Here is a 258,236-nt window from a genome sequence, read left to right on the forward strand (position 1 = left end):
TAGAATCTTTTACTGAATTAATAACAAAGTTGTTGATAAAATAAACTAGTCAATTCAAGTATCCAGCTTCACCATTTCCCATAGAGTCGCCCAAGTAGGACGGCCTGGCAGAAGCAGTAAAGAAAGGCTACGTAAGGTGCTGGGCAGTGCACAGACTTCAGAGACAGCTAGACCCGGGCTACGCCCTTCTAGGCCACCACCCGCTCTGCCTTCCTGGGCAAGTCGCCTCGTACTACTGAGCTTCTGTTTCCTCCCGCGTTGAATGGAGAGAACGCCTACTTTTCAAGATCGTTCGGAGGATTGTTCGTAAACAGAGTGGTGGTCCCAAGGCCCCATTCCACTTAGCAGTAAAGCGTGTTTAATAAAGGGGTGGGGTCATGGCTGTGGACAGTGGGCTGTTTGTGGTCCCTGCAGTGGCAGCCGCCATGCTGGATGAATTACCCTCATTGGCCCAGAGCGACATGGACTCTGGACTCTGGTATGAAGTGATTGATCTGTTACCTGTGCTCTTCTCAATCCCCATCGGTAAAGAGACCCGAAGCCGTCTGCTTTTTTGTGGGAAGGACAGCACTGCACATTCACCGTCTTGCCTCAAAGCAAATCACCTCCCGCCCTCTACTGTGACGGAGTCCAAAAGGACCTTGATCATCTCCACTTCCTACGAGCGTCCTGCCGGCCTACTCTAGGGACGACAGCCTGGTAGTTGGCCCAGGTGACCGCTAACGGGTCGTCAGCAGAACTCTCACACTGAGGTCAGAACTGTTGCCAAACGCCGTCCTCTTCTTCTAGGGGAAGAGCTTTGGGACCTGAGGCAAGTTAACCTCGTCGAGTTTCCAGACTGAAGGAATAACACCTAGCTTACAGAATTATTAAGAGGATGAAATGAGATAATATGTATGAAAATATTTAGTTTAATGCCTAGCACATAGTAGATACAAAAAAAAACGAGTTAAAGAAATAAAAGCTTTTTATACCGATATTTTAAAAAGCCTTGAAGAGTCTTAATCCATTTGTTCCCGGCGTATGTGTGTGTGTGTGTGTGCTTCCCTTTGTGTGTGTTTGTGTGTGTGTTTTGTTTATTGGGTTTTATTTTTTTAAGATTTTATCTATTTATTTGAGAGAGAGAGAGCACAAGCAGAGGGGAGGGGGAGAGAGAAGCAGACTCCTGATGAGCAGGGAGCCCGATGCGGGACTTGATCCAGGACCCCAGGATCATGACCTGAGCTGAAGGCAGATGCTTAACCGACTGAGCCGCCCAGGTGCCCTGTGTGTTTTTAATTCATATTTCTTCTCATAGTTTTGCTAAATTAAAACCGGAATTGGGTTTAAGAAAAAAGCTCGAAATGATGACAAGTGTGGGTTGCAACTGCAACCTTCAGGCGTTGTGGAATGTTAATCTCGAATCATTTTTATTCAAATTGAAACTTCTTTGAAAATCCAGTGAAGTTAGGACCGTAGAAGACAAACCAATGTTTTTAAATAGCTTTTGAATGTCAAAGAGCTGTCTCTGCCCAGGGCACCAGATACACAAAGTTAACAGACCCTCCTCTAACGTGTCCAAGTAGAATGATTTTAAACCTGGATGGTTCCTACATGAACATGCAAAACTTTCAAAATATCACAGGACATTAATCGTGTAGCTCAAAAATAAATGTTCACACTTAAAAACAAAGGAGACTATTCTGTTTTCCAGAGCGGATGTTCTGACAGCACACTAGTTTCCATTGACTTCAATCACCATTTCAAAGATTAGTGAAGGCAGGTTACTCACTTCCCAGTCCCAGCCTGGGTGGCAGCAAGGAATGACAAGAAATATAAGCAATCTATATCAAATTAACACATCCATGTAAGAACCTATTCTAGGATATATAAAATCATTTTTCTTTCCAGAAAAACAGAAAGAAAAAAAAACCAGAACAAAGCAAATATCTTAATGAATTTTTAAACACTCAAAGGATATCTACGCTGGGGTGCATCCCGGAGCAGGAAACAGTGGTATTAAATTCAAATGAATTATTTTCTTGCAACAGCTGAGCAGGTAGAGAAAAAAATTCTCTCTGCTCCAAAAATGTTTTCAGGCTATGGGGATATTTGAAAAGAAGAACGTAAATTTGAAAAAATAATATTAACTATGTTTAAGTGGAAACAACTGAGACTATTAATTCCCCGGATTAAGGTATAGAATGTTTTTACCGTCTTGGTCTCTTCTGAAGTTATACCTTCGAGCGCATGTATCTAAACAGTGTTACTCAAATGTTTTTTCAGCCCCAAAACCTAAGGATACACTCTCAAAAGTAAAAAGTCTCAAAGTTGTTGAAATCTATTCAGATACTCAGAATGACAGAGCTCCTCCTGTGATTCTGACGTGCTCCCCGTTGAAGATGGCCTGTTCTCCCATCCCAGTCACCATTGAGAATCACCGATTATAACCCACAAAAGTCTATACGGTATGCATTACAATATTCTGTAGGAAGAATTCGTTTTTTTCTAATTGTGGAATCATATCTTTCCATATACAAAGGGCCAGGTGGAAGACCACAGACCCGGCCCCGGGAGAGCCCTAGTTGTGAAAGTTCTTCTATTTACTGATCCAGAATCTACCTAGTTCTACCCTTCCAGGAGAGTAACCCAGGTTACTCACCCGACTCAAAGGAGCTTCAAATTCTTGAACAGAATATATTTTAGTAGAAAGAATGTGAACTCTCGAGTCAGAGAGCTCAAGAGTCACCTTGGGCAGGCGACTCAACTTCAAACTCCATTATCTAATCTGTCAAATTGGCATGATAACTACCCACTCCACAAGATTACATAGAGGAGGAAAAATACCTTTCCCTCTACCCTTCTGAGTTCTTAGCTGAAATCCCTGTGAGAAAAGATAGAAAGAGAAAAACAAACAGAAGTTTATTAACATGTATACCTCACGTATACATGGGAGAAACCAGGGAAAATGAGTAACCCTCTTAGGTAACTTAGAGTCCAGCTTCTGTACTAATTCATCTTCAGCCAAAGACAGAAAGTGTGCTGTGGGGGGCAGGATGGGGTTGTGGGGGTGGGGAGGCCTAGCTATGGGGAATTTACCAGAAAGTTCATAGTAAAGGAAAGTAAGGTCTGTTACGCAGATTTATGTAAGTGCCTTCTTCCTGTTCCGTTCAGAAGAGTTTCTGGAGATTAAGAGTCAACCTTCCCTTCTTGGTACAGAGAAGGAAACACCATGACAAATGGAGATTTCCTGTATAAATATAAATGTGCCTTACAAAAGGGTTACTTCTAGTTGGTTTTCAAAGCTGAAATTATGCTTAAATTATCTCAAAATAATCTTTATGCTTAACAGGCGTATTTTGGGGTGGCATATTCAGCCAACTCTCGTTTGTGAAGAATTAAATGAGATGATATGAGGGAAACATCCAGCACAAACACCTTTGACCATTCTTCACCCGCTCTAATTTCTCCAATTGCTCGTTTCCTTCCCCCATTCCAGTGCTCTGGTTGGACCACTCTTACCTGGTGGTATATCTGAGCTATAGCAGGAATCACTTGACACGTGTAACAGGCAGATAAAAGAGCGTCTATGGCTGATGGGGAACTTTGGGCCAGAACGCCTTCCTCCCAGACACAAGAGTTTGCAAATCTTTCTGTAAAGCCAGATAGCAAATACTTTAGGTGTTGAGGGCAACCGTCCCTGTTGCATATATTTTTGCTGTTGTTGTTTTTGCTTTTGCTTTTTAATAACCCTGTGGCAAAGACAAATGCACCGGACAATTAAGGTGATGGTGTTATTTCAGGCGATTGGAATAGGGTCAAGGTCTTTTAATGAGGAATGTCTCAAAGGAAGGGAAGGGGACCTGAGGTACACAGGGAAATCGTCCATGAGTTTTATGGAAATATTGCAGAAGAATGGAGACAGAACTTATCTCAGAATATGCCAGGATAGAGTGGTTGTGTACCAGCAGCCTCAGGAAAATAAAAAGATGGAGAGATTTTCTAACAGTTGCTTTTCTCCAGGAACACAGGGCTCAGGCGAACTTCACCCAACATTATCACGTGTAAGAATGTAAAAGCCTTTCTTGGATTGTGGACTAGACAGAAACAAGCTGCCAGCCAGATTTGGTTCCCAAGCCTACAGTTTGCCCTACCATATTCCAGAGGCTTGTTAACAGTGGGCCATCCCACTGTGCATACCCCCTCCCCCAATCCGCCTTATCCAGGCATCAAATGCAAATCACTACTTGACAGGAGGTCAGCTTTTCCATGTGCCTTGCTAGGCCGAGTGCTTTATGTGCAACTTCTTGCCTGATCTTCGCAAAAGCTTCTGAGGTGGGTACTGTTTCGATCCCTGTCTTACTGAAAAGAAGCCTGGAGTATAAAAAGGTAGCAAAATGTTCTCAAGGCCACCTGGCTGGTAAAGGGCAGAGCTAGGCTCCAGCCCACGTGTCTTCAACTCCAATGCCAGATTGCTTAACCCTAAGTAGGATGTCCCCTGCTATAGTCTCGTCATGATTTGATCACCCAATTGTCTCAATTCCCTGACTTTTTTTTTTTTTTTTTTTTTTGCTATGTAGACTGAGACCAAATATGGCTTGGATGTTTTTCTTTTCTTCTTTTTTTTTTTTCAATTTAACAGCTGCGAAACCTTAAAATGACTTCAATTTGAAAACATAGCTCTTTATTTCTTTAAACAAGCAAGAACTTTGTACATAAGGCATTCACTGAGTTACTAAATTCAGAAAGCAGTGTGTGATAAAAGTCCCAAAATGCTCTGTAATTCTTGCCAAAACATCTCGGGTTCAGAGGGAGAGTTACAGAAAATTTAAGATATTTATGAGCATTATTTGTAGAAAAACATTGCCCTCAGCAGGTTATAAACTGTTATCAGTGTTCCCGATTCAGATCGTAAGTTTCTTTGAAGGATTGAAGCTATCGGAGCTGAACTGCTACGCTTTGGCACGACACCAAATCAAAGCGGCTTTGGTGCAGAAGGGAACTGGATGCAAGTATTTCTCAGCTGTTTTTCTGATATCACCCAGGAAGGGAGCTGCCCTGGGAGTAATGGCCAAAGTATAGCCGGCCAGAGCCACTGCCGAGCTAATTGAACATCACCTCTGAAAGCTTCTATAAAAAATGGCACACCAGAGCTGAGCATGAAAAGAGAACTATTTTCAGGGGTGGTACAGGCAAGAAGGCTACGTGAAGACATATGTTTTGCCAGGAACCTAGTGTGTTATGTGTTTTACTTAGATTCTTTTACTGCAAATAGCAGAAACCAACTCAAGCTAGCCAGGAAAAAAAAAAAGGAGAGGTGGGAATTTCTAGAAGGGATACAAGAGAATCTCGTGGAATCCAATAGCAGGAATACAGCTGAGTCTGAAGAAGGAACTGGGTGAAGGAACAGGAAGTATATTAGGACTCTTCCCATTTCTCACGCTCAGCCGTACACAACGTTCAAGCTTCTCTCCACTCGCTCTCGTTCCCAATCTGCATGGTAAGAAATAAGCTCCCAAGTTTATATGGGAAAGGTCCAGCCACATAAACCGTCCCAATTTTAAATTCCCGGGAGAAAAAGTCAAATTTTCCTCTATCAAGCTTCTTCCCTTTGTCCAATCAACCAAGACCAGGAGACCGAGGGTCGCATATGACAGAAGTTGCAGCCTGGAAACCAGTCTTTATGGATCACGGCAGAGAAGACCAATTCTCAGGAAAGAGATGGTTATTCGCTCCTCAACTAGACGAACAATTCCAAAAATTCTATACACTAGCCCCCCCACCATGTGTAAAGTCTGAACCTATTCTGTACCGAGGTCTCGAAATGCTAGAACTACACTGTGAAATATGTATATATACACACAGAGATACACACACACGTGTGTATACACACACACACACACATACACACACATCTCCTCAAATGGTGAGCCTCTCCTCAATTATTTTACCGACGTGACTAACTCCTTGCCCCGCAGTGGCACATCCACGGGCCTCTCCACCAATGTGCCTGCTGGCTCACGTGTGATCATCGAACCTATACTGTGAACACTTTTGTTCCACCTGTTATGGACTAAACATTTTTGTCTCCCCATCGTCTCATTCGTTGAGTCCTGCCTGGTCTACCTCCTAAACATTGCTTGAATCCATCCCTCCCCTCCAGGCCCACCATCACAATCCATACCACCATTCCTTCCCATCCAGATTTCAAAAGCCTTTCTGCCTCTCTCCTATCTTTCCCCATCCCTAGTCAGGTCCCCTTCAATCCTCTTTCCACTCTGCAGCCAGGAGACCATCCTAACACCCAGTTCTGTCAGATCGCCTTCCTGCTCACAGTTGTTCAGAGACACCTACCGCGTTTAAACTAAAGATCAAATTCCTTCCTATGACTCAGAGGTCCTCCAGAATCGGACTTCCTCAGCCTCTCCACACTCATACTCTGCTTCTGTCTCTTACCCTCCAGCCATGCTAAACTTCTTTCAGATGCCTGAACCTGCCCCATTGTCTCTCACCTCCAGACCTTTGTGCATGTAGGCGGGTCCCTCTGCCTCAACCACTCCTCAGAGTTGCCCGTCTACTTACTGCTCTCCTCTGTGGAGCTGTAAACTCCTTGACAGCAGTAACCCTTTCTGAACTGTTCAGTGTTATCTCCAGAGTGTCTGTGACAGACTTGGTACTGAAATGGTATTTATGGCATGGGCACCCTGAAATCCACCTGCATATTGCGATTTCCCTTGGATTGAAATCTTTCTAGAGTCTTTCACCTCCCTCCCCCACAAAGAAGCTCTCTGCTTCTCACCGTCTTCTGGGTATCCGGGCCACACACACTGGCCTGTGGGTCCTGCTCAGCACCAGCGTCAACGTGGTCAGCTGAAATGGCCTCACGATAGCTAGAGGGCAGCTACCCTAGGTTTCTGTCCTGAGCCTCCCCGGCTGCCCCCATCCCCAAGGTTAGATGTTCTGTGCAGCAACTTAGGTCTCCCTGGATGCAAACAGTTCTGCTCCTGAAAACGCCAAAGTCTCTGACTTTGTAAGCATCCCCGGTGTCTTTTAAAGCCCCCTCAATATCTCAGAAATGGATTTGGGAGAATAATTTGTATACACACCTAGGTTTAGAGCTAAATAATATCTGTGATGCCACTTAGTTCAGTTCTTCCATGTTCTAGTCAAAGAAACCAAGGCACAGATCTAAACTGTCAAAATAAAACAGCTGGGAGGCCCAAGACTGGAATTCGTGACTTCTTTCTCTTCAACTACAGTAGGACTTTCCCAAGAAGAAAGCACGTTAACATGAATCTTCTGCCCAGAGTGCTCCCTTAATAACCCAGCCCCTCATTTCTACACGGGGTGCTCTGTTTTCCATGATATGGGGTACAGGTCCCTCCTGTCGACCTGGTCAAAAAACTTAGTTCTTGACCTCAGCTTTGCAAGAAGGTTAGTTTTAAAAACATTTTCTGATTGACGGGAACATTTTGCTGAAAAGTAATACAATGAAGGCATACCCTGGAAACCAATTTAAAACTGATTGTGCCAAATTAACCTTTCTTGACAAGCTGACAGGTCACCTCAGGAAAATTACCAGTGAATCTGACTTTTTTTTAACTGAATTCTCAAAGATGGAATTGGCTGCCTCTTCTACCAAATTCTACCAAACTTCTTCTTTTGTTTTAATTATCATACTGGCTTACTGCCAATAAAAATGAAGCCCTTAATTTCCCAAATCCTCATCTTAAATTGGTTCCTCTTATCCTCCAGTGGGTAGCATTTCTACTTGCTGAGATTTCTGAGGAGGTCATATGGCTTGTATCATTTTGCTTGGGATTTTTGTTTTCTCTAGAATTGAAGGAGAAGTGAATTGGATTGGATTGGATTGACCAGTAGCAGATTACGTATTTCTGGAATTTGATCAAGTTTGTACACAGTACTTGCCATCTAATCTCGATGACCCAAATAATTTAGCTGTGAACATAAATATGTAAATACATCTGGCTACACATATAGGCTACTAATCTTCCACCAAGAATTAAATATGGTACATGGGTGTTCATGTATGCGTTCATTCGAAAAACATTTTATCGAGCATTAAATATGTCTGCAGTGGCCCTTTTTATTTTAAAAATAAAAAGACGAAAACCAAGCAACGTCTGTCCTCAAGTAGCTCACTGTCTAGCGCCGAAAGATGGTCCAACAACAAATAGATCCAGTCGGCAGGAAACAGAAGAGCGATGTCTCCATGCTTCACCACAGCGATCTTCTATTGCACATTAGTCCAGAGTACGGTGACAGGGGCACCATTCATTCTAGACTGAAATACGAGCTCACAATGTGCGACAGCATGCCCAGAGACACTACTCATAGGTCCAACCTGTGAAAAAAATGGTAATTTTGATGATATTTACATTTAGTCGTATCTCAGTTTTTCCCCTCTCTCCACTCCTAGCTCCCATACAAAACTATCCCTCTGTTCCCACTTGGCCTTAACTAGAAATAGTGATAATAACTAACATTTGTTGCAGTCTGGCAGGCGCTGCACTGTATTCCTGACGCGTGGCTGTGCGCTGCATCCTGAGGACAACTACTAGATAGTGCTGCTATCCTCACGGCACACACAAGGAAAGAGAGGAAGAAAGGCTACGTAATTCGCACAAAGAATTTGGACCCAGGTAGTCTCTCGGAGCCCAGTGACTCCATCTCCTCATTTCCAGGAACCTGAAGCACTAAATCATTTCTCTGGCTGAGCTGCTGTTTATGGTGTCCTACTCTCCCCCTCGCCCCTACCCCCCAGAATCAATTTTCGTTCTAAAGAAGCACTTGAATCCATTGTGCTGCGATGTCGGGCATTGCGGAATGAGACAGAAGTCAGTAGCTGGGGAAAGGGGAACAGATCCTGACACTGCCCCTCAAAAACACCAAATAATCGTTTCACTTGCTACTTTTTTCCAGTTTTATTGAGATACAGTTGACATACATCATGGTATAAGTTTAACATAAAAAGAAAAATTTTTTTAAATTTTCCTTACGATAAGAACTCAGGATCTGCTCTCTTAACAAATTGCGTATACACGCATATCACCCCACGGTGTTGACTAGTCACCAGTTGCATATCACATCCCCAGTACTTTTTTATAACCGGAGGTTTGTGCCTTTTGATCACCTTCCTGCAATTCCCCTGCCCCCGACCCCCATGACTGGTATTGTTTTTCATTCTAGTATAGTTAACGTACAGCACCATATTAGTGTATAATATAGTGACTCGACAATTCTAGACATGACTCAGTGCTCATTGTGATAAGTGTACTCTTTTTTTTTTTTAAAGATTCACTTATTTATTTGAGAGAGAGAAAGAGAGATAATATGCAAGTGGGCAGAGGGGCAGAGGGAAGAGAGAGAGAGAATCTCCAGCAGACTCCCCAACTGAACATGGAGCCCAACACATGGGTTGATCCCATGACCCTGAGATCATGACCTGAGCCAAAATCAAGAGTCGGACACTTAACCAACTGAGCCACCCAGGTGACCCTCATCGTGATAAGTGTGTTCTTAATCCCCTTCACCTATTTCTCCCATCCTCCCACCACCTACCCTCGGGTGACCACCAGTTCTCTATAGTTAAGAGTCTTGTTTCTCTGGGTTTTTTTTTTTCTTTGTTTATTTGTTTTGTTTCTTAAATTCCACATACGGGAGACTTAGCTGGGAAGACGGCAGAGTAGGAGGACCCTAAGCTCCCTTCGTGCCAGGGATACAACCAGCTAACACACACAAATAACCCAGAAAATGACCCAGAGACTGCAGAACACCCACCACTAAATGTAGAGAAGAGGCCACAGCAGGGAGGGTAGGAAGGTCAGAGATGCAGTGGAGAGCTTAAGGACTGAGGGACTGTCTGTGGGAGGGAGGGACTCACAGGTGGGGAGGGGAGAAAGAAGCAGACTATCATACTGGGAACTGACACAGGAAAGACAAATCCCCATAACATTTGGCTTACCCAGAGGGACTGAATTTCATGAGTTCTTACAACCAGTGGGACTTAGAACCTGTAATTTTAAAAATCAGCAGGCTATGCTCTGGGAGAGCCAGGAGGCCAAGAGGAAACTGAGTCCCTGCCTTTAAAGAGACAGCACATAAAACAGCCCGCGGAGATACAGCATAGAAGCAGCAATTTGAAAAACACCTTGGGCATACAGGAGAGAGAGTTGCCCACTCTTCTCAGAACGCATCCTGAAGGGATAGAAATCCCTGGGGGGGGGGGCTCCTCCAGGAACAAAGGAGCTGGCAAGTGCCATTTCCCTTCCCTGCCCCCCAGCTCAGACACAAGCCGCCTGCAGGAACCATTGCGATGCTCACACTCACTACCTAACTTGCTAACACCGCGTGTCCTGTCCCCCCCCCGCACTTCAGTGGATCCCCCCCCCCAATGTACTCTTGACCAGAACCCATCCAGGGTGGTGTCATGGGCCAGGCAGTGTGCAAGCAGCCCCAGCAGGAACCTCTACCACTCCAAAGTGACTCCTGCCCTGGGGAGAGGAAAAGATAACCACATGCATCTATCAGGCTGCCTTAGTAGTGGGCTAGGGACAGACAACTGGTCTGACCACAGGCCCCACCCACCAATGAAAGCTTCTGACGGGACAGCACAAGGAAAGTGCCCTGCAGTTTGGTGCTACTGCATCTCTGACACATGCCTGGTCTGACTCAACTCAAGTCCAACGCGGACCCAGACTGGCCCACTAACACCACAGAGACCAAACCCTGCCCACAACAGGCAAAGAGCCACTGCAGATGACTGACTGAAGGAAAAAGTGGCTTGGCCACAACAGCAAGACACACAAAACACACATAGGAGACATTCCTAAAGCACGAGTTTGGGTGAAGAAGGGACACTACCCTGCAGGACACTACAGGACCTCCTCTTCATAAGGTCACAGCTTTCAAGAGCAGAAGACATAGCCAGCTTTCCTAACACACAAAAACAAACACAGAGAGGTAGACAAAATGAAAAGACAGGAATATGTCCCAAATGAAAGAATAGGACAAAATTACAACAAGAGACCTAACTGAAACCAAGATAAGTAACATGCCTGATAGAGAATTTAAAGTAATGATCATAAAGATACTCACCGGACTTGAGAAAAGATTGGACGTCAGTGAGACCCAATCAGAGATGAAGAACACAATAAATGAAACTTTAAAAACACTAGATAGAATATGGAGTAGACTAGAGAAAGCAGAAGAATGAATCTGTGACTTGGAGGACAGTAATGTTACTGTCTTTCCTCAAGTCTAGTGAGTATCTTTATCAAATTCAGCAGATGAGAAAAAAATCATGCAAAATGAGAATAGACTTGGGAAACTCAATGATACTGTCAAGCATAATAACATTGGCATTATAGGAATCCCAAAATGAAAAGAGAGAGAAAAGGGAGCTGAAAATATATTCGAAGATAAAATATGTGAAAACTTCCCAAATCTGGAGAAGGAAACAGAAATCCAGATCCAGGAGGCACAGAGAGCCCCTAATGAAATCAACCCAAGGAGGTCCACACCAAGACACAGAGTAATTAAACGGCAAACAAATGGTGACAAGGAAAGAATTTTAAAAACAGCAAGAGGGAAAAACAAGCAAACAAAAAACCAGTCACATATATGAGAAACTCCATAAAGCAATCAGCAGATTTTTCAGCAGAAGTTTTGCAGGCCAGAAGAGAGTAGCATGATATATTCAAAATGCTAAAGGAAAAAGTCTGCAGCCAAGAATATTCTATCCAGCAAGGCTATCATTTAGAATAGAAGGAGAGATAAGGAGTTTCCCAAACAGAAGTTAAAAGAATTCATGACCACAAAACCAGTCCTATAAGAAATGTTAAAGAGTTCTCTTTGAGTGAAAAGGAAAGACCATAAGTAAGAGTAAGAAAAGTAGGAAGCACAAAAGCAGTAAAAATAAGTATATCTATGAAATTAATCGAAGGACTCACGAAATAAAAGGATGTAAGTATGACATCATACACCTAAACCACGGGGTGGGAGACTGAAGTGACCATCAACTGAAAACAAACTGCTCATGTATAGAATTTACTAAACCAAAGAAACAAACAAAGGAAAAACAACAACAGCAACAACAGACAAACCAAGAAACAGACTCTTAACTATAGAGAAAACAGACGGTTACTGGAGGGGAGGTCGGTGGAGGGATGGGTGCGATAAGTGAAGGGGATTAAGAGGACACTTATCTTGATGAACACTAAGTAATATACAGAACTGTTGAACCACCATATTGTACACCTAAAGCTAAAATAAATCTGAATATTAACTCTACTGGAATTTAAATTTAAAAATAATTTTAAAATTCCACATGAGTGAAATCAATTAATTGTCTTTCTCTGACTTCTTTCACTTAGCATAATACTCCCTAGATCCATCCCTGGTGTCGCAATTGGCAAGATTTCATTCTTTTTTATGGCTGAAAAATATTCCAGTGTGTGTTTCCGTGTGTGTACACAAACCACATCTTTATCCATTCATCTATCAATGAACACTTGGGCTGCTTTTATAATTTGGCGATTATAAATAATGCTGCAATAAACACAGGGGTCCATATACCTTTTCAAAATAGTGTTTTCATATTCTTTAGGTAAATACTCAAGTAGTAGAATTACTGAATCATATGGTAGTTCTATTTTCAATTTTTTGATGAACCTCCATACTGTCTTCCCCACTGACAACACCTGTTTGCACTCCCACCAACAGTGCAAGAAGGTTCCTTTTTCTCCACATCCTCACCCATACGTTTTTCTTGTGTGTTGATTTTAGCCATCCTGACAGGTGTGAGGCGGTATCTATTGTGGTTTTGATTTGCATTTCCCTGATGGTGAGTGACGCTGAGCATCTTTTCATGTGTCCGTTGGCCATCTGGATGTCTTCTTTGTAGAAGTGTCTGTTCATGTCTTCTACCCATTTTAATTGGATTATTTGTTTTTTGGGTGTTGAGTTGTATAAGTACTTTATGTATTTTGGATACTAACCCTTTATCAGATATGTCATTTGCAAATATCTTCTCCCATTCAGTAGGTTGCCTTTTAGGTTTGTTTGTTTCCTTTGTTGTGCAGAAGCTTTTTATTTTGATGTAGTCCCAGTAGTTTATTTTTGCTTTTATTTCCCTTGCCTCAGGAGGCATATCTGGGAAAATGTTGCTACAGCCAATGTCAGAGAAATTGCTGCCTGTCCTCTCTTCTAGGATTTTTATTGTTTCAGGGCTCACAGTCAGGTTTTTAATCCACTTTGAGTTTATTTTTGTGTGTGGTGAAAGAAAGTGGTCCAGTTTCCTTTTCTTGCATGTAGCGGTCCAGTTTTCCCAACACCATTTGTTGAAGAGACTATCTTTTTCACATTGTATATTCTTTCCTTCTTTATCGAAGACTAATTGACCATATAATTGTGAGTTTATTTCTGGGTTCTCTATTCTATTCTATTGATCTGTGTCCATTTTTGTGTGAATTACATACAGTTTTAATTACTACAGCTTTGTAGTATAACTTGTCTGGGATTGTGATACTTCCAGCTTTTTCTTTTTCAAGATTGCTTTGGCTTTTTGGAGTCTTTTGTGGTTCCAAATTAGAATTGTTTGTTCAAGTTCTGTTGGTATTTTGATAGGGATTGCATTAAATCTGCAGATTGCTTTAGGTATTATTGACATTTTAATAATATTTGTTCTTCCAATGCATGAGCTTGGAATATCTTTCCTTTTTTTTTTTTTTTTTTTTGGTGCCATGACTGATATTTTTAAGAAGCAAGAAGCTGAGCAAATTTAGCTTGAGATCAATGTGCAAATGACTCACATCACAATCCACAGGAGATGCCAAAGTCTGTTCCTGACTCACTCTAAACTCCCTTGAGAGCCGTGTGTAGGCTCCAGACCCTCCAGCACGAACCCCATAATCTCAGCAATTACTGTGCACCCAAGGAGCATGCGTCATCCAGGCTTATGCAAGATAAAGGGGCTGAGGTAACAGCCACATTTTTAAGGCACTTTCAACTCTTTCAAGCAAGATTTTTGGGTTTTTATCCATGGTGTTTTATAGTTGGGGGGGGGCTGTTTTGTTTTTACCATCATTGCATTTCTTCCCAGGTTAGAAGCGTAGTTATTACAAAGCCCATCCCAAAGATGAAGAATCTCGGAACCGGCAAAGCCTCACCCACATTATGTGATTATCAGATGGCAAGCCCGACTCTTGCTGGGAACAGCGCTCCCCTGGAATGTGCTCTCCTCCTTGGGAACGGTTTCTCATCCTTCAAAACTCAACTCAAAGGAAATATCCTCTAAGTGCACCCAACCCCAGGAAGAATTAGTCACTCTCTTCTGTGTCCTCCCAAATCTAGTGGCTCTGGTGTAGTGGTTCTGGTTGGAGGGAACTTTTATACACCCAAAGTTCTTAGTATAGTGTGTGTGTGTGTGTGTGTGTGTGTGTGTGTGTGCGCGCGCGCGTTGGCTTCATTTTGTTAATTTATTATTGATATGTATGGCTAATTTTACTTTGCTTTTCTTTTTTATTCAGGTACACTTTATATAGAAAGAAATGCATGATCTTAAGTATATAGAGCAATAAAATCTGATAAAAAAAAGTACATCCTATCAAGATATGGAATTTTTCCAGCACCCCAGAAAGTTCCCTCCTGTTCCTATCCAGTCAATTTCATTCCCTACCCCCAGCCAAGAGACAACTAGTAGTCTGCAATTTTATCTCCATAGATTAGTTTCACCTGCTGAGCTTCATATGAATCGAATCATACAGTAGTCACTCTTTAGTGACCAGCTTTTCTACTCGGCATGTTTTCAAAATTCATCCACTGGTGATGGATTATACTGGTCCAAAAAAGCTTATACTGGTCCCTCCCTTATACTTTCCAATCGTTTACTGCTAGTATATAGAAATACAATTAGTTATATAATGATTTTGTATTCCCTGACCTAGTTAAATTCATTACTGGTTCAAACTTCTTTTTTTTTTTTTTCACCTTTAGTAGCTTCCTTAAATTTTTCTATGTGCACGATCATGTCAAATGTGTGTAAAGGTAGTTTTACTTCTTTTCCAATCTATATCCCCTCTATTTATTTTCATGCCTCATTACACTGACAAGAACCTTCAGAACAGTATGGAAAAGAGATGCTAGGAGTGGGTGTCCTTGCATTATTATCCCCAATCCTAAAGGGAACGTATTCAATCATTCGCTAATAAGTATGATGTTAGTTGTAGGCATTTCATAGATGCTCGTTATCAGACTGAGGAAGTTTCCTTATATTTATATTGTGCTGAGTTTTCTCTTCAGTGCGTTTTGAGGGTTAGCAAATATCTATTCCAGTCATATATCGGTACAACAGCTATGGAAACTGTGTGGAAGGTTCTCAAAAAATTGAAAATAGAACTGCCAAATGATCCAGCAATCCCTTTTCTGGGTATTTATCAGAAGGAAATGACATCACTGTCTTGAAAAGATGTCTGCATGCCTATGTTCATTGCAGCATTATTCATAGTAGCCAAGACATGGAAACAGCGTAAGTGTCCATCTACAGATGAATGGATAAACTCCATTGTACTTATTCCTCTTTCTAGAACCCCAGTTACATTTATGTTACACAGCCTGATATTGGCTCATAGGCCACCAAGACTTTTTCCTTTGTTTTTTTAAGATTTTATTTATTTATTTGAGAGAGAGCAAAAGAGAGCATCAGCAGGGGGGAGGGACAGAGGGACAGGGACTGGGAGAAGCAGGCCCCCCACTGAGCAGGGAGCCCAATGCGGGGCTCGATCCCAGGACCCCAGGATTATGACCTGAGTAGAAGGCAGACGCTTAACCAACTGAGCCGCCCAGGCGCCCTGACTTTTTCATTTTTTAAGCCCCCCCCGCCCCCATGTTTGCACCATTTTTGTTACCATTTGTGAAGTTCCCCAACCTTCTCTTTCCCAGTGTCCAGTCTTTTGTTAAGTCATTCCAGTGACTTTTTCATTTTGCATACATTTTCCAAATTGAGATTTCTATTTTGTTCTTTTTTGTAATTTTTATTTTTCTCCTGAGATTCCAGTTTATTCTGAATGTTCTAATCCTTTCAGACTTTGCGCATATTTATAACAGCCACTTTAGGGACATCTGGGCGGCTCAGGTGGTTGAGTGTCCGACTCTTGGTTTTGGCTCAGGTCATGATCTCAGAGTCCTAGGATCAAGTCCCACATCAAGCTCTGCACTCAACGCACAGTCTACTTGTCCCCCTCCCTCCCCTTCTGCTCCTTCCCCCCGCCAAGCACTCTCTCTCAAATAAATAAAATCTTAGAAAACAAAGTTACAACCATTTTAGGTGCTTGACTGCTAATTCCAATATACCTGTCACCTCTGTTCTGTGTGTATCAGATGATCTTTCTCCTGATATTTTCCCTTATGTTTCTGTCTTTTTACAGGTCTACTAATGTTTGTGTAAGCTGTATATTGTGGCTGCTGCTGTATCGAGCGCACTTTTTGTCCTCCCTTAAATGGTCCCGAGTTTCATTCTGGCGTGCAGTCAATTCACTGGCTGCTCGGATTTACCTTATTGAGACTTGACCTTATTTTAGGCTTTGCAAAGGAATACCTAAAACGGCGCTTTGTATGACAAGAGTAGCGCTATTCTTCATGTGTGGCCTTCCTGGGTTCTTAGTTACATGTCTGGAAATCTTGGCAAGGCCTCTCACTCCAGCTTTCCAGAACTCCAATATCTCCCGGCACCACACGACCTCTGCAATTTCCCGTCAGCTCAGAGACCTTTACCAGCAACTTTCTGCCAGGTCCCATGGAGTCTTGCCTTGCACACGCACGGCTTAAAATCTTCCCAAAGACTGAAGAGAACCCCTCACAGATTTCTGGAAGTCCTTTTCTATTTCCTCCTTTCGAGCACCACACCCAGCGAAGTCCAGTCATCCACCCGCACCAGACTCAGATCTGCTCCAGTGAGTGACACCTTGGAGCTCTGTGTGGATTGGAAAGTGCCCCCCAGCAAAAAGCTGAGGTGAGTGGGAGGCTCACCTCATACATTTCCCTATCCTCAAAAATCTATCCCTGTGGTTGTAAACCATTGGCGCATATTATTTTTATCATTTTATATTTTTAATGACAAAAGGATAAATCTCCTACCTGTTATGCCGTCATGGCCAGAACAGGAAGTTGGTATCATCTGATCTTTTGAGAATCAGTTCAAGATTCTCCCTAACTCTATTCTCCTGGTAAAACTGAGTTCCTGCATTCTATATTGTACATAATGGTTTATATCTCATTTATATACATCTCTGCTCTACCTCTTAGGGTGTGAGCCCCTGGTGAAAGTGGACATTAACTAGCATGGTATGGAATATAGTAGGCATTCAATAAATGTACTACGATAACTTTAAAATAAATTGGATAAGTACATTCTGCTTAAACAATGGCATCCCTGTTTATAGGATTAACGTAAGTGTTCTGCTTACATGAAAACTCTTTGAACCAGCTGGGGAAAAAATCTGGAGACTAGACATTGAGATTTACACAAAGGGACACAGATACTGCCCTCAGTGTGAGGGGTTAATGCCCAGGTAACAGCAAACTTGCCCTCGGGTAGGAAGGAGTTGAGGGAGGCTGGGCTATGCTCTGGAACTCTGGTACTGAGTGGCTGGAGGGAGAGGAAATTGTCTTTCAGTTAAGGCAGAGGGAGGTGTCTGTCAAAGTTGCTCTGACCCAACCCCCGAGAACATTTTCACACTATTTATTGGAGGCTAAAAACTGAAACAAGTAGAGCTGTCACGTAAAGCTTCGGCACTAAAGACTCTGGAGTCAGATTTTGCCCGACTTCTAACCCTCGTGTAGCACTTAGCACTTGCTAAGAAGGTCATTGTCGAATACGTGAATGAGTGACTGAGCAAATGAAGGAATATTTAAACCCGGCTTCCAGAAATGAGGACCGCTGCTCAAGGTGAGCATGCAATCAAGCAACAACCACTCTTCCATTTGGGGGCGACCTTAGAGTCACCTGTCGTGAGGGTAGCACCAAGTGACCGGCCTCAGAACAAGAGAAACCACCTTGATTAAATGACCCTGTTCAATTCAGAACTGAACGAAATCAAGTGAACTCAGGGAGGACCCATAGGAGAGCAATTAAAAAAGGGTTTAAACAGACTTTCCGAGGAAAGGTTAAAAGAATAAAGCTTATTTCAGCTAGAAGAACAGAAGGTGACTATAAATATTCAAACAATGAAAGAAGATCCTACGATCATTAGTAGTTAGCCGTGAGCCGGTTCCACCCAGGACAGAAAAAGCGGAAGCTGACAGCTTTTAAGAGGGAGATATTTGCATGAAATCTAAGGAAGAAATGGGAGGATGAGAATATATAAGGATAATCAGACGCGTACCAACTTAAGGAAGTCTGTGTTTACATGACACACATGACGTACATCTTTTAAGTCAGAAGGTTGTTGGTTATTTTTCAGAATGTTTTTCGTGTCCCATTTCTACGTATGTGGAAACTTCTTCGCAACGTAAGGCAATACTTGGACATGAGACTTCCAAGGTTGAGGCGGTCGTGTGATGAAGCTGGATTTTCCTAGCGTACCATAACCTGACCCCCTCAGAAGAGACTCGCCTTATTCTAATTTCCATTTTATCGTGCACAATAATATTATGGAGATGTCAGTGAGTTTCTACCAGAAATTCATGAGCATCAGGCCAGGGAGCCTGTAGCTGTCTCTATATTTGTTATGCTCGGAGAAAGATACAGTTACCTACTTTTGCACAAAAACGTATTCTACTGGAAAGTGCCTCTAAAGTAGTTGCTAAGATACAGCTTTGACAGGGGCAACGAAAACAAGAATAAGTGATTTCACACTGGAGAGGAAAGCAGCAAATTCCAATCAATGAAATCTAGGAAAAGGGCAACAATTCAGACTACTTGGCATTGGGCAGTCCGAACTTCGGAAAGATTAGGCAAGTCTTTTACATTTCATCCTGATGTTCTGAAACCCAAACGTGTCGAGCAGTAATTTAAAAGCAGCTTAAAATTAAAAAAAAGTCTTGGGGACAAAACACCTGCTAGGGTTCAATATAAGGTTCTGAGTGCTGTGAGGGTTTATTTAGTTTTTTTAAGATTTCATTTATTTACTTGTCAGAGAGAGAGAGTACGGCAGGCAGAGGGAGATGCAGGCTCCCTGCTGAGCAAGGAGCCCCATGCAGGACTCGATCCCAGAACCCTAGGACCATGAGCTGGGCTGAAGGCAGACGCTTAACCAACTGAGCCACCCAGGTGTCCCTGCTGTGAGGGTTTAAATGAGGAAGTGATCACAGAAAATTCTGGAAGCCCGTCAGAAGATATGAACAGACACTTTTCCAATGAAGACATACAAATGGCTAACAGACACATGAAAAAATGTTCCAAATCATTAGCCATCAAGGAAATTCAAATCAAAACCACACTAAGATACCACCTTATGCCAGTTAGAATGGCAAAAACTGACAAGGCAAGAAACAACAATTGCTGGAGAGGATGTGGAGAAAGGGGATCCCTCCTACATTGCTGGTGGGAATGCAAGTTGGTACAGCCACTCTGGAAAACAGTGTGGAGGTCCCTTAAAAATTGAGCTACCCTATGATCCAGCCATTGCACTACTGGGTATTTACCCCAAAGATACAGACGTAGTGAAGAGAAGGGCCATATGCACCCCAACGTTCATAGCAGCATTGTCCACAATAGCTAAATCGTGGAAGGAACCGAGATGCCCTTCAACAGATGACTGGATTAAGAAGTTGTGGTCCATATATACAATGGAATATTACTCAGCTATCAAAAAGAACGATTTCTCAACATTTGCTGCAACATGGACGGCACTGGAGATAATGCTAAGTGAAATAAGTCAAGCAGAAAAAGACGATTATATGGTTTCTCTCATCTATGCAACACAAGAACTAGGAAGATTGGTAGGAGAAGAAAGGGATAAAGAAAGGGGGGGTAATCAGAAGGGGGAATGAAGCATGAGAGACTATGGACTCTGAGAAACAAACTGAGGGCTTCAGAGGGGAGGGGGGTGGGGGAATGGGATAGACTGGTGATGGGTAGTAAGGAGGGCACGTATTGCATGGTGCACTGGGTGTTATACGCAACTAATGAATCATGGAATGTTACATCAAAAACCAGGGATGTACTGTATGGTGACTAACATAATATAATAAAAAAAAATTAAAAAAGAAAAGAAAAGAAAATTCTGGAAGCCTGAATGGTTAGGAGGCTTTGCCACAGAGACAGTGTTTAGATACTCTCTGAGCGATGTTAGAATGTTGCCAGGGTGCTAGCAAGATGGGAGACTTATAAAGATTTACATAGTAATATAAAAATACCAAAGGCTTATTTGGAAACCAGAGAGCTTCCCGTGTGGCTTAATTCATGGTGCATACGACTGTTGGGAGCTACAGAGACAAGCTGGAAGTAAACACAGGAAGCTTTGAACCACCTACCCAAGGCATCATAAAGAGAAACTTCCTTCATAGAGTGGGTAGTATGTCTAAGTCACACTGGGCAAAGAGCTCGCATCTTGACTATCAATTCCCATGAATTGCTAGGAAAGGACCAGAATGGTTTGCTGGGAAGGGTTCTAAGGCTATGTCTCTGCACAATGGGAAAGATACTGCGATCAAGAAATGGTGTTGGCCACGGTCACAAGAGTGCTAGTGTAATTCCCCGGGGCATTTAGCTACGTCACCTGTCACCTCCGTGGGCTCATCTAATGTCTTAAGATTCTAACATTCCAGGCTCTGAGAAGCGTGTGTTTTTGTTGAAAACATCATTGATTTCTTTGTTCTCGCAGTTTCCATTTCTATTTTGTGGAAAGTATAACGGCCATACAGTTGATTTGGTCTTAAATATCTTAACTCATTGAAATTCTGGTAAAGTCATAAGCAGGAGAAAGAAAGGGGGAAAAAATTGGAAGAGGCCAACTTCTGTTGAATGAAATGTCTGAAAAATACTTACAGTTTCCTTTTTCTCTTCCTTATATATATTGCATTATTTTTGGCAAGTGGCCCAGAAGAGGAAAAGGAACCGTGCTGCCTAGTGGCCACTCCATTTATTCTACTGGCCACTGAAAGAGCCCTGCTTGACGCAGGCACCAGGATTCTTAAGAAAAGCTATTGGAGGGGGGAAAAAAGCAAAGGAAACATTTATTTCCCAAGCAAAGGATATGCTGGTTCTGAAGGGTAGTGCTCTTCTCAGCCGCCAATAAAAAGAAGGCTATTTTTCAGTTAGCAGCTCAATTTTTCAGGTATCAGAAATGTTACAAACAATGCAGTCTACGAAATCGTGGACTGAAATCGTGGTGAAATTCTTTGCATGCGTATCCTTCCAACTCTTTAAGTTCTAAATAGCAACACATGGGGTTTTGTCCTCAGGTTTTTCCTCCAGCGGTATTAAGTTCTTTCACAACTGGAATCCAATCTTTGAAGTGTTCACCGACCTGAAGTCAAAATAGTAACAGTGTATCAAGTCACACCCGTGGAAGATCTCCACTCGCCCCCTCTTTTCCCCATCTCCTCCACCCCTCCACAGGCTCACGGGCAGCTTCAGAAAACAGAACGATGGGTAATACAAAATACGCTTGGGAAAACGCATTGGATGTCCCACGCGAAAAGAACTTCTGTAAGGCCAGTTACCTGGATGTGGGAATCGCCAGTGCTCACCTCCCTCAGAGCTGGTCCAAGCAGTGCGGGGAGCAGATTTAATTGTCAGCTTAGAATGCCGCTCCCCGGGAATGGGAGAAGCTTGATGGGGTGAGGTGGGCAAGACGCAACGCTTAGTTACTTAGTGTGCCCATCAACTCAGAAACTCGTGTTTACTTAAAACACGTGCTGAACCGTACAGCGTGCCTGATGCCGCGCGGCCAAGCTGAAGCAGGGGGTGTCCTGACTTCAGGGACACCACTCCCCATGTAGTGGAAGAAATGGAAACACACGACTATTTAGCCCAGTGAGACGCGAGAACCATCTCCTCCTGTGCCCTGGGCACTCCCGGGTGGTTTTTTGGGGCAAGCAAGGCCAAAACTGTAGAAGGTAATCCGGGAATGAATGCTCAGCCCCCTGAACTCAAAATCAGGTGGGGAGGTCTTCTTTAACAGTCACTGTCATAGGAGGCCACCTGGGAGGCTCAGTCGGTTAAGTGTCTGACTCTTGATCTTGGTTCAGGTCTTGATCTCAGGGTCATGAGTTCAAGTCCCACATAGGGCCCCATGCTGGGCATTGGAACTCACTTAAAAAAAAAAAGTCACTGCCATAGAAACACCCTCAACATTCAAATATAGAGATCAGCATTTCATCTAAATGATGGAATATTGCAGTTCTTAAATATTTTAAGTTTCATCTATATATATTTTTATACATACATATATATATTGTGTGTATATGTGTGTATGTATGTGGATACACACATTTTCAATGGACAGGGGAACTGTTCAAGAAAATAAAGTAGGAAAAATTAGAACAGAACAAAAACGGTGTATGTGTATAGAACAACTGTGTTGGGTCAGTCTCAGCCTGTAGATGCTGATGCCATGGGCTAGAAATGCCCATGGGCACTCACCGGGGCCTGCATTACCGGCAGTGAGCCCCACAGAGTCAGTGATGGGCCCCGACCAGTCCTCTGATTCTTATTAGGACAAATTAAGCAGTAACCATCAGGGAACTTTGAAAAATCAAGGTCTATTACTCACAAGTTTTGGAGGGTACATGGCATGCCTGGGGCCACCCAGAAAGACCTCTAAGAAAGAAAGAGGGGGGCCTGGGGTTCTGCCTTTATTGAGGTCCAAGGTGTGATGCCTCTGGAAGGGAAAAGCAAGCAGCTGGGTGTTTTCCCTTCCCCAAATTTCTAGATCAAGTTGACTCACTGTGTCATTCTACCACAGCCTGTGGAGATCAGAAGGCCCGCCCAAGTGTGCAGCGGCTGGGCTTCAGTGCTCACGGGCCCCTGCACTCCTGCTTCCGCCCACCCTGTTTACGCTGCCTGCTTCGGTCTACAAGTGAAATTAACACCTATTCACAGCACGCTCCCCCCAAAATATCCATGCACACAATGCAACAAAAGCCTCCACCCACATCCAGATTCCCCCCACTTCTGAATCCCTTTCGTCAGCGGACACCCAACCCCCCTACCACTTCTCCCTCCCTCCTATACCAAGAGACAAGATGTTCTCCCACGCTGGATCCAGAAAATGTATCAGTTTGGTTTTTTAAGTGAAAAAAAATTTTTTTTCACCCCAAAGAAGAATTCTGTTGCCAGCTGTCAGTTTAATTAAAAAAAAAATGGGGCGCCTGGGTGGCTCAGTCGTTAAGCGTCTGCCTTTGGCTCAGGGCGTGATCCCGGCGTTCTGGGATCGGGTCCCACATCAGGCTCCCGCGCTGGGAGCCTACTTCTTCCTCTCCCACTCCCCCTGCTTGTGTTCCCTCTCTCGCTGGCTGTCTCTATCTCTGTCAAATAAATAAATAAAATCTTTAAATTAAAAAAAAAAACTCATTACACACCAAAATGCGAACAGAGGAATTCCAAAGTCCCGGACTGTGGGCAATCATTTTCTTCGGGATTGTCTGTATTTTCCAAACGTTCTGTATATTTCTTTTCAAATAAGAAACCCAAAAGAAAAATGGTGTTATTGTTTAAAGCACTCTCTGCTGAGGAGGGTGTGGAGACCCCTAGCCGGGAGGCAAGCAAACGGGCCGAGGAAGGCTGGCTCCTTTGGGGCGGGGGAGTCGGCCGAGCTCGCCCCCTAGTGGGACGCCCTTGGCAAAGGTCGCCCCAGGCACCCCTTGGAAAGCCGGTGAATGCTCTTGTCTCAGCCTCGTCCTTGCCTGCTGACCCTGCTGCCAGGGAAGGGGAGAGGCCGTGGCGCGCCGCGGAAGGGGGCCCTGGCTGCCAGGAGGGTGCGGGGCAGGGGAGCCGCGAGGCGGGGCCCGCCCCCTACCAGGCGGCTTGAACCTCCTGGAGTCATTAACCTTAGTTCTCACGAGAGCAGCTCCGGCGTTTTGCTGCCGCTCTTCATCGCCGCTGCTTAATTGCCTGAACGGAGCTGTTTGCCTATTTGGGGCTACAAATTAAAAGGTCTTGTTTCCGTTTGTTTCCTAAATTTTAATTTAATTTGCAGCATTAAACCTTTTCAGGATTCAGGAGCACAGAGCCCCGCCTTTTGCAAGCAGCCCCGCCTCGGGCCTCCCCACCGCTCTTGCTCGGCAGCCCGGGGGAGCCCCAGATCTGTTGGGAAGGGGAAGATACACCCCAGCGGGGCTGGGAGAAGTGTCTCTCCTGGAGAGGCCTGCTTTGGGGAGACATCTCCCACCCCACCGCCTACTGCCCAACGCCACCCTCCATGAGGCGCCCCCTGGTGCCGCTCTTGGCCTCCCGAGCCTCATCTCTTCTCTTGGCTCTCCTCACTTCATCACGGCCTCCTAATACTGCTCTCCGCACGTTCACTGTTTGCACCAATCCTCTGCTCCAACTGGGAAAGGGCTGGGGGTGACGCCGTGCCCCGCACACCCCCTGGACTTTTATAGTCTCTGGCGCTTGGCTCTCCCTAGGCTCCGCCCTGTCCTTGCAACCAGCCGCTGAAGAGCCTCCTCCTTGGCCTGTGGGACTCGAGCCACGCGTCTTTGGTAAAGATGGCCTCCAGCTGTTCCGAGGCCGGTCCCTGGGTGATGCCAGGATGACTCGTCCAAGGCCATTTCCCAGCTCGTCTTGCTGATGGCACCTGCTCTCAGCTCTGCCATTTTCAGATACCATCACGGTGGGGGTTAGGATTTCAATATATGAAGGGGGGGGGTGTCCAAGCATTCAGACCCTAGCAATGTCTATGACTCGAGCCGTAGATGGGCCGAGCGCTGGTTTGGTGCTGAATCCAGTGAAGGAAAATGTACTCGTTTCCTAATTATTACCACGAATTTGGTGGCTTAAAGGAGAAATTTATTCTCTCAAAATTCTGGAGGCCGGAAGTCCAAAATAAAGGCGCCTGCAGAGCACACCCCGTGTGGAGGCCCTTGGGAAGAAGCCTCCCTTGCCTCTTTCGGCCGCTGGTGGCCCCTGCGGTTCCTTGTCCTGTGGCTGCATCTCGCCAGTCTCAGCCCCCGTCTTCTCGTGGCCCCCTTGCCTGTGTGTGTCTGAGTCTTCTCATTCCCTGTTACTTCACAGGACACTGTCATTGGATTTAGGGCCCCCGAAATCCAGAAGGATCCCGTCTGAAGATTCTGTCAGTTTAATTACATCCACCAAGACCCTGTCTCCAGAGAGTCGCATTCACGGGCACTAGGCATGAGAACATAGACATGTGTCTTGGGGGCCACTATGCCGCCTACTGCAGGATGGCCTCTCACCTGGCCGATCTTCTACTCTGAAGCAACCCAGAGAAGACTTTGCAAAAGACATTAAATCCCAGATAACCCAAGAAAGAGGGTACCTCAGTCTCTGAAAGTGACCCTGGCAAATCCACACTGCAGGCAAAGCCTGGTTTGTTTTGAAGCTCCACTAGCCCCCTGGGCTCGGAGCAGGGCGCCGGAAACACCTAGCAGCATTTCCCTTGCATTTCCTGGAGTTAACAGAGATAAGAGGGAGAGAGATGAAGGCTGAACAAACAGAGGGTAAAGATTTCTTCCCATTCACTTTCCCCCTCTTCCCTTCCGCTCCAACCACACAAATATCACCTGAACAGAGACCAAGGCAGAGTAACTGGTAGGTAAATATTTGACAGATGAATGCATAAATGACTTTGTAAACAAGCTAATGGTTCTTGTAAAGCTGTGAATTTTTCTAACATGTAATCATATGCAAAAGAAGCAACAAAGCAGATAATTCAATTTAATTTGACCACTATTTATTAAATTCCTACTTTGCCTTCTGAAGTTAGGATAGAAGTGAGACATAAATATGAAAGCTTAGTCCAGTGATGGTGGTGGAGCCGGCGGTAACAACAACAGTTCATATTCGTTCATTCATTCATTCATTCTTCACGTGGGCCAGGCAATGCGCTTGATGCAGAGTTCTTATCAAAAACGTTTTGGCAAATATGTGCATCTTTATTAATGCACTACAAAACAAGATCTAATAATTACCATAATTTCAGAGTAGCGGGAAGCATAAATGATATTTTGAGAAACATGCAACAACTGTGACGTAATAGGACTTCATCTATGGGACATCTGTTGCTGACAAAGTCACGGGTTCTGCTCCTACTACTGGGTCTGTTGCTGCATTCATAACTGCAGGAAATGCTGAATTTCAGAGGTTAGCAAAAATAAAGAGGTAGTTTTCCCATCCAGGTTTACAAACACTTGATTATTGTGAGCTCCTGAGTTTAAAGTTAGAGGTACAACGACAACAGGAGAGACTGAGCTCTGTCTGCTCCAACCTGGGGCAGGTTACCTCCACTGGCCTGCCAGGCCATCCCTATGACATTGGGAAGCATGCATATCTACAAATGGAGGTAGGGGTGGAGGGAGCAGGCTGAAAGATAGACACCCTGTATCTATTACACTGGAAAATTGCTTAAACTGAGCAAAGACTCGGTTGATCACACACGTGTAATTCATTCCATTACAGTTAACAACCTAAACATGGCTTCAGGCTGGAATGTAATAAGAAATCAGGATACAGGCAAAATGTGTTCATTCCCTCTTCTCAACTAAGGATAGAGACGATGGAAGGTGAGAAAGAATTACTCAAATGCAATTAATAATCATTAATAATTAATAACCATTCCACCCACACACTAGGATTCTACCTTTATTGTTAATAAGCTAAGGACTCAAGGGTTACATATTTTTCTGTGTGTATTTGTTCATTTCTCTTCAAGCATTCAATAATTAGCCTCAAATTAGCCTTCAGTGTGGGCGTGAGTCTACAGGGGGGATTCTTATTCTTTCATAACATTTCACAACATGATCCCAATACACCCCCGGACTCAATTCTACCACTTCCCCAGATCCACTATGTCCCAGAGGAGTAGAAGGTCTTGCCTTCTCCCAGTTCGAGAGGACATACTTATGCTAAAAATTATTCATTGTTTACCTGAAATGCTAACTTAACTGGGTATACTCTATTGTTATTTACTAAATGTGGCAACCCTACCCAGATCATACTTTGTACTTTCAAACGGCCTTGTCATTGTCACACTATCCTTTCCCTTAGGATGCACTCCATCATCCCCTTGGCAAACTCAGTCTTCAAGAACCACATCAAACACCCTTTTCTCTGTAAAACCTTCCCTATTTTCCTCAGGTAGGTCCCTGCGATGTTTTCTTCTATCTAGTAAAGACTTAAACAGTGAGTGGGCTACCTGTCTTCCCCACTGACCATGAGCTCTTCAAGGGCACCAATGGCTCTGAGTATCTTTGTATCTTCATGCCTAGTATGCAGTAGATACTTAATAAAGGGTTTGTTGAAGGAATGAATTAATGAATTCCTTTGTAAAAGAACCACTGCTGTTCCTCTCAACAGCCTTCTACTCCTATTTCCCCCTCACTACACCGATTCCTCTCCTTGAAACAGTATTTTTCAAACCTCAGGCCATTCCTTAGTAAGAATAAAAATTAATTTAGAGGGTAAAACCAGCAAGAAATAGAATAGAGTGGAGGAGAGTAGAGGCGGTGGTATGTAGCACCATGGAAGCTAAACCTTGTTGAACTTGAGTTTCAAGTGCATGTGTGAATGCGTGTGTGTGTGTGTGTGTGTGTGTACTGGGTTTTGACATAAATGTATTTCTTACTGTAACTGATGGCCAAAATAGTATGAGAGTCCTGTTAGGAACATCAGGATTAGTCTCGAGTCTCTGTTAACATTTCTTGTGATTTCTTGGCGTCCCCTTCAAACATCTTCAATGGCTCCCCATTTCCTACATTTGAGACCTTCTATGATCTGGCCTCAACCTACTGCTTAGACTTCTCTTCCCACAACCAACTCCACAAACCATCCACCCAGAGAAATACCTGTTGCATGCCCGTCCCACCCTCTGAATGGACTGGCTATATATACTCTGTGCTCCGCAAGGTCTGTTCGCCTTCTCCCCCCAATAGACCACCCCTGCCATCCCTTAATGGCCTCTCTCCTGCTTTTCTTTCCCCATAGAATTACCCCTGCTTCCAGACTTCCAATCTAAAGCAAACTCCTGCTTCCTTCAACCTTCTACAAGATCACCTAAAACAAACCAAATCCTCTAGTACGTTCTTTCTAATTCCCTCTTGCTAAGAAGCCCCTCTGTTCCTTATGACGTGACCAACTGGTACCACTACTGATATGTTCCTGGCGGTCTTGGCCTAGAACGCATTGACAGCTGGCTCATACTGGTAAGGAGAAACCCGATGTTTGCTGTAAAATACTATTAGGATTTTTGTACCACCACGCGATTCTTCGCTTTTCACGTGGTGAAAATGATCTGAATTACGTGGTGCGTGTTGTTTGCACAGAGTAAGAAGTTGGTTGTGTACCCAGGCTAGGTTCCATGGGTCAGGTTGGCATGAGGAGTATCAGGCCACCTGCAATCTGAAAGTTCTTTTAATTGGCCATGACTTGTTCTCACCATCACACAAATGACAAATATCTCAAAATTCTAGCCCCATTTCTTCATGACTAACGTCAATAAGCCACCGAAAACTGAAGCCACCAAATATATTTTTTAGTGTTCTTGGAAAACTACTTCTAAGCCTTTTGGAGAGAAATGCAGTACATAAATATATTTCAAAATAAATAATGCTGTACAATTGTGTTGCACCTCATAGATTCCGAAGTACTCTGACATCAATTACTGATGTCCCGTCCCACCAGTCATGACTAAAAATGGCTTACTTAACATTTGTGCTCATTGTGAAATGAATGCACATGAACCCAGGAAACAAATGTTTTCTTTTTCCAAAAACTCCTACATGTTCTTCACAAATGCTGAAAATCAATTTATTTATAAGCATATATGTAATCTGTTCAATCTACTCAAATAAATTCTCAATTTATTTCAGTATCTCCCCCCCTCTCAGTAGCCTAGGGCATAGTAGAGATCTAAAAAATAAATTGAGGGGCACCTGGGTGACTCAGTTGGTTAAGCATCTGTCCTCGGCTCAGGTCATGATCCCAGGGTCCTGGGATTGCCCTGCCCTGGGGCTCCCTGCTCAGCGGGGTGTCTGCTTCTCTCTCTCCCTCCTTAATTCCCTCCCCACCACTTGCTCTCTCTCTCTCTCAAATAAGCAAATAAAATCTTCTAAAAATTTTTTTAATTAAAAAAAATTGATCAATACACATTTAAAAGTCAAGTACTAAGTATCTACTAGGTACACCTCCTTATTTGATCTTCAGAGCTCGGTGCCCGCAAGGTACATATGAGGAAATCAAAACTAAGCAACATTTCTGTAATGGTCTGAATTGTGTGCCCGCATCCCCCAGATTCATATGTTGAAGTCCTAACCCCCAGTGTGAGTATATTGGAAATAGGGCCTTTAAGGAGGTTATTAGGGTTGAATGAGGTCATAAGAGTGGATCCTAATCCTCCAAGACTGGTGTCTTTCTAAGAAGAGGAAGAGACGCCAGATCTCCCCGCCACACACACACATACACACACACACACACACACACACACACACACACACACACACACACACAGATGAAAGCCAGGTGAGGACACAGTGAGAAAGGAGCCATCTGCAAGCCAGGAAGAGAGGTCTCACCAGGAGCCACCCCTAATGGTACCCTAGTCTTGGACTTCCAGCCTCCGGCACTATGAGAAAATAAATCTCGGTTGTTCAAGCCACCAGTCATCGGTATTCTGTTCAGCAGCCCAAACAGACTCATACAAATTCCAAAATCAAACAGATAATAAACGGTGAAGACGGGATTTGAAGTCAGATCTCTGGACACCAAGTCTAGCATTCTTTCTAATACACGGTGCGAAAATGTTTGCTAAATGTTGTTTCGGATCCGACTTCAGACCAAGTTCTGAACTTCCCGGGAGCTCAGAGAGGTAAAATGAAACCTGTCCACTGGGTCCACAGCTCAAGTACGGGGATAACTACTTTCATTGGAAGGGACAGAGGCTGGGCTATGGCCCAGACCGCTGAGTTCCAGCTGGCCTGGCATCAGGAGCTCCGCCAACACTCACTCTTCCTCTCATTTTAACTTGACCGTGTGGCCGCAGCTCTGAGGCCAGAGGCTGCCGCGTGGACAGGCTGGGGTGCGAGGGTTGCTCAGTGTCCGGATCTACCCCAAACTTTCTTCTTTTCTTTTTACTTTCCTCACTGGGAGGGGCCCTGAGGCTGGAGGCCAGACTGGACTGGCCAGAACCCAAACTGGGCCCAACCTCAGGATGCACCCAGCACTTGAACTTTCACTTCCTCTTTAACCGCCCCCCCCCCCCCGCCCCAGGAGGGCCCTGCGGCCGGAGGCAGGGGCTCAACCAGCCAAAATCCGCCCTTGGTCATCAGGGTGAACCCCTCCTCTCCATTACATTTTAGCTCTTATAAATAATAACCAAAGAACTGGGTATTCTGCTCTTCTCTTGCTACTTTGCATTTCCTTATGCAGCCAATGAGCTCATTCCCTGCAAGTTGCATCCACCATTTCTAATTTCCATTGGTAACTTTTTTTTAAGTTTTTATTTTTATTTATGAGAGACAGACAGGGAGCAGGGAAGGAGCAGAGGGAGACGGACAAGTATGCTCCGAGCCGAGCCGGGAGCCTGACTCGGGGCTTGATCTCACGACCCTGAGATCATGACCTGAGCCAAAACCAAGAGTTGGCTCCCTCCATTGATAACTTCTACTTCCCATAACTGATGAGAGCTGCCAGTCCACACCATAGATGACCCTGCCATCCAGGAATCAAAAGTCTGTCAAGCCCTGCCCTCTCACCCGTTGTCTTCCCAAACTATGTGTGTCAATGAGTCAAGAACATTCTATCGAATCCCCTTCTCCTGACACTAACTACATGCTATTTGCCCAAATGGGAGGTTTGAGGGAACAGTCCTACAGAGTGCCAAGTCTCCCTCAGACTTCTGACACAACCTGCAAAGATAAGAGTCCAATTACAAAGTTAGAGGGCATGGTTTCTATGACTTTCCTCACTTCTGACACCCATTGCAAGTTCAGGGGACTCCCAAAACCACCCTCAGTCTTGATCATACATTCAAAGGACTCACAGAACTGACTAAAAGCTGTTATAGTCATGGTTATAGTTTATTATTGAGAAAGAATACATATGAAAATGAGCCAAACAAAGAGACACATAGGGAAGAGTCTAGAAGGTTTCCAAAACACAAAGCTTCCATTGCCCTCAGGACATATTACCTTCCCATCACCAGGGTGTGACAATACACATGGAGCATAGCCAACCAGGGAAATTCACCTAATCTTCAGTGTCTGGAGTTTTTATGAGAGCTTCATATGAAGGTCTTATTGATTGGCCATGGAGTTGAACTCAGCATTCAGCTCTTTCCTCTACCCCAGAGGTAGGGCTGATATCAAGGGGCCTACCAGGATTCACTGGCCACTGTAAATAAAAAGACATCTCTGACTTGGAAAATTCCAAGAGTTTAGAGGTTACCTCTCAGGAGCCAGGGACCAAGGCCACACCACTCTCTGAGCAAGGCAAGTTCTTTACACCTTTTTCACCTGCTTATGCCTGACAGATAAGCCTTACAAAGGTGGTTACAGTGAAAAATAAAAACAGTAGCTACACTAAGAGTGTATTAGCTGCCACTGTACACTTTATTTTTTCTAGCTCTCAAAACCCTACAAAGTTGGTGTTGTTAGTCCCATTTTACAGGCAAGAAAATTGAGGCTCAGAAAAGTTGCCCCTCGGTTTTAGCAAGGGGAAGTAACAGATTTGACCATGGTGATGCAGCATACCCTTTAGGCTATGACATCCATGTTGCCAATTTCACTCACTCATTCTACACACATGTATTTTCTGTCTACTATGTACCAGGAACTGTTCTAGGTGCTGGAGGTATAGCCAAGAACAAAACAGACAAAAATTACTGCTCAAATGGAGTAGATATACTAATGGGAGGGAAACAGAAAATTAGCAAATAAGCAAGATACATAGTACTTTGGTGATATTATGGAAAAAAATAAAGCAACATGTACACTGTTTAGACCTTTATTTAAACACATCAACTGTAACAAGACATCTCTGAGACAAATGGGAAATTTGCATATGAATTGGTGTTGTGATACTATTAATTTAATCAGATTTGATGGCATGATGTCTGTGTTCCAAAAAACAGGTATTTTGCTATTAAAAATACAGACTGATGTATTTATGGATAAAATAAGATTGCAAAAGTGTTGATAATTATTGATGTTTGATGATAAACAAGTAAAGGGCCTTCATACTAATATTTCTAATTTGGGGTACGCTTAAAATTTTACATAACACAAAGTTTAAAAAAATAAAAAAGAAAACAATGGACGGGGTGGCAGATAGGTCTTGCTACACACCTTGCAAGACCAAATAGGTGTGTTGGAGAAGACCCAAGAAGGTGACACTGAAACAAATGCTTGAAGGAGGCAGGGGAGGAGGGCTATGTGGATCTCTAGGGAAAGAACATTCCAGGCAGAAGTAGGAGCTAGTGCAGAGCACTGATGTAGGTGTCAGGGTGCCTGGCAGGACATGTTCAAGGACAAAGTCCAATTGCTGGAAAGGCATGAGCAGCTGATGAAAGTAGAAGGTGGCACCAAATAGTTACCAGAGATGGGATGGGTGGAGAGGAGAGGAAGGAGATGCAATGGCCTATCCAACAAAGAATCCATACCCAAACTGTATCAGAATACTTAGAAACCAGTAAGAAAACTGCAGGCAACCCAACAGAAAAATGGGCAGAAGACTTGAACAAGCACTTCACAGGAAAGGAAATAGCCAATGAGCATTTGAAAAGGTGCTCTACTCCATCATCAGGGAAATGCAAATTAAAACCACAATGCTACACCACCACGCGCCCACAGAAAGGTTAAAATTAAAAGCCAGGCAACACTAGGAATGAGTACTGATGCGTGTAAGTCGGTACATATGCGGCGTGTACTGACACTAGAGACACACATACCTCTTAAGCAATCAGTTCCATTTCTAGGTATATGTCCAACAGAAAGCCATGTAGATGTCCACCAAAGCCTGGAACAAAGTCCAGAGCAGCACCATCCTTAACAGCCGGCGGCTGAGAACAACCCAAATGCCCAGTAACTGTGAAAAGGGTAAACGAGGGCGACTCTACAGCATTTAGAATAACAAAGTAGACCGTGCAGATGGATCTCACAAAAACAGTGAGCAAAGGAAGCAGACACAAAGAATACTGTGATTCCGTTTATGCAAAGTTCGAAAACAAGCAAAACTCATCTATGCCGTCGGAAGACACCGCTGTGGAGAAAGGGACTGGAAAGGAGGATGGGGCTTGGGGACGAACTGGTGATGTCCTGTTTCCTGATCTGGATGCTAGTTAAGTGCGTGTGTTCGATGTGTGGACAGCCACCAAGCCGCACACTGACGATGTGTGCACTTTTCTGTATAGTATGCTTCAATAAAATGTTTAAAAATCATGCAGGGGCATCTTGGTTCCCCCCTCCACGGTGAGCAATGGCAGGTCCTCCACGCAGACGCCCCTCTCCCCCATCCTACGCTGAATAAGAGCAACACGGAGCACGGGGATTGTTGCCTGAAAAAGAAAGAAGACGTGCCTGCTCAGCTCACAGCTGCAACCTCTAGGGTTCCAGACGCTGAAACCGGCATGGCGAGTTCTCTGGCTCCTGGGTGAGCATCTACTCCAAAGAAACAGGGCAAAACTGTAAACAAGAAATGAAAATACGAGGACAGCTCTCTTCGCCTCAGCATTACGAATGTTGATAAGGGACCTTATTGTATCTTACCCAACAGAACATTCTTACACAGGGTCTGATGCCAGTTAAGTTGTGGTATCATTTTGAAATCATTTAAAGGGTTGAATATTTTAAATGTAGACATTACGAACTCTTTAAAAGCCAAAAATTATTACAGCTTTTCAAACTAGAAATGAAAAGCCCACTGAGGCATCCTGCATGTTCTAATTTCTAACACGGTAAATACTGATCTCCGTAACCTACATAAACAAAAAGCTCTTTGGGTCCTCAATTTTTTTTTAAGAGTAAAGGATCGTGAGACCAAAAAGGAAGAAAATCACTGTGGTTGATTCTCTGCCACACTAGGTCCATTTCTTCCTATGACCTCACACGGAGCTGTTGTTTCAGAATTCCATCCGCCAAAGGAATCTCTGGGGGGACCCAGGTTATCGCTCCTTCTAGCTCAGGAAGCTGTTTTTCAATGACCTGGGGGACTTGAACCAAACTTCGCTCTTTCCTCCTTGGCACTGTGAGTTTTTTTAGTTTATTGGCGTTTCCCTTGTTTTCTCTATTCTTTTTTCCTTGTTCTTATTTTATTCTTTTATTTCTACTTTTCTCAGGGTTTTTTTCCCTTTTAGTTTCTTCTTTTTAAGTTTAGTTTGTATTTGTTCAGTTTGGGGTTTTGGTTTTGGGGGGGTTGTCTGGCATTGTGTTTTGATTCCGTTACAAAGATCAGTTCCTCAGATGAACTTTGAACTGATTTTCTTTTGAGGTGACTTGGACCAAGCCTCTCCCCAGCTTTTCCCAAATGTAAGCCGACCTTGGCACACCTTGACTCCCAGCGCAGCAGGGCCAACAGCTGCGGAGCCTCTCAGCCACCTCTGCTGAGGGGACACTCACTCGTACTGCCAGCGGTCTCGTCCAGGCCACTGGCAAGCGTGACTCAGCTGCGGGGAGGTTGGCCCAGCACCTCCTGGCCGGGAAGGCGAAGGCCGCGAAGATCACGGGTGAGACGCGGCAGAACTCCTCCTGCCTCCGGAGACTTCCCCGCAAAGCAGGAATCAGGAAGGCGCCGGTCACCCCAACACAGGGAAGTACTGGACGAGGCCTCGTGAGGGAGGGCGCTGGCGGCGGAGGGGGGTCGAGCAGCCAGTGGCTCGTGGCAGCAGGGAAGGGACGAGGCTGAGGCAAGTTCCATCCCACGGTGGCCGCGGTGCACACCGACCCGGAGCCGCGCTGTCCATAGAGACTTGAAGGCGGAAAACCTGCTCTTGGAAGCTGACGGGAACATCACGATCGCAAACTCTGGCTTCAGCAGCAAATTCGCCTTTTCCAACAAGCCGGACGCCATCTGTGGCCGGCCCTCGTGCTGCCCCAGCTCGCCCAGGGGAGACCCAGAGGGAGTCATCCTACCACACTGGTCCACACATTCCTGCCTTTTAAGGGACGGAACTTCAAGGAGCCGTGGGGGCCGGTACCGGGCAGAATAGATCACATTCCATTCTCACCCGTGGAACGTGGAAATCTGCTTGAGACATTGCTCGTTGCCACCCCAGTGAGAGCGGCAGGTGGAGGATCCTGGGGAGGCTCCACGGATTGCGGGGGTCATGAATCCGACGGCCCAAAGGCCTGCGAGGAGCCAGTCTGTGGCTACAAGGACCCCCGGCGGACTGCACGCGGTTTGGGAAGGAGAGATCGGGGACTCAGAGGCCAGAAAGGCCGTGAGGCAATGGCGCATCTCCGCTCCTGGGTTCTAAGAGACCCGAGGGTGACCGCGCTCCCTGAAGCCCGCGCCTTCAGCTGACCCACCCAACAGCAGCTCCCCTCCGACCGCCCAGGGCCAGCACCTTCTCTGCCAAGCGCAAGCCCTTCCCACCCTCACTGCTGCTCCAGGACCGCTGCGAGGAGCCACGCAGCTCCCGAGGACGACCAGGCGACAGCGCAGCCCGCGTGCCTGCCAGCCCTCTACCCGTCTGAGGGGAAGACCGCCCCGTCCCCGCTGCCATCACCAGCCTCTCCAGCAGCACAAATCAGAGCAGGAATTCCTCACTTTGGGAGAGAACCAGCCTCGGCCAGGCCTCCATGCACAACGGCAAAGACAGCCTAAGCCAGCCGGGGCCCCGGCCCCCAGCCCCTGCTTCTGCCACCGGCCCCCAGGCCCCTGAACCGGGAACCCAAGGCCGGGTCAGGCCTCTGGGCTGCGCCCTTGCAGAGTGCTTGTGAGGAGCCACCGCCCGGCACAGCGCCCCCAGCAGGCGCCTGCGGCCTCCCCTCTACCCACCCGGTCCCCGGGAGGTGGAGCCCCGCGTGGCCACAGGGAGCGCCCCCCGCTGGCCGCCCGGCAGGTGCCAGACCCGGAGGTTCCGCCCTCGGCCAGACCCCGGCCTCTGCCTGCGGCCGCACGGCCCCTGGAAGCGTCTTCGGGCGGTTCCATTTCGAATCTACAGGCAGAATATTTGTCCGACGGTCGCCGACAGGAACCCGAATGAGCCCGAGCGCAAAGGCCGAGGGACGACACCAGCGCTCCATGGTGGCGACGGAGCCGGTGACGCCGAGAGAAGGAGCTGCAGGCGGCCGCGCTGCAGGTGGAGGACGGAGGTGACGGCGGTGACCGAGAGGACGGAGGTGACAGCTCCGTGGGGCCCCGAGCTGCTGCGGGAGGCGGCCGCCGCTCCACCCGACAGCGCCCCCGCGCCTCCGCGCCTCCGCGACCTCCGGGGATGGGAGCGGACGGCCACACCGCCGCCAGCTACACGGCTCCTGCCAGCCCTGTAGGGGGACAGACACAGCGCCAGGGAGAGCACGTGAGGCTGTGGGAGCCCGGCTGCGCCGCCCCGACACCACCCTCACTGCGTTAGGCGGAGCCTCCAGCAGCCAGGGTGGGGGCGGGGGAGCTTCCCGGGGCAGAGGGAAGGCTCCCCGGTGCGGACTGCTGGCTGTCGCACCAGCGGCCACCTGTCCTCCCTGCTCCACTGCGAGCTGCGTGCCTTCCTGCCGGTGGTGGCCGGGGCTGGAGCCCTCTCAGGGCCTCCCCAGGCCCATTCCACTCCTACCCTGTTCTCCCCGTCTTCCCTCCAGGCAGACCACCAGCCCCTCCTCCCCCGACCTCAGGCCCCTGGGCAGGTGGGCTGGCACCGCTCTGGGACTGCAGAGGTGTGGCTGGGGGGCTCTGGCCACCTTCCGCCCCAAGCCGTCTGCCCTCCCTCCTTCCCCAGAGCCGGGCACTTCTCCACAAGGTGCTGTGAAAGGGGTACTTGTCCCCTTCCTCCAGCCTGTGCCATTACCTTCCCCACCTCCCTCCAGGTCTTGGAGTGTGGAGGGGACTGACTGCAGACCTCCTCTGGGGTACACTGGGCTATTTGTCTCCGCAGTGACAGGGACACTGAGCATTCTCCACTCTAGGAGAGACTTTGTCTGAAAGCACCCACTGCCCGTCATCCTCTTCCCCTTGGTTTGCACTGATCTGGACACTCTCTAGTTCCACCACAGTGACCTTGTCTCACCCCACCTGCTACCTCATCAATCTGTCTCCCTAGCTGTCGCTTCCCGACAATGGGGTCCATCCTTGGGCTGGGGACAAGCAGGGCAAAGTGGCTCCCTGTCTGCCAGCCTCACTGCTGGATGGTTATGGGTGCTGGCCGGTGGTGGCCACTGGAGCCCTCAATTTATTTCTCTGCTGTTTGTGTTCATGAGAAATAAGGCTCAGATCTAGGGTTCCTCTTCCCTCTACTGCCTATTCCTGCCCTGTGAACTGTCCAGATGCTCCAATGGGTCCAGGAGGGCATGGCTTGGCTCCTGACGGGTGTGGGGCCAGGGGCACCCCAGCCAGGGCCCCCTCCCCACTGCCCAGCAACCCTCCTGCACTTAATTTTTCCCCAGGATCAAACACGTAGTAAAAAGAATGTTTGGGTGGGGGAGGGAAACTTTAGGCCTCTGTACGACTTTTAATCTGAGAGGAATGGGAGACATTGGAATTTTCACAGACAACTGACATAAGCTGACTGATTTGTTGTTGGGTTTTTTAGGGGGCAGGGGAGAGGGAAAATCTTAAGCAGGCTCTAGGCCCAGTGCAGAGCCCGATTGTGGCACTCGATCTCACAACCCTGAGATCATAACCTGAGCTGAAATCAGGAGTCGTTCTCTTAACCAATTGAGCCACCCAGGTGCTCCAAGCTGACTGACTGTTTTAACAAGTTCCCTGTGTTTGGTAAAGTGTTTGGGGACAGGGGCAGAAGTAGGGAACACCAGGAAATATTGCCATCATCCAGGGGACTGGTGATGGTGGACAGGACCAGGATTATGGAAGCAAAGTGAAGAGGAGCGCGTCCCTGTGTCCGGCAGCTCGTACCTGTGGAATTAGCCAGCAGGGCATGACTTCCGAGGGGCCTCCGGCCCGGCTCTCTCTGCCTCCCAGGCCCAGGAGGGCCTTCCGTCCTCTTCTGTCTCTTCTCCCGGACCCCCTCTTCCAGCTAATATCAGAAGAGCCAAGCAGCAGAGTCCAAAAGAAGTCATCTAAGATGCAAATTAATAAGTATAGAGTGAAAGGAGAGGTAGCACCGAGGAAGAGAAGGCCCTCAGTTCACGGTCTCCATTGTAAGCGACAGAAACCAACTCAGCTTGATCTCGACAGGAAAGGAATTTATGATAATGATATTGAGTAGATCGCCACATTGCCAATGCACATGGAGAGCCAGGCTCTCTGGAACACAGGGTCAGTGTCCACTACCACCCGGCACAGCTCGTCGCGGGCGGGTGTCCCCACCAGCAGCAGAAGCAGCAAGCTAAAGGCCCTGCAGTTCGCACCATCCACGTCTCTAGCACTGCGCCCTGCCTCCATCCCACCCCAATCCCGCTGCCTCGACTGCTGTAGGAACTCAATCCAAGTAGAGGCTCCCAGTCCCTACCTCTTTGAGTCACAGGCTCCCGCTCCTGAGTCCATGCAAGGCACTTGACCATGCGATCGCTGCAAGGGAATCTGGGGAAGCAAGCATTTGTCATTGTCCTCTGCCGCTGGGGGAGGCAGCCTCTGCATCCCACTATGACTAATAAGGCTGGGGACACAGCAAACACACAAGGGCTTGCAGATGCTGAGCAGACTTAAAAGAATACACACACAATTATCCAGAAGAAAAAGTCTATCAGATGGAGACCAGCAAATGACTGATTTCCTTCTGTGGCTCAAATCCAAACTCCCAGAAGGAAAATCCAAGAGAAAAATTATTAAAATGTCCCGTTCTTTTAGTACACGATTTACCATCCTGAGTAAATTACCTTAATTGATTAACATTCATTTAGATATTTGTTTGAATATTACTAACAACATGATAAAATTTTTAGTTTAAAAATGTTTGCATAAGGTGGCTCAGTCAGTTGAGAGCGGTCAGCTCTTGGTTTCAGCACAGATCATGATCTCAGGGTGGTAAGATCGAGCCCTGGTCAGGCTCTGTGCTCAGCAGGGAGTCTGCCTGAGATTCTCTCCCTCTGCCCCTCCCTTCCCCCTACTCACATGGTCTCTCTCTCTTTCTAAAATTAAAAATAAAGTTTGCATGATACAGCTGTATCTATATACGCATAGAGATACGTACATAGAGAGAGGGAGAGAACATCAGAACCCTGACAATACCTTTTAACACCCACCTTGATCCAGCTAGAACTAGAGCTGAATAAACTCTCAGAATTCCCAGGTATTTAAAAAAATTACCATTTGGGTTTCAGTTAGTTTGAGATGAGTTTCCATCACTTGTACCCAAGAGATTCTAGAATAAAAAATACATGTAATTAATTATTATTGTAAGTAAATACTACTGATACTTAAGGTTTGTTGATTCTATTTGGACTACACACATAAAGGGACTTATATGAGAGAACTTTAATATAAGTAAATGGGGTAACAAAAACTGAAGTGATTGTAGATTTTTTATAAGCCTCATATCTAGAGCTGTGACAAATTTTGTATTTTAAAATTTCCCATTGTTCTTAAAGTTTCATTTTTCCTAATGTGTGTAGGTGGGCCACAAGCATGTTTAACAAAAAGAAGAAAGAGGTCCTGATGTATTTTGAAAAAAAGTATTTTTAAGTTCTAAGCAAGACAGATTCTAATATTCCTGGAAAGGAACTTGTTTTGACATAGATTTAATGTCAGTGTGTGAAAGAAAAGATAGATTTTAAAACTTAAGCTATTTATAACATACATAGGGAAAATGAGGAAGATTAGATTGGTGATTTAAATAAATATAGTAATGGCATAAAATTGAGACTCAACTAAGGATCCGAGTCTAGCGCTGATGCCCTCTGATCCTCGACACACACACACACACACACACACACACACACACACACACAGCAAAATAGTGACTTTGCTCTAAGGGGTCTAGGACACTAAATGAAGCTTAAACAATGCATTAAAATGTAAAAATTTTGAGACACTTTCCACTAATCATCAAAAAATGAACATGGACATCTACCCCCACTCCCTCCTATAACTCCACTGAAATAATAGTAAAGGGGTTGGATTGAAAGGTCAAGCCACGAGGGTAAATAGAAGTGGCAGAGAGACAGAGCAAGAACCTTGGGAAGCAAGTCTGCAGATGTGGGTGGAGTGACTCGAGCGAATGTGAGCGAGCGAAGCCCCAGCAGCAGAGCTGCTGTGAGCAACCGCCCTCTTGCCACGGGTCCCTCTCAAGCTCTGAACTGGAGGCATCGTGAGTCGGAGGGCACGTGGGTGAAATGTCCGGGGAGCCCCTGGAAGTGTGAATACAGGGTGGTCAGAAGCCCATATCCGCTCCTGTCTGGCAGAAGACCCCAGGTTTACTCTGGAAATGTTCGTCCAACGACACTCTGGACTTCAGGGCCCCAGGCCCCCCATGCAGGCAGTAAGCTGTGCTGAAAAACAGGGGACCGAGTGAGTGGCTGACAGCAGACAGTGGGACCCCCTGGCTCCCTTGTCCACTAGGCTCCCTGAATCCCGCTGGTTAATTTAGGGTGCAGCTTTCAGACTGCTTCACCTCGGACTACCTTTACTTTCTTCTGATTGACGTTTCTTAATTCCTACAATGAGGTGATACACACACACACACACACACAATGTAGGAGGTGACTTATTTCCAACCTGTAACCCTATATCCAGCCATACTATCAACCATTTATGAGGATAGATCGAAGGATGGACCCAGCGTGTAAATTTATCTCCCAGACACCATATATCAAGAGCCTTCTGAAAGATGTACTCTATTCAAATGAGGAGAAAATATGGGGTGTGGGGGAGAAGCCATGAGATCTCAAAAAATAGAGGATCCAATATATGAGAGAAATGAATAGAAGTTTCAGGATGACGGTAAAAGGAGATGTCAAGACCTAGAAAATAAGGAGACGGGAGAAAGTGAAATCAGGGCTCCCGGAGTGATGGGCACCTCCAGCAGTACCAGCTTCTCCAGAGGCATGACAGACACAATGCCTAGGCCCGTGATACATTTAGGGATTTGCAAAAATGTATTCTTTTTTGTTTCCCGAAAATCAAGAGAAAAATGTAATAACAGCGGATATATAATAATGAATCCAATCTGGATTATATTCATCTTTATACCAATGTAGCTATAAAGTGTAGTTTTTATTATTTTTATGGAAGAAGAGGCTCACAAAGGCAAAACTGCCTAGGACCTACAAAAGTCATCATGTGGCCCTGACCTCCCAGGAAAAGAAAAGAAACTGAATAGCTTTATTTGGAAAGGTGGAAAGGTGACTTAGGCAGAATGGGTTAGTGATAGGTAAACAGAAAAAACTAAGCAAAGAAAAATCAAGACAATACACAGTAAAGGGAAAACAAAGTCTATAAAAAAGGAGATATAATTCTAATATACACAAGATCAGCATGAATAATACATTGTCAGAAAAATACTGGAAGCTGATGTAATAAAATGCATAGCCCTAGGTCAGGAAGACAACAGAAGGAGATAAGGGCCCAGTGATGAGAGCGCCAATTCCTCATCTTCTCTAGTAGGAAGGAAATAGAAAATAAATAAATTTTAAAATTAAGAAATAGTATTAGAGACAGGTTATAGAAATGTGAAGGTAAATAATAGAAGAAAGAGTTAAAGAGATGAAAGTCGATGCCTTTGGGAATAAGAATCAAGGGTGGTGAAGGTCAGAATTGGATGCTGACTTGCTTTATATGAGTTAACAATTCTTTGACTTCGTGAAGGAGAACGTTTGTTACTTTAATGAAATTTAAGATTAAAGGAACTATACCCATTGCTGTGTGTTAATATTCTTAGTTGAATTTTCTATTTGTCTAAGTATTTATGTATTAGATTTGTAACAGCTTAAAAAGTGCAAAAATGACTCGATTGCACATTCAAATACTTAGAAACCAAGAAAGACATGCTCATGGGACATTTCGTATTCAGGAGGCTATGAGGGAGGCCAAAGTGAAATTCTAATATGATTGAAATGAACACAAATGCTTCAAATAGACAATGACTGATTATGAGGAAAGTGAAAAATCCTAAATCCAATCAAACAGAAATACAAAAAACAGTCAATATGTTAGTAAGGCAGAATATAAAATAGGTTATAAATATGAGCTCTCCATGACGAGACACTGAGGGAAGAGCTAAACAATTCAGAATGTGTTTTCCATAGATTTTTTAAATTCCTAACAACTTTCTAACAGCACACCCACAGCACAAGGCAGTGCTATCGACTCATTTACAGATGGTTAAGCTTGGTTTTGAAAAGGAAAAAAGAGAAAACGGGAAAGATACTTTTTTTTTAAATCGCCCCAAATTTTAATGCACCAAAATAACTATTAATTCCTTTTAATAACTGTACTGCTTAACTTTTTGTATGTCTTTATACAGATACTTTTTTTAATAATATTTTTATTATGTTAGTCACCATACAGTACATCCCTGGTTTTTGATGTAACGTTCCATGATTCACTAGTTGCGTATAACACCCAGTGCACCATGCGATACGTGCCCTCCTTACTACCCATCACCAGCCTATCCCATTCCCCCACCCCCCTCCCCTCTGAAGCCCTCTGTTTCTGAGCCCATAGTCTCTCATGCTTCATTCCCCCTTCTGATTACCCCCCCTTTCTTTATTCCTTTCTTCTCCTACCGATCTTCCTACTTCTTATGTTCCATAGATGAGTGAAACCATATGATAATTGTCTTTCTCTGCTTGACTTATTTCACTTAGCATTATCTCCTCCAGTACGGCAAAGATAACTTTTAGCCAAAACAAAATTAAAGAAAATGGTTCTCTCAGACGTGAATCAAAAATTTAGATACACATAAAACGTTTTAAAAAAATCCGTGTCACTTTATAGAAGTGGGGGGAAACGTTCTGCTGACCATAGCATATTGAAGACAAGAAACATCCAGGAAAAGCAGAGAAGAGTTGTGATAAAGGCATCAGTGAGCAGTGCGGCCCAAGCCAACATGTTTCCTGTCCCACGGCGTGTGAGGCAATTTGGCACTTCCCAGGGACTGGCATGAGTTTAGAGGCCCAGGATACCCTCAAATACTGCACAAAATATTTAAAAAATAGTTTTCCCTAATTTTTTTTAAAAAAAGATTATATCAATTTATTTGAGACAGGGAGTGCACAAGCAGGGAGGACGGTCAGGGGGAGAGGGAGAAGCAGACCCCCCAATGAGCATGGAGCCTGATGTGGGACTCAATCCCAGGACCTTGAGATTATGACCTGAGCTGAAGGCAGCCAGTTAATGGACTGAGCTACCCAGGCACCCCCTCCCTAATAAATTTTTAAAGCTGTATAGTGAAAGCAAGTTGTTCATGTACCTTCCCAGGCCACACCCTCTTTGAGAATCTGAGAGCTGGATAAATAATAAGTAGAGCTATCATTTATTGTGTGCTTATTCGGGGCCAAGTATATGTACTAGGTCCTTTACTAACTCAACAAATATTTATCAAATGTCTTCTGAGGCTGTAGTTGTGAACAGAGCAGACACTATGCCTACCTTCCCAGAGTTTCCCCTCTGTTAACTTACAGAATGAGAGCTTAACACATGCTGAGGAGGGGATTGGGAAGTGAAGTCCAGACTGAGGAGGGAGAGAAGCCCTAAAAAGCCACTTTTCAGACCTCTGGGAGTAGTCACGTGAAAGGAAAAGGAGAACTTGCTGAGAAATCACGGGAACAGCATATCCAGCTGTAAGAATGGGACACAGGTGGGAGCTGGTGAAGAGGCCCATGGAAGGCTATTGTCTCTGCATCAGATGGTGGACCTGGGGTTGCTGTGGGTCAGCAGGACAGGCGGGAGGAGAAACGGCTGGTGGCAAAACAGAGGGCGAGGATAAGCTAGAACCCTAGACCAGCACAAGCGGGGCCTCTGCCCACCTCCAGGCACTACCTGCGGGGAGTAATGGCGGCCACTTCACTTCCACCTCCAGATCTTGCCCAGGTAGCTCTTTTGGCCAACTTTACCATGGAACCGGAAAGGCAGTGTAATTCCAGCCTAGGCCAGTTGACACAATATAAACCTAGCAGTCCTACCCCCTCTCAAATTAGAATCCTACTCACCTCTTTAAATCATATTTAACTTTTAATAGCAAAGTCTCGCTTCCGCCTAACATGATTCAGCAACTATTCCAGGTACAACTGGAAACACCCTGACCCTCTCCCCAAAAGAAGATATGAAGTCCCATATGTCACTTTCTCTTTGGGGAAGGCCCATTGCTTTTCTTGCTAAATGACACTCCCCTTTTAATAGCCTGAGAGAGACTCTGAACTACTACTAACACTTCACATTCACTAGTAGGAGAATGGGAAAGTGGAAAAAAAAAGTTGGTATTATATAATTTGCAAGGTCGGTATCCCAAAGTAGAGACAACCCTTCTCCTGCAATTACTGAATGGCTTCTGACGGATGTCCACAGCGTGACTGGCATTCTAGATGGCGGTTTGGTAACGTACCAAGGTCCTTAACGGCCGCTATGGGCGCGAGCTGAGAAGCTGCACACCCGCCAAGTCCCAGCCTCCCGGCCTCCCCGCCTCCGCGCCTCCGGACGTCCTCCAGCCCAGATTCGAGCCCCACCCCTAGGCACTCTCAGGCTGGGGGAGGTGTTGAAGCTCCAGGAAAGACTTCTACGCTACGACCCACAAGTTTTCTTTCGAGAACTTTAGCCCTAATGAAATTAAAAGTGAATGAGTAGCTTATAGTGGTTTTTAAAAATGGAAATAACCCAAACATCCAACAGTAAGGGGGTGGTTATGTAAATTATTGTACTTCCAAGGGACAAAATTATAATGCAACCATTAAAAATAATCTTTCTTTAAAATATTGAGTGACAAATATTTCCATTATTAAGTGGGAATTAAAAACAGACACTTAAATTTTTATGCACGGTATCAGCACATTTTTGTAAAATTATGTATGCAAAGGAAAATAAGGTTGAAAGTACTAACAGGTACCTATACTGAACCGACATAATCACAAGAAGTCACTGATAATAATCAAATTAATTTACAGAAAGGAATTTACTGTGAGGAAAAAATAAAAGAATAAACAAACTGAAGAAAATACTTGCAAAACATAACAGATAATCTCTTTAATATGTAACCAATTTTTTTAAATCAATGAAGATTAACAATCCAATAGAAAAATGACATTTAGAAAAGAAAACAAAACATTTTTAAACGTATGAAGTGTTCAATCTTACTCATAGTAAGAAAAAACCAAATTGAAACCAAATCCAAGTACCATTTTTCAATCTGTAGCCTTGGCAAAGATCAGAAAGTTTAACACATGGAGTTGTCAAGAGTATAGGAAAACAGACACTCTGATATATTGCTGGTGGGAGTAAAAATTGCTAAAACCTCCATGAAGGGAAATAGGCAACTCAAAATTTTGAATGCATGTGTCTTTGAATGCAACAATTTTACTTAAAGGAATTTATCCCACAGTCATATTCAATCGTGTGGTAGTAACATACATAGAAGGACATGCACTGTGGCATTTTTCATACTAGGTAAAAACTAGAAACAGTTTAGGAACTGGTTAAACTACGGCATAGGCATACAATGGAACATTCTGTGATGGTTAAAAATAGTAAGGTGCCTCTTAACGTGTTTATATGGAAACATCTCCAAGATACAGTACACAAAAAATTCAAAGTATATAATGGTGTGATCAAACACTACTATTTTGCAAAAATAAAATAAAAGATGTATGTATGCATATGTGTCTATAATCTGTGTAAATTCCCACGTGCCTGTGTGGGCATAGACCATCTCTGGTATGATACAATGAAATAACTTCCCTATAAACTGCTTCCCTATAAGGCTGAGGGCAAGGTAGATAAGCTCCCAGTAGCTAATTCTTGTTCTTTGCCTCCAATTGACCCTTCCTTTCATTTCTTCATTTCCAAAAAGGTACTACCACTTATCACACTGATTATGTCCAAAAAAGTGGGAATCAAGTTTGTTTCTTTCCATCACCCACCCACCCCCATTAAATCACTCATCAAATACTGCTAATTTTACCTCCAAAACATATCTCAGTTTTGTCTACTTCTGTGGCCAAAGATGCTGGTTGTCCCAATGTTTGTTGCTCCCTCTGTCCTTAGTCACAGAATCCTGGCTTTTCATCAGGTCCTGTAGTTGCCCAGAATAATCATCTTATTTCTCAACTCTCCTTGCAACCACATGGGGCCATGTGACTCAGTTCTGTTGAATGAGTTGTAACTAAAAGTATCATGTGTAATTTCTAGAAATGCCCTCAAAGAGCAGGGACATACCCATTTCCTCCCTTCCTCAGTCATGTTGGCTGGAATGAAAACAACATCACAGCATTAGTGCAGCCATCTTGGACCAGGAGATGGAAGTCATATGTGGACAAACAAGATGGAGAGATCTGGTGCCTGATATTTGTGAAGCCACTGATCTAATTCTAGGCTATGTGCAGACTTCAATTATGTGAGAGAAATAAATGCATACCTGTACAAGCCACCCTAATATGAGATTTTCAGTCACAGCTACTCCTAATCCCACATGATGAAATATCTCTCCGTTTCAACCATAAACCCCTAGGTCCAAGCCCAATACATCTCACCTGAACCTGCTGCAACAGCAACCTGACCATTCTAGCCACATCCAATCCTGACCTCTCTCTCCATTCAATTCTACACACTCCAACCAAAGCAGTCTTACAAAACTACGTACATGATTAAGTCACTCCTTTGTTTAGAGTGCTTTAATGAATTCCCACTGGTTTTAGGACAAGTTTGAAATTTCCAAGGTGGCCTATTCAATCTTACATCTTCTGGCCCATAAAATTTCAGCTCGTCCCTTGCCACTTTTCCATCTCATTCTCTAGGCTCCAATCACATTAAAGCTGCACATATCCTGTACTCCCTACTGTTGTGTTCAGCTTAAATCCTTTCTCCCCAGTACCTACTGGCTAATTCCTAATAATCTTTCAGGTCATCAATAAAATGTAACTTCCTCCAGAATTATAGTGAAAAGCCATTACTGTATTTCCTCATGACGTCTTGCACTTTTCTTTATAGCCCCTATCTCATTTCCACCTACATAAGTATTTGTGCAATTATTTAATGTAGAGGTTTCAAATGGTTTATTGGGCTAATGTGCCTACAATGCATTCCATGGCCTACACAGTTGCTGGGGTGTTTTTCATTAAATTTAAAGAACTTTAGGCACAGGTTCCACCAATTCATGTAATTTCACCAACTTAGGTCCCTTTTTTGTGTCTTCTGGGCTTTTGTATGTTGACCTGTTCCCCCCACTAAACTGGAAACTCAATTATGGTAAGGATGATGCCTGTCTTCCACAACATCTTATGCCCTCCATCTTAATATGCTTGGGACATATTCAGGTGCTGTAGAAATCCTTGTCCAATAAATGAAAGCAATGAATGATATGCCCTTACTACCATTTTTAGGGGCCTTTTTCTTCCTTTAGGTTTTTAAAAAATATCAGATACTATAGGGAGGTAAATACAGAGAAGCATCCATTTGGTAACTATCGCACGGCAAATTTTTTTTTTAAGATTTTTTTTTATTATTAATTTGACAGAGAGAGACAGCCAGTGAGAGAGGGAACACAAGCAGGGGGAGTGGGAGACGAAGAAGCAGGCTCCCAGCAGAGGAGCCTGATGTGGGGCTCGATCCCAGTACGCTGGGATCACGCCCTGAGCCGAAGGCAGACGCTTAACGACTGTGCCACCCAGGCACCCCCGCACAGCAAATTTTGAACAATTTAGCCCAAGACTCTGAATGGTAAAGCAAACTTTCACCTTCTTTTCTACCAATGAACTAAATAGAAAGTAAAATCGTATATTTATATTTTTGAAAGTTTTAGGACAAAGTTTTGATACAAAAACATTTCGTCTGGACCAGTCTAGTTCTGCTTTCAAGGAGTTAGGCACCTCACTGTCAGTGACCTCGATTCCCTGTGGCTTATTAAACACAAGATGCTCCAAAATGTATGTTTCTATACTCTACCCTTACCAATGGCAACATCAAAAATAAATCCAGATCACATTGCTGAAAATTCTTATTATATCAAACATAGAATATTAGTATAACTCAGGAATTTCTAATTTCTGTCAATAATTAAAAATAAAGATACAAAATAACTGTCCTTTTTCTGTCTAGATACTTAATTTTTATGTTTTATATTTTCTTATCCCTTGAAATGGCAGAACTTTGAGGCTGTATTTTCTTTTTCATGAGGTTATGAAAGCCAGAGACTCTTCTAAAGCCCTGGGCTTCTTATATTTTGAGAAAGAACATGGGGGCTGAGTCACTTCTAAAAATTAAATTCCAAGTTCCCTACCCGTACACATCATTATACATTTCATTGCTTTGAAAATTACTTCTTATACCTTCATACACACACAACACACACACACTGTTTCACTTGATGAAGACAACAATCTTCTTAATATCTCTAAGCATTTCAGAGTTATCTAAACTCTAGATGAAAATACTAGAACTCCTTTTTGAAATTTTTACCTGTACCAAACGAGAGCAAAAAAGACAGAAAGAGAGGGAAAAAATCAGCTAATCCTTAAATGTAATGTTCAAAATCGAAATTTAAAATAGAATGTAGTTTCTTTAACAAAGATCTGGGTGAAAATGTTTCCATAAGCAAAACAGTAAGAATATTTATTTTCTGTTATTAAAACAAAGTAATGTTAATGAAAGTCAATCATACACTTGACAAGTCTGATGTCTTGAGGGTTGTTTTTGTTTTTTTTTTATCAGTATAATATCTCACCAAGTATGGAAACTAAAATATCAGTCCACTAATTTTGTTCTAGGTTTGTTCAAGGAGCTAAATGGTTTGGTACAGCATTATATATTTTCCAATTTTTCTTCCTCAGCCTCCTACTTATCATTCTTAGTTGAATTGATTTGAAGACCAAAAGCAATCATCTTCTCTAACTTCAGCTCTCCATTTTAAGATATCTCTACTGGCCTTTTCCTTCAATTCATTGGAAAGACAAATCACATTGTCTCAAAGTTATGAATTGTGTGCTGCTGTGGCTGTTTCTTTTTTGCTGAGAGCAATCTGTCCAACAACCCTGTGCCCTTCAAAAAATGAGTTTCCACAAAACTCAAAGTTCTCTAAATTACCTTCACAACAGTTCTCAGATGGTAAGTTTTTCCATGTTTCCATTAGATGTCTCAGAAAATCCAAAATCATTTGACTCAATCATTGACACAGTTACTGATAATAATAATAATAACTGTTAGTATGTGTTGAGCATTTACTCCCCTCCAGGTGCAGTGTTAAGCAGTTTATATGTGTAATCTCATTTTATCTTCCCAAGAACCCACTACTCGTCAAGAAATTTTTGGTTGCAAGTAGCAAAAACCCAACTCAAAAATGTTTACATATAAGTAAAAGAAGAATAAGCTCACGTATCTAAAAGTCTTGGAGTGTAGCTGGCGGAAGATGTGGCTGGATCCACATCATCAGGACACTGTTTTTCTTCAGCTCTCTTTCCCTCTAAATCGCTTTACTCTCAAGCTATCCCTATGTTATTATAAGATGAATGCCATTAGCTCCATGCTTATATCCGATCAACAGAACAACTTGCTATCAACTGGCTTGTGAGCACAACCCCTCCACTCCCCAGCAAATTCATATGCTGAGGCCCTAACCCACAATGCGGTTATGTCTGGAGATAGGACCTTTGAACATAATTAAGATTAAATGAGGTCATGACGGTGGAGCTCTAATCCAATAGGATCGGTGTCCTTAAAAGAAGAGATGCCAGAGACCTCCTGTCTCTGTCGTGTGAGCAAGCAGAGAGAAGGCAGCCACCCACAAGCCAGGAAGAGAGGCCTCACTAAAAACTAACCATACTGGTACCTTGATCTTGCACTTTCAGCCTCTAGAAATGCGAGAAATAAATTATAGAAGGGTTTTCCCAAAAAACTCAGCAAAGTCCCAGAATTGATTCCAATTGGTCTTGCTCAGGTCACATGTCCACAACTGAACCAATCACTGTGGGGAGGGTTTTCATTACCTGGCCTGGGTCATCTGCTGACACTTTGAGCTGGTATGTGAGATTAGTCTTACTTGAACTATTTGGAAAAGTTAAGGAGCAGTTATTCCTAAAGGAAAATTATTACCAAAAGAAGGAGAAAGTGATGCAAAGAAAAAAACAAAATGGGAGCAGGTTAACTTCCAAACACTTTGGAGAAGGTACTGTTTCTCTCTCTCTCTTTTTTTTTTTTTAAGATTGATTGATTGATTTGAGAGAGAGCGCACACGTGAGCAGGAGGAGGAGCAGAGTGAGAAGAACAGGCAGACTCCCCACTGAGCACAGAGCCCAACCTGGGGCTCGATCTCATGATCCAAAATCAAGAGTCAGGGGCGCCTGGGTGGCACAGCGGTTAAGCGTCTGCCTTCAGCTCAGGGTGTGATCCCGGCGTTATGGGATCGAGCCCCACATCAGGCTCTTCCACTATGAGCCTGCTTCTTCCTCTCCCACTCCCCCTGCTTGTGTTCCCTCTCTCGCTGGCTGTCTCTATCTCTGTCGAATAAATAAATAAAATCTTTAAAAAAAAAAATCAAGAGTCAGATTCTTAACAGACTGAGACAACCAGGCACACTGTATCTTATTTCTATAAGAGGAAACAGGTTGAGCAAAGTCAAGTGCTGAAAGACTTGCTGAAAGACTCATGACTATACATGGGTGGACTTCAGGCTCTCAAACTCTGAACTCTGAGCCACTGCACTATTTAACCTTAATGATAAAGACCTTAGGAAATGGTGTATAACGCTATTTCAACCCTCGTCATGACCATTCTCCCCCACTTCCCTTTATCATAGGGAAATTTAACAGAATGCTAAGTAAGTAATATGCCTCTTTCTCTGTAATTTTTATCATGATTTAAAAAAAAACGTCCAGCCAAAATGAAAACAAGAAATGATAACTTTTCTGGATTGGACCAATGGCCCACTCAGTCCAAGAGCATCTTCAACAATACATTTGGAATATAATTTACCCCTGATTACAATCTTACCAGGAACATCATTTCCCAAGCATTTCAGTTCCTTTGAATCATGACTCTTCTACCCATTTTTAATCTCACACTATTTCTGTTGGCTTACTTTCAACCACAGGAAGTAGTATTTCCTTTTATTTATCCTAAGCATGCTTCACTTAAACTGCAAAGAAGGCTGCTCTCTCCTGCATTCAGGACTTGGTGAAACAGTCTCTAATGATACTGAGACCAGACTGTTGACCTTAAAGATTTGCAAGAGATGTACCTCCCCCTGCATGTCTCCTCTTTCTTGGCTAGTTCTTGGGCAGTCAAGCTTATCCTCTTGAGACATCCCTCCGGAGACATCTTTCCTGAAAAACAGCACTTGGCATTTGAATGTGGCTCATAATTGTATAAAGAAAAAGATGCTTCAAGACAGGGGCTTCAGTAGAGGTGGGGACTAGGCCATCTCAGTGCGTCCAGTCCAGATCAATTAGGAACAGAAATCACTGAGGGGTGGAGGGGACAATGAAGAAGCAGGGAAGAGGTTGGTAAGAATAGGCAGTTGAGGGGGTCCTCATCCATTGGGTTTATAATAAAGCTAGATTCCACAGCAGACATGTGAGTCTAGAGCATTTATGAAAACCCTTCAGACTGTTAAGTTATGAGCACTGTCAAGGTCTATTACAAATGCAAGGGCAAAAGCCTCTGGTGAGGTCCTCAAAACAGTATGGCGGATCCTCAAAAAATTAAAAATAGAACTACCTGACAATCTGGCAATCCCAATTCTGGGTATGTATCTGAGGGAATCGAAATCACTATCTCACAGAGATATCTGCACCCCTCTGTTTATGGCAGCATTATTCATAATAGCCAGGACACAGAAGCAACCTAAGTCTCCCTTGATGGATGAGATGAATGGATAAAAAATGTGGAATATGTGCATAACGGAATATTATCCAGCCATAAAAAGAAGAAAATCCTGCCATTTGCAATAATATGGATAGACTTTGAGGGCATTATGCTAAGTGAAATAAATCAGAGAAAGACAAATACGGAATGTTTTCACTTACATACGGAAGCTAAAAAAAGCCAAACTCGTAAAAACAGAGGGTAGAATGGTAGTTGGCAGGGGATCCGTTAAAGGGAAATGGGGAGATATTAGCCAATGGGGTACAAACTTCCAGTTATAAGATGAACAAATTCCAAGTGATCCAATGTACAGCATGGTGGCTATAGTTAACAATACTGTATTATATACTTGAAAGTTACTAAGAGAGTAAATCTCAAATTTTCTCACTATCAAAAAATGATAATTATGGGAGGTGATGGTGATGTGAACTGCTTTATTGTGGTTATCATTCCATAATACATATGTGGAGCAAATCGTCTCATTGTATGCCTTAAATTTACATACAGTGCAGCATCTCCTTCTGGCAGTACAAGGTATGGCTCCTGGGGCTGAGCAGTAGAGCAGCCCTGCGGAGGAGCACTCACAGCCACCAGGTCTCAGAAAAGCCAAGCCATGCATTCCCTTCACCCAAGAAGTGCTGTGACTCAGGCCCCCAAAGCTCATGAACGACAGACCCAGGAGAATAGCTTTGGAGCAGCCACTGACTGTGCCCTGCCCAGTGCTGAGCATTGTGCCTGTGAATATGAAAATAAGTACAGGGAAGTCACATCCAGGAGAGGAAAGTGGAACACTGGATGTGTATGCAGGTGTGCAAAAATGGAGTGCTCTAGATTTCTCTAAGTTGAAGGTAAATTTTCAATAAAATCAAAATGTTCAAATGTTCAAAATTTCAAAAATGTTTCAAAACCATCTTTCTTTACCCCTTCACACATTTCCCCTTCCAACTCCCTTGAGGTGGCCACTTTAGTGGGGCTTTTTCTCCACCATCCCTTAGGTCCATTCACTGTTCTTTTTAAAAGTTGACTGAACTGGGAGGGTGAACACCAGAAGAATGAGCCACTTTCCGTGTGACTTCAGGTATTGGTGGCTTGCCTGTGATGGGAATTTTTGAACAGGAACTGTTCCCAGTAAAACCCAGTTTATCTTGGTTAACACACCTGCATCTACCTGCTTCCAGACCTCAGACCCCTGGCAAAAGAGGACCTTAACCTGCCCATCAGCTTGAATAACCCTTAGACCTTCTGACTCGAGGCCCCTGACCAGCCTCCCTTTTCATAAAGCATAAACTTTAGAAAATTTGCAATTGTAAATTCTTTCTCTGCCTCTTTGAGATAAAAATCTTCTACAACTCAGAAATTTTTCTCTAAGACCTGGAGCTAGCCCTTCGAAGTAACCAAGAATGATAGGGCACCTATCTCCCAGGCTCTGTGAGTGGGTAGGAGCCTAACTTCAGTAAGCATCAATTAGCAAATACAGATGGCTTAATCACATTGGCTGACCTCCCCCACAGCCTCCTCCAGTACTTTCCTCTTAGCTCACCTCAATGCTTAAAGTCCTTCAGCTTTTGTTTCAGGGGAGGTGAGTTCACTCTCTCCCCTGTTGCATACCGTGGACCCCTGTGCAATAGTCTTGAATAAAGTCTCCTTTGCCTGTTTAACTCCATCCAGTGCAATCTCTTTGACAACCCCTTCTCTTTTGAGTAGACTTCCTCTTCTTGAGGCTCTGGATACTGCCCAGTCTGTTCTCAGAAGGCCAACAGATGTCTTGCAGTGAAGTTTCCCAACTACTCCTTCACAACTTAACTAACAGCAACAGCCGGGGAGATGGACTGGAGTTCCTTCTTCATGAGCAGACAACATGCAGAACAGATTCAAAATTGCATTATGCCATGCGAGGATGCACTCTTCCTTTATTTCTGTCCATCCAAAATGTTCCAGTTACTCAAAGCGAAATTCTGTGTATGTGTAAATTCCTATGTTCTTGTATCCTGCCAGCCAAGACCTGGCTAAGAGCATGAGAGGAAGGAGTACCTGGTTCTGGTCCTGAGTCTGACCAACTAGCTAGCTGGTTTAATCTTAGGAAAACCCTCGACCTTCTCTGGATATTCTTTATCAGAGAGGTGAAGAATAATGAGACCAAGGATTCTCCATCTTTTGTTAATTATGCCCCACTAATTTCAGGTCAAATAACCTGACTCCTCCCTCCCCCCATGAGAAGGACCAAAGCCAATATTCTCTGAGGATATTTATACAATCACAGGGCCCCCGTTTCTGTATTTATCATCTTCTGTGTGTTTACACATTGCTGTGGTAGAACCGAGAATAAATTTTATTGCTATCGTTTCTAAGCACAAGAAAAATAGTAATTCCATTAGTGGTTGCAATTTGTAAGATTTCATTGGCATATATGTTATTCTTATAGTAAATCTAAAACATAGGCATATTTTTAAATTGTAGTAGTATCCTGTGTAGTAATGGGAGGGGAGTGATTAAGAGAAATAAGAGATGTGAAACAAATCCAGTGCCAGAGATCTCATACTTATCCATGAACCTAGAGTTTGAGTAAGCTATCTAGCGGGGTGGGGGATAAATATTCACACTCTCTTCCCCTCTTCCAACAATTCCAACACTGGTCCTGCATTTCTCCCCAAATCCCCACCCACCTCCCACTTCTGTGCTTCACTATGCGGATGGTCAAATTGGTGAGAAATCAGCAGGAAAGCCTAGATTTCCACGAGAAAGGCAAAAGTTAATAATGAGAGACAAGAAGAGTCAGAAGAGGTGGAGAGAAATGAAACTGGGCCTGGAAGAATATTTAGGGTTGGGAGTTGAGAGAAAGTGAGAGTTTCTGGAAGCAACTTCTGTCCCTGAGGAATGTATTTTCTTTAAGTAGGCTCCATGCCCAGCATGGAGCCCAGCGCAGGGCTTGAATTCACAACCTTGAGATCAAGGCCTAAGCCAAGATGGACCTACATGGACCTTTCAACCACCTATGGAGACAAAGATTCTCTCCTTGACCAAACTAGTTGGGCACCTCTGAGCTCTTTTTCAACTAGGCCCCATCCTTGGGCATGTACTCAAGAGCCCAGTTTTAGCAAGAATCTTGCTAAGTCAGTTTAGTGAGAACCTCCCATCCTCCATATTTGATCATTCTCAGTATCGAATTAGATTCTTCATCCTCCACCATCCCCCAGGTGATGTCTGATCATCCTGGCCTGCCTTCAGTAAGAATCCCACTAGGTTGGGGGCGCCTGGGTGGCACAGCAGTTAAGCGTCTGCCTTCGGCTCAGGGCATGATCCCGGCGTTATGGGATCGAGCCCCACATCAGGCTCCTCCGCTATGAGCCTGCTTCTTCCTCTCCCACTCCCCCTGCCTGTGTTCCCTATTTCGCTGGCTGTCTCTGTCTCTGTCTCTGTTGAATAAATAAATAAAATCTTAAAAAAAAAAAAAAAAAGAATCCCACTAGGTTGATTTAGCCAGAAACCCCCCTGACCCTTGACGGTTCCTCTTAGTAATTTTCCGTCCACCAGCACTCCACCCTCCCCCCGCCCCACACACATACACACACTGTTCCTTGCCTATAAATTCCTACCTTTCCTTGTTGTATTAGGAGTTGAGCCCAATCTCTCTCTTCTACAGTGAAATCTCACTGCATTAGTCTCTATAGCTATCTCAGTAGTCCTGAATAAGTTCTACCTTACTGTTTTAACAAGTGTCATGGATAATTTTTTTCCTTAACAGTGGTCAGAGGATCTCAAAGATCAGATCTGGTCATTTTGAGGCCAGCTTGTTATTAAATGTAAGTATGTGCCAGGATATTTGGTCCGAAACTTGCTTCCATTATAATCTAGGAGGAAGTGGTAAGCAGGCCATATAATCCTCACCAAAACTGAACATTTAAAACTACTGACATTTGCCCAAAAAACCCTAATGGTTATACGTGAGCAGTAGTTTGGGCCACTTCACAACATCCGACCTCAGTGATGATGCAGACTGAGGGTCAAAATCTCGAAGATCCTTCCAGCTACAGCTTTCCACAATTTTGCAGTTTACCTAAAATGGGCACAGCATCTTCCTCCCAAGCCTGGAAACAGTTATATAATCATGAAAGTGCTCCATATCTTTCAATCTTCATTTTGATATTGATCTTTTCCATCAGTAGCAAATAAAGAAACTGACTAGGTTTTTCCAAAGCCAGCAATCCTTATTTTCAAAGGTGCTACTAAGTAGTGATGGCATAATTGATGTTAGCAGTCACTAGACTTCAATAATAAGGCCCCCAGGAGAGTGAAGTGGATTTGTTCTCTCGCCTCCCTGTCCAAGGAGGCTTCCCCACGGAGTCCTGCCACCTGAGTGGAAGTATTATTTGAAGAATGAAGTTGGTCCACTACCTTCTTCCTTACTTGTCTGGATTGAAAGCCTCTTGCTGATGCCTCTTCCTGCTCTTTCAACGGAGGTCCTTTTTCCAGCAGCAGGAGTTCCGCCCCTGCCAGAGAAAACTGGCTGGAGGCCAGGAAATGGGATTTTAAACTCTCTTTGGGTACCTGGCACTGACAGGTGGATGTGTCTACATGAACTAGCGGTTGTGTTTCCATGGAAACATAAAGCGGTTTGGACATGCAATGTTAGCATTAACCAGCACTGCTCCACAGATGAGCTCTCTCTCTCTCTCTCTTTTAGGGAAGAGTCCCACATTCAATTTAAACCAATATTTCATTGAACACCTACTATGGGCCAAGGACTGAGCTGCTCCAAGTGCAAAAGTGAACAAAAGAGACATAGTCCTTTGCCCTCATGAAACTCCAGTCTAACAGACTGGAGTGTGTTTTGAAAGATCCAAGGTATGATCAAAACATAAACTGAGCCAATTGAGCCATTCCTTGAGGAATATAATATGAAACTCAAAAGATGAGTAGGAATAATAGAGAGAACCTGATCAATAAATGCATTTACATATGTTGAAGATAAATATTTTTAAATTTTTTTTACTTCTAGGGGTGAGTGGTCAAAAGAATTTGAAGAACATTTCCCCAGAGTGAATTATCCCCAAACCTCACTGCGCATTAGAATCCCTCAAGGTGCTTATTGAAAGGACAGATTCCCAGTCCTCGCCTGTAATAATTATGTTTGGTAGATTTGGAGTGAGATCCAGGAAACTATTTAGTGAACACTCCAGGTGATTTTGATGAGTCCTGCTCTGCAAATCAGTTCTCTACGAAGCTGATTTATTTCCTCTGCCCCAAGTCCCAAAAGACGTCTTTATCCACAGCTAGCCCACATTTTAATTTAGGGTAGGGAATGAATTTTTGTTTGTTTCTGTGTGTTTGTGGCATTTGATTATTTTGTTTATGGTTACACAAAGTGGCTTCAGTAACTGTTCCAACTTCTGGGTTTCCCCAATAGTTGACTAGTTCTATTTTGTGACTCTGGGGGTTACTTCTAGCAGCTAAGCCCCTACTTGGACTTCCCTTACCCCTGACCCCAGCCTATAGCTCCAGAGTCCATTGAAACTGTCTCTTTCTCAGTGATTTGTCTTGGTCTTTTCCAGTAGGATAATCAACTGTCCGGTTGGTCCAAGACAAAGAGGTTTACAGGAGCCTGGACTTCCATTAATATATTTGGGAAAAGAATAGGTAGGCCAGAATGAGCCAGTCATCCCAGCAGGAAACTTGGCTTTCAATAAACAGGGCATTTGAAGAGCTAAAATGGTGGCCCTAGTTCATGCTGCCTAGCAGGGCCAGACTCTTTAGCCTAACCATTTGTAAGCTTCCTTTGTTTTCATCCATCTAATTTCCACCTAGATCCATGGAAACAGGAACAAGAACAAGGCTATTAACTAGAATTTAAAAACCCTTTGTCAATTTTAGCTGCTGGCTGCCTGCAGAGACTTGGAAATGCCAAGTTTTACGGGAGCCTCACGCTGTTTAGAAGGGAGAATAACTACTACACCAGTGTCCACGGTCATAAGCGTTGTCAGTCAACCCCATCAGATCCTTCTCTCTCTGGCTCCAGGTAACTAGGAGGAATGTGTCTTCAGTCCTGTGGCTTGAAGGATTGTAGTGGACCCAAATGACAGGCCTCCTCCAGAGAGCAGCTCCAACCCTTGTAATCTGTGTTAAAGCAAGAATTAGAAAAAAAGAGGGTTCTATGTGAAATCCCTCTTCCTCCAAGTTGAGTCTAGCCCCTGCAAACCCAGGCTTGCTAGATTACCTAGAAGGAAAGTGTTACTTTCTCTCAGGGAAGAAGAAATGAGCCAATCTACTATCTATGCGTTAGGACCTGCCATAGCTATTGTAAAAGCCCATTCTCCCTTCATCCTCGAATCACCCCCTAGGGAGAAGGCATTCACAATGCTCTTGGAGAAATAAGGAACTTGACACCCAAAGACTTCAGGTAGCAAAGTCCCTGTTACACAGCTAGACGACATGGAGCAGAGAGTCAACCAGCAGAAAAGGACTACAATGTCGGAGCAGCAGCTTCTCCCACACCTGGCTCCCTCTGCTTCTCCCACAGGGTCCCTGCTCCTTTCCCATGTTCAGTTTAATTAACACAGAATAGGCAAGGAGGGAGCGTTTTAAAACCTAGATCTCAGGAGTGGAAGCTCCCGGGATATCTCCCTTCCTCTGAGCAGCACCTGGGTTCTTAGACAGCTGGAAAGCATGCAGCCACTCTCTCAGCTTTGCCTCCAAAGGAGCAGCCCATTTTGGTCCTGTTTCCTGACTCTGGCAGGGAGTCGACACTGCCTTTCTCACGGGTGATCTTCCCCTTGCCAAATCCCAGGCTCCTCCTAGCCCTCCCAGCTGCTCTCCTAGCTGTTTCAGTTGCTGGATGTTTCCAGAGGCTCTAACATATTCCTCTGCACCTGAGGTTATTCATATAAAGGCTCCCCAGACATTATGTCCCTGTTTTTTATAAGGCTTAAGAAAAAATGGTGTTTCCATCTAGATTGACTGGTATATGGAAAAGCTGATTGGTCTATCTAGTGTTCACAAGCCATTCATTGTTCATCAGGCCCTAGAACTTAGTCAGGAATTAATCAATGCAACCCCACAAAATATCACATCCATAAGCTTTCCCTGCCTTTTCCACAAGGTAGAGCTTTGGTCCAACTCTGAAATGTAGGGTTCACTTTCTCTAAGGAGCTCATCCTCTTCCTGCCAGAGGCCAAACTCAGATACCAACTAGGGAACTTGGAAAAAGTCCCCATTTCCACCTCACATGTTCCATCTTCCTCTTCTCCAAAAAGCTGAGGCATGATGCCAATGACATTTTCCAGAGGAGCTCTGAATATCTGGTTATTGCCCCGAGGCAAGTAGGAAAATTTAATCTTAATTGTGGTTATAATAAAATTAAAATGTATGTCCAAGCTCTTTGTTTCAACTGTCTCTTTTGTGTCTAGGTTAGGTCTTGGACTTTATAATCAGATGACCAGCAGAGATTTTTTCAGAGTCTTATATTGTGAGGGCCATGGAAAAGAAAAGCAGGAAAAATTTCTACTGGCCAAATAGTGGAGAAACTAGTACTTTGGATCTCTTTGTTTACGGACAGTTTGCTCTCTGTGATGACACATCACACCTAATCTAACTCGTATTCACATTGTTCAGCTTTCTAAAAATCAACCTGCCCCCCCTCCAATATAGGGGGGAATAATTGCATTAAATTACAGGTTCACTGTAAATTATCTGCTGTTCTTTTTACCTTGGGTGTATTTTTATTCAAGCTGATTGTGGTAGCAGAAGTTGCTTCAAAGAATATTTGACCTACAGTTTGCTTCCTCAGATCCATCATCTGTCTCTTGAGCAGTAATGTCATTTCAGACAGCATCCAATTCAGAGTAAAGGCCCACTTCCTTAAACCTGCCCCCAGATCACCTACCACAAGCCCAAATCCTGTAAGTCCACTCAAAGACCTCTTCTCTCCTGCCCCTGCAATGTTTCTCTGTGGCCTCCATTCTCCCTCATTACAACTCGGTGAGTCCGATTCTGTTCGGCAACAGGTGCGTTGCTGGTGACATTGCCCTGGAGGGTATTGAGAGTGAGCAAATGGGGTCCCACACCAACTCTGTGGCTCACTGACTAAATCCTTGAATAAATCACTCCCTTTTTCTGGGCCTCCTTTCTCACCTGAAAAATTGAACAGCAGATGTGACTTAGGCAGTCATAAATAATCGATATGCAAGCATAAAATCCACATTATTTTTATAAATTTTTCTTTCATGAGTACTCATTCATTCTCAGGAATGACAAAACTAGATTTAAGCCAATCTGAAAAACTTGGCCCAATCTAGTCATTTTCTATCATTTTGGGTTTAAAGTGTCACTTTCTTAAGTAATGTCATCATGATTGTCAGTCACCACACAGCACTAAGTTCCTGGCCTACTGCAGCCGATCCCTAACAATCTGTCACTTCCAGGGGGCCTTGCACCTGACTCCTGCCCACAGTCTGATCTCCTGGGGACAATCCGATCGTCCAGATGCATCAAGGTGATAAAGAAGTCACTCATCAGATTCTTGTTATTCCTCTACTCATTTCCTCCCACCTGGTGAGGTGTCCTGGGTGGTTTTCCCCCCACATCAAACCCTGTGAGTGGCCCCAGCCTGACCTACTGACCACACAGGCCTAAGCAGTAATAAAAGGTGACAAAACAGTCTCTGCTCCCCACTCACTCCCCAGCTTGCTCAGGACCCACAGAAAGCCTCAAGTGCACCTGCCCTGCCATGCAATGGGACCAGGCTGTCCCCTTCCCCTGCTCCCTCAGCTATGCCTTCACATGATTCCCCTCTACACAGTCCACATTCATGGGGTTCCCAACATGAAACCAGCACCAGCCCATATCTCTGTGTCAGCTCCCAACCTCTAGGGGATTTTCTTGGACGCCTCCCTCCCAGGCCCAGCAGCTGCCTCCTCCAAAAACCCAGAAAGAAAAAGAGAGTAAGAGCCTTGGGTGAAAACACAACTTCTGCTTACTTCACAAAGCCCCTCACTTCCTTCCAGCATCTTTGTATCTTCTTCTCTGGCAGGACAGAGGACAAACCAGCTGAGGTCCCCACAATCATCTTTGCCTCTTGGTCCCCAGCTGAGATGACCCCCAAGATTCTGAGGTAGAACCCTAGGGTCACAGAACCCAGCTTGAAAAACCAGTTTTTCCCTCCTCTGCTAACATTACAAAAGGAGCCCTGAGACTTCCTGACTTGGCGCTGCGTGGTGCCCATCTTTCTTCTTATAGCCAAAGACAGGAGCCAGCTCCCCGGTCGTGGATCAGGACTCTCCTGCCTGTGGGAGCATCACTGGGGACTCGGAGCGGAGGTGAGTGTCTGCAGAGTGTGGTATGCACGTGAGTGTGTGTGTGTGTCATGAGTCACAGCAAGAGGAGAGGCTCCCCTCACCCGATCTTAGGCAAAGCTCAAGTTAGGGAACTTGGCCATCCTGCCATGCTCTCCAGCCAGAGATGGGAATAACAGTAACAGTGGAAGGAGAGGGGAGTGGGTGGCTCTGCTTTCCGTCCGTCTGCAGAGCTGAGTAAAACGAGTCGTGCGCCGTCAGGTGAGAGCTGCCGGCACAGCTGCGGTTTAAAGGCGACGGAAGACGCGGGACTGATGAGGAGGGGAAGCGGGTCTTGGCCGGTTTGGAGGGAGAGAGCCAGGGGCTAATCAAGCCGCACGGCGACAAAGGTTGATCAAACCACAGAGTGCAAGCTGGCTGTAATAGTGGGCTCAGCGGCAACATTGTCTCTCAACTGACCTAAGGAAAGAGAGCACTTATGTACAGTTCAATACGGCTCAGCGCGCCATTGCTTTTCACGCCAGGATCCTGGGAACTCCAAGGACCCAAGAACCAAAGAAATGGGGCAGGCTAAAAACATTACAGCACCGGCATCCGAGGGAACGCCACACAGTCTTTAAAGAAATTGAGGAAAATATCGCATAAAATCAGAAGATGCTCACTATATATTGTTAAATGAAAAAGCAGGGCAGAAAGAGTATGTATTTGCTTCTATTCTTTTGTTAAAGAAAAAAATATATAGGCATAGAAAAACAGCCCAAAAGGATATCCTACATTTCCCACCCCTCAGAAATAGATTTGATATTATATAATACACAAATATATATGATTTAATATATGCTTTTCATTTACTTTTTTAAAAATTTGCATTTTTAAACTTTCTGTATCAACAGAAATTACAAAATAATCCATGGAAGAAAAACAAATATATTTTTTAAAAACCAAAACCAAATAAAAAAATAACTGGCCTTTTAGAGCCAGGTCAAAATGCTGGCGTTTGTTCAAACACGCACCAGAGAGACAAGGATAGGGCAGTGGGTTCAAAGCCCTTGTTGTGAGCCTTAGAGTGGCTAAGAAGAACTTTTGCTAAGCCATGCAAAGTATTAGAGAAAAGGGAGGGAGAGACTTGGGAACAGAAAGGGGCAGTGAGGTAGATGAGGGATGAGCAGAGCTTAAATGAGCAATTAGGTACAGCAGGGCAAGAAGGGAGGAGAAAAGTCAGGGAATCCTACAGAACAAGAAATGGCAAAATTTGCTAACAGCCTCAGCATGTGCATGGGTGAAAATGAGAACAATGTCCAAAATGAACTCTTCTGCAACAGACTTGGGGACACACCGTGCTGTGGGAGGAAACTGCATCTCAAGAATACCTTTTTGGGAAGAACATACATTATGGCTTTCTCATCCTACACTTAGCAGAGGCACTGTTTCTCATACATAGCAATAGCCTAGATCAGCTAGACAAATTCAGAGATAACAAGTAGAGGAATCGTCTTGTTATGCTTTAGAAAAACATTTGAAAGGAAATAAGTTGTGATGAGAGCAGGTGGAAAGGAACAAGAATTGTGAGCTGGACCAAGGCTCACTGAGGTATTTTTTAAAGTTGGAAGCAATAACATGCCTATCACAGAGCAGATCCCAATAAATGCAAATGTGATTCCTTGTACGCAAGGTTTAGCTCTCCTACTCAATTAGGAGGTCATTCTAAAGCTTTCTCTTGTTCTCCCTCCAAGGTGCCTACCAAATGCATTGCCTTGCCGGCAGTAAGTGCTCAACAATGTCTGCTGGCGAAATAAACAGAGGTAGTTAGTAATTCTATTTTGTCCTTCCTAAACGCCACCTTTATTGATAATACTTGTTTTTCCTTATTTCTGCAGCCTCTGCCACTATAGGGAAGGACAGGTGTGATCCACCACCAATGGGATCCTCAGTCCCTGTGAAATGATTCATTTGGACACTCAGACTGTCACTCGTGGAAGGGATTTTAGAAATCAAGTCTTGTGGTTTTCAAACTGTGCTCACTTCTACCACCTTGTGGTGGGGAGTGACCCATACTCCGCTTCAGTCCGCAACACAGCTGCTGTTTTATGTAGTGGGCTTTCTAATAAAATTTCATTTCTGCAGTTTTTGAAACTAAGCAAAATCTGAAAACCATGGACTTGGCAACCGTCACTTCATAAGGAGACAGCAGTTGAAAGAGCTGTAGGGCGCCTGGGTGGCTCAGTCAGTTAAGCATCTGCCTTCATCTCAGGTCATGATCCCGGGGCCCTGGGATGGAGCCCTGGGCTCCTTACTCAGTGGGGAGCCTGCTGCTCCCTCTCCCTCTGCCTGCTGCTCCCCCTGCTTGTGCGCGCTCTCTCTCACTCTCTGTCAAATAAAATCTTTAAAGAAAATTTAAAAAGTTGTAGAGCTGTGGCTAGAAACCAGTTCTTTAGACCCTTTTTCCAAATTTCTTCCTCACACATCAAATAGCCCCTAATCTGGGGTATGTGTTTCAAGTCACTTCCACGTAGAGTTGCCAGATAAAACACCTGATGCCCATTAAATCTGAATATCAGATAAACAAAATTTTTTCATATGTCTCAAATACAGCTGCACTTGTCCAGCTGTCCAAACACCAGGCTCCATAAATGCTTCATCTCAGAAGCTGCTGCAGCACCTGGGCCCTCAGTGTGTTGCTATCAGGAGACTATTGTTTAACCCTCAGTTTGAGCGACAAAAACCCAGCCCATAAATCATACTGTCCATGTGCTATTACGGATGCAGTCAGGATCAAACGGCCATCACAATAATCCTGACCATTCATCGGGGTAACATGAAGCCTTCCGTACTATAAGTGGAAGGTATGACCTGTCAGCCTGACCTTGAAGATCATGCCCTGCACGTGCTCACAATTCAGTGGATCAAGTGGTTGTGCCCATCTGGATGAAAAGTACGTGTGTGTAAGGGAGCTGGAATATCTGTGCTGTTGACTGTTGAGGCCAGTTGGACAATCAAACTATAAATCATCGATCGCCACCTTGTTTTAGGCATCGAATCACATCTCTTCTGATGTAAACGAGTATTTCTTCACTTCTGGTCTCATTGCATAGTGAGCTCTGCTACAAATTGCATTTGTCAAGCTGGACATGGAGATGAGTAAAGTAAGCCCCCGTCCTTGAGGTGCCCACATTCTAGAAAGGCAGGCAAATGTGAAATATAATGTGTAGGATGTTAAGCACGAACCACTATGAACACAGGAGGGCCATAGGAGACAAGTAAATTGAAGTCAAAGATGAAAAGGTGGGGTGGAACCACAGAGATGGGACAGTAGGATCAAAGGCTCAGAGGCCCGAAATGCCATAATAGTGTGTTCAAAAAACTACGAATAGGTTGGTGTTGCTTGAGTGCAAAATTTACGATGAAGGAAAAAAATGTTGAGGTTAGAAATCTAAGCTGACTCTATAATATAAAATAGAAAACTACTAGGAAAGCTTTAGGCAGAAAAGCAGCACGGTCAGATAGAGGTTTTGGAGAAAGCTGACTGGAGGCAGGCTGGGAAGGGATGGGGTGGAGTGCAGGGCAAGGGAGACGGTGTACAAAGTCTGGCATCAAAGAGTCATGTATGGTCCACATAGAAGATGGAGACAGTCTCACGAGACTAATGAGGAAGGGAAAGAGGATCTGGGCTTGAGAAATATTGACAAAGCCATAGAGCATAGAGGCAAGACGTGGCTGGTTGTGAATGAATGGTAAGAGGGAAAGGAAAGAACAAAGCCCAGTTTTCTAGCCTGGGTGACCAGGTGGGTAAAGTTCTGTCAAATGAGACGGGAAGGTCCCCTTCGGTACTCTCAGACGGCACACTGTGTCCTCACAGATTGAAACATGTCCTTACTGTGTGCGTATTTGTTCCATGGCAGCCCGTCCCTCTGGACTGAGAACGCAGGGGGCAGAACCATGTCGGGTCCGCAGGCCCTGGCATCACCAGCACTGCAGCTGGTGCAGAGTCAGCATGCAATAAATAATTGTCAGGGAGAAAGACACATACCAAATACTGCATGGTATCACATGTATGTAGAATGTAAAAAAAAAAAACCACCTGAATTCCTAGAGAGGATAGAAAAGTGGTTGCTAGGGAAGGGGGAGGGGTGGTGGGAAATGGGGAGATGGGGAGTAATTGGAAAAGGATACAGACCTTCGGTTGGAAGATAAGGTCTAGGGTCTAATGTACAACATGGTGACTACAGTTGATAACACTGTAGTGTATAATTGAAAGTTGCTAAGAGAGTAGAACTTTAATGTTTTCACACACACACACACACACACACACACACGGTAAACATGTCAGCTGATAGATGTGTTAGCGGTACCACAATATATACGGAAACCAAATTGTCATGTTGTACACCTTAAATATCTTGCAACTGTATTTGTCAATTATACGTTAACAAATCTGAATGAATAAATAAATAAATGCCAAAAATTACAGATTGAGAAAGGGAATATACAAGAAAAAAAGACACTAATTTAACAAATTGCCTTCTGGATGGTGAGCCTGAAGTGACTGTGTAAAAAAACCAAGTGTGGATAATCGAGAGGCAACAGAAAACAAGTCTGAATCTTGGGGACAGAACAGGTTTTGAGACAAAGATATCAGAGGTACCAGCAAGTGATAAAAGCATGAAAGTGAGAAAAGCATCAGGAGCAGACCCTAATGAAATTCAACATTTAAAGGGATTTACTTCCTCCCACTTTGTAGTGAATTACCTTTGCCTTCCAGAAGTGCACCGTCCCTGCCCCTGGGCTGCTCACAGAGCCAACAAATGACTCAACTCAGGAACACATTTCTAGGTTGTGCCCCAGGGAGGGCCCACCTGTGCCTTTATGACTTTCCTAAGGCAACATTATATGCATATCTTTCCCCCCTTTTCACCAACTCAATTCTTCTGGGTTCTTTAAACAACCTCTGAATTCTGTGAAATTCTCCTCCATGAAATCTTCCTATGGACCACAGGAGAGCAATCATCCTGAATATCCTAGCCTTTGAATCACTAATTGCCATTCTACTTAATCAAAATGTTGAACTCTTACACTTCACCAGTTCTTTTTCCAAACAGATATCTTTGTCATCTACCAACTTAGGCCTGTGTAAACATCTGTTTCTATGACTCATTGGTGCATTGTTTCTATTCTGTTGACTGTGTGTTCGGCCACAGCAGTATTCTGTGTGCTTTGACCTAGTGTGTACCCTGAAGAGACCACAGGCTGTGTCAAGCAGGGTGATGGGACAACAAGCATCAGTCTGTTGAAATCACCCTATAGCCAGGTGATATGTCAAGCTATGCATTTTGGCTCAGAAAATGTGGTTAGGGCAGGAATGCTTTGTAGATTGTGTGGTATTTACAATTAGGCATGACATAAGCTTTTTTAGAAATAACCAAAAAAGGAAGTTGAGCTTCTAAATTCCTAGCTTTGTCAAACACCCACAGGGTTTCTTTAACTAGAAAGATTAAAAAGATAATAACTAGAAAGGAAAATGTCTAATGTCAATATGATAAATATATATTTATGTCTATGTGCTAATATAATTTTCAGTGATGGATCAGTTAAGAATAAATTCATCTGCAAATCACAAGAAGCCTCCTTTTCCCTCATAACAAGTTCAGAGATAGGCAGTCCTTGTTAGCATAGTAGCTGCCCAGAGGGACCCACTGGGACCCGGGTTCCTCCTGCCTGTCCTCTCCACCATCCTTAGTTACACTCACTTGTCCTCACACTTGTCATCTCATGGGCAGTGATTGCTGGTTGCTCCACCTCCAAGGTTCATGTCCCTAAGAAGACAGGGGAAAGTGGGTTAAGGCAAGGAAGAACAGGAACTTGTTTTAGTCAGGAAGGGAAGCCCCCCCCCCCAGCGACTTTCACCTACCTCTCACTGACCACCTCCAGCCACAAGAGGACAGAGATCAAGTTTGTAGCTTTCTAGCTTCCATGACAGAACCTGGGAAGAGGTGGGAGAAATAAAAATTGGGAACTGTCAATCAAGTATTTCAGACAAGAATAAATCTAAGTCACATTATTATATCTGCCTATTTCCTAAAATCTTGTGAGCATGTTTTAATCTAATTTACATGTGCTGATGTTGATTTCTATTTGCATAATTCTTAGAGTGATGTCAAAATTTTCCACTCTCTATAAGTAATATTACCCTCCTTTTTTTATATGGTCTACTTTATCAAAGTGAGCTAGGAAAAGGATAGAAAATATTTCCAGATGCTAGCTCAGGTAATTGGGTGAATAGGATATATTTTTAGCCACATGTTATTTTTTAAATTGGTTCCTGGAATTTTCCCCAGCGGGGGCAAGAATATCTGTGGTTGGCAAGCAACAGTACCATGGATAATTTTACCTACCTTCCCGCATGTTTGCCCTGCTTGGTACATGACAGAAATTGGAATTTGGTTACAGATGTAAAGTCAGAGAATGGGTTTTGTGTGTGGGTAGCCTTTGCCACAGAGAAGTGCTTTGTCTCCATCTGGTGGACAATCTCGTCTTTGCACCGTCAGCCGCGGTTCTCAGGCCTGGCTGCTCTTCCGACCTGTGGTGATTATAAACTGGATACCCAGGCCCTTCCCCAGACCGTTTCCGTCAGGTCTGGGAAAGGATCCAGGCAGCAGTACTTTTTGGTTTTTTAAGATACATAATTCTAATGTGCAATTAGGGTTAAGATCCACTGAGTCATAAGTAGGTCTAAATTGGTGATGATAGTGGACAATCATCCCTCCTGTAAGATTGCCATAAAAGAAAAAGAGCCATCTATGCAGGTAAATTCTATCATCTTCCCGAGGCCTTTTTCCACCTTCCAGAGGGGAACTCGGCAAGTTGATGCTAAGAATGTGAGAAATCTGAATTTAAATTACTTCCTGTGTGACTCTCCCTATGATGAGACAATGTGCTGAACAAATACACAATCAGAACTTTCCCTGGGCAAAACTGTCAAACAGTCTCAATCTGATTTTAATAACTTAGGTGTTTACAGACCAATTTTTTACAGATTTTAATTCTCTCAAGAACTATGAAGGTGGGTATTCCTTCTTCCCACGAGTATCGGCACTCATCTAGGAACAGAGAGCCCTAGTGTATCTTAGGTGCCCACTCAAACCCTGCTTTTCCCTTCATCTTCTCTCATTAAAACTTTAACTTTGCCGAACAGCACTATATTGTATAATTGAAATTTCCTACTGGAACTTAAACTTGCTAACCAAAAAAGGGGGGAGGAGGATAAGTATGTGAGGTGGTGGGCCTGTTAATTAATTTGATGGAGAGGGGGATCCTTTCACAATGTATACATATATCAGATCATCACTTTGTACACTTTAAATATCTTGCAATTTTGTCAATTAGATCTCAGTAAAGCCGAAGAAATAGAAATAGCTGAGTAAAGATTATGTAAGTATTCCATGTAATAGTTTTATTCATGCAAGCTTTCTGGTATCTTGAAATTACTTACAAATGTAAAGTTTTTTGAAAATTTTTAAAAACTGACTTTGTGAAGATCTTTTTTCTCAGCTTACTCTTTTTTTCAACTGATTATAGATTTAATTAATGTGCACTTGATAATCTTGAAAGGAAAATACATCAAAGGCACATAGACACTTATAGTTCTTATTAAACATGTAGTGTGAAAAAATACATCTTATTTATTGCTTCTTACATACTCCAGAATATATTAAAATGAAGATAGATTCAAACTGGTCACCCTTTTTAAGCACTTCTCAAACTGATCCCCGCTTATTCATGTCCTCTGATCCCATCTCCTGACCCCAGCCTCAAAGCAATCACTATAGTTTTGCCTCTACTTCTAGCTTCGTCTTCCCATGATAACCAATGACTTTGAGTATCTTTTCATATGTATATTGACCACTGCTTGTATCTTCTTCAGTGAAGGATCTGTGCAAGTCTTCTTTTACCAGATTTTTATTGGGCTGGTTGCGCTCTCATTACAAGTTTACATATTCCTATATTTCTCCCAGTCAGTGGCTCATATGCATGGTGTTGTTTCTCTCATGGTTTTTAAGACTGTGCTGATTTTTCTTTCAACATTTTCTTTATTGTTGGTTTTCAGTAGTTCAACTATGATCTTCTGATGTGTAGTCTTCTTTGGATTTATCTTCATTGGGGTTTACAGAAATTCAAAGTCAGTGTTTCTTCATAAAACTTATAAGATGGCCATTTTTCTTCAAATATATTTTTTCTGCCTTATTTTCATTTTTTTAGCCTATTGATCTCCAATTACATGTCAATCCATTTGATATTTTTCTATAGGGCCCTGAGGCTCTGTTCTTTCTTCAACCTCTTTTCTGCCAGTTTAGGCAATTTAAATTGATATTTTCAAGATCACTGACACTTTCTTCTGACATTTCTGCTGCCAAATCTATCCAGTATATTTCTCATTTCACTTATTTTGCTTTTCTGTTGTAACAACTCCATTTTATTTTTTATACTTTCCATTTCTCTGCTGAGATTCCTTATGTCTATAGTCACTAAGATGACACTTACTTTAAATCCCTGAACGTACATTTAAGGGTTGCTTTAAAGTTTTCTGCAAAATTCAACATGGGCCATGTCAAGGTTTGTTTTGACTCTGTATCACACATTATAAAAGATACATTACAGAGAATCTGTATTGTATGTTCCTCCGAAGGATGTTGATTTTTGTTCCAGGAGGCATTTTGATTACGGACTACTTTCAATTTATGTAGGTTTGGTTTTATACTTTGTTAGTATGAATCTTTGGAAAGCACAAGGTGTTTCTCAAGCCCTTCTAATTTGGTAAACTCTGTCTCCCTCGCAAATCTTGAGGTTTGACTTCAGTCTATATTCGAGGACACTCATTTATACTCTGAGAGGTGGAACAAGAAGGCAGCGTCACCTTGTTCAGCCTTAGCTGGGAACATGCATGCTGGGCAACTCAAAGTTTTTGCCATTCTGCACATTTCTGAGAATGACTACAAAAGTGCCTAGAGCACTGACAAGTACATTTTCGCAAGTAAGCAAATTTGCGAATGTAATCGATGAATGAAAATCAATGTGTATCTATTTTTAGCATAATGAGACCAGGTAACAGAATAAAAACATATTAGTGCTTAAAAAGTTTTAATGAAATATTTTGATGGAAATTTTCCCTAAACATGGTGTGTCTCTTAAGACACTAAAGATAACTTTTTTCTCTGACTCAAGCTCATCATTATAATAAATAATGATAAAATCCAATGAAACCTTTAAGGTTTTACATATATCAATGTATGCTCTTAGATTTAAAAGCCCCAGGTGGCAAGAATTCTTGAGGCTTCTGCTTTGTTTTTTGCCTCTAATTGTTTTTTTTTTTTAAACCAAAGCTCAATAAACCTTAGCTGTATGATCTTAAGAAAAGTAAACTTTATGGGTCTCAGTTTTCTTATCTATAAAATTAAGAAAATGCATTTCAAAGTCCCTCCAAGTCTAAAATTCTATCTTTTCTAGATAGCTGTGCCTTTTCGGCCTCTAGCTGCTTCCTTTCTGCTTCTGATTTTCTGTGTTCCAAAAAATAGGAAAGCCAACTCTATTTGCTCACTAACAAATAAAAGACATTCTAATTAAAGACTTGAGATCTTTTCTAAATTATGTGCATACAAATTCTGGCAACTAGGAGCTATAATCCAAAGAGACATGTAAAATCAGTTGTATTTCCTAACAAATGAAGTAAAAACAATTCATAAGACACTGTTAAATGTAAATAAACCAAATATCTGATCTATGATACGTGTAAAAACAAAACAAAACAAAAAAACCCAGCATCTTTTCTAGGATCCTCACTGATCCTATGCCTAGGATAAAAGGAAAATGAATACAGTTTGAAAAATTATTATATAGCATAATGTATAAACTTGTCAAATCACCACGTTATATATCTGAAACTAATGTAGCACTGTGTATGAACTATACTCAAATTTAAAAAAAAGAAAGAAAAAATCTATTATAAAAAAGTCTTCATTAGACAAATAGTGCTGTTGACTTATTGTCTTTATTCAATTAAAATTACACTATGTATAAAATAGCAATGTATACACAGGATTTAATGCATCATAATATATACAATTATCTTTGAAAAGTCAGGATGCAAGTTACAATGATTATGAACATAAAACTTATATTAAAACATTCTCCATAAGTGATTTATTTAGCTGTTTTAGGTCGAAGTCGTCGTTTGAGAATCTGATGATCACTCTCCTTTACTTTATGGTCCATCAAAATCTGAAATTAACAATTTCACAATACTTTATAAATAAAAGCTTATTTATAATTTAGTAAGATCTATTCAAGTGCTTAATAATTGGAATAATAGGTACATTATAATATTTTGTCCTTTTAGACTATAAGTATACTAATCTATTAAAAAGTAATAGATTTTATAAAGATTCTTTCAATACTACCTAACATAGGATTAAAATAATCTACACCCCATATTGAATTCAGGACATATATAGCTTGAAGTAATTACTGAAATATTTGGAGGCAAATACCTCAAATAATTTTTAAGAAAAGATCTTTTGCAGCAACAAGTACAATAATCCCCCTTATCTGTGGGGCCTATGTTCTAAGATCCCAGTGGATGCCTGAACCAAGGATAGAACCAAACCCTATGTTTACTGTTTTTTCCTATACATACATACCTATGATACACTATAATTTATGAGTTAGGCACATTATTGTATTAACAACAATCACTAATAAAACAATTATAACAATATACTGTAGTAGGTTATGTAAATGTTGTAGGTCTCTTCTGTCTACATATCTTATCATACTGTACTTTCTCATCTTCTTGTGATGATGAGAAATGATAAAATGCCTATGTGATAAGATGAAGTAAGGTGAATGTGTAGGCACTGTGACATATTGTTAGGCTACTACTGATCTTCTGACAATATACCAGAAGGAGGATCATCTGCTTCCAGACCACGATGACCACAGGACATTGAAACCATGGAAAACAAAAGCAAGGATAAGAAGTGACTACTGTATATAACTTAGGAAAGTAGAAAGAGCATTATATTGCAACTAAGAAAAGAAAGAACTTCAGCCAAGGGAAGAAATTATGTACTAATCAGACAGAGAGTGAAAAGTGACCAAGAGAATAGTATTTCCAACAGCATGTCCTAATTGACCCTAATTCTTCACCACCTGCGTTCCAGTGTCTTGTATCTGATAGGTACTGTTGCAGAAAGTCTCTCCCCTGATTTCTCTGAGCCACTTCCTGTTGAAGGCTTCTCCTTAAATTACTTTTCTACCATCCATTTCATCCACTAGGCAAATGCAAGCCTGATGGAAAATTAGAACTTCCCCTGTAATAGCACAGACTGTTCTGAGTGAAGAGAATGAGTCATCAAGTCAGGATGACAAACTACAGTCTTTTCTTAAAAGAACCTGGAAGGCTTAGAGGAAGGGTGGGAGGAAATGACTGAATGTCAATTCTGTATTTTTACCAGGCTCACTTAGGCCCAGATTTGTACAACTCTTATGATATAGTTAACAAGAAAAATAGGTGTTAGAAGCAAATAAACTACTAAACAGTATTAATTCTAATGATGGAATTAAAATTTCTCTGATTAATTTACAAATGTAAATACGTGACACTTGTATACATTAATGCAACACTTATAATTATTACAAATTTAACACATCAAATAGCAAAAGTATAACATTTAAAGCATATTCCAAGAGAACTGATCTAAAGAATAAAAATTCAAACCATTATAAAATTCAGATTGTTATGAATACCTCCAAATTAAAAAGAACATGGACAGTTTTACTTTTAAGAAAACCAAAAAGAGTAGCTTACCACTTGCCCAGATATATCAATAGGAGATGAAATTTCATTTGTGTATAATTTCCGTTTGGCCCGTTTTGGTCGAGACATATTTTCTTTACTTACTTCTACATTTGAGAGCTTTGAAGAGCTCATCGTTTCAATTATCTTCTTTGCTGTGAAAAAATACATATATTACTTAAATTCTGAAATAAATAACTTTCTAACTGGAAAGTTTTGAAATCCTTAATAAAGAAAAACATACCAAGTTAAAGAGAAAAAGCACTGCAACTTATAAATGGTGAAAGGACATGACTAGTCAATTCACAAAGAAAAAATTAAATGTCTCATAAATACATGAAATAATGATGAACAGCAAAAACAAAAAAGCAAATAAATAAAACATCAGTTGACTAATGTTCAACATGGTGAAAGGTTTCGTGAATTATAGTACAACCAACAAAACTCAGGTGTTTTTAATGACTTGAAAAGGTTCATGCTGTTATGCAAAAAAGCAGGATACATATATCCCGGACCATGCAGCAGTACTCATACGTAATCAATACACAATTACACACAAACACAATCAATATTAAGTGAAAGCAGTTTAGAATTTTGAGCCCTTTGCTTACCGTTAACACACACACACACACACACACACAGAGAGTAAATCAAATTGTTAATAGTTGATTGCTTCTAGGAAGTGGAATAAAAATTTTAAATTCTTACTTTGTACATTTGTTTGTCTTTCAACAGGTACATACTGATTTTAATAGAAAACATATTTCCATCTGGGAAACCTCCTGGGTAGAAAATCCTTATACATATAATATCAACTATATATTTTTTTAAATAGAAAAAACATTGAAGGAAATATGCTAAATTGAAAGTCTACTTGTCGAGGGTTAATCTGGGCTTGAAAGAGCTGAGCTGCCCAATGTCAGAGCAGCCAGTTAAGTCAATAAGCCAAAATAAAAGCAACTCTTAAGCCTTTAACCACCTACTGCAATAGAATAAGCAAGAGGCAAAACCTGAGAAAGCGCCAACTCCCACCCCCACCTTCCATCCTTCCCCATGGGTGGTCTAGGTCAGGAAGATCAGTAAGGGGTGGGGATGTCCGCCCCTGCCAAGGGAGCGCTGAACAGAAAGCTCTGGCTCTTGCAGTTTTATGCACCTTGGGGCTGGAGGCCAGAAGGAAGGGCTAAGAGTGGAAAAGTAAAATCAGAGTGGAGAAAGTGTCTTCAAGGTTCCCTCCCCTTTCCGGTCATAAGAAGGTCCCAGGCAGAGGTGCCTGAGGAATTTCTCTGCTAAAGGCCCCCAGTAAAGAGGCTCTGAATGAAGGCACCTTGGCTAGGACTACAGATATGTATCAGGACATAGGTGGCCAGGGTCCTGAGTCCTTGACTATAACTCCCTTCAGAGACTGCTCTCCTTAGATGTGGGGAAGGCGGCTTTTCCCCATGAAGCCTAACATGTAAAGCCTCTGTAACTGCCTATGGTCAGCCTAAAAAGAAAAAAAAAGTCACATATGGGATTTTGGCCAGGCGGGAGCCGCCAAACTCCTCATGACAATGTGCCAGCCACTACACTAAGAGCTGAGGATGGGAACCACACAGACTCACTGCACTTGTGAAGCTCAAACTGTAGTGGAAAAGATAAGAAAACAAAAATTAGAGATTAAATAATTCAATTTGCACTTTGAAAAGATCCTTCCGGCAGCCATGCACTGGATGAACAGGAGACAGACAGGAGGGAAAAGTTGGGAAACCAGTGAATGAAGGAATGAAGTAACTGGTTATCAAGAACAGTAGAATTTTAAAAATTAATCTCTATTTTTTCCCTACGTTTTCAAGTGATCAACAACAGACACAGTACAGTTATAATCCAAAATAGGGGTATCTTATACTCCTAGAAATAAATGTTCAAAAATCCACACTAGGGGGGTGCCTGGGTGGCTCAGTCATTAAGCGTCTGCCTTTGGCTCAGGTCATGATCCCAGGGTCCTGGGATCAAGCCCCGAGTCGGGCTCCCTACTCGGCAGGAAGTCTGCTTCTCCCTCTCCCACTCCCTCTGCGTGTGTTCCCTCTCTCTCTCTGTGTCTCTCTCTGTCAAATAAATAAAATCTTAAAAAAAAAAAAAAAAAAAAAAAAAACCACACTAAGGGCGACTGGCTGGCCCCGTCAGAAGAGCATGCAACTCTTGATCTTGGGGTGGTGAGTTCAAGCCCCATGTTGGGTGTAGAGATTAAATAAATAAACTTAAAAAAAAGACCCCACACAACGTATACAATTAGGGAAGTTGTTAAAGAGCTGGGTCAACCAAGTAAGGGAGTCAATTACCACATGGGTACTTACCTTTCCTTGAAAACCTATTTTCTTTTGCTATGGAAGTGCTTATCAATATAATTTAAATAAAATACTTAAGAATCTAAAATAACAAGTCCTGCCTCTCCACATATAGATATTTAACAGTTTGCTGTTGTCCCTCCAGATATCTTCTATGCTTACACTAATTACACCTTTAAAAAATACGTGTTTTTTGAAAAACACATACAAACGGGGTCTGGTACGTCTGAAGTTCCCAAGCTGTGCACGAAGATGTACTACAGCAAACTCACAAGAGCACCTAGAAATATTTTAAATATTCGAAGAAAACAGTGACACACAATAGCTCAAGGAGTTCATACTTTCAAATGATAACGCATTACATTCCTTTTGATGATGATGTATCTTTACAACTGTGATTTTCAGAAGCTGAATTTTCTGTGGTTTTTGGCCTTAGCACTAATGGATAAAATATTTGTGTTTTTCTTTGGGTGTAGGGGAACAATGAAAAAAACTCACTGAGACATTAAGGGCACTGCGAACCAAGAAAGTTTGGGAATCTCTGTGTAAGTTTTTACAGAAAGTGTTTTTACACTTCAACTCTCTCCAGCTTTATCCTTCCCTGTTCTCCTCACCTCTAGTCTCTAATTTATCCCACTGCCACCACTGAGGCAATCTCCTGAAAATCCTGAGTCCACCGCCTGCCTCTTCCCGCAACGATCTGTCTACACTCTCCATGCCAGATGTATACTGTTACCCCAGTGCCTGCACATGCCCTACACTCTCCTGGTACTCTGCCTGTGTTAAAACTGTTCCCTCCAGTAGGTGTGTGTGTGTACATATAAATGTCTGTTTGTATTTATTATATACAGAAGAAGTATATATCTTAGTACGTGTTTATACACAGATAATTAATATGGTTAATGTTACATCATAAAGAAAAAACCATGAAGCAACTAAATCCAATAGCTACCTATAGAAATACATATTTTTGATATATATGAATGGGTAATGTTTGTCAATGCATAGAAAAAAAATACTATAAGAATATATACCATAATATAGTGATTACCTCTAGAGGGTGTAATCCTGCCAGCATTTCAATACCCAAGTTAATCCTACATCTTCAAAAAAATAAAAAATTTCCCTTAGCCTCTGAATCAAATAGCTCTCTTCCCTCCGATACCACCATAGCACTTTGCTTGGATCCCTGTAACTACACTAAGTGGGCTGCTCTGGATGAATTCTGGATGAATTAAGTTGATCCCTGAACAACACAGAGCTTTGGGGTGCTGACCCTCCCATAATGTCAAAAATCTGAGTACAACTTTTGACTCTCTAAAAACTTTACTAATAGCCTACTGTTGATCAGAACTCTTACTGGTTAACACACATTTTGTATGTATTATATATTGTATTTTCACAATAAACCAGAGAAAACAAAATGTTATTAAGAAAATCATAAGTAAGAAAAAATACATTCATAGCAATGTACTTATCAAAAAACATCCACAGGGCACCTGAGTCAGTTAGGCCTTTGAATCTTGATTTTTGCTTCAGTCATGATCTTAGGGTTGTGAGATCAAGCCCCCTTTTGGGCTCCATGCTGGACATGGAGCCTGCTTAGGATTCTCTCTCCCCCTCTTCCTCTGCCCCTCCACCTCTAAAAACAAAAGAAAACAAAAAACATCCACATATACGTGGACTTGTACAGTTCAAACCCGTGTTGTTCAAGGGTCAACTGCACTTACATATCGTTCTTTCTCCTCCACTCCAGTGAACATCTAAGCATGTCATCATCTCATGCATCCTCCCATGGTACTCAACATAGGACAATGTCTATTCAAACTATGATAATCACTGCTGTTGAGTTAAAAAACACCTAATATAAAAGGTCATTTAGTTTTCTGCAAACCTTTTGATTGAAGAATTGTTGGAGAATGTTGTAAGAAGTCTCCAAATTTCTGTAGTGTTCCTTCTTTTTTCTTAGTGGCCACATTTGTATTTACTGTGGATGCCTGACTCCGTAAAGAGTATGTTTTCTTAGATGACGGACGTTTGGAAACCTAAAAAACAAACATTTTTTGTTACTGTCGATGAGAAATGTTAGAAGAAAACAACTGTAACCACAGTTGAATTAAAGAGGCCAGACAGAGGTCACAAATTCGCAGGCAGGTTAATTCAGGATTAAGTATATGAGGAGAGGGTGAAAGAACCAAAGAATGGCAAAATGGGTGTGATAGGCTAACTCAGAAGTATCACGAAGGGCCTGCTGCTGGCCTAATGTTAAAGGTTATTATATTCTAAGCTGAATTAGATGAGTAAGAAATGGAAGATAAATGAGTTATAACTAGACAAAACTGGATTTCCGGGTAATTACTGATCAACTTTGACATCTTTATTTTTATATTCTACTTTATAAACATTAAGAAAATGGTCAATTCTGAACACATTAAAAGACAAACCTTTTGTTCCTTTTTGACAGAAGAATTTCTATGCTCAGAAACAGGAGACTTCAAATTAGGTCTGGGTGTAGCATTCTTCTTATTTTCACATTTCACCAAGTCCTAAAATTAATGAAATTCACTGGTTAATTTCTTAACAATATTTTCTTTCTCTAGGCTCAAAAAAAAAAAAAAAAAAAAAAAAGATGATGGTTCTCTGAAGATATTTTGGGTTGTCACTGCTGGGAGAGGAGGATGTTTATTGGCAACTAGTGGTAGAGGCCAGGAATGCTCCTAAACACCCTTGTAAATGCATAGGAAAGCCTTCCAGAACAGGAATACAAGCCCAAATGCCAATCATACTGAAGTTGAGAAACCTGACTGAAGGTATGACTTTTTCTCCCAGCTTTATTGAGGTATTATAGACATAACATAGGTACGTTTAAGATGTACAATGTGAGGATTTAATACACACATATACTGCAACATGACTGAAGGTATGAATTTTTCACATATATCATAAATAATGAAATTACATAAGCTAAATAAGAAATAGAAGGCATAACATCTTTTATTTGAACCCCATTTCTAAAATATAGCAATACATCTACTCTTTCCCCAACTCCCAAATCATGCAGAGTATCTATGTTTAAGAACTCTAATTGAAATTTGGTAGCATCAAGAACAAAACAGAGCAAGTAAAAATCTTCAATATAAGCACAGGCAAAATGCTAAAATCAAAAAATATAATCTATCTTCCCTACTAAATAGGCATGACATATTACATTTCTTTCTCCCACATAACTTCTCTTTAGGACAAAGTCTCTTCTAGTATATTAACTGAATCAAACTTACACAAATCCTAGTTGTACCAAAGATTATAAGCATAAAAGGAAAAAAAAAAAGGCAAGGAAAGAAACAAAGAAAAGATCATGACTGAACCTCAGAATTCAAGTTACAAAGTAGAAGTCATAAGGGTAATAAGAAGCGGACTTCCTGAAAGGGGAAAGACAGATGGTAATCAATGGAAAACAAATGAAGAGTAATAACTCCATCATACGTGCAGTGTGCAATAAAGAGTTCTCTGGAGTTGTCACTGGATTAGAATATATATAGCACTATATAAACGGTTCTCATGAGGACCTTACAACACTCACTTTATTAGAGCAGTGAAGAGCTAGTAAAAACAGGAAAAAACCTTAAGTTTCTACATGATTTAACTACATGAATCTGTATATCTATTCTGAAAAACGCCTGGGGAGTATATACCAACAGTAAAATGAATAAAATAGTTGGTGTTTAACCCTCTGAGTACACAACCAATTTTTCCTTTTCCCTTGAAAAAACGAATCAAGAAAAAGTCAACAGAGATCATAATGAAATTAAAATGCTATTTTAATGTTGTCTAAAATATAAATATAAATTAAATAAATATTGAATAAAAGTTAACTAAGGCTCTACAAAACAATCACTAAAGGTAATCTAGGTGTAGCAGGAAAGATGCTAAATAATATTCATTCAGCAAATTTATTACCTGACAGAGAGCCTCAGGAGTATGGTTAATACTATTTCTGCTCTTCCACCAGCTTGAAAATATACTACTCTTCAAAGAGGTAAAAAAAAAAAAAAAAAAAAAGTTGAAGAAAAAGTTATTGTGCTAGAGAGTTTATAGTTAGTTTTAAATTTAAAACAAGTTACTTTTAAAACTAAATATTACCATTTATTATGTATCCACCACATGTGGAACAAACGCTAAGCATTTTAAACATATTATCTCTAATCCTTTATTTCTAAAAGGAGAAAACTGAGAACGAGAAAGTTATGTGACCAGCCAAACCCACCTGGCTAGGATATGGCAGAAGGTTCGGTAACCCCACAGTCAGAGAGCTACAGTAGGAAGTAGTAAAGAGTTTTTATCCTACCACTAAATAGAGGCCCAAATTTTAATATACCGGCTGATAGAAAAAGTTTCTCTTCCAAAACCTACTCTAACCATAGAGAGCTAAGATTTTAGTTAAACAACAAAGATTATATTCAAGCAAGTTAGCCATTTGGTTTCTCTAATTTATCAACCCATTTCTCTTCCACTGGAGTTTGACCAGGACTGGTGCACTGAACTAGCTCTCCGGGGAAATCCACCATCACCTGACCTAGCACAGCTTCAATGAAACAAGGGCTAAGTTTTAATAACCCTAAGCTTTTTGTTTAAGGACTATTAGACTATAATAATATTCTTAAGGAGTATAAAATATGCCACAAATTATGATTTTGGTCTCCAATAGCAGTGCTTATGAACAAGAGGGCAGTATAAAAGTTTAATTATGTATAATAACTGAGCTTAAGGTTTGCTTGCTAAATTCACTCATTACTTAAGTACTTACCTCCTCCATTTCATTACTCTTCCTCTTCCGGGCCTTGGAAATCTTAACCGTCACAGGTAAAGTGCAACCAGGGTGTTTCACTGCCATTTTGTTTGGCTGTAAAGGTGTAAACTGAATCTCTAACTCAGGTTTTGGAAATCGAGTAGTTTGATTATTTTCTGTTGACACTTCACAAGAGTCAAGGACTACAGAGCCATCCTACAGCATAATTAAAAAGAAAAACAAATCTTATTTGCAGAATATGAATTCATGAATCGCAAAGAATTAACTCTTTCAAATACTTATCAGAGACAATGAATTGGAAAAGATTAAAAGTGTGCTGGCTCAAATTTACCACAGAAAGGACAGAAAGATCGGTGTTACCATCCACCCTCTCCAGGTTTACATACGATATGCTAAAATTCAAGGAAATAGAGATCAGTATTTCCCAAACTTGTATGATCATAAGAATAATTCAAACAATTTGTTTAAAGATTCTTGGACCCTGACACAAACCTACTAAATCTCCTAGGAAAGAGTCTAGGATTTTTACTAAGCACCCTAATTAAGGGAGATTAAAGTTGGCTTCAAATTCTTTGTTACTCCTCCCATTGAGAGATGGAGTCTCATTTCTCTTCCTTGAATCTGGTGGAAATAACATCATCATTCTGAGGCTTGATCATAAGAAGCACTGTAACTTCCACCCTGTCCTCTTTGAAAAGTTACTTTCAGGACGCTCCCCCTTCAAAATGCCTCATCTCAGAATGCAGCCACTGTGCTGTGACAAGCCCAAGCCACAGGGAGAGGCCACATATACGTTCAACTGAGCTCCCAGAATCAACTATCAGCTACATGAATGAATCATTTAGACTTTAATTCCAACACAGCATATCGAGTTCATGAAGGAAAGAGAAAGATACAAAATAGCTCTGGGAAACAAACTGAGGGCTTCAGAGGGGAGGGGGGTGGGGGATTGGGATAGGCCGGTGATGGGTATTAAGAAGGGCACATATTGCATGGTGCACTGGGTGTTATACGCAAATAATGAATCATGGAACACTACATCAAAAACTAAGGATATACTGTATGGTGACCAACATAACATAATAGAAAATTATTATTAAAAAAAAAAAAAACCCAAAAAACAAAATAGCATAATAAAACCATTCCCCAAAACTGGAATATACAGTAACTGCTGGAATTCTTAATAAGAATTGGAATCAGGAGGTTTTAGGACATAAATTTATATATATATACATATGTATTTGTATAAATATAGAGTTATATATAAATTTATAAAGAAATGTTCCATATATAACTGCCTTTGCAATCAAGATTAATCTTGTTTATGAATCAACTCCAAATTTCTCTTCAAATGATATGATCTGTCTCTAAGGCCAATGCCAATTATCCGAAATTCCACCAAAAACTATCAAAGAAAGGGCAAGAGAAAAGAATGCCTTGTGCTATTTCCCCAGATTAAAATGCCCTTCTCTTCCCATTCACAGCTTGGTAAAAGTCTATTCACCTTCAAGACCCAGGATGACGTTACCTTCTCTAACCCACATTCACAACCACTCAGGCAAAAATTCATCACATCCTCCCCGCAGGCAATGTTCCTTCTTAGCACTCTCTTCATGACTCTTAGCCCATAAGATAAAGTCAAACAAGTACTCACTTAAGTATCTGTTTTACTAGAGTCTTTACTCCTTGAGGCTGGCAATCATGTCTTACGTTTGAACTCTCAGTTGGGAACAACTTAGCAATGTTCCCAACCAACACTAAAAACTCCCAATAAATGTGTTTAAAAAATAAATGCAAAAAAGGAATTTGTCTTCAAAACTTTAAGTGACATAGAATTTTTATCTATTTCATATGTAATCTAAGACTCTATTATCCAAAGTGGTTTACAGAACCCTAAACCCACTATAGATTAAGGAAACTCATTGTGAATTACTGAGAGTTGGTGACAAAGTTATTAAACGGGTACAATTTAAAAAAAAAAACAAAAAACTACTAAATAGAATGCTTATTAAAAGGACCTCTTATGAGGGCTAATATTCATCCATATTTTATCTTTTGTAGGATTTCCTATTTCTGACCACCAAGTTTGTTTATATTAACAAATCTGTTGTTTACAATAAGTATCATTTTGAGAGGAGATTAATATCGTTGGGGGATCTAATCTTCCAAAAGAATTTCACTTCTCATAAGCCTTTAGGTTTTCCTTCCCACAGCCAAGAGCACATACAGCTAACTGCACAGCAAGGTACAACAATTGATTAAATTAAACTTGCACGTGTTATTTATTAATTAGCGGTCACTGGTAAAGAGGGTAACAAAGTGGACAGTGTTACCAAATGCCCACCTCTACTTCATTCCTAGACATTTCAAAACTTGTTGATAGAGGTTCAGTTTCAACTCTGCCAGGATCCATTGAACTCATATGTGTAGGCTTGATATCCACATTCTGTTCTTCCTAAGAAATATTAAAACAAGCCATTGTAACCAAAAATATATTAAAACACTTCACCTAAAGAACAAAAAACCAAGATTTGGGTGGATTATATCATGGAAGTAATGAAAGACTTCCTCCTCTCTTTTATCCTCAGAGACTTAGGAAAGGCTGGGCACCTTGCCAGCCTCTAAGCCTGATTGAAAGAGAAATCTGAAAGATTACTTTCAATTTTCAAGGTTTTCTTGTATTCTCATTTTACTTTCATTGCAACTCTCTCAGCTAGATTTGGCAAGAATCATTATTCCCACTTTCTAGATGAAACCAAAACCGAGAGATGTAAAATCACATGGCCATGGTCTGTACTAAGTTGGAAGTGTTGGAACCCCAACAACTGCTTTGATAACACCATTCTGAAAAACTAGAGGAGTCTTGAGAATGCAACTATCAGAGTAGTAATATCAGAGTAGTATCAGAGTAGAAAAGACCATATTGATACTAAACCTTTTCTTGCTGCACAACTCATCCCTTTTTCTCAGTCATAGGATATGCTCTATTCCTATACCCTATTTAAGGGATCTATAAAGAAGTATCAGATTATATTTTTAATAAATTCCACAATGGGCCTTCTCATGACTGCCATCAAAAGCAGAAGTCAAATGTATCTCTTATGTCACCTACCCAAATAAAACTGTGCTGTTTTACAAATGTTCTCAATTAATTTTCACAACTCTAGTAGGAAGACATTACTATCTCTGTTTTAGAGAAGTTCAGATATAATAAGTAATTTTCCCAAAGATCCCAAAACCACAGTGACAGCAACAGACACCTAGTTTTTCTAAGTTTCTTGTCTGTGCTGTATGTACCACATGCTACTACCTCTCTTTTTTAGCAGTCTTCCTCTTAGAGTCATGAAGTCTTTTGTTGTGACAGACATGCACATACATTTCTTTTCCTATTGTCTGGAGGCAGCAAATTTTTAAGTATAGATCATTTATTCTGGAAAGACTAGCTTCAAATGTACCCTGATTCGATTACACCAGGAAGTAACTATCTGTGAAATGCAATCCTCTCTCCATGCAGGGTTCCCAACCCCAATGAAACATTACAAAAGTAACTCCAGAATGACTCACCAATGTGAGTCATTACCAAAACAATTCATTTTCAAAACAATTCATACCTTTATATAGTAAACTTAGGGTGGGCCCAAGTATTTAAATATTACCAAGAATTCAGGTTGAATCACATTCCCACATTTGAAAGGTAGATGAGGGACTAAATCACAAATTGTTTATTTTCTAATTACTCTACCTGGAAGATATGACCAAAATATTTGAGAAAGTACTATTTCTCAGTTGGCAAATTGATCATAATCATAAAACTCTGAAAACTTGAAATATGCAATAACAATCCAAATAATTTTTGAAACTCTGATTCCCCTGTAATCTATTGAAACTTACTTTTTTATCCTCTAAGAGTTAAATCATTTTTAAAAATTCCTCTGTTCAATTAAAAAAAAAGTAATGAAAGAACAAGATTCTACTCACTGTTTCAGAAGGCTCCAATGTGATCTTTTTTAATTGCTCAATTTCCTTATCTTTCTGTATATTACTGGAGATCAGTTCCTTCAGCTGTATTTCTAAAGCTGCGACCAGTTGATCCCGTTCTTCTCGCCACTTCCGAAGGTTCTCATCTTTCTTTGCCAGTTGTGTTGTAAGTATGTCCTAACCAGAAAATAAAGAAAATGTTATGAAACTAAGATTTTTTTGAAATTTTTACTAGAAATAACACAACTATGAATAAGACATGTAACAAATTACATAGTTAAGGTTAGATAAAATATTTACTTGTAAAACAAAATACACAGGGACACCTGGGTGGTTCAGACCGTTAAGCAGCTGCCTTTGGCTCAGGTCATGATCCTAAGGTCCTGGGATGGAGTCCCACATTGGGCTCCTTGCTCAGCAGGGAGCCTGCTTCTCCCTCTGCCTGCCACTCCCCCTGCTTGTGCTTACTCTCTCTCTCCCCCCCTCTCTCTGGTTTAAAAAAAAAAAAAAAAGCCTTTATATATTTACTGTCCACATGCTGTATTTATCCCTATCCCACCTCATTCCAAAAATCAGCTTATTGGTCACTTCTTTCAGTAAGAAATTATGGCTTTTAATCTAATACTAGCATTTCCCCCAAGATTTTGGAAATGAGAGGGTAAAACTACAGTCAAGCAAATGACAAAACTAATAGCAACAAACAATAGAGAAATGAAAATTTGAAATACCATTTTTCAATGAGTTCAAAAACCAAGAAACAGTGGTGAATTAAAGAAAATATGGGTAAGACCTAAACATGAGAAGCTGCAAAACACTGCTGAAAGAAAAGAAAAATACATCAATAAATGGACAGATAGTTTGTGCTCAATGATTAAAAGACTCCATATTGTTAAGATGTCAGTTTTCCCTAAATAGATCTATAGAGTCAAAGCAATTTCAATCAAAATCCAGGCAGGTGAGAGCGTATGTGTGGAAATGGGAAAGCTCACTGTGAAAGTTATATGAAAATGCAAATGATCTAGGATAGTCAAAATTATGTTGAAAATGAAGAACAAAGTAGGAACAAATACACTGTCATTTCAAGCCTACTATAATAATCAAGACAATGTGATAATGTTATGAACAGAGATCAGCAGAACAGAAAAGAAGGCCCACAAGTGCATGGTCAACTGGCATTCTACAATAACACCAAAGTAATTCAATGGAGGAAAGGACAGTCTTTTCAACAAAGAATGCTGGAACAGGGGCGCCTGGGTGGCGCAGTCGTTAAGCGTCTGCCTTTAGTTCAGGGCGTGATCCCGGCGTTCTGGGATCAAGCCCCACATCAGGCTTCTCTGCTAGGAGCCTGCTTCTTCCTCTTCCACTCCTCCTGCTTGTGTTCCCTATCTCACTGGCTGTCTCTTTCTGTCAAATAAATAAATAAAATCTTAAAAAAAAAACAAAACGAGATTATATTGTTAAAAAAAAGAACCCCAATCCTAATCTCATACCATATACCAAAATTAATCCTTGAACAAAAAGTGGTAGAGCAGTGGGAAAGTTTTTTTTCAATAAATACTACCAGGAAAATCAGTAATCCACATTAAAAAAAAAATTAGTCTTGCTGCCTAACTCACTCCAACACAAAACTCAACACTAGAATCAAAATATGAAAGGTAAAACTCAAACAGGAAATAGCATAAAAGAACATCTTCACGTCTTTGGGGTTAATAAAGGAAAAGTTAGGAAAATGAACTAAAGTAAATTTAGGAACTCATATTCATAAAAAGGCAACATAAAAAGTAAACTAGAGATTGAAAAAAGGTACTTGCAACACATAACAGAGAGCTCCGATCCAGAAAGTTTAAGAAGCTCCTACATATCAAGTAGAAAAAGCCAGACAGTCCATAGGAAAAAGGTAAGGAGCTTATAATCTTCAACCTCATTAGTACTCCAGGAAAAGCACATTAAAACCATAAAAAATGACCAACACCACCATGTTTGTGGGAATACACAGCAACTCCAATACTAATTAGAGTACAAATGGGTACAACTACTCTGGGAACCAATCTGACATTCTACCAGAGTTCCATACGTGTATACCTTATCATCCAACATTTCTATTCTTGGCTAACTATGCAAGAAAAACGCATGCATATGTGACTGAGAGAAATGGATAAAAATGTTTACAGGAGAATTTACATGTAACAGCTCAAAGCAGAAAATAATTCACATATCTCCAACATTAAAATGAATAGGCTGTGGTATATTCATACACTGCAATATTCAGCAATGAAAATGGACTAATTCCAGCTACATGTGACATGAAGAATTCTCATGAACATAATATTGAAAGAAGCCAGGAAAAACAAATGCATCCTGAATAATTCCATTTACATAAAATTCAAAACTGGCCAAAACTAAAGTACAACATTAAAAGACAGAATAGTTATTACCACAGGGAAAGAAATAGAAGAGGAGCCCCCTGGGGGGCTGGTAATGTTCTATTTCTTGAACTAGGTGATACTTAAGTGGATACTGACTACAACAGTTCACCGAACTATTGTTTTGTTTATTTACTGTGATTTACTGTGTTACATGTGACAATTTTACAAATTAACAATATATACCTTAATATGGCAGACACATACATCCTAGGTATGACTGCAAAGAAATATATGGGAAAAAGAAGGAAGCTAGCTTTGTCTAGGATTAAAAACTTAAAAGTAGATTTTAGGGCACCTGGGTGGCTCAGTGGGTTAAGCTTTCAACTCGTTGATTTTGGCTCAGGTCATGAGACGGAGCCCCACGTGAGGCTCCTCCCTGGATGTGAAGCCTGCTTGAGATTGTCTCTCTCTCCTGCCCCTTCCTCCCTCCTCACCCTCAAGCACGTTCTCTACCTCTTAAAAAGCAAAACAAGTTAAAGTTGGTTTACTTGCTAGCACTGCTGCCAGAGGGATCACTGACTGGGAAAAGAAAATAGCTCTATTCCTGATTTAGAGCTGGAGTGGCTGACAGTGCCAACAGTTTTGATTTCACTTCTTGCCTCTTACTATTGCCCAGGAAGGTATGATGGGCTGTGGGACAGGAGCAGAGAACTAGTAGCAACCTTTCCTGTTGAGACAAATGCAGCATCAGTATCCGGCTCAACCCACCATCTTCTGAAGGTACATTTAATCACGTGGAATTGGCACATGAAATATATTGCCATCTCAGAGTTGTAGTAATGAGAAGCTATTAGTCTCACATGATTTAGCATATGACAAAAAGAGTCAAGACTCTAAGAAAATGACAACTAGGGGGTGTCTGGGTGGCTCAGTCGGTTAAGCGTCTGCCTTTGGCTCAGGTCATGGTCCCAGGGTTCTGGGATAGAGCCCCACATCGGGCTCTCTGCTCAGCGGGGAGTCTGCTTCTCCCTCTCCTCTCCCGCTCTCCCCCACCTCATGCTCTCTCTCTCACTCTCTCTCTCAAGTAAATAAATAAAATCTTTAAAAACCAACAACAACAACTACTACTAATGTAATGTAGCATTCTAGATGAGACCCTGGACCCAGAAAAAGACATTAGTGGGAAAACTTATGAAATTCTAATAAGGACCACAATTTAGCTAACAGAAATACAATAATGTTAATTTGTTGATTTTGATCATTGTACTATTGTTACCTAAGGTGCTAACATCAGGAGAAGTTAGTGGTAAGTATACAGGAAGTCTGGATTCGTTTTGCAACTTTTCTATAAATAAAATGATTTCAAAATAAAAAGGTAAAATTATTTTTAAAAATCAGTGGGAAAATCACCCTTAACTTACTGAAAATTAACATCCTGGCTTCACAGGGAAGCTCAGCTATTATCTGTAAAACTCTGTCATAAACAAACAAATAAAAATACCAGCAATGACAATGTGACACTGCCAAGTTACTACTACTGTAAGGAGAAAATCAGCTTTTCATTTAAAGATAGTGTCAATGTGTTGCACAATAGCTTTCCTAAGACCAACAATACCTTTTAACTTATTTTCTTCTGTTGGCAACAGGAGGTGTCAAACAGGCTAAGCAGTCAAGTAAAACAGGAAGGGAAAAACAAGCTAAGATAGAATTGCTATAAGAGCCACAGCTAGTCAAGATAAAACCAAAGGTTATTTCTACCTATTGTCTTCTAGAAACAATTTAGTTGACTTTTTTTTAAGAAGATTTTATTTATTTATTTTAGAAAGAGAGAGAGCACAAGCAGAGGGAGGGGCAGAGGGTGAGGGAGAGAGAATCTCAAAGCAGACTCTGTGCTGAGTGTGGAGCCCAACAGAGGGCTCGATCTCACAACCCCACGACCATGACCTGAGCCAAGACCAAAAGTCAGACGCTCAACCAACTGAGCCACCCAGGTGCCCATAATTGACTTTTTTAAAGCCCTGATAAAATCAGCTTATGAAATAACATACACACACCATGTTAATAGAATCTACAGTTCACAGTGCAAAATTTTATAATAGAGATAACCCTATAGCAATCAAAGGGAAGAGATGTTTAAGTTCTGTACCTACATACTGAGATGTAATTAGGCATTTTCCCAACTTGCTAAATGGACTGAAGAAAGTTAAAATAAGAATGTAAGTGAACTTCAAAATTGGGACAGAAAAGTCATCTTACAAATAGACAAACTGTCTTTTAAAAGAGCAAGAAAATCAGGCAACCATGTAAAGACTGGTAAGAATCCCAGGGATAAACTTAAACCAAATCAGCTGGTGAAATACTTCAAAGATAAAGTATAATTGTTACCAACCACTTCATTTTGTTGTTTCAAACAACGCTCTCTGTCTTCAGCATACTTTTTCATCTCTTTGTTTCGTAGATTCTCAGCTTCTTTTGCTTGAGTGATAAGCATCATTTTTTCTTCTAGCCATTTCTTTCTGTCAGCTTTATATTTATGTTCAGATTCCTATATATATAAAAATAATACAAGTAACTATCACATGCTTAAATAATACTTAAGTCATAGTCGACAAATTTATTTTTAGAACATATTCATATAAACCATCACTTTTTACCTTTTTGAAAATTAAAAATAAGTGTTTTTCCTTAAACAATGATAAAATCAGAGTTTATTTCAGATTATAAAATGAATGCTGCTGATTTCCTTTTCTAAATGGACTTCCTTTTATAAACCTATTTTGCTATGAAGTCCATTTAAGGACTCTCCTTCATCAGTGACCTTAAGAACAAATAAACAATCTCTATTTCTGAAAGAGTTACAAAGACCCAAGTCTTTCTACATGTCAGAAAAGAAAAAGTCTTGGTTTGTGATGGTCATTTCTAATTGTATGGTTTCAAAAATAAAATATTCCTGGGTATACAGGATGCAAAAAGTAACTTGTGCAACAGGATATTCATGAATCAGAGGAACACTGAGAATGGCTAGACTGAGAATAAAGCTGATCAGTAATTTCCATTCCAGAATTACAAAGTTCATAATCTATGTGATTACATCATTTGAGAAGAACATAAAATAAAGGAATACTCCTTAATATGAACATTCCCAATATAGCTAATATTTTTTCATAAGTAATGGAGTATTTACTTTGTTCTACCTGCTTTGGGATTTTCCCAATTAGGGTAAATTCTAGAATATATAATTAATAGTTAATGAAAGACTTTTTATTTGTTCAGTATCTGATTACATATAGCATGTATTTAAGAAAATAATTTAGATGCAGCCAATTTTTTAAAATCACTATTATGCTTTCTTCAATCTCAAAACTAGTTCCTTCTAGTAAAATGTATCAAATTTTAAGTGGTATTTGGTAAACCCCATTAAAAAATATTTCCTCCACATGTGGTATTCTATACAGTATTTAGAATTGAACAGGGAATAAATACAAATGCAAAACAGAATATCCTTTATATAATAGAGTTTCAAATATACTCCTGTGTCCAGATACACAACTGTATTCTTTACCAACTTCATAACTAAAAATTAAAACGATTATATACAAAATAATCTTCCTAAGAGTCCTCTTTTCCACAGCAGTATTTGAGGACTAAGAAGTTTAAGGAGTAGAAAAATAGGTACAAACACATAACTAGTGATTTAAGAATTAAATACATAGAAAATAAAAGAGAAGACCCAACCACTGTATTTTCATTGGCACTAACTGGTGGTTTGTATCTTGGAAATTTCCGCCCCATGTCGATTCAATGTATACTGAAAAACTATACCTATATGTTCACATTTCCCAGGTAGCACTTCACCCATATCTAAATTATAAAATACTTGCTGAACTCTCCTCTCATGAGAAATACCATGGCTAGATACATATATACATAAAATCATACCTGTAACTCGTCCTGAAGCTTACTGAGCTTTTCACTAAGTACATCTGTGTTATCCTCAAGTTCTTTATTTGACCTTTGATTACTTTTGCCTTCCAGAACATTGCATTTTTCCTTCCATTTTTCCAATTCTAATTTGAAAACATAAAATTATTTTTTAAAGCACATGCAAAAGTTATACCATATAGAGATACATGTGGCATGAGATACAGACAAGAATCAGTAGAACCCAGAGGAAAAACATAAACACAGATAGAACTGAGACAATTTCAAGGGCTGCACTTTTAAGAGCTCTTACCAAATTCTTAGAGAAGAGTAAGTACAAGGACCTCTCAGGAACCCAATGAATAGTGTTCAGAGTATACAGTATAAACACATCTCAATCTTAATTATATAGGAAACCTCACATGGTTCTCAAAAATCAAAAAAAATGTGATAGTATTCTGAAGGATGGAATCAGAGTATTTACCAAGATAAACATACAAGATGATACTAAGAAGCTGGACAGAGCTGAAACTCAGTTGAAAATTTGTTTTTAACGGCTGGGAAACATTGCAAGTTATCATCCAGTTATTATGAAAGTGTCCTTATTCCTTCTTTACTACAATTTTACTTAGATAAAACAATTTTCATCACATTGGAAAATGGCAAGTGACCGGACACTCCAAAAACACACCAATACTTTTTCACTATGAATTATTATAAATACTAAACAACTTTTAAAAAGGAAAGAAATCTAGGGAAATACAGAAAATGGCAGGTAGGTCTGGAGATACTTAAGCAGTCTTGTTGTACCTGCGGCCAGTCTTTCGGCTTCCTCCAATTTAGCCTCGAGCACTCGGTCCTGTTCCAGCTGAGTTTGTTCCTGTTCTTCCAGGGTCATTCGCATGTCTTCAATTATTTTCTCTTTAACATTTAGATCTAAAAATTTAGGGAGAACATTTTAGAAACTACTAACATTTACATCTAGATACCCACTTTGTCTTGAGTTCTTCTAAAATTAAAATACACTTTTATTACCCAGAATAGAATCTGAGTTCCATGCAGACAGAAGCTTTGTCTTGTTGCCTGTGGCACCTCGAGGCCTAGAACAGTAGTGGCAGCTATGAAGCATCAAATAAGCATCTGACAGATAGAGACCGGAAAGACTGCACGAAGGGATAGATGGATGGAAAAGACAATCTCTTCGGACAAAATTAACAATTTTTATACTATTAAACTATTAATACTAATAAACACAAATCTTGGGATTTAGAAAAAAATGTTATTTGGCAAAACATTTCTTTTCAGTGTTAATATTCTCAAAGCAAAAGTAAAACGTTTGCCTCCTAAAAGCAAAAAGGGCTCCATCCCAATTTGACTTTTTTTTTTTAATCTCAAGTAATTATGTTTTCTACAAAAATTTCCAAAGCCAAAAATCTCCAGTATTTTTAAAACCAACTCTTCAGGAGTGACTGTGCTACTAGCCTTAAAATTGTCTCTGGCCCTTAAAAAAGGACTACAATAATGACTTATAAACAATTCCATTTTAGCGCTGTCTGCTAGAAAGAGGTACGAAGGAAATTACTTTGTTGCCTCTGGTGACGGCCACTGTTTGTAGCAGGGCACATTTCAGACACCTCACCAAAACTATTACTGATGTTAGAGGTAATAAACCTATAAATGCACGTAGCTCAACCTCAGGTCACTAAACATTAAAAATAACAAAAATCCCAAAAAATGGCTCCCTCAAGGTACACATAAATAGCAAACTTAAAAAAACAATAAAGACAAATTTAATGGGGCGCCTGGGTGGCGCAGCCGTTAAGCGTCTGCCTTCGGCTCAGGTCATGATCCCAGGGTCCTGGGATGGAGCCCCACATCGGGCTCCCTGCTCGGCGGGAAGCCTGCTTCTCCCTCTCACACTCCCTTTGCTTGTGTTCCCTCTCTCAGTGTCTCTGTCAAACAAATAAATAAAATCTTAAAAAAAAAAAAAAAAAAGAAAAATTTAATGAAACAATAAGAAAAAATTATATGAAAAATTTTCAGTATTTCTATCCCTTTATATAAGCTGTCAGGAATGCTAATAAAACAGAATTCCTCCTAGGATTAAAGGAGTGTTGGTATCATAATCTAAACTCATTCTTTCAAAAAGCATGATTACAAATATATTCAGATCATACAATTAATAAAAGCTTATTCAAAGAATCCCTTCCCTCTTCCACCCTATATTTTGCTCTAAACTAGAAGGTTAGAAAGAAAAAGGTTTAAGTAACTAGTTATCAATTGAGAAAGTTTGTGACACCAATGATAATTTCACTAATGGCTGTCCACCTATTATTTGAAAGGTAGGTGTAGTTAAAAAAAAAAAAAGAGAGAGAAAGAACTATTTATCACTCACTGCCTCCAATAATTTACGTTTCATTTCAGGAAATAATCAGAAATACGCAACAAATAAAACAGAAAATAAAGTGGGACACCTGGCTGGCCCAGTCAGTGGAGGGTGCGACTCTTGATCTCAGGGCTGTGGATTAGAGCCCCACACTAAGTGTAGAGATTACTTAAAAATAAAATCTTTAGGAGGCATCTGGGTGGCTTGGCCAGTTAAGGTCTGACTCTTGATTTCAGCTCAGGTCAAGATCTCAGAGATATGGAAATAAGCCCTGCCTCAGGCTCCATGCTTAGCACAGTCTGCTTGTCCCTCTTCCTCTATTCCACTCCCCCCTTCACGCCTGTGTGCATGTCCTCCTTTTTCCAAAATAAATAAATAAAATCTTTTAAAAAACAGTAATAAAAAAAATAAAATCTTTTTTTAAAAAAACAAAGCAACATAATGACAGCTATGAGACAAATATCTCTTCACTACTATCTAAAGATAGCAAAATAAAACAAAGTAAAATAAAATGAAATAGGGGCGCCTGGGTGGCTCAGCGGTTGAGCGTCTGCCTTCGGCTCAGGGCGTGATCCCGGCATTCTGGGATCGAGCCCCACATCAGGCTCTTCCGCTGTGAGCCTGCTTCTTCCTCTCCCACTCCCCCTGCTTGTGTTCCCTCTCTCGCTGGCTGTCTCTATCTCTGTCAAATAAATAAATAAAATCTTTAAAAAAAAAATAAAAAATAAAAAAAATAAAAAATAAAATGAAATAAAATAAAATATAGCTATGAGCTATCTACAGAAAGTAGATTAGTGGTTGACAGGGACTGAGGAGTGACAGCTAATAGGCGCAAGGTTTCTTTTTGGGGTGATGAAAATGTTCTGGAATTAGATAGTGGTAGTGATTATACAACCATGTGAATATACTAAAATGCGCTAAACTGTACATTTTTAAAAGGTAATAATTATGTATTGTATCTCAATTTTTTAAAAAAGAATTTTACACTAAGATAGCTAAGTAAATGGCATTCAATATTTAAATAGAAATATAGAAGCCGAACTAAAAATGCACTTTTTTGTTTGTTGGGGAATGTCCTATGAACAACTGAAATCAAAGGAACAAATGGACTGTCCAGTGAGAAAATAAAGAGAAAAAAGAAGATGACGCATTAATCAGGAAAGCTGCCAAAGTAGCTGAGGTTCATTCTGAGAGACAGGCAGTAATTGGTACAGAACAGATCACAATAGCTGAGACAAGTTTCAAAGGGGGAGAAGCTACACATTACCATTTTATTTAGAAAAAAATACACTCACACAGTAAGTACTATGTAAAAAATAAAAATGAGGAAAAGGAAGAGGGTGGACAATTATGTCAAAATAATATAAAAAATAAAAGAAAGGAGGGATTACAAAAAGGTAATAGACTTGAAAATATGTAGGTTACAAGAGACTTGGGAGCAAGTTTCAAGAGCGTGGAGAAGATGGAAGTCAGATTAAAGTCAGCATGGGCCTGTGCCACAGTTCTCATATTTGGCAAAGAGGAAAAATTAAAATATGATAGAAACTATACCCTGGTCAAAATAGCTAAGATCTATTCACATTTGCCAACAATGACAAAGGAGCCAAAGTAAAGAAAATCCCTAAAAAGATTATGGAAATAGGAAATGTTAAAGGACAAAAGCCTAAAAGAAAGGCAAGAGAAAATAGGACAGTGTGCAGAGATACACACACACACACACGCTCAACTTATTGATCCAAGTAAATCCCACAAATGTTGAAGTTATCTAAATAAGCAATAATCTGGTTGTCCTACCCCTTTCTTTTTAGTTGGCCAAGTACAAACAGCACAGATTAGCGAAGAGAATCTGAAACTTGAGTGAAACAGACTTAGATTTAAATCCCAGCTCTACTACTCATACAATCAAGAGATTAAGGGGTGAGTGAGGGAGAGGAAAGGAATGTGCATATTATGAACAGAAAGATGTATGTATCATTTACAAAGGTAATTTTATATTTCAGATTAAAAAATCAATAAAAGTTGAGTTAAAAAAAAGCATAATTCAGCACATAAGATCTGAAACTAAAATATTTAATGTTTTTAAAAAACTTCTTAAAAATATTTTAATTTTAAAGATGTTTCACTTGACATATATTCTTACATGATTTTGTCTAGAAATCTATTCCATTCATTGTGACCAATGTGACTATTTTTCACAAAATACTGGCCATTACTTAGAAATCAAAATTCCTGGGACGCCTGGGTGGCACAGCGGTTAAGCATCTGCCTTTGGCTCAGGGTGTGATCCCGGCGTTGCGGGATCGAATCCCACATCAGGCTCTTCTGCTATGAGCCTGCTTCTTCCTCTCCCACTCCCCCTGCTTGTGTTCCCTCTCTCGCTGGCTGTCTCTCTCTGTCAAATAAATAAATAAAATCTTAAAAAAAAAAAAAAAAAAAAGAAATCAAAATTCCTTTAACTGAATATTTCTTAATGTTTTATTTTTCTAAGAATAAACTTTACGTTGGGGCACACCTGGGTGGCTCAGTCGATTAAGCGTGTGCCTTCAGCTCAGGTCATGACCCCATGGTCCTGAAATCGAGCCCCGCATCAGACTTCCTGCTCAGTGAGGAGTCTGCTTGTCCCTCTCCTTACCCCCTGCTTGTGCTCTCTCTCTCCCTCAAATAAATAAATAAAATCTTTTTAAAAAGTAAACTTTATGTTGACGAGTCACTCATTAGAATCTCTTTTGATAGAGTTACATCTTATGTTGACCTTACTTTATAATGTTCAAAGGAAAATGCTAACTCAATTGTTATTGCAACTACCTATTCTGCAGTTATTTTAGTACTGGAAGTAGAGGTTTGTTCCTGACCTTTGCACACTCTCTCATACTGTTGTATAGCTTCTTCCACATTCTGATTACTTAACTGCTCCTGCAAGATGAAAGAACATGAATTAAATGCAAATGTAACTAAATGCACAGCAATATGTAATAGTGGGACTTGAAAACAGGGTTCAATGTTGGGTTTGAAATCTCTCTCCTACAAGGTTGAGTACTAGTCTCAGGCTTCCAAGTTTCTTTTGCCTTGGAGAAAAGAGCAGAGTAAAGCACAAAACTTGATACCTTTAATCTACCTGAAAGTTACTGCCCAGTCCTTTTATTTACTCAATGTTTTAAGCTACCATGTTCTCTTACACACCAGAAAAAGCAGAAATGAGGAAATGGAGGCTCACTATGCATTTAACATAGGAGGAACAAGGAAAGCCATAAAAAAAAGTTCCGTATCAATAAACTTAAAGGGCAGAAAAATAAGGTCCTCCATCCCTTCTATGTAGGAAGTAGCTGGAGAGTTTGAAAAAAATAACAGGAGCCACAAGAGGCAAAAGAGTAAATTATGGGCACTGGAAATCCTCCAACTCTAGTTTTAACCTATCAGGTAATTCAACTTTCACTCCCTATCTCATTTAACATCACACTATCTCCTTACTTTTCAAGTCCTGGAATGAATCATTACAAAACCTGGAAATCTCAGAAACCTATTAGGAAAGTATAGACTGCTTTATTAGGATTAGATACAGTTAAAAATTAAAATCATGTGTTTACACATGAATATTCATTAGTTTGCTTCGTTCAAAAGCCAACATGCAAAGAATACAACAAATCCATTTTTTAATTGTTGCCAAATCCATTTAATTGATGTCAAGCAAAATATAACCACTTGTAAAAGGATTTTGCTTTTTAAGCGTCTTTTGAAAAATAATTTTTTATAAGACATGAGCTTCATTTTCTTTTCACTTTTTATTTTGAAATGATTTTAGATTTACAGAAGGGTTGCAAAAATAGCATATATTTCCTGTATAAGCTCCACTTAGCTTCTCCTAATATTAACTCTTATATTACCATGGTACATTTATTTAACGATTGAGAAACACTGGACCAAAAAATGAGCAGTTGAGCCTCCATGCTCTATTATTTAAAATATGGAAACAATCATCTTTGTATGAAAAAAAGAAACTAGCGCTGCTACACTAATATTAACAACACTATAGACTGTATTTGGATTTCACCAGTTTCTCCAGTGATCTCCTTTTTCGCTTCTAGGATCCCATACAGGATACAAGACTGCATTTAGTAATCCTGTCCCCCCTTAGTCTCCTCCAATCTGTGAGAAGTCCTTGGTAGTCCCTTTCTTTATTGACCCTGACACTGTTTACTGGTCTGGTATTGTGTACAAACATCCTCAGTTTGAATTTGCCTGAATGTTGTCTCATGATTAGACTGAGGTTATGGATTTGGGGGAAAAACACCACATAAGAGATGTGCCCTTCTGGTCACATCAAATCAGGAAGCACATGGTATCAATATGACTTACTACTGGTGATGCTATTCCTGAACACCTGGTTAAGGTGTCTACCAGGTTTCTCTAATATGAAGATACTAACTTTTCCTTTCCATACTCTTTTCATAAGAAGCAAATTACTACAGCCTTATTTAATTTTAAGTAATTAATTTTTAGATTCCAAAATAGTCAAAAGAGATTCTGTTAAAAAGAACTGATACACTGAGGTGCCTGGGTGGCTCAGCTGGTTAAGTGTCTGACTCTTGATTTTGACTCAGGTCATGATCTCAGCATCATGAGATCAAGCCCAGCATGGGGCTCCATGCTCACTGGGGAGTCTGCTTGAAATTCTCTCTCTCTCTCTCCCTCTGTACCCTCCCCCGCTTGCACCTCTCTCTCTCAAATAAATAAATCTTTTAAAAAAAAGAACTAATACATCGAAGTAAACAGACACTAAAATATACGAACAGAATCTACCTAAACTATTTTTAAAAACAAGACTGTTACCTTGAGTTGCTGAATGGTTCGCTGTTTCATATCTATTTCCTGAGAACACTGGTTTTTCTTTTTCTCCAGTTCATTAATTTTAATCCTCAGTAATTTCTCCTCATCACGCATTACAGATACCTAAAAGGTAATGTTTATAAAACAAATTAAATATTTTTTAAAATACTAATTGTTTTGTTGTTTAAAATTCATGGCCAGTGGTTCAAAGATTCATATACTTTAAAAACCATTAGAGGGGTGCCTGGGTGCCTCAGTCGGTTAAGCATATGCCTTCGGCTCAGGTCATGATCCCAGGGTCCCCATGTCGAGCTCCCTACTGGGAGCCTGCTTCTCCCTCTCCCCCCTGATTGTGCTCTTTCTCTCCCTCTCTCTCCCTGTCTCTCTCAGATAAATAAATAAAATCTTTAAAAAAGAAAAACCCATTAGAAAAATTATAGATTCTAACATACTATATGATATGGCTTCAAATTATCAGGAAATTTCTTAATTCTCTAAAGGAGAACGCATATGAAAAGATCACTTTCTTCTCATAATATTTTAAGAATCTCAAACTCTGTAAGTGCTCTCAAAAAAGAATCAGCCCGGTAACTTGCAACAGCAAAACCATTATCACAGAGAAATCAATAAAGATACCTAAGAGGAAAATACTGGCTCAGATTTCCAAGGATTATTGAGTAATGTGATCCAGTAATACAAGAAATACTTTAAAAGTTAATAATGGCCCACAGAGGATGAAAACGGAACAATGACAAGATCAAAAGTTATCTGTGCATGTGGAAGTCAATTGATTTTTTGATGTTACTAGTAACCTAGTTCTACAAACTTGTTAGAGAAATCAAAAGTACTATGAACTAGTATATAAATCTTCAGAAAAAAAAAAGATAATCTTCAAACATCTTTACCCCAATTTCCATCACACCAATCCTAGAGATTTCATAAAGTGAAGGAAATTAATTGAAAAAAGTTCTCCTTCATAAAAAACATGGAAATATACCTAATAGTATTAGCTCTGAGTGGTTTGGTTTGAGGGAATTCTAATATTCCTTTTTAGACTTCCTGAATGTTCCAAATTTACTACCATAAATACACATGTCCTTTATAATCATACATTAAGAATATTTTTATCTGTTTATTTTGTTTAAAAATGTGAGACTTGTAGTAATAAACACCAACCTTATCAACTTCATAGTTATAAACTGTCAGCCAATAATAAATAAAGACCACGTGTTGCACCAATATGCACGTAAGGACCACCTCAGTTTCCATCCTGGTTCTACCATTTACTAGCTAAGTGAACTTGGACAAGCATGTTTCCTTAGCCATAGTTAAAAACAGTGCCTACCCCTAATATTTGTGAATTAAATGAGATGTTATATGTAAACTCAGCATAACTGACCCAGAATAAGCTGCTATTACTATTGTTGTTGTTATTAGTACTAGCATTGACATTACACATTATTTTAAAAAAAGGGAAAATACTCTTTATAACCATTATTAGAGTAATAGTAACATAACTTAAAAAAGATACCCCTATAAAAAGTGGCATGAAAAAAAATATCAAAAATAGAGTTAAAAAGCATTATTTATATACACATGATCCTATTTATAAAAATAAAAACACATAAGTACATAATTTACATATATTATTAAATACAATATATGTATCTAATTAGATATATCACATATAAATCTAATACACTATGTTAAATACAACATATATATGTATCTAAATAATTACTGTACATACTTGTATGTTTTCATGATCTAAAAGTGTGTTTTAGGGCACTTGGGTGGCTCAGGTCATGATCCTGGGGTCCTGAGATGGAGCCCCACGTCGGGCCCCCTGCTCAGCAAAGAGTCTGCTTCTCCCTCTCCCTCTGCCTCTCCTCCCTACTCGTGCTCTCTCAAATAAATAGAATCTTTTAAAAATTTAAAAAATTTTTTTAAAAAGTGTATAACACTGTCAAGAATGGTTATATTTAAAAAGAAGAGAGAAATGATTGGGGAGAAGGCTTTCATTTGTATCTTCATTTGTTAAAAAATATTTCTAGGGACGCCTGGGTGGCTCAGTCAATTAAGTGTCTGCCTTCAGCTCAGGTCATGATCCCAAGGAGCCCGATGTGGGGCCTGATCCCAGGACCCCGAGATCACGACCTAAATTGATATCATGACCTGAGCCACCCAAGTGGTAGTTTATTATAACCTACTTGAAATTGAAGTTCTGGAACAATTTCTCATTTAACATAAGAAAAATGTCTACAATAAGATAGCATTAATGTAAATATTTTTTTCTATTTAAAGATTTTATTTATTTGACAGAGAGAGCACAAGCAGGGGGCACGGGAGAGGGAGAAGCAAGTCCCCCGCGGAGCAGGGAGCCCAACGCAGTGCTCGATCCCAGGACCCTGGATCACAACCCCAGCTGATTCCAATGAGCCACCCAGGTGCCCTGAGATAAATACTCTTTACCTGTCAAATATCAAAAAGTATGGTAAAATACTACTTTGTGGATAAGGATGGAAAAAATACTCTTAATTCTCATACATTACTTCTGGCTTATAAATTGGCATAAAGAGCATAATAAATATCAAAATTACAATGTACAAAGCAGTGACCCATAAGTTCTACTTATAGAATGACTTGTAAATGTTCAAATGACTTTGCTTCATAAGATCAGAAGAAGATGAAATTATCTGAATTGTCCAATAATCCAGGACCAGTTAACTAATGGTAACTACATTTTGCAGTCATAAAATAACTATATAACCCTGATATGGCAGCCAAGATGCACTATTAAGTGAAGAAACTAGGATTCACAAGTGTTTATAGGATGTTTTCATTTTTTTACAGGAAGAGAAAAAAAGGATAGAAAGAGGAAGAAGTAAAGAGAAAGAAAGTAACTGGTGTCGTTTGATGCCTTGAAGAGAAACTTGAAGGCTGGGAGGGTTGGGAGGGAGTTTTTTTCCTCACTGTACATACTTTTGTATATTTTGTATTTGGAATCAGTGATTGTATTTCCTATTTTAAAATTAAACTCTGATAAAAACTTGTTACAACCATACTACATACTCTCATGAATCTTATCTGCAAACAAAAGTTTGTTTTTTACTTTTTGGGGGGAAATAAACTTGTCAGTCTTTAATAGAGAAAAAAAGATTCTAATACTACATGAGGCACATTTTTTCTTTTTGAAAGTTATTAAGTTTTTTATTTTAATTCCGGCATAGTTAACATAAAGTATTATATTAGTTTCAGTGATTCAACAATTCTATACATTACTCAGTGCTCATCATAAGTGCACTCTTAATCCCCATCACCTGTTTTACCCATTCCCCCATGACCTCCCCCACATATTTTTCTTAATGTTGGACATTCTTCACTTTAAGCTTTATTTCTTTTGTGAAATAAGTGTTCTTACCATTTGAAAAAAAATTATGGAGTTGATAAATGTTCTGTTTAATTCTAAAATTAGTGTCTAAAAAACGTGTTCTATAATGAAAACAATCTTTATTATTTAAACTGGCCACGCAACTTTTCAAATAACCTACCTCTTTCTGTACTTGCTCAATCTGTTTTTTGGCATCAGCGAGTTTCTCTTTCAGCTCAAAATAATCTTCTTCCTTCCTCTGAAGATCTGCTTTCAGATTTTGTGTAAGAGCGGAGCTTGCAGATAGCTCCTCTTTCAACCTAAAGAACACAAATCATTTCTCTATAGTGACTCACAACAAACCACACCGGATCATACGTGTGAGCTAGTAACAACCTACAAAATTCTAAATTTTCACAAACTTGGAATGTCCAATCAATGAATGAGTTCTTCAGAGAGGATGTCATGTGATTTTATAAACAGATTTTTGCATATAACTTTTGGTTCCAGAGGTTTAGTTGAACTAAGTTCAGGTTCTCTACTCTTCAAACATACTATGCTAGATTAAGTTATACCCACCTACATTATTGAAAAGCTACAGAGAGGAAAACCAATAAAATAAACGCTTTGCATATTTTTAAATGTTTTAATAACATTTATCTTACTTTTCTGCTTTTTGCCGGTTGATTTCCTTTTCTTCTTCCTTTAATTGAAGTGAATGCTTTGCATCTTGCAAATTACTTGTTAATTGTGAGACCTCTTCTTTCAACTTGACTTCCTTTTCACTTAAATCTTTGGTGTTTTTGATAGAATCCTGAAGATTTGCTTGAAATTCCTTCAGATTTCCTTCTAGCTTTAAGATGATGGATTCCTTTTCCAAAATGTCTTGTTCCAACTTGGCTGAATGACTGCATTCATCTTTTTGAGTTTCTAAGATTGCTTCAAGTTCCTTTATTTTCATCTTATAGCAAGTAACATCTTCTGTAAGTTCTGAAAGTGCTCTCTTCCCTTCAACTACATGTTGTACTTGAACATCAAGAGCAATATTTTTTCCTTGCAATTCTTGTTTCAGCTGCTGTATAAGATTTTCTTTTTCTTTTAGTAGGTCACCTTGATTTTTATTCTCCCTTTCCTCTATTTTTAGTCTACTGTTTTCATCTATACAACCTTTTAATTCTGCCTGTAACTTTTCAATTTGTTGTTCCAATTCCTGGATCTGATGACTTTTTTTGGAAGAGGCCTTTACAATTTCCTTACATTCTTCCCAAATAGCTTCAATACTAGAGTGGAAAGAGCTTTCCCTATTGAGTTCCTGGTTATGATATTCTTTAACCTGCTTACTTACCAAATTATCATTATCTGAAAGGTTTAACTGTGTATTTGGCAAATTATCCTCTTGAGAACCACTTGACAGATCCCTGAGATTGAGTGAATCTATGTTTGAAATCTGAGAAACTGGATCAAGTGTTCGTAGTTCATCTATTTTTGCTTGCATTAATTTTATTTGTGAAACATTATTTGCGATGTTTTTCCTAGCGGTTTCTATCTCCTTTGACAATTTCACAATCTTTTCCTCCTGTTCTTGATTTATACCTCTCTGCACGTGTAATTCAGAAATTACATTATCATAATTTGACTGAATTTGTTGGACCTCTAGATTTAAAGTAAAATTCTTTTTTTCAGAAAAAGAAAGTTCTTGCTGCAAACTAATAATCTTTTTATTTAACTCTGTTTTTTCTTCCTTTTCATTCTTAAGTTCATTTTCAGCAGTAAGTAAACATGTTTTCAGCTCTTCATTATTTTCTTGTAAAATTCTAATGCCTTCCTCATCTTCTGAAATGCTCTTTTGCATTTCTTCACTTTTCTTTTCGTCTTCAGTGATAGTTGGATTTGCATGTATAAGTCCTTTAAAAATAAGAAAATTGTTATTAATCTGGCAAACCTTAATAAAACCAAGAAGTTACCATATAAGCCAATATTTAAACATAAAAAAACTTAAAAGCAAACTTTTAATGTAAAACAAACATAAGCCATTGAGTGAAAAAGAAAAAACAGGTTGCAAAACATACACCCATATAAGCCCACTTATGTAAAAGCTATAGTTCCTTCAATTAATGCAGAAAGAGTTAGTAGCAAAGGAAGTACACCAAAATTGACATGAACTACCCAAGTAGGATTACCAGCTGTTCCTATTTTCTCTTTATAACTTTCAATATTCTTTCAATTATCTACTACAAATCTTTGTTATCATTATAATATGGAACAGAGGGAAGGAAATCACTTGAGACACCCCAAGTTAAACACTCCAAATCCTAAAGATAATTTTAAAGCACAATTATATTACAGATCTACTAAATGAATGACTTGAAAACTGAGTACCTTATATTTTCATAGTTAAATTAGGGGGGAAATGGCTGAAATTCTAGGAACTCTCATGCAGCCTTACCCTTCATTAGCTGTGTTAACTGTTAAACTCCTTAACCCTATGACCACTTCCTCAAATGTAAAACAGAAATAATATCACCTACTTCAGTTTCCATAGTATTTATGCAAAACCAAGGTTTTTTTTAATTTTTTAAATAATTTTTGTTATATTAGTCACCATACAGTACATCCCCAGTTTTTGATGCAATGTTCCATGATTCATTATTTGCATATAACACCCAGTGCACCATGCAATATGTGCCCTCCTTAATACCCATCACTGGCCTATCCCAATCCCCCAGCCCCCTCCCCTCTGAAGCCCTCAGTTTGTTTCCCAGAGTCCACAGTCTCTCATGGTTCATTCCCCCTTCTGTTTAACCCCCCTTCATTCTTCCCTTCCTTCTCTTACCGATCTTCCTATTTCTTATGTTCCATAAATGAGTGAAACCATATAATTGTCCTCCTCTGCTTGACTTATTTCACTTAGCATAATCTCCTCCAGTCCCATCCATGTTGCTGCAAATGCTGTGTAATCATTCTTTCTGATGGCTGAGTAATATTCCATTGTATATATGGACCACATCTTCAAGTTTTATTAGTAAGTTTTCAGTTTTCAAATACAATCTATATTAGTTTCCTTCACCCAACTGTCTAGATACTCCTGTACAGCTGTAATCGTGCAAACCCATTATGCAATCCCAAGATCTCTTTTCTTTAATACAGACTAACTTTAAAAGCTCACTGAATAAGGTTTTATTATCTATAACTTACATTGTCTCCTCTGCCTCAAAGAGTGTGGGGAAAACGTGGCATCACCCTTGTTGTAGAGCCTTACTTTCTTCAAAGCAGATGAGTGTATTTTTGAAGCTTTTCTTATGTTTGTAGTTACATTTTCCTAAATTACTGCCTTAAGATTCATAATTTATTCTAAGTATTCCAGCTACTCTGGAATCTTAAAGATTTACCCTGTTTTTACAACAACCTTGCCCACTTACACTTATAGATTTTTATATCATTTTTCCATCATATTGTCTTCTAACATCTTACAAAGTTGTGGCAAGTCATCCCAAAGTGGAATGACTCCATCTTCTCCACTGGTTCAGACTTCTGTTCTACTTTCCATTTAATGTAATTATCTACTTATGATGCTATTTTTATACCTATGACTTCATCTGCTGAAATGACTAAGAAAACTGAATGAGGATGGATTTTTTTTTCATAACTTAGAAATGGTTTTTTTAAAAAAGAATCCTCTTGCTCTTTAAAAAAACAAGTTATAAAATTATCTGAACCCTGCATCAGGACAGAGAGATGGGATCTAAGCAAGCTTAAAATGACAACAATCAGAAATTCAGAACTCACAAATAGATCCTATCTATCCTGAGTCAAGAGATTTGAGTCATGCATACCATCCAGATGTAATCCGTAAACACTTAAGTGAAAACAGAAAGCTCAACAAAACTTTTGTGATCAAGTAATGTTCTGATTTTACTCTATTTCAAGAACGAGGATAATTACATAATAAGGTAAATCAAACTAATTTGTTTTGTACCTAATTTTTTTTTCAGATAATCATACTATTCTTTTGGTAAACTTTACATGTTTTATATCAAAAGATTTATAGAACATATTCAGGACAGCCTTATAAGGGAAAAATTAAAGTATTAGTCCAGCAAAATAGAGATGGGAAATCTCTTAATTATCTACTGTTAACTTATAAAAACTAAACATAAACAACAAAAATGCAGTTAACACTTTAGTTCAATATTTATACTACATTCAACCTATACTTTTACTGCTTATATTTTGCTATAATAATTATAGTTTTGATTGAAAAATCACAAGTAAGGAGACTATCATGTGTCTGGTTTGTCTCTTTTATTGCTATTTGAAGCCTTATTTCTCAGACTGTTTACATGGCTACCAGCTTTCCCAAAGTACAGATACAATGACCTCAAACAAGCAAATATTTTATTAAAATAAAAGACAGGTGTAAATACATATACCCATCCTCTGGGCAGTCTATAACATGTTAGCATAAAAATCAATCATGTATATTTCCTCAGGTTTTTTCCTTAGATAAGTAAATTTCCTCCTATCTGCAACTTTTCCCATTACTGGTTTAGGAATTAACTTTCTTAAAGTCCTCCTGCTGACAAGTGAAGTAGTACCTTTCTTTGCTGGCGGCTCTTCTAGTTGAAGTTCATTTCTATTTATTCTTTTTCTTCCCAAATCAGTTTTGGTTTTGTTGTCCTCAGGCACTTCAGTGGTTTCATTAGAAGCCAATTTATTGTTTATTATTAAAGAAGATGTACCAGCCTTATCCTAAAATAAAATAAAGATTAGTTCACACATACAAAGGTATAATAAATGTAAAAGTTATATAAATTATATTTCAGTAGTGTATCATAAAAATTTTATTTTCAGGGGCGTCTGGTGGCTTAGCTGTTAAGCATCTGCCTTCGGCTCAGGGCGTGATCCGAGTCCTGGGATCTAGCCCCGCATCGGGCTCCCTGCTCTGCTAGGAGCCTTCTTATTCTTCTCCCACTCGCCCTGCTTGTGTTCCCTCTCTCACTGGCTGTCTCTCTCTCTGTCAAATAAGTAAACAAAATCTTTTAAAAATTTAAAAAAAAAATTGTAAAAAAAATTTATTTTCAGGGTGCCTGGGTGGCTCAGTTGATTGGGCGTCTGCCTTTGGCTCGGGTCATGATCTCAGGGTCCTGGGATCAAGCCCCATGTCGGGTTCCCTGCTCACCGGGGAGTCTGCTTCTCCCTCTCCGTGTCTGCCATTCCTCCTGCTTGTGCTCTATCAAATAAATAAATAAAGTCTTTAAAAAAATTTTTATTTTCAAATTTGTTGAAACATTTTCTAAGTTATTTCTTAAGTCTCACCCTAAAAATAACTGATGGCTCTGGCAAGTGAGTAATATTAACTAACTTGTGCATTCAGGAAGGCAAAAAAACCCACTTATATTAAAGTCAGTTAAGCATATAGTTTTATCCTGATACCTAAAAACAAATTCAACGTTAATGGGTTAGAGACTTGTTCAGGGATACCTGGACAACCCTAAAACACTTACCCCTCAGTCACATTCAAAATGTGCTTTCAAAAGAAAAATACAAAAACACTATTGATAAAATTGTTTCTTCTAGATACTTGAACTTAAAATCTTGAGGTCCCACGCTAGAAACTTAACAATTGTTTTGTTACCAAAGCCTCTGATAGATAAGCAGCATTTTTTTATACTTTAACAACTCCCAGAAAAATAGTTTTGGCCTTAGCTTCTAGCCTATGTATATTTAAAGATATACAATCTACATACAGCCTTAAAACTGAGCTCCTAGTTTATCTAAACAATAAAAATTATTTAGATTTTTATTTTTTAAGGAAAATACTATGCCTCCCTAAAAGGCTCGCAGAAAAGAAAGATACAATATACTGTTATCCAGAAAGAGGGATGGGTGAAACTCAGCAGTTAAGGACAAGGTTATAAAGTAATCAAAGGTATGGTAAAGCCAGGGATTTTTTTTAAATGCAAAGATTATTTAAATCCCGGGGCGCCTGGGTGGCTCAGTCCTTGGGCGTCTGCCTTCGGCTCAGAGCGTGATCCCGGCATTATGGGATCGAGCCCCACATCAGGCTCCTCTGCTATGAGCCTGCTTCTTCCTCTCCCACTCCCCCTGCTTGTGTTCCCTCTCTCGCTGGCTGTCTCTATCTCTGTCAAATAAATAAATAAAATCTTTAAAAAAAAAAAAAAAAAAGATTATTTAAATCCCTTCTGCTGGTAGCAATCCATTTTGGGGGGGGGGGGGAGTATATGAAAAAAACAAAATGCCATTTTCCATCATAAAATCAAACATTTTATTCAGGATATATAGATGAGATGAGTTTTTAAAATCATAAAGTAATGAGGTTTATTTTTTTTTAAGCAGTTTTTTTTTTTAGATATCCCTAAACAGAGGATGTCATGACGAAAAACCTCCACTTTCACAATTAGGCCCCTGGTGTCAATGAAAAATAACAAAATCCTGAAATAGACATATCACACCTCTGACAGAGCCTAAGAGTTTTCAAATACTCCGTGACAGGTTCAAGTTGTCTCTTCCCTCACTCTTAGACCTCTCAAAATGATCTGATCATTTTTTTCCTCCTTCAAATTATACAACTTTCCCCCCAAAAAATCTATCCTCCACAATTATTATTGAAAGGAGTCTTTCACACAACCCTACCGTACGTGTGGTTGGAAAAATGATCAAGAACCACCATTCAAAATAAATTTTATCATTAAGAAGGGTCTGCTTTCAAGACAAGCTTTGGAATAGTGACCCTAGATCAACAGTTAATCAGCACATCAGGTTACATTCCATATTACTTCACATTTGTTTAGTATTTATGTGAATACTTTCACATACTGTTTTAACCTAGTTGGTAACAGAATCTAGAACCTATCTAAAAAGTCTATTTACAGGCAAGAACTATTAAATTAGGAACATTGCTAATTTAAATGCTTTTTTACTATTACTTAAATGTGACTAACACACTGTGGTATATAAACATACTACAGAAAAAAATATAATTCCAACTTAAATTTCCAACAATTTTCTTCAAAGATATAGTCGCCAGAGTGATGTCTCTGGGTTTTTTTTTCTTGTTTTTATTTTCCTTCACCAAACCAAACAAGACTTACAATCCAAATCAAGTGCAGAGCAAAAGCATGTGATGAATAGCCAAACGAAAGTGCTGCGAGTCTGAAGGCCCAGCAATTCATATTGTAAGAAGTTAAGCCCCCAGTCCCTAAAGGTCTTACGTCCTCTTATTTCACAAGTCAATACCCTCTTCTTAATCTCTACTGCCGCTACCCAGCTACCCTTAATCAAAGTCCTCATCAACTGTCACTGACTCTTCCAAGAAGCTTTTCTTGTCTCTATGCCTCCAGTCTAACTCCATCTCAACCCCATTCTCCAAATATCCAAATACATCACTCAAAATAAAAAATCAACTTTGCTACTGCTCTCCTTAAAATTAATGACTCCTCACTGCCTCTGGAATAAAACCCAAACTCTTCAATGCAGTATTTAAGGACTTCCACCATCTTACCCCAACCTACTGCTCCCAGCCTCACTTCTCACCTCTCCTTGATTCAAACTTTCCCTTGAACAATAAATACTTGTGCTTTCCTACACTGACTGAAAGGCTTCTCATTTCCATAACTTTGCGCATTCTGAATCCTGTACCTGGAAGGCCAGCCTATTTTCTTGTCCCTCACAGCTATGGACTGCCCACTCCCCCTACTTTCAACTGGCTAAACTTTAATCATCCTTCATGGCTCAACTTAATCATTTTCATCTCCAGAAAGTATTCCCTAACCTCCACCTATTCTCAGCTTCTTGTATATAGTGCCTACCACTGCACATTTCATTACAATTCTGTTTACGTGGTTTCTCTCTTACTGAGGAGTCTTTAAGAGTACTAGTTTTTACTCAGCTACACAATTCTCAAAATCTGACACAGTACCTGGCACACAGTAGACATTCAACAAGTGTTTCTTGACTGAAATAAATCATTTTATGCTTCTCATTCATGCTCTTCTCCTTATTACAAGGATGTCTCTCCCAGTTCAGGTACAAATAAAAAGTCAGATAGACTGAATAATGCATCTAAAGAATACCAAAACAGAGGTCTGCTACCAGAGATTACACAGAAGGTAAGCTACTCTTCTAGAAGGCTTCTTATTTACCCCTGGAGTATCAAAAGCCCAACTTATGCTGAAATGATCAGAGAATATTGGTGAGTACTGGACCTTGACTGTCAAGACAGAAAGCATAGTCAACAGTCACTTTTTACAAGATACTGATCTTCCCTCCTGGTCACAGAAAAGACATACAAAAGCACCTCCAAACAAAGCAGAGAGGTTTGGCTATTAGTTTACTCAGCCTATAATGTTATGTCTATATATTCTGCCTTTTTAAATTCAAGCAATAATCTAAAGGAGTTTACAATAAAAAGCATAAATGAAAACTAAAACCATTGTTTTAAAAAAAAGGATTAAAAGGCAGGCTGATTATCCTAAACTAACTAAATATGAAATTACCTAAATGTGTACTTCTAAAACCCTTAAAGGCTTTACATGGCATAGTATATAATGCAATTTTTAAAAAAAGTATATCTTTGCTATTAACCATATGAACATTAGCAAAAAGCACATTTAAAAAAATTAGCTTCTAACAAAAAAAAACCCCCTAACTCCACTGAATTTCATTTATAGTTCTATATAGAGACACAGAAATAAAGGTAGGTACAGTGATAGAGACAGAGACAGAGAGAGAGAGAAATCTTTATGACCTGCAGATATCTGAGCACATTAAGTTCCTTTTGCCCCAGAGCTCCCCTTCCAATGAGCTAAGGCTTACACTTCCAAGAGCTACATATTCTTCTCTCTTACGTATGTAAAGCAATGCCAGTGTAATTTGTGGGATATTATGTTCAAAGAGGTCAAATGCCCTGCAAGTTCTCAAAAACTCAGATCTGCACAATGGTAAACTAAATTCAACAAAATAAATAATTCAACATTCTTAGTAAATTAATCTTAGCTATATAAGCTATTTTAAATTACTTTATTTTGAACCAAAACATAGATTTTTAATGTAATTTGTAAGGCAGACAAATAAAGTTAAATTCTTACACTGCTTGCAAATGTGTTTTCCATATGAAATTTTAGGTTCTGAAATGTGTTGATATACCCTCTTTCTGATCAATTATATCTACCAACTCTTGAATTCTTTGACTCTGCATAAGTATTTTCTTTGGAAAAAAGAAAAATAGCAATGTTTAATAAATGTATTTCGGGATACATAAAATGCAAGTCTGATGCAATTTTAGAATTCCTTCAAATTTTAAGACGAAGTAAAAATTAAGTAGCATAGTATGACCTTATTTTTGCTTAAAAAATAACATGTTTATTTAAATAAAGGAAAGAAAAGCAATATAATATATTGGATAAGAGGACTCTGGAATCAGACTGTCCAGGTCTGAATCCTAACTTTTCCACCTTCTAGTTGTATGACTCTGGACATGTTATTTTATGTCTCTGTAAAAATAAAAAATAATAACAGTATCTACATCATAAAGTTGTTCTGAGATTTAAATGAGTTAATATATGTAAAGCATTTTAGAGAGTGCATAGTAAGTGTTCTATAAAAATAAATACATATGGGGTGCCTGGGTGCCTGAGTCGGTTAAGTGTACAACTCTTGATTTCAGCCCAGGTCATGTCAGGGTCTTGGGATCAAGCCCCACAGCAGGTTCTGCACTCACTGGGGAGTCTGCTTGAGATTCTCTCTCTCCCTCTCCCTCTTCCCCTCACCCTGCTCGCACGCACTCTATCTCTCAAATAAATAAATAAATAAAATCTTTTGAATACATAAATAAATATAAGGTAAACGTCTAAAAAAAGCTACCAACCAACTTGGTTTTCTCTCTTATTTTTATTCAGGAGGAAGATTATGGGGACTTTCTTATCTTCTATTTTACAGAGTTTAATATAACTGAATTTTTACAACTAGCATCTACTATTTTTATAACTAGAAAGATAAAGGAAAAGATTAGGAATCATCTAAACAGTAGCTGTAATGTCTTCTGCTAAGTACATTATTTTGGTTACTTCTTTAAATGCTAGATATTAGACATCAAAGATCTTGACTTATGTCTGATATCTTAAAATATTTAGCTCTTGAGAAGTATAAATGTAAACTGATATAAGACCCATACCAGAGAAGGTCAGAAAAAAATATCAAGTTTAGATCTCTAAATTCACCTCACCTCCATGTGTATTTATAATTTCATATTTACACCTATCAATGTCAAACCCACCTACAACCATTCGGAATGATTATCTCACCAAAGTGCCAAAGATCTTCAGAATTCAATGCTACACATTGCTCAAGCCATATCCCATACTTTAAAAGTCAGTAATTTCAGATAAAATAAACACCATTTAAATGCATCAATCAACACCATGCATCTAGTGAAAGAATAACACAGATCTCTATGTGCCAATGTAGAATTATCTCCAAGATACCTTTTTAGGGAAGAAAACAAGACACAAAACTAATTAATCCCATCTGTGTAAACTTTTTTTTTTTTTAAGTAGGTTCCATGCCCAGTGTAGAGCCCAACATGGCTTGAACTCACGACCCTGTGATCAAGACCTGAGCTGAGATCAAGACCTGAGCTGAGATCAAGAGTCAGAGCTTAACCAACTAAGCTACCCAAGCGCTCCTAATTTGTGTAAACTTTTTAAAAGATGTGTGTATATGTTCTCTCTATATAAATAAATATCCTCTGGAAAGACTGAAGAAACTTTCTAATGGCTATCACTGAAAACTTATAATTTTCAATTTTTTATCACATTCATTTATTACTTTTTCTTTATTTTTAAAATAAATGTACCTTGTCATAAATTATGCTCCTTCAATTGCTTAATTATTAAGTTCCTTATCAAGACAAAATAAAACTTGAAGTATTACCTTATCAGATTTCTCAAGCTCTTGAACCAATGAATTCAAATTAATTTCTGATTCTGAAAAAATAAGAAAATTGAAAATAAATAAGCGTCTAAAAAAATATATATCACTGAATAATCATGAAATGTGTTACATTTGGGAAAAATTATTTTGACAGCACTAGAAGCACACAGCATTCGGCTACTAGTTCTACCTCCAGAGGGCAATGTTTCTGAAAAAGCCACGTTCAACATCCCACCCAAGGTAAAAATGAATGACATATGTTAAATTGTAAAAAATTTCTGGTATAATTTCAGAGAGTACCTTTCTAGTCCACTTAGTCATGTAGAGACATTTACCTGCTGTTTTCTACCCACTTTGTTTCACACAGAAAAGGGCAGAATATTTCATCTAACACTTTTAAAAACCAGATATGACATTATAAACATACATATGTAAATTAAAAAAATAGAGAGAGAGAGAGCTCTGAGCTGGAATGGAGCGCCAATTTAACAAACTTAAGACCACTCCATAGGAGTTACTTTATCCCAAACTTAGAAGCCCAGAGCAGAATCTACTACACTATGATAATTCATAAAAGAAACAGAACAAAATTCACAGCATTGCAATTTCCTGTAAGATTTCTTAATTTGCTGATAAAACTAATGCTTAGTTTGGTGGTTATTGTATTTTATTGGTTGTTTTTTTTTTGAGAAGTCCATTTTCTACTAATATTAGTCTGAAAGTAAATGAAGGCAAAAAAAAAATTTTAATAGTAAATTACTACAAAGCCACTAAAATGTTAAACTTTAAATAGGTTACCTAGATCAAAGTATCTTCTAGTCGCTACGGTAAATACGCTGCATAAATCTCTTATACTTACTTACCAACTGTCTTTTTACGCATTTGTAACATCTAAATATGGATAAAATACATCTACTTACCATCTTCTCTCTTTTTTAACTCTTCCTGGGTTTTGATTAATTCTTCTTTGGTTTTAGCTAATTCAGCTTTAACTTGATTAAACTTTATTTCTAAACAAGCAATAGCTTCCTGGGGGTCAGCAAGAGATGCAATATATAAGTGAGCAATTTCAGCCTGTTTCTTAATATCAGTGACATCATCTTGAAGAGAATCAATAATATCTTCAATTCCTACATAATTATGTGCTTCCTAAAAATAGCAAAAACCACATGCCTAATGTTAACAGTGGCTTTCACTCTTACAATGTGGCACTATCTGATTTACACAGTTTTAAGAATATGTAGCAAAAAATTCACAACTTAACATGCTTTTCAATTAAGTATATTAAAGTATTTCCACTTATGAAAAAGCTGTGTTTCATTACTCATTTTCTGTTTTACGGAATGTGAGACACAGTTCCATTTAAAAAATGTCATAAGCTACAAGTCATTGTAGAACAATTATGACAATCAGTTCAGGTATACTTTCATATATATGTCTCCTAAGCCTCTGTTGGGACAGCTGAGGAAACAAATCTCCATTATCACAACTCAGTCCAAGAGCCAAACCATGTCTAGGACACATAAAGATGATGTGACAGCAAGAGCCAGGACATCACCATCCCAGGCCCCTAAACTGAGTAATTAAAAAAATTAACAAAATCAAAGAATCCCCAAAAGACATCAATTTCAGTGGAAGCAGCAGAAAAGGATAATGTTTCCTCAACAGTAGGGAATGGTCGGTCAGCCAACAAGAGCAATCCTTTTTACATATAATGTTTTTGCTTTAATCAGAGCAGTATAAAGGACTCTTAGGTCCCTTTAGAACTGTTTAACACAAATCTGAGAGAGGCATCCCGTAATCAGACTCAAAGGAACCTACCTACCTATAATCAATACAATAACTCAAAAGCAACACCAAAATGAGATATAAACATAACAGACGCATAATTTTTTTCTAGTCTAATACCTATATTTAAACTAATCGTGCTTACATTCCTAACAAAGCATGTTTAATTATAATAAAGCTACATAGTAAGTTGTTCAACTCTAAAGCACATTAATGTTTTTTCATTACTGATACGGTACACTACATGCTGGCACCAAAAACATCACTGAACTTAACACTTCAGTTAACATACTTTGGTTTCAACTTTCATGGCACAATCTTCATTCGCTGGTTCTTCTTGAGTGTCACATTTACCAACCAAATCCTTGAAGATAGCCAAACGACATTCAGCATTTTCCTCAAGTATCTCTCGTTCCTGAAGGAGAGTTTCCCTTTATAACACAAATTAATCCCATTAAGAAAAAGCAACACTTTGTGTTTTTTTAAATTTCCAAGATTAAGGATACATGCACCCTTATGTGTACTGCAGTACTATTTACAAGAGCCAAACTACAGAAGCAGCCCAAGTGTCCATCGATAGACAAATGGATAAAGAAGATGTGGGGGGTGTGCGTGTGTGTGTGTGTGTTGTGTGTGTGTATTATTTAGCCATGAAAAGGAATGAAATATTGCCATTTACAACAACATGGATGGAGCTAGAGATTATAATGCTAAGCAAAATAAGTCAAAAAAAGACAAATACCATATGATCTCACTCATATGTGGAATTGAAGAAACAAAACAAAAGAGCAAAGGGAAAAAAGAGAGACAAACCAAGAAGCCGACTCTTAACCACAGAGAACTGATGGTTACCAGAGGGAAGGTGTGGGGGGGATGGGTCATATGGGTGATGGGGATTTAAGAGTACACTTATCATGATGAAAAAAATAATAAAAATAAATTTCTAAGATTAAGTACATTATAAATTAAAAGCAGATTTTTAATCATTCATGTACAACTCTGAGTCCCTGTGAGGATTAGCAAGTTACTTTCAAGCCATAAAGGTCAGAATTCAGAAGCCACTTAATATAAGTAAATAACTTCTAAAAAGTCTGTTTTTACTAGGACATGAAAGAAATAACTTACTTAAAGTCAGCTTCCCGTTGAGCTAAATATTGAGTAAACTCCTGTGTAACTTCATCACGAATTTTAAATTCCAACGTTAACTTTTCTTTTCTTTCATCTATCAGTTTTTTTTTCAAGTCTTCTATTAAATCCAACAGTTTCTAAAACATAAATATCAAAATCCTAAGAACAAATATATCCCAAACGAAATACTACAGTCTGAGCATTCAAAAATAACTCTTCATTTAGTCGACTATAATTATGCATCCTATTTTAATAGTGATAATATTCTCACGGAAAATTATGTATTTGCAGAAATTCATTAATCTGAAATATCAGGTGGACCTTTCCACATTTTAAAAATACACTTACAGTAACTCAAATGTATTACTGTATGGCTACACTAAGAAAGAAAAAAAAGAAAAAAATCTGAAAATCTATTATCTACCAGGAACTACTCTGGAGAGTTCATATTTGATGCCTTTCAATCCACACAACCTTCTGTGAACTTGGTAGCAGCATCCATACCTCATAGGTGAAAAAAGTAAAGATTGGGTCTGTGGAAAGTGCTAAAGGTTGGATTTTAAATCAGTCAAGATCTAAAGCCTAAGAGTTACATAGAGTAGTTACTAAGAACCCCCAAACACTTTCCAAAAATGGAAAAAAGAGATGTTACATAAACTTATCTTATTTGGCTTTTATAACTATCCAAATGTGAGCAACAACTCCAAGACCTTGGAGAAAGCATACATAATCACGTAATATGGACAATGAATAAATAAAGCAATTAACACTTGACATGGCCAATATAGATGTATAATAAAATAAATTATAGCATCAGATAATAGCCTTATATTCCTTAGGGTTTCTATTTAAAGTTTCTCAATAATAAATTAACTAATAAACTCTGTCAAAGCTACAGATCTTGCAATGTCTCAATTTTATATCTGAAAATATTTTCTATAGATATCCTGACTTTGAAATTCTCCTAAGAACCTATACTGAGGAAATACTTATAAAACAGGACCCAGCGTTTTGGCTGTGAAAATGATTATCAGAGTATTGTTTTGTGGTAGCAGTTATATTTAATTAAGGAAAAGTGAAACCTAATTCAAAAGTTAAACATAAAAGATTAGTTCAATTATGGTACAAACACACAGTAACCTACTGTAATGAACAATGATGACATAGTAATAATTCATACTTTGCACAATTTACTTTTAAGTAAAGAAAATCAGGATACAAAAGAGTAATGTACAGTAAAAATCCATTAACGTGAGTGGTATGTAGGGATCTTTATATTTGTTTCCCTCTTTCTCTTTTTCCAGACTTTACCATGATTAAATAATACTTTTATAATTTCAAACAATCACATTTTCCCACTGTTTAAAACAATAAGCTGTAACAAGACCTGAGCTGAGATCAAGAGTCAGAAGCTTAACTGACTGAGCCACTCAGGCACCCCTATGTTTATAGCAGCAATGTCCACAATAGCCGAACTATGAAAAGAGTCCAGATGTCCATCAATAGATGAATGGATAAAGAAGATGTGGAATGAATATATATACACACACACACACACACACACACACACACACACACACAAGGGAATAGTACTCAGCCATCAAAAAAAATGAAATCTTGCCATCTGCAACAACATGGATGGCATTAGAGGGTATTATGCTAAGCGAAATAAGACAGAGAAAGACAATCACATGATCTCACTCATATGTGGAATTTAAGAAACAAAACAGAGGATCATAGGAGAAGGGAGGGAAAAATAAAACAAGACAAAATCAGAAGAGACAAACCATGAGACTGTTCATCATAGGAAACAAACTGAGGGTTGCTGGAGGGGAGAGGGGTGGGGAGATTGGGTAATTGAGTGATGAACATTAAGGAGGGCACGTGATGTAATGAACACTGGGTATTATAGAAGACGAATGAATCACTGAACTCTACCTCTGAAACTAATAATAATACACTGTATATTAATTGAATTTAAATTTAAAAAAATAAAATGAAACAATAAACTGTAATGTTTAAGAAGAAATGTGGGAGACCTAGAGAAATCTACATGAATATAGGAATAGCTTGGGAAATTGGTTTATTTAAATAATTCTCAACAATTCATTTTTTATCATTGTTAGGATATGACAGTTTTTGCTAAAAAAACTCTGGTCTTTCTAGCTAAATGAACCATAAGTATTAATATGCTAATATCAATGTATCTCACAATGATTTTTAATGCCAGTTAAAATGCTAATAATATAAAGCAAGCAGTCTAATCAGTTTCATTTTTAAAAGTTAAATATTAGAATACACTTTGATGAAATGTTTATTTTATCAATGTTATAGGAAGATATGCACTTACACTATGTAGTCAATTATAAACTATAGCGTTATTTTTCTCTGGTAAATTCAGGAATTTTACTAACATTTCAACTTTAATCAACATTATACATAAACTTCAGCTTTGAGAAGATCAGTACAAACTAAAATAGGTCTACTGATCACTCCTTTTGTCCCTGAGGTAAAGTATTACATTACAGAGGTCCTTGGTAAACAAGATTCCATCACATAGTGACCAGATAAATTGGGACTAGCATCTGAAGCTTTCATTCTCATCTCCAAACAATATAGGTGCAATGATGGCTTTCAGGGACAATGAAGTAAATTATTAAAATGAGAATATTTAACCCAATACATCATCCATCTACGTGGACTTCTACAGTCCAAGGGTACTAGGATGTGAGATTTGTCAACACCATTAAAGCACAACCATGAGCACAAGGTTATCAGTGTTCCTAGGACAATGGTAAGAAGACTCCATATCTATAGATGTAGTTATGGCCAGTTAATGAGGCGAACCAGTAATGTGAACATGAGCTAAATCTCAGGATTAGTACAATGTAAATAAATGTGTGAACTGTATTTGGACAGAGGCTAAAATTACCACTGTTCAATCTTATTTATTGACCATAAATATAAGACGACCAACCAATTCCTGTTTTTGAAGAAAGAATAATTGGTACTGGGTGGCCATTTTGAGTGCTTGTACTCAAGTCTGCAAACTAAGTATGGTGGAGTATGCAAAAATCATTGAGTGAAAGGATACTGCGGAACAAGATATTCACATGGTGTCAAGGTATCATCCCACAGGTAATATACTTTCACAATGAAAGGAGATCTGAAACATAATACCTTAACCAAATGAGCAAAACTTAGCATCACCAAGAATGGCGAAATCAGACATGTGTCTCCAGATAGGATGCAACAGGAAAGTCACAACTTGACCTATATAATAGTGTAAAACCTGAACCGTGAGGAAAAATTTGAGAAATCCACATACCTGGGGGTATTCTGCAAGACAACTAACCTCAACTTCTCAAAAATATCTTTGTTAGATAACAAATAACTAAAGAAACATAAGAAACCTGACAATCAAAAGCAATTTTTTAACTTTGGTTGTAGATGAAAAACAAATGGCCATAAAGGATACACTGGGATCAATGAAGAAATCTTAATATGGATAGTAGAACAGATTATATTATTCTATCAATGTTAAATTCCTTAGGTGTGAAAATGGTCTTATGATCATCAGAATATGTCTACAGTATTAGGAAACATGCTGAAGTAGTTAATTGTAAGGTATCATTCATTATGTAGACACCTTGTTTTCAAATGGTACAAGCAAAAAAAAAAAAAATGTATTCACATACGCATAGAGAATTAAACATGGAACAAAGTTAACTGACAAACTCAATGGGTTTTCATTGTACTAGTCTTACCGTGGGTTTAAAATTTTTCAAAATATAGGGCGCCTGGCTGGCTCAGTTAGTACAGCGTGCAACTCTTGATCTCAGAGTTGTGAGTCCAAGCCCCATGTTAGCCATAGAGATTATTTAAAAATAAAATCTTTAAAAAAATTTTTTTTTCAAAATATGAAGTTGAGATATATAAAAAATTAAGCATTTTGTTGAAAAAAATTGGAAGACAGGGAGCCTTAAGTATTGTTAACCCTAACTTCACAATAATAATAAGCCAAGCTTAGAAGTATGAGTTCTTAATACATACTCTCTTCTCCTCGTAGCTAATGAAAGCCTTATCTTCCTCCAATGTTTTATCTAGATCTTCATCTGTAGGTTCAGTTTCCACACTTTGGTTTTCTACACCTTTTTCTAGATCCTCTATTAGATCTTCATCTTCCACCACGTCTTCTAGACCACTTTCCCATGAAATTGTGGATCTTTTTACATTTAATATTTTATTAACTGAATTATTAACATCTAATAATACATCTTGAGAAGACTTGACAGGTCCAAATGATTTCTCTTGAGAAGAATTTAAAGTGTCTGGAACATAAACCTGTTAAAATATCCAATGTGACTTTTAAAACAGAAAAGGAAAAACTGTCAACTAAAAAATAATTTCATAAATTTAAGTCAAATGGCAATCTAGTGCTTAAGAAAGACCTGTGCAAACTAACATACAAGAAGGATTCCTAGCAGAGGGCTTCCTGATTAGATACTAAGTGAAGTAGGCGGGTGGCAGAGCAGACAATTCATTACAAGAATCTCGTAATTTGGGGGACGCCTGGGTGGCTCAGTTGGTTGAGCATCCAACTCCTGGTTTCAGCTCAGGTCATGATCTCAGGGTTGTGGGATAGAGCCCCATTGTTAGGCTCCACACTCAGCCTGAAGTCTGCTTGCGTTTCTCTCTCTCTGCTGCTCCCCCTCCCATGCTTGCTTTCTTTCTCTCTCTCTCATTCTCTAAAATAAATAAATAAATCTTAAAGAAAATAATACTACCAGGGGGAGCCTTCAATCTTGTCACATGTCCTCTTACTTGGTCAAACATTTACATTTTTAATTTTCAATTATTTCCTAGGTTTACAGTTTTAAGTGCAAAATGTATTAGCTGAGAAAAAATGGTTTATATTCTAATAAGAGACTTAATAAGAGACTTAATAAATTCTGCAGAAATTTGAGTATATTTACTTTTTGTGCAATGGCTGAGAATTTCAACACATTAAGTGTTTCATCATACGCAAAGTAACATTGGCTGATGTTGACAATCATGCATATTTTCCCTTTACCATTAAAAAAACTTTGAAAATAGTGGGTCAATTTACTTTCCCGGAAAGGCACGTGCTGTTGAAACCTATGGAAAAAATTTTCAAAAAACTCTAAGTTAAAACAAATCTCATGAAATCAGAACACTAATAAATTTTACAAAGAAATAATTAATCTAGCTATCATGGACTTCTAGATTGGTGATTAGCCTATAAAAGTCATTTTTTGTTTATTTATACTATTTTCTTTAAATACTGCTAATAATAATACTAACGCTAACAGTAACTCGCTAGAGAAAAATGTTAAGAAAATTGAAGTGGGTTGTATTTTCTAGTGTAAAGCAATTTTACAACATATGCCATGAAACACCTTTACTAAAAATGATAAAGGCTAATTACAATTTATTCAGCCTAAAATGCTAATTAATACAGAAATCTATCACGTCTAGAAGACCACAATGATTAGTTGTGTTTGAATAGAATGGTTGTAGATAATAAGCCAGGATCATGAAAAGCTTATTACAAGTGTCTGTTGACATACACTTGCTATGGAAAATATTGTGTTTACTTGAGTCACTGGCATCGACTGACATTGTTTTTATTTCGATTTTTTTTAATCCAAGAACTCTAAGTATTTCTATCATACTTCATATATAGTCATTATATAAAAGCCGGTTAAAAACAAAAAAGAACTTCCTAAAATTAGAGTTCAAAGTTTAAATATTAACACTTAACATACCCATAGCACTGCCAGCAACACTTACTTTGATTTTTCACTGTTTTTTAAAACATTGATACACTTCCCCAGAGTCAATAAAGAAGTGTTGATATTCCCAGTCTCTCTTAACCTTTCCCCTTCATTCTGTGTCTTCATGCTTCTTTCTGAACCAGCAAGATCACATAAACACAATCTGAATTAACCAAAACAAACAAACAAAAAACTATAAAAAGTTCTTCAAAACAAAACAATTCAAAATAATTACAATTTGTTTTTTAAGTGAGAGAGAGAGTGAGCATTAGTGGGGGGTGAGGGGCAGAGGGAGAGGGAGAGAGAGAATCTTGAATGGGCTCCATGCATGGAGCCTGACAGGGGACTCAATCTCACAATCTTAAGGTCAGGACCTGAGCCGAAATCAAGAGTCAGATGCTTAACCAATTGAGCCACCCAGAGCACCCCGAATAATTACAATTTAAAGAATGTTCAACTTACTCACTGACTCGCATTACACGAGGCATTTCAGAATCTTCAATCTGTAATATTCTAATAGTGAATATGCTGTGACTAAAAGAAATTTAGAAAAATCAAATGTTATCTTTCCTTTTTATTCAAAATAGGCAAAGCAAGCATCTAAATCAACACCTATTTATATCTTATACTAGCCGTACCTCCAGCACTGCACTTTCCAACTAGTTGCCAGAAACTTCAATCCAGTGTTCCACTGTCACCTACATACCTAACTCCCTAAAACCAAATATCTTATCTTTCATTTTGCCCCAAATTCTTTGAGCCCTCTCCTTCCCTTAACAAACTTCTATTAGAGAGATCATTTAAAATAAAATATCAATTTACTTGCAAAGATCTTACTATTAGTTAAAATGCTATATATACTGCTAATTCTCTTTTAATATACTCCTAAAGTAAAGCATACGTTAGGCCCAAATACAGGCTTATCTGGATCATATACTATTTTCACGCCATACTGAGTATGGGGGATAGGGCTCTTTCCCCCTTAAGAGACAACCTATTCTAAATATTTCACTGCTTAAACTTATTTCCTTTTGTCTCTCATGCCTCAATTCCTTCCTTCAAAAACATCATTCCTTAACCCCTTGAGAAGCATATTAAAACTCTTAAATATTGAGCTTATTCACATAAAGAATAAAAATACTTAAAAGACTTCATGCAAATTAGTAAATTTTGTTAGAACAATAAATAGTCCTGATATTATGTGTTTAGTGGTCTTAACAAAATATTTTTTATGCCCATGAATTCATTTAACACATCAGAGAACCTACTGCCCATTTTAATCTTAAATTAGTTGTATTTACAATAGCACAGAACACCCTGGGTGCTCAGAGCTCACACGGCAGGGTTTACTCTTTACCTTCTACTAGAAGCATTGTTCAGCTTTGTGAAGGCAACACTCTGGTGCTTTATTCCTAGTTTTAAAAGTCTATATGCTTCTTTGGAATCAGATACTTGAATCCATTGTAGATCTTTAAAAAAGTAAAGAGGACACATATCACTTTATAAAAACAGCATTTGTTATACAATGTAATCTCTTTAGAGATTTGTAACCTCTATTCCCAAAGACATATAATGAAATCTTTTAATAACACCCTCTAGGTGGAATCCACTCAGGTATTCTATATTCCACTAGAAAAGAGATACACAAGAGGAAAAAAGACAAAGACAAATCATACTATGGATTAAACCTACAAAATTACCTAGATGTGAGACACTGCAGATTGTAATTCATTAGTGAATCATGAAGTCAAATTTAGTCATAACCAGCATTTTATAAAAATGAAGTAGAATACAGAAAAATATCAAAGTGTATTCCTTGTACTAAGGGTAAGTATAAGTAATGAAACTTCTGAGTTGTAAATATGTATGCATATTTATACATATGCGAGTACTAGATCATGACATTATTAATGTATGTATGTACTTCCTACTTTGAGTGGTGGTTTTAAAAAGTTGGAAAAACACCACTGTGGAAGAAGAGATACATTTTCATAGCTTCATAGCTGCTACAAAGCAGCAGAATAACGTGAATACCAACACACATAGCTTTTCCCACCTCCCAAAATTCCATCAGTGATATTCAAGCAAAACAATATCAACACTTACCTCTTTACACTCAGGTTTAATTAACATACTAAAACATACCTCCAAAGCACAAACTTCTCTTACTATGTTGATGTAAATAATTAATATAAAAATTTTCAATCTCCAGTTTGCTCTAACGAAGCCTAGAAAGAAACTTCAGAGCAGTAAGATAAAAAGCACTCATTACTATACCTTTTATAAAAGAATAGCCCTTTACATCCTGCGAAAGGCGTAGCATCTTTCTCTTTTGGAACTTAGATAATACGGGAACAAACAAGTCATAAATGCATTCATTGTAAATCTCAAAGAAAGAAACCCACACAGAAAATTTTATATTATTATCCATATTCAAGCTAGCTTGTTCACAGTCTTTCATGGATTCTTCAAACTCTGGGATATTCAAAGAGTTGGTTAAACTTCCTACAAAAAATAAAAAAGGATAATCACAAAATTAAGAAACTAGCTAAAAATGAGACAAGACAGATCAAGACCTCGGACTTGAAAAACAAGTATCCTTAATCTTTTAACCAGCAATGTTAAACATTTTTTGGACCAAAGCAGATGTTAAAAAAAAAAAAAACTGTATTAATCAAAGCTTGGCTTCTTTTTATCTTTCTTTTCTTTTTGAAAGAATGTCAATGAATCAAATTGAAGTTACACGTAAAGGACAAAGAAAAAATAGTAACTCTCTTGAATTCACATGAAAGTTACAAGTGAAAGGGATTCTTTGTGATATTAAATCCAAATAAAACTTTACAGTGACTGTTATTTCATATAGTATGTACCATTTTCCAAGAATTACTGTCATTTAAAAAATCAAATCACTAGGAGTGATTCAAAAATTAAAAGCTATTCAAATGTATTTCATATAATCAACATTTGAAAAGTGAGAAAGGAAACCTTACCATAAAGAGTATCATAACTATCATTCTGCAACACAACCTAAAAAGGAACAATTTTTTAAGTTAAAACTATTTTTAGTTAAGGTTAAATAACCAGTACATTGATTATCTATCCAAATAAGTCACCAACCAAACCACAACCTGTCATCTACCCAATTCAATGACCTCTATTAATTCTTTCCCCCAGTTAAATAATACAGTCTCATAATAAGAAATCTGGGAAACCACAGAAGAGTATTAAAAAGAATATCGTCACATATGATCCCTGCCACTCACAGGCAATTACTAGTGATATTTCAATATATTCCTTTCTATTCTATTCCCCACATTTACTACATTGAGAGCTTTTACTTTTACTTGCTATAATTAAAATTTATTTGTAAACAAATAATGGTGGCTATGTAACTGAATAGATGTAAAATAATTATTCCCCTACTACTGAACATTTAGATTATTTACAAAGTTTTGTAAGTAAAAATAATACTAAGATAAATATCTTCATTTATAATTTTTTTTCTGCATTCTAATTAGTTCCTTAGGATATATCCCTAAATATGAATTAGTGGATGAAAAGATATGACAAATTTTTAAGTTCTCACTCACAGTATTGCCAAACTGTTTTCTAAAAACACATCTTACACTCAACGTATGAAAGCATGATTTCATTTTTTAAATATTTTAGTAACTTCATAAGCAATATGATGTTTCAACTGGATAACTTGTAAGGGAAATTTTTTTCATTATTAATGACTTCAATTTCCTCTAAGAATTTTCTGTGCAATTACCTACCAATTTCCATAATTTTTATTTATACTCACTATTTTACTTTCAGAGATCATAATCATGGACGCTGAATTGTGAACTCCACTGAGCAAAAATATTTTATCACCTTGAAACCCTGATTTCTAAATGTCTTAAAAAAGAAAAACTCTATCAATATTTTGCAGCTATCTATAAAAACTGTAAATAGTTTTAACAATCTTAAATAGGATAGTCTGAAAACATAACATAAAATCCACAAGAAACAGGAAGAATAGACAAATATATCTTTACAAAAAACTTTCTGTGAAAAACTAATAGAAGAAAGAAAAGAAGCCAATATAACCTAAAAGATAAATGTTATCAGAAATTTTCACTTTTTATTTCTCACATTTCCTTGTTTAGATTTTGTGTATACAAATTAACAATTAAAAAGATTTTTTTAATCATCACATATAGTACTGTTTCTACAACCACCAAAAAAAATTTCAGAACCATTTACATTTGTATTGTTTAAACATTTCTGCTACTTGTACAATGTAAAGCAAGAAGAGAGGTCTTCAAACAAGTTTATACTTTTCTCAAAAAGAAAAGACAACCATCACCACCACCACTACCACAAAATATTCAAATATAGGCTGAAACAAAGTAAAGAGCTAATAAAAGGTCATGATGTATATATTTTTCACATACTAGACCACTTCCATACCTCTTTAATTTGCCGAAGCAATGCACTTTTGCTAGCAACCTCTTCTTTCTCTTGGTGTGGTGATAACCGTAAATATTCTCTAGATCTATGTGGTTTAAGGTTCATCTTTGAATACAGTCTTTCCTGAAGACTATCAAATAATACATTCAAAGTTCGCGGCACAATACCAATATTTTCTTCTGTGCCTGTGAAAAGAATTTTTGTTTTATACTCTCTTAGAGTATTAGCAAAGTGGAAACATTCCTGGATTACCAAGGCTCTTTTTATACCACTAACAGGCAAGAATAAATAGCTAAGACAAAAGCAAGAGAATTTGAAGGATTACTCAGTTTTCCATCACTTTGCTCTTCATTGTATAACGGACATTTTATCAACTAATATACTGATGCAAAACCTGAAATTTTACATTCACATCAGGCCATAACATCTTAAATCACCCATATCACAAAGTATAAAAGGTAAACAAAATGCTTCCCTGGTTATCCATGCTTAATTCACTACGTCACATAAATCCTTCTTCTGAATTGTTATCATCTACTTCTCTATCATACGTGTAAAGCAATTTCACAAATGAATTAAATCAACCTGAATCAAAAGCCATCGGCAATACATATTCAATATGCTATTACTATTAAAAATGGAGCAAATGTACCAGGTAATGGAAATATAACTACATGCAAGTATTATGAGAATGAGTGACTATTAGTACTTTTTTCCTTTCCAGCAAAAATAATACAGTTTACCTTGAAATGTATATGTTTTTCCTGAATTGGTTAGTCCGTAAGTAAAAATCAGCCGACTTTGTCCTTTCAAGAGGTCTTTTACCGGCTGCATAATGCAACCCAGGAAGAATTCCTTCTGTGTAGTTTCTGGGCCAAAAACCTAATAAGCATTTTTTAAAACAAGTCTTTTTAGAAAATTCAAGTAAATTTTTACAATCAGTTCTACCCCATAACTCATGTTTTAAAATTTTATTTTTTTAAGTTTATTTATTTAAGTAATCTCTAGAGCCAACATGGGGCTCAAACTCATGACCCCAAGATCAAGAGTTGTGTGCTCCCCCGAATGAGCCAACCAGGCACCCCTCGTGTTTCAAAAATTTAAAAGATTTCTTTTACAAGATTCATATACTTACGATAGGTGCTATATCCCCAACTCTCATAAATATACATGATAGATTAACTACTGTCAGAAAGTTTTCAAGATAGAAATCTGACCTAGTCCATCAAGTTTTCACCTCAATTTTGAAAAGAACATTTCTTATAACAAAAAAGGTTAAAAAACTATACAGTAATTTATTCACTTCCAATTATATATTTACAAACCTGAAATTTGAGTCCTACTCTTGAGAAAAAAATACCAGTGCCTAACACCTAAGTTCCATAAGCACATGATGTATATAGTTCATTATATACAATTATGCAGCTACTTAGCCTAAGTCAAATTTCTTCTACTTAAAAGAAAAATCTTCAGTTTCACATAAGTACTTACCTTGGAAAAACTGAATTTCTGTGCCATCTGCCCAGAGCTTTTCTCACTTAATCGACCAAGGATGCTTTGAGGATCTTTCAGCAGAATAGTCTGTGAGTCTAGCATAGACACACAGCCCTAGAACACATAAATAATCCCACAATAAATAAATAAAAACAATGGTATTTTGTCCATTTAATGAAAGTAAAATCCAATCAAAGTCACCACAAACCTCAGACTCATGTTCTTTTTCTGACTGTGTAAATGGTCTTATTCGAAGACAAACCTGGAGATAATCTTTGGATTCCAAACTATTTGCCTTAAAAAGAACAAAATAACTGTATTTAAAAAATGCAAAATAGGGCTTTTCAGAAATCACCTTTCTTTAAAGTGGCTATTACATAACTGAGACTATAAAGAACCTCTAAACAAACAGTGATTCTCTCGTTTGTAACCATTTTATATGTCTAAAGAGAAGCAAATCTACTTAGAAAAAAACACTACAAAAGACTCAGTTTCCTCTACCGTCTATATTTATACTTGAAGTTTACAATATACCTCTTTTCCATAAAATCCTAATCTTTATAGCTAAATACAAATAACAGGGCTCTCAGTCACTAAAACATAGTACTCTAGAATAAATTCCACGCAATCAGAATAATCTATTAACCCAAATGTTCAATTCCAACTAAAATTTTTTTGCTATACAGCATTCTCTTTACTCCTTCCTTTGGGGAAGAAACAAGTTTAGTTCTTTTTTTTAAGATTATTTATTTATTTATTTGTCAGAGAGACAGAGAGAGAGAGACCACAAGCAGGGGAAGCAGTAGGCAGAGGGAGAAGCAGGCTCCCCACTGAGCAAGGAGTCCAATGCGGGATTTGATCCCAGAACCCTGGGATCATGACCGGAGCCAGGCAGATGCTTAACCGACAGCCATCCAAGTGTCCTGAGTTTAGTTCATTTCTTAAAATAATTCTAAAGAAATGTGGTGTTTTTTTTTAAGTAAAAAGGAACCAGTTACTTAAATACAACTTACTAAAAAAACCAAAAAACAAAAAACAAAAAACAACACCCAGGACCTAGAAAATCTGAAGTCTTATATCTATTAAAGAAATTCAACTTATGTTCAAATAACCAAATAATCCCACAAAGAAACTCCAGGCCCTGGTAATTCATTAGTCAATTCTCTCAAACACTTTAGAATATAATCATACAAATCATAGAGAGGACTTTATTTTTTTTTTTTTTAAAGATTTTATTTATTTATTCGACAGAGATAGAGACAGCCAGCGAGAGAGGGAACACAAGCAGGGAGAGTGGGAGAGGAAGAAGCAGGCTCCCAGCAGAGGAGCCTGATGTGGGGCTCGATCCCACAACTCCGGGATCACGCCCTGAGCCGAAGGCAGACGCTTAACCGCTGTGCCACCCAGGCGCCCCTATAGAGACGACTTTAAGAAAACAAAGAGAATACTTTTCAACTAATTTTGAGTATGACATAACCTTGACACCGCGATCTGACAACGATATCCCCAGAAGAAATTACAGAACAATATCCCTAATTAAGATAGATGCGAAAATTCCCTAACAAAGTATTAGCCAATATATAAAATAGGATAATACAGACTGACCAAAAATGTTTTATCTCAGGAATACAAGGTCAATTTAGCATTCAAAAATCAATTTGGGTAAATAACCACATCGAAAGAATAAAGAAATGTTTATCTCTAGGGGCACCTGGGTGGCTCAGTCAGATAAGTGACTGCCTTCAGCTCAGGTCATGACCCCAGAGTCCTGGGATGGAGCCCCAGGTAGGGCTCCCTGCTCAGTGGGGAGTGTACTTGTCCCTCTCCCCGTGCCCCACCTCTGCTCATGCTTTCTCTCTCTAATAAATAAATAAAATCTTAAAAAAAAAAAAAAGAAATGTTTGTCACTAATAGATGTAGGGAAAAAAAGCATTTGAATGATGACATGAAATTGACATAAGCATTCAACATCCATTCATAATAATTCTCAGCAAAGTCGAATAGACAGGAACTTCCTTCACCTGACAAAGGACATTTACAAAAACCTACAGCTAACATCATACTTCATGGTAAAAGACTGAATCTAGGATGAGTAGCAAGATAAGTAATACAAAGATTTCCACTCTCATCATTTTTATCTAACTCTGTACTAGAGGTTCTAGTAAATGTAATCAGGCAGAAGAGAAGAGAAGAGGAGAAAAGAAGGGCATCCAGACTGGGAAGAAATAAAATTGTCTTCATTCACAGACAACATTAACATCTACATACAAAAATCAAACAGAATCTACAAAAACGTTACTAGAACTATTAGATGAGTTTAGCAATGTAACAGGATATAAGATCAATATGCAAAATCAATTATTATTTTATATACTGGGAAAAAAGTCAGAAATTGATTTTAAAAAGCAATACTATTTGGAATAGCATCAAAAGTCATGAAATACTTAAGGGATAAATCTGACAAAGATGTAAAAGGCCTATGCCCTGGAAACTACAAAACAGTGTTCAGAGAAATTAAAGGAGACTAAAAGAAATTGAGATACACCTTGCTCACTGTTTGGTAAACTCGATATTGTTAAGATGTCAATTCTTCCAAAACTGATCTACAGATTCAATGCAATTGTAATCAAAATCCCAAGAGACTTTTGTTGTGGCAATTGATAAGCTCATTTAAAAATTCACAGAGTTCGGTGATGACCTCTACCTCTGAAACTAATAATACACTATATGTTAATTGAATTTAAATTTTAAAAAAATCAAAATAAGTAAATAAATAAAATTTTAAAAAAATAAAAATAAAAGTGGGGTGCCTGGGTGGCGCAGTCGTTAAGCGTCTGCCTTTGGCTCAGGGCGTGATCCCGGGGTCCTGGGATCGAGCCCCACATCAGGCTACTCCACTAGGAGCCTGCTTCTTCCTCTCCCACTCCCCCTGCTTGTGTTCCCTCTCTCGCTGGCTGTCTCTCTCTGTCAAATAAATAAATAAAATCTTTTTTAAAAATAATAAATAGGGGCGCCTGGGTGGCACAGTCGTTAAGCGTCTGCCTTCGGCTCAGGGCGTGATCCTGGCGTTATGGGATCGAGCCCCACATCAGGCTCCTCTGCTGGGAGCCTGCTTCTTCCTCTCCCACTCCCCCTGCTTGTGTTCCCTCTCTTGCTGGCTGTCTCTATCTCTGTCAAATAAATAAATAAAATCTTTTAAAAATAATAATAATAATAATAATAATAAATAAATAAATAAAAAATAAAAGTTAAATAAATAAAACATGAAAACAATATCGAGGCCCAAGCAACCCACAACACATACAGGAAAAACTTTAAAAATAAAAGCTACATTCTCATGCCCAGCATGTTGCTTTCTTTTTCCTAAAATGACAGAATGTCCAGTCCACTTATGGACACCTGACAACCACAGAAGTATATTTCTCACTGGCCTGTTTTGTCTATACCAGCTTCTAAATTGTCAAAATAATTCTGTTGAGAGATTTTCAATAAAAGGGAAGAGAAGGAAGTGGGTTTTAATTTCAGGAAAATTGAACAAATATAAAACTCCTTTCAGTATATCTTGCAAACCTATTTATTATATATAAAGTATATATATTTTAAAGTTTCAAAAAAAATTTTTTTAATAAAAATTCACATAGGGGGCACCTTGTTGGCTCAGTTAGTTAAGCGTCCAACTATTGATCTCAACTCAGGTCTTGATCTCAGGGTCCTGAGTTCAAGCCCCGCATTGGGTGCCATGCTGGGCATGGAGCCTACTTTAAACAACAAAAAAAAAAAATCACACAGAAAGGCAAAGTACCTACAATAGTCAAAACAACTATGAAAAAGAAAGTTGGTGGGCTAACATAACACTACCTGATTTCAACACTACATTGATCAAAACAGTGGGGTACTGGCAGAAAGACAGACAAATAAATGAAACAATATTCAGAAACAAACCCCCACATAGGACATCTGACTTATGATAAGGTGGAAAGGAAATGCAGTACAGAAAGCGTAGCTTTTTCAACAAATCAGGCTAGAACAATTGGACACCTATACTTAAAAAAAATAAGAATTTGGATACACAGCTCACATTGTATATAAAAATTAATTCAAAATGGATCATATCCTAAATATAAAACTAAAACTGTAAAACTTCTAAAAGAACACACAAAAGAAAACCTTTGTGGACTTGACTTAGGCAAAAATTTCTTTTCTTTCTTTTTTTTTTTTTTTTTTGTAAAGATTTTATCGATTTATTTGACAGAGAGAGAGCACAAGCAGGGGGAGCAGCAGGCAGAGGGAGAGGGAGAAGCAGGCTCCCCGCTGAGCAGCGAGCCCAACATGGGGCTTGATCCCAGGACCCTGGGATCATGACCTGAGGTGAAGGCAGATGCTTAACCGACTGACCCACCCAGGCGCCCCTAGGCAAAGATTTCTTAAATATGACATCAAAAGGACAATCCATAATAGAAAAAAATTGATAAAACTAAAAACTTCTGGGGCGCCTGGGTGGCACAGCGGTTAATCGTCTGCCTTCGGCTCAGGGCGTGATCCCGGCGTTACGGGATCGAGTCCCACATCAGGCTCTTCCGCTATGAGCCTGCTTCTTCCTCTCCCACTCCCCCTGCTTGTGTTCCCTCTCTCGCTGGCTGTCTCTCTCTGTCGAATAAATAAATAAAATCTTTAAAAAAAAAAAAAAAAAAACTAAAAACTTCTGTTCTTCAAAAAACACTACTAAGGGATAACAGGCAAGCCATAGACGGAAAAAATACTTACAAAGTATGTATCTGATAAGCAGATACATCTGAAAAACATAAAAAACACTTAAAATTAAATAATAATATAAAAACAACCCAATTTTTTAAATGGGCAAAGATTTAAATTGACACTTCACCAAAAATACACTAATGACAAATGATCACATGAAAACATATTCAACATCTTTAGTTATTAAGTTAAATGCAAATACGAATGTGATACCAATACATCTATTAGAATGGCTAAAAATAAAGACTGCCCAGAAAAGCCAATATAAAACTGAAGGAGAAGAACAAATTTGGAGGACTGTCACTACACAACCTCAAGACATACTATAAAGCTACATTAATCAAGACGACGTGGAATTGGCAAAAGAACAGAAACCATCAATGGAACAGAAATATAGAGCCCAGAAATAGATGCGCATGAATATAGTCTACTCATCTTTGATAAAGAAGCAAAGGCAATACAATGGAGCAAAGACAAGTTTTTTCAACAAATGGTGCTGCAACAACTGAACATCCACATGCAAAAAAACTAATCTAGAAAAATTAATTTTATAGCCTTCACAAAAATGAATTCAAAATGGATACAACCCTAAATGTAAAACACAAAACTATTAAAGTCCTAGAAAATCCAAATGACCTTGGATTTGGCGATGACTTTTTAAATTCAACACGAAAGTCATTCTTAGCTTGTGAGCAATACAAAAAGAAGCCATTGCTTACAGACCCTTGTGTTAAGTGAAAGAAGGCAGATGTAAAAGACTACATAATGCATGGTTCCACGCATATACCAAGAGGCACTTATCCCTTCCTCCCTTCTTTACTTTCTTTCTTGATTTATTTAAGATTTATGTATTTATTTTAGAGAGAGACAGAGAATATGAGTGGGGGGAGGGGCAGAAGGAGGAGAGAGAATCCCAAGTGGACCCCCCACTGAGTGCAGAGCTCCAATGTGAGGCTTGATCCCATGACCCCGAGATTGCGACCTGAGCTGAAATCAAGAGTCAGATATTCAACTGACTAAGACACCCAAGCACCCTCTTTCTTATGATTAAAAGAGCTCAAGTGAAAAACCCTGGCATATGATGGGAACTAAATAAGTTTTATTTTTTTTAATTTATGTAGCCTTTCCCCTTCCACCATTCTTTATAAAATGGGTTAGTCCAACTCTCTTAGGCATCAAAATTAATAACTGAAAACGTAACAAATAGAATATAAATGGACTGAGAAGTAAATGTGTAAGAAATAAAGTCTAGGGGCACCTGGGTGGCTCGGTCAGTCAAGCAGCCAACTTTTGTGATTTCAGCTCAGGTCATGATCTCAGGGTCCTGGGATCAAGCCTGTGTTAGGCTGCAGGCTCAGCTGGGTAGTCTGCTTGTGGACTCCCTCCTCCTCTCCCTCTGCCCCTCCCCCTTATCAAGCTTCCTCTCTCCCTCTTCCTCCATCTCTTTTTTTTTTTTTTTTTTTAAAGATTTTATTTATTTATTCGACAGATATAGAGACAGCCAGCGAGAGAGGGAACACAAGCAGGGGGAGTGGGAGAGGAAGAAGCAGGCTCATAGCGGAGGAGCCTGATGTGGGACTCGATCCCAGATCGCCGGGATCACGCCCTGAGCCGAAGGCAGATGCTTAACCGCTATGCCACCCAGGCGCCCCGTCTTCCTCCATCTCTTAAATAATAAATAAATCTTTTTTTTTAAAAAAAGGAATAAAGCCTACAAAGACACACAACAAAAGTCGTAGTAGGTATGGTAGTAGAAGGAAGGACTTTTACTTTTTAAACACTATTGAGTTATTTTAATTTAACTAAGGCCTGTAATTCCTAGGGGCATAGTGGAATATTTTACATTTTTGAGGGAATCACAGTACTCGACGTATGTTGAACACCATAAACTATTAGCTTGAAGTAGTTCACAGTTTCAATGTTAGATCACACTATTTCTTTTGTTGTCATATCTTGGTGAAGCTGGATTTTTCAATGGTTGCTGTGATTGAAAAAAAAAAAAAGTACTACCCCAAAACAAAGAGGAATAGGAAATAAGGTTGGCAATACTTTCCAAAGCTTGAAAAGCTATGAAGCGTCCAAAAGGTATTATCTTAAAGAAAGTAATTTTTTTTATGTACATTATTTTTTCAAATGGCTCTTGGTTAAGGTATAGACAGTTATATATTAAGTAGTTTGGACTTACTACTTAGAAGAACTGTTATGTATTTAGGGTGCCATGAAAAAATTACTAAGATAGAAGGTTGCCTCAAACCCACAAAGTCTACAAAGCTCTGGTCATACCTATCAGCAAATGTGTGTGTGTCACACACATTTCCACTCTATCATGATCATCAACATAATACTTTCCTTGTACTTACCTCAGTGCTTGAAGCAACTAAGGAAAATTCACGAGAGAGATTAAGCTTAATGCCATCAAAATTTATTTCCGAAGGCCTTGCAATTGGGTCAGCACTAAAAACATAAGATGGTCTAGGCACTCCATCTTGATTTAAATTAGATTCCATTCTGCAAGAATAACAGTAATTTTAGATAATTTTAATAAATTAGCATATAAGCCACCCGTAGTTGAAGAATTCTTGAGTCCAGTCCACTACTAACCCCCACATAACTAGATTTCCAGAGAAGGAAAACATTAGACTGCTTCACTTATAACATGATGACCCATGGAAAAGACAATTATTAAATTATTTACAGATTCTGAATCAAATAATATTGGAAACAGTCTACCGCTACTATTCATATGACCCAACCTATAGGTAGATTCATCCGAAGAGATTTCATGAGTAAAGGTAGTCCATTATGTAAGACAGTATAAAATATACAATCTCTGCCTGAAATCCTCTCAGAAATCAAATAAGAGTAAATTATAATCTTGTGTTATTTTAGTTATTTAATGTCGTCTGAGAACGTTACCTACAAACTCCGTAATGTGTTAGCATTTAGGAGTTAAACTCGATTATCTGGACAACTGAACTTCTTCCACTGAATTCTTCCAAATAATGCAAGTGAAAAGTGAAGTAATGTACGTGAACACATTCAAAACAGTATTTGACACATTGTAAGTCTTAAAAATTTAGGTGAATACGGAACAATGCATCAAAATGTTACAATTAAATTAAACCTTAACTAAAAAAATTTTAACATTCTAATAGTTATTGACAATCTACTAGTGCATAGTACCAGGGAGAAAGAGAGCTCCCTGCTATTCTTCGACAATATTATGAAATATCCAGAATAGTGGCTCCCAAATTAGGGTTCCTGGCTCAGGAAGGTAGTAATGGGCATCCGTATGTGTTACATAAAAAAGCCAAAGATGGCCCTGGTATATTGGCCCTATGTTGTTTACTTCTTCACAGAAGGCCAGAAATGTTAATTCAAAAACCCATTAGGTGCCAGACTCAATTTTTTACACATCAATTTGCTTTTAATATAGCCCAAATAACCTTTTTTTTTTTTTTAAGTCATTTAGAGCCTAACTAGTTTGCACATCCCAGGAAACTGCACCCAACTTCTGCTAGTCACCAACAAATTCAGGACTATAAAGACCCACACCACTAATGCCTTTTGGAGTTCTCAGACCCCGGGACTCCCTGCTGTGCTGCTGAGCAAAATCCCTTAAGACCATAAGCCCCCAACCCTAATTCTTCCTCTCCTTCCCCTCCCAACTCCCTAATTCCCTTGCCTTTTTCCCCTTCTAGGTGATGGTCCTTCAGTCTAGTTTCTGGAAGGTCTCACACTGTGGGGGACTTCCCTTGCGTGCAATCCTGTCAAAGTGCTACGCCAATGAAGTTCCCTGTGTGATACTGCCACACTGGGTCATATCTTTCTCCTTGATCAGCCCTGAAACCCACAGACTCAATACAACAGGATTGTTTTTGTTTTTCCTAAATCTCAAAAAGACAAAGGAAATTATTTACTGTCAACAAAGACCAGCAAACTACATGATCAACCAACCATACACTTAAACAAGTTTAGTACCTTAGTTGCTTTTGTCTTTATTGTATTAATCACTGATGTAATAAAAATGGGATAATTACTTAAATGCAGTTTGACAGAATATTTCAAACATGCAATGTATGGGTGAAAATTAAGAAAAGGAGTATCTGATAGAGTAAAAATAACCACTGATGTAAAACATAGGAGAAAAGTTTGCAAAAACATTAAAGCATTGGCTTGACATTACATAACTCAGATTTTATGGAAATGCCCACGAAATTGGAAGATAAATTTCACTCTTTGCCTTCAATTAATTTTTGGTTTAAAAAAAAAGATAAACCTTTTATTAAATTACTGAACTAAAAAGAATAATTATACCTCCTTCAAAAAGTAAGGTTATAGTATTTGTACTTGTTCGTATGTTCAGTTTCAATAAACTAACTGCCTCTTAACATTTATAAAACTGTTGAGACGTACTGTCACATCCTGTACTTTTGGTTAACTTCTACTTACGTGTGAGAAGTTAACTTCTCCCTAACTAGATTACGAATCTTTTGGCGGCAAGAACTTTGTCTTATACTACTCTGTATCCCCTACAACAAATTCAGAGACATATGAGTGATAAAAACTCCCAAATGACTTAAATAATAAAATCCTCTAAACCAAAGAAATACAAAAATTGGTACTACTCTTTCAGTGATACTATCTTTAGCAACAGCAGGGTTCAAGACTTCATTTCTCATTTCAGAAGGCTGTTCCCATGACTGAAAAACTGCATCTTTTATCTTCTCTCTAGTGAGATTCCATGGTTTAACACTGGTGAATGATAACAAATTTGCTACTGAATGAGGTTTCTGAATGTCATCCACATAATACAGTCTCAAAAGAAGTCTATCATTTAATTGATAAGCCCTTAAATGATTTTGTGACTTGAAATCTTGGGTCTTGAAAATCTAATAAAATATATATACTGCTACTGGGTAAACATGCTACCTGGTTTTAATAACAAAAGCAAACCTGAATCTGGTCACTTTAAGCAAGGAATGCTTAAGGCACGAACTTGTGTCAACTAATCCTTCAGCAAAGAATATTAGAGAGTGTGTCAGGCAGGAATCACTGAAGCAGAAAGTGGAAAGAGATGGAGGGAAACAGTCTAAAGAGGGGGATGAGAGCAGTCACTGAATCGGCACACACGCCCCCTTCCGCTTGGTACTGCAAAGCCGAGGAGGGCAAGCCCCAGGCACCGACAGCAGCCTGGAAATAAACGCACTGACGGCCAAGACAGGGGTCCTCCCTGTAAAAAGAGGTCATACCACCGGCCAAGCAAACTGCTCACCTCGGGGATTCAGAAAAGTAGGCTTGGCATTGGAGATCTGCGCCTCAACAGCAGCAGAAAAGCAATAATAAAAACATTAGTGATTGCAAACACGTGGTGCCTAACATATACTGGCATTGTTTCTAACAACTTCACATGTTATTTTATCTTCACGAGAGCCGGGAAAGTAAGTACTATTATTAATACCCCTTTTAACAGATGACCCAGAGAGATTAAATATGTTGCCTTGCCTCACTCAGCTAATATGCGGTGGAGACAACATTTAAGCTCCAACCCAAGTAGTATGGCTCAACCCTACGATGCGCAGGCGGTGCCCACGGTCCCCAGGAGCACCCATAGCTCTACAACTCAGTTCCTGAGAGTAACCTCAGGGGCATCGCGATCCCCGTGGGAAGGTACTCACACTGCCAGCTCCGTTTCCCAGCCTCAGGCCTCCTATGTGCGCAGTCACCCACCTCCTTCCTCGCACCCTCCTCACCTGGGCGCACCTCTTCACCTGAGAAAGCTGTCTGGCCCTCCCAACCTGCGCGCGATACCGCGATGTTTTCGTTTTCAAATTCAAACAATGGCGGCGAAGTCTCCGCACGGAACGCTGGGAGTGGGCGGGGCTTCCGGAACACCGCCCGGGAGCGCAGAAGCTCGAGCTGTGGGCTTCCCACCCGCTCCCGGAAGAAGCTTTCAAATCTGGGGCTGATCCTCGAACGCCGGCAGTGACTGGGCGGAGGGGCTGGTGGGCGGCCCGCGAGAGGAGGGTTGGAGCTTCGCGCAGAGTCAGGTGTGCTGCGCGGGTTAGGGCGCTGCCTCGTGGCAGCTGCCGGTACCACCTCTGTTGGCACGGACGCCAATCTCGATACCATCCTGGAGACAAGAGGAGCAGCGAAGGCCTGGAGGTGAGGCCGCTGCCACTGCACTTAGCGCCATGACTCCCCCAGGGATGGGCCAGGAATGGCGAGCTACCCTCTGCCCCGGCGCGTCCTTGCAGGCGGGACCTGTCTTCGCGTACCGAGAGTCACTTAGAACTCTGCCTGACCCCCACCTGTCATCCCCAGCGGCCCTCATGGACGGACGAAATAAGTTTCTCCCGGAATAGACTTTTATAGGCATTTTCTTTTTTCTTTTTTTTTTTCTTCTTTTGCTGCTCTGCAAATATAAAGCACCTACCGCTGCCAGGCGCTGTGCTGTGACAGTCTAAATTCCATGCTCAGCCAAGGTCTTTGCTCAAAACGTAAGTGCCAGTACAGCCTTATCTGCTTCTGTTAAAGTGATCCTCTTCTTTCGAGTGTGGTGCTATAATATTCATGACAAGCATTTATTACTTAGGCCGTCTCTCCCTGCTGTGTTGATTTTAAAGAAAAATAACTGCTAAGGTTAATGGAAATTTTACCTTGTGCCAGTCATGGTATTAAGCATATAATCCTTACTAATCCCGAGAACAGCCCTTTGAGGTAGGTACTATTATCATCCCCATTTTATAGATTCAGAGGGAACTGAGTTCATATGGTTAAGTAATTTGCTAGAAAGTGTATGGCTATTAAGGAAGGAGCTGGGAATCGAATTCAGCGGAATGATTTCATAGACCCACCCTCTTACGTGTGGTCTTATTTTTTACTATTTTACTTGGTTAGGAGCAGTTTGAGAAACCCTACTCTGATGAACTTAGGGTCTTTCTTACCTTATCATTCTATATATCTCCCTCAATTTACCCCTTCTTTAGCTGACTTCCCACTGTCTCCTCATTCAGTTCACCTTCTTTCCACACAAAATAATCATTTAAAGTGAGCCAGTTTGGGGTAGAGGAGAGGATGCAGGGCCAGGAGTTAAAATGAACAGAGAAAGTTAATGAAAAGGGGAAGACAGGAGGAAAGGTAAAATGAAAACTATGTTTTCCTGTCCAGGATGAAATTCAAGTCTTTAGTGGGCTCTATGTCAAAGTCTCCATTGCTCCTTCAGGCAGGTCTACCCTTAAATCTGTGTTTCTTGTCATACCTCATAATGCTTTCATTTCTTTTATTTTAATATATTTATTTATTTATTTATTTGAGAGAGAGCAAGCGAGCACAATCAGGGGCAAGGGCAGAGGGAGAGGGAGAAGCAGACACCCCGGGGCGCCTGGGTGGCACAGCGGTTAAGCGTCTGCCTTCGGCTCAGGGCGTGATCCCAGCGTTGTGGGATGGAGCCCCACATCGGGCTCCTCTGCTATGGGCCTGCTTCTTCCTCTCCCACTCCCCCTGCTTGTGTTCCCTCTCTCGCTGGCTGTCTCTATCTCTGTCAAATAAATAAATAAAATCTTAAAAAAAAAAAAAAAAAGAAGAAGAAGCAGACACCCCGCTGAGCAGGGAGCCCAACCCATGACCCTGAGATCCTGACCAGAGCTGAAGGCAGATGCCTCTGCGATTAAGCCGCCCAGGCACCCTGCCTTTCTTTTACTAGTTGTTACTGATTCCCACCTCTTGAATCCTCCAGGTGCTATGTTTGTTTATTATTTGACAAATACTTACTGAAAACCTGCTATGTGCCAAACACAAGGCTGGAAGTTAGGGAGACAGTGGAACAGAGTGAGCAAAATAGACGCTAACCCTCAAGGAGCTTACATTCTAATGGGAGAGACAATCAAGTTAAAAAATACAAATAATTGAAAAATTACAACTGAGTAGTTTGAAGGAAAATATTCTAAGAGCTGTAAGACTATGTCAAAGGGAATCTGAGCAAATAATGTTTGATCTAGATCTCCAGGGCTCATTAGGAACTTAACTCGGTTTTAAAAAGAGAGAAAGAGGAGTAAGCATTCCAGGCATAGGAAAAATAATACCAGACACAGGGGAAGCATAAATATAAAATCCAATGGATTCTGTTATTATTATCTCTCTCCCAGATGCAGCTACACAGTTAAATGCTTGAGCCTTGCCACACTCATTTGGCTTCTGGGTCAGCAAAAAGTCACTTCGTCCTTGTTTACTCCTGACCTTACTAACCACCTATGTTAAACTCCTTGTCTATCTCTTCTACCTAAGGTCTAAATTACGTGCGTCCTCAGAGCTTGGTCCTGAGCCCACCTTTTTCTCTCCTCTATAGTCTTCCCCTTGGCAACCTCATCAACTCTGATGGATTTAAGTATCTTTATACTTACTGGTGACTTCCAAATTCCTCGTCCTCTCCAGACCTCTCCTCTGAACACCAGCCTGATGCAAATATCTGAGTACCCACTTAACATCTCTACTTGGATGTATAACAGATATCAGTAACTTAATATAGTCAATATGGGATGTTGCTTTTTCACTCCAAACCCCAAATTCTCTCCTTCCTAATCTCCACCTCAGTGAATAACACCACCGTGTCTCTGCCCAGTTACTCAAAACAAATAAAAGAATCATCCTTGGGTCCTCTTTTGTCCTCAGCAGTCTTATCCAGTTCATAAACAAATGCATCTGTTGTGCTTTTGTGTTATAAGTAAACACCTGTTTACCTTTTCATTGCCCAGACCACCATAGCCTCCCAACTTGTCTCCCTGCTTAAGATCCTGCTCTCTTCCACAACATTCTTTGTAGAGCATCCAAACTGATCGCAAAATATAAATGATCAAGTCACTCCCTGGCTTAAAGCCCTTTAGTGATTTCAGAAGAAAATCATGCTTATATTTTTAAGGGAAGAAAACAGATGGAAAAGAACTTACAAAATACACCAACTTTTGTGTAAGAAAGGAGAAATGAAAGTCTACATGCATATATACCACATACACGCCTTTGACCTGTTTTTTAAGAGATAAAGTCAAAAACTGTAAATCAGTAAATTAGCTGAAAATGGTTACCTATGAGGGTGGGAATGTTTTGCAAGAACTAGTGATGGCAGTGTGGCTTCTCTGAATAAACTTTTTTTTAAAATATAGTTTTGCATTTCAAAACAGTAAATTTGAAGCCATGGAAATAAGAGCAAGTCCTAAAATTTAATACAAAGAAAGAAATGAACATACTTGAATATCAAATTGCCAGCATAACCATGAGAGAAAAAGAGTTCACGCTATTAATTGAGCACAGTACTCCATGAACTGGAGTTAGAAGTTGTGGGATACAGCGTAAGAGCAAAAAGTGCAGAGAAATCAGTAACTTCATCTAGCATGTTTGATGTTGAAAGGGGTATTGGTGTACCAATTTTGAAACTACTATGCGTGCATCATAGGAAAAAGCAAATGAGTAAATATATTCGTGTTGCTTAAAACCTAGGTTCTCACTGTGGGATTGGAAAATAAATATGGAATGATAGAGGCTAAGGAAGAACCCCCATAGTGTTGGATTTGAATTGGTGGTAGTAGAATAAAGTTACGATTTTTTTTTTTTTATCTCAGTTGGTCCATTGATAGGGCCTAGAGGCATAGAAACCCTGACACCCCAGTGGGAACGAGCACACCTAGCACCAAGCCATTCACATGGTTTCTGAACACCATTCATCACTAAAAGGAATCAGTGCTCCCTGGAGAGAAGGCTGATTCACATCTGGAGCAAGGAAATTGCAAAATGAGCCTGGAATGTTCTTCTCAGAAAGCAAAGAAGTCCTTAGAGATTAATAGGGTTGTTTCAAAGGATATTAGACCTGGATTAATGGGGCTTCTGTTGACCACACCTGGAGCAATTTGAGCATCAAAAAGAATAATAATGATGGTGAGAGACCAAAACAGATATATTTTTTTAAGTTCTCTCTATGAAAGAAAGAGGGAGAGATGAAATAAAAATGAAAAGTTCTTCTTTACACAAGAATGCCAGTTAATAAATACAAATGAAACAATAAATAGAAAATCCCCATTTTGCAACTCCCAATATAAAAATTGATATGGGTAAACCTTATCAATACTTGCTGAAACAGTGCATGAAAGATGCTAAAATCGTTGGCTGAAAGGTTGTTGGGGAACAGGACATTAACACTATCTCAAAGAGTGTCCTTGAGATAATTCATAATTATAAAGGGAAAGGGTAATATTACAACTTAGAGATTTATTTATTAGACATACCTTAACCAAATGAGGAAACTTTAGCATCACCAACAATGGAGCAATTTATCACCTGATAGTCTCTGTGCCAGAAATGTTTAACCTAAATCTAATTATGAGGAAACAAAACAAAACAAAAAGAATATAGAACACTTTACCAGACAACATGCCTAGGGTCTTCAAAAAGTGTCAGGGGGGGGCGCCTGGGTGGCACAGCGGTTAAGCGTCTGCCTTCGGCTCAGGGCGTGATCCTGGCGTTATGGGATTGAGCCCCACGTCAGGCTCCTCCACTATGAGCCTGCTTCTTCCTCTCCCACTCCCCCTGCTTGTGTTCCATCTCTCGCTGCCTGTCTCTATCTCTGTTGAATAAATAAATAAAATCTTAAAAAAAAAAAAAGTGTCAGGGAAAAAGTGTCAGTGTCAGGGAAAAAGAAAAAAGGTGGAGGATTGCATTAGTCAGGAAACAAACATTACAAACAAAATTCATAAATCTTGGTTGGTTCATAGTTGTGTTTTTTTTTTTTTAAAGAAGAAACTACAGAAAAGCATTTTGTGGACAGTTGGAGAAATTTAAATATGGCCTATATATTAGATGATGCTGAATCAATATTAAAATTTTTGGCCTGTGATAATTTGTGACTATGTAGCAGATTGTTTTGGGAAGATACTTGCTTCACTGTGCAGCAACTTACCTTCAAAAGATTTGGCAAAAAATGAAAAAAAAACAGAAGTGAGAGGGAACAAAAAAATATAACAGGGAAAATAGGACCAAAAAAGCAATTGTAAAAAGTTAATAACTGCTCGATCTAGGTGAAAGGTATAGTGATGTACATTGTGCCACACTTCTTATTTTTAAAAATAACTTCGAGATTTTCTAAAGAAAAAAGAAAGGGAAAATTTTTCTAATTCTTTACCATGGCCTACCAGGCCCTGCAGGATCACCCGCTGGCCAACCTCACTTCCCTCTTCCCTTTGTGCAATGAGGCGGTCTGCTCTGGGTACCTCACCTGCACCAGGTTCTCTCCTCGCATGTATGAACCTTTGCATAGGTTGTTCCCTCCTCCCCATCCATCATGTGGCTCACTGCTCTTCCTCCTTTAGATCTCTCTATAATAGTACCTTCTAAGAGAAGACTTCCTGTCCACCTTATCCCAAGGGGCCCTTTTTTTTATTTGTAAGCTCAATTCCATTTTCATACTTATTATAACCAGCAGTTATTATATTCATCTGGTTTTTGTTGTCTTTGTTGTTCCCCCACCTCCTCAAATATAAGTTCGTTGAGTACAAGAACTGTGTTTCTCCTGGTCACTGATGTGTCAGCAATGACTGTATAAACCCATGGTGATCAAATGAATATTTATTGAACAACGAATGAAGGCGTATGTGGCTGGGATGAAGACTGTGGGGAGGGATGGCCGGAAGCAAGTTCGGAGAGACGGGCCAAGACTGGATCCTACAAGATGCAGTCAACTAAGCACTGATTTGGGTCCTTATCCTAAAAACATGAGAAACCAGTGGACTGTTTAAAGCGTGAGCACAATGCAATATAATTTGCCTCTGTATTTTGAAAAGGTTAATCTCCTGGAGCAGAGAATAGAGGCAGCCAAGGAAGAATCGCTGAACCAGTTAGGACACTACTGCAGCCATCCCAGCGAGAGATGATGACGTGGACTCGGGAGATGGCAGGGCAGATACAGAAAAGTGGACAGATTTCAGAGGTATTCTTTTTCCTATATTTTCCATTTCGGCACCAGCCACTGGGTTTTCCCTTAGAAACAGAGCCAACTTGACTGAGAGAGGCTTCAAATTTTGTCCCCATGCCAAATAAGTTCATCTGTCCCCTTGAAGTGAGGATTAGCGTAAGATGAAGAAATCATTAAATTACATCAAGCTGATTTCCTTCCTTTGTCACAGCCTCTACTGGTAATAGCTGCCAGTCACAGCTAACTTTCCATGTGCCAGAGTGTGTTCTAAGCACTTTTACACACTTAATCTAATGGTAAACCTGTGAAGTGTTTTTTGTTGTTGTTGTTATTATCCCCCTTGAACAGGAGAGAAAACTGAGGCATGGAGCTAGTAAAGAGTAGTGAAGTTATCAAAGAGGTTAACATGGAAGTGTTAAGAAGTTTAATTCAGGAAATATTTGTAAAGTACTTATAAAAGTGCCTGACACCTGTTAAATGGTCACCTCTTAAATGTGTGTAAATAGTAAACAATGGGATTGGAATCTGGGCAGTCTGGCTCCACAGTGTGTACAGTTAACCACTGCATTCTATGGCCTCTCAAAGTTTAGACCCAACACCCCGGTAATTCAGCTAAAAGAACACTGAGTGCCTACCTTCTATGCAAAGCCACCTCCAAAAGTGGGACTGACATAGTTTTTCAGCCCCAAAACTGAGATATTGATTACAAAGGTTTGAATAACAGATTCAACAAAAATTTGTCAAGCACTCAATATGCATCAAATGCTTTTACCCTTAAGAGGCCTTCAGTCAAAAGCAAGCCCTTCTCAGTCTGAGGTTTCAAGAAAGAATTAATCTTTCATTTCTTAAGGTACCCAATATGTGTGATGCATTAATTTCTCTCCTGTGCATCCAGAGTGTACTACTTCTGTACCATCTGAGAACATTGAGAAAATAATCAACACAAATAGTTTTGTATGCCCTGTGGTTTATGTGGGGAACCCCATGCACAATTTCACAACAGTGTGACAAACATTATGACAGAAGCGTACAAGGAATAATAGGAGCAGAGTGAGTATAGCTTACGAGTAAGAGCTCTAGGGGCACCTGGGTGGCTCAGTTGATTAAGCATCTGCCTTCAGCTCAGGTCATGATCCCAGGGTCCTGGGATCAAGCCCTGTGTCAGGCTCTCCTCAGCGGGGCGTCTGCTTCTCTTTCTCCCTAGGCCTGCTTCTCCCCCTGATTGTGCACTGTCTTTTTCTGTCACATAAATAAATAAATAAAATCTTAAAAAAAAAAAAAAAAGTAAGAGCTCTGAAGTCAGACAGATTTGAGTTTGAATGTAAGCTCACTTACAGGAAGTGACCTCAGCAAGAATATGTCACTTCTTCAAGTCTCTTGAAGTTGTGAAGATTTAAATAGCGCATGTGAGTTATTTAGTACAGTCCTGACACACAGTAGATTTCATAATGAGGGGAACGCCTGGGTGGCTCAGTCAGTTAAGCATCTGCCTTCGGCTCAGGTCATGATCCCAGGGTCCCAGGATCGAGCCCCATGTCAGGCTCCCTGCTCAGCGGGGAGCCTGCTTTTCCCTCTCCCTCTGTGCCTCCCCCTGCTCGTTTTCTCTGTCTCTCACTTGCTCTCTTTCAAATAAATGAAAATTTATAAATAATAATAATAATAATAATAATAATAATGGGGGTTATTTTTATTAGATCTACTTCTTAAGTCACTAGAATGCAAGCTCATGAGTATGTGTCTTGGGCCACTAGAGCCCTGACACTTAGACAGTGCCTTGCATGAAACAGCCACTCGATAAATATTTTTCAATTTCATAAATGTCATCTGCCAGGGAAGATTTCTTAAAGTGCCATGTAGGCTAAGGGCGCCTGGGTGGCTCAGTCGTTAAACATCTGCCTTCGGCTCAGGGCGTGATCCCAGCATCCTGAGATCGAGCCCCGCATCCGGCTCCTTGCTCCACTGGGAGCCTGCTTCTTCCTCTCCCACTCCCCCTGCTTGTGTTCTCTCTCTCACTGGCTATCTCTCTCTCTGTGTCAAATAAATAAATAAAATCTTAAAAAAAAAAAGTGCCATGTAGGCTAAAATGAATGAATGGGATTTGCAGGAAACTGCCAGGGGAGGCCATTTCAGGCAATGAAAACATATGAGGCAATGAGAACAAAAACAAGAGCACGCCAAAGTTTCCAAAACTAGGTACTACTGTGAGTATGTAGTTCACTATGGATGACAACAGGAGATGAAAAAAGTAGGCTGGGCCTAGATCCTAAAGGCCTCTGCACGACATGCTAAAGAGAGTGGGAATTATATTCTATGAGCCATAGGAGGTTGTAGAGACATGGAGGGAAAAGTGGAGGAAGAGAAGCAATGGGGAGAACTGGGTCCATAGCATTGCAGTCTTACAATGTGGGAGCCAAGAGATGAAGGCCAGGACATAGAAGTTTATTATGTATAGGTGCAAAGATAAATAGTAGAGGAAGAAAAAATAACCATGAGGCTCTTTAGCTAAATGCTTGTCATTGTAGGAAGTAAATAGATGATACCTATAATTGATCGGAGAAGAAATAAGATTAGGAGCATGCTATGCAAAGATATGTATGGTAATTGCCAAAAGAACTAAACAAATTGTAAGAGTGGTTGCCTCTGGGAAGCAGGACTAGAAGTGTGGAACAGGGGAGGGTATTATCAACTCTTCTTAAATTTGTAATAAACATTTTTTAAAGTAATACGTTACAGGAAAGATACCATTCTTTTATTAAGCACTTATTTTATGTCAAGCCATAAAGATCCCATCACCTCCTTAGTGAATGAGGCTCCCCACTCCTGAGCCTGCAGAGATTATACCATTGACTATCTTTCTAGAACACACTAGACTAGTACTTGTCTGAGAGTTCCTGTGCTCTCGGTTCCACCTGTTCTTTCCAAATGTCTTGGCGTTACTAACTCCTTATTATTCAGTGTTCATTTCAAACACCTTCCCCAATGAGGTTTTCTTGCCCACCCTACCTGAACTTGCTCCCTTCACCCCCCCAGCCAGTTCCTTTCTATCACACTGGCCTGTTTTACCTTCTTCATAGCACTTACAACAACTGAAATTACCTTATTTATTTGTTTATGCTATACCTTCCCCACCACAATGTAAGCTTACAAGACCGGGATCTCATCCATCTTGTTCACTACTATATCCCTAGTACCCACAACAGTGCCTGATACATAGTAGATGCAGTAGATGCTCAATATATATTTGTTCAGTGAATGTAGTCTTGCAGGTGTTCTATGCCCCTCTAGCATTCTATAATGTCCTTGAAGACTATGATGGTGTAGGCTTTTGTTGTTGTTATCCGTAGTACCCAGGCACAGGGCCTGATTCAAAATATGAGCTATTATAAGTTTTCATTAGGTATTCAATAAAAGTTTATTGATTGAATGTATAAATGAATTAATGCTGTGTACTTTCTTATATGCCATCTCATTAGCCTTAACACCCTAGTATTTCCTAATAAAAATATATACACATTTAACCAGGAATGGGTTTCCCACTGTATAGACCCTTCTGAATGCCAAAGCTGGGGTTTCTGCTTCTATTCCATCTTCAGTGTCCTCTGATGGTGAAGGAACTCATCCTGTTTTGAAAATTATGGCCTGTTGACAAAGGTGAAATCCACAGAGAGCAGGTCAAGTGGGAGCCTCGCAAAGTCTTAGGGCACAGATGGACATCCTTCACCTGGATGGTTCAAGAAGCCAAGTGCAGGTGCTATAAGGACCTCCCGGTGCTGACAACAGCACTTATGGCTCCTCTACACAGAGTGGCATGCTCATTCCAGTGTTGGGGGTGGTCTGCAGTCACTGGCCAGCAACCATCTCTACACATGGGCTCTCTCTATGACTCTGCCCTTTTTTGGATGTCAGTCGTCAGATATTAACTGTTTCTTTCTTTTTGTACCCCTAATCTAACAATCTCAGTTCTCTACAAGTTGACACAGAAAGGTGTAGCCACATAGAAGTATAGGGCAAGAAACAAAAGCTCAGCACTAACATTTCAAGACCTTTTATCACTGCTCACAACATAGCAAATAAGGAAAACCACAACATTCCATTACCAAAATGAAACTACTTAAAACCAAAATGGCACTATTTATAGATTATATCTTGCATTGTTTTGCAAATAGCACAGGGCAGTGCTAATGGACCTCACATACATATTCAACAATTATAGACTTTCTGCTGCATTTATCTATTCCAAAGAGTTTTATTCCTGATGACCTATTTTAAGATTCTAGCTTCTTCAGAAGAAGGAAATAGGATTGTGCCAATATGATCTTTTTATTGTAGAATATATTACACTTTTCATATTTCAATTGCTAGGGAAAATAATGATGTCATGAATAGTATGGCCATTTTTGGTTAAAGAAAGCCATTGAATTACTGTAATTAATTGATAAATAATGAGACCAATTTCAATAAATCCCTCAAAAAATACAATCTTTGCTATATGCCAACAGGGCCTTAGTGATTGGGAAGAAGGAAGGAAAAGGAGGGAGGGAGGAAGGGAAGAAGGAAAATGAGAAAGAAGGAAAAAAGAAAAGAAATGCATATTTACATACTTGTTGTTTCCAGTTACCTAAAGGAATATTTTTGAGTCTTTGGTCACAGAGATATAGAATATTAGGGACATATAAGGGACCCGACAAACGATCTGGTTCAACTTTTTCATTTTATGGGGGGAATAAAACAACGTTCTAAAAAATTAAGTGACATGCCCAAGCATTCATCATTAGTGAATGGCAAAGTCAGAATATGAATACAAAGGACATAACCAATTTCTTAAAAATAATTACACAAGAAAAAAAATACCAAGTTATAAATAATTTGTATAGTGTGATCTCATATTAGCAATTTTGAGGCTGGCACAAATTTTTTTAAAAATTTATGAACATGCTCCTCTTTAACAATCAGAAAATTAGCATTGTTTCTTTTTACTTCCCGAACTCCTTTCATCCCAGTTCCCCCAGAATTTTACCCTAATATAAATTTTTTACCCTAATGAAGTGTTTGTGTTAAAGAGGCTTTTATTAGCCACCTTATCATATCTGTCAAACAAAAGTCCTCATATAGATTTTATTTTTTATTCCCTCTAAGTTAAAAAGCACAGTTCTGTAGTTATTATGACAACTATTATTATTATACAAGTAATTAAAACAATATAAATATATTAAATATTTTTTATAATTACCAACATTTAACTAGAAATTTTCAGAAATGTACCATTTATTGAGATTAATGGAGATTTATTTTTCCATTAGTTCATGTGCTCATGGAAGAATATTATGTCTTAAATGGGACAGATTATCACTTCTATTGCTATCTTTCATTTATATATATATAAGCATAAAGTTGCCTTATACACAAAAATAATATAGGAATAGAAAGACTTTATGACAACGCCACCCAATTCTTTAAACATCTTTCAAATTAGATGCCAAAAACAAGAGTGACTTATTATCTGAAATTATTTTTAAAGACTTATCACCTAACAGTTCAATTAGGTCCTCTTTTAATTTTGTTGAAAGCTATAACTTACAGTTTTATTACACAGACATTAGAATCTCAATCTCTTAAACTACACCAGAAGGCTTTCTCAAAAATTAACAAGTAACTATTAATTATACCTTTTACTCTTTTATCCAGTGGCACTTCATTTAAACCAATATACTCAGTAAAAATCGGAAGTATTGTTTTCAATATCTGTGAAAATGCAATATTTTTTATAAAATTTCTTTCGTCATGTGTTTGAAATATATTTATGTCGAAATCTTACAGGTTTCATTTATTGAATGTATGGGAAAAATGTCATATAACCTAATTGACAAAGCCAGCCCTCACTGTCAGACTAATCAGTTTGTAAGACACAGGGTAAGACTTATTTTCTGTCAGGAAAAGTCTGATTTTATTTTTCAGTTTAAATAAATGTGTTACTGTGCCATTAATTAATTTTAAGGAATAATATGAAAAACACTGAAAAGTAAGTTATAGAATCTGTGTTGTATGATATATTTCCCAAAGCAGTCAAGATTAAAATGATACAGGAGTACCTGGTGGCTCAGTTGGTTAAGCGTCTGACTCTTGATTTCAGCTCAGGTCATGATCTCAGGGTTGTGGGATTGAGCCCCAAGTCCAGCTCCATGCTCAGAGAGGAGTCTGCTTGAGGAGTCTTTCACTCCCTTGCCCCTCCTCCTGCTCGTGCTCGTTCTTTCTCTCTCTGTCTCTCTAAAATAAATAAATCTTTTAAAAAAAGATTAAAATGATAGATTTAATATCATTAATTTTACATTAGTTAATTAAAACGAAGTAATACATTTTTTATTACTTAATTTGCAGTAATGCAATGTAGTATCCAGCCAAATCTAGAAGTTATTGATGAAGCAAGACCTATGAGAGTAGGTATTATATTCTTTAAGAAATGTACATATGCATAATTTGAATTCTAATATTAAATTTTTTAACATAATAGAAAGATGCTTAAAAATCAGAGATAAAGTCACTAACTGCATTAGACATCACAACCAAACTTTCCTTATGTGTTTAATAAAAGATAAAGGTATATACTAATTAGAGTAATTAAAGCCAGCTGCTGTAAAAAATAACTCCACACTGATTTGTTTCTCATTCATTTCATATATAGCCCCATTGTGAGTGGGATGACTGCCCTGGGCAACTGCCTTCAAAATACTAACTTGGTTCCTTTCAGTTGGTGATCTGCAGTATTGACCTCCATGGACCTAGCAGAAGGGAAAGAGAGAACTTGAAATAAGGGTGCCAGAAGGATTTCTAACTAGGCCTGGAAGTGATGTACGTTACTGCTGCTCATATTCCTTTGGAAGGAACCCAATCTAACTGCAGGGGAGAAGGGGAAATGTGGTTTTCCTACACATTCAGGAAGAAGAAACCCAACTGATGAGCAATAGCCAATCTCTGTCACATAGCTAATAACTAATTCATCCAGCAGCTAGCAAATTCATGTGTTGTTATTGGGAGATAGTGAAAATTAAATAATTCAGAAGATGAAATAAATGGGAATTGACCATAATCAAAATAAATATCTGATCTGATTTGATAAAATAGGTTTAACTGCTTTATTGGATGATATATAACTTATCCACGAGAAATCCTGTAAAAATTGTATCTGTGAGCGTTAACCAAATGTCTCTTTTAAAAGTTGGTATTTCTGGGGCGCCTTGGTGGCACAGTGGTTGAACGTCTGCCTTCGGCTCAGGGCGTGATCCCAGCGTTATGGGATCGAGCCCCACATCAGGCTCCTCTGCTGGGAGCCTGCTTCTTCCTCTCCCACTCCCCCTGCTTGTGTTCCCTCTCTCGCTGGCTGTCTCTGTCTCTGTCAAATAAATAAATAAAATCTAAAAAAAAAATTAAAAAATAAAAGTTGGTATTTCTAAAAAAACATTTCAGTTACACTAAGAAATAATCAGCATTACTACCACTACTGTTCAGGCTGTTTGGAGGCGCTTTTCTTTCCAGCTAAAGACAAGTACCAAGGTGAGTATTTTTTAAATAGCTGAAAAGAATTGCTTACATTTAAAAAGGCTTTTTTTTTTTCTCTTTTCTTTGCTATCATAGAACTCACAAGAGCATCGCATTTTTGGTAGTAGTCTAAAAAGAGCCAGAGACACAGCCACCACCCCACTGCTCATTCTAATTTAATTCACAGTATCCCAATACTGGCCAAAATACTCTGGTTCCAAAGCAACACGTGCTCTTAATAGAAATATGTATAAGAAAGACAAACATCAGTCAGGCTTCTATGTGCTTTAATTGTTCAAGGAGACTTCCCCGAAACCAGACATTTGAATTGTTCTTTTTTTGGGCAACCAGGAGATTTTTACTCCTTGGAACAATGCGCCATAAAGTAGGAGATTAGACTATAATGAAGGGAGAGGTGAGAATGCAGTATGTTTGCTCAGGAAAAAGGAAAGTATGCTGAAGTAAGAGGAAAAAGTAGTTAGGGCATTAGAGTCAAAGAGGTGGATTCCAGGCTCTGTCAGTTAGAAGTTTGTGACACTAGGCAAGGTCAACAGACCTTTCTGAATCTGATGCTTCTTTAATGCCAGCTTGTCTGTGTGCCAGCCTGGAACATAAAAGATACCCAATAAATAGTCATTATTATACAATCAGACAGGAGACACCAGTGTTGAAAAGTAGTGTGAGAGCGATCTTGACCCACCTAACAAATATGATCTCTTCCTCTCCTAAAGGAGAGCATCCTCATTGGATTTTATACATTTCTGGTATTTACTTACTAGATTTTAAACTCTTCTGCAATTACAGGACCTGTGCTTTACTCATTTTATAAACCCCTCAGCCCTAGGGACTGCTCTTACACCTGATAGGAAAAGGGAGGACGTGGGACTGAATCAATAGTCTTCAGTCTTCTACTATATAGGCACCTCCCACTTTTTGAAAGTTCACATTTTTTTAAAGATTTTATTTATTTGAAAGAAGGAGAGAGAACACATGAGTGGGGGGAGGGGCAATAGGAGAAGGAGAAGCTGACTCCCCATTGAGCAGGGAGCCAGATGCAGAGGCTGGGGGGCTCCATCCCAGGATCCCGGGATCCTGACCTGAGCCCAAGACAGACGCTTGACCCACTGAGCCGCCCAGGCACCCCTGAAAGTTCACCTTTTGCCACTTCACTTTTACAAAAGATCTACATTAGTACCTGTTGTCGCTAACCAAAAGAAATCCCAAGAGGATTTTTGCTGTCTTGAGAAAAAGCGAAAAGAGCGTTCAGCATTTGTTTTCAGAGTTAGTCCTTACAGGGGCAGCACTGGCCCCAGCGATGAAAGTGGCGCCACCAAGCTCCTTCTTCAGGAACTACACTCGGCGTCTCAGGATCCAGCCGCCATAGCTTTGAACTGTCTTGTCCGTGAGCATTTGTGCTTCGTCTAGATTTATTTTGTGCATTAGTTAGCTGTATCCTAAGGTATCAGAAAAACCAGGAGAGTTATTTTTTGGGTCTGGGTACCCTCAAAAAATTTTCCATACGAATTAATGGTGGTTGTATCTATGCTTTATGCCATTTGGCTTAGGAGATTTCATAGGAACGCTCTACTTTCAGATAGCGGGGGAAACCTGTAGTTCCTAGTAGCTGTTTGATGAAGAGCTAAACAAATATGGGGGTGATGAGCATGAGTAAGAAAAACTGGCTCTCCAAAAAGAACTCATAAAAATAACACATGAAATAGGGCCCAAGCCACAGAAGTCCTTCAAAACTCTCATGAATTCTAAGTTGGAGGAAATTTATTAGTAGAGTGTCTAAAATATGTTTTAATTCTGAACTTGATTAACAATAATTCTGAGTCCAACTTGGGATATATAATTTGTGGAACAGTTAAAAAAACAAACGAAAAACGTTTCAAATGAGTGGATATTTAAGGGAAATTTGTGGGAGTGTTTGGGACATAATCGGAAATGAGTGGTTTTCTTTCAGTTTTCCTGATTGCTCATTGTGGGGCAATAAGTACCTAGGCAGATAAGTACCAAACAGATAATTCGATACAAAAAGAAACATCTATATTCAATGACTATAAATGTAGCATCTCTAACCACCTCTTGCCAAGACATCTTCACAGTATCCAGCATGGGGGTCAGCTACTGACTATGCCAGTCAAACAGCCAGGAGTATCAGGTTCCTTTGCTAAAAATATTTTAACACAAATCATCTTGGCAGACAATGATACCAAAATAAAAAGTCTTTGTTCAGTAAAGTGACCAAATTTTAGGAGGCTGAATAGAGGCAGAAAAGACAAATAATAGCTGCGTTACCTTGGGCAATTTACTAATTGAGCCTAGTCTTTTCATCATAAAAATGATATTTTTAATACAAGTCCATAATCTCTACTCTGCAATTCCAAAATAGGATAAAAACAAAAAAGCAAAAACTCTCTGAAACCCGCAAGTATTTTTGTAAGCCTGGCACCGGGACTATTTGGCAGAAAAGCCTGCTGTGGACAAACATGAAGCCTCAATTATGTCTTAGCACTCCTGTTCATCACACACACCCTCTGCTGTTTGCTGACACTTTGTCACTTGGGGATTAACTTTACTGTGAAAATGCCTAAAAGAGCTAAAGGCATGCCTATGTTACGGTAACAGTGAGAAGAAGAAAAGGAAGCATCAGTCTTTATGCATAGTTCAGAAAGTGGAGTTATTACAGGAGATTGATGGCAGTGTGTCTGTGAGACGTCTTACTGAAGAATATGCCGTGGAAACGACCACCATCTGTGATTTCAAGAGACAGAAAGATGGGCTGTTGAAATTGTATAGTGACAGTCATAACCAAGAACTGATGAAAAATAGAAAAACATTGCATGAGGCCAAAAACAAAGATCTTGACCATGTGTTGATTGAACGGATTCGACAACAAAGAAGTAAAGATATGCCACTGACTGGTTGGTCGTGAAACGGCTAGAATATGCCATGAAAAACTGAGCATGGAAAGTTTGACTATTCAGAAGGCTGGCTGCAGCAATTTAAAAAGTGTCATGGTATCAAGTATCTTATAATCTGTGAAAAAGCTCCTACTGATTATAAAACCATTGATGATTTGCTAAGATAATATCTGATTAAACCCTGAACAAATTTACAATGCTGATGAAACAGCTCTGTCCTGGTGCTATTTTCCTAGAAAACCTTAACAATGGCTGACAAAAAGGCACCAACAGATTTCAAGGATGCCAAGAAAAGGTTGACTACTGAGTGTGCTAATGCTGCAGGTACACACAAGAGAAAATCAGCAATGACTGGGAAAACCTACATCCAAGGTGTTTAAAAGGTGTGTGCGGGGATGCCTGGGTGGCTGAGTCATTAAGTATCTGCCTTTGGCTCAGGTCATGATCCCAGGGTCCTGGGATCGAGTCCCGCATCAGGCTCCCTGCTCAACAGGGAGCCTGCTTCTCCCTCTGCCTGCCACTCCCCCTGCTTGTGATCTCTCTCTCACTCGCTCTCTCTTTCTCAAATAAATCTTAAAAAAAAAAAAAAGATTTATGAGGAGCAAGTATAAACACTTTTTTCCTAAACACCATGTTTGCTTCAGTTAACAGACATTTGAAAATCCCAGACTTTCTTTAAAAATTTAGTCTTAAAGTTGCCATTGGTGCAGTTGCTCATGCTTGGAATGATGTTGGTAAGTCAACATTAACTAATCCTTGGCACAGCATTGGGCTCCAATGATGTTTGAAAATGACCTGGCCGATGAAGATTTTAAAAGATTCAGAGATTGTAATGAGAAGATGTTATCAAAACTCATTACTGGAATGCCTGGGTGGCTCAGTCAGTTAAGTGTCTGCCTTCAGCTCAGGTCATGATCCTAGGGTCCTGGGATCACGCCCCATGTTGGGCTCTCTTAGCGGGGAGCCTGCTTCTCCCTCTCCCTCTGCCTGCTCTTCCCCCTGCTTGTGCTCTCTCTCTCTGTGTCAAATAAATAAATAAAATCTTTAAAAAAAAAATCATTACTTATATGCCAAAAGTCTATCAGCCAAAAGTAAGTTGAAGAAGTTGGAAGTTCCAATTTGGAAGTTCCAATAAGTTGGAAGAAGCTGACATTGAAGAAATGGTGAACACTGATAATGATGCACCTGTCGTGCATTCTTTCAGTGATGGGGACATTTCAGAGACGGTATTAAGTACAGATCAGTATGAAGATAGTAGTTATAATGATAATGATGACATGAGTGCAGGCAAAAAAAATTCTCCATAGAGCATATGGTGAAAATGTGTGACCAATTAATTGCTAGCCTTGAACAATGTACATCTGTCAGTGAGCAAGAGATCATGGCAGTTTATTCAATTAGAGAGAAACTGCTTAGACTGAAACCTGTGTTAAGGAGACCAGTGACACTGGGGAAAGTCTGTAGAAAGGCCCCTTGTGGTAATGCCTCTTTGTCACTTGAGAATCCCATTTGTGGCTCATCCTCAGATTCCAGCTCCAACCTGGTTTCACAGACAATGCTAACCCCTTCTTCAAGATTCTCAAACAAACAGAAGTGATAAATATTTCTTGCATGTGTTATAGGTTAGTTTTCATCAATATAAATTTAAAATTTTACTGAGCAACAAAAGAGATGAAAAGCTTCAGTACTTCCTGTCTATATTTATCTTGCTATTCCATTTACCAGTAAATTTATTTACCAACAAATTTCGTTTTCCAATAAATTTATTTATGTAAATAAATTATAATATTTATGGACTTTATTCCACTTAGTGAGAATTTTCATACATTTCTCTGTAGAAATATTGTGTTCCATAACCATTTGGAATGTTACAAAGTTAGTAGTGTATGTACCATATTCCAAATTTCTTTTTAAATTCCAAAAAATTCACATTTCCAAAGTACATCTGGTCCCTAGGGTTTTGGATAAGAGAATGTGGGCCTGTAATACCTACCTTAGAGATTTGTTTTGAAGACCCAATAAGATAATTAATGTAAAATGCCTGGCACAGAGTAAATGCTCATTAAATGCTCATTAAACAGAGTAATTGCTGTTATTACTATTCCATTCCCCTACTCTTAAAAGAAAAATGTAGGACAAGGTCTTTTTGAAGTTAATAAGTTGACCTTGCCTAGCTAATAATAAGCATTCTTCAAATTTTATCACCCTAAGAGATCCTTTGGCAATATGCTGCTGATAGGAATCTCGTAAATCTTCATCCAAGAGATAGAAGCATTTCCCAAATTGGAGGATACAAGAATGTTCTGCTACAACAAGCTACACTGTGCTTTATAAAATACATATACCTGCAGTTAACCTTTATTTTATTCGACAAAGAAACATAATTGCTTATCTGTCTGCTATTTCCTCAGCTCCCTCTGCCATAAGCACCCCATAAACAATGATTTAATCTTCCTTGTGATCAAGGATTTATTCTTAATCCTCTGTGTATACCCTCAGCTGCTATCGTAAAAACTTGAACATACCTGAATAAATAAAACTGGCATTTTGTTTTATAAGTAAAGTTTGCTTTATAAATTTGTAGTGTCTATAAGATTTATTGCTTTCATTATAAAAGGCATATAATAAGTATATAGACTTTATGGAAAATATTACTTATACTTTATAAAAAGAAAATAAACCCACCTCTAATCTTACAACCAGTGATAATCACTCTTAATGTTTCCTTTTTGTTTGTTTGTTTTTTTTTGTAATGTTTGTTTCCTTTCAAAGCTACCTATTGTCCTAACTAGGAACCTTGTAAGGGTAGGAACCACGTGCATTCATTCATTCCTGTGCTCCACATCTCACAGCAGCAGGCATATAACAGATTTTTTTTTTTAAGATTTTATTTATTTATTTGACAGAGAGAGAGCACAAGCAGAGAGAGAGGCACAGGGAGAAGCAAACTCCCCACTGAGCAGGGAGCCCGATTCAGGGCTCGATTTCAGGACCCTGGGATCATGACCTGAGCCAAAGGCAGACACTTAACTAATTCAGCCACCCAGGCGCCCCAGGCAAAGAACAGATTTAAAGAAAACACACACTCATATATTCAAGGACCAAGCAGTTTGGCCATGTTATCTTTAATTAACACTATATTGGGAGCATTTACCCGTATCTGTCCTATTGATCTCACCAAATCTGATTTCCTACACTGCATTCAGTGTATCCTCTTTACTTCTAGGATTTGCTACTCCCCGGCCCTGAGTCACATTATCCTGCATCCCCTCTATCTGACTAGCCTTCCTTTCCCTCTTGTCCTCACTGCTCCCCCATCAGAACTGCCCTTCTTATTTCCCATTAGCTCATGGCCCAGCTCTCTCCTAGTTGCTCTTATAAGGAATAGTTAATCCTCACCATCATGTGAACCCATATATAACCTACTGGCAATTGGTTCCCATTCTCCACTGAGCTTGGCTATTGGATGGGGGTGAGCTAACGCTGTACAGGAGAGGCATGGAATGGAAGGGAGAGAGAGAGTCTCAGTGGGGAGGCAAACAACAGCAATTCCATGCCTAAGTAGAAGGAGAAGGGTGTCCTCAGTATTATCCAATCTCATAGGGATTAGTCACCAAAACAGGTGTGAACTGAGAAATGCCTGGAGTCACTGTTCTGCCCTGGAAATCTCAGCCAGGCACATGATTAAAAGTCTGCCCCATTGACATATAGCCACCAGAAGACATTAGACTTTGTATTGTGAGCCAGACCCTAGGAACTAGGCTTATGTAATTAAATTTGTGGACCCTATTCCTATATCAGGCTTTTTCTGTCATTTTTACAAAATTCTAATGAAAGATAGTATTCTCCTTCCTCTCTCAAACAATATGCTTTACATTAGCTGTTAATTTATCTACGGATACTAAGAAAAAGTATCATCTATCCTTAGTTTTCTAAAATGTTACCATCAAATATCTAGCTGTGATCTGAGATTTTTTTGTTTTTCTGTTCATTCTAAGCAGCATTCATAGGCCCTTTCATTGGGAGTTTCATGTCTTTCATTGACAATGAGATATTTCATCCTTCTATTTTTCTTTAGTATTTCCTCTCCTCCATTCCCTCTATTCTCTCATTCTGGAACTCCTCTTTGTGTCTGCCTTTGGCTCAGGTCTTGATCCCAGGACGCTGGGATTCGAGCTCCACAGCAGGCTCCCTGCTGGCCGGGGAGACTGCTTCTCCTTCTGCCCCTCCCCCTACTTGTTCTCTCAATCTCTCTCTCACTGTCTCTCTCAAGTAAATAAAATCTTAAAAACAAACAAACAAACCATTCACGGGCTTTCCTTTCAGGATTCTGGATCTTGCCCTGTGAGCCAAAGCATGGAGAGGGCCTGTCCTCTCATCCCTCTTCAATGTGCACAAGAATCTGCTAGATGCCTGTTTTCTGTACCAGAAGTTTCCTCTGGATTGGGACACGCCCATGGCTCTGTGTGACGTAGGACGTCGAGGATCTTTGAGAGGCTGGGGTGCCAGTCCCTGAGATTCAGTATTTGGAGATAGACATCACTGCACAGCCATCCTGAGCACTGGCTTCCTCCTCTGGCCTCTGCACCGAGCACGCACAGATCTCTCTAGGGGAGAGCTCTTTCCCCCAGACACCCCTTTTTTAGTGACAGGGAGGTATTCGTCTCTTCCTCCCTATTGCCCCCAAAGAGTCTCCCTTTCTCCTCTCCTCCTAGGGACACCTGGCAGAATCTAGAAGAATTTGAACTTTTATAAAGGAAAAGCTGCGCCATGGAAATGTCTGCTTTCCTTGTGCAAAAAAACTCTGAGGCAAGAAAATACCAAGAATCTTCTTAGCAAGGGAGTGGTGAGCACAGGATATGGAGAATATGAAAAATTGATTCTCAGTGAATTTTCCTGCCACAAAAATTGAGTAACTGAACGATCCAAAGCTCACAGCAGTAAAAGACAGAGCTAGGATTCACAGCGCTCTTCCAGTTAACTAGAACACCTAAATAGAATGCACACGCGCACTCCAGTTGCTGCAAGGCAGGGGCCCCAGGGCAGGGGAGAGCTGCAGCCGTAGATTCCAGGCGAGGTGGCCCCCTGGCTACTCTGATGGAGGTGGCCAGTGGATGAGATCATGCAACTTTAGTCTTAGCAGAGATGGGTTTGCAGTCCAAACCCACCCCTGTCTCACCTACAGAGGGACATTCCATCATCTTACACTGATCAACACAGTGTGTCCCAAGGATAGAATCCAAATTATTCTAATCTTGGAATTTCCATATGGTTTATACTTCCGTAGAGCTGGGCTTGCCAGAAGCACAGTGACAGCACTGTCAAAGAGCATTTAAATGCAACAAACCCAGGCAGCTTCGCAAACTGTAATACATGCATTATGTAAGGGAGAAGGAAACAAAATGACTTTTTACACATGGATGGGCTTTCAGGAGATTCTTGAATTATATTCTTTTGAACAATAATTTCGTATTTCTAAATGGAAGACTTATTTTGATCCGGCTTCAACCAAGAATTTTATTTTGTTCTGAATTAATTTACTTGCAATTTTTTGTTATTTCTCAGAAATCAATTTTTTAAAGGATTTTATTTATTTGAGAGACAAAGAGAGACAGAGAGCATGAGATATCTATTTTTTTAATGGCTAAGGAGTTAAATCACTGAGAAAACAGCCCCTGAATTTTGAATCTATCTTTATTTTTATGTTTACAGTAGTATTTTTATATTGACCTCAACTGCCAAAAACACATTAAAAATAAAAAAGCAAGGATGGGGGAGGTGCATGAGCCCTTTGAACGGCCAAAACAGGGTTTGTAACATTCACGCTTTCGTAAGTGAGGCCCTTGGACCCACGATCTTTGTGTTTACCCCAATTCTAAACATCTCAGACTAAACATCTTGAACGTGTCGTATAAATTACGGAAAAAATTCAAGAAGACTGAAAGTACAAAGAAAAACTCTCCTGAGTTTTTTTCAGGTAGATCCTGAAGATCTACCACCCAAAGAATACCACTCTTCGCGTTTTCGTCTCTCTTTTGGGGCGTTGTTGTCCACGTATGTTTCACGCTTGCACTACCATTAATTTTGCCTGTTTCTTTTGCAGTCATGGGCTACTGTTGCATTCTCTTTTTTGCTTATTGGTTTTGGTTTTTTTAAAGATTTTGTTTATTTAGTTAGTTATTTGAGAGAGTAAGAGAATGAGCACAAGTGTGAAGGGGCGAGGGGCAGAAGAAGAAACAGGCTCCTCGCTGAGCAGGGAGTCCAACACGGGGCTTGATCCCAGGACCCTGGGATCATGACCTGAGCTGAAGGCAGATGTTTAACTGACTGAGTCACCCAGGCACCCCATTGTTTCTGCTTATTGTTATAAAATAAGCATCTCCCTTATTTATTTATTTATTTATTTATTTATTTATTTATTTATTTATTAGATTTTTGTTTATTTATTTGACAGAGAGAGAGACAGCAAGAGAAGGAACACAAGCAGGGGGAGCAGGAGAGGGAGAAGCAGGCTCCCCAAAGAGCAGGGAACCAAACATGGGGCTCGATCCCAGGACCCTGGGATTATGACCTGAGCTGAAAGTAAACGCTTAACCAACTGAGCCACCCAGGCACCTCTGCTTTTTTTTTTTTTTTTAAGGTTTATTCATTTATTTTAGAGAGAGAGAGTGAGTGTGCGTGCATGCAAGTGGGGAGAGGGGCAGAGGGAGAGAATCCAAGCAGAGTCTCTGCTGAGGGTGGATCCCCCTGGGGGGCTCAGTCTCACAACCGAGGTGATCATGACCTGAGCTGAAATTAGGAGTTGGGCACTTAACCACCCGAGCCACCCAGGTGTCCCTCTGCTTTCTTTCTTTCTTTTTTTTTTTTTTAAGATTTTATTTATTTATTTATTTGACAGAGAGAGAGACAGCCAGCAAAAAAAGGGAACATAAGCAGGGGGAGTGGGAGACAAAGAAGCAGGCTCCCAGCAGAGGAGCCTGATGTGGGGCTTGATCCCAGGACTCTAGGATCACACCCTGAGCTGAAGGCAGACGCTTAACGACCGAGCCACCCAGGCGCCCCCCTCTGCTTTCTTTTTTGACTTTAGATATAAATTTGACGTTAAATTTGACTTTAGATAACTCATATAAATAGAATTCTACAATATTTGTCTTTTTGTGACTGGCTTATTTCACTTAGTATAATGTCCTCAAGGTCCATCCATGTTGTAGCTTGTGACAAGGATCTCCTTCCTTTTTAAGGCTGAATAATATTCCTTTTTATGTATATATCAAATTTTGTTAATTCATTTATCCATTGGTGGACATTTGGGTTACTTCTACCTCTTGGTTATTGTGAATAGTGAACACAGATGTGCAAATATCTCTTTGAGATCCTGCTTTGGATATATACCCAGTAGTGGGATTGTGGGGTCATATGATGGTTCTAATTTTTATTTTTTGGGAAGCCTCCACACTATTTTACACAGTGATATAACCCATTTTTTAAAAAAGAAGAAGTGGCAAAGAAATATCCTGTTTGTAGAGGGTCACGTTGGACCACCACCCTAGATTCACAAGGGGCAGGAATTCACTTCCCCAGCTTCCATTGTCTCCATTCCTTTTCCTGACAAAGCCCTGATTTGGGTCACGTGCTCACTCTTCCTTCAGAAGATCCAATGGAATTTGACCTTATCCTCAGCTTTTGAAATGTATCTTGTTTACTCTAAACCCCTCTCAGTAATCCCACTGCCTTACCAGTGAATAGTTTTGGAACTCAGACTTCGGTCATGCACGGTACAGCTTTCCCTTGAGAAGTGTTGTTGGTAGAGGAGCAGGCAGGTGACCTAACATGGATCAGTTGGAAGGGAAAGGTTTCCGCAGAATGATTGAGTGAAAGGTTTTCTTTTTCTTCTGTAGAATATGAACAAAGAAACATATGTCACCATTGGCTCCTATAAGTCATTTATTAACAGTGAGAGCCCTAGTCTGGAGACAAAACTGATACACAAAGGAAGACTAAACCAAGAGAATATCAAATAAATGGAGTGGAGCCCTCATGGCTTTGGGCCTGAAACCCTTCTGAGCTCTAGACTGCCTGAGCTGAACTTCCTCACTGTTTAAGCTAGTTTGAACTGGATTTTTCCGTAACTGGCAGCCCACAGCATCCTACCTGATACAACGCTCTCTGCTGTTTGGAAACTTTGGAAAAAACTTTGAGAATCAACTGTCTTATCTCCCAGCTCTGAGGTCTAACAACTGCTCCTGTTGCAATTCCTCTGTATACATCAGCTGGTCCCACGACCAACCTGGGGACGCCACGGCTCAGGACATTTCAAAAATCTGACAGGTTTCCATTCTGTTGCTGAGGGTTAGGTGAGGAAAGGGGTTATCCCTCCTGCGAGGAGATGGTCTGTGACAAGATCTAATGCACAGGAGAAGAGATTGTACCTTGGTGGTAGCTTTGGAGTGCCTGCAGGTATACTGCTGGCCCATAATGTTCTTTTATGTGAATTAGGGGGGAAAATGCCCTTCCCAAGACACTTTACTTCCATACGATGGTAAACTGTCATAATACAGTGATTTCATTAGCACAAAACATTTTTCTTTCATTTGCCGGAAAATTGTCATAATGAATATACAAGCATATGCTATCTAGGATGTAAATATCTCTCTCTTAGATCTGGCACCATTGAGCATGGCACCATCTGGACAAAGGAACGTGACAGCCTATTAGAGACAGAACACAATGCAAAACAGATGAGAAAGCTGGTGGAGACGTACTTACAGTCCATTTACTTTTACTTCAGACATGGTTTTGATGGGTAAACAACTTTTAACAAGTGTACTGGGGAGATAAGGCTTTTTAAAAACTTTTTATTTTAAAATAATTTCAGACTTACAAAAAAGATGCCAAAGGGGGGGAATCAACCAACAACTTATCACCAAAAAGTAAAAATCAGTTCTCGTATATCCTTCACCCAGCTTCACAACTTACATAAAGATAGTACAATTAAAGGGGCACCTAGGTGGCTCAGTCAGTTAAGCATCTGCCTTCAGCTCAGGTCATGATCCCAGGGTCCTGGGAGGGAGTCCCATGTCAGGGTCCCTGCTCCCAGGGAGCCCTGCTTCTCCCTCTCTTTCTGCCTGCCACTCCCCCTGCTTGTGCTGTCTCTCTCTGTCAAATAAATAAATAAATTCTTCAAAAAAAAAAAGATAGTACAATTATGAAAATCAGGAAATTTGATATCATACTATTAACTAATACACAGATCTTATTCAGATGTTACTAATTGTCGCACTAATGTTTTTCGGGTTTTTATGGTCCTGGATCCAATCTAGAATCACACATAGCATTTAGTTCTCATATTTTATTAGTCTCCTTCAATCTAATATAGTTCCTCAGTGTTTCTTTGTCTTTTATGATGTTGACACTTTTGGAGAGTACTGGCCAGTTATTTTGTAGAATAACCTTCAAGTTGGGGCGCCTGGGTGGCACAGCGGTTAGGCGTCTGCCTTCGGCTCAGGGCATGATCCCAGCGTTATGGGATCGAGCCCCACATCAGGCTTCTCCGCTATGAGCCTGCTTCTTCCTCTCCCACTCCCCCCTGCTTGTGTTCCCTCTCTCGCTGGCTGTCTCTATCTCTGTCAAATAAATAAATAAAATCTTAAAAAAAAAAAAAAAAAGAATAACCTTCAAGTTGAGTATACCCAATGTCCTCATGATTAAATTCAGGTTACACGTTTTTGGCAAGAATACCACAGAAGTGATGCTGCGCCCTTCTCAGTACATCATTTCAGGAGTCACATGATGTTAACATGTTAATTTTCATTACATGCTTATGGTGCTGTGTGCCTGGTTTCTCCCCTATAAAGTTACTCCTACTCTCTTTATAATTAGTAAATATCTCGTGTTGAGATACTTTGAAAATACGCATATATCCTGTTTCTTATCAAACTTTGTCCCACTAATTTTACCACCTGTTGGTGATTCTTACCTACAGCAATTATTAGTGTGGTATTGGCCAAATGCTGAGATCAAGATTTGAGCTTTAGAATTAAGTTTAGGGGTGCCTGGGTGGCTCAGTCATTAAGTGTCTGCCTTCGGCTCAGGGCATGATCCCGGTGTTCTGGGATCAAGCCCCACGTCGGGCTCCTCTGCTGGGAGCCTGCTTCTCCCTCTCCCACTCCCCCTGCTTGTGTTCCCTCTCTCACTGGCTGTCTCTCTCTCTCTGTCAAATAAATAAAATCTTTTTAAAAAAATAGAATTAAGTTTAAAAAGACTCCCCAGAATTAGTTGAGAAACATCTTACAACCTGAGGGTATAATCTACTAAGAGCAGGAATTTTGCAGTCAAACAGACCCAAAATCAAATATTGGCTCCACTGGGTATTAGCTGTGTGATTCTAAGCAAATTAACTTCTCTGAGCATCAATTCCCTTATTGGTAAAATAAAGATTATGGAGTCTACTTTATAGAGTTTTTATAGTGAATATAATAAATATAAAGCATTTTGTACAGTGTCTGGCACACAATAAATGCTCAGTAAAATTTAGCTATTATTATAATTATGATGATTACTGTTATTGTAGTGAAGGGGCTCAGGACAAATCTTCCCCAAAATGCCACTTTAGCATGCAGACTGTTTTGAGCTAAAGGCAATCAAGACCTTGTGGGCTTAGGGCGCCTGGGTGGCTCAGTTGGTTAAGCATCTGCCTTCGGCTCCAGTCATGATCCCAGAGTTTCAGGATTCCAGGATTCCAGGATCCCAGGATCGAGCCCCACATCAGGCTCCCTGCTCAGCAGGGAGTCTTCTTCTCCATCTGACCCTCCCCCCCTCATGCTCTCTCTCTCAAATAATAAAATCTTAAAAAAAAAAAAAAAAAGACCTGTAGGCTCAAGAGAAATTTTGCCCCTCTTTTAACCATGTAGAAGAATCTAAATTAGGGATCTTTCCCTGAGTAAAAGTTATTAGCAGACAAATTTTATTTGAATGCACTATCTAAATGGTAAGGCCAACATCCAATATGGATGAAATCATTCCTATCATAGAGAAAGAGAGCACAGTCAAAAACATTTCACAGTGCTTCCTGATCAGGGAGAGGAATGCCTGCTCTGTGGCTTTGGACCAGCGTTGACTTTACATCTTTCTTTTTTTCCCTTTCCAAATGGGACACTGAGGTTATTGTTCTCTGTTCACTACTGTATATTTAAGGATGAGAAAGGAGCAGAGGACAGATAGCTCTTCTTCTTAGCTTATAAATTGCTCAACCAAAAAGAACCACATGTGTACCAGATGGAGACACCTGAGCATCTCCCAAGGCTCTTAGCTGGATTCAGTGGCTTTGGATAACATTCTTAGGGCTGGGGGGGGGGAATTTATTCTATATATGGGAGGAAGGCACGAGGGAAATTTATTGGCCAGAGGGCAAATTGTGACAGACTGACCATGTGTTTCCAGGCTCATTTCTTTTTTCCTCCTAGGCACTAAGTTAAACTACATTTCTCAGCCTCTCCTATGATTAGATGGGGGCCACCTGCTTGAGTTCTGGCCAATGAGATGTGGACAAAGTTGCTATATGATACTCCTAGGCCTAGTCCATAAAACATCCCCCACAATCCTCTATGCTCTTTTTTGTCCCTCATCTGCAAGCCTGGTGTCAACATCTAGGGCAATACTAGGTTCCTACAAGACTGCACAGAGCAGAAACCCCCAGCTGACCACGTTGAACTCTTTGTGAGCAACAAATAAATGTTTATTGTAGTAAGTCACTGAGATTTTGAAATTACAGAAACTAGTGTTAATTATGCTAATTTAACATGCTAACTGTTATACAACAAATGGGCAGCTAAATGTTTAGGTCAGAGATTCCAGACCTATTAAATACATTATTTCAGTTAGATGATTGTAGACCAGTCAATTTGATAAATACATTTTAATTTTCTAAAGATTGCCTTTTGGACACAAATATACCCACCCATAATGGAATAATAGATGTCATGTCTGAATGTGCCTGAGGGGTGGGCTAGAAAGGGATGCCAAATGAAGTGGGTAAGCCTGAGTGAGTAAAGCCTAGGTCTAGTCCTGAGTCCAAGATCACAGATGGTCCAAAGTCCAAGGGGAAGAGAAACTATCCTGGGTGTTTAGAGGAGAGACACTGTGGTGAGGGAAAGAGGAAGAGGCAGAGAAACTAATTAGAGGACAGTGAGGCAGCGCAGATATTAGCAACAACATGAAGCCATCACCAGCCTTCGACTGTAAAACACAGGGAGAGGGTGGTTTAATTGGAGCCCAGGCGTTAGGATCACCCAGTAGAAGAGACAGTCAAGGCAGACACATCCCCATAGGTGCTGGAGAGCTTGGAAGAGGGGCAGCAACTTTGGAGAGCCACCCAAGGGAAGGAGAGGAAGGTTCTACCATTCCATCACCCGTGCTTCCCAGTAACGCCAGCTGGAAGGCAAGTGACCCCAGGGTCTGAGAAAGACAGTCTTACAGGAGCCAGTCTTCCTGCCTTACTGAGCAGGGTAGGCGGACCACCGGCAAAGGATCTGAGCACCCAAAAGTGTAGGACATCCAAAAACTCGGAAAAATAGGAAGAGATGTAGAACACTTTATTCTCAATAAAATCAAAGCACAAGGGTTAGAGCAACTTAAAAGAGCATTGTAATCAAAGGTGGGACATTTTTAAATGTTCTTGCTTCTCAGAGATTCTATTCTAGTTGTTGTGATTTAAGTTATCACTTTTTCATTTTTATTCTAGGTCATGGGAGAGCCAGCATGTGGGGGAACTTTATTCTTATGTTCAAATATGAAATCTAGTCAGATGTAGCTTCTTTCTCCCTCAATTCTTGTAAGCAAATTTGACTAAGCATCTGAAAACTGCGGAAGTGGATGGTGGAAAAAAGTCTGCCTCTGCTGCTTAGCAGCTCTGTGATAATGAGCAGACCGCTTACCTGACTTCTGCAGGTCTGTTTTCCTCATCCCTCAAGTGGACGCAATAATACTTTCTTACTTATTGCATTGGCTTATTGGAATAATCATAGTTTTTGTTCATTTAGGTTGGTTGGTTGGTTTTAATGAGACAATGTATGTGAAATACTGGTATATAGAAAAGCGTTATATAATGTTGGAACATTATACATATGAATATGCCTCCAAATCTGTCTCCCTACCATTCCATCCTTTATGTTGATGGTCAGCTTTACTGAGATGTAAATTAAATATAATCAATTTCATCAAGGTAAATATACAATTTAGTGAGTTTTGACCAATGTATATAGATATGTAACCATGACCACAATCCTGATACAGAATATATCCATTGCCCCAAAAATTATCCCTAGTGCCCCTTTGCACTTTTATACTTGGAGTCAATACATACCCAAGAGAAATGAAAACATACATCCACACAAAAACTTGTATGTAAATGTTCATAGTTGCATTATTCATAATAGCCCCAAAGTGGAAATAACCCAAATGTCTATTAACTAACAAATGGATAAGTAAAATATGCCATATTCATGCAGTGAAATATTGTTTAGCCACAAAAAGAAACGGACTACTGCACGCCATGACATGGATGAACCTTGAAAGTATTATGTTAAGCAAAAGAAACCTGTTAAAGATCATATATTGTATGATTTCGTTTATGTGAAATATAAATAGGCAAATCTATAGAGATAGAAAGATTAGTGTTTGAGTGGGACCAGGGGTTAGGAGGAAATGGAGAGTGTTTGCAAATAGATATGGGTTTCTTTGTGGGGTGGTAAAAGCACTCTAAAATTGATTCTGGTGATGGTTGTACAATTCTGTGAATATATTAAAAACCATTGAATTTATCCTTTAACTGGGTGAATTGTATGGAATATGAATTATATCTCCATTAAGTTCTTACTAAAAAACTAATTCAGAAATTAAAGGAAATCCAAAACAAAGGCAAAATTTTAACTACAGTATTTCATTATAATTTTTGTATACACTTTTTTCTTCAAAGATACAAGAGCATTTCTATAAATTAAAACAAAGGAAGATATCATCCACTATCTTAATATTCTAAGAAAGCAAACTATTTTATTTCTTGTTTCTTCCTCACATCATCTTTGAGTATGTTTGCTCAGTTTATAGTCATCAGTGGTCCATGATTTGTAGGTTGCTTTCATCAGTTAATATTACACGATGAACATTTTTCCATCTTGCTTACATAGTTTTCCTTGTGATCATTTTGAAGAATATATGACATTCCACCTAACCGACCACATTCCTCCATCCACTCAGACACTCACACCAGAAACCTGAGCTACATCTGTGTTGTTCCTGCCGCTACTTTAGTGCAGAGCAGCATACTGTCTTGCCTAAATCACTGCAAAGGTTTTCTAACTGGTGCCCTGGCTTTTTCGTAGTCTTCTAGCAATCCATCCTCCACACAGCAGCCAGGCCTAAGACTAATGTCTTCAATGACTCCCAACCAACCATGTATTAGAGGCCAAACCCCTCCAATGGTTCACAAAGCCCTTCAAGTTTGGGCTGCTGCCTGCATTTTCGGCCTCATTACCTGCCCCCCCCCTTCCCTTCCCCATATTCCCTGTGTTCACCGAAATGCATACAGCATAGTGTTTGGGGTTTACTTTGCCCAGAATAACTCACCCACCACCCTTCCCCTCTCCTCTCCACTCTGCAAACTCCTACTTATCCTCTAAGCCTTGGCATAAACATTGCTTCCTCCAAGGAGCATCTCCTATTCTTCACAGAAGGAGGGAGGTGCTCCCAACTTCCATACTCCTAGATACCTTTGTACATATCCCCGTTCTATATTGTACTTCGCGCATGCTCCATGCTTAGCTCTCTCCCCAGAGTAGGAATTAGGCTCTCTTCAGCTTGTTACCTCCAGCACTCCAGCATCTGGCACATAGCACATCCCAGGAAATGTTATTTCAATAATGTAAAAATTATTACTGTGCTAATTCAGTACTATTTCCAGGCAGTATGCAAATCACTTTTCACATATTATCTTATTTAATCAACAATCTTATAAGGTTAAGTACTTAAGTAAACAATCCTGTAAGTTTAAGTACTATTATTATTACCATTTTAAAGATGAGAAAACTGAAGAAGTTAAATAACTTGCCCAAAATCATTACACAGCTAGTAAGTGGCAGGATCAAGATTCGAACTTAAGCAGTGTGATTCCATGCTTCTGATCACTACACTGTACTACCCCTTGAACAAATAAAGTAAACCATTCCTTTATTGTCATATTCATAGTTACTTGTAATCTATCCATCCCTCCCTCCCTCTCTCTGTCTCTCTCTCTGATATAAATGGCACTGTAGCAAAATGGTATATATAGCTTATTTTCCTTTTTTGAATCTGGCTCATGATAAATCCCTATAAGTAGAATTTAAAGATGCATTACAAGATGAGGACATTTGGGGTGGCTGGGTGGTTCAGTTGGTTAAGTGGCTGACTCTTGATTTCAGCTTAGGTCATGATCTCAGGGTCCTGTGATCCAGCCCCACATTGGGCTCTGCACTCATTGGGGAGTCTGCTTAAGGATTCTCTCTCTCCCTCAGCCACTGGCTCGTGGTCTCTCTCTCAAATAAATAAATATTAAAAAAAAAAAAAAAGAAACTTGATCTTTTTTTTTTTTTCAAGATTTTATTTAGGGATGCCTGGGTGGCTCAGTCAGTTAAGCATCTGCTTTTAGCCCAGGTCATGATCCCAGAGTCCTGGGATCAAGTCCCACATAGGGCTCCTTGCTCAGCAGGGAGCCTGCTTCTTCCTCTGCCTGCTGCTCCCCCTGCTTGTGCTCTCTCTCACTCTGACAAATGAATAAATAAAATCTTTTTTAAGAAAAAAAAAATTATTTATTTATTTATTTAAGAGAGAGCACAAGCGGGGGAGTGGCAGGCAGAGGGAGAAGCAGGCTCCTTGCTAAGCAAGGAGCCTGACTTGGGGACGTTTTTTTGGATCTTCCTGTATCCAATAACAGCTTTATTTACCATGACATAGCTTGTGCTAGAGAGGTGAAAGTTTCAAGGCCATCAGCCATCCCAGCTGATACAGGATAGGCAGATGGGGTCAAGCACTCCAAGACTGAAGATGGCTGCAGGACAAGTGCAAGGAGGGTCAAGCTGGTAGAAACCAGCCTTGGCTGGCAGCTGGCTTAACTTCACAATACAATCTCTGATCTAATTTTAGGATAAAAGAATGGAAAACTCTTCTATGTTGCTTCTTCTCAAAAATGTATGAACATAATGAGTTAGTGGCCAGATTATAGCACCAATCTTCTCAATGACATTCTTTCATTATACAAAGTAGGTTAATCTAAGCAGTATGTATTTACGTTTTTGAAGCTAGCCACCATGTAAGTCTGACTATCCTGAGACTCTGTGTTGTGAGGCAGCCCAAGCTAGCCCAGCAGAGATACCCTGCAGAGAGAGAGTGATGGCCAGCCAGCCCAAGCTGCTCCAGCCATTCCAACCTAGGTGCCAGATGTGGAAATAAAGGAGCTACCTTGGACATTTCAGCTCCAGTAGACACCGTGTGGAGAAAAACGGAGGAAACAAACTGCAACCAGAATGCAGACCTCAGATATGTGGCTCCAGTTAAACCACCCACCATCTAGAGCCATATGAGCCACCCAGCCACCCAGGCTTCGTGAAATAGGTACGCTATTTCCCGAGTGCAGTGCAAATGCCAGATCCACAAAATCGGGAGCATAACAAACGCTGTTTAATACTCCCAAAGAAACCAACGAAACCTTTTTTTTCTTAATTCACCATGGAATTTGAAAAAGATATTTGAATGAGAAACGCTGGCTGAAAATGAGTGCTATTCCTACCCTAGCCGCTGACTTGGCTTCTGTGTAAAAAGCAGTTGCTCGCCGTTGCCATTGATTTGATCCAAAGTCACATGTGTGACCTCTACAGAGCAGCAGCAGGAATAGTTGCTGAAGGCTTATGCCGGCCAAGTTTTCTTCCTCTCCTTTACCCCGGAGGACCAGGGGTGATCCGGGAAAGCTGGTGCTCCCCCAGACTGCCAGAGGGCGCTCCAGCCACCTCGCAACCTCAGTGATGCAGTAGGGAAAACCCTGGCTTTAATGGTAACCCAATCTGGGATCAAATCTCAGCTCCACCACCTAAACGAGTTGTATAATTCTCAGCAACTTACTGAACTTGGAGGTACTGGATTATCTCATTTGAAATGAGGACAATAACACCTAACTTAGTGTGTTGTTAGGGTTCAATGAGCCGTAGCAATCTGGCATTTCATCATAATGATAGCTAATGTTTACTGAGCGTCAAAAAATGACTTTAAATTCTTTATCACCATCCTCAAGTCGTTCCTCCACACCGCCTTGCAATTGCAGAAACACTGCCTAGCAATTTCACAATAAATTGAATATTGTGCTATTTCACATTCACACCCTCCTCTCTTGAACCTCCGCCAGACCCTCACTCTCCTCACTCTAAGGTGACCTCACCTCAGCTTTCACTGATAGAAGAGAAGGAAACTACCTCACCTTACAGTCACCAAATCTAGACTTCTCCCTGCATCTGGATTTACTTCTCCTTTCCTCTTTCAACAGTGGAGGAAGGACCCCTCCTCCTATTAAAGACCTGTGCTACCATTTGTGTTCTAGATCCCACCATCTTTCCCCCTCTCCACTGATCATTCTGTGAGCATTCAAATAGGCTCCAGTATCCCTCATCTTTGGAAACCTTACTTTGACCCTTGAACTCCCTGAAAGTACTGCCCTGTTTCTCTGCTCCCTTCCTTGCAGACTCTCAAAGGGATTTCTACAGACGCCATGTCTTGCTCCATCACCTCTTCACTTGCCAGCTCACCCAGATTTGGATTCCAGTTCTACCAACCCTCTGACATTGTTTTTGTCGGGGTCACCAGTGACTTTCTTCTTGTCAACAGCAATGTCCACTTTACTCTTTTCTTCTCCACTTCTCGGCAGCAGCAGGCTCACTTGGACTTCTTGAAATATTCTCCTCTCTTAATTTCAGCAAAACCATAACCTCCTGGCTTTCCTTCTCTTTTGTGAAGGTCTCCATCCTCGGTCTCCTTTCCTTTCTCAACACCATGTGTAAATGTTGATGTTTCTCAAGATTTGATCCTGACTCCTGTTTTCTTCTACTCCGACACATTTCCCTAGTGACCTCATCCACCACCAACTTTAAATACAATATCACGCTGATGCTTTCAAATGTGTGTCTGTAGTTCAGGCCTCTCTTATCACCTCCAGACTCACATATCTGCCCGTTCATGTAACTACTTTGAAGCTTACCTCTTCTAATTCCACTTTCTTGCTACAATCAGAAAACTTAAGTGTTATCCTAGACCTTTTCCTTTTCCTAATTTTCCCCAGTAATTTAATAATTTCTGTTGATTTTACTTCCAAAGTCGGTCTCAAAACTGACCTCTTCTATCTATCTCTGCAGCCAAACTCTCATCACCTCTCATCTGAACGCCTGCCTACGGTTTGGTCTGTCAGTGCGTTCCCTCCTCCTCCTGCCCCTGCCTGTTCCCCATTAACAGCCAGAGTTCTCCTTCTCAACATAAAAAAAAGTCAGTTACTGTCACTTGTCTACTTCAAAACTGTCAGTGGTTGCCCATCATGCTTAGAATGATCCAGACTGTTTGCCATGGGCTGCCAGGCCTCTATCCTCCAAGCCCCTGCCTACACCTTCAACCTCCTCTTAACCCCACTCTTCTCTTTCATGATTCTCCAGCTACACTGGCCCTCTGGAAGTTCCAAACTCTTTCCTATCCCACGGCCTTTGGACTGCGGTGCCCTCTGCCTTGCTCTTCACCTAGACTGTACCTTCTCATATTCTGGATCTTAACTCTATCTGTTATGAATAGTCTTGCCTGAAAATAAAAGAAACCTCATCTAAGAGAGGCTTAAACATGTGGAGGTTTATCTCTTATAACACAATTTCCAGAAGTCAGTACTCAAGGACTGGCAGAGCAGTTCCATGAGATCAGAGGGACTTGGCCTCCTCCTGGATTTTGGCTCCACCATCCTTCATATATTGACCTCCCATGTCTGGCCTCATCTTTGCCGCCGCATGGTTAAAAGATGCCTCGTGCACGTTAAGGCCTTAACTCCATATCCCAGGCAGAAAGAAGAAGAGGTAAGGGGCAAAACCCCCTTTTTATTTAACTTTTTGTTATGCGGAATTTCAAACATAAAAAATAGAGTATATAAGATTATATTCTATTTAATAGTATAACAGCCGCTCTTGGACCCATTATGCAGCCACAATAATTATCAACTTGCAGCCAGTCTCATTTCACCTAAACCCTCCCCACACACCTCTCCCTCTCCACTTAGTATTTTGAAGCAAGCTCCAGACATTGTATTATTTTTTCCCAAAATGTTTCATTATGTATCTCTAAAAGATAAAGCTCTTCCTTTTTAAATATAGCCACAATACTATTATCACACCAAAAAATGAACAATGCCTGAATATCATCAAACAGCCCGTGTTCAAATTTCCAATCATCTCAGAAAGGTCATATTTTTTTTTTATAGTTTAAAGCATCCAAATCAGACCAAAACTTGTAATTGCTATCTATCTCACTGGCCAGAGTTATGTCACACGGCCACCCTGAGCTGGATGATGATGGTGGATGAAGTTTGGGTCATTCACCATCTCTTCAAAGAAGCTTCCCCTGGTGCCCCATCTAAAGACCACACCTCCTATATTCTGCAGAACTCTATCCTGTTCACTCCCTTTACACTACTAACCGTAAACTCTGATTATTTTATTTGTTCACCTGTTAAAGGTTTGACTGCCTCACTAGATTGTAAGCTTCATGACATTTCCCCTAGCACAATACCTGGAGATGTTCATGGAAAATACTCAGTAAATATTTTTTGAATAAATAAGTAAATGAGGTAGACACAACTATTATCTCCATTGTATACAATGCTGTCCAATATAGTAGCCGCTAGCCACTTGTTGCTATTTCAATTTAATGTAGTACAGCTACTATGGAAAACAATGTGAAAGTTCTTCAAAAAATTAAAAACAGACCTATGATATGATCCAGCAAGCCCACTTCTGGGTATGTATTCAAAGGAATCAGAATTGGGATCTTAAAGAGCTATCTGCACCCCCCCCCCCCACTCATTGCAGTGCTCTTCACATTTGCCAAGACATTAAAACAACTGAAACGTCCATCAACAGACAAAAGGATTAAGAAAATGTTATATATAAATACAATGGAATATTATTATTCAGCCTTATAAAAAAAAGAAATCCTGCCATTTGCAACAACATAGATGAACCTAGAAGACATAATACTAAGTGAAATAAACCAGACACAGAAGGACAAATATTACTTATATGAGGAATCTAAAAGAGTCAAACTCGCATAAGCAGAGAATAGAATGGCGATTACCAGGAGCCAGGAGGAGAGGGAAATGGCGGGGGGGGGGGGGGGGGGGTATTAATCAAAGCATACAAAGTTTCAGTTATGGAAGTTAAGTCTTAGAAATCTATGACATAGACAGGATGATGTCTATAGTGATTAGTACTGAATGGTGTACTTATAAATTTGCTAAGAAGGTAGTTCTTATGTTTAAAGTGTTCTTATCACATAATAAATAATAATAACAACAATAAAGTAATAATAAAAGAGGGAAGAAGGAAACTTTTGCAGGTGATGCAGAAGTATATGGCATAGATTATGGTAATGGCTTCATGGACATATACTTATCTCCATACTCTTCAAGATACATACGTGAAATATGTACAGTTTTTTGTATGTCAGTCATTCCTCAATAAGTGGTTTTAAAAATAAGTAAATAAAAAATGCAAGTTAATTTAAATTAAATTTAAAATCCAGTTTCTTAGTCACATTAGCCACATACTAAGTACTCGAAAACCACGTGTGACCAGTGACTACCACCATGTAGAGAGAGTGCATTCACCTCATCACAGAATCCTGTTGGAAAGTGCTGGACAGAAGGAGAAACTGGCTGAGAGATAAATTAGCCAAGGTCACACAGCTACTAAGAGGAGAAGTTGGGATTCAAACCTGTGTCTGAGTGACTTCAGAGGAAGAACTCAACACCATAACATTAGTCATCACTGTTGTTATTACTTGCTTAGTCCTGTTTTCAATTTCAGTCCCTCTGAAGGAATTTACAGGGAGCTTCAAGCCTGGCTAGCTCACAGGGTGACCAACTGTCCTAATTTGCCTGGGCCTGAGGGTATTCCCAGGATGCGGGAAAGTTCTGGGCAAACCATTGTTAAAAAACAAAATTCAGCCACGTAAATTTGGAGATCCAATTGGCTTTATTAAGCAATTCGTGAGTCAGGCAGCATCCCCTCTAGCAAATAGAGAGGGAGTTCTGTGGAGTATACAAAATGCAAAGTTTTTATAGGAAAAAGGGTGAGGGCAAGAAGTTGGTAGCAAAAAGAAAAGTCACCTTTCCTTAGGGGGAAGGCCAGGGGGTCTTATTAAATTAGTTTACCTCATCTTTTTTTTTTTTTTTTTTGAGGGGTCCTCATCTTTCTGTTGGGGAGGGAGAGGGTCCATATGATAGATTACTTCGTTGGTGCTGACCAGAAAATTCCTGACTGACTGGTTAAGACTACAGTTCCAGGTTGAGGTTGAAAATGCAGTTAGGTGAGGTATGAAGCCCTGGTTTGGTGACTTGGTCTAGCATAAGTGACTACATTTGGGGTCTTTGGTTCTCTTCTCTTCTCTTTTAAATTTTTCCTTCCTTCCTTCCTTCCTTCCTTCCTTCCTTCCTTCCTTCCTTCCTTCCTTCTTTTTAAGTAGGCTCTATGCCCAACATGAGGCTTGAACTCACAACCCTGAGATCAAGATTTGCACTGAGCCAGCCAGCTACCCCCTGTGGTTTTCGTTGACCACGATACTACCTATTTATCAAAATTCTCTATTGAGGTTTGTGGCAGGTAAATAGATGGGCTCACTCAACTCCATTTCATCCCCTTGTAATATGCCATAGTGCATGCTAGAAGTGAGAATTGAAGACTTTATTTCCCAGAGTCCCTTAGATCTTGGGTCCAATATATAGTCTAGCTCTGGCCAAGCAGATGCACTCGGACAGCATCTGGAAGGTCAGATTGAACAGGAAGCTGCATTTCTGCTGTTTTATCTGCTGGGCAGTGCAGTGGCAGCGCAGGTCCCAGTGTCTCATCTTGGATGTCACGGACTTGGAGAGACAGAATCCGGGCATGCATCTTGCAGGTGTATATTCAGCCTGAGCCAGTCAGTCCTGGTCCCGGCAGTAGAAGCAGTGACTTCCTGATTTCTTGGTTTACCGTTGTACCAGAAGTAGTAGCTCCCATGTCCCTGAGGAAGCCGATTCTGTGTGGAATTCTGGGAGTCATTACTGGGAACTCAGCCTGGAGGCTGCTTCTTCAGCCTTTCCCATGACTTTTATCCACTCAGTTCACTGTATTAATTCATTTTATGCTGAAATGAGTTCAAGTGACTTTTATTTTTTGCAGATAAAGAACCTTCACTATTCAGTAGGGATTTCCTCTGGAAAACAGGGAGGCTGTATAACAAATCTGAGTGTCCTGAATGCTGGGACACTAATATAAAATTCTCCCTACTGCTGCTGTTATTCTCAAAGGAAGGTGCATATACCCTAATCACCAGCATCTCCCAAATACTGGGACTTTGGTTATGGTGAAATGTTTAGACAGACAGACAGACACACACACACACACACACACCACACATACATTTTTCTTCCATATGCTGGAATGTTCTTCCAAATCTTTTTACATGATAGTTCCCATCTTAATCTCTCAACCTTCAGGTACCATCATCAATTGTGGCTTCCTCAACTTCCCCCATCTAAACTGCTCCCCTTCCAGTTAGTCTCTTTCACAACATTTTGTTTCATTTTTACATTACTTAGCACAACCTGTATTTATTTATTGATTTGTTTATTTTCTGTATTCCCCTGTCCCCACCTCCTCTCCCCATCCCCCACCCAGGAGAATGTATGCTCCATGATGGAAGGGACTTTTTTTGCATTCTTCCTCACTGTAACCTCATTACTTGGAACAGTGGCTTGCACATGGTAGCATCATTTAAAAACATTTGTTGAATAAATGCAAAATAGAGACTGTTATAGCTAGGAAATTTTTTTAAAGGGAAAAATTCTCTTTTGTAAACAAGATTAATTTCGACTGCAAAGAAATAATGAAAAATCAAGGGATCCAACAACTGTGATGAAAGGCAACACTGTGCAGGTAGTGGAGTAGGACAGCAGGCAATTTGCAACCATGCCATAAACTCTGAGAGATACACTGCCTTCTGGGAGGCACCGTGGTCATGGAGTGTGCAGGTTCCAGAGCCACCTAAATGTGAGTTTACATGTCAGCTCTACATGTCTGCTGTGTGATTTGGGGTAAGTTAATGAGCTTCTCTGGATTTTGTTCCCTCATCTGGAATATGAGGAGAATAATAGTACCCAACTCACATGCCTACTGTGCTAATTAAAAGAAAAGATGACACGTGCTTAGTATAGTGTATGGCCTGTGAGGACTCAAAAAGTTAGATAAGACTATTACAATTTTGTTAAACCCAGCTCCATTCCTGAAATTATGCCCAGTACTTGGGGTCACTCTGATTATAGCCTATTACATTTCTAGCGGCCACACCAAATCATAATTAGTAGGTACTCAAAAAATATTAGTGACCGACAGGAAGTTTGTTCATGTGGGGTTCCATTCTTGTAAACACAGTTATTACTGGTGGTGCTGATGCTATATTTTTCCATCTCTGTTGACCAAAAACAAAACAAAACAAACAAGAAACTTAAACGGGCAACAATAGTATTGGGTGGAGGGGCGTCTGGGTGGCTCAGTTGGTTAAGCGTCTGCCTTCAGCTCGCGTCACGATCCTGGGGTCCTGGGATCCAGCCCTGCATCATCGGGCTCCCTGCTCAGCCAGAAGCGTGCTTCTCCCTCTCCCTCTGCCTGCTGCTCCCCCTGCGTGTGCTCACTCTCTCTGTCAAATAAATAAATAAAATCTTAAAAAAAAAAAAAAAGAAAGAGTATTGGGTAGAAAATACTCCATCATTAAAGAGAAAAGCAACCAATATAAAAGAACAGAAAAGAGAGAAGGATTGGCCTAAACCTTTCCAGTGATGCATTTCAGGGAATAATTTTCCTCACATTTGATTTGGCCAATTAGGAGGGACAGGGTCAATTCTTTCATTCAGCAAGTATTTATGAAGTGCCTACCAAATTTATGATGTAGAAAGAATAGGCTAGGAATGCCTCCTCTGCATTCACCCCAACCTTAGTTAACCTCTATTCAATATTTAGAATTCAGTACAGGGGTGCCTGGCTGGCTCAGTCGGTAGAGTGAACAACTCTCAATCTCAGGGTCATGAGTTCAAGCCCCACGATGGGCATAGAGCCAACACGAAAAAAAAAAAGTAGAATTCAGCTCAAATACCATTTCCTCTGCTAACGCTTAAAACTAGGCCAGGTCACTCTGGTAGGTGTCCTCATGGCACTGGAAGTATTACCTTTTCCCACTTGTCAGAATGTACTTACGCCTTTGCTTTTTTGGTGATTATGTGCTTACTGCATGTCTGTTCTGTGATCTACACAAGGGCAAGGACTTTGGCTTTGGTCAAGAACGTATCCCGGGTACTTAGCTTGGTGTCTGCTCTGTAGTAGCTGCTCAATTCTGAAGAAAGGAAAAGATCGAGGCCCTGATTGAAGGGGTCATCAGAACCTCACTCTAACACTACTAATTCACCAGGGCAGGGTTTTTTATTAAAGATTTATTTATTTGAGAAAGAGAGAGATAGCACAAGTGGGGAGAGGGTCAGAGGAACAAGCAGACTCCTTGCTGAGTGAGGCTGGATCCCAGGACTCTGAGGTCATGACCTGAGCCAAAGTCAGACGCTTATCTAACTGAGCCACCCAGGCACCCTGACACCAGGACAGTTAAGGCTTGTTTCTGGTGGCCTCTGACTCCCTGAGGCAGCTCTGCTCCCTAGGGCCCTGCAGAAAGCGGTATGAAAATCACTGTCATCGAAAATAGTGCTATACGCCAAGATCGTCTCTTATATCTCTTGTATGAGATGGCCTCATAGCAAATCTCTAAGCAAGGCACCAATACCTATAACAAAAGCAAAAATGAAATAAAGAGGTTCATCTTGGCTCAATATTACTCTGGCAGCTAAAGTTCTAATAATTCTTTTTAAAGATTTTATTTTTTTAAGTAATCTCTACACCCAACATGGGACTTGAACTCACGACCTCAAGATCAAGAGTCACATTCGCCAAAGACTGAGCCAGGCAGGCGCCCCTAGTAATTCTTTTTACACTATGTCTTGAAACGTACCTTATTTCTATGCTTGCACTGTAGCATCAATGTGATAATTACCTAGATGAATACTTGAGCATGTTTGACTTTATCTCCATTTTGGCAAATAACTAGAATTTCTGCAGGGATACCATATAATGATGGCATGGCAGGCAGGTTTTATGTTTGTCTTCAGAAAATAACCAGTCTTACTTAGAGTAACTAAAAACTAGGTTACAAATCCACATTACTGACCTCCCTCTTTTTCTAGAAGGAAACCTTTTCCCAAGACCACCAGAATTTTCCCATGTTCCATTGGCCGCTCCAAAGTCAATCACAGACATAAGCTAATCAGGATTGCTCTCCTGAATTTCAGCCCATCTCCTCAGGGAGGCTTGTGGCCCCTCCTCCCCTTCCATTCCGAGGCCTCAGGTCCGTCCCCTGTACCGTGAGGGAACTGCATTCTCTGATGATTCCACACACATTTTTCACCTCCCACGTGTCTGGCACTGTCTTTAGTCCTGGGGATTGAAAGATGGGAGCCCCTATGATTGTTTTGGGAGGCTGAGAGCTGTCCGAAGTGCTTCAGGGGCCAAGGAGATAACACACGTGTAAGTGCAGCCTACTTCCTTTCGTGCCTTTGTTGTTGTTGTTGTTGTTGTTGTTGTTATTGTACAACACAATGATTTAATATTTGTATATTTTGCAAAATGATCACAAGTCTAATTAACAGGGATGCCTGGGTGGCTCAGTCTGTTAAGCATCTGCCTTTGGCTCGGGTCATGATCCCAGGATCTGGGGATCGAGTCCCACATGGGGTTCCTTGCTCAGCAAGGAACCTGCTTCTCCCTCTGTCTGCCACTCCTCCTGTGTGTGCTCTTTCTCTCTGACAAATAAATAAATAAAATCTTTAAAGAAAAAAAAGTCTAACATCCATCACTGCACATAGTTACAAATTTTTCTTCTTGTGACAAGAACTTTTAAGATTCACTCTCCTAGCAACTTTTAAATATACAACACAGCACTATTAACTATAGTCACCATGTTGTACATTACACCCCATGACTTATTTATTTTATAACTGGAAGTTTGTACCTCTTGACCACCCTCACCCATTCTGCACTACCTGCAATCACCAATCTGTTCTCCGTATCTAGGAGTTCTGTTTCTGTTTTTGTTCCTCAGATTGCACATAGAAGTGGGATCCTAAAGTATTTGTCTTCTCTGTCTGACTTATTTCATTTAGCATAATGCCCTCAAGGTCTATCCAAGTTGTCACTAGTGGCAAGATATCTTTCTTCTTAATGGCCAGAAAATCTCCCATTGTATACATGTACCATATAGCCTACTTGCTTTCTAATCCAAACTTTCAATTTATAACATCCAGTTGGTCAAAAATCTTGGATGGGAGGGGAATTTGGTTTCTTTTTTCTTTTTTTAAGATTTTATTTATTTATTTATTTGAGGGAGCGAGAGAGAGCTGAGGCGAAGGGTAGTTGGGAAAGGGAGAGGCAGACTCCCTGCTGAGCAGGGAGCCTGAGTCAGGGCTCCATCCCAGCATCCTGGGTTCATGACCTGGGCCAAAGGCAGACGCTTAACCCACTGAGCCACCCAGGCACCCCAGGATTTGGTTTCTTGTTTGCTCATCCTTGAGGAGACCAAAAAAATTTCTTGTTTTACAATGAAATGTGATAAGTGTGAATGGGACTGAGATAGGCAGAGAGTGCTATGGCTTACACCAGAAGGGCACCCCCCCCCCATCCTGGGGGGGATGTGCTGAAAAGGCCTTTGGGGAACTGTACCTGTGATCTCATAGGAGTACCAGCTGTAAGCGTGAATGGCAGGAGATAAAGGCTGAGGCAGGCAGAGTACGGACCTGGATGAGCCCCGTTAGAGAGTTTGGAATATTAAGAATTGTTGGGCATCCATAAAGGAATTTAGGTTCAAAAATGTCAGGGTCAGGGGCGCCTGGGTGGCACAGCAGTTAAGCGTCTGCCTTCGGCTCAGGGCGTGATCCCGGCGTTATGGGATTGAGCCCCACATCAGGCTCCTCCGCTAAGAGCCTGCTTCTTCCTCTCCCACTCCCCCTGCTTGTGTTCCCTCTCTCGCTGGCTGTCTCTATCTCTGTCGAATAAATAAATAAAATCTTTAAAAAAAAAATGTCAGGGTCAGATCTATATTTTTAAAGGATAATCCTTTTTAAAGTGTAAGATCCAGAGAAAATATAGGTAGAAGGTCTTTCTCCTTTTCTGCGTATTTTATCTTGTGTGTTGAAACCACCACTTCGCTATTTACGCAAACTGGAAACAGAAATCATCCTAGCCTTACCTCTCCCTCACCTTCCAAACGGCCACCAAGTCCTATGGATTCTACCCTTAAAAAACTCTTGAATCTACCCAATGCTCTCATTCCAACTGCTATGTCCTTCACTCAGACCCTTATCACCACTTACATGAACTTTTCCAATAGTCTTCTCTCTGATCTCCCTAAATAAGGACCTCCTCCCCCAATCTGTTCTCTTATGCAGCTACCAGAAATCCTTCCAGAATGCAAATCTTGTAGTTTTTCTATAGCCTAAATCTTTTTAACAGTTTTCCGTGGCCCTCAGGAAGAGGTTCAAACTCTTTCCTACTGGCAGAAGCCATCTGAGATTTGGACCCATCGAACATTTTCAGGGGCAAGCACTCACCTCTTCCCTTGCTAAGCCATCCTTCAGCCTTGTTGAACTCCTGGCAGATTCCCAAATAGTCCAGAAGGTTTCAAACCCACCCACGGAGTCTCCATTTCCTTCCTTCCGGATGGATTTTCTTCAACTTTCCCTAAAGAAATCCCATTATTATTCAAAATTCAGCTAAAGGGTTATTTCCTCTCTGAAGCCAGTGTTAACCTCCATTTTAGCATATCTCCCTTGTCTCTCCTCCCCTGAGCTCACTCCCTGCAGTCCTCTGGAGTTCCTTCTGTGGCGGAGCTGATACTGTGCTCTGTTCATTGTTTCTCCAATCAAGGACCATCTCATCATAATCTCGATTTTTAAAAAGTTTTTTGCTAAAAAAAAAAAAACAAAGTTTTTTGCTACTGTTTTTTCTTAATTTAAAAAATACTTATCTTAGGGCCGCTTGGTTGGGTGACCGACTCTTGATTTCAGCTCAGGCTGTGATCATGGAGTTACGGGATCTGCCGCTCAGGGGCTCCATCATCAGCAGGAGTCTGCTTGAGAGTCTTCCCCCTGCCCCTCATCCCTCAAATCCCCCCTCCTGTGCACACAAACACATGTGCTCGCTCTCACAAATAAATAAATCTTTTTAAAAAATTAAATAAAATACATAAAATATACTTATCATCATCACCATGCAGACTCCTGTACTCCAAACCAGTGCCTGGACCAGGGCCCAGAATCTGCTTTTAAAAAATCTCCGCGATTAAGGGCAATGTTCCTTTCTTGATCAGGTGCTAATTACACAGAGTGGTTATTTGTGCAAAATTCACTGAGCTCTATCCTTAGGATATGCATACATTTCTGTATTTATAATATTTTCAATGAAGAGTTAAAAAGTAAAAATGCCCTAGGTTATTTTGTGCACACTGATGGAGAACCATTGACTTATCTCTCTTGCTACCAACCGTAAACTCCTAGAGGGCAGTGAAGGCGTCTGTTTTGTCTCTATATTCCCACCATCTGTTTTAGTACCTACAACATAGTACACACCAAATGAATGACTGATAAATCAATAAATGAATGAATAAAGGGAGAGAAGTGGCTTGCGGGTTCTTTCTTCCCTCACACTTTTCCAAACATTTGTTCCATACCCCTGCTGGAGCATGTGAGAGTTCAGACCTCAAAGTTAGACTTCCGAGATACACCTCCCCTGAATAATCCTGTGAGATGCCACCTGACTTCCTCTTACCACATGCCCGGTATGACTGATCCAGGGCACCAACCTGACAAGGACGGGAGCAAGGAAGCAGGTGGAGGACGTTCTGTCCCTGTACCAGTACTTCTGCCCTGCCTGGGTCTGAGCCACCTGGCTCAGGCCTTCCTCACCATGCCTGGGAATCAAGCTGGAGAGAGTATGTCCTTTGAGATACTGCATTGCTAAAGCTTCTACTTGCATCTCTGATATAAATTGCTTCCTAAACTACTTAGCTCAAGTTTTGTGAGAATTTGAAAACTATATCTTTGACTATTTAGGAATAGCAATGGAGATTTTTTTTTTTTAAAGATTTTATTTATTTATTTGACAGAGAGAGAGACAGCCAGCGAGAGAGGGAACACAAGCAGGGGGAGTGGGAGAGGAAGAAGCAGGCTCCTAGCAGAGGAGCCTGATGTGGGGCTCGATCCCATAATGCCAGGATCACACCCTGAGCCGAAGGCAGCCGCTTAACCGCTGTGCCACCCAGGCAATGGAGATTTTTTTTAGCAAATTTACAGTAGAAAGTGAGAGAGATCCTGGGTAAAGTATCATGCGAGTCATTTATTCAGTTACAGATGATTACCAGAAGTTTCCTAAGGATACAATGAGGAACAAGAGTCATCTGCCTTAATGGAGATCACGGGGTGTGTGTGTGCGCGCGCGCTCACGCATGTGCATGCATGTTGTTGGGGGGGGAGGTGGAGACCAACAGTCAAATAGTAATATTGAAGAGGACTTCAACTCCCTCCATTTTGACCTCAAACTTTCTTACTGATTAAGTTCTTCTTTCCATCTTATCTCTTAAGTCAGGCAAAAGACCCTGTGGGCAAAGCATCCCCTGATGGGAACCAAAACTACTCAAGCAGTAAGGACTGCCCTGAGCCAGCAAGGCTTGCATGATTGACCCCCAAGACAACCTGATCAACCTGACCTTGACTACCCTGCTGCATTAACCCACTGACCTTTGTCCCACATTTTCCTTATACAAACCTGGAAGTGTTTTCAGCACTTTGGAGGCAGTCTTTGAGACATTAGTCCAAGGTCTTGCCAGTATTGGCCTCACTGAAATAAATTCCTTTCTTGTTTCACCACTGCTCCACTCTCTGCCTTTGGATTTTTCTCAGAGGCAAGTGGCCAGACCTGGTCTGTTTGGGACCCTGTGAGCCAGGGGCTCTTGCACCCTTGGGCCCCCGTTACAATATCTAGCTTTTTCCTAGCAGTTATGTGCTGGGCACTTCGCATATGTTAATTCATTTCATCATTGTAACAACTCAGTGATGCCCTATTATTATCCCCATTGACAAATAAGGGAACGGATGCATTGTGGAGTTACAAACTGGTAGAGTCATGAAGATACAATGTACGGAATAGGAACACCTGACCTAAGGGTCAGGGAAGAGTTCTCCAAATATAAGAGGTTGAAGCAGAGGTCTGAGGATTGAGTCAGAATCTAGTGGACAAAGAGGTCTGGGGGAAGAGCATTTCAGGCAATGGAAATAACAGGTGCAAAAGGGGTAATAATTTGAGGAACTGGCAGGCTGCCCTACAGCAGGAGCGCAGGGAGCTGGAGATGAGGCAGGAGAGGTAGGCAGGAGCCATAGCACCCAAGTTTGTATATTTGTTTTTCCTCTAAGTCTCAAATAGTATGATAAGGTCAGAGATAGAAGATTTAGGGCTTAGCCCTACTTTTGCACTTAATAACCTCAGCCATCTCTCCATGGCTGTTTCCTTATCTGGAAAAATGAGTGGATGGACCAGAGTTCTCAAGTGGCCCCTGATGTGGGAAACAAAGGCAGAAGAAAATGTAGATGAAATTAAATGTCTTTATAACCTGCAGTCCACTGACAAATACTTAAGGCAGGCAGAGTATAACCTTCCTCCACGAGCTCCCAACTGTCTTAATGTGAATGCCTTGCTGGGGGGAGGGAGGGAGCCACCTTGGTTTGACAAGAAGCAAGGCCTCCAGTATCCGGTGAGTCTTCTTTAGCATATGAAAGTCTTTTTGGAACTTCCCTTATCTTTACTTCCCCCCTACCCCAAAGCATATAATCAGTTGCCCCTCACAATCCCGGGGCAGCAGGAGGCAGCAGCTCTTGCTGTCCACTGGTTCTGTCCCTGTGCTTTGATAAAAACCCACCATTTTTCACCAAAGACATCTTAAGAAGTCTTTCTAGGCCATTGGCTCTGGACCCCACCAAACCTCACCTATATTCAAAAACATCAGCGCCTGTGGTTCCAAAGCTGTGATTCTGGGTAAGCCTCTCCTGGAAGCAATTGCCAGTCTGGGGTGCAGGCCCCAGCTGCTGCTGAATTCACTGAGGCCCAGGGGGTTGGCAACCCACTGGCCCAGATGGCGCTTGCCGGCCTCTGACTCCTCTGCAGATTCAGTCAATACAAATGATGGAGAACATCACACATACTAAATCACACGGTAAATATGGTTGTGAGCATGGTTTGCTCCCCTCACTTGAAGTAATTAAAATAACTACCTCTTTGAAGCCTATACCGTGTGCCAGGATTGTACCACACGATTTCTCACAACAGCTCCTTGTGAGATTCAAAAGCTGAGGCCTCAAGGGATTACATAACTTTGGTAAGGTCCTCACCACCCAAATTTGTCCTGCCTACTGAGCATGTCCAGTCCTATTTCCTATTGCCAGGTATGTTAACTCGGGCAATTTTCCATGGGTTTGCTCAGTGGCTGAGTTGGAATTTGAACCCAGCTCTGACTCCAAAGCTTATGGTGTTGACCACCCTGCCATGCTGCTGCCTTCCCTTCTTAAAACACAGGCAACTCCTTACTCTATAAATAGGATGACATTGTCTCTTGAAGACCTTTCTGGGTGAGGAAAGTGCTTTTTATAGCTTGGGACTGCTTCTGTTTACTTGGTCTCTTCCAGCACGGGTTAATCCCGTGTGCAGCTGTGTCCTTCACTGTCCTTACCCTGTATTCCTAGGTTTCCTCCCTGCAAAGACAACTCCAGGGAACCACATGGTGTCTGCATGTGTGCCAGTAAAGAAATTTCACTCCCTTTGCTTCCCAGATCGGCCTTCCTTTCTATAAATAATCGTTCTCCTCCCTTCACTCAGGCCTGTGAGTAGTTTGGTCACTTAACCAAACACACGCACACTCACAAAGCAAGGAGAGGAGGGGTGTTGGAGGGAACAACGTGAATGACCTTGCAAAGGTGTCTAGCCCACTGCGGACAGGATTGGCAAACCTGAAACCTCTACAAATATTTGTGTGCCTCCGTATTCCTCTCCAAGCTGCCTGCTCCTCTAGCGCCAGCCTCGCCCAGTCCCCTCTGGGCTGCTCCGAGATACAAAGCCCAACCCGCCCATCTCTTTGCAAACCCAGAGAACTTCAGTCCCCATGTTGAAACTCGTCGGTGGCGGTGGCGGGCAGCACTGGGCATGCTCAGTAGCGGGGACAGGTCTGGGAGGCAAGGAAGCCGCGTTTGAAGTCGCGCTGCCCGGGGATCAGGAGGAGGCGGGTTGTGGGGTCCCCGGCTGGGGGTCCGCGGGGATCCCCGATTCCGCGCCGGGAGCCGTAATGCTCCCGGCCGGCGCCGCGGGGCGGGCGCGCGGGGGGCAGAGCGCTGAGGAGCGGGGGGAGCCGGTGGGAGAAGGGGAGGAGCGCCGGGCTCGCCATCCCCCGGCGCCGGCTCTGCGGCTGCTGAATCGGAAACCGCAGGGAGGATCCGGGGAAATAAAGACGCCCGAGAATGACCTCCAGCGAGGCCGCCTGAGCCGGGGCCCGCGCGCCGCCGCACCAGCTCCTGGCATGGGCGACCGGGGCGGGCGGCCGGAGCATTCGGCCACGCACGCCCCGGGGGCCCCCGCCGACACGGGCGCTGCCGCCGTGAATGGGCTGCTGCACAACGGCTTCCACCCGCCGCCAGTCCAGCCGCCGCGCCTCTGCAGCCGGGGCCCCGCGGGCGGTGGCGACGCGGCGCCCCCTCGCCTCCCGCTCTTGCCGGAGCTCCAGCCGCAGCCACCGCCCCCTCAGCACGACTCCCCGGCCAAGAAATGCCGGCTGCGGAGGAGGATGGACTCTGGGAGAAAGAACAGGCCGCGTAAGTCCCATCGCGAGGGGAGCGCTGGCGCGAGGCAGGCGCACCCCGCGGGCCCGGCACCCGGGAGCGGCGGGGCAGGCACCGCAGCGAGCCCGGTGCGCCTCAGCACCCGCTGTCGGGGGAGTGTACGGAGGGGGCTCCCGGGACTGATTTTTTCCCCAGGGGCGCCAAGATCGCTGCCTCAGCCTCACTCTTGCTTGCTTCAGTCTGTAGAATGGGCCGACTGAATGCGGATCCTGCGCTGCTTCTTCCGTCACGACTCTAAAAAAGGCTAGCGCACTGCCCGCCTTTCTAATTTGATGGGAAAATGCACGTGTGAGAACATTTCTTGGGGTGTGGGAGTAGGCGTAGAGCTGGAGGGACAGCCGGAGCCGCCCTCTCCCTGCTCCTTGCCCCTTTTGCTTCTCAGAGTTCGTCTTTCTGGGGTTGGCGCTCAGGCAGCCACCTTGTCCTTTGAATCGCAGAGTAGCCGCCAGTACCTCGGGTCTATTGGCAAGCTCCAGGCCTGGAGGCGTGGAGTTTGACAACCCCCCAAATCACAGCCTATTAAATGCTTTTTCTTCGCAGCCAATGAGAGGACCTGTTGGCAGCGACACACCCACTGATACCATGTGGGCTGGAACTATGTGGACCAATGAGAATTGGAGGTGGATTTTTTTTTTTTTTTTTCGGGAACTGGGGATGAGGGTTTCTAATGGTAGTATGCGGCGTAAAAAGCTGAAATGCGCTATTTCACAATCTAAAGCGTGTATATGATGTTAGGCTATAAAGAGTACCTTCCCCGCAGGACATTGTGAGATGAAAATTTGTAGATAGAGTTTCCAACTGGTTTTTCCTATTTGAGCCGAACCTCATTCAACTGGTTACCTCTTTCTGGGTACCTTTAATGAAGCTTATAAATGGCAAAAGGCAAAGTTAAGTAGAATGCATACTAATTAGATTGCATTCAACACCATTGTCATATGCCTGATACTGAAATTGCTGGCATAGGCTTTGGATTTAACTGTAAAAACTTGATACTTGGCAAAGCTTTTTGTTTCTCTGTTTAGACTCAGGGATTTGGGGGTTTTTTTTCCCTTTTTTGCGCTCAATTAAAATCTGTGAGGCTTTGGGAAGTATCGATGTGGGACGTGACTCTGATACTTGTATTTTGTAGATCTGAAATGTTTAGGTTGAAAGTTAAAAGTCTTGTCTGAAACTTTGAGGCCACACAGCAGATTTGGCAATGGTTGTAAGGAGGACATCTACCTCGCCCTTGAATTTGTATTTATTTATTTTTAGAGACTTGTTAGAAAATTACTTTCTTTATGGACTTAATATTGATTACTTATGATTTACTAACCCATTTTTCTTCTTTCAAAACCACAGTTTAGTTATTTCTCTGATCCACGTGTACAAATTGTATAACAGTTTGCGATGTAAATTGATAAAACATTGAAAGAGAACTGTATTGAGTTTTTGTGTATTACAGCTAGCGTGAATGATCAAGAGAGCATAACACCTTTTGAAGTAATTTTTGAGGAATTTAAAGGACACTCTTGGGGCGCCTGGGTGGCACAGCGGTTAAGCGTCTGCCTTCGGCTCAGGGCGTGATCCCGGCATTATGGGATCGAGCCCCACATCAGGCTCTTCTGCTGTGAGCCTGCTTCTTCCTCTCCCACTCCCCCTGCTTGTGTTCCCTCTCTCGCTGGCTGTCTCTATCTCTGTCAAATAAATAAAATCTTTAAAAAAAAAAAAAGTACACTCTTAATAATAGATTGGAAGTATAGAAAAAAAAATAATTTTGAGCCTTAATTTGAGCTTGCAAACCCACAGGGATTATTATTTTAGAATACAAGAAAATATAACTTTATACCTGTATGTTTGATGTCAGAAATTAAAGTGGTTTGTATTTTTTACAAAAATAAAAACCTTAGTTATCTTAAATTCAGTGACCAGGACACTTAACTTAAAAACTTTTAAAAGGGATTCATTGAAATCAACTTTTCATTATCCTACCCTGTAGGATATCAAATATCAAATTTTCTCAAATTTGAACAAACATTTCTGAAATAAATTTTACATGTTCTGAGTCACATCTGCTGTATTCACTATCAAAATTTCTCAGTGAAAACTAGGTTTAATATCTTTATACCTCACCTAGGTATCCTTCAGGTATCTTTTTATAAAAAAAAATAGTGCTCAATCAGTTCGTATTTAGGTTCTTTAATCCACTTAGGGTTAAGTATATCCCTATTTTCTAATGACAGATAGGTTTTTATGTAAGCAACTATAACAGAGTATTGGGTGCTGTAAATAAAATGTAAGAGTATGTTGGGGGTGGAAGCATCCAAGCTACGCAAATAATTCCTTCTTACCAGTTTACAACATCAGACACTAAAGTCTGCCTAAACCAGAGGTGTGTTAAAGACAGCCAGAGCTCACTTCTCTCAGATAAGCATCTGCAATGCTGATGTGAGTAGGTGTGTTTCTGTTTGGTAATATCAAGGTTAGAGTGCAGTATGTAAAATACTTCATGTATGAAAACAATGAGTGGAATGAAACAAACAATTCAGTAGTTTCTAACTGTTTTAAAAATGTAAATCTCAGTGCAGGGACTCTTCACAAGCTTGTAATCTAAACCAGTGGCAGGTTGATTTTGCTAAAGCCGTCCTTGGAAGTCTTTTCTAAGACTAACCGCTTCATCAAGCTTCCTTGATTACCTGACTTGCCTCTGCTACTCAGCAGCTGTGGGACCTCAACCAAGTTACTAGTTCTCATCTTGAGATACTGGAGTTGTCTAGGTGATCTTCAAGTGTGGTTTCTTGTACCTTTCGAATTCTGACACTTCAGAGCTGATAGTTCTTTCCACATGACTTCTACACTAGTTATCCACTCTGCCACATGGTTAAGCATTTAATTATGGTTTGAAGTTTTTTTTGCCTTGTGCCAGTTGTTTCAGTGTGTTATTTGTCTTATCTCCTCAATTAAGTCTGATTATAGATGATATAGTTTTTTCTCTTACGCGATGCACCTTGGGGACATGAATATTTGATTGAGGCCACAGAGAAAAGGTACAAGTGACATTATTGCCACCTCATTGAGGTAGCCGTGTCCATCCATAAGATAGACTTTGGCAAAAGTCCTTCAGTGGAATTTCCATAAAGTTATCAACTGGGAGATTCCTTTGGTCTGCTCCTTGGTGCTTTGATTCTTGGAAGTACACATAAGTAGAACCTTACAGAGTCAGTGCATTTCCCAAATATTTTGAAACTAATAATAGTCCTAATAAAATGCTGTGAGGACCTAATGTGTTATAAATGGGGTAGCCGTTCGTACACAGAAGGGCTTGAGTTTGAAATGCAGCTGGATGGCCTGAGGCTGGTTGTTTCACCTTCCTGCTTCAGTTCTAGTATGATGAGATAGAGATAATCATACTACCTCACTGGGTTGATGTGAGGATTAAATGAGATAATGTAGATTAAGAATTTAGATTCCTGCTTGGTACATACAGAATACTGTCCACTGTTAATCCATAGGACAGGACAACTGAGTGGGTAGAAACAACCTCAGACTGACTTAGTTTAAAAAAAAATACAGGCTCAGAATAAGAAAGACCAAAAAGTTTTATTTGATTAGCCGTAACACTCAGTCCTACAATGTTTTTTTTTTTTTTTTGCCCTTCCCCAATAAAAATAGTGGATAATACAAACATGTGGGAAAAAAGCAGTTAAAAAGTAGTCACAGCCCCATCACTCAGAGAAAACACATGTTTAAAATGTACCATATTTTACAGGTAATTTTGAATCATACTAAGATAAGATTTTGATAACTTTTATTTAAAAATAAAATTTTAGCATAAGCATTTTCTTATGGCATTAAAACGTCCTTTTTTAATGGTCGTATTATATTCCCAATATTCCATTATATGGATATACCAGAATTTATTTAACCTTTCTCTTGCAGCTTTAGGCAGTAGGGAGGGCCTCTATATCATAAACATTGCTGCAGCAACTTCGTACGTAACTCTTTCTTCAGTTGTTTTTTGTATGTTTGTTTTTTAAAAATGTATTTATTTAGAGAGAGAGGGGGAGAGAAAAAGAGAGCCTACATGTATGTGCGAGTAGGGGGAGGGGTCAGAGAAGAGCGGGAGAGAGAGAGAATCTCAAGTCGACTCCCCGCTGAGTGGGAGCCTGGCTTGCGGCTCGATCTCACCACCCAGGGACTGTGACCTGAGCGGGAAACAAGAGTCCAGTGCTCAAACGACTGAGCCACCTAGGAGTCCCTTAAGTTATTTTTGTTGAGATTGGCAAATACATTCTTTTTGGAGAAGGAACAAAAATGGCACAAAGTGGTATTTAGATGTTGCCTTGAAATGCTGGATATTTTAGATCACAAGGACACTGTTAGATGAGCCATCCTCGTGGAGGGAGGAAAAAATGCCAAGGGGATTGTTGGAGTCACCAAACACTATGCTGCAGAAAAACAAATATTTGGGCATCATCAGAATGCTGGGGGCTGAGTGCTGCCCCTCTCCATTCCCTCTTCTGTTGTGCTGCAACAAGCAGGAATAAGGACTGGATCCGTGAGGCAGCCTCCTGTGGGGTGGGCGTGGGGAGTTCTGGCTTCTCAAATCATTTAGATAGGACACTACTAACAGAAAATGGGTGAGAGTTCGTTATGCACAAAACATAATCATGGGTACAAACTGAAGAAACCTAAGTCTGTTACCAGTTTTAGCAAGCCACCATTGTGAAAATAAGAGGTGTCAATTTTCTAAATATTGGGGTATTTAGCTTTGGCATTTGGGCTTTCCGCTACCTCTGAATCAGGCTAGTTAGAAAAACCAGGACAAAAAGATAATAGGTAGAATTTTCTGGTTGTATCTGCATAGAATGTAGATATATGCGTTTAAAACAAACAACTGACCAACCATATTCAGTGCTTCTAGATAGATGGGAAATTGCAAATTTGCAAATTTGAGATTGCAAATTCAAGAACAAAAGACAAATGGAAAGCAAGGGCACATTGTTCTGTTGCTACCTTCTGGGACATGGTCAGATTCCCAACTTTGTCAATGAAGTTATGAGTGGTGCAATGCACCTTTGAACAGAAGATTAAGAATTTAAGGCCCAAGTGTCCAGCATCTAAGTCAGGTATCAGGGTCTGTTAGACACATGAACACTTTTCCTCAAAAGACCGGTAAGTGAATTTCAACATTAATATGAAGCATATTTGTTTGGCATGGTAACCAAAGATGGAAAGAGTGCTGCTAATTTTTAGCATATGGGACACTTAACAAGTGAATAAAGCAAAAATTCATCATGGTTTTGGAAACAGAATTAGTAGGGAAACAAAGGAGCACTGGTCTTCATTGACAGGTTTTGGGGTTTTGTTTTGTTCTGTTTTGTTGTGATAGCCTGGCTTGTGTATGTTTGTATGGTTTTAATATGAACCAAGTGCTATGAAAGTAAAAATAAATCAAGGTTTGACTTCTATGATATTTAATTACATGTGCCTTAGCTTTAATAGGTAAGTCAGCATTCACCTTGGGATGGCAGTACTCTGATTCAGAAATGGAAACTGTTCAGCGTACCCAATGTGGTGCACAGAATTTCTAAGTAGACCTTTTCTCTAGATAGTGCAGCTGTCAAGCTTGGTGTCTCGTTACTTAATTCATGCCATCTCTTAGATGCTTAGAGCTGGCTAATCATACGTGTGTGTGCGGGCGTGTGTTCGTATCCTCCGTCATTCGAAGGGGTGAGGTAATGTTATTTTTAGAGGCAGTTACATCAAAATAATGATCTGGACCTCTAGCAGATTTCTCTGTAGTTTGGAAAGAGGATGGAAAAACTCATGATAGCGGGTACTTACAGTAGTCACTTTGAGTAGTCAGAGTAGCTGTTATTGAGCAACGGCTATATGCCTGTGTTTTTATGAAAGTATGCAAATTACCAACCCCACTCTCCATTTTACAGATGGGGAAAGAGAGGCTCACAGAGGTGAAGTATCCTGCCCCAAGACCTTAGTCAGTGAATGGCAGGGCCAAAATTCAGACCCGGTCTAAGTCCATTGACAGCAAGCTGGCTTTCTTTTCTGCCACAGTAAACCTACTATTTATGTCAGGAAAAGAAGTGTGTTCTGTAAAATTTTCAGAAGAGATAAGTGTATGCAATCTGTACACCTTTGGCAAAAAGCTGATCCGTGTGTCTGTGGAAGTAACAGTGGCCAGCATTATGGGGCACTTCCTATGTGCATACCCTGAGCTAAACACTTTATGTGGATTATCTGAACAAATACTCCCAGCGCCCTATGAGATGGGTACTGCTATGGACTGAATGCTTATGTCCCCCCAAAGCTCATATATTGACCTTCTAACCCCCAAGGTGATTGTATTAGGAGGTGGGGGCCTTTGGGAGGTGATTAGGTCGTGAGGGTAGAGCCACTGGGATTGGTGTCCTTATAAAAGAGACCTCAGAAAGCTAGCCATCCCCCCCCCCAATCCCTGCTTCTGCCATGTGAGGTTACAGCCAAAAGACAGCCATCTAGGAGGCAGGCTCTCACCAGACACTGAAAACTCCAGCACCTTGATCTTGGACTCCAGAACTATAAGAAATAAATTTCAGTTGTTTATAAGATACTCAAACTGTGGTAAGACAGATCCTATCATGATCTTCCTTCTTCAGGTGAAGAAACGGAGGGAGGGCACAAGGGCTCAGGGTAAAACCGTCAGAGTTCAGATTTTGACTCTGCTGAGCTAGACTCAGGACCCTAGAGGGCTCTTGGGAAGTATGAGTAGTGTTCTGTAGTGGAAAGAGCTTTGGAGCCACCAGACCTACATTTAGAGCCTCGCTGCACTTGGGGTTTTTTTGTTGATTTTTTGTTTTTGTCTTTGCTTTTTTTTTTTTTTTTTAAGATTTATTTACTTATTTTAGATAGAGAAAGGGGAGGGGGGGCAGAGAGCATTTTAAGCAGACTCCACACTGAGCATGGAGCCAGATGTGGGGCTCAATCCCAGGACCCTGGGATCATGACCCGAGCTGAAGGCAGCCACTTATCCGACTGAGGCACCCAGGTGCCCCTCTGGGACTACTTCTTGAATAGAGATAATGGGGCCCATCTTATTAATTGTGAGGACCAAATGTGGAAATGTAGGTAAATGTAAAATAGAATGACTAGACACTGGTGTGTGCATAGTAAAAGAGATTTTGCTATTAACACTAGCAACTGTTAATAAAGGGCATTTAATGTTAATATTATTGCTGTTACTTAGTCACAGAGGCTTTCAAAACTTTGTGAAATCTCAGAATTTCCATGAACTCATCTTGCCGGGACTGAGACTGGGCCTGAGGGTCAGGGTATCTTCCAAACTGACCTAACATCACATCCTGAGTGGAAGCTCCCGTAACTCCCTCTGATGTTTCTAGAAGCAGGACACATAGCCTGTGTCACAATTCAATGACCTCATTGTCACTTTCCTAAGTTGCCCATTGCAACTCCTGAAATGGAGTACAGCGTGCCCTGTCTGAGGGTGATATCAGCAACTTCGTGACTAAGAAGACTGTCATTTATTTTACTGCTAATCTAGTACCAGGACAAAGTTATTTTTTAAAAAGGACGTTTCTTTCTTTGATCTTTATGGTTTGATACCTCGGCCCTCGAGTGAGGCTGATAATGCACCAAAGAGATGAGAAGGGTTAGGAAAGTGAGCCCTTCGCCTTTGTGAATGCTGCTTGAATTGGACAAGGCTGCAGAATTCAGAACAGCTGCATGGAGTTCGTAGGCCTTTTTAACCCGCAGCCTAGCAAACTTTGTTCTGGCAGATGAAGAGATGGATATTTCTGGGCACTTGTTGCCTTTAAGACTAGCACATGAACCTTCTGGTGCAGCTGGCTTTGCCTCTATGCTGAATCTGGGCTGCGGGGCCTTTAGCTTGTGCCTCTGGACAGTTGAGCCTCCATGAACCTCTGTGAGCAGGGGCCAGCCTGGGCAGTGCCGGTTACTAGGAATCCTCTGGGACTTCGGAACTGACGACTCCTTTACAGCCTGAGGTAGGCAGTCCGGGAGTGAGAGAGACAGGGGTGCACTTGTGTGACTTCAAGCTTGATATGGGTCAGCGGTGTGATGAGGCTTCCAGCAGAACATAAGCACTCAAATGTTAGCTATCATGGGTGGTGGTGTTAAATGCCCTTCCTTACACGAAGTGAAATCAGATTCCCGTAACTTCTACCTTGACCATACACGTGTCCAGTCTCTCTTCTCCATGACTGCTCACTAGACCATTTAAAGACAGCTATTCTATCTTGACTTTTCCTTGGGGTCCTACCGTCTGAAAAACCAAGACCCACACACTCACCTGCCAGACTCCATCATCATAGTAATTCAGTACTGGTTGTACTGGGTTGCCAACAGTAGTAAAGCTTACATGGGAGGATGGCCTCTTGGGGTTGTCATAAAGGGGATTAGATAAGTACTGACCTGGGTGACCTTGAACTCAGATTTAATAAGCCTATCAGCCCCACAGGGGCTAACAAGTTTTTATCCCTGTGCTAGACTCTACATGTAATACTTGGCTTCATGTGATTCCAAGCTGGGGTATAGACTGAAGCCAGTTGCTTGGCTTGATTTTACTCAAATACTATGGCATTTCCAAAGTCACTAAACTCTGTGTATGAATCAGAGGACCTGAACATAGTTGAAGCTGTCTGTTTACTATTCATACTTTCCCAGCTACCAATGTTTGATGAAAAACATCTAAAGACATGCTGTGTATTTAGGGGAAGGAAGGTATTATCTATTTGGTCAAGGAGATACCACATCTTGTTATCTTGTATGGAACTTTTTTACTATGAGAAAGTGGTCCAAATGTGGTTTACTCTTTGGAGTGACTGCATAATAGATCATCAACACTTTTTTTCCCCAAAGGTTTTATTTATTTATTTGAGAGAGAGCATGAGTTGGGGGGAAGAGCAGAGAGAGAGGGATAAGCAGACTCCCCACTGACCAGGGAGCCTGACGTGGGGCTCAGTGCCAGGACTCCAAGATCATGGCCTGAGCCAAAGGCAGACACTTAACCAACTGAGCCACTCAGGCACCCCTATCATCAACACTTTAAAAGAGTGATAAGGGGTATCATGAATAATTATGCCAGGACCACAGGCATAAACTGAGATTTTCCGAGGCAAACGATGACGGGTCCCCATGATGTGCTGGTGCAGGCTCCTACAGGCTCTGAGAGCTGGCTGTACACATTACTTCCTAACTGCATTCAGTGTCCTTGTGTCAGTAGCTTGAAATTGGCTACAGTGGGTGTATTTACGCTGTGGAAATTGGTGAACAGTGAAAATCAAGGCTTTAATTTTTAGAGAGCCAGTTGCTAAACATTTACCAGTACACCACTGACTAGAAAAAGCGTCATGGGTCATGCAGAGGAAAGTCCCAGAGAGCATCAGTAATACAAGCTGAATTAATAAGGCATTTGAGTCAGAAGGGGAGGAAAAGGTCAAGATGTCCTCTGCTAAGTAGGACAATGCCAAAAGATGAGGAGTTAGACAAAGGAGCTTCATTCTCAGGAAAGCAAGTATTCTACAGATATTTGAGGGCCCACTGTAGTGTAAGGGTGGGATTTAGAATCGCATTGTTATCTGCCTCCTTTTGTCCCTCTTAAATGCCTACCCCGAATACAGCTGGGTTTCGTGCTGGATCACCCAGTAGGTAGAACAAGCAGGTGTTAGTGTACCAGCAAAACAGCAGGAGAGCTAAGGAAAGAAGAAGAAAATAGTATACATGACTTTATGTATACAGATACATATCCATGCATGCACCGAAGTGTTAATCACAGGGAAATCATAACTTTGGGCTTCTTTCTACTCATTTTATGATTCACTGTTGTTTTTATTTCGAATGACTTGAATTGTTTTGAGCTATCTGTTCAATACACGTGGATTGGGAAACACCAACATTTCTTCTTTAAATAGGTGTTAAGTCGGGCCTCAATGAGTCTTGCACCTATCTAGGGTGATTTAAAGTTAGTTTACTGTTGGTGAAATGGCAGGGTGGAGTTGCCAGAGTATCTTCATTTCATGGTTCTGGTTAGGGCGGGCAGGTTGAAATTTGTCCCAGCCAAGAGGGAAAGGAGCTTGGCATGTTTGTTTCCACAGGCAGGATCTGTGGGGCAAAAACAGGGACTTCCCCAGTTCATTCCCATTTGAGTTTTACTCCAAAGGTGACTCATTATGCTCCACACTCCTCTCACTGTCTGGTAAGAATATTTGGAGAGCTTGGGATTTTAAAGAAATCTTTTCAGCCAGGGAAGTTTCAAACCAAATACAAAACCAAAGTGTATATATACCCAAGAGGTGCTCATCACTCAGTGTTCACCTCTCTGTTCATTCATGTCCTATCCTATTTCATCTGTTACATCCAAACCTCCCGTTTCCAACTGGATGATTTGCAGCAAATCTCAGATATATCATTGCAATGGTAAGTGTTTTTGTATGTATTTCTAAAAGGTGAGAACTCTTTTTAAAAACATAACCCTAATCTGTTAATTGCTGAAAAAAGTGAACAATGTGTTATTTTCAGTTGAACTATAGTGTTTTATGATGCACAGTTAGAGGGCTAAATTCAGTTATCTAACTATGGATAAAATTGTTGCATCCTGTTTGTTGATAGGTAGATGAAAATTTGAAATTGTGTTTCCTGGAAGGATTCAGTTTGCCAGGGGGTGGTGGTGGTGGTGGTGTTTGTTTCTTTTGCCAGTCCCTGTTATTGTTTGTTTATGATTAGTTTTTAACCATTTCTTCATGGTCTGAGACTTGAAACCTCATTCTTGTAATGAAATACTCCTGTTCCAAAAAGGTGCTTGGGGATCACTGCAGACTCACTGGCTTAGAAGTGACTTGTATCTCCTATGTAGTTTTTGTCTTGAGATTGAGAGCTTAGGAACAGTATTAAAAGAATTCCACCCTTCCTTCTGCAGCCACTGGGGTGAGAGCGGGCGAGCTTTCATTCATCCTGAACACACACAGGGAGCAGGGCCGGGCTCAGGCTGGAGGTCTGGAGGTCCTGTGTTCAAGTTGAGCTTGGGCTTTACAGGAGGTTCCCAGGAGGGGTATTGCTGGAATTTGTGCGGTTCGCCATTGCAGACAATCTTTAGACCTATGACCCTGCACTTCAAATTAACCACAAAAACAAAGAGATGCTGAATCTATCTAGTATCACTCTTGTTTGTCAAGCGTTCCTGGGGATCTAACCAGTTAAAACATCAGTGAGTTCTTATCTGTGTAACTGCCAGGACTGGCTTACTCTTGTCAGTATTAGGAGGTTTTCGGTTTTATGAAAAACGTGCTTCAGATGCATTTTGTACATTTTCGTCTTCTTTGACAGAATACTGAGAATCATGTGATATCTTCTAGTACCTTAGGGACATGACTAGTGTCTGTTTTATACGAGGCTGTGTAAGTAATGGGTGCAAATGGCTGCTCTTCTGTTGCTTAGCAGTGCATATTTGCTATGCATCAGCTAAGTACGGGATGGAACTTTTTTAAAAGGGTCCAAATATGTCATTCAAAATTCTTCTTTAAAAATATTTTTGTCTACTTAAAAGCTGTCATTAAAAAGCATGTTGGAAACCACCCAACTGAGATTTGGGTGAGTTCCTTACCTTCTCATCCTCAGTTCTATCATCTGTTAAGTGGGCATAATAAGAATGCCTACCACATTGGGCTATGAGACTTAAATCAAATATTACGTGTAAAGCTCATAGCATGGAACCTGGCACATAGTAAGCCCTTAATGTTAGTTACTACAGCGCTGCTGCTGGATTAACCCAATTTTTGTAGACCTTGGAAGAAGCTTCTCCTGAATTCTTATAAATAGACCATTGATTGCCAAGTTGGTAGCTCTGAAGTCTTTTAAAAAGTTTGGTCTGGGGGTGCCAGGGTGGCTCATTCGTTAAGCATCTGCCTTCAGCTCAGGTCATGATCCCAGGGTTCTGGGATCGAGCCCCACATCGGGCTCCCTGCTCTGCTGGGAGCCTGCTTCTCCCCCTCCCACTCCCCCTGCTTGTGTTCCCTCTCTCGCTGGCTGTCTCTCTCTCTGTCAAATAAATTAAAAAAAAAAAAAAAAAGTTTGGTCTGTACACATATGTCCACATAAAATTGCACAGGCTAATACACTACTTCAGTACAAGTGTACCACACTCAATTAATTTTTAGGCAAGGCTTAGTTTTTGCTTGGCAAATGCTCTCACTCTGGCATAGGTCAGTTATATAATAACAAGTAAATGAATAACCTGTCCAGTTGAGATTTTTAGCACTTACTATAAGGTTTAGATGCTCTTGTCTGATTTTCATGTTTCTTACAAGCAAACTGAGGAGTTGTTAGTTATTTTCAGTGTTCAGCTTTTTGTGAAACATTTTCAGTAAATCTTTCCAAGTTACTGAATCAGTTTTGATTCCAAGTTACTGAATCAGGATTGCAAGGAAAGCTGTTCAAAAAACAGTTAGGATTTGCACCTACTCTCTGTGAGTCAAACTTTTCTCCATATTGTGTAATCCAAACAAAGTACAAAAATAAATTGGACGCTAAAGTTTATGAGACTACAGCTATCGTCTGTAAGTGACCACTGTCCAGCCTTTACATTCATCAAAATAGCGTTGTTCTCATAGATGAACTTTACATTAAATGTGTAATGTGTTTTGTAAAGTAAACCAATGTAAAGATGTTGCTTTTATCTCTTTCGTATGTGAGGTCCGGAGTTCAGATGTAATAAATTTCCAGTGTTAAGTTGTTCGGAAAATCTCACCTTAATGATGGAGAAGGGCACTCTGTCCCCAAACTAAATGGCACCGGATAAATAACATATTTTGAATACTCATATTTATATTTTTTAAGTTGTAACCCCTTTTTCCAACTAGATATTACATTTAGCTGTGCCTTTGATAAAAATTGTTATAGTAAAAGAAAACAGTTATTACTAATGACAGTGATTGTCACTTCTGGAAACTTGCCAGCGATAAGCCAGAAGGCAGCTGAGAACCATGAAGGAAGCAAACACTTATAAGCCACCCAAATCAGTGTTGGAAAGTAGATAAAATTGGAGATGCTTTTGCATTTTGCATTCAGAGTACTTCCTGTGCTCTCTCTGAGTCTATTTACTCTTACCAAAGGCACAGTTTTTAACAGACTTGATTTTCTGGTTTATCTGCATTCATATACGGCAGGTTTGAGATAGAAATAGTGCAGTAACATTGATAGCAGCAAGAAATTAACAGCATTAGCCCAAAAACACGACAGAGAAAGCTATAATAGAGACAAAAGAATCCTCAAGTCATAACAGCCTGGGACGCAGATTCATGTGGTTCCTGAGGGCATCAGTCTATAGTGGGCACAAAAATTGATTCTCAAATGGCCATCAGTCATCAGGAAGAGCTAAAATTTTTTACTGTTTATTTTCTTTAAAAATATGGGAAAGTGGGTCATGCATTTTAGAAAGATTTGCTTCAAAAACAATTATACTTTGGCATTTATATTTTATTTTATTCTATTTTTTAAAAAGATTTCATTTATTTACTTGAGAGAGAGAAAGCATAAGCAGGGAGGGAGGGGCAGAGGGAGAGGAAGAAGAAGGCTCCCCGCTGAGCAGGGAGCCTGATGCCTGCCGGGCTTGATCCCAGGACCCTGAAATCATGACCTGAGCCAAAGGCAGACCTTTAACTGACTGAGCCACCCAGGTGCCCCAATTTGGCATTTATATTTTAAAAGTTATCTGTAAAATGAAGGGATTAGGCCAGAGCTTCATATATGCATAAAATCTGCTTTATTAAGATATAATTCACATGCAATTTACCCATTTAACATATGCAATTAGGTGATTTGTAGCATATTCACAGAGTGCAACCATTACCACAGTCAGTTTTAGAACACTCCATCGCGCCGCCCCCAAAAACTTATTGGCAGTCACTCCTTTTTGCCCCCACAACTCCCGATGCCAGGCAACCACTAATATTTCTGCCTCTTACAGAGTTACCTATTGTGGACCTTCCATATATTGGAGTCATACAATATGTGGTCTCTTGTGATTGGTTCCTTCCACTTAGCATAGTGTTTTCAACGTTCATCTGTGTCTTAGTGCACATCAGTATTTCATTCCTTTTTATTGCCGAATAATACTTCATTGCACGGAGAGAGCATAGGTTACTAATCCATTCGTCAGTTCGTGGGCATTCAGGTTGTTTCCGCTTTCTGGCTGTTATGAGTAACGCTGCTATGAACATTCGCATACAACTTTGTATGTGGACAGCGCTTCCAACGCTCTTGGGTATATACCTGAGAGTGAACTTCTTAGATCATATACTAGCTTACGTTTAACCTCCCGCAGAACGTCAGACTGTTTTCCAAAGTGACTGCACTATTTTATATCCCCACCAACAGTGTGTGAGGGCTCCAGTTTCCCCACATCCTCACCAACAGTTGGGTATTTTCCATTTTTTAAATTATAGCCACTCTAGTGGGTTCGAAGTGGTATCTCATTGTGATTTTGATGTGCATTTCCTTCAGAGAGCTCTTATGTCCCTCCAACACTCACATCTGTGGTTTTAAACTTTTTTGTAGGTTTGAGTGTCATCTCCAGTTTAATGATAAGGTTCTTGAATGGCTCGGAAGTCTCAAGCTTAACGTTTGATGGTTATTGTGCCTAAGAGGGAACCCTGCTTAGAGCTGCCATTCATAAATACTAAAGGATTGTTTTCAATGGTGTCTGGTCCTAGGACAACATGTATTTCACTCCTAGCAGAGTTTTCACTCTTTCCTGATTGTTCTTGATGAACGATCCATCCTCGCAGACCCAAATGTAAGTGCCACAGGGGCAGGTTCATGGCCATATCCCGGCTCTGTGCCACAGTGCCTCTCACTGTCATAGAAAGCTGTTCGTGAATCAGTGGCTCCATCAGCATGCAGCTGCTTGCAGGTTATTTGGAGAGGGGCTTGTGATCTCCTCTTTCTTTCAGCTTGCAATGCCATGTGAACAGTGGGTGCATTTTTCCTTAGTCCCCACTCAGCTCGACTTTAAAGATTTGCCAGACTTTCACAGTCAAGCTAAAGTGAATGAATAAAGCCCATTTCTGATAAACCTGTTGTTCCGCCCAGTGGTGCTACCTAGCCCTGCGGTTCTCCCCGAAGCCTCCAATTAGCCACTCCCTGGTATTAAATTGTCAGTAGCATCCCTGGAGTAAGTACGTATGCTTTGGTGGCTGATCAAGACAGAAAGCTAAACCTCTTGGCAGTCTACCATGGGATTTGTTTAAGCAGGTAATGAGATTGCCATGTTGAGCTTCAGTGCAGGGCGCGAGGTAGCTGGAGGAATCATTCCTGCGTGCACGCTCTGGTTAGCTCTGGGTGCTGAAATGCTCACACTGGACATGATCACACAGGGCCACTGTACTCTTGTCCCTTGGCACATCTCTGCAGGATCTTCTTTTTAGTCCAAAGGACTCTCTTTCTGATGATGAAGGTGGCGTTATTAAAGCTGAGGACCACATGGAAGGTCGATAAGCAACTTCTGTTGCCTCTATATGGGGCAGGACAGACAGCTTCTTGGTGAGAAATAGGGACAATGACCTTAACTGTCTGTGATTGTCCGTCCCCCCCCCCCCCCCCCGCTTGACAATGTGACTGAGGAGTGGGGCACAGTTTTCATTTCCTATTTCATTGACTATCACTTCCCCTCCTTAGGACCTAGGACAGAAATCCAGGGATTGACTGTGGGGGTGACAGGAACAGAATAAGCTCGATGGTCACTAGAGTGACATCCCTCCTTCAGCTCTGATTTTCTCTCATGAGGGTGGCAGGGAGAGGCTCCAGGATCTTGGGAAGGAAACCACACCTCACTGAGCTGCTCAGGGACTCGAGGAAGACGCTCAAGGAAAGTTTTTTTCACATCACAGGTTGACATTTTGGATTCCCTCATCTGTAGCTTCATCTTGCCCCTGCTTCCTCCTGGCCCAGGTTCAAGCTAAGAATACATTTATTAACACCAGAATGGCGCCCTGCAAGACCTTTTTTTTTTCTCTTTCTCAAATCTTAACCTAAAAAAAAAGTAACACAGCTTTTATGTTGGTGTTTCTGTTTGTTGTTCAGATTTCATGTGGTTGTGTGTGTAAAGGTCAACCACATGGGTTGCAAATCAAAGAACATCTGCCTGCCTGACCTAAATACAGCAGTACCGTGTCGTGAGCTCGCTTCTTCACGGAGGAACGCATGGTTGCCTTTAACATGGGAGTCACCGGGAGAGAGGAGCACACTGATGAAACTTAATCATACGTGGAACGTTTCTAAACCCATAACCGTGGGTTTAGTTGTGGGTGGGTGATACCTGGAAGTTCAAAACCTGGGTTTAAAATTTAAAAATCACCTGTGGCATTCATGGTATAAATTGTCCATTAATAGTTTCATTAACAAGCAATTAGATGGGGATGGGACCTTTGGGGAATGGGACCATCTGCCAGGTCATTGCCAGGCACCACCCCAGCGGTCCACCTCAGAGCTTCCTCACAGTTAAAAGCAAGAGTAACCCATTCAAACTCTGATTGCTCACTTTTAAGTTGTGGTCTAGCTTCTTACAACTTTCATTTTGATTCAACTAGAACAGCAGTTTTGAACTTGACCAGTAAGAATTACAGCACCCCCCCAAAAAAACCATATTCTCCAGTCCTCCTGCATCTCAGTCTCCAGGCGATGGCCTGGGAGTCCATATTTTTAACAAGTGCCTTCGGCAGTTTTTATAATGAGCCAAGGTTGAGAAAGCATGTGGTTGAATATAGCCTGTGGTTTTTAAAAATAAATGTCATTAAAACTTTGACTTTAAATTTAGTTGCACTAAATACTAAAATTGAAGTTGCTTTAAGGAAATACAATTGTAAACAAACCATAGCTACCCGGTTCAAATTGCAAATGCAAAGCCGACTCTGATCTGGCATCTGGTCATATCTAACCTGTGACTGGGTGTGGCGCAAACTGTAAACAGAGGCTCACTTCCGTGGACCCCCAGCACTGGGCCTTTACATGCTCTTTCCTTCATAAGAAATTCAAAGTTACAGTTTTTAACTCTGTTGATATAAAGACGAATGTGTTAATATGACATATTACAACATTGTCTCTGACCTGAACGTTTGTATGTTTTCTTCTAATTTTAAAAGAAATTACAATATTTTCATGGGTGCCCAAAAAGGTCGCAGGCCCTAGGCACTGAGTCTGTTGTGTGGAGCAGACCACTCGGGCCTGCAGAGCGGAGTTGGTGAAATGCAGGCGTTAGTTCTGGGGGCTGATGTGATGACACTTCTGCCCGCCTCAGACGTTCTGAAAGGAATCCTCGCTCTTCCCTTTTTCTCTCTCATATATGAGAATATGATCAGCCTTTTTGTTCCCATCCCAGTGCGCATGAGAGGGGAAAAGCTGACAGGAATCGGAGGCTGTGCCAGTGGCAGGAGGGTTATTGTCACACGGGGCTGTGTGGCCTTTCCTGCAGAGATCTTTCCTGCAGACATACCTCTGCCCCCATAGGTGCGTTATGAATGGCCAAGTTTAACCTACAGGTTTTGCCCTCACAGTGGTGCAGGTGGGTAAATCCCACCTGTCAACTGTCTAACTGATGAAAAAACTTTGTTCTAGGGTGTCAGGCTTTCCTGGTCATTGATAGCTTGTGTCTAGTGGATTTCAGTAAGAGACTGGCCACGGGCAGGGTACTGCCTAAGCACGAAGGGGCTGTGGAGCTGGGGAATGCAGGCACACACGTTCCCGTGGGCGGGACCACGGGATCTGCTGTCAGCTCCCTGAAGCAAAGGTAAAATGATTTCTTTTTCTTTTGCATCATTACAGTGAAGTTTTTGATTGAGAATTCTAAAATAACTCTGATTATTGGGCAGCCGGGTGGTGCAGTCAGTTAGGCGTCTGACCGGCTCAGGTCATGATCTCAGGGTCCTGGGATTGTGCCCTGTGTCAGGCTCCCTGCTCATCGGGGAGTCTGCTTTTGCCCTCTCCCCCAACCCTTCTGCCCCTGCCCCCTGCTCGTGCTCGCTTTCTCTCAAATAAATAAATAAAATCTTTATACATAAATAAATAACTTTGATTATTAAGATTAAATGTATTATTGTAAGCAATTGAAAAGCATCATCAGAAAAGCCAGAAGGAGAAAAAAATTACCCTAATCCACGACCTAGAGATAACAGCTGTTAACATTCCTTCCTCAAGTTTCTAGTCTTGTTTTCCGTGCACAAATAGCTATTTAATTTTTATACAGAATTGTAGTCATGTACTGTGTACCATTGAATCACCTGCCCTTTTCACCTAACAACATATAATGAACATTCTTCTCACATCATTAAATGCCATCCTACAAAATTATTTTAATGGTGGTGTTTTGTTTCTTTGTATTAATGGGTAATCGTTTATTTAGTTTATTTAACCCAATCTGTATGTTTGGACAATAATTTTCTCACTCTCGGTAGCAAAAGTTTAGTGATTTTTTTTTAAGATAAATTTTTGAATGCATGCATAATTATATCTTTAGGGTACAGTGGAACTGATGTATTAAAGAATAGAGGAGGAATCTGGAGCTTTTTAATAGATATTTCCAAAAAGCCCATGGAAAGATTGTACCAGTTTCCATTCCCACCGGTACTCTGTAAGTACTTGTGTCCTTGTCCCCTTGCCAACGCTGGGGATTGCTATGTGACTAAAATTCAAACGAAGGGAACCTGGTGTGCGTTATTTTGAAAGAGAGCATGACTCAAGTTTCTTCGCATAGAATATTTCATGTTTAGCAGATTGCTCTGTGTGCAGTAATTATGGGTTCCTCTACAGTGTTACTGAAACCCTTTTATTAAATTTTACGTTTACCACTTTCTTCAAAGCCCTTAAATAGCTCTTAGGTTTTCAGCTGTTAGGTTTTATGCAGTTAAAAGTATGGTTTTGGTGAGCTGTGTGTGTGTTGAAATTGAAGGGGTGTGAGAAGTAGACAGGACCTCGGTGATCCGTGAGCCCAACTCCACCTTACAGCTTAGTGGCTCAAGGAAGAAACTTGCCCATCCTATCGGTCCAGGTGCTCTCACCGCAAGTGACAAGTTGCTTAACTCAGACAAGCCTTGCAAAATGGGGAGCTTACTGGCTCATGAAACTGAAAATGGGTCCAAACTACTGGGACTGACCTTGGACAATCCTTGATCTTTCTGAGCCATAATTTTCTTATCTGTAAACAGGATGTTGGACTCGACCTAAGGTCCCTTTCACCTCTTAAAGTTAAATGTTTCTATGAATATATTAGCAAAGACTACATTATACTACCAGCTAAATTTAGATATGGTGAAGGGAAGGCTAGCCCTCAGAGAACTAATTTTTTAAGAAGTATAATTCTATTACACACTAGGATCTAAGTTAACAAAGTTTGGGTTTTTTTAAACATGGAGAGGTCCTTAGGCAACTTCAACATAATTAGTATTCATGTAGCATAAAAATATCAGTGCTTTATTTTTTTTTAAAGATTTCATTATTTATTTATTATTATTTATTATTTATTCATTATTATTTAAAGATTTTATTTATTTATTTGAGAGAGAGAGAGAGAGCATGCACAAGCAGGGGGGAAGGACAGAGGAAGAAGCAGGCTCCCTGTTCAGTGGGGAACCCAATGCAGGGCTCAATCCCAGAACCCCAGGATCATGACCGGAGCTGAAGGCAGACGCTTAACAACTGAGCCACCCAGGGGCCCCAAAATGTCAGCGCTTTAAAAGTCTTTTTTTCTTCCCCTGTTGATTATACAAACCTCAAATATCTTTTCTACCCATTAGTTAGCTCAACAAATCTATTTGTGGGACGCCTGGGTGACTCAGTCCGTTAAGTGTCCGACTCTTGATTTAGGCTCAGGTCATATCTCAGGGTCTTGGGATCGAGCCCCTAGTTCAGCTCCACGCTAAGCAGACTCTCTCCCCCACTCCACTCCCCCCACTTGCACGCTCTCTCAAATAAATAAATAAAATCTTTAAAAAAAAAATCTATTCGCAAGTAATGAAAAGAAATTCAATACCACTGTTCCCTATTCACAATTATTTCAACAAATTCCAATTTGGTGGAACCTCGAGAGATGTGTTCAACTGTGCAGGACAGCAACTGGTTGCTGAGTCAGACCTGTGCCCAAAGGCACTAATCTTACACACAGGAAGAAATACTGGTCTTCGTGAACTTTGCCTCACTAGGAATACTGTAAAGCTCTGGCTGGTTGTTCAAGAGGAGGTAGATTTTCTAGTGTCAGGCTCCCTTAGCCCTTTAAAATTGTTTCTTTGACCGGTAGGAAACCTTTTCTGCGTTGTGGTTGTTGGGTTTTTTGGGGTTTGTTTGTTGTTTTTGTTTTTGTTTTTTTTGTCTTTGTTCGTTGATACTATTTGGAGTTCACTGTGTAACCCTTGAAATTTACTGCAGGAAGCATGGGTGCCTCTCAGAGACTATTCTAGTGTTCCAGAAAGGTGTTTAAGATAAACAGGCTTTGTTTTCAAGCCATCAACTACCAATAAAACTTTTAAACATCTTCACCATAGTATTTGGAATACAGATTTATTTCACAGTTTACATTACTACCAGATTGCCGATCCTGGTTTGTGTTTGGAGAAATTTTTAGACAGAAATAAATGCAACAGGACCTATATACCTTTTTATTAACACTCAGCTGCCACATGTTTATCAGCAATACTGGTAGTCCCGGGATCTGGTTCTGCATGGTAGGGCTCCGTTCCAGGGGAAAATAGCTGGGATTTGATGGAGGGTGTATTAGTCAGGATAGGCAGATCATCTGCATAACAACCCTCAAATCTCAGATCCTTAAAACAACAAAGGTTTATTTCTCATTCACACTATAAACCCATTGAGGGGGTGTCTGGGGGCTCCATTCTGGCTCATCCTCACCCTGACCCAGAGGGTGCAACAGTCGTTATCTTGGATTTTGCTGATCGTGGTTAACAGAGAAAAGCGTTTTGAAGGGTCTCACCCCAGCCGAAAGTGCTCTTGCCTGGAAGTGACGTACACCATGTCCATGCACAGCGCACTGACTGGATTAGGCACATTGCCCAGCTCAATTATAAAATGCCCACGAGCTGCAGTCTGACCCCATGGGCCCAGAAGGAAGACAACCAGAAATATTAGGCCAGCAGCACTAGTGACTACCACAATTTACTTTTCTGATTACCAGATAATTGCCTTGCTCTCCCAACTGCAGGCGAATATAGGCATTCCTGCCCCAAAGTAGACAGCCCTGAAGCCTCGCCCAGTCATGGCGTCTGGATGACGTGCAGGGGATTGAAATTAGGGGGTGATACAAAGTGGTTTTGACATCAACTCTGGATGTATGTCCTCTTGAGCTAGAGACTAATGAACTAAAAGAGGCCAGTTACCAGCTGTGCCACCTCGCCCACATCATATATTAATAAATACCAGTGAAAGAAAGATTGGAAAACCCAATATACATTCCTATTCAGAAAGGAGGTGGATGGGAGACATCCATTCATTGATCCTCAGTCATTCTAAAGTGCTGAAGCAATTCTGAAATCCGTCTGGGCTCCCTGACTTGTAGGTCGTGGATGTACCTTTGGGGTCTTGATTATTCTTTCGGAAAGGGGCTCCCCCAGTCCATTGCTCTCTTAAGACCTTGGCTTTTTCCCATAACCTCCTGGATCACAACTAAGGTGAGACTGAAGAATATGGCCTTTGTAGAAGCTGAGCCGCATTCTCGGCTGACTTTAGAGGGTTGGGGGCTCAGGCGTTCTCTGGCAGTACAACTCTGTTCACAAGGAAGTTTCCTATCTATTTAACTCTAGTTTATTTCCATATGCCAAGCCCTCAGTCCTTGGCATACTTAGGTTCACTGGATGCCTTTGTAGTTTTGCTTCCAACATTTCTTTATTGACTTAATTGATGATACTTTGAACCTGTCAGCCTTTGATGGGGAAGCCACACCTCTGGGCTCTTTTTCCCTGAGGTTTTCTAATTGAAAGAATTAATTAAGAAGCCTTGACCTTAACTGCATTTTTACTTGGAGACGTCGTAACCCTTTCAAAGTGTTAAGAGTGAGTGTGATAGCCTGTTCTCTTCCTTTGAACCTCATCCCACAGCGAAGTGCTAATTGTCCTCTCTCATGCAAAGCCTTCTCATTTCTCCGTTTCATTGTTTATCTGTTGGGGGAGAGAAGCAGCTGCTTTTTCCAACCCTGCAAGTCTGACTTGATGGAACCTATTTCCTCTTCTTTTTGTTTGTAAACCGGTCAGTTACTTTCTGGGCGCACTTTTTTTTTAATGGTAAACTCCCCTTTTAAATTTAAATTCAATTAATTAACATATAGTGTATTATTAGTTTCAGAGGTAGAGTTCAGTCAGTGATTCATCAGTTGTATATAACGGCCAGTGTTCATTACATCACGTGACTCCTTAATGCCCATCTCCCCGTTACCCCATCTCCCGACCTCCCCCTCCAGCAACCCTCAGTTTGTTTCTGGGAGCATCTTTTAAAATGCAGCCAACAGGGGCACCTGGCTGGCTCGGTCAGTAGCGCATGCAACCGTTGATCTCAGGGTTGTGAGTTCAAGCCCCAAGTTCAAGGCCTACTTTTATAAAAATAAATAAATAAAAATTAAAAAATAAACTGCAGCCAACAGTAACCAGCACATGCTACTAACATTTGACTTTCAATATCTTCCACAATATCATACTAATTCTTTAGGTATATTACCTGCCTTTCAAGTTATCATACAGGTTGGTTTTACCAAATGCTTTGCCAGCTTCCAAAATCCGTTTCCTCCCTCCTGCAGCCTGACCTTTTTTTGTTGCTGTTAAAGTTAGTCCATTTCAAGTAGCAGTCAGATCAGGGTCTGTTGCAGTACCCAAGTCTGGGTGGTTTAAAAAACAAAGGTTGATTTCGTGGTCAATGCTGTATGTGCATTGAAGACCGGCTACATCGTCGCGTCCAGGACTTAAGCTGACAGATCAGCCAACATCTAGAATGCTTCCTGTCGCTGTGGGAAAGTGCAGAAGGGTCTCGTGCCTGTAATTAAATGTTCTGGCCTGGGAGAGACAACTTATATGTCACTGGCTCACCATTAAAGCAGTTTTCCTTCAGCATTGTTTTTGGGCTTGGTCTTGACACATATAAATCCAGTTGGTTCTCCTAGTTATATAGTATTCCATCATGTAAGTATATTACATTTTATTAACACACTGATGGATGTCTACATTGTTGCCAGTTTTTCATTGCTAAACATTGTCACAGTGAACATCTTTGTGTATGTTTCCTATTGCACCTGTGCAAGAGTTTCTTTGGGAAATAGTTCCTTTTATTCTTTATTATTATGATGATTCTTTATAATATGCTGAGAGAAGGTAGACCTAAAGTCCACCACTTATCTGTAACACCTTGCTTTATGAATGTTGGTATCTTGTTTATACACATCTCACTATGGTAGAAACCATCTTGAATGAGTAAATCAGTTGTTTGTGAAAGTCTTCTTGTGCACTTTAAGCCTTGACTCCTGCTGAACGTCTTTGATGAATATTCTAGAAATTCTTTAAAAATGCCATCTGGTTGAAGAAGGAGTAGAGAGTGAATGCAGACATTCTGTATCTAGAACCAGCATCACTTCTGGCAAACACAGAACAGATTATTACCAGTGGTTCAGCTGAATTTATCAAAGCATTTGAATATTCTGGATTAAAGAACACAAGAGTCATGGATGATAGCTGCACCGAGATGTTCTTCCTTCCCCTTGTCTTTTATCTCCAGCCACGGCTTATGGTTGGGAAGTGTAAGATTTAGGTAGACCTTGATATCAGGAAGATGAATAAAACTGTGCATTCAAAAATCTGACAGTTTCTATAAAAGCATTAAAATGTGAATAGAAGAGCATTTATTTTTTTCATAAAGGTAAGAAATGAACATAGGTAAGTGAAAGCAGTTTCTAGTGCCATTTAAACTAATGCAATGTTCCGATCTTTATTCCCTTTTACCTTAAACAAAACTGCTGACATAACTGAATTTTCAGAACTCTACACTTTTCCCCACAGTTTTGTTGAGTTGCCAACAAGAGCTTTGAAATGAGCAGGGGGTGAAGCAGGAAAGACAGCAGGATTCTAAATGACTTATGAAATGTTTAAGTGTCCCCTGTCACATTTTTAAAAGTGAGACCTCTTTGCAGTTGCTTGTACTTACCAATAGCCAACCAAATAAAAACCCGTGGAGGGACTCTTCATTTCCGAGGGCTGGTGACAGCTGTGGCTGGGTAAATACTGGATTTCTACTACAGAACTAGATTATTTTCTGGGTTTCACACAGCTTGTTCTGTTCTTTCTGTGCTGGGATGTCTCCTGTTTTCCATTATCACTGAGTTCTTTCTTTCTTTCTTTCTTTCTTTCTTTCTTTCTTTCTTTCTTTCTTTCTTTCTTTCTTTCTCTTTCTCTTTCTTTCTTTCTTTCTTTCTTTCTTTCTTTCTTTCTTTCTTTCTTTCTTTCTTTCTTTGTTTTTTACTTCTGCATGTACTGAACGATCTGAGTGTAGAATTTTCTTCATCCCCTCCCCTAATCTCTAGCCTCCACCCATACAGCCTGCCCATCCTGCCACCTCCTAAAGATATTAACAGCCTGGAGGGATAGCCTTCTCTATCTTTCAGCAGGCTCATGTAATCATAAACATAGGGGTCTCCCTTCCACCTGCTTTCCTTCTTTCCTGCCTTCCTTCCCTCCTTTTTTTTTTTTCCCCAAACCAAATAGGGTAAATAAATTATTTGCTCTTCTAGGCATCTAATGCTTTTCTCATTAACAGAAGCTTAGGGATATCAGGCAACTGGTACAGATCTCATTCATTCTTTTCAAGAGCTGCCCAATATTCCATGGCTTGGAAATAATAAACTTTGTTGAACAGTTTTCCTGTTATAGGGCATGCACTTTGTTCTCAGGTTTTTGTTTTTGTGGGTTTTTTTTTTTTTTTGAGTTTTTATTCATTTAAGTAATCTCTACACCCAGGGCAGGGCTGGAACTCATGAATCAAGAGTCACATGCTCTTCTGACTAAGCCAGCCAGGTGCCCCCATTTTTGTTTTTTTTAATTTGGCCACTGTAAAGGGTGCTGCAATGAACATTCTTTTTCTCCCCTTTTTATTTAAATTCAATTTAGTTAACATATAGTGTATTATTAGTTCCGGGGGTAGAGTTTAGTGATTCATCAGTTGCATAGAACACCCAGTGCTCATTACATCAAGTGCCCTCCTTTAATGCTCGTCACCCAGTTACCCCATCCCTCCACCCACTTCCCTTCCAGCAACCCTCAGTTTGTTCCCTATAGTTAAGAGTCTCTTGTGGTTTGCCTCCCTCTCTTTTTTTTTTCTTATTTTGTTTTTCCTTCCCTTCCTCTACGTTCATCCGTTTTGTTTCTTAAGTTCCACATATGAGTGAAATCATGGTGTTTGTCTTTCTCTGACCGACTTATTTCCCTTAGTGTAATACCCTCTAGCTCCATTCATATCGTTGCAAATGACAAGATTTCATTCTTTCTGATGGCTGAGTACTATTCCATTATATATATACCACATCTTCTTTATCCATTCATCTGTTGATTTTGGCTGTTATGAATTGCTGCTATAAACATTGGGGCGCATGTGCTCATTTGAATCACTGTGTTTGTATCCTTTGGATAAATACCTAGTAGGGCAATTGCTGGGTCGTATGCAATGAACATTTCTTTTTTTTTTTTTTTTTAAGATTTTATTTTATTTATTTGACAGAGACAGCCAGCGAGAGAGGGAACACAAGCAGGGGGAGTGGGAGAGGAAGAAGCAGGCTCCTAGTGGAGGAGCCTAATGTGGGGCTCAATCCCAGAACGCTGGGATCATGCCCTGAGCCGAAGGCAGATGCTTAACGACTGCACCACCCAGGCACCCCGCAATGAACATTTCTTATACCTATACTCAAATACTGGTGCTTTTTAAATATGGCCCAGCAGAGGGATTAGCTGAGTTAAAAATGTATGTGTACTTTTGATTTTAATAGGTGTTGCTAGAGTTCTTCCAAATGATTAGCCTAGCAATGTTCCAGAACACCCTTCCCCCATCCTGTCTAGTAGTAGGTGTCTTTCCTACTATAATAAGAATGGATTATAACCGCAACACTGATCGCAAAGCCCAGGCACCTTTTGACACGCCATAAAGTATTTCAGTGGAGATGAAAATTAGGGCTCTGGTCAGCCTACATGGTTGGGGGTGGTTGTGATTTTTTTTTATACTTCTGAAAGAATCCGTAGGAAGTTTATGGTAGGGAGAGAACTGCAGACCATTCTACTCCAATCCATTCCTTTCACAGATAAGGGAATTGAGATCCAGAGAGGTAGAGGGAGTGACAGTGAGCTGGTTACTGATTGCTGTTTATGGGAAGCAGTTGTGAATCCTGATATGAGGTTCGACCCATTACCTACACTGTGGGCCATGCTGACTGTGAGTTTTAGAGAAGGGACCAAGAAATGTCATCTGTGAGTTGAATTGACTAGTAGGGGTGAACTGTTCCAGTTTTCTATTATTTCCTGCTAGGACAAGCAAGCTTCCCAACCTCCACTAGGCTGTGTGGGATTTGCTTTACAAACTTCCACAATTATAATAGGACATTTGTTACCTTGGACTTGTCAGTGGAATCTGCTGCTCTTAATGTTTTGGGGAGTTTGGGGTTTTATTTTTCTATACTTGTTAAGAGTTACTGCTTCCAAGGGTGGAGCAGCTGGCTTGGATTACAGCTGAAATGACAGTAGTGAAGCACGGGAGGGAAACATTGCATATGCAGGGATGGCTTCCTGCTATGTGCCTCTCCCCCCCCCCACCTTCCCCAACTTACCAATGGAGAGGGCAGAATAGGAGGGCAGCCCAGAAAAAAAAGAACTTCTGGAGGTCTCCCTGGTGTTCCTGGCAATGTAATCTGGGTGAGACAATGCACAACTTGACTAGGGCTCGTATGGATGTTCTCCAGGGCTGAATAAAATAAACTTCTTGAAAGAAGTCATTTGAGCTCCCTGTATCTTTAAACTCAGCTTCAATATTACAGTTTCCAATTGAGCCCATGGAGTCTGCTGAGGGAAGTGAAAAGGGAGATCCCAGATTTCGCGGTCTCATTCGGGTTTGCTCTGTGCTCATCGCAGAGCATCTGACCGCACAGCATTAACTTTCTAGGTCACCGCTAAATGAAGTCGGCCCGTTCGGGGAGCTCAGCCTGTTCTGTTAATAACAAGAAAAATGATTATGATGGAGATTTATGTTGTTGTAGATAAACATCTTGAGCATACACACGCACACACGCAGGGACACACACGCAGGCACCAGCGTCGTCCCCTGAGCGCACGCCTTCACGCTGCACACCTGCTTGGGAGCTAAGCTTCCTGCCGGGCTTGCCTGCCAGAGGCCATGGTTCTTCTGCAGTTCCCAAGCCTGCAGACTGCAACCACTAGGGAACTGTCAGAAAACACTCATGCCCAGGTTGCAGCCCGGAATTAAATCAGAACCTGTGGGAGAGGAGGTGAGAATCGGGATGCTGAAGGTGATTCTAGCCCACAGCTGGCTTGAGGACTCCTTAACAGGCCATTATGAGGCGAAGAGAGTGTCCGCTTCATGGAGAAAGAAATGAGCTATGACAGGAGCTGTTCTCTTTAGAGTTACGCCCCGTAGGGTCATCGTCTCGCATAACCCGCTCACTTTCTCCTTCCTGCCTACTCTGTAGATTAAAGCGGCGGGCTCATGCCTTACAGTGTCAGCGTGTGGAGGTGAAAATTGAATGCTGTAACAGTTGTCATTGAGAAGTGCCCTGGGAGTGCACCATGTGGGTTAGAGACCGGCACGCCTCGTGGTCCACCTGGCATAGCCAGTTTTTCTCTGGCATTGGAACAGATCGCTGTTTCCTTGGCCAAGATTCTGATAAAATCATCAGCATGTGGGAGCCATGGCGTATGTAGAAATAGATCTTTAAGAGTTGGAATTGTACTCAGCTTGGGAGGATACTCGAGGTCTAAGAAGCCCTGGGAATCGAGACGGGCCTAAGGGACTGCAAAGTCCATGTTTCTCTTCTCAGGCTCAGTCCTGAGGCAGACTCTCAGAAGAGTATGGGCAGAATCACAGGCACCGTTTAAATGGTGCATTTCTCCTCGCCTGTCTCTTCTTTTAGGCACATAGCGTTGAAATTAGAGGCACCAGGGGCGCCTGGGTGGCACAGCGGTTAGGCGTCTGCCTTCGGCTCAGGGCGTGATCCCGGCGTTACGGGATCGAGCCCCACGTCAGGCTCCTCCACTATGAGCCTGCTTCTTCCTCTCCCACTCCCCCTGCTTGTGTTCCCTCTCTCTCTGGCTGTCTCTATCTCTGTCAAATAAATAAATAAAATCTTTAAAAAAAAAAAAAAGAAAAAAAAAAAAAAGAAATTAGAGGCACCAGATGGTAAATGCACATACAGATGTGACACCACTGCATTTCATTACCAGATATTCGGAAATTGAGCATCTCTTTAAATGCATAGAACTCAACAGTACTATCTTTCTGTCCTCCAGCATTCCCCTGGTTCGGCATGGATATCGGTGGAACACTGGTTAAATTGGTCTACTTTGAACCAAAGGATATTACAGCCGAAGAGGAACAAGAGGAGGTGGAGAACCTGAAGAGCATCAGGAAATATTTGACTTCCAACACCGCCTACGGGAAAACCGGGATCCGAGACGTCCACCTGGAACTGAAAAATCTGACCATGTGTGGGCGCAAAGGGAACCTGCACTTCATCCGCTTCCCCAGCTGTGCCATGCACACGTTCATCCAGATGGGCAGCGAGAAGAACTTCTCCAGCCTTCACACCACGCTCTGCGCCACTGGAGGCGGGGCGTTCAAGTTCGAAAAGGACTTCAGAATGGTATGTCGGCTCTGTGCTTGTTCCACAACAAAACTACCTCTCAGAGAAGGAAAGAAAAGCCCCTCCTGTGTCCCTAATCATGGCTTTCTCGTGTGGAAGAGCTAGACTGCTAGCCTTGGGACTCCAGATGGGGTCACGGCACCGCTCTGTGCCTCAGTTCCCTCCCGTGTCTGGATAGTTTGTACCTCCTAGGGTTGTTCCACACAGGATCGAAGGAGAAAATACGTCCCTGGCACTTAATAAATGCTCATAAATATTAGCTATCGTCATCTCTTTTGTTACAGTTACCGCTGCACGATATGCTAAAGTTAAGATGATATCAATCCCTTTCGGAGTGTTGTAACGTTTTCCACAGACTCTTATTACCATGTGGTGGAAAGCATAATCATCATTCCGGTTTTATAGCTGTAGAGACTGAGGCCCTGCCAGAGAGGCTTTCTATAAATCCTGTGAAAAATGGTGACTGCTGTCTCCCTATTGTTTGCTGTAAGTGTCTTTTTTGTTTTACAAATGTCCTTCAGAAGTTTTGTTGGAAACAAAAAGGAAACATTTGGTGTCATTCATAGGTGACTTCCTTTACTAGTGAGTAAGGTTTCAGGAGTATGGTTTTATGTGGTAAGAATAATGCGGTCTCCTACGTGGCGGGCCATACCAGCCTACATTGCTCACGTACACCTGACAATTCTGGCTAAATGGAGGACACAGATGAATAAGATATCTCCTGTTTCTTTTTATTTAGCAATCTTCTAACAGCTGTGTGTTCCAATTTCCCCATCTCTACCGTCAAGATAATCTCTGTACTGTCCAGCCTCAACTCACAGGGAATACAATGAGAATAAAGTGCAATAAAGGATGTAGAAAATGAGAAGAGAGAAGAAGTTAGTTAGGTTCAACAGAAGTGACTGGGCTTGCCAGAAAGTCGAAAATACAGTGAGATAAGTTGTAAAATACACTTTTTCAAAGCCTGGGGTGCAGATTACTACATTCTGCGATGGAACTGGCATATCCAGTCTTGCTGTAAAGTCTATCATTAATGAATAAATTAATGAATCAATACCTTATTCATGGCATTTAATAAAGCTATACATACAAATTTTATTTGTATCATCAAAAGTAACATCATTTATCCCATGGAGTGTAGTAAGTAGTCTCCAGGACAGCTGGCAATGGAGTCCTAGCACAGTGTCCTGTGGGAGACTGATGACCACAGGTTTTGGCTTTTTCTTCTGGGTCCCCTTTCCCCGACCTGTCTGTGGAATTTGATGCTGCCTTTCACCTGAATGATCCATGGCATCTTTTTTCCCACCAAAGGGACTCAATGATCAAAGAGTTTTGAAACTGAAAAGCCTGAGATCCAGAGGCATGAAAATTAAATTTGAGTTCATAGTTGGAAAAGCATTGAACCTGAATTCTAGCGTTATCTCTGCCTTGACCTAGCTGGATGACTTTGAGTGAGAATACTGGAGCCCTCAGTATTATCATTTGCAAAAAGGAGGCAGTAGAGTGGAGAGAGGAGGGAGGAGTTCTAGAACATTGAACCTGAAGTCACCTTTGGAGACCAGGCAGTACAGCATTCTTGTGCTACATGGACAAAGAAACTAAAGCTAAGGAGGATTAAGGGGCTCTAGTAGTGCCTCCTAGTAAGAGCTGGGGTGTCAGCTCAATTCTGACTCAGAAGAATATGCTGACCCAGCCCTAGTGCTGAGGACTCTCCAGGTCACCCTGTCTGGACATCTCCACTAGGGAGCCTGAAGAATCCAGGTGACCTGGGCGTTTATGCAACATCCCTCTTTTCCTCCTCGGGGTAATGTACATTCTGGGAAGAAGTTACTCAATATATGTTGGCTATGAGCAAGTGTGTTTCTCAAAGTTCCGAACTGAGAAAGGTCATATTTTATAATAACCAAGATAAAGAAGCCTCTACTTCTTCAGGCAGGCTGCTGGAGCCTAATGAATAGACTGGAGCAGGGAGCAAGTCTGGAATATTTGCCAAAGAGCCTGGCCAGCTAGGGGCATACATCCGTAAAAGAAAGGAAAAGGGCTGCCTTCTGTGTCCACGCTCAGGCTTAGCCAAAGTGAGGACAGAATTGATCTCTTCCCATAGCTGGTCTGTCAGTGCGCGAAGTGATGTGCCCTTATCCTTCCAAAGTGTGTGAGGATGGACAGGTCTTCTCACCCTCTTGCCTAGGCCTTCATTCACTCACCCAGCAAGTATTTATTGTGCTCCTTCTGTGCGCCAGGTACTGTTAGGAACAAAACAAAACCCCTGCCCTCCAGGAGCTTATATTCTAGTGTGGGGAGTCGGTCAGTAATTAAATAAGCAACTGAATATCGAAGTACAGAATATACCACTATATCCTGTGTGTGTGTGTGTGTGTGTGTGTGTGTGTGTGTGTGTGTGTGTGTGTAAATATGTTCTGGAAGGGGGAGGGGAAAAGCAAGGCAAAGGGGGGTTGGGGGAGTTGGGAGAGTTTTAGGTGATGAGGTAACATTGGAGCAGGAACCAGAAGTAATGAAGCAAAGCAGGCCAGTATCCCAGGAAGGGTATTTTAGGCATAGGAACAGTAAATGCTAAAACCCTTAGATGTGCTCAATCTAAGCTCTTCCCTCTTCCCCTTTCCAGAATAGAACACTGAAACCTGGTTGGAGATGATCAATATTTACTACCGTATGTATTAAGCAATCTGACAAAATAAAGCATTGCATATATATTTTTTTTTCCCTCTCTTTCTCTCTCTCTCTCTATATATAATAAAGTCCTGTCATTGTTATTGTATAAAATCACTGTTTTTGGTATAATACAGCTTTGCAGAAGTGTGTTTTTAAAAACCTAAATAAATAGAGCTAACTAAAAGACATTTAGCAGACCCTGAGTAGTTCATAATTGTTACATCTAATGACTACATCCTTTTCATTTATAGTGAATATATTTAATTCTCAGATAATGTCAACTAGTCTTCATCCAATTTGGAATGTACAAGAAAGAGCTTACGAGACAGGCATTGAGTTAGACCCCTGTGTAGAAGACTTCAACTGAACAGAGCTGCATTTCTTGTTTCCTTTTTCTTTCCCTCCCTCCCTGTCTCTTTCTTTCTTTCTTTCTTTCTTTCTTTCTTTCTTTCTTTCCTTTCTTTCCTTTCTTTCCTTTCTTTCCTTTCTTCCTTCCTTGTTTCCTCTCTGATTCTTTTAACATTTGGGATCACTGTCACAAATAAACTTCTGGCTGGCAAAAATTAGCCTTCTGAATTAATGATACACCAAAATGGACACAAAAGAAAAACTTAATCTAACTACAAATGGTCTAAGAAAGTGATAAGCCAATGAGGAATCCCACCATTGAAGAAAGTGATCCTCAAGGGGAAGACTTGTCTATCCCCTGTCTCTGTTCTGTGAGTTTTGTTTTGAAGTACCCACCAGAATATTTTATGTACCAAATCTAGTATTTTCATCCACAACTACACTTCCTAACTTCAACAAGAATATTCTTTAAAATGCGAAGTGTTCTAACATAAGAGAATGTATAGGAAAAATTCATCCTTTTTGTCTACCTAGCTCTTCATTACAATAGGTACTTTTCCTTGTGAGTTTTGTTCAGGCTAAGACTAACTTTAATTAGAAGTTAGAAGTGACTCTTTCAGTTACTTTTCAAAAAAGACCTATCCTCTAACAAACAGGATGTAACAATAATCTTATTTGGTTGACATGAGATTTAGGGAACAGAAAAGGATTTTTGGTGGCTTTATTATATTTTTCTCAAGGTGTGAGAACTTAAGAATTGGCCTTTCTTAAGCCAGAAATCTCTAAGGAAACAATCGAAAAAAGTTAAGAATAGTGGAAAAATTATCAGGAGGTGAGAGACTGTTGTGGAATGGGAAATTCTAAATCTAAGTGGACCATTCAAGATCATTTATTAGCTTGGTTCCTATTAGGAACCCAGGGACTGATTTGTGGCATTACAACAGCATGAGTTTTGGTAGACAGCACCATTCTCCACTTGGGTTTGGCTTGACGTATGACCACTGGGCTATGGCCTCTTTATCATTTGGATGCGGGAGGAAGAAGCCATCTTGGAAGTTTTGTCATATTTCTCACTCACAGAATATGTTTGAAATTCATCTCTCTCAGGTCTCCTAGGTCTCCTTTGGGAAGAGAAAAGAGCCCTGAGTGAAATTTGTAATTCAGAGTGGACTATTTTATATGCAAATTATTCTCAGTTTAGTAAGATAACCTTTTCTGCCATTTCCAGTATGATTTATGGAGTCAGTGTCCTCAAAACCACCTTGGGAAGTGTAAGGTATCATACAGATGTGTATTTTCTTCAAATTTCTGAAATATAATTTGATGACTTATTTCTCAATTTCAGGGAGTAATATAACTGGTTTGGGGCAGGTCCATAGAATACCCCCATAGGAGTAACTATGGAATCTCTTGGGATGGTTTTTTACCAGATTTATCTATTTAACTCTTTATTTAGTTATTTTTGACAGACTGAGCTGAAGCAGACACAGACAAGCTTTTACAGTTGTCTCCTGAGCATGCCTTGTGTTTGGGATCCATATTTTTTTTTCTAATATTAGCATACCAGAATCCCTGAATTTCCTCTACAGATTTGAGTCTTCAGTGTGGAAATAGTGTTTTGACTAGCAGACTAGCACATTTCAGCTTGAGATAAGAAAACCCAAATTATTTTACTTCTCACATAATTAGAACCCATATGTATAGTTCTTTACAGGATCCAAAACATTTCCACACAGGCGTCTCATTTGATTCTTGAAGGTGGCCCTGTGAGTTAGCTAGGGCGGGTTCTATTAGGGACAGTATGTGACTTTATCCAATGCCTCTTCTGACTGTACTGGGGTCATGGACTCATCCCAGTTCTTCAGCGCCTACTACTGTGTGGTCCGAGGACCAGCAGCATCAACGTAACCTGGGATACTGTTAGAAATGCAGTCAGGCAGTCTGCGAGTGGAGCCCAGCCATCTGTGTTTCAGCAAACCCTCTGAGTGATTCTGATGGCTCCTGTAATTGGAGAATCCCGTTGCACCCACACACTTGCTTGAGTAACTTTAGTACTAGGCACAACCATGTTAGTTCATCATGGTTGTAATTTGAAAGTTTTTTCTACTGTCCTTCTTTCCCTATTTGCTAGCCTTGGGATCCGGAATAGGTCACTTAACACACTGACCCCTGGTGATATATTTCATCCGCAAAATGGGTTGTAATAATAATAGCTCCCTTGGCTGAAGTCCTACAGATGAGATCCATATAGTTTTTTTTATTAGCTTCCATTATTTACACAGTTTGTTTGAATCTTAGGACAAGCTGAGGTTTGTTGCTTTTATATTTGGGAAGTGGTTTAAGCTTAATGATTTAGGAATTGGCAGAACCCATATTTTCTGAAAGTGCTAAGGAGACTTACAAGCAGTGGGGTGCTGGGGCCAGTTCCTACTGGCTTAAGAGAGCCAGTCTCTCTGCACGTCTTCCCAGCTCTGTGTTTAGTGGCATCATGTTGGTAGCTTGAAATTAGCCGTCGTGGAGGCGATTATACCGCAGAAATTGGTAAATGCTATAAACCAGGGCTTTTGCTCCCAGAGAGCTGGTTGTTAAACATTCACCAGCACACCTTGGTTACAAGGTTATGTTCACATGAGCTATAACTTCATCTGCATGTTAGCTACATCTGATATTTCAGATCTGTCATCATTTAGGACCCATCATAGAGATCAGCATTAGAATATATATAAAATTAATAGGATGGAAGTCAGCATCAGCCTACAGATATGTATGGTTGGCCTGCAATATTTACAAAAAAAAAAAACCATTAAATAGCTGTCAGCTAATTAATTGCACTGAGCCCCATTATGACATGGCAACAATGGGCTGCAGGTGAATTGTAAATATATATGTATTGTCCTCTGTGTGTGTTCTGTTACTTTGCATCTAGCCCAGGGCTTCACTCTCTTATGTTTTCTTACTCTCTCCTGTAGGCATTTGCATTTGGTACCCCTGATAGAAAGAAAACTAAGCCCAGAGAAAGAGTGTTTCTCCACAGCTAGGATCTGAACATGCCGAATGTTCCACAGAGCCCGTTCAGTTGTATTTACAAACTCCAGAGTGTGAGAAGTAATTCCTGTCGTGTTCGGAATTTCAGATTGCCTGTGTGAATGTCCAAGTTATGATTTGACTCACTGCTTACACTTGGGAGCCTGGACTTTTCTCTGGACGGTGAAGACTTTTAAGGGAGCTCTCTGTAGGGCTCAGTGAAAGTGACAAATGTTTCTGTTGCCTAGTTTGGGAATGCATGACCCAGGCTTCAGAAATATCTATCCTTCAGTAAAACGTATAGCAGAGATGTTTGTTTGCGCTTGGCACTTTATTTGAAACTGAATGTGATGAGAAAGATGAGATAACAGTGTTTCCTTTCAGATCAAAGTTGTGTGTGTGCTTAGTTTATTTGCCTCGATAGGTTTTCTTTTTCCACAGCATCGGTTCAGGATGTCCATGTGAATACGATGCGTCTCTGTCTGTGTTTGTGATGTTGGCTGTGGGCATGGGCTGTCAATATTGTTGATGGGCCTCTGATCAATTTTTAAGCAGGTTAACCTATAGTCCCACAACGGGCTGGTGAAATTGCTACCTTTCAGTTTGGTTTGACCCAAGAAGTGGTAACTTTCCCTGTCCCACTTAACAAATGTTTATTAAGCCATTATTATGGGACAGGCCTTTGAGCATGGTGCTCAGGGGCACCTGATGAACCAGAAAACCAGGCGGAATGTGATTAGTGCTGTTAAGTGGAAGAGGCTAATGGGGCTGTGGAATGGAGAGGACAAAGACAGCATTTACACTGCTGTGTCTCACTACCGTCTTTCAGATCTCCAGGTTGTTCTAGACCTACAGTACCCCCTTAAAACACGTGTAGTTACTTGCATCTCACCCAGACTTTTCACTCAGTAAAAAATGAAATGCTTGGAATCATTTATGAGATAGATTTACTTTATCAGCTAGTGTCTTTTAGGATGATGGCTTCTGGGGACCCCCTTTCTACTTGCTAGGTGGTATGCTGTCCAATTCATGAGTCATTGAATAGAGCCAATTAGATCTTTATATTAAAAACAAAAAACCAAAAACAAAAAACCCAGGATGATTGTTTCTTTGTATCAAGAAAACTTGTACCACCTTGCTGGTAACCTATTCAAACTGATTCTGCTCTATAGGTATGTATTTAGTGGAGTTCGTTGAATGGGAAATTCAGATGAGTGATACGAAGTCAAGAGTGTTCTTCCAGGTCTTAACTTTTGTAATGAAGATGATGCCTTTTTGGTAAAATATCTAAGTATATAACCTGTTTAGGTTGTTTCCAGATCCCAGAAGCAGTATGCATTATGAAAACAAGAGAAGAACAGTGAGTCCCTGGGGTTTTTTTGCTAGTTGTATCACTTAGGGGAAGTTATTTAAGCTCTGCAAGCCTTGACCATAAAGCAAGGATAAAACATCTACTTAGAGGATTTTGTGAGAATTAAACGATCTAGTTCTTGGTGTGTAATAAATAATAAATACTAGCTATTACTTTCTTAAAGATATTTCTTTAAAAATTTAAGTTAGATCTTACAAATTATCTTCCTTCGTTGGGTCGGTATCATGTTGGTGATTATTAGGTTTATTATTTTGTTGTTGTCGTCGTTGTTGTTCATGAGAAATGATCATCTGGACCATCAAATAATACTACTTTGGGGGACCATGAATTAAACTTTTAAGGATGTGAAGTGGCCACTTCCCCTAAGGCTGCCCCACAGCCAACTCATCCCCATTTACTTTTTCCCCCCATACCTGGGAGAATGGAAGTTTTTGTCTCATAGGAGCATGAAAGGACACTTTGGGACCACCCCCGCTATTCATGAAAGAACCAACATTTTTTTGAGCCCTTTGTCCACATATTATTATCATGAAATCTTTACAACAACACTGTACAGTGAATAATATCCCTATTTTACAGAGAGGCAACTGAGGCTTCTCAAGTTAAATAACCTGCCCCACATCCCTCAGTTAAGTGCTAGAGCTAGAATTCAAAGCCAGGTCTATCTCACTGCAAAGCCCAGGCCTGGGAAGAGGAGAATTGGGTTTTGTGGGCTCAAAGGTGATTGCTCACCATGCCTTGCTCAGGACCTCGTATGTGGGCAAGTGTGGGGTTCTTCTTGCTTTCAGAACATTCTCACTCTCCTCCCCCTGCGGGAGACCCTGGTCTTCGTGATATACTGTATTGGTTTCCTGTGGCTACCCTAACAAATTACCACCACAACAGAAATGTGTTCGGTCACAGTTTGGAGGTGACAAAAATCAAGGTGTTGGCAGGACCACTCCTCCTTCTGAGGCTCTCGGGCAGCTTCCATTTGTCTCTTGCAGCTTCTGGTGGCTCTGGGCATTTGTTGGCCTGTGGTAGAGTACTCCAGTCTCTGCCTTCGTCTTCACGGGGCTTTCTCCTCTGTCCATCAGATCTTTCCCATGTGTCTCATAAGGAAGCTTGTCAGTGGATATAGGGTCCATGCAGATAATCCAGGATGTTCTCTTCATCTCAGGATCTTTAACTTAATCACATCTGCAAAGACCCTTTTTCCAAATCAGGTAACATTCACGGGTCCTAAAAAATGAGGACCTGCACCTGCTTCTCAAGGGCCACCAAGTCAACCCATTACACATGCTCATGGGTACTTTTCCAGCAACCAGGCAACTTCCTGTACTTTGGTTCCCACTGTGGGCAGAGAAGAGGTCTGGCAAAGGCTGCTTTTCTGGCAAAGCGACTAACGATCCACAGGATTTCACAACTTGGAGTTTTTAAAGATGTTCCATGCTTTTACAGTTAATGACATGTGTTCAGTCCAGCTAAAAGCCCCTGGGGCTTCTCCTGAGGTGCTCATAGCCTCTCTCACGAGGTTTTGTTCTCTTTCAGATTGCTGACCTGCAGCTCCATAAACTGGATGAACTGGACTGTCTGATTCAGGGCCTGCTTTACGTTGACTCCATTGGCTTCAACGGCAAGCCGGAATGTTACTATTTTGAAAATCCCACAAATCCTGAATTGTGTCAAAAAAAGCCGTACTGCCTTGATAACCCATACCCTATGTTGCTGGTGAACATGGGCTCAGGGGTCAGCATTCTAGCAGTGTACTCCAAGGACAACTATAAAAGAGTTACAGGGACCAGGTAAACACAGTTTCTACTAGGAGAACCTTTCTGTTCCTAAACCCAGGCCTCTTCCTTGAAGACCAGTTTATACAAAGATGATTTGTATCGAACACATTTTTCAAAGAAAGATCTTACCCTTCTCAGCCAATCAAAAAAGATTTATTGCATGATATGTTAAAATAGTAAGAGGGTAATTTATGTGAAGGGTCATAAAACCTAGTCCTTAGCCTGCTGGAAACTGGTCAGATTGAGGGAAGAAGGATCACACACACAACAGCAAAAGGCAGTACATGGTAAGTGCCAGATGAATGGCGGGGACAGGAATTAAATAGAATCCAGAAGAAGGGATGCTTGGGATGGTCAGAGAGGGCTTCGAAGGAAACCTTTTGGAATTTCCTTGGTGCCTGGCACAAGATGAATTGCTTGACGTAATCCATCATTCCAACCAGGAAACCAGACAGGGTTTACCAAAAAATGTTTTTTACCCTCAGTTAGCTGTTCCACCTGAACGCTGGACTAGTTGGCACACCTCACGAGGAGTTTTGGAGAACCCTAGACAGGAAGACAGCCTGCAAGCGCAGCCGGGCAGCGTACCTTGTTGTTCGGTGCACACGTGCCCCAAGGGCAGATGTGCTCGGCTTCCTGTTATAGCCATTTGGCCTTGGGGAAAGAATCCAGGGTCAGAAATCGTTGAGAAATCCTAGTGTAAACATAATTTCAGGACTTTTTCTCACTTCCAAGTGAAGGATTTGGTATGAGGTGTTTCTCCCGCTTATGAGACCACAGAACCCATTTTTGGAGGAATAACTTAAGGAACATGTGGCCGTGTGCTTTTGGACATGATATCAACACCATTGTTTTTAAAAGATGAAGATATCATGTAACTTCTCTGGGCCTCAGTGGCCTTGTTTGTGCCATGAAGAGAGTTGTTCCTTAGGTTCTTTGGGCATTTCCAGCGCTGAAATTCTGCAGCACTGCTCCTCCATTAGGAGGAGCGCACTGTTTGTCTCCCCTCTATCCATGACCTGTGACAGGTCTACATCAGTCAGTGACTCACCACTGGGAAAGGGAAGATTGAGCCCCCCAGGGAATTTTGGCCATGTCTGGAGATGTTTTTTCGGCCCTCACAATTGGAGGTGGGATGCGATTGGCATCTAGTGGCTAGAGGCCAGGGGTATGGTGAAGTACCCTACGATGCACAGGGCAGCCCCCCAACAACAAAAAAAGTACTGACCTTCAAAAGTCAATAGAGTACTGCTGATGAGAAACCCCAGCGTGTGTGCACACATATGTGCGTGCACGCGCACACATTCTCACTGAATCCTGCCTGTGTTCAGAATATAGGATGTTAATTGCCCCTAGGCATACCTTTTCTCACTGAGCACACAGAAACTAAGCTTCCTTGCTTACAGAAGAGTCACAACTGACCCATGGCTTTATGAGGACTGTCAGGAGCATCAAAGCAAATGAAATGTTTCAGCCGAGCTGGTTTTACCTTAGTGGACGATCTCCTCACAAAAGTACAATTTTGAAGAAACTACAGACTTCCTCCCAGAAGGAGTCATTGAATTGATAGAGCGAGTCCCAAGGTAACAACAAGCTAAACACTGTCCTCAATTGGAGGTATTTATCGAAGCGTTGATTAACACTTAGCGAACTCATCAATCACGATCACAGTTCTATTTTCTCAAACTTGGAAGTTCCAGCAATCTGGATCATCTTCTTCAACAGCAGCTTATGAGCTCATTGTGGTCTTTGGCTTCTATTACATGTGTAATCGTGCTCATAAATTCCAGTTATTGGTAAATGTCCATTAATGACCAGTGTTTTGCAATCCTCAACAAATCCTGTCTGGATGTCCAACCTCCCCTGCGAGTGCTCTTCAACCAGTAGTTTTGGAAATGTGCTACAGCAGACCGAAGGTTAATGGAGAGGCAGGGGAAGGGAAGGAATCGTCAACTCTGTGGGCTGCAGCTCCTCCTGGTCCAACCGGAGCTGTTCTGCGAAAGGCTTCTTTGGATCTAAGTTACAAAACCATTGATATAAACTATGACAGTGAGCAGCGAACATGAGTGTGCAGAACACACTCTGGGAATCACTGATGTAAGCAAATGGCTTCAGCTGTACGTTTGCTACTGTTACTGTGAGCTGATAGGTGTAACTCTGGGGTTTTTGTTATTAGGCTATACCCTAGTTTCTCCTGGGACATTTTTATTTTTAGGAAGCCACATCATTACAGGAGATCAGTTTTCTTTTAAACATACGATTTTAAGTGCTTTGTTTCGTGTTATGTGTGATTTTATTGCATCTTAGTTTAGGGAGGAACGCTTTTTTTTTTTTTCTATTGACGCTACTCCAATCTTATTGTAGAAGCCAAAGGAAAAAGAGGACTTTGCAACCGACATGGTTGCAATATGCAGATGATTAAAAGAGGAATGTAAAGGATTTCCTTCGGTGAAAGGAGTAATACAGCTCATCTCATTGTTTTGGAATCTATTTTAAGAGCACAAGCACTTGGTCATTGAAGGTCTCTTCTACTTTCCCCTAAAGTCCCTCGCTACAAGGTTGTTGGTTTTTTCAAAAAATAATGATGCTATTCAACAGCTGTCTCTAGCCAGATGTTTTAGTCCCTGATCTGCTGCGGGTCTTCCTGTGTCTGCTCCACAGACAGATGTATCTGATTGTGAGCAGGGGCACCCCATGGATTAACTAGCGGTCAGCAGGTTGAGGATATGAATAAAGTGCTCTTCTGCGACTGTGCATTCTTGCCTCCTGCCTGCAGTGCGCTGGCTGTACAAATGCATGCTCGCCTTCCCCACGCAGCCCCGATGCGTTGTCTGTAGTCCCCGGTCATCTTCCCGACACACAAAGCACTTCGTTCTCACTCATACCGACACATCAGCTGATGAATGGCCTTCTTTCTAAGTCAGCCAATGTCTCCTGTTGCCTATGCTTGGAGTAGGCTATCGAATGCCTTGATGAATACGAATACCTGATGTTCAAAGAGACCTCATTAGCGTGGATGAAAGCAGCTAGAAGTGTGAGAAAAGACTTAAAAATATACAAAGACAAATCCCGGGGGCACGCAAGCCAAAAATTGTTCCCCTTAAAATACATGAGCTTTGTAGGGCAGACCGAACCCAACAACGTGCATGACACGCCATGTTAAATGTAAATAAAGATAAGCTTTCCTAGAGGAAATTCAAAATCTCTACCATGACTGAGCTGTCCAGGTGGTGATGTCCGTGGCGCTCTCGATCTCCTGGTTCCGCACCTTGGGTTTGGGTAGCTGCCACCGGTGGTGCCTCGCTAGGGAATTTTCCACAAGGAGTTATCCTTTCCATCACGTCTGTATTTTTGTGACAATCAATACTTAAGAAATATTACGTACAGTTTCACTTTAGATGTAATTGAAAGAACTGTGTGCCTGTCTACAGTCTGGCACCTTCTTGTTAAGTTATTGACAGTAAATCTAATTTCCCCTAAAGCTTCTTTCTTCAAATTTAAATTCCAAATAACCTCAATCTCGACTTGGATTTTCTCTCAGAATAGAAAACCAGGGGCTAACAACCCTTGGAGCTTGAGAACAAATTGATGCGAGCAGTTGACTCCTCCCATATGTTCATCTGCATCTGCTCGTGGTAAAGAGAGTAAAGCCCACGCCCACATCCGTGCTGTCAGGAGGTCACTGGTGATGGCTTTACTCTCAGTCTCCTTTCCTTCCTGTCACGTAACTGTGATATTCATACACAACTAAATTCATTCTCAACTACCATAATTAGTTTCTAATTTTGTTTAAAAGGAGAGGAATTTTCCCCAAAGCAAATGAAAGCTTTTAAAACATAGTTGAGCATTGAAACCGCTTTATGACCTTTGTTACTATTTTTGACTATTGGGTAGTAAGTAAAATATTAATAACCTTTTCCATAGTCTACGAGAAAAAAAATCCAGTGTGTAAGCAATCAGTGGGTTCTTTTTAGAAATTTCTGAGAAGGTTCAATGAGATTATGTCTGCTAGAAGATCGAGGTCGAGGTAAATGATATGGTGTCTGGGCGGGCCGTTCCTGGCAGCCCTAGATCAGTCTTGCTGCATTGTGAACTACATGTACATATGGTTTCTTCTTCCAAGTATTTGTATTCGGCTACATTTTTTTTTTTCATAGCAGTCATTTCTCTGGTAATTTGCTGCTTTCAGACCACCCAAATAAGAGAGACCCTGATTCGGCCCCATTTTATTGGTGAGAGGACTGAATGAGGTATTTAGGTTAGCAGCTAGCTGAAGGTCTCACAACGGAAATCAGTGAGAGTCTTTCTCTTCTTTTGTTCTTAAATTCAGGGGCAAGTTTTCCCTGATGTTTCTTTTTAGCCTCTGCCCTTTTTTAAAAAATCCAATCTACCCTAAGACTGTGTTGCACCCTACACTTTAATTCAAGTGCCCCTTTGTTTTTCTTCTCCTGTTTTGTATTAACCCCTATTAGTGATCTTGATGTAGTTGGGGACTTGGACGGGCATATTATAAAGTAAAATTTAAAAATAAACCTTATTGTTCCTTCAGTCTTGGAGGTGGAACATTCCTAGGCCTATGTTGCTTGCTGACTGGTTGTGAGACCTTTGAAGAAGCTCTGGAAATGGCAGCTAAAGGCGACAGCACCAATGTTGATAAGCTGGTGAAGGACATTTACGGAGGAGACTATGAACGATTTGGCCTTCAAGGATCCGCTGTAGCATCAAGGTAGAGACAAAGTAGCTAGGAGTAGTAGTGTGTAAACAAGGCAACCTCTCCACCCTGGCCATTCACTTAGTTACTTTTAAAATGTCAACCCACCAGCCTGGTGCAAGTATCTGTAGTTATTGGAGCTCAGACTTGATCTCCCACCCTTTACGAAGCATTGACATGTTTAGCCCTTGATGCTTGTGCTTAAAATAGGGCAGCTTTGAAAGAAGGTTCTGGAAAACTGCAACAGTTTCCCCTGTTCCATTCTTGTCAATATATCTGGAGAGTATTAAAAAAATTTTTTTCCCATTAATATCCATGCTATTTTGCCCCTATTAAAAAAGGGGGGGCAGCCAACCATTCATATCGTAATCCTGTCTGCTTGTAAAACCTGGTGGCCAAATCAGGTCATTTAAATTTTAACAGAGTTATTCATAAAGCTTTCCACAGTACTTTGGTGGAAGCGTGGGGCCTGCCTGAGGATGATTTTGAATACTCTCACTAATATTTCCAACATAGCTTTGGCAACATGATGAGTAAGGAAAAGCGAGATTCCATCAGCAAGGAAGACCTCGCCCGAGCTACACTGGTCACCATCACCAACAACATTGGCTCCATTGCTCGGATGTGTGCGTTGAATGAGGTAAGGCCTTAATCCAGAGGAAGCCTTGTGTCATTCATACACATCATCTTTAGCAGTGCAAAACTGTTGACCCTTAACAAAATGATAGATCCTTGGAAAACCTGCCCTTTGTCATGAGGGATGTCTTTTGGGGAATGGAGAGGGATAGGCATCTTATTTTTAAGTAGGCACTGGATAATAAAGGATAAGCCAACCAACCACAGAGTCCAGGTAAAATCACAACCCAGAGAGGCCATAGCCTCTCTGACCGTCATTATTACCACCCACCTACCGAAGTGTGAGGAAAAGCTTGGCACATCCTTGCAAATAATTGCAGGTAAAACGTTCCACTTGCAATAATCGATATTCTCTCTGCTTTCAGCTTCTTTACAGTGTTGCCTTGTGGCATGGAGTTCAAGCAGCATTGTACAGGGCTATCAAAGCATAGAGAGCTTGCTACAGCTGAGGCCAGCCAGAGCCCTAAGCACAAGAAGGGGTGGAGCTGGTGACAAACAAAGCTTTGGGAACGTGTTTTGAAACACTGCAAAATTCCTCTGGGAAACTAGAACCCTTTTCTGTAACACAAGACATGTAAAGTACAACAGCTCTCACTGAGTTGTGTTAGGAAGACAAGAAAGGGGTTGGGACATGCAACAGGTAATAGAAGGGTTAAAGAATCATAGTCGCCTCAGTAATAGAGTTTTTAAAAATATAATTTTAATAGAAACACACAGAAGACAGTCAAATCCGAAGTGTGTATACAGCTTGGATTTTCACACAGACACCTGTATAATCACCACTCAGATCAAGAAATAGAACATTACAAGTACTGCAGAAACCCCCTCCTTCCCCTCCTAGTTGAGCAGTTAGGGGTTTAAACAAGGGAAGAGGCGATCTTGATGATGGGCAGTGCCAGTCCTGCCTTGGAGCTCTGGGGTTATGAGAGAAACATGCTCCTTTACAGCGTTGAGTAGAACATGTCGCTGGTCTGTGCCTCAGGGTCACAACTTTTTTACGTCCCTGTGTGAGATGGGAGTTCAAATGCCAGGCTGAAATGCAAAGAATGTATCCCAGACATGTGCCTTTCAAAGTCCACTTCGGTCACGGGACTCATTTTAACAGAGGATTTATTTTTTGACATTAACCTTTAAAGGGAGTTTTTCCAAGTAGCCAAACAAGGCTGACTGATACGTGTTCTGTGGGCCGTCCTCGTGCACTCTCAAAGGTCAATGAGCCCTAATGTCCCCTACCCCAGAGAGTGGTAGATACCCTTTCCCCTGCTTTCCACAGACCTTGAGTGCGCCAGCAGGCCTTTTCACAATGATCACATTCACTTTAGGGGGAGGACAACGGATTTTATTTTTCATCTTTGATTTCAACTTCAATACCATTTATTGTTGGAATAAAGCAAAAATGGCTATTTGAAAGTATGGCCAGTGAGAGGATTCAATCACCAATCACCTTGGGCAAGAGCTGCATTAGCGGACATCCTGCCAGCGCAGGCTCCCCGCGGGCGCCCCCGGAAGTGGCAGCAGTGTTTCCTGTGAGAGCCCAAACGCGAGCTTCCGTCATTGCTGAGGGCGCTGGACTCACTGAGTGGAGAGTGAGCTATTTCATAGGGCGACACCACAGTTACTGACTCTAAGATATTTTTTTTTTTTGCTATGATTATTGGAATCCTGTAAAATGCTTCTCAACATCAAAGTTTTTATTCACATTTTTGCGTAGAAAATACAAACACGTAATACAGAGTTCTAAAGACACCAGAAGGGTGTAGAGGGAAGTGGGTAACTGTGTGCACCTGTCCTGCAATGTTAGCCTTATTGAAGGTAGCCATTGTTTTTCACTTTTGGCTTCTTATTCTGTATTGTCTGCAATATAGCAGAAACAGATCCTTCCAAAGGCAGCAAACTCTACGTCACATTCTTGCTTTTTTAACAATCTTATTGAGATACAATCACACATCTCATACAATTCACCTTCTACATACTATTTTATGTCTTGCTTTGGTTGTGTATCAACCTTTTATTATGAAAATTGACATACATAAAGGAGCAGAATAGTATAAAGAGCCTCCTTATAGCCATTAACCTGATTCAACAGTTAGCAAAACTGTGCCACACATGCTTCATCTATTTTCTTCCTCCTCCCTCTGTTCCTCTCTCCTCCTCCTTCTCTTCCTCTCTCTTTTACTAACATATTCGAAAGCAAATCCCAGAGGTTATATCAGTCTACCTTATATACTTCAATATGTACTTCTGGAAATGTTGCCTCATGCTTTTTACATGATAATACATGTGAGTGTTATCCTCCCTACTTCAGCGTTATTTTTAAAAAAGAATTCTCCTGTGGTTTCCTCTAGTCTTTTTTTCTTTTCTTTCTTTCCTTTTTGTTCCTCCCACCACAGTCATATCTTTGACCCACCTGGAATTTATTTGAAATAAGAAATGTCCATCAGCTTTTATTGCCATTCTGTTCCTTCTGGCTCATTACCAGAATAATGCAGGACTGGGGCTTTGAGCAAGTCCTACGTTGGTCTCCTTTGTTTCAGGGGAAAAGGCAGAACTCCTAAATTTAATTAAATCCTTCTTTAATCTGAGTTACTTACTCCAAGTGTTTCTTGTCACATCTCAGTCTGGGCAGTTTGTAGCTACCGTCCTTACTGGTGGAAACTTACTAAAACCACCTCCCACCCCTCTACCTGTAGAAAATATTCACAGTACTTAATGGACTCATCAACTTACATTGTCAAAACTTGAGACAGTTAAGAAGCCATATTCCTAGATCTGATGACTCTTGATAGACTCAACAGAAAAGAATGCCAGCTTCCAGGACTCTCTTCCCTTTGGCATAAGTGACCATAGCAACTGGCTCTGTGAGTGAGTGGGTGGTGACAGCCCCTGCATGGTAGACAGGCTGAGCTCAGTGTTAAGTGTGTGTACAGAATGCAAATCCATATCCGTATCAAGAAAGGTATAGACATATTTTTCGTTATCATATTTCAACCCACATGTTGATCAAATAGGATAGTCTACCATATATCCCAAGGATAGAGACTGGGAACTGTTTCTTTTTGTATTATGGTGTTTGGCATAGAGCAAACTAAGCAAACTTGTTAGATGAATATCCCATACCATGGCCATTCTATTTATGAGTTGGTTATAATAACATTTTATTGTTGGAAGTTTGGAGGAATTGAAAGGAATGCAAAGGCAAATTTAGCTGAACTTGAATTCCAGTTACAATTTTATATATGTGCGTTGGTAGCTGAATTTCATATCAGGCCTAAGTCAATCTGACATAACACCTGCAAATAAGCCCAATATAAGTCTTTGCCTCGCCCAACCAGAATCTCACCATCTTGTTCTTGTGGAATGCACTATGAAGTTTGTTCGACTTCATCTTGGAAATGCTGAAATAATTTCACTTAAGAAACAAATTGACTCTGCAAAATCCTGGGAGTACAGTGAAGTATGGAACATTAGGTCTTTACAAAATGCTATTTTTATACCATTATTTAATTGTTCTTTCATTTTCTTTCCCAGAATATTGACAGAGTTGTGTTTGTTGGGAACTTTCTCAGAATCAATATGGTCTCCATGAAGCTGCTAGCATATGCAATGGATTTTTGGTCCAAAGGACAGCTAAAAGCTCTGTTTTTGGAACATGAGGTAGGTCAAATCTGCATGGACTTAGTTGACTTACATGGAGTGTATTTGGTGTCATCTAACTTTTGAGTGAGTCCCTCAGTTTTAATATTGGTCAAGTAGAAAGAGTTGCCATTTAAACTTTGCATTTAAACAAAAGATAAAGAAGAACTATATACAAAATGGAAGCTTTCTTCTCCAGCAATCAGGACTAATAGCTGGTTAATTAAAAAAAAAATCAGCTAAAACAGGTAATCATTAAAAAATATCTTTCTACTTTAACCATTTTATTGTAACATAAAACATATAAATATTCATTCACTCACCAATTTCTTTGATGTAGGACCAAGGCCTATTTTTGACCATGGCTTCTGCTGATTAGAATTCTGCTGTTACCCTTTTTTTCATGATCCACAAGTATAATATGCCTTCTTTGATTTCTGATTTATTTCTTTAAAATGGATCAAGAGATTAAAGATAACCTACGAAGCACTTTGGTTGCATAATCCTTCTAGATTTTTTCCCTCAACCTTTCACGTGTGATATCCACCTAAGTAGAGAGTAATGGTTTGTGACTGCCTTTTTCAGTCTTTTTTGAGAATTTAACTGGACTTTCATAGAAGTGACCAATTTATGTTGTACTCTTTTTATTGTTAGGTGATATATAATTAACTTAGATTATGACATTAACATAAAACTGTCTTAAACAAATCTGAGGATAAACCCAGCTGACTCAAGCAGACAACTCCACTGGTGAGAACAGAAGTGCCGGGGCTGCTCAGAGTAGCCTGGTGGCCCAGAGAGGCTGGTGGCCTTGGGCATTAGCAGCCTGTCTGCAGAGGATATGAGCCTCAGTTAATTGAGAGAGTCCCTTCTATTGAGTTTCTACAATCCTTTAAATCAGGTTTCTAAGAGTAAGTGAGGGACCTTCCTCTCTTTTCCCTACCTCCTCTGCCACCTTCTTTAAAATCAGTACTGTAGGTGGGGCGGCGGGGTGGCTCAGTCGTTAAGCGTCTGCCTTCGGCTCAGGGCGTGATCCCGGCTTTCCGGGATCGAGCCCCACATCAGGCTCCTCTGCTGGGAGCCTGCTTCTTCCTCTCCCACTCCCCCTGCTTGTGTTCCCTCTCTCGCTGGCTCTCTGTCACATAAATAAATAAAATCTTTAAATTTAAAAAAAAATCAGTGCTGTAGAGAGCAACTATTTATTTGTCATGGGGGGTACCTAATCCCTGGCATGTATTGTAGTTGAAAAAACTTTGAAAAAACTAATATCACAAATTTATAATGAATAACTACTATGGCATTTTTCTCATCTTCAAACCAAATTATTTATCTGAAAAGCTGCCTGTGTAATTTTAAGTTATTTAGAGTTTCCTAAGCCCATATTTTGTTTTCTTAAAGCGGATAAAACAATAGGAACTTAAATACTAAATAGTTAAGGCCCAGGATAGAACTTAATACCAAAGAAAGCCCGTTTTTTTAAGCAGGCGTAAAGTATGGAGTGTTAGAACTTTTAGGGGGTGAGGGGAATGGAGTCCCAGAATTTTCACCCCCCCCAACCAGAGCACCTCCCTTTTTATCTACTTATTTATCGTTTCCATGTAAAATTTTGTTTGAAAAAGGAAAACGCACCTCAGCTTTTAAAAAGCAATTAAAATGAAAAAAGAAAACCACTGTTCCAGTTCAGCTAGAGTTGCCATATTTAGTGATTGAAACTACGGGACACGGTTATTTTATCTGGCATTTATCTGTATTTTAGCTGGCAACCCTAAGTCCAGATTCTCTTCAACTAAGGCAGAAAGCAAACTCTGGGAGCCATCAGGGATTAAAAGCCATCCACGAGGTCACATGGGGAGTTAGTTGGTGGTAAAATAGGGGGTGAGATCCAACATTTTGGGGAGACTCACTTCTGCAGGTGAAAACACGTACATTAGTTTGTACAATCCTAGGCCTCTGTGGACTGTGGCTTGGCTTCGTCGTGCGCGTATCATAACTCGGTCCTTATGGCTAATGAAAGTAGAGCATTTTTATAGCCCTTGTAACAAGGATCTCTCAGAAAATGCTCTGCGTTCTAAATTCTCTCTGGCTTAGGCAGACCTTCCTGGAGGATACTGTGGAGAGAGAACTTTTGGGGAGGCTCTGGTGTGGCAGTTTTCCTGCCCTGCTTCGGGAGTCCCCACTCACGGTGTCTCATTCATTCAACTAACCGGATTGAGAAGTCGTCAGCCAAGCAGTTAAGACACGGCCTCTTCACTGACTAGGAGTCCTTGAACGATGACTCTACCTCTCCATCTTTGTTTTAGCCTTTGTAACATGGGCTGATAATATTTGCCTCATAAAGTTATTGTAAATAACATTAAATAAGTAAATTCATGTAAAGTGCTTAGAACAATTTTTAGTATATATTGAGGCCTCAGTAAATGGCAGCAGCCCAAGCAGAGATCCTGTCACGTAACGGCCGGTCCTGGCACGCGGCCACCCGTTGATTTGTGTTGGTGATTGTTGACTCAGGCAACAGGAGTGGAGTCTCAGATCTTTTGGAAACCAAGTTCTCTAAAACTTTTCATTTTTCAGTTCCTTTCACGTTCACAAAAACACGGGCTTGCATTTACAGAGGAGCAAAGTGAAGCCCCAGCTGATTTAGATGCGTTTCCGGGATCTGCTGAGGGAACTTAGAGTGCTCGCCCCCCGGGAAATACAACTTTGCAGTCAGACAGACTTGGCGTTGAGCCCTGGCACAAGTGTGTGACTCGGAAAGGGAAATTTACTTGATTACCTTCCATTGCTCATCAGTGAAATGGGGGTCACAGTATGAATTTTGCCGTGGCCCAGGTTAAAATGCGATCATTGTAATTCTAACAGTACCAGCACTCACGTGGTGCGCGCTAAGTGCCAGACATTTCCCTAAGCACTTTATTTACATCCGTTAACGTATTTAAGATAGAAAAACAGGTATATCTCATAAGTATTATTACTATTACTCTATGGTGCGTGGCAGAGTTCAGGCTGTAAGTTCTTCTTATCTACAACATTAGGGGGCAGCATTCCTAGAATTATTAAACATGGTGGGCACTTGGCTGTTAAGAGATCATGGTGCCCAAGTTTTCCCATCGCTTTCGTAGGGTTATTTCGGAGCTGTTGGGGCGCTGCTGGAACTGTTCAAGATGCCTGATGACCAGTAGTGACGACCGGCGGATGGAAGCGCCTTCTGTGAGAACAGAGAGCTGAGAGCCGCGGCCGGAGGAGGTCGATGCCGCTGGGGGACGGAAGCTAAGCCATTTTGGCAGACGTACCTGCTGGATCTGTAAATAACTTAAAATCCTTCTAGCTGATCTTTTACTCTTGGGTTTTGAGCTGATGATTCAAAATGGGGAAGACGAGTTTTTTCTGTATACTGTATTTTTAAAAAAAAAATTTTGTGCAGCGAGGCCAAACCTACGAATTTTATGCATTAACCTTGAAAAGTTGTATGATGTGTAGGAAGGACCCGAAATGTAAGTGCTGTTTATTTTTCTTCTGGGGTTTACTGATCAGTGTGGTAATTTTAACTTCATTTAGTAATTACTCTAGGAGATTCTACCTTTACTTATATTCTTCATGACGTTTCATGATTTGCTGTTGGTTTCAAATGAAACTACAAATCTGGCATGTTTTACTGTGAACACGATTTTGTTTGTTTGTTTATATACCTTTTTTCATCTTGTTTTCCTTTTTTTTTTTTTCTCTGTTGGAATGTCTTATGGAGAAAGAGAGTCCTTCCCCCTGTTTCTGTCCTCAAATGACTCCCTCTCCTCCCCAATACCTTTCTTGAACCTAATTGTTTGTATCAATCAAGGTGCTGACCAACTCGATACGAAGTTTTAAGCACGAGATCGAAAGCTCTCAAAAGTGCCCTTGATGAGAAAACCCTGAAAGTGTTCATGAATTTTATGAGTCAGGCAAAAGTTGAAAATGATATGCAATTTTGTCTTAACCCTTACGAATATGCAATGTTTTGTTGGATTTATCTTCTGTTAGGTTATATGAAATTGAAATGTTCTCTGATGAAATGTCCTCCTTCATGCCCACCTGTGAGTGGCAGCAAATCCTTATGCAGGACTTTGGAACTTCCCAGGTAAAGTCTCCCAGGAGATTCACATTTCACATTGGGAGATGGGGGAGAAGTCATGGGTTGAGGTGTTAGGTAATAATACCTATTTGTTTTGTACATGTATGTACACAGGAGCTTTGTAACAAGGCATCTTAAGTAATAACATTTTTTCATTTGATATATTTCAAACTGAAAACCGTATTTCAATCCCAGTTTCTAATATTTAAAAAAAAATCATGATACTGATCTATCTATACATATTTTTTTTCTTTTTTGAAAGATGTCATTGGAACAGATGGGTAACTTTCAAATGAGAGTCTTGTACAAATATCGAAACGCATGAGATCTAATGATTTAGAACTGATTAATCTTTTGAATTGAGCATATTGTTGAAAGGGATTTTTGAAGGCAGTACAATTCCTCCATGATGAATCTTTCCTTTTCTGCCTCCTGAGCACCATCTTTAATTACCATATCTTCAAGTCTTGAAGAACTTGATGTTAATTGAAGTATTCACTTGTCTGGTTGAAATAAAGCCTGTTTCTGTTGTGATGTTCTTAGTGTATATGTTATTTTCATTTCTTAATCTTCATGTCCATATTATCTGCTTTTGTACCATACAATGAATGTGTTGTATTTTTGCTACCCTACATTTCCTAGTTTGAGGCTTTCACATAAGGGTGTCTTCAATTGAAGCTGTAACTCTATGCAGAGATTTTTGTTTTAATAGCTTTGTGGTTCTTCTACATCTGACTCGTCGCCAAAATATCATTACTATATTTGGCAATTCAAAAAATTTTTCAAAATTTGGTCATCACAAATACATTTTATTAACTTCTACCTGGCTTTAAAAAATTCAGGCAACTAAGATGTTCTTGAAAAAGATAAGGGTAAAAAAAAAAAAAAGAAAAAGATAACTGTAAAAATGTACATATGATCTACATTAGTGCCTTTTTTGACTGTTCCCTTCTATCAGTCTTACTCTCCTCTGCCAGGGAATAGTAGACCTTGGATTATGGTTCTGCAAAAGGAATCAGGGCAAGTTAGTATAATTATATAATTTTTTAATTATCTGGAATCACTTGATCTTTCATTGCAAATGTGTAAGACCTTGGTTTAGCTGAGGAAATCAATTCTTCCACTATACAAATATCAGTACATGTTGGGTACATATAGGCAGCCTTTTTTTATAATGAGAAACTTGTAGCCTGAGGATTTTTACATTCACTCGAATCATAGAGATTTTCCTATGGCTCAACATTAAGAAGAAACTTGACAAGACTAAAGAATTTTTATCATGAACTATGTGAACTCAAGATGGTCAGGTAGTCCAGAGCATGGCTCTTGATTGTGAGACAGCTTCAGTGTGGACAGCTCGGCCATTGCCTAGCTGTGTGGGCAAGCCACTAACCCTCTCTCTAAACGCCAGCTTCCTCGTTCATTAAACGGGGTAGTTTTCACCTCCATATTTAAGAGCTTAGCACAAAGGCTGGCAAATAGTAAATGGTAGCTGTACTGGGAAAAGAAAAATAGATGTCTTAAGCTAACATGTGAAATCTGTGATATCTAATCTTCTAGAATGTGGGGAACCTATTTTAGCACAGAGATACAGATCTCCCTATGCTAGTACATGTCCACAGTCCTGTGTCCACAATTCCAAAATTCCACACTCTTAAAATGTATCCTGACAGTCACTTAACAGAAAAGCTGACTTGAGCATTATTTATCACTCTGTAGGACTCTTCACATGTTTTGTTGCAAAGCTTCTAATGCGTTTGATTACGGGGTGCTGCCCCAGACCCTACTAGGGATGTTAAGGAGTGAACAATTCTGAATTTTGAAAGACATCTGGTCTCAAGAATTTTAGATAAAGGGATTGTGAAGGTATGGTTGTATTCTTCAGGTTAGGTAGTATATATGAGTTCAGAGTCCCTTTGTTGGGAACTGTTGTTACAGGTAATTTATGCTTGACATCATCTGGTCATAGAAGGAATAAGAAGTTATTTTGTGCCAGGAAGGAGCTGAGGAAACCAAGAAGAATTGGCTATAACCCCTGCTGTTCAGCAAGGGAGACAAGTCTCAAACCAGTTCACATTATAAAGTATCATGGGTGTCATTCATTCATTCACCAGTATGTACAGCAGTGAACAAAACAAAGACCCACCCTCACAGAGCTTACATTCTAGAAGGAAGACAGATAATCACTAAGTAGATAATGCTAGATCAGTACTACAAGGAGAAAATGAGGTAAGGTCAAGGACTAGAGAGGAGGTAGTTGTATTTAGAAAGCGGAAGGAAAGAAACTCCTTTGGTAGAGTGGTCAAAGACATCTCCTACAAGAGGAGAGATTTGAGCAGAGTCAGATGAAGTTGGGAACTCACCGTGTAAATACCTGGGAGAATATTTTTTACTCCTGGCAAAGGAGAATGGAGGTTTTGAGGAACTGCAAGGATTCCATTGTGTGTGGAATAAATGATGGCAAGAGTGACTGGGCATGCAGTTTTGGGAGTAGCCATGGGCCAAGTCCAATATAAGGTCTGTATGTGAGGGTAGAGGCTGCACCCATAGGAGCAATTGGTCACTTCTCCTGGAGGAGAGAGGTCGAGAAGCTTCCATAGAATGTTAACCAATGAGTAGAGGCCACTGAGTGGACCTGGAGAGGAGGGCTTCCCAAGCAGAGAGAGTGGGGTGAGAGAGGCATTGAGAGAAGAAACAGTAGTTGGGTTACTCAGGGAATTAGAAACTGTTTGCTTCTGCTGGAGCCTTGGTTAGTGAGAGAGAAACCAGATACTGGGAGAGAGGAAACCAGCCAGATTATGGAAGGACTCATATTCCATGCTAAAGATTCTGGTGTTTTCTGTAGTCAGTGGAGAGCCATCAAAGGGTTTCAAGTAAAGTGAAACTAGAATTAATCTGGCTTCAAAGTGATAATAGAACAAAGTGTCCTACTGAGGTAAATGGGTAAACCAGTTATTGTGTTTTTGAATACACAACACCATTCTTACTATCATGTTTACTTTAGTTCTTCTATTGTGTCCAACCTCAGGCAGTAGCTGCTTAGTGGACCAGATTTCTCTGTAACTAAGAGGGTTATATAAGGTCTTGAGAATTTTCCCACAGGACCAAGGCTGCTAATAGCTACAACCCTGCTATGATTCTATTTAGTGACTAGAAAGATTTCAACATCACTGATCCCCATTAACTCTATTCCTTGCAAGAATTGTTTGGAGAGAGGGCTCTTTTCCTCCCAGTGACTAGATGACCCCAAATTTGTGAGAAAAATTAAATTAATGCACATTTTCTACTGGGTCTACCAGTGCTTATGATGCACTTTTCATCTATTTAATTTTAACTGAATGCTTGTGATCTGGGAGGCATAGATTGGGTAACTCTCAGGAGACATTCAGCTGTAGGACAGCAGGGTCCCTCATTTCATCGGCTTCCGTTCTCATGAGGGAGGTAGACTTTAAGTACATAAGCCAACAAATAGGAAAATAGCAGCTGTGAAGGGAAGAAACAGGGTGATGTGGCGAAGAGGAAGGCAAAGGACTTCCTTAGTAAGCTGGGCATGAAATAGAAATATGAAATCATGGCCTCAGCATTTGAGGAATGACCCTCAGGTGTTTCTTGCTTTCATTCATTACTACCTCCTCAATGAAAATGAAAGATGTTTTTGGGAAACAGTTTGAGAGCTAATTCATTTTCTTTTTTTTTTTTTACTTAGAAAATTTAATTTAGTTCCCATATGAATTTAAAATCATATGTTACATGAAACAATAGATTAATTTAATAATGCTCCCTTTGTACTACTCGCTCATTTCACAAAACAATATTATTTAAGCTGTTCACTTGAATCTTTATCGTCGATGCCTTTGTCATGGCCAGAGTCATTTCGTGGTTTCCAGAGCACACCAAGTCTGACGCACAGCAGTTTTTGAATCTACTTATGATATTGACACTGGATTTTTTTTTTTTTTAACCAAGCCAGGACCACCTATTCCCACAATGACCTCAATTATTTGTTTCATTTTCCAAAAGGTGTTATATTGGTGATGCCACAGTGTAACCATTTATGTAGTGCCTTTTATGGTCAACTTTAAAAGGTTAGTTTATAAATATTCATCACTTGCAATACAAAAATAAAAGAAAATTTGTATTAAAAGTCTTTGCCTCTTTTTATGCTTACTCTATCAGGTAAACACCAAACATTCCCAACTAGAATTAATTGTGATTTCAGTTAATGTTGTCACCAAACAATTCTCAACCAGTCTGCAGTTAGAATTCATCTTCCTACACTTAAGTATTTATTTTAATTTCAGTAAGTTTTATATGCTTATAATCTAATAAGTTAAATAGTTCCAGAAGCTTGGCAATAATAGGGCTATGAAAAAAGTAGCAATACCCATGTTTTCTTTTTTGTTTTTTCCCCCTCTTTCTCTTTACACTTTATTTATGATATATGGTACTTTCTCAGTGCGTAAAGGCAAAGCCAAGGGCAAGGAAAGGGTACTTGGACATGTCAGACCACCGAGGTTGTAGCTAAGACTCATAGCCAAAGGGACTGTCCTGATTGGAGGATTTTGGAGAGGGGTATGCCCAGCATTCCAACCAATGATGCCTGGATGTATTTTTTTTATCAGGAACTCATTTTTCAACATTGGCTGCTGGTCTTTCTTGTTTTATTTCACTGTTCTGAGCAAAGCAGCTTCCCAGAGAAAGGGTACGGTGATGAGGAGAAAGGTTTGAGTAGCTGTATATCCAAAAATTTCTAAAAATAATTTTATTCTATGCTCATACTCAATTGATAGTTTGGCAAAGTATAGAATTTTAGGTTAGATCTGAAGACATAGCCCTATTAGTGCCAAGCTTCCAGTGTTGCTGTGAGAAAGCCTGATGTCATTCTGGCTCCTGATCTTCATATGTAACTATTTTCCTCCTCTTTTCTAGAAGCTTTTAGAAACTTTTCAACTTCTGGTTTTAACCCTAACATGTAAGGAGCTTACAATTCATCACTCCCATCCTTATGAGAAAAAAGTTGGGGCACCTGGGTGGCTCAGTGGGTTAAGTGTCTGCCTTCAGCTCAGGTTGTGGTCCTGCAGTCCTGGGATTGAGCCCCAAGTCAAGCCCCGAGTTGGGCTCCCTGCTCAGTGGGGAGCCTGCTTCTCCCTTTCCTTCTGCCCCTCCCCTCTGCTCGTGCTCTCTCTCTTTCTCTCTCTGACAACTAAATGAATAAAATCTTTTTAAAGAAGAAAAGAAAAGAGGTAAACGAACTGAAAATCAATGACTTTTCTTGGACCTATTAGAGAATCAAGGTCATAGGGGAAACTGCCACACTGAAATTTGAAGAGACAAGAAATACAGAAAATCACAGCTGAAATCAATTTACCTACTACCTATAAACTGGTAGGAGCACTTAAATGGCAATTTTGATAAACTGGTGGAGGCTGAGTGTGGACTAGCATAAGAGTGAGAAATTCCTGGGGACCCGCTGTCTTAGGGAGCATCTCCACACTTTCATGGGTTGTTCTTCTAGGAACCCCACCCAGTTCTAGTGGTAAAGAGGAGAGAAAAATTCTCCTGTATCTCTGGCAGGGGGGAAAGTAAAACTAACCACTTTAAAATACATCTAGAGTGCTCTCCATGTAAAGGGGCTGCTTTCCAGGGGACAGGAGTTTATCAGAGACTTATCTCACCCCAGGGGGAAAGGAAATTACCTAACTTCAGCCTAGTCTTGCATCCCTACCTCAACCAAGGCTAGGGGAGAAGGAGGGGTTGCTGGGGAAGAGGAGGGGGAAACCTATTTCCGAGGAAACAGGAATGCTGGGAAACACTTGAGACCACAGCCCAGGGACACAGGCCCACTGAAAGAAAGACTGAGATTTCATCTTAAGATTATGGATGCTTCCCCTCCTCCTATCCTACTGCCACATCAACACAGCTTCAGTGTAACAGAGGATTGCCGCTGAAAGAGAGCTGTAAGGTGCAGATTCTATTTAAGAAGGACTTATTAGGGAAACTCAAAGACAACGGAGAGTTAAAAACAAGGACACAAGATGAATTTGAAGCCTCTGGTACCTACAGCTACAGCAAACATTAAATGCAGCCCAACTCCTAACCAGATGCACATAAATCTCACACTAAAAGCCATCTTACCTCAGTTTCTATTACCTAATACATCCCATGTAGCTTTCAATAAAAGATTATATGACATGTTAAGAGGCAAGAAAAAAACAGTCTGAAGAGACCAACCAAGCATCAGACTCCAATATAACATAGATTTTGGAATTCTCAATCAGGGAATTTAACATAAACATGATTAATATGATAAGGACTTTAATGGAAAAAGAACAATAACTAATTGGCAATGTAAACAGAGAGAGGGAAAAATCTAATGAGGAATCAAAAGGAAATCTTAGAAATTAAAAATGTTGCAACAGAAATGAAGAATGCCTTTGATAGGCTCATCAGCAGACCAAACATGGCTAAGGAAAGAATCAGTGAGCTTGAAGATATGTCAATAAAAGCTTCTAAACTGAAATTCAAAGAAAAAACAGAATGAGAAAGATAGAACAGAATACCAAAGACCTGTGGCACATTTCAAACAGTATAACATACACATACTTAGAATACTAGAGGAGAAGAGAGAATGGAGCAGAAGAAATATTTAAAGTAATAACAGGTGAGAATTTTCCAAAATTAATGACAAATACCAAACCTCAGATCCAGGAAGCTTGATAATCTAAGCAGGATAAATACCAAAAAATCTACACCTACTAAATCCTATTCAAATTGCAGAAAATGAAAGACAAAGAGAAAACTTTGAAAGAAGCTAGGAGTTGGGGGGACTATACATATTGGGGAACGGTGCTAAGACTTACAGTGGACTTCTACTCAGAGACCACACAAGTAATAAGAGAATGGGTTAAAAATATTTAAACTACTAAAAGAAACTTCTCTGCAGCAGCAGTATTCTGAAAATGTGTAATGATAGGCCTTAGTGTGAATGTATTTTCATTGACAAAGCTGGTTCCATAATGGATTCCTTCAAACTAGAAATTTGTATCCTTCACCCCTGAGAAAATTTTTTATATTATTTCTTTGGTAACTCCAACACCTCTCTAATCTCTCTTTCAGGAAATACTCCTGTTTAGAAGTTGGACTTCCTGTACTGGTTGTCTAATTTTCATATTGTTTTTCTTCTATTTTTCATCTTAATCTTTTTGCTCCATTTCAACTTTATCTTCCAGCTCTTCTATGGAGTTATTTTTGCTACTATTTCTACCATGATGCCGGAGTTCCCAAGAGCTCTTTTCCCACTCTTGATTTTTTTGTAGCCTATGTTTTATTTCTCAAAAGATATATTGTCTTTTATGTTTTTACATCTCTGAATAATCTCTCTTCTAAGTTGCTTTTTTCTGTGTTTTGGTCTCTGTTCTGTCTTTCATTCTAGAGGCTTTCCCTAGATGTCTTGTGATCCTCCACAGTGTGATAAAAAGTTAATTGAAACTTTAAGTAAGGGGTGGAACTTGTTGATTGGACTTTACTGTAAGGTGATCTGGCTCAACCATTTCTTTGGAGAGCCCCGCTGTCAGTACCTTTGGATCTTTTCTCCGGGATTGATGATATCCTCCACAGAAGGTGCTTCCCAGCTCCTCTCTGGAGGTGTAAGCTTGACCGCAGCTTACACTGGGAGTGGAGGAACCTGAACTTTTAGAATAAGAGGCATTCTGGAACCACCTGCTGTATGAGTTGAGGCAAGTTAACTTCTCTGTGATTCACTTTCCTCAACTGTTAAAAGCAAACCAAATTTGTTAGGAGGATTAAACTAGTTAATACATGTAAAATGTTGTAAAGACTACCCAAGCAGCAGGTAAATGTTGGCTGTTATCATAAATAGACTCACTTAATTCCCCAATACCTTATCCACAACAATGCCAAATGTGGTGGATCCAACCAGGTCTCTCGCTTTCTCAATCTCGCACTCTTTCCTATATATATATATATTATATGTATATATTTCTTATTTGCTATTTTGTTTTCACAAAATTATTTATCAAAACAGCAAAAACAGATTGACAGAGCTACATATCAATAATAAAACAGGAAGGAAAAGAAATGTTTGAGAGACATCTTGAAAAGTTTCAAAGGAACACACCAGTCTAAAAGTCTACAGTTCAACCATGCTTGCACAGCAGGGTATATTCATTCTTGCATTTTCCCAATAAGTTCTTCCTTATATTTGCCTTTCTGTTCCAACTTGTTAAGATTTGGCTTTGTGTTCAAGAATTTTTTTTTCCCGATCTTTGTTCAGTTTTAGCCAGGTGATGACCACCTCTTGGGGTGAGAAAATCAGTCTTGCTGGGTTGAATGCCCACATGCACAGTTGTACCATTAGCCTTCTCACACTGTACCCACTCCATGTAGATGGATATATCTTTCTATACACCTGGACTACATTGCCAATTTGCTGACCTTTACAGTGTCATGGTGGTCACGGTCATGGTGACCAGTTACCCCGCATCAGACAGTCTCCTTTATATTTTATTTTTTGATAGTTACTGCCAAATTGCCCTCCCAAACATTACAAGTATACACATTGTAGATGATTTTTGGTAGTGCTTATTTTCCTACACACTCACCCACACTAGGTATTATCAATCCTTTCATATTTTCCAATCGCATAGATGAGAAATGGTAACCCATTTGAATAGCATGGAAAGTCTTTGAGATCTTCCCGATCTGGAGATCTTGATTCTAATGTTAGGAATTACAATAAACTTGTCAGATCAAAAGAGAAGCCATCTTACAGTCTTTGGGAGGGCAACGCACTTGGGTGAGTTGGCAAAAAAGCTCTGCAATGAGCCTGCTTTGGTTGAAGCTTGTCTTTAAGCTAGAGTGTGACCTTGGATGAGTCCCATAACCTCTGGAAGCCTCAGTTGGTTCATCCGTAAAATGGGGATAAAATTAGTTATTCCCTCAGTTGATTACAGGATTAAATGATGATGAGAAGGAGCTGAGAATTGTGCGTTGGGGCTAATGCTCAGTAAAAGTCAGCCTTGGGCAACCTCAGCAGGAGCTGCCATTCACACCACTTCTTCTTCTTCTTCTTCTTTTTTTAAAGATTTTATTTATTTATTTGACAGAGATAGAGACAGCCAGTGAGAGAGGGAACACAAGCAGGTGGAGTGGGAGAGGAAGAAGCAGGCTTCCAGCAGAGGACCCTGATGTGGGGCTCGGTCCCAGAACGCTGGGATCATGCCCTGAGCCGAAGGCAGATGCCTAATGACTGAGCCACCCAGGCGCCCCCATTCACACCACCTCTTCCAATGCCTCCAAGAATTATGGATGTGACCTGCCACATTGTCTTTCTTTTCTGTCTTTTTGCAAATGCTGGGTTGTCTTTTGTTTTTTTTTTATGTGTAAGCAATCATTTTCCTTTTATGCAAGGTCTATAGGTTATGAAAGTACACTTCTTAAGGACATTTAATGTTCAAAATGTCTCATTTATTGGTTATTTTATCCTCATGGTATCCTTATGAACTAGGGAAACCGGTGACATTATCTCTACTTTACAGTTGAGAAAATCAAGGCATGAAAAGCCAAAGAAGCTTCTCTAGGTTAAAAGAATAAGTTGGTAGCAGATCTTGGATGAAAATTTAGATTTTAAAAGTCAGGAAGTGCCAAAGTGTGGCTTTATTCCAGGGGAGCTAACTTGGTGTAAAAGATGAATGCCTTCTGTAGTAAGTGGGTAAGGATGAATTATAATTAACATAACAGTTATTCATAGAAAAATGTGCTTCATTTCTAAAATGTCTAATGGTGTTTGGAAACTGTACAAAATAGTTAAAATATTCCCCTTACAAATGCATTAGAATTAATATTGGTAGTTGTACATCCATTTTGCGAAGTAATGAACTAAGTTGCTGCTGTATTTGTGTTATATTATTATAAGTCAGATCAACCTAATTTTGCCTATTTTTAAGGATCCATTAAGGGATTACGAATGTATAAGGGACAGATCCTTAGAAATGGTTGTCATCTCAGAGTCTTTTATAAGGCTTCCTGAAAATTACCTCATAAGAATTTAGGCAAAGATATATTATCAAATGAGATCAAGTGAGAAAAAAATTTTTATAATTAAAAATAAAATAACAACATAACCCCAAATTACATGAAGCAAAAATGGGTAGAATTGAAGGGAGAAATAGAAAATTCAACAACAGTTGGAGATTTCGATATCCCTCTTCCCATAGTGCACAGAACAATTAGTCAGAAGATCAACCAGAAAATATAAGACCTGAACAACACTGTAAACCAAGCAGACTTAACAGACATCTGTAAAACACTCCAGCGGAACAAAGGAAGACGCTGTAAGACACAGCAGCAGAACGCACCTTCTCCTTCAGAGCCCATGGAGCCATCTCCAGGACGGACCACATGCTAGGCCATTCACCCAGCCTCATTAAGTTTAAAAAGATTGAAATCATTCTAGTTATGGTCTCTGATGATAATGGAATTAAATTAGATATCGATAATAAAAGAAATTTGGGGAATTCACAAATACGTGAAAATTAATACGCTCTTAAATAATCAATGGATCAAAGAAGAAATTACAAAGGAACTCAGAAAATGCCTTGAGATCAATGACAATGACCATATAATGTCAAAATTTTATTCGATGCCATTGAAGTTGTGTTTAGGGGGAAATTTATGGCCATAAAGATTATTTGTCTGTAAAAAGGAATGAAGTACGGGTGCCTATGATGACACGGACAAACTTTGAAAATATTATGCAGAGTGAAAGAAGACAGTCACAAAAGACCATATATTGTATGATTCCATCTATATAAAATGTCCTAAATAGGCAAATCTATAGAGATAGAAAGTGGATTAGTGGCTTCCTGGGGCTAGGAATTTGGGAGAAATGAAGAGTTACTGCTAATAGAGATGAGGCTTCTTTTTTGGGTGATGGAAATGTTCTAAGATTGATTGAGGTGATGGTTGTATAACTCAACTAGAAATCTTTGAGTTATACACATTATTTTTTTTAATATTTACTTATTTATTTGGGAGAGAGAGAAAGTGAGCACAAGTGGGGGGCAGGACAGGGGTGAGGGAAAATCTCAAGCAGACTCTCTGCTGAGCATGGAGCCTGACGTGTGGCTTGGCTCGATCCCATGACCCGTGAGATCATGACCTGAGCCAAAACCAAGAGTGGGCACTCAACCGACTGAGCCAGCCAGGTGTCCCAAGTTAGATACTTTAAATGGATTAATTAAATGGCATATGAATTATATTTTGGTAAAGCTCTTTTTTCAAAAGCAAGTTAAATTTGAAGATTGCAAAAAATCCTTTGAATATTGCACATAAGTGAAAATATGTATGTTAATATATGGATGGTCTTTTTTAAACCTAACTGGCATCATTTTTAATTTTGCAAAATGGTCTACTTGTTATTTTGGTTTTCCACCTTCTTTTCCCTGTACATTTCTTGAATGATCACATTTTTAGACACAATTGCCAAGTGCATTTAGTCAAATTTGTGTGGCCCAAAGTTGACGTGGTGACAGTAGGGGCACTGTGATATAAAGGCAAATAGCCTCAGCGCCAGTTACGGAAATTGCTGGGTGTGTGAGGTTTTTTTTTAAACAAATGGATTTCCTTTTTAATTTTTGCAGTTGCAACTTAAGGAGAGTTTTAAATTTTCCCTTAGGTCATAAAGCAACATGAAAAAATTGGACGTTTTAAAATATATTGCACTTTCTCTTCTCTCTTCCTCCCTTCACTCAGTTCAATGAGATTTACTGTTGCTATTTTAGCCAGGTTTGGCATCTGAAGAATTTATGCCATTTGGCTGCCATGACACGGCTAACGAATTATGGTCTATTTTAGCATATGCCGTAAGTGAGACAGGTGAATCTTGTGTGTCTTTAAGAGATACCTAAGTTTTACTTTTAAAGAAAACTATAAATTCTAAAATAATTGTTTTCCATTAAGTACTCCAGTTTATTTACCCTGACATAGTAAATATGTTTTTATAGTACGTTCTCAGACTGTGTTTTCTAGTATTTATGTTGTGTGTGTGTGTGTGTGTGTGTGTGTGTTGTATATGTGGTGTACTTGGAAAGAGACATACCCCAAGTTAATCATGCAAGTAATGGATCTGGAGTTTATATCAAAACTGTAATTTTGGCAGAGTATATTTTTAAATTAGATATTTGAATAGTTTGTCAAGTGACACATTACTTTTAAATATAGACCAGAAGTGCTTTTGTATTGAGCTCCAGAAGCGTGTGGGTTGAAATGAGGCAAGTTAAATGTGATTGTGAATTTTAAATAGGAACAGTTTTAAGCATTTTCCTTTGGAGTTTGATTACTATTTATATTGGATTTATAAATTGTGAAATGAGCAGTCACTCCTGTCTATCTGTTTGTGTGCCAACATCAACATTGAATTTATCAAGTAGTTATTTATACAATGTTTAGACAGGCAAAGCAGAGTGGAGAAGGGAGGCGATTATCTGTAGATCCTGCCCACACAATTTTTTTTTTTTAAAGATTTTATTTATTTATTCGACAGAGACAGAGACAGCCAGCGAGAGAGGGAATGCAAGCAGGGGAAGTGGGAGAGGAAGAAGCAGGCTCATAGCGGAGGAGCCTGATGTGGGGCTCGATCCCATAACGCCGGGATCACGCCCTGAGCCGAAGGCAGGCGCTTAACCGCTGTGCCACCCAGGCGCCCCCTGCCCACACAATTTATAGCAACTTTGGAGAAAACGGCTTGGTTGTCCAGAACAATTGAGTTTTGTTGGCTCTGCCCTGAGCATTTAGTTGGTTACACAATTCTTCCTGTCCCTGCGTCTCCGGTCTGTGTCCGACCTCAGCTGTCTGTGGCCATCACAGCGATGATGGTGAATTAAGCATGAGGTCTGTGTTGGCAAAATCAGGCCGTGAGGATCTCTGTCCATTATAAAGCTTGTTCTCAGAGAACCTTAGGGGCTATTTCATCTGTGGCATAATCTGTTTTGGTGGCCATCAAGAAAGATACTACCAAGATGGAACTTCACTTGGATATAAGAAATGAACCTTTTAAAAAGGGTAGATGGCATTAAGATTGGTTTTAAAAAGGAAACACCAAACTGCCTAGTTTTGGGATGCCAAGCAAATTCTAAATATGCTGGCATGCAAACTCTAAGATCTAGAGATTTATAAACTCATTATATAATGTTAATTACTGATTAATTATTACTTATGCTCCGATGTCAGCTCATTGATTCAGTGCTGCAAAAGAGCTTTAGTGGAAGCAGTCAGTCTTATCTTTCAACTCAGGAGAAGTTACCTTTGATCACTCAAGTGGTAAATTGCAAAACTATGCTAAAGGCCTTGCCCAAAGTAAGGTTACCAAGTATGAGAAGTGAAAATTCGACTTTCCGCTGTCATTCTAATTTAAAAATTCCCAAATAAATGCTAGACAACTGTTTAAAAAATGTCCCTTAGGAAGGTGCCAGATCATTAGCCTGCTTTGAACTCTGTTAAACTCTCAAAAGGTTTTGACCTGTCACCGAATGAAGAGGGAAGGCTTGCAACAGAGATGACCTTTAACACCCTCCAAACCTGAGCTTCTGTGGTTCTGAGCATCGGGCGCTGGGCCTGCCCTTTACAAAGCTATTGCATGGGAATGAAAGGTGTTTACACGGAAAAGAGTTCCTAACAATTGCGGCGCTGACAGATGAAGCCTTTCATGTGCTTGGCGCTCCTGTAACCTCCTCGAGTCCACCCAGACGATGAAGGAGGTGGGGGTTCCTATCTCCATTTCCCAGGAGAAAAGACCGAGGCTCGACGAGGTAAAGGAACACGCCCCTGATCATGTGCCAATAGCCAAGAATCCTGAAACGGCCTTCTGGGGAAACTTGAGGCTCCTTTGGGTCTGAATGATCCAGACATTTGCCCTTGTTCTGCAAAAGGGATTGTGTCTAGAGGCAATGCCTGACTGTGACTATCACTCCTACAGTTCATCTCATTGAAATTTCTCCACAGTTTCACATTGGCCGGTCTGAGGTCCTAGCCCAGGTGCCTTCCTTCCTTGCTATTCAGTTAATACTAACATTCTTCCATTTGGCCTCTCTTTTGTCCTTCCTCATACTTCCATCACATTCTACACCAACACCGATGCCAGGCCTGTACATATGAGAGTACTTATAAAACAGACAACAAACAAAAAAGTATATTGACTAAACGTCTATGTGGTTAAAATATGTATTTCACCTTGTCTAGGAAAAAATACTTGACTCTATAAAATACTGACTTGTGATTGCAAAGACCCATGCTCAAATTATTTTTGAAAAATGGAATGGTTATTGATTTCTGTGTCAATTTTCTCTCTTATGAATTTGAAATAGATGTTTTCTATTTTATTCAATAACTTGCATTTCTAAGCTCTAATGTTACTTTTGAGTATTTTATTTTTCATAAAAACCAGTTCATCTTGATGCGATTTCTTTTTTTTAACTAATCTTTCAATTATAAATTTTGTGAGAGAGTATATAGAAATTATGGTATTTGGTTTTTAGTATTTCTCATTAGATTTAAATTTTTGAGTGGTGATGCAATTTTTAGTTTCAGTGAATAAACCTCTTTTCAATAGCTAATTAATTTTTTAAATGACCTATCACTTTGTCATGATTACAATTTATATTATAAAGATCTTGTCTTCTAAATCTATTCCCATCCTTAAAAATAGTTTAAAAAAAGAATTTTTATTGAATTATGTTTATTCCTGTTCAATTTTTTTGTCCCTAGAAACGATGCAGACCAAAGACAGTTTTCTTTTTGTAAATCAAATGCTTTGTTCTCAGTAACTTAACCCAGCGCAACTACTTAAGTAATGGTAGAATCTCAGACGTCAGATGGCTTTTACTGAAGAACTTGCTTATAATACAGAGTATTTTAAAGTGTGGCGTAGGCCAACAGGCCTCAGAATAACCTGGAGAGTTTGCTTAACGTTCTGTTTGGGGACCTCTCTCAAGACCTTCTGAATCTAAATCTCTGGGAGGGAGGTCTCAGAATGCATTTTTTTAAAGATTTTATCTATTTATTTGAGATAGAGAGAGCATGTGTGGGAGGGGCAGAGGGAGAAGGAGAAGCAGACTCCCCAGTGAGCAGGGAGCCCAACTCTGCTGGATCCCAGGACCAGGAATTCAGGACCTGAGCTGAAGGCAGACACTTAACGGACTGAGCCACCCAGACGCCCCTCAGAATGCATTTTTAAAGATTTTATTTATTCATTTGACAGAGAGAGAGAGAGAGAGAGAGAGAGAACACAAGCAAGGGGGGGAGCAGGCAGAAGGCGAGGGGGCTCCGTGAGCAGGGAACCTGATGCGGGACTCGATACCAAGACCTTCGGATCATGACCTGAGCCCAACGCAGACGCTTAGCTGACTGAGCCACCCGGGCGCCCCTAGAATGCATTTTCAAAAATCACCCCAGATGAACCTTAAATACTTAAAATTTGAGAATCACTGTACTAACGGTTATATTGCTACAAGCATTAAGAATGATTTGCACACGTCACACAGACCTTCCTGATTCTCTGGCAGGTCACACCCAATTGCGAAGACAGTGTCCATCTTGTGTTCTCCCCGACGAACTAACCCTGGAGGCCCTATGGCCCGCAGTCCCGCAGTGCAGGCCAAGGAACACACAGGCCTACGCTCGAGGGAGAGGAGTGTCTGCTTACCAGCCGAAGGAATCTGTAAGCCAAGCGGTTAATCAGCACTACTCTAAAGATATCGTCGTAATGTAAAATGAAGATATGTTTCCAATTCCAAGCATTTCGAGATGGAACAGACCTCCAGGAAACCAAAGTGGCCTCAGACGTTATTTAGTAACATCTGCTCACATGACCTGGTGGGCCGCCAATCACAGGGCCGCCTGCTCAGGAGACCCCCTGCCCCAAATTTTACCCTTAAAAACGCCCTCGGGCAAGTCATCGAGGAGTTCCGGACGTTTGAGCATTAGCTCCGCGTTCCCCGGGGTGGCGTCCCGCCAATGAACAGCCTATACTTCTGCACGGCAACAGCTCAGGCTCCCGTTCACCGGCTTCCGCACGCTCTTCGGCCGGGGACCTCCCGTTTGGGTCAGTTACCACCGCCCACAGCAGCACCGCGGGACGGCCAGCTGCCGCTCCCACCCAACCGCGCAGCGCTCAGCGCGACGGCGCCACCTCGGTCCACCGCGGCTACTGCGCGACGGCGCCACCTCGGTCCACCGCGGCTACTGCGCGACGGCGCCACCTCGGTCCACCGCGGCTACTGCGCGACGGCGCCACCTCGGTCCACCGCGGCTACTGCGCGACGGCGCCACCTCGGTCCACCGCGGCTACTGCGCGACGGCAGGCGCCGCCCTGAAACTACTCACAGACGGGTCCCCCTGCCAGCGCGGCTCCAGTTTCCACCTCCCGTTCCGCTCCCGCACTTTTCTGCTACCGCCTTTGGCCTCAGAAGGGAATGTTCTCAGTTCAGCCTGCGAGAGAGAAGCAATCTCTCAGCCGGACAGTGACCGTGCTTCCCACTGAAGTCCGCCTTGGGTGAGCCACCGTCCCCTCTCCAGGGGCGGCGGTGACGAAAGACGTCTCCCCAAGGCCAGCCTGCGCTTACCGTCGCTGCCGCCTCGGATGACGCCAACATCTTGCATGTTCTAAGCCAACACCCTGGAAATGTGAAGGACGGGCTGCACGAAACTTAAAGATGCCATTTTTTCCCAAAAAGACCGTCGTCCTGAACAGCAGAGACAGTGTTGTGGGCTCATTCTTTTAGGCTGTGGGGAAACAGCCGACACCCCTTGCGGCCATGTAGGTCTCCTTCACCTGGGGATCCTCCCAGTTTTCTCCAACAGCAGCAGCAAGGATGATGACGACCAAAAACTCCGTTTTCTAACAGAGAGCATGTTTATAAGGGTTTCCATGTCAGGAGTGAAGCTCATTTCCTGTTTGTTAATCTCCATTCCACAAAAGGACTGTTCCATTCAACAAGGATTTATTAATCGCTTCTCGTGAGCCAGGGGCTGAGTTTAGTCCCAAAGCTCATCTCTGGCCTGGCACAATCCAGAGCTGGGGAGATATCGTTCCATTTCCTCCAAATTTAAACATAAAAGTAATTGAAATTCATTACTTCTTCTTCTTCTTTTTTTTTAAATAAGTAAGCCACTGTGGAAGACAGTATGGAGGTTCCTCAAAAAATTAAAAGTAGAACTACCAGACGATCCAGTAATTCCACTACTGGGTATTTACCCAAAAAATATGAAAACACTAATTTGAAAGGATACATGCCCCCCCCATGTTTATTGCAGCATTATTTACAGTAGCCAAATTATAGAAGCATCAATAGATGAACAGATAAAAAAGATGTATTATATATATATAGTAGAATATTATTCAGCCATAAAAGAATGAAATCTTGCCAATTGCAAAAACATAGATGGCGCTAGAGAGTATAATATGAAGCAAAATAAATCAGAGAAAGACAAATGCCGTATGATTTCACTCCTATATGAAATTAAGATACAAAACAAATGGGGGCGCCTGGGTGGCACAGCGGTTAAGCGTCTGCCTTCGGCTCAGGGCATGATCCCGGCGTTGTGGGATTGAGCCCCACGTCAGGCTCCTCTGCTGTGAGCCTGCTTCTTCCTCTCCCACTCCCCCTGCTTGTGTTCCCTCTCTCGCTGGCTGTCTCTATCTCTGCCGAATAAATAAAAATAAAATCTTAAAAAAAAAAAAAAGATACAAAACAAATGAACAAAGTTAACAACAACAACAACAAAGACAAAGAGACAAAACAAAAAAACAAAACAAAACAAAAAACCAGACTATAGAGAACTGATGTTTACCAGAGGGGAGGTGAGTGGGGGATGGGTGAAGTAGGGAAGGGCATTAAGAGGACACTTAGGTTGATGAGCACTAAGTAATGTATAGAATTGCTGAATCACTATATTGTACACCTGAAACCAATTGTACACCAGAAAAACTGTTAACTGCCCTGGAATTAAAATAAAATAATTAAAAAATAAAATGAAAATAAGTAGTACTCTCCATGAATTGAAAAAAGGAGAGGGATTGTTTTAAATTCTTCCGGCTCTAGAATGCCAAAATTCCCAAATGACTGCAAATCACTTACTCATCTAGGTATTTAGGTATCTTTACCAAACTCTGAATTTCCAGGACATCCTGAAACCATGTTACTTTGAAAAACCTGTACCATATTAAATTAAAGATTATTAAAATAAACATATTATCTTCAACTCTTACTATGTAATTGCTAAAATTTTTCTCCCCAGGGCCTTTTAATTTATCTAGAACTAGAGACATGCGGGTTTTTTTTCTCACTTAATGAGGTGACAATGAAGTTAAAATATCAAGAAAATAAAGCCTACTCATTGTTTTTAGTCTGTAAATTTATGCTATATTATTCTGAAAGCATACGTTCCATCATTTTGAAAGCTTAAGCTGTATGAAATCATTTCACAGCAAAGATATATACATGTATCTATGTCTAGGTCGACACAGCTGTTTCATGGACTTACAGTGTGAGCTTATTAGATTGCTATTATATCTTATCATTAATAAACATTTGTATTATATTACAAACTCTATTCAAAGTGAGCTTTCTTTAATTGTTGCAGTTCGTTCAATTATGACCTAAAGTTTCCCTGTTGCACTTCAATCAAGAGTTAACAGGTGGTATACAAAATCCCAAATGATTTTGACAGTTGAACCAATTACATCACTGAAGCCAAGGCTCCGTTGCTCTTTATTTAAAGTGACAGCTGGCTGTTTGAATGGCTGGCAACCCCCCTCCCCTTCCCTGCTCAGTAGAGGCATTTATTACTTTTTTTTTTTTTTACTTTTGAGGCACATATTCTACTTCCCCAAATCAACACTGCATGGTGACTATTTCTCTCTCCGCCCCTCCCCCGGTCTCACTATCTTTTTTGTTTGTTTGTTTCTTCTCTCTCCCCACCATTTCTTTATTTCCAATAATACTCTCCTGAAGGTACTGATTAGAGAATGGGGTATAAGACAGAAACCACTTCTTTCAAAAAAGGTTCAAGTTCGTATTTTAATCAATCAAAGGCAGAGACTAGAAAGAACATTCTAATCATAGGGACTACACCACATTTTGCACTTTAAATCAAATCGGGGCTGCGCTGGTGATAATAACACACATTGACTAAAAAAGTCAACTAACATAATTACGAAAGGCAAACTTTTTTGGTCTTAGTGAAGAAACAGAATAAACATATAATTTGACCTTTGCATTCCTTTCTACTGGAAAAGGCTTTCTAGCCTTTAAAAAAAAAATCTTTATACTTCTGTTACACATCAAATTTGGAAACGTATGCTTTAAAAATATGCTATTAGCAAAAGTTCATCTTGGCAGCTGGTTCCCGTATTTACTGAAGAGTATGTAGCACTTGCGTCGCTCGTGATTGAAAACAGATGGCAGCACGACACGGCACGGTGCGTGAATCACCAAAGTAGTCTGTTTGAATTTCCTTAACACTTTGCTGCTTTGAAGTTTGAGAGGACGTAATTTACCCTCTTTTACTCTGTCCTTGGGAACGTAAGGAAGGTTTGGAACGCCAGCTCGGAAA

At 40.5% G+C, this 258,236-nt stretch overlaps 2 protein-coding genes across 10 annotated transcripts; one reads left to right on the plus strand and one right to left on the minus strand.

Moving 5' to 3' along the window:
* Positions 1 to 71,526: 71,526 nt before the first annotated feature.
* On the minus strand, positions 71,527 to 137,554 carry KIF20B (kinesin family member 20B). 7 transcript variants are annotated; one of them, XM_045810066.2, is made up of 33 exons: positions 137,449 to 137,554; positions 134,056 to 134,203; positions 127,149 to 127,235; positions 126,938 to 127,054; positions 126,190 to 126,328; positions 125,447 to 125,631; positions 123,982 to 124,018; positions 123,269 to 123,496; positions 122,349 to 122,460; positions 121,454 to 121,525; positions 121,008 to 121,154; positions 120,170 to 120,332; positions 119,247 to 119,537; positions 115,191 to 115,330; positions 114,358 to 114,496; positions 113,198 to 113,426; positions 112,278 to 112,330; positions 105,923 to 106,076; positions 101,993 to 103,232; positions 101,509 to 101,647; positions 97,961 to 98,080; positions 95,986 to 96,046; positions 91,558 to 91,683; positions 90,766 to 90,893; positions 89,216 to 89,371; positions 84,461 to 84,637; positions 82,827 to 82,937; positions 80,480 to 80,677; positions 79,633 to 79,701; positions 78,120 to 78,221; positions 77,570 to 77,720; positions 73,364 to 73,506; positions 71,527 to 71,775 (listed from the first exon to the last, which is right to left on the minus strand). In XM_045810066.2, the coding sequence occupies exons 2-33, from the start codon at positions 134,200 to 134,202 to the stop codon at positions 71,698 to 71,700; spliced, it is 5,439 nt and encodes a 1,812-aa protein (XP_045666022.2). In that variant the 5' UTR covers position 134,203; positions 137,449 to 137,554; the 3' UTR covers positions 71,527 to 71,697. The 7 variants fall into 7 exon arrangements, with proteins under 7 accessions (XP_045666022.2, XP_045666024.2, XP_045666020.2 ...); XM_045810068.2 differs by having other exon boundaries at positions 113,198 to 113,306; positions 137,374 to 137,548; XM_045810064.2 differs by having other exon boundaries at positions 137,374 to 137,548.
* Positions 137,555 to 137,664: 110 nt separating this feature from the next.
* PANK1 (pantothenate kinase 1) lies at positions 137,665 to 239,145 on the plus strand. Of its 3 annotated transcripts, none has more exons than XM_045810072.2 (8): positions 137,665 to 138,195; positions 143,521 to 143,666; positions 215,984 to 216,336; positions 225,281 to 225,534; positions 230,072 to 230,248; positions 230,750 to 230,873; positions 234,398 to 234,523; positions 237,622 to 239,145. In XM_045810072.2, the coding sequence occupies exons 3-8, from the start codon at positions 216,001 to 216,003 to the stop codon at positions 237,679 to 237,681; spliced, it is 1,077 nt and encodes a 358-aa protein (XP_045666028.1). In that variant the 5' UTR covers positions 137,665 to 138,195; positions 143,521 to 143,666; positions 215,984 to 216,000; the 3' UTR covers positions 237,682 to 239,145. The 3 variants fall into 3 exon arrangements, with proteins under 3 accessions (XP_045666028.1, XP_045666030.1, XP_045666026.1); XM_045810074.2 differs by having other exon boundaries at positions 137,665 to 137,860; XM_045810070.2 differs by lacking the exons at positions 137,665 to 138,195; positions 143,521 to 143,666 and adding an exon at positions 186,416 to 187,409.
* Positions 239,146 to 258,236: the final 19,091 nt, after the last annotated feature.

This window comes from Ursus americanus, chromosome 6, assembly GCF_024610735.1.
Source record: "Ursus americanus isolate L20-20 chromosome 6, mUrsAme1.1.p, whole genome shotgun sequence".
Taxonomy (NCBI): domain Eukaryota; kingdom Metazoa; phylum Chordata; class Mammalia; order Carnivora; family Ursidae; genus Ursus; species Ursus americanus.

What these genes read in the sequence shown, in the direction of transcription:
- PANK1 (XM_045810070.2), top strand. Translation starts at nt 186,707, where the DNA reads ATGTTGAAACTCGTCGGTGGCGGTGGCGGGCAGCACTGGGCATGCTCA. An exon ending in TGGGAGAAAGAACAGGCCGC is followed by an intron (nt 187,410 to 215,983) that starts GTAAGTCCCATC and finishes TCTGTCCTCCAG; the next exon opens with CATTCCCCTGGTTCGGCATG. An exon ending in GGATCCGCTGTAGCATCAAG is followed by an intron (nt 230,249 to 230,749) that starts GTAGAGACAAAG and finishes TTTCCAACATAG; the next exon opens with CTTTGGCAACATGATGAGTA.
- KIF20B (XM_045810066.2), bottom strand. Translation starts at nt 134,202, where the DNA reads ATGGAATCTAATTTAAATCAAGATGGAGTGCCTAGACCATCTTATGTT. An exon ending in TAGTTATGATACTCTTTATG is followed by an intron (nt 123,497 to 123,981) that starts GTAAGGTTTCCT and finishes TATTTTTTGTAG; the next exon opens with GAAGTTTAACCAACTCTTTG. An exon ending in TGAAACAACAAAATGAAGTG is followed by an intron (nt 84,638 to 89,215) that starts GTTGGTAACAAT and finishes TTTTCTGGTTAG; the next exon opens with GACATACTTACAACACAACT.